Source organism: Pseudophryne corroboree, chromosome 5 (genome assembly GCF_028390025.1).
Source record: "Pseudophryne corroboree isolate aPseCor3 chromosome 5, aPseCor3.hap2, whole genome shotgun sequence".
NCBI classification, from domain to species: domain Eukaryota; kingdom Metazoa; phylum Chordata; class Amphibia; order Anura; family Myobatrachidae; genus Pseudophryne; species Pseudophryne corroboree.
This window is the reverse complement of record NC_086448.1, coordinates 551,578,097-551,866,454: the sequence shown is the minus strand read 5'-3', so window position 1 is coordinate 551,866,454 and position 288,358 is coordinate 551,578,097. Positions and strand designations below refer to the sequence as shown.

Genomic DNA, 288,358 nt, shown 5'->3' with positions numbered 1-288,358 from the left:
CTATTGAAGTTATAAATCATATTCTACCTGCATTTCACCACTAATCAAATATACCAATCTGGGCACTCTGAGAATCCTTGTTAGTACAAAGTTCAATCAAAAGTCATATTGATTATCTTTGAATCTGTCTAAGCTAGCTTTCTTTATTTATCTAATATTTTCATATACCATTTAGGCAGGCTCGGCGCTAACCGTTCAGCAAAGGGATGCAGTGCAGGTAGGCGCCAGGCTGGGAGAGGCACTCTCCCCGCTCTGCATCCTAGTGCTGAGTTCCCCTGCTGATGCTGGCTGCTGCGCCTGTCACACTCTATGACAGGCAGCGGCGCCGGCATCATGAAGCCTCCTCCCCTGTCACAAACTCACAGTGCATTGTGCTGGGTGGATCTATAAAGGAGTGGAGCTACATGGGAATAAGGGGCGGAGCTACACTGGACCAGGCTGCAGCCTGCAACACAGGAGGACGAGTTGCCAGGCTTCTTTATGTACTATAAGTGGCTGGAAAGAGTGAGTGAAAGTGTGTGTGACTGTATATGTATACAGTATGTGTGTGTGTGTGTGTGTGTGTGTGTGTGTATATATATATATATATATAAACAGTATCTGTGTGTGTGTATACAGTATCTCTGTATATATATATATATATATATATGTGTGTGTGTGTGTGTGTGTAATGTATGTACAGTATGTGCGTATGTGTATGTGGTGTATGTGTGACTGTGCAGCATAATGTGTATAAGCGTCACTGCTGCAGGGGTCGTTACATGTGTAAACGTCACTGGTACAGGGGGTGTCACGTGTGTAAGCGGCACTGGTACAGGGGGTGTTATGTGTGTAAGTGGCACTGGTACAGAGGGCGTTACGTGTGTAAGTGTCACTGCTACAGGGGGCGTTACGTGTGTAAGCCTCACTACTACAGGGGACGTTACGTGTGTAAACATCACTGCTAAAGGGGGCGTTACGTGTGTAAGCGCCATTGGTAAAGGGGGCGTTACGTGTGTAAGCATTATGGGGGTAATTCCAAGTTGATCACAGCAGGAAATTTTTTAGCAGTTGGGCAAAACCATGTGCACTGCAGGGGGGGCAGATATAACATGTGCAGAGAGAGTTAGATTTGGGTGGGTTAGTTTGTATCTGTGCAGGATAAATACTGGCTGCTTTATTTTTACACTGCAATTTAGATTGCAGATTGAACTCACCACACCCAAATGTAACTCTCTCTGCACATGTTATATCTGCCTCCCCTGCAGTGCACATGGTTTTGCCCAACTGCTAAAAAATTTCCTCCTGCGATCAACTTGGAATTACCCCCAATGTGCGCTGTCATACTTTGTAAAGGGAGGGCACAAATTTATAGTTTGCAGGGGGGCGCCGAACACCCTAGCACCGGCCCTGCATTTAGGTTTCAATAAGCTTACCTAACATTGTAAAAGGTCTTATCAGCTGACGCAGTTGATATCTGACAGTTCTCCACAAAGCAGTGCCCTTTCCACCAAACCTGAGTGACATCACATGTTCATTATGTAAGTCACATGATCAGAATAATAAGGTGAAAACTAATATCATGCCTACATTTTACTATTGCTATCTATTTATAATCTATGTATTGTTTAGGTTAAAATAAACATTACATGGTCAGAAGACATATTAACAGGGTATGCAGTTATATTCCCGACTGACGGGATCCCAGCAGTTGAAATCCCGACAGCCATTGAAATGCCGCCGGCCAGAAACCCCACTTGGGTGGTAGTCGACGCCACCACCTGAGGGGAAATAGAACCTTGTGGCGACCTAAGATCGTCACTGGGCCCGATGCGTGGCGAGCTCAGCGAGTCTGCGAGGGGACATGTTGCGCTTGAGGTCGGGATTCCGGCTGTCAGGAAATCATACTGATCCCTAACAGATAGAGGGCCTGTGGGGTTATTCAGAGTTGTTAGCAAACAAAAAAGTTAGCAACTGGGAAAAACCATGGTGGTGATTCCGAGTTGTTCGCTCGCTAGCTGCTTTTAGCAGCAGTGCACACGCTAGGCCGCCGCCCTCTGGGAGTGTATCTTAGCTTACAGAATAGCGAACGAAAGATTAGCAGAACTGCTAATAAATAATTCCTTGCAGTTTCTGAGTAGCTCCAGACCTACTCCTAGATTGCGATCACCTCAGTCCGTTTAGTTCCTGCTTTGACATCACAAACACGCCTTGCGTTCAGCCAACCACTCCCCCGTTTCACCAGCCACTCCCACGTTTTTTTGCCTGACACGCCTGCGTTTTTTAGCACACTCCCGGAAAATGCTCAGTTACCACCCAGAAACGCCCCTTTTTGCTGCGGGGTACACTGGGCTCCACAAGGATTGCACAATGGGGTGTAGAATAGGATCTTGATCCGAGGCACCAACAGGCTCAATGCTTTGACTGTTCCAAGAATGCACAGCGCCGCCTCCTAAATCACCTCGCCTCCCAGCACAGGAGCTCAGTTTTGTAAGTTGGTGCTGCAGTAAGCAGGCACTGACCAGAGGGGCTGCTCCAGGCAGCCCTAAGAAAAGCTTTTTATGAGGAAAAAAGTGAAGACTTCAAGGGCAGCAGCGGTGGTAAATGTCTTGTGACATTCACTGCTGCAGCTCCAGCTCTCCCCAGCGGCGCTGTACACTCCCGAGCCCTGGTTGCCGGGTACCTACAGTGGAGGCTCCGGTTTTCTTCACGTTAGACACACACGGCTGGGGCTCTCCAGCGCGGTCAGTGGGAGGCGGGCCGCGCGCGCTGGCGGTGGACACTGTGGATACAGGAGATCCCACTAGATCACCAGGGCATGGGCGCAGGTCAGGTTTTCTCTCTAAACCAATTCTTATATCGCCCACAGTACCTGGTGGTTTTGCCAGCAGAGGGGATAAGGCTTAGACCTGAAGCCCCTCCCCCAGCCCCAGGGCGCCATTTCTAGCAAGTGTTCCCGCCCTGGAGCTGCATATCTGTCTTTTCCTCACTCCCTGTCAGTGTCTGACAGCGCCATTATCCCTCAGCTCACTGTTCCTGGGACTGCTTGGGCAAATCCTCCTATGTAAAGCCACCTGGTTGTCAGCGCTGTGCCTTTACATGACACTTAAGTATTCTACCTGCCTTTTTAGACAGTGATAGTTAAGAAAGAGTGCACTTAGTCTGGGTTTTAGTACAATTACCCTGTGATATACATCCAGTTCTTACTGTGTACTGTTATATCTATTGTTATATAGCTGTGTAAGCTAGTCCAGTGCAGTATTATTGTCAGTAATAACCTCTGCATTGTACAAACTGTGACTTTCTGTGTGTGCATTTGATAGCTGAGTGGTGTCCATTTCGTGTCTTTCACTCAACTTGCTATCCCTATATTCCATAACCTGAGGGGGCTTGGTGCGTCAGGTGTTATCTAATATAGGATTTTCACAAAGATATACTGTATTACGTATTTTTCTCTGTGATTTAGTCACCATATCGCTTCTTTATCTCTGCTAGTGCTGACTACACTGCGCAGGGGTTTGGGTTTAGAGGTATAGTGCTGCTGATAATTGTACTGTGTTAACCTCATACTGCAAGTTATATCATGTCTGCTTCTGAGGGTAATGGTTCTTGGGCTGAACACACTGCCGGTGTTGCTGACGCCACGGGGCCATATGAGGAGAATATAGCAGCTGTGGGCTCTGGTTCTGGGGGCTCCTTGCCCCCCAGTGGGACTGTGGCAACGGAGGCACATACTGACCCACCGTGGGCCGCTTTTTCCACGCTTCTGCATAAGCTAGTTCATAAACTAACTCCCCCTATGGGACCCCCAATGCCGGTACAACCGTATGTGGTCCCTGCAGCTAACCCGCCGTGGGCGGAGGATTTATCTGCTCAATTAAAGAAGTTGAACCAGTCCTTGACTTCTAAAAAGTCTGACCAATGCTCGCCTAAGTCCAAGAGGTCCTTTAAGCGAGCGCTTATCTCCTCACAATCCACTGCTGTCACTGACACCTCGTCTGATGAAGACGGCACATTTACTGACCCCTCAGGTTCTGACTCAGATACGGCTTATGGGGAGGGTAGTTCACGTGTGGATGTTCCTGATCTTTTGGAGGCTATTAAGTTAATTCTGCAGATTACGGATGATCCCGAGCCATCCGTCCCTCCTAAGAAACCAGATAGGTTCAAGCGTCAGAAGGTGGTTAAGCAAGTTTTACCTCACTCTGACCACCTAGTGGATATACGTCAGGAACCCTGGGAAAACCCGGGTACGAAGTTTGTGCCTCAAAAGAAGATGCTGGCTCGCTATCCCCTCGCACCAGAACTGTCTAAAAATTGGGAAACGCCTACTCCAGTAGACTCACATGTGGCTAGGATGGTGGTTTCCTCAGCTCTACCTGTTACTACCGTCACGTCTCTAAAAGAGCCTACGGATAAACGTGTGGAGGGTTGTCTGAAAGCGATTTACACCCTCATGAGTGCTGCACAAAGGCCCACTATTGCAGCTACATGGGCCGCAGAGGCTATTGAAGCATGGGCCTTGGAGTTAGAAGCTGAAATCTCTTCTGACCATGCTAGACAATGCTTGTCATATATTGTCACAGCTTCTCGATATATTAAAGAGGCGGCTTCTGATGCCGGTATCCTAGCAGCCAAGGCCTCTACTACGTCAGTTCTGGCTCGCCGGATATTGTGGCTGAGATCCTGGTCTGTGGATCTGGACTCTAGAAAAACCCTGGAGGTACTCCCTTTCAAGGGAGATATTCTGTTTGGGGAGGACTTAAATAAGATTGTGGCTGACTTGGCTACTACCAAAACTGCCTGTCTGCCTAATACCGCTCCTTCTGTGTCTAAGGTTAAAGGTACGTCCTTTCGTCCTTCAGGTAAAACAAAAGGTCAGGCGTACCATAAGCAGGCCCGCACTTCCAAACCTGGTAAGCCGAAGCCCAAAAGAGCCTGGGCTGACCGTCAGCCAGCTGCCAAGACCGATAAGCCTGCCGCATGACGGGGCGGGCCTCCCCCTGGGGGATCCCAGGTTAGGGGGCCGGCTTCTAGGGTATGCTCAGGAATGGTTGAAGACCACTTCAAATGCCTGGATACGGGAAGTCATCACTCGAGGTTACGCCATAGCCTTCAAATACCGACCCCCTCATCGATTTTGCCAGACAGACGTCCCGTTGGACCAGACAAAGGCAAAAATTCTACACTCAGTGGTACAGACCCTCCTGGATACAGGAGTCGTAGTACAGGTGCCTCTTGTTCAGAGGGGCCGGTGGTACTATTCTCCGCTGTTTCTGGTCCCGAAACCGAATGGGTCCTCCCGGCCCATTCTCAACCTCAAGGCATTGAACAGGTTTGTGATGGTCTCCAAGTTCCGTATGGTAACCCTTCGCTCTATAGTTCTGGCATTGGACCCTGGGGACTACATGGTCTCCCTGGACATACAGGATGCTTACCTGCATATTCCTATAGCAGTGTCACATCAACAATACCTGAGGTTCGCTATTGGCAACCTACTTTACCAGTTTCGGGCTCCGCGAGTCTTCACCAAAAGTTATGGCGGTGATGACGGTGGTACTCCACCGTCAAGGGGTCAGGATACTGCTGTATCTGGACGACTTGTTAATCCTGGCAAATTCCTCAGATATTCTTCTGCGTCATCTGGATATGACGGTCCGGTTTCTACAAGCCCACGGGTGGCTCATCAACTGGAAGAAATCCTCCCTGGTCCCTGCTCAGAGCATGGTGCACCTGGGTGCGTTGTTGGACACTCACAACCAGAGGTTGTTCTTGTCTCAGGTGAAAGTCCTGAAGATTCAGGACAGGATTCTTTGCTTCCTTTCTCGTCCGCAAGTGTCGATACATTCGGCAATGCAGGTGCTGGGCCTAATGGTATCAGCATTCGACATGGTGGAGTATGCTCAATTCCATTCTCGCCCCCTCCAGAGGCTGATTCTAGCCAAGTGGGATGGCCTGCCTCACCGGATCAGATCTCAAATGATCCTCTTGACTCCGGAGGTCCGTCTGTCGCTACACTGGTGGCTCCGGGACCAACATTTGTGCAGGGGTCGTCCCTTCTGGATATCCAACTGGGTCCTGTTGACGACAGATGCCAGTCTAAGAGGTTGGGGCGCGGTGCTGGAGCAACACTCCCTTCAGGGTCGGTGGACCAAGGAGGAATCTCTCCTCTCGATCAACATTCTGGAATCACGGGCGGTCTTCAATGTGTTGAACCTGGCCCAGCATTTACTTTAGAACCGTTCTGTTCAAGTACAGTCGGACAACGCAACCACAGTGGCTTACATAAATCATCGAGGCGGCACTCGAGCCGTTTGGCAATGAAGGAAGTCTCACGGATTCTACGTTGGGCAGAACGCCATCTACCGGCCATATCGGCAATATTCATTCCGGAAGTCCTGAATTGGGAAGCAGACTTTTTCAGTCATCAGGACGTGCATGCCGGCGAGTGGGGCCTCCATCCAGAAGTGTTTCAACTACTCGTGGAAAAGTGGGGCCTTCCAGACGTGGATCTGATGGCGTCTCGACACAATCACAAGGTTCCGGTCTTCGGAGCAAGGACAAGGGATCCTCAAGCAGAATTCGTGGATGCGCTGGCGGTGCCATGGAAGTTTTGGCTGCCGTATGTGTTCCCTCCGGTGTCACTCCTGCCCAGGGTAATTCGGAAGTTCAAGCAAGAAAAAGGAAATCTGCGTCTCATAGCTCCAGCGTGGCCCAGACGGCACTGGTTCTCAGACCTGCAGGGCCTATCGTCAGAGCGTCCAATTCTACTTCCACAACGCCCAGACCTCCTCGTTCAGGGCCTTTGTGTCTACCAGGACCTAGCCTGGCTATCATTGACGGCGTGACTCTTGAAGCTTCCGTCTTGAGGGCTAAGTGGTTTTCTGAAGTGGTCATTAAACTATGTTGCGGGCCCGGAAACCGGCTTCTGCTCAGATTTATCATAGGGTCTGGCATTCCTACTTTGTTTGGTGCGCATCTAACAATTATGACGCTTCCAAGTTTAGTACAACCAAACTTCTGGCTTTTCTGCAGCAAGGCCTAGATTTAGGCCTGCGTCTGGCCTCCCTCAAGGTTCATATTTCTGCCTTGTCATATGGTTTCAGAGAAAAATTGCGACTTTACCTGATGTCCATACTTTCACTCAGGGTGTGTTGCGTATCCAACCTCCCTATGTCCCGCCTGTGGCTCCTTGGGAATTGTCAGTGGTTTTGGAGGCATTGCAGGAGCCTCCATTTGAACCTCTTGGTTCAGCTGACCTTAAGTTGCTTTCCCTTAAGGTGGTGTTCTTGCTGGCTATTGCCTCTGCTAGAAGAGTGTCGGATCTAGGTGCCTTGTCTTGTAGTTCCCCATATCTGATTTTTCACCGTGACCGGGTGGTTCTTAGGACTCGTCCCGGATATTTACCTAAGGTGGTTTCTTCGTTCCACCTTAACCAGGAGATTGTGGTTCCGGCCTTTGTCTCTCCTGATTTGTCTCCCAAAGAGCGGTCTTTGGATGTGGTACGGGCTCTCCGTATCTATGTGAAGAGAACTGCTTCTATTCGAAAATCTGATTCTCTCTTTGTTTTGTTTGGATTTCACAAACGTGGCTGGCCTGCTCATAAGCAAACTCTGGCCCGATGGATTAGAATGGTGATTGCACATGCTTATGTGAGGGCTGGCCTGTTAGCTCCTGATCACATTACGGCCCATTCTACTCCGTCTGTTGGACCTTCTTGGGCGGCCCAACGTGGTGCGACCCTTGACCAATTGTGCAAGGCGGCTACGTGGTCCTCATGGAACACGTTCATAAGGTTCTATGCCTCCGGTACTGCCGCTTCCCAGGATGCTTCCTTTGGACGCCGGGTTCTTGTGCCCGCTACAGTGCGTCCCCTCCCATAAGGAACTGCTTTAGGACATCCCCATTGTCCAATCCTTGTGGAGCCCAGTGTACCCCGCAGCAGAAAATGAGATTTATGGTAAGAACTTACCTTTGTTAAATCTCTTTCTGCGAGGTACACTGGGCTCCACAAGGCGCCCAGCCTGACGCACTTAGCTTCTTTGGTTTGGTATGGCATTAGCCGCTGACACTTCTCCTGTCTTGAGAGTGTGGTGTATGTGGCTACTAACCGTTGTCGTCTCTTTTCCTGCTACTGCATTGGTCTGGTTAACTAAAAACTGAGCTCCTGTGCTGGGAGGCGGCGCTGTGCATTCTGGGAACAGTCATAGGCGTGCGCAGGGGGGGTGCCTGGTGCGCACAGGCACCCCCTAATGTTCAGCACCCCGATCTCACATGCCTGATGCAGTGATCGCCAAGCAGGCTGATTACTGTCCCCTCTGCGCTGCACCCTGTCAGGACTGCATTACTGACCGGACACCTGGGTTAATCAAGGGTGCCACTGCCACCGGCTTTCAAACTCCCGGCTCCATTTCCATGTAAAAAACAGCAATATGTGACGTGATGACGTCATGCTACTCGCACGCCCACCCGCCACACACCCACCTCTTTCCTTTTATGCTATGCCAAAAACAGCCACTGATGAGGATCAGCATGCAGCCAGCGTTCCTCTTAGGAAGACAAATTCAATACTGGCAGACGGTCAGCAGCAGAACTGACACGTCACTCGTTTTTCCAGCAGCAGCAGTACTAGTCTGTGACAGTGAGTGGCTGACTTGTAAGTAAGCTGCTGCAGCTTGCAGGGGAAAGAGAGGGGGAGCCAGACCAGGCTGAGGAGGAGCAGTGTAATTGCAGTGAGTGCCATCAGGGGTGTTTGTTTGGTGCACACCACAACATCTGACAATGCATCTGCTTTATTAGGATTGGTACAAAGGTGGATATTTTATATTGCGTTGACCATCAATAGATGGTGCTAGACACGCCCAAAAGGCGGTGCTAGACACACCCCTCCAATGGTGCACCCCCTAATAAAATGTGCTGTGCACGCCTATGGGAACAGTCAAAGCTTTGAGCCTGTTGGTGCCTTGGATCAAGATCCTATTCTACACCCCATTGTTCAATCCTTGTGGAGCCCAGTGTACCACGCAGAAAGAGATTTAACAAAGGTAAGTTCTTACCATAAATCTCGTTTTCCTGTCAATCATTCACCGATCAGCAGTGCGACTGAAAAGCGCCACACGTACAACAGCAAAACTGCTAAGTTTTTAGTTAAATAACTAAGCGCATGCGCGCTGCGTACCATGCGCATTTACCAACAAATCGCAGCATAGCGAAAATCGGCAACGAGCGAACAACACGGAATGACCACCCAAGTGCACTGCAGGTGGAGCAGATGTAACATATGCAGAGAGAGTTAGATTTGGGTGGGTTTTATGGTTTTTGTGCATGGTAACTGGCTGCTTTATTTTTACACTGCAATTTAGATTTCAGTTTGAACACACCCCACCCAAATCTAACTCTCTCTGTACATGTTACATCTGCCACACCTGCAGTGCAAGATAGTTTCTCATACGTCCTAGAGGATGCTGGGGTCCATTTCATGACCATGGGGTATAGACAGTTCCGCAGGAGCCATGGGCACTTTATGACTTTTCAAGGGTGTGAACTGGCTCCTTCCTCTATGCCCCTCCTCCAGACCTCAGTTTTAGAAATGTGCCCAGGCAGACTGGATGCACTCCAGAGGAGCTCTACTGAGTTTCTCTGAAAAGACTTATGTTAGGTTTTTTATTTTCAGGGAGAACTGCTGACAACAGTCTCCCTGCTTCGTGGGACTGAGGGGGCAGAAGTAGAAACCAACTTCCTAAAGAGTTTCATGGCTCTGCTTCTGGCTGACAGGACACCATTAGCTCCTGAAGGGAACTGAGCGCTAGCCGTGCCTAGATGCTCACTCCCACGGCATGCCGTCACCCCCCTCGCAGAGCTAGAAGTCAGAAGACAGGTGAGTGTTAGAAGACAGATCTTCAATCAAGAAAGTGAAGGCTAAAGGTACCACGCGGCCGGCGGGAGCGCAGCGCGCCATGTTGCCCACACATACACAGGCGCTGCAGGGTGCAGGGCGCGCGGGGGGGGGGGGGGGGCGCCCTGGGCAGCATGAAACCTATGGAAACTGGCATAAATAAGGGGCATAAGTTGCTGAGGCACAGTCCTACCCCCGCCAGTATTAAAAATTACCTCATAAAAGCTGAGGAGAAACACGCCATTGAAGAGTGGAGCTTCCTCCTCAGTAAGCCAGCACACTGCTCAGCGCCATTTTCTCTCTCTCCTCAGGCTGCAGAGACAACGCTGGTCCTCCTCCACTACTGACAATTATCAGAGTGCAAAACAGGGAGGGCTACAGTGAATTTGGTGCTATATAATTGTGTGATTAGCATTATAAAAGCGCTGCATGTCAGTGGGCATTTTGTGTTCACAGACATTGTGTTACTGGCACTGGGTTGTGAGCTGGCAAATCCTGTGTCCCTCTGACAGATTTTACTGTGGGTCTGTCCTCTATAACTCCCGGAGTGTCTGTGGTGTGGTTGTGCACGTGTGTGACATGTCTGTGGCAGGGAACTCTTCCTCTGTGGGAGACATGTTAGAGACACAGAGGTGTAATATGACACCAAGAGCCTGACTGGGTGAAAGGTTACATGATAGTGTGAATCATATCAGTAAGAGGTTGGACTGAATCTCATGCAGAAAACTGAATATAATCTGTTGAAAATGTGATTTTTTTTTTCTTTAATCTGTTTTTATTAAAGCTGTAGATATAACAGTAGTACAACATTTTCAAACAATAAAATCCAAAATAAACAAAAGAAGACATTTCTGGTCGTACCGTCCTATTAACTTTGTTTTAAACATAGTAGGGCAGATGGAAAAGTTGTCTGTTCTTCAATCAAAAAATATATAAAGGAATACAGACATTATAACGCATTAACTATGAAAAATGTAGAAAAAGAAAAAGAGAGTAGAAAAAGAAAGAAAGTGAGAAATATGAAGAAGAAGAGAATACAAAAGAAGTAAGTTGGGATGAAGTTTATGTCTAGAGATTTATACGGGGTTGAAGAATTATCAGAACAATAATGGGAAGATGATTAAGTTACCATATAGGACCTGTATATCGGAGACTCCATGAAGTCAAACCACGGGAACCAGGTAGCGGTAAAGTCAGTGGTTCTTCCCATCGAGAAGGATATAAGGTCTTCCATGTCTAAAAAGTATGTAATCTTATTAAACCATTGTTTGATCGAGGGTGGGGAGGTGGATCTCCAAAGAGCCGGTATCACGGCCCTTGCAGCGTTGCTAAGGTGTCTCAGAAGTGAGCATTTATAGGAATGTGCACTTGCTGAGGTAAGATTAAAGAGCCAAAACTCAGGCTCCCTGGGTATCACATCTCCCACTATCAGCTCGGAGCATCTAAAAACGTCTTTCCAGAAAGGAGTTATAAAAGGGCAGTCCCACCAAATGTGTAAAAAGCTCCCTGGAGCCCCTTTACACCTCCAACAGAGATTCGAAAGGGTAGGAAACATTTTATTAAGGACAAGGGGAGTCCTGTACCATCTATATATAAGCTTATATAACGTTTCCTTCGTCGATATACATAGAGAGCTTGCCTGAGCATTACGAAATATAGTGTCCCAATTGGCCTGAGAGGCTATCCCTGGCATTTCCCTCTCCCAAGAAGTCATGAAGGCAGGGGGTTGGGAAAACAGATCTTCCACAATAAACGCATAAATTTGGGAGATGGCATGTGCAGGGGAACGAGTGGAAACGCATAATTTTTCGAAATTAGTGAGACCTCTAGTTATATCAGAGAGATTCTTGGATGACCCTAGAAAATGATGGACCTGAAGGAACTTCCAAAAGTCGACGCTTGATATTTTCCAGAGAGACTGAACATCTGAAAATGAGCGCACTCTGCCTGAACTCACCAGCTGACCGACCCTGAAAAGCCCTGCCTCAGCCCAAGAAGCAAAGGCCGAAGATGTGATTTTTAATAGTTCTGCCTTCCATCCACAGTGACCCCTCTGGGTCACATACAAATTTGCACAAGTAGTACAAACTGATACCGACACGGACTCTGATTCCTGTGTCGACACTAGTGATTCCAGGGGAATAAGTCCTAAGTTAGGAAAAAGCATTCAAGACATGTTTTAGCTATAAAGGAGGTGTTAGAAGTTACGAAGCCCCCTCTTTTACCACAAGGAGAGGGTTTACTTTAGTAAAGAAGTAATGTCATTTTCCCTCCACCTCAGGAGTTGAACAGTCTCTTGGAGGGAGTCTGATTTAACCTGAAAAGAAATTTCAGATTCCCAAAAGGAATTCAGGCAGCATACCTTTTTCCAAAAGGTGGGAGTCACCTCGCATTTTAGACAGGGCCCTGTCATAAAAGAGAAAAGGTGTTTCTCCCTGCGCCTGGAATGGCTTCACTTAAAGAGCCGACAGACCGCAAGTGAGTGAGGTGATCTATTGATGTGGCCAATGGGACACTACTCAGGCCTACCATTGTCTGTGCGTGGGTGAATAGTGCTATTGAAAAGTGGTCAGAAAACTTGTCATTAGACATTGACACAATAGATGGAGATGAGATACTCCTACGTTAGGTCATATAAAAGACGCTGCTGCGTACGTACTAGAAACCATGAAATATATTGGTCTCTTGGGATCAAGAACCGCTACTATGGCAGTATCGGCTCGGAGGGCGTTGTGGATTCGACAGTGGAATGCTGATGTAGATTCCAAAAGAAATATGGAGGCTCTCCCGTATAAAGGTGAGGCCTTGTTTGGTGATGGGCTTGATGCGTTAGTCTCAGCGGCTACCGCAGGTAAGTCAACATTCTTGCCTTATGCGCCTACACCGGCGAAAAAGACACATCACTCTCACATGCAGTCCTTTCGGCCCAACAAATACAAAAAGGCCAAAGGTTCCCCCTTTTTTGCAGGTAGGGGAAGGGGAAAAGGAAAGAAATCCGCAGCGTCTCCTGGATCGCAGGAGTAGAAGTCCACCCCTGCTTCTGCCAAATATGCAGCATAACGCTGGGGCTCCCTTGCGGGAGACCGCTCGGGTGGTATCACGTCTGAAACTTTTCAGCCAAATCTGGATTCAATCTGGCCTGGACCAATGGGTCTTACAAATAGTGTCCCATGGGTACAAACTAGAGTTTCAAGACGTCCCCCCATGCCGATTTTTCAAATCAACCTCGCCAGCTTCTCTTCCGGGAAGAGAGGCAGTAACAACGGCAATTCAAAAATTATGTCAGGATCAGGTCATTGTTCTGGTACCCTTGGCACAGCAAGGAGAAGGTTTTTATTCAAGCCTCTTCGTAGTTCCGAAGCCGGACGGCTCGGGCAGACCGATTTTAAACCTGAAAAATCTGAATCTCTACCTGAAAAGGTTCAAGTTCAAGATGGAATCCCTGAGGGTAGTGATTTCCAGTCTGGAGGAGGGGGACTTCATGGTGTCAGTAGACATAAAGGATGCTTACTTGCATGTTCCCATTGATCCTCCTCACCAAGCTTATCTGAGATTCGCAGTACAGGATTGCCATTACCAGTTCCAGACGTTGCCATTCGGACTCTCCACGGCACCGAGGGTATTCACCAAGGTGATGGCGGAGATGATGGTCCACCTTCGTTAAAAAGGAGTCAATATAATTCCTTATCTGGACGATCTCCTGATAAAAGCGAGATCCAGGGAACAGTTGGTGCAGAACATCGCACTCTCCCTGTCAATACTCCAACAACATGGTTGGATCATGAATTTTCCAAAGTCACAGTTAGAACCGACGACAAGATTGTCCTTTTTAGGGATGATTCTGGACACCGAAGTACGGAGAGTATTTCTTCTAGTGGAAAAGGCTCTGGAAATCCAGAAAAACAAATATTGAAACCAACAAGCGTGTCGATCCATCACTGCATTCGGTTGTTGGGGAAAATGGTAGCGGCCTACGAGGCCATACAGTTTGGCCGATTTCATGCCAGAGTATTCCAGTGAGACCTGTTGGACAAGTGGTCCAGATCCCACCTACACATGCACCGGAAAATAATCCTGTCCCCCAAAGCCAGGATTTCGCTCCTGTGGTGGCTACACAGTTCTCACCTACTAGAGGGATGCAGGTTTGGGATTCACAACTGGGTCCTAATAACCACGGATGCAAGTCTCCGAGGCTGGGGAGCCGTCACACAGGGGGAAAGCTTCCAAGGAAAATGGTCAAGTCAGGAAGCCTGCCTTCACATAAACGTTCTGGAATTGAGAGCCATTTACAACGGCCTTATACAAGCGGTACATCTTCTTCAAGATCCCGTGCAGATCCAGTCGGACAATGTAACAGCAGTCGCGTACATAAACAGGCAAGGCGGAACAAAAAGCAGAGCGGCAATGGCAGAGGTGACAAGGATTCTCCTCTGGGCAGAAACACATGTTAGAGCTCTGTCAGCAATTTTCATTCCGGGAGTGGACAACTGGGAAGCAGACTTCCTCAGCAGTCACGATCTCCATCCAGGAGAGTGGGGCCTCCACCAAGAAGTCTTCGCAGAGGTGACAAGTCTTTGGGGAGTTCCTTAAGTAGACATGATGGCATCTCGTCTAAACAAGAAGCTTCAGAGATATTGTTCCAGGTCGAGAGACCCTCAAGCAATAGCAGTGGATGCACTGGTGACCCAGTGTGTGTTTCGGTCGGTATATGTTTTCCCTCCACTTTCACTGATTCCAAAAGTTCTCAAAATAATAAGAACAAGAGTTTGAGCAATCTTCATTGCCCCAGACTGGCCAAGGACGGCTTGGTATCCAGATCTTCAGGAGTTGCTCATAGAAGATCCTCGGCCTCTTGCTTCCTCCGCCTCTTCCTCCTCGAGAGGACCTACTACAGCAGGAGTCGTGTGTGTATCAAGACTTACCGCGGCTACGTTTGACGGCATGGCTGTTGAGCGTCGGATCATAGCCCGAAAGGGTATTCCCACGGAAGTCATCCCCACTCTTATTCAGGCCAGGAAAGAAGTAACGTCTAAACATTACCACTGTATTTGGAGAAAATATGTGTCTTGGTGTGAATCCAAGAAGGCTCCTATGGAAGAGTTTGAGTTGGGAAGTTTTTCTCCATTTTCTGCAGGCTGGTGTGGATGCGGGCCTTAGATTGGTGTCAATCAAGGTCCAGACTTCGGCCTTATCAGTTTTCTTTCAAAAACAATTGGCCTCCTTTCCAGAGGTTCAGACGTTCGTGAAAGGGGTTCTGCACATCCAGCCTCCATTTGTGCCTCCAGTGGTACCAAGGGACCTTAATGTGGTGTTACAGTTCCTTCAATCAGATTGGTTTGAACCTCTGCAGGAGATAGAATTGAAGTTTCTCACTTGGAAAGTGGTGATGCTTTTGGCCTTGGCATCCGCAAGGCGGGTGTCTGAGTTGGGGGCCTTGTCTCACAAGAGTCCTTACCTGATCTTTCATAAAGATAGGGCAGAGTTAAGAACTTGTCAACAATTTCTTCCAAAGGTGGTTTCGTCTTTCCTTATAAACCAACCTATTGTGGTGCCAGTGGCTACTGACACGTTCACTGAGTCAAAGTCTCTAGATGTGGTTAGGGCTTTGAAGATTTATGTCGCTAGAACAGCTCGTATACGGAAAACAGAGGCTCTGTTTGTCCTGTATGCTCCCAACAAGATTGGGTGTCCTGCTTCCAAACTGACCATTGCGCGCTGGATCAGAGGTACGATTCAGCACGCTCATTCTTCGGCTGGTTTGCCGTTGCCGAAGTCGGTGAAGGCCCATTCTACTAGGAAGGTGGGCTCATCCTGGGCGGCTGCCCAGGGGGTCTCGGCATTGCAACTTTGCCGAGCAGCTACTTGGTCAGGGTCAAACACTTTTGCTAAATTTTATAAGTTTGACACTTTGGCCGATGAGGTCCTCAAGTTTGGTCAATCGGTGCTGCAGGTTCATCCGCACTCTCCCGCCCGTACTGGATCTTTGGTATAAACCCCATGGTCATGAAATGGACCCCAGCATCCTCTAGGACGTATGAGAAAACAGGATTTTAATACCTACTGGTAAATCCTTTTCTCCTAGTCCGTAGAGGATGCTGGGCGCCCGACCCAGTGCGTACTTTACCTGCGGTTTTGTTCAGTTAGTTACACAAGTGTGTTACATTTGTTTTCAGCATGTTGCTGTAAATGGTTCATGCCTGTTGGCGTGTGTTATGTTGAATGCCATGTTGTGCGGCATGGTTGAGGTGTGAGCTGGTATGAATCTCACCATTAGTATAAAAGTAAATCCTTTCCTCAAAATGTCCGTCTCCTTGGGCACAGTTCCTATAACTGAGGTCTGGAGGAGGGGCATAGAGGGAGGAGCCAGTTCACACCCTTGAAAAGTCTTAAAGTGCCCATGGCTCCTGCGGAACTGTCTATACCCCATGGTCATGATATGGACCCCAGCATCCTCTATGGACTAGGAGAAAAGGATTTACCGGTAGGTATTAAAATCCTGTTTTTGCCCAATTGCTTGATAATTTGCTTTGCTAAAAACTGAATAACCCCCCTAATTCAGTAAGTATTGCAATTGCTAAGCTGCTTGCAACAGCTTTGCAAATGCAATCCTTTGCAATGCAAATGCAAGAGGAGGTGCATACCACCTCCTTCTTGCATTTGTGATGAACATTGCGACGGTAGGCTGAGTAAGCAGTGCGACTTGCAGGGCCAAGGAAACTGCGAACGCGGCGCAGTCCTTGGCCTCGTCACTCTTGGAAAACGGGACGACACGCCCCCATTTTTCTCCGATGCCTCTGCCTGTCAATGTGAACAAGGCCCCGAGTTCATAATTGACATATTTGTAGCAAAACACATGATCAGCCTATTGAGATTATAAACACGTTCTGCCTGCTTATATCAATCTCTATTCCTCTAAAATAATTTTCAAATACCATTTAGGTGGGCCGGAGGCGGGGTCACGGTGACGCCTCCTTTAAGCCACGCCTCCGCTATGTAATGCCGCAATCACCGGCATTACACTGCAGGGGGCGTGGCTATGATGACGCAATTCAGCAAGAATCACCTCATCAACTGCCCGGACCGCCAACTTTACACACTAAGTGGGCGGATGGGCAGGGGGGGACCCCGCAAATCGGGAGACTTGCCTGCTCTTCCGGGGGGCCATTCCAGGAGAGTAGGCAAGTATGATGTAGCCATATATGCTCATAGCCAAACTATATTATTATTATTATTTTTTTTCTGATCGCTATCTGCCCCCCCAAAAAAACACAGGATGGTCCACAAACACCAAAGGTGTAGCAGGCATATAATATGGCCCCGACATGAAACATGTAATGTCATGATGTCACAAGAAGGGTGGAAGGCTGCTGGGACCTTGAAGAATCTGGGCTGCCAATCCAAATACAGGTTTCACAGGACAGCAACAGTGCTGCCCCCTAGGCCCTGTGAGGCGGCACTGCTCACACGACTCTGGTTACGTTACTAACAAAATATAACTTAAAGAAGATAACTATTGAAAGATGGAAAAGAAAATATACAGGGTGGGATGTATACCTCCCAACTTCATCGTATAATAAAGAGGGACTACTGCACGGCGTAGCTGTGCCCACTGAGGAAAAATAAGATTTTACTCACCGGTAAATCTATTTCTCGTAGTCCGTAGTGGATGCTGGGAACTCCGAAAGGACCATGGGGAATAGCGGCTCCGCAGGAGACTGGGCACAACTAAAGAAAGCTTTAGGTCACCTGGTGTGCGCTGGCTCCTCCCACTATGACCCTCCTCCAAGCCTCAGTTAGGACACTGTGCCCGGACGAGCTGACATAATAAGGAAGGATTTTGAATCCCGGGTAAGACTCATACCAGCCACACCAATCACACCGTATAACTCGTGATACTATACCCAGTTAACAGTATGAAATACAACTGAGCCTCTCAACAGATGAATTGTGCTACAAATCCAGCGAGCAATAGTCTGCTTAGAAGAAGGAGCACCCAGTTTGTTGGGTGCATACAGGATAAACAGCGAGTCAGTTTTCACGACTCTAGCCATCCTGGAAACATAGTTTTTCAAGGCCCTGACTACGTCCAGTAACTTGGAATCTTCCAAGTCCCTAGTAGCCGCAGGCACTACAATAGGTTGGTTCAAGTGAAAAGCTGATACCACCTTAGGGAGAAACTGGGGACGAGTCCTCAATTCTGCCCTATCCATATGGAAAATCAGATAAGGACTTTTATATGACAAAGCCGCCAATTCTGATACACGCCTGGCCGAAGCCAAGGCCAATAACATGACCACTTTCCGCGTGAGATATTTTAGATCCACGGTTTTTAGTGGCTCACACCAATGTGATTTTAAGAAACTCAACACCACGTTGAGAACCCAAGGTGCCACTGGAGGCACAACCGGGGGCTGAATATGCAGCACTCCTTTTACAATGTCTGAACTTCAGGTACTGAAGCTAGTTCTTTCTGGAAGAAAATCGACAGAGCCGAGATCTGTATCTTAATGGAGCCTAATTTTAGGCCCATAGACACTCCTGCTTGTAGGAATGCAGAAATCGACCTAGTTGAAATTCCTCTGTTGGGGCCTTTTTTGGCCTCACACCAAGCAACATATTTCCGCCATATGCGGTGATAATGTTTTGCAGTTACATCTTTCCTGGCTTGAATCAGCGTAGGAATGACTTCCTCCGGAATGCCCTTTTCCTTTAGGATCCGGCGTTCAACCGCCATGCCGTCAAAACGTAGCCGCGGTAAGTCTTGGAACAGACAGGGCCCCTGCTGCCGCAGGTCCTGTCTGAGCGGCAGAGGCCATGGGTCCTCTGATATAATTTCTTGAAGTTCTGGGTACCAAGCTCTTCTTGGCCAGTCCGGAACCACGAGTATCGTTCTTACTCCTCGCCTTCCTATTATTCTCAGTACCTTTGGTATGAGAGGCAGAGGGGGGAACACATAAACCGACTGGTACACCCACGGTGTTACCAGAGCGTCCACAGCTATCGCCTGAGGGTCCCTTGACCTGGCGCAATATCTTTTCTCTAACGTCCTAGTGGATGCTGGGACTCCGTCAGGACCATGGGGATAGCGGGCTCCGCAGGAGACAGGGCACATCTAAAAAAGCTTTTAGGTCACATGGTGCGTACTGGCTCCTCCCCCTATGACCCTCCTCCAAGCCTCAGTTAGGTTTTTGTGCCCGTCCGAGAGGGTGCAATCTAGGTGGCTCTCCTAAAGAGCTGTTTAGAAAAGTTTTTTTTTAGGTTTCAATCTCAGTGATTCCTGCTGGCAACAGGATCACTGCATCGAGGGACTTAGGGGAGAGATTTCCAACTCACCTGCGTGCAGGATGGATTGGAGTCTTAGGCTACTGGACACTTAGCTCCAGAGGGAGTCGGAACACAGGTCAGCCTGGGGTTCGTCCCGGAGCCGCGCCGCCGATCCCCCTTACAGACGCTGAAGAGACGGCAGAACGGAGGTCCGGAAAGCAGGCGGCAGAAGACTCCTCAGTCTTCTTGAAGGTAGCGCACAGCACGGCAGCTGTGCGCCATTGTTGTCACACGGCTCACTGACTCAGTCACGGAGGGTGCAGGGCGCTGCTGGGGGCGCCCTGGGCAGCAATATAATTACCTTTAGTGGCAAAATAAATACATCACATATAGCCATTAAGGCTATATGTATGTATTTTAACCCAGGCCAGTTTCTTAAAAACCGGGGGAAAGCCCGCCGAAAAAGGGGCGGAGCTTATTCTCCTCAGCACTCAGCGCCATTTTCCTGCTCAGCTCCGCTGGTGAGGAAGGCTCCCAGGTCTCTCCCCTGCACTGCACTACAGAAACAGGGTAACAAAGAGAAGGGGGGCATAAATTGGCGATATTTATATATTAAGAGCGCATATATAGTAAACAACACCTTCTAGGGTTGTTTATATACATTTATAGCGCTTTTGGTGTGTGCTGGCAAACTCTCCCTCTGTCTCCCCAAAGGGCTAGGGGGTCCTGTCTTCGATTAGAGCATTCCCTGTGTGGCTGCTGTGTGTCGGTACGTGTGTGTCGACATGTATGAGGACGATGTTGGTGTGGAGGCAGAGCAATTGCCGATGATGGTAATGTCACCCCCTAGGGAGTCGACACCGGAATGGATGGCTTTAGTTATGGAATTACGTGATAATGTCAGCACATTACAAAAGTCAGTTGACGAAATAAGACGCCCGGCAAACCAGTTAGTACCGGTTCAGGCGTCTCAGACACCGTCAGGGGCTGTAAAACGTCCTTTACCTCAGTCAGTCGACACGGGTACCGACACAGATGAATCTAGTGTCGACGGTGAAGAAACAAACGTATTTTCCAATAGGGCCACACGTTATATGATCACGGCAATGAAGGAGGCTTTGCAGATCTCTGATACTGCTGGTACCTCAAAAAGGGGTATTATGTGGGGGGTGAAAAAACTACCTGTATTTTTTCCAGAATCAGAGGAATTGAATGACGTGTGTGATGAAGCGTGGGTTAACCCCGATAGAAAACTGCTAATTTCCAAGAAGTTATTGGCATTATACCCTTTCCCACCAGAGGTTAGGGCGCGCTGGGAAACACCCCCTAGGGTGGATAAGGCGCTCACACGTTTATCAAAGCAAGTGGCGTTGCCGTCTCCTGATACGGCCGCCCTCAAGGATCCAGCAGATAGGAGGCTGGAAACTACACTGAAGAGTATATACACACATACTGGTGTTATACTGCGACCGGCAATAGCCTCAGCCTGGATGTGCAGTGCTGGGGTAGTGTGGTTGGATTCTCTGACTGAAAATATTGATACCCTGGATAGGGACAGTATTTTATTGACTCTAGAGCAATTAAAGGATGCTTTCCTTTATATGCGAGATGCTCAGAGGGATGTTTGTACTCTAGCATCAAGAGTAAGCGCGATGTCCATATCTGCCAGAAGAAGTTTATGGACGCGACAGTGGTCAGGTGATGCGGATTCCAAGAGGCATATGGAAGTATTGCCATATAAAGGAGAGGAATTGTTTGGGGTCGGTCTTTCGGACCTGGTGGCCACGGCAACTGCCGGCAAATCCACTTTTTTACCTCAGACCCCCTCCCAACAGAAAAAGACACCGTCTTTTCAGCCGCAGTCCTTTCACTCCTATAAAAAGCGACCAAAAGGACAGTCTTATCTGCCGCGAGGCAGAGGAAAGGGTAAGAAAGGGCAGCAAGCAGCCCCTGCCCAGGAACAGAAGCCCGCCCCGGCTTCTACAAAGCCATCAGCATGACGCTGGGGCTTTACAAGCGGACACAGGAACGGTGGGGGGTCGACTCAAGATTTTCAGCAATCAATGGGTTCACTCACAAGTGGACCCGTGGGTCCTGCAGATAGTATCTCAGGGTTACATGCTGGAGTTCGAAAGGTCTCCCCCTCGCCGGTTCCTAAAGTCTGCTTTACCAACGTCTCCCTCAGAAAGGACGTCGGTTTTGGAAGCCATTCACAAGCTGTATTCTCAGCAGGTGATAGTCAAGGTACCCCTCCTACAACAGGGAAAGGGGTATTATTCCACACTATTTGTGGTACCGAAACCGGACGGTTCGGTAAGGCCTATTCTAAATCTGGATGGAGTCACTCAGAGCAGTGATAGCGAATCTGGAAGAAGGAGACTTCATGGTGTCCTTGGACATAAAAGATGCTTATCTACATGTCCCGATTTACCCCTCACACCAAGGGTATCTCAGGTTCGTGATACAAGACTGTCATTATCAGTTTCAAACGCTGCCGTTTGGGTTGTCCACGGCCCCTCGGGTCTTTACCAAGGTAATGACCGAAATGATGGTTCTTCTACGAAGAAAAGGCGTATTAATTATCCCTTACTTGGACGATCTCCTGATAAGGGCAAAGTCCAGAGAACAGCTGGAAGTCGGTGTAGCGCTAACACAAGTAGTGCTTCAGCAACACGGGTGGATTCTAAATCTTCCAAAATCTCAATTGACCCCGACAACACATCTGCTGTTCCTGGGCATGATTCTGGACACGGTTCAGAAAAAGGTATTTCTCCCGGAAGAGAAAGCAAGGGAGTTATCCGAACTTGTCAAGAACCTCCTAAAACCAGGAACTGTGTCAGTACATCAATGCACAAGAGTCCTGGGAAAGATGGTGGCTTCGTACGAAGCGATTCCATTCGGCAGATTCCATGCACGAACATTTCAGTGGGATCTGCTGGACAAATGGTCCGGATCGCATCTGCACATGCATCAGCGGATAACACTGTCACCGAGAACAAGGTTGTCTCTCCTGTGGTGGTTGCAGACTGCCCATCTGTTAGTGGGCCGCAGATTCGGCATACAGGACTGGGTCCTGGTGACTACGGATGCCAGCCTACGAGGTTGGGGAGCAGTCACAAAGGGAAGAAACTTCCAGGGCGTGTGGTCAAACCTGGAGACGTCTCTTCACATAAATATACTGGAGCTAAGAGCGATCTACAATGCTCTAAGCCTGGCAAAATCGCTGCTTCAGGGTCAGCCGGTGTTGATCCAGTCCGACAACATCACGGCAGTCGCCCACGTAAACCGACAAGGCGGCACGAGAAGCAGGAGTGCAATGGCAGAAGCTGCAAGGATTCTGCGCTGGGCGGAGAATCATGTCGTAGCACTGTCAGCAGTGTTCATCCCGGGAGTGGACAACTGGGAAGCAGATTTCCTCAGCAGACACGACCTTCACCCGGGAGAGTGGGGACTTCATCCAGAAGTTTTCCACATGATTGTGAACCGTTGGGAAAAACCAAAGGTGGACATGATGGCGTCTCGCCTCAACAAAAAATTGGACAGGTATTGCGCCAGGTCAAGAGACCCTCAGGCAATAGCTGTGGACGCTCTGGTAACACCGTGGGTGTACCAGTCAGTGTATGTGTTCCCTCCTCTGCCTCTCATACCAAAGGTACTGAGAATTATACGGAAAAGAGGAGTAAGAACAATACTGGTAGCTCCGGACTGGCCAAGAAGAACTTGGTATCCGGAACTTCAAGAGATGCTCACGGAGGATCCGTGGCCTCTACCTCTAAGAAGGGATCTGCTTCAGCAGGGACCTTGTATGTTCCAAGACTTACCGCGGCTGCGTTTGACGGCATGGCGGTTGAACGCCGGATTCTAAAAGAGAAGGGCATTCCTGAGGAAGTTATTCCTACTTTAATTAAAGCCAGGAAAGAAGTGACCGCACAACATTATCACCGCATTTGGAGAAAATATGTTGCGTGGTGTGAGGCCAAGAAGGCTCCAACGGAAGAATTTCAATTGGGTCGATTCTTACATTTCCTGCAAGCAGGATTGTCTATGGGCCTCAAATTGGGGTCCATTAAAGTTCAAATTTCGGCCTTATCAATTTTCTTCCAGAAGGAATTGGCGTCAGTGCCTGAAGTACAAACTTTTGTCAAAGGTGTACTACATATACAACCCCCAATAGTGCCTCCAGTGGCACCGTGGGATTTGAACGTGGTTCTAAATTTTCTCAAATCTCATTGGTTTGAGCCTTTAAAATCGGTAGATTTGAAATACCTTACATGGAAGGTAACCATGCTGTTGGCCCTGGCTTCAGCCAGGAGAGTTTCGGAGTTGGCAGCTTTGTCATACAAAAGCCCATATCTGATATTCCATTCGGACAGGGCAGAATTGAGGACACGTCCTCAATTTCTCCCTAAGGTGGTTTCGGCATTTCACTTGAACCAGCCTATTGTGGTGCCTGCGGCTACTAGCGACTTGGAGGACTCCAAGTTACTGGACGTTGTCAGAGCATTAAAAATATATATTTCAAGGACAGCTGGAGTCAGAAAATCTGACTCGTTGTTTACATTGTATGCACCCAACAAGTTGGGTGCTCCTGCGTCTAAACAGACGATTGCACGTTGGATATGTAGTACAATCCAACTTGCACATTCTGTGGCAGGCCTGCCACAGCCTAAATCTGTAAAGGCCCATTCCACAAGGAAAGTGGGCTCATCCTGGGCGGCTGCCCGAGGAGTCTCGGCATTACAACTTTGCCGAGCAGCTACGTGGTCAGGGGAGAACACGTTTGTAAAATTTTACAAATTTGATACTCTGGCTAAAGAGGACCTGGAGTTCTCTCATTCGGTGCTGCAGAGTCATCCGCACTCTCCCGCCCGTTTGGGAGCTTTGGTATAATCCCCATGGTCCTGACGGAGTCCCAGCATCCACTAGGACGTTAGAGAAAATAAGAATTTACTTACCGATAATTCTATTTCTCATAGTCCGTAGTGGATGCTGGGCGCCCATCCCAAGTGCGGATTGTCTGCAATGCTTGTACATAGTTATTGTTACAAAAATCGGGTTATTACTGTTGTTGTGAGCCATCTGTTCAGAGGCTACTTCGTTTGTGTTATCATACTGTTAACTGGGTTCAGATCACAAGTTGTACGGTGTGATTGGTGTGGCTGGTATGAGTCTTACCCGGGATTCAAGATCCTTCCTTATTGTGTACGCTCGTCCGGGCACAGTACCTAACTGAGGCTTGGAGGAGGGTCATAGGGGGAGGAGCCAGTACGCACCATGTGACCTAAAAGCTTTTTTAGATGTGCCCTGTCTCCTGCGGAGCCCGCTATCCCCATGGTCCTGACGGAGTCCCAGCATCCACTACGGACTATGAGAAATAGAATTATCGGTAAGTAAATTCTTATTTTATAGCTTTTTGTTGAGGCGGGACGCCATCATGTCCACCTGTGGCCTTTCCCAATGGTGTACAATCCTTTGGAAGACTTCTGGATGAAGTCCCCACTCTCCCGGGTGGAGGTCGTGTCTGCTGAGAAGATCTGCTTCCCAGTCGTCCACTCCGGGAATGAACACTGCTGACAGTGCTAACACATGATTTTCCGCCCATCGGAGAATCCTTGTGGCTTCTGCCATCGCCATCCTGCTTCTTGTGCCGCCCTGTTGGTTTACATGGGCGACTGCCGTGATGTTGTCTGATTGGATCAGTACCAGCTGGTTTTGAAGCAGAGGCCTTGCCTGACTCAGGGCATTGTAAATGGCCCTCAGTTCCAGAATATTTATGTGTAGGGAAGTCACCTGACTTGACCAAAGTCCCTGGAAGTTTCTTCCCTGTGTGACTGTCCCCCAGCCTCAAAGGCTGGCATCCATGGTCACTAGGACCTAGTCCTGTATGCCGAACCTGCGGCCCTCTTGAAGATGGGCACTCTGCAGCCACCACAGTAGAGATAGCCTGGTCCTTGAAGACAGGGTTATCAGCCGATGCATCTGAAGATGTGATCCGGACCACTTGTCCAACAGGTCCCACTGAAAAGTTCTTGCATGGAACCTGCCGAATGGGATTGCTTCGTAGGAAGCTACCATTTTTCCCAGGACTCGCGTGCAATGATGCACCGATACCTGTTTTGGCTTCAGGAGGTCTCTGACTAGAGATGACAGCTCCTTGGCTTTCTCCTCCGGGAGAAACACTTATTACTGGTCTGTGTCCAGAACCATCCCCAGGAACAGTAGACGTGTCGTAGGAACCAGCTGTGACTTTGGACTGTTTAGAATCCAACCGTGCTGTTGTGGCACTTTCCAAAATAGTGCTACCCCGACTAGCAACTGCTCCTTGGACCTCGCCCTTATAAGGAGATTGTCCAAGTACGGGATAATTAAAAACTCCCTTTTTTCGAAGCAGTATCATCATTTCGGCCATTACCTTGGTAAACACCCTCGGTGCCATGTACAGTCCAAACGGCAGTGTCTGGACTTGGTAATGGTAATCCTGTACCACAAATCTGAGGTACTCCTGGCGAGGATGGTAAATGGGGACATGCAGGTAAGCATCCTTGATGTCCCGGGATCCCATGTAATCCCCCTTGTCCAGGCTTGCAATAACCGCCCTGAGCGATTCCATCTTGAATTTGAATTTTTTTATGTATGTGTTCAAGGATTTTAAATATAAAATGGGTCACACCGAACCATGCGGTTTCGGTACCCCAAACCGTGTGGAATAGTAACCCCGTCCTTGTTGAAGTAGGGGCACCTTGAGTATTACCTGCTGGGAATACAGCTTATTAATTGCCTCTAGCGCAGCCTCCCTGCCTGAGGGAGTTGTCGGCAAGGCATATTTGAGGAAACGGCGGGGGGGAGACAACTCGAATTCCAGCTTGTACCCCTGAAATACTACTTGAATGAAACAGGGATCCACCTGTGAGCGAGCCCACTGATCGCTGAAATTGTTGAGACGGCCCCCCACCGTACCTGGCTACACCTGTGGAGCCCCCGCGTCATGCTGTGGACTCAGAGGAAGCGAGAGAAGAATTTTGATTCTGGGAACAGGCTGACTGGTACAGCTTTTTCCCTCTTCCCATGTCTCTGTACAGAAAGGAAGCGCCTTTGACCCGCTTGCTTTTCTGAAGTCGAAAGGACTGTACCTGATAATACAGTGCTTTCTTAGTCTGTGAGGAAACCTGAGGTAAAAATATTTCTTCCCAGCTGTTGCTGTGGATACGAGGTCCCAGAGACCATCCCCAAATAATTCCTCACCCTTATAAGGCAGAATCTCTATGCGCCTTTTAAAGTCAGCATCACCTGTCCAGTGACAGGTCTCTAATACCCTCCTGACAGAATGGACATTACATTCATTTTGGATGCCAGCCGGCAAAAGATCCCTCTGTGCATCCCTCATATATAAGACGACGTCTTTAATATGTTCTCATGTTTGACAGGGTCACCGACCACGCTGCAGCAGCACGATCTGCAGGTCTCAGTCTAGTACCTAAGTGTGTAAATACAGACTTCAGGATAGCCTCCTGCTTTTTATCAACAGGTACCTTCAAAGTGGCCGTTCCTAAAACGGCAGTGCCACCTTTTTTGACAACCGTGTGAGCGCCTTATCCACCCTAGGGGATATCTCCCAGCGTAACTTATCCTCTGGCGGGAAAGGGTACGCCATCAGTAACTTTTTAGAAATTACCAGTTTCTTATCGGGGGGAACCCACGCTTTTCACACACTTCATTCATTCATCTGATGGGGGAACAAAACACTGCCTGCTTTTTCTCCCCAACATAAAAACCCATTTTTAGAGGGTTAATGTCAGAAATGTGTAACACATTTTTTATTGCCGGGATCAAGTCACGGATGTTCCTAGTGGATTGTGTATATGTCTCAACCTTGTCGACACTGGAGTCAGACTCCGTGTCGACATCTGTGTCTGCCATCTGAGTGAGCGGGCGTTTTTGAGCCCCTGATGGCCTTTGAGACGCCTGGGCAGGCACGGACTGAGAAGCCGGCTGTCCCACAGCTGTTACGTCATCCACCCTTTTATGTAAGGAGTTGACACTGTCGGTTAATACCTTTCACCTAACCATCCACTCTGGTGTCGGCCCCACAGGGGGCGACATCACATTTATCGGCATCTGCTCCGTCACCATATAAGCCTCCTCATCAAACGTGTCGACACAGCCGTACCGACACACCGCACACACACAGGGAATGCTCTGACTGAGGACAGGACCCCACAAAGCCCTTTGGGGAGACAGAGAGAGAGTATGCCAGCACACACCAGAGCGCTATATAATGTGGGGATTAACACTATAACTGAGTGAAATTTCCCCAATAGCTGCTTGTATATATAATATTGCGCCTAAATTTAGTGCCCCCCCTCTCTTTTTAACCCTTTGAGCCTGAAAACTACAGGGGAGAGCCTGGGGAGCTTTCTTCCAGCTGCACTGTGAAGAGAAAATGGCGCCAGTGTGTCTGAGGGAGATAGCCCCGCCCCTTTTTCGCGGACTTTTCTCCCGCTTTTTTCTGGATTCTGGCAGGGGTATTTACCACATATATAGCCTCTGGGGCTATATATTGTGGTATTTTTGCCAGCCAAGGTGTTTTTATTGCTGCTCAGGGCGCCCCCCCCAAGCGCCCTGCACCCTCAGTGACCGGAGTGTGAAGTGTGTATGAGGAGCAATGGCGCACAGCTGCAGTGCTGTGCGCTACCTTGGTGAAGACTGATGTCTTCTGCCGCCGATTTTCCGGACCTCTTCTTGCTTCTGGCTCTGTAAGGGGGACGGCGGCGCGGCTCCGGGACCGAACACCAAGGCTGGGCCTGCGGTCGATCCCTCTGGAGCTAATGGTGTCCAGTAGCCTAAGAAGCCCAAGCTGGCTGCAAGCAGGCAGGTTCGCTTCTTCTCCCCTTAGTCCCTCGCTGCAGTGAGCCTGTTGCCAGCAGGTCTCACTGAAAATAAAAAACCTAATTCTATACTTTCTTTCTAGAAGCTCAGGAGTGCCCCTAGTGTGCATCCAACCTCGGCCGGGCACAAAATCTAACTGAGGCTTGGAGGAGGGTCATAGTGGGAGGAGCCAGTGCACACCAGGTGACCTAAAGCTTTCTTTAGTTGTGCCCAGTCTCCTGCGGAGCCGCTATTCCCCATGGTCCTTTAGGAGTTCCCAGCATCCACTAGGACGTCTGAGAAAAGTAGAGCGGCTTCATAGAAAGGGCGTGGCTTTGTGATAATGCTGCAATCGCAAGCCACAGCCCCCATTTCGTGTCACTATGGGGGCATGGAAAGCATTCAGTGAGCTGCTGGGATGCCCCCGGTCCTTCTGTCTCCGTGAATAGATGCTGTGTGCGCATGCAAGTGCAGGAGCCTCCCAACTGCCCTCACCCAACCTTGGGACAATGCTGCCCGTGGTCGGGACAGAAGGACAGTCCCCAAAAAAAGGGGCCTGTGAAAATCGGGAGAGTTGGGAGTTATGGGGATGTACCCAGCATCGCATTTTGGATGCTATATATCCTGACAACTATCACATGCATATAGGTGTTATGCATGTACAAATGCGATAGCAAAGGGCTGTCCTTTGCGATAATAGAACTTCTGGGTTTATGACTCGGGAGTCCTTCTGCGCGTGTATCGGCTGACACTGGGGGATCAGTGGCGGCCCCAGAGCTGGGGCTGCAGCGCAGCCCAAAATTCAGATAGGGGAGACACACCAACTGCCACCCCAGACACTGCCAAATAACACCATCTGGGACTCACTGGCAGTTGGTGTGACTCCCCTATTTGAATTTTGAGACTGTGCTGCTGCCCCACCGCTGGAGCTGCCCCTGTGGGGATACTGGGGGGGTACTTTTGAAACAGGGTGTGATAAAGAAGATCTAGATTCTATAGGCAGACTGTCATTAGGTCGATCCAATTTGGTCAACATGCATTAGATCGACAGTGACAAAAGGTTGACAGGTAAAGACAGACAGTGGGTAAGTTCGACAGGTACAAAAGGTTGACATGACAATGGTCAACAAAGAAATGGACACTTATTTTTTTTTTGCGTGTCTGTGGAAAACGTGGAATCAGTGGAACACGCGTACAATCATGGGCTTCGCTGGCCATATTTTGGGCAAGGTGGCTTACTCCGCTACAGCATGCGCTTGCCACAGGCTACTTAATCCAACCGTAGTCCATGTGGATAGTAAATCCAGCAACAGTTGGGAAAACATGTAAAAAATATCGCTGGATTCCAAAATACTTCCCAACTTTTTAGACAGGAGAGGTGGGATGCTTGCACTGCAAAGCCGTGTGCAACTGGGAAAGGGTGTGTGGCTTTGACTGGGAAGGGCGTGGTCATGATAATGTGGGTGTGGCCTCATGGGATGGAACCATTTTCCAGCATATTGGGCAACACTCTCCAAGCAGCTGGGCAGCCCCCTGCTCACCTCCCAGCAGTGAATAGCTGTCGTGCACGTGCACACATCATCTATTCATCGATCACTTGCTGCTTTGCAGAGCAGGGCAGCGGTTGACCCCAAAGGATCTCCCAACTGCCCCCCCCCCATAGTGTTCCCCGGGTGGGACAGCGGGAAATTGTCCGAATCGCGGGACTGTCCCACTGGAATCGGGACAGTTGGGAGGTATGGGTACAGGCTTCAGAAAGTAAAACTTTACAGAATCTTGTACATATGGGGAATGCAATCAAACCTCCAACAAACGTTTTGGCCACATTTTGACTTTGGTACATCCTGCCCATAGAGTCATAGAGTGATAACATATTTTCTCTTACGTCCTAGTGGATACTGGGGAACTGTACTTTAGTACCATGGGGTATAGATCGGGTCCACTGGAGCCTGGCACTTTAAAACCTTTAGTGTGTGTATGTGTGTGCTGGCTCCTCCCCTCTATGCCCCTCCTATCAGACTCAGTTTAGAAAAATGTGCCCAAGGAGCTGGGTGCATTTCTCTGAAGCTCCAGAGAGTTTCCTTTATTTTTTATTTTAGTTTGTTATTTTCAGGTAGTACTGGTTGGCAACCAGTCTAAATGCTTTGTGGGACTTAGAGGGGGGACCGAACCAACCTCCTGAGTGTTAATGGTTCGTAATCACAGCTGACAGGACACTAAGCTCTTGAGGTGCTGTTTCACACACCATACTGTGTGTGCCCACGCCAGCAGCTAGCCTCCACCCTCTAACAAATGACAAAGAGTTGCAGGTGTGGTGAGTGTTAACACCGGGGTCCCGGTTAGTGGGTCCCTGATGCGGTTTCAGGGCATGTCACGGGCCACGAGCTGCGGTGCCCACCGCGGACTACACTGGCTCAGCAGGGCTTTATGCTCCACAGGGTGCTCACTGTCAGTAGGCTTTGTGTGTACTGTGTATATTACTTCAGCCAGTATAAACAACTTAGTGGGACCGCGTGCAATTACAGGGGCGGGGCTTCCCAGATAGGGGGATCCAGAGGTGGGAAGGCGCCATTTCCTGCTGCTGCGGATCACAGTAAACAAGAATGATACAAGTGCGCAATCAACAGCAGCTGGTTAGGGGGAGGTCAGACCCCCTGAAGAGTATAAATATAAGAGAAAAGAGAAAAACCAGAGCTGGCTGTAAATGTAAAATCAAATATCTAGGACGGCTTGCTTCATAAAAGATACAATTTATTTCATATACTATATATACACAATAGCTAATAAAAAGTGCAAACTGCAGGTGGGTATACATGGAGAAGTCTCCCAAAGGATCTGTAAATAGTCCACTCGTAAGTTAGTGCACAGTGTTTGGCAAATTGGTAGACTAGGACACTTTCAAGTTAAATGCAGTCACTGTAAAGCGATGGAATGTTTACCAGATGGAATTGAAGAGATGATCCCTGTATGGTTGCATCAGCCTTAGGAGAAGTCCATTTCAGTGGTTGTAGGGATGTTGTTGTAATCTGGATGCAAATGATGAAACAAGTGTCCAAAAAGTGCCAGTCTAGATGCCAGATGTTCCAATACTGTGTAAAGGTGTAGAGTGGGATCCGTTGAGAAATGGTAAAGCTCAACGCGTTTCACTGGTAAGTATGAGCCCAGCTTCCTCAGTACGTCTACCTATCTGCCATCGGCTGTACCACCTGCTCGACGTTCTTACCCTGGACCCTCCATGCAGTCCTTTCGTGTGGGAAGGCTCAGAGGCAGGGGCCGAGGGGTCTTCACTACTCCCAGAGGATCTCGTGGTAAGTCCCATAGACTTGCAACTGCTGCATCCCTGGACCAGACCACTGGGTCCCCTGCCACTAAGCCTTCCACGTGATGGTTGGCCCCAACAGCAGGGCAACTTTCAGGAAGGTGCTCGCCTTCAACACTTCGCCCATGTATGGGCGACGTCCTGCCGGGATACTTGGGTGAGGGACCTCATTTCCCAGGGATACCGACAGGAATTTCAACCACTTTCTCCTCACAGATTTTTCAAGTCAGGCTTACCAGTTTTACCCGCAGCAAAAGTTACCTTGCAAGAGGCTATTCAAAAACTTTTGCAGATGGGAGTGGTGGTTCCAGTACATTTTCTGTTACTCAAAAGGGGCTTTTACTCCAGTCTTTTTGTCATTCCAAAACCAGGCGGTTCGGTGCGACCCATCTTGAACCTGAAGTTTCTAAACCCGTATCTGAGGGTGTTCAAATGCAAGATGGATTCCCTGCGGGCAGTGGTGTCCAGTCTGGTGGCGGGGGAATTCCTGATATCTCTAGATGTCAAAGATGCTTACCTACACATTCCCATGTGGCCCCCTCATCAGTTTTACCTCAGGTTCGCCATATTGGATGATCATTTCCAGTTTCAGGCCTTACCCTTTGGCCTATCCACAGCTCCGAGGGTCTTCAACAAGGTCATGGCGGAGATGATGCTGCAACTGCGCATGATGGGAGTCCCCTACTTGGATGATCTCCTGATAAAGGCTATGTCAACGGAGCACCTACTGCACAGCATCGATCTAAATTTTCAGAAATCTCACCTGGAACTGGCTCAATGTTATGCACACCAGTGCCTGCAGGAATGTACTGGTGTTTGAACTGTTATACACACCAGTGCCTGCAGGAATGTACTGGTGTCTGAACAGAGAGGGATGCAAAACAAATGAACTCACAGACTGACTGGGAAATATGACATAACGTACACAGAAGGTGATAGGGTAACAAAACCAACACAGAGTGAACAGAGAAGCCCAGAGGCTAAGAAACTGGGTGTCTCCCTAGTATTAGAAATGCTCAGATGGAAAAAGCAAGATGTTGTGTTTTAATACGTAGAGAACCCGAAATGCTGTTGCTAAGGGCAACAGCAAAACCCTAAAGGGTTACCAACGGGTGTGGCAGTAAACTCCTTGGTCAGAGATGGAATAATAGACACAAGGAGAGTCTCCACAATCCTAATTCTCACTTGCAGGGCCCAGGTTCAGCTTACTGCCACTAAACTGACACATGGACGCCCTGCACAGTGAGAGAGGATTATGCAGGCAGGTCTGAAAGTACAGCCACAAACCTGCTGGGTTCACAGGATAGCAAAAGAACCTCAGCAGGCTAAATGACTGACTCCAGTCTTACTGCTAGGTCTGGATTGGCAGAGTGTAGTACCAAATGCCCAGGCCTATTTGCAGTAAGCAACAACAAAATACAAAGCTACACAGTACTGGCTAACTTTCAGGAACTGACTAACCAACAAAGATTCAGCAGCATCTGCTTAACCTGAGAAGAGGCCTTATAAAGCAGGTGCTGTCCACGCCCCCCTCAGACCTCACAGACTGTGAGCACAAAAACCAGCACCGGATCCCATGCCTGTAACCACTGCACAGCAAAAGACCCGAACCGGAGTATCAGCTGCGCTCAGGTTACTCCGCTAGCACTTGTCTCCCGGTTGCCATGACGACGTGGCAGCACAGGGCAGGAGACCCTAACAGTACCCCCCTCTGACGAGGGGTCAAAGAATCCCTACCACCGGGTTTATCGGGGAACTGCGAGAAGAAAGAGCGTATCAGTCTGGGGGCATGAAGATCACAACTGCGCACCCACGACCGCTCCTCCGGGCCATACCCCTTCCAGTGCACCAAAAATGACAGCCGACCCCGAACCATCTTGGAGTCAAGAATCCTTTCAACAACAAATTCCCTCTGGCCACGTATCAGAAGAGGGGAAGGTCTTCCTCTGGAAGAAGGATTACTAATCGCCCGTTTTAAAAGGGAACAATGAAATGTTTTATTGATACCCAAAGAACGGGGCAGATCTAACTGAAATGCCACCGGATTGATAACCCTGGTGATCTTATAAGGGCCGATGAACCGGGGGCCTAACTTATGAGATGGCTGTTTCAACTTCAAATTCTTGGTAGACAACCAGACGAAGTCTCCTAATTTGAAGCTGCAGGGTCTTTTCCGCTTATCAAAAACCCTTTTGGTCACTAATGACACAGACACAAGGGCTTTCTTCACTTTCCTCCAAATACCTCTAAGGACCGAAACGACAGAGGAACCACCAGGCGTGGAGTCCAGGGGGTCAAAAGAATTGGCCTTAGGATGATGCCCATACACACAAAGGAAGGGAGAGATCCCTGTAGCAGAGTGAGCCGCGTTGTTATAGGCAAACTCCGCCATTGACAGATGAGCAACCCAGTCAGTCTGACACTTGGAGACATAACACCTGAGGAACTGCTCCAAGGTCTGGTTCACCCTTTCAGTCTGCCCATTAGACTGCGGATGGTAGCCTGACGACAAGCTGACAGAAATCTGGAGATCGGAACAAAATGCCCTCCAGAATTTGGCCACAAACTGGGATCCGCGGTCAGAGACCACATCAAGTGGCAACCCGTGGAGGCGCACAACATGCAGCATAAATAAATCAGACACGCGTCTGGCCGATGGCAGTCCAACCAGTGGAACGAAGTGCGCCATCTTCGAAAACCTGTCAACGACAACCCAGATGGCTGTCATCCCAGAGGATTTGGGCAAGTCCACAACAAAATCCATTGAAATGTGGGTCCATGGCTTAGATGGAATAGAGAGTGGATGTAATGGGCCAACAGGAACCCCTCTAGGAGTCTTATTTCGGGCACAGATGTCACATGCCCGAACCCACTGATCCACATCCTTAGCCACCGAGGGCCACCACACCGCCCTAGATAGCAACTCCCGAGTTCTGGCAATACCTGGGTGACCTGCCGACTTCTTGGCATGGAATTCCAGGAACACTCGCTGTCTTAACCTAGGAGGCACAAACAAAAGACCTACCGGAAGGTCTGGAGGAGCCTGCTCCTGTGCTCTAAGGACTAATGACAAGAGGTCCTGGGTAATGCCCACTTTAATACATGATGGGGACACAATGGGCAACGGCTCCTCGGTGGTCTCCTGGATTGGAGCAAAACTCAGCGAGAGCGCATCAGCCTTGATGTTTTTTGACCCAGGACGATATGTTATCAAAAAATTAAAGCGAGCAAAAAACAAAGCCCATCGTGCCTGCCTGGCATTGAGACGCTTCGCTGACTCTAAATATGCCAAATTCTTATGGTCGGTGAGAATTGAGACCACAAACTTAGCCCCCTCAAGCCAGTGTCTCCACTCCTCGAGTGCATCCTTAATAGCCAACAATTCCCGGTTACCCACGTCATAATTCATCTCGGCAGGCGAAAATTTACGGGAAAAGTAAGCACAGGGATGAAGGCGATTATCAGACACTCCCATCTGAGAGAGCACTGCCCCAATACCCATCTCAGAGGCATCCACCTCCACCACAAAAGGACGCTCTGGATCTGGGTGTCGCAGCACCTTGGCCGAGACAAATGCCCTTTTGAGACGGGCAAAAGCCGCTTTGGCCTCACGTGACCAGTGAGCAACATCCGCCCCTTTCTTAGTGAGTGCCACCAAGGGCGCCACTATAGACGAAAATTCAGCGATAAATCGTCTATAAAAATTTGCAAAGCCCAGGAAACGCTGAAGCGCCTTCAAACTAGTGGGCTGCACCCAATCCAGGACTGCCTGTACCTTGGAACCCTCCATTTGGAAACCTTCTGGGGAGATAATATATCCTAGAAATGCGATTTGCTGAACTTCAAATTCGCACTTCTCCAGCTTCGCCCCAAGCCGGTGGTCTCTGAGTTTCTGGAGGACTAAGTGTACATGCTTCCGATGTTCCTCCAGGGAATGGGAGAAGATTAGGATGTCATCTAAGTATACAACTAAGAATCTATCCAAATATTCCCTGAGCACATCGTTCATGAAATCCTGGAAGACTGCCGGGGCATTACAGAGCCCAAAAGGCATCACCAAATATTCATAATGCCCTGAGTGGGTATTAAAGGCAGTCTTCCATTCATCCCTTTCTCTTATTCGGATTAGATTGTACGCACCGCGTAGGTCAATCTTAGAAAAAATGGTGGCAGTACGAAGCTGGTCAAACAAGACCGAAATGAGAGGCAGTGGGTATGAGTTTTTAATCGTGATACGGTTCAATTCCCTGAAGTCGATGCAGGGTCGCAATGAACCGTCCTTTTTACCCATGAAGAAGAACCCCGACCCAACTGGAGACTGTGAAGGTCTGATAAATCCTTTAGCCAAGTTCTCCTGAATGTACTCTGCCATAGCCTGAGTCTCAGGACGTGACAGGGAGTACAACCTGCTCTTGGGAAGCTTAGCATTCGGCAACAAATCAATGGCACAGTCATAGGGGCGATGGGGAGGTAGTACCTCTGCAACTTTTTTGGAGAACACGTCCGCAAAATCTGCATAACACCCTGGCAATCCTGGCAAACTTAGCTGCGAGAGCCTGACTGGAAGGCTCAAGCAACTCCTGAAACAATCAGTACCCCAACTAAGAATCTCCCCAGAGACCCAGTCAAATTGAGGATTGTGGGCCCTTAACCAGGGTAACCCCAACACCAATGGGGCAAAAGTACAGACAGTCACATAAAAGGACAATTTTTCAGAGTGTGTGGCTCCAATAAACAAAGAAATCTGGCTAGTGCAAGAGGTAATTTTACCCTGGGATAATGGTTCCCCGTTTAACCCACAAATCTCAATTTCCGACGCCAAGGGTACTAAGGAAACAGAGTGTTTCAGGGCGAATTGGCGGTCCATAAAAACCCCGTCGGCCCCACTGTCCACAAAGGCCTCAGTCTTGACAGTTTGACCGAGGATCTTCAAGGTCACCGGAATGATAAAAGTCTTCTTGGGAAATTCTGACTTCTGGCCTGACAGGATATTTCCCATCACCCTCAGGCCCTGAAGTTTTCCGGCTTTTCTGGGCATGATACTACCACATGACCCTTATTCCCACAGTACAAACACAACCCCTGCTGTCTCCTCCGCGTCTTCTCACGCGAGGAGAGGCGGGTAGCCCCAATCTGCATAGGCTCCTCAGAAAATTCCTCAGAGTCTGAGGTTCCCTTGGGAAAGAAGGAAACCTCGGTCTCCCTTTCAAGCCTACGCTCTCTCAGCCGTCTATCCACCCGGATGGATAACTGCATGAGCTGATCCAAGCTATCAGGCAAGGGATATTGTACCAGTTGGTCTTTTATCTGGTTAGAAAGACCTCTTCGGTACTGGTGTCTCAGGGCTGGGTCATTCCACTGGGTATCATGGGCCAACCTCCGAAACTCCGTACAGTAAACCTCAACTGGCCTTCGCCCTTGCTTAAGGATCGAAATCTGAGCCTCGGCTGAGGCCGTCTTGTCAGGGTCATCATACAACATGCCCAGTGCCGTAAAAAAAGCATCAACACTTTTAAGCGACGGACAGTCAGGCTGCAACCCATATGCCTAGACCTGTGGGTCTCCTTGTAGCAAGGAAATCACTATGCCCACCCGCTGAATCTCTGACCCAGAAGACTGAGGCCTAAGCTGGAAATATAACTTGCAGCTCTCCTTGAAACAAAAGAACTGCGAGCGATCTCCAGAAAAACGATCCGGAAGATTTACTTTCGGCTCCTTAACCCCTGAAGGTGCTGCTGCTGCGGGAGCTCCGCCAGCGGCCTGGGAGGTGTGCATTTTAATGGACAAATCATTAAATTGACGAGTCAGGACCTGCACCTGATCGACCACCTGTTGCAACGTATTTTGAGGGGTATGCTCCATATTCCCACAAAATTTCAACAGGAGTATTGGGCTGCTGAATATGTTATGCACACCAGTGCCTGCAGGAATGTACTGGTGTTTGAACTGTTATACACACCAGTGCCTGCAGGAATGTACTGGTGTCTGAACAGAGAGGGATGCAAAACAAATGAACTCACAGACTGACTGGGAAATATGACATAACGTACACAGAAGGTGATAGGGTAACAAAACCAACACAGAGTGAACAGAGAAGCCCAGAGGCTAAGAAACTGGGTGTCTCCCTAGTATTAGAAATGCTCAGATGGAAAAAGCAAGATGTTGTGTTTTAATACGTAGAGAACCCGAAATGCTGTTGCTAAGGGCAACAGCAAAACCCTAAAGGGTTATCAACGGGTGTGGCAGTAAACTCCTTGGTCAGAGATGGAATAATAGACACAAGGAGAGTCTCCACAATCCTAATTCTCACTTGCAGGGCCCAGGTTCAGCTTACTGCCACTAAACTGACACATGGACGCCCTGCACAGTGAGAGAGGATTATGCAGGCAGGTCTGAAAGTACAGCCACAAACCTTCTGGGTTCACAGGATAGCAAAAGAACCTCAGCAGGCTAAATGACTGACTCCAGTCTTACTGCTAGGTCTGGATTGGCAGAGTGTAGTACCAAATGCCCAGGCCTATTTGCAGTAAGCAACAACAAAATACAAAGCTACACAGTACTGGCTAACTTTCAGGAACTGACTAACCAACAAAGATTCAGCAGCATCTGCTTAACCTGAGAAGAGGCCTTATAAAGCAAGTGCTGTCCACGCCCCCCTCAGACCTCACAGACTGTGAGCACAAAAACCTGCACCGGATCCCATGCCTGTAACCACTGCACAGCAAAAGACCCGAACCGGAGTATCAGCTGCGCTCAGGTTACTCCGCTAGCACTTGTCTCCCGGTTGCCATGACGACGTGGCAGCACAGGGCAGGAGACTCTAACACTCAATGACTTCAGTTCCTGGGAATGATACTGGATACAGTGTCTCAAAAGGTTTTTCTTCCACTGGATAAGGCTTTGGCTATCCAAGCTATGGTCCGCTCAGTGTTTTGTCCTCGCATGGTATCCATACATCTTTGCATACGCTTGCTAGGCAGGATGGTTGCTGCTTACGAGGCAATCTAATACGGCAGGTTTCATGCCCGCCCATTTCAGCTGGACAAATGGTCAGGGTCTCACCTTTTACATGCATCAGGAAGTGACCCAGATTTCTCTACTATGGTGGCTTCAAGTTCCTCACCTGGTAGAAGGCAGGAATTTCAATATCCACTAGTGGATCCTACTGACAACAGATGCAAGCCTCCGGGGTTGGGGGGCTGTGACCCAGGGGGCCCAGTTCCAGGGGATATGATCAAATCAGGAATCTGCTCTGCCGATAAACATCCTGGAACTCAGGGCAATTTACGATGCCCTTCTGCAAGCTTCCCATCTCCTGAGGGATCATGCAATCCAGGTTCAATCGGACAACACCACAGCGGTGGCGTACATAAATCGACAAGGGGGAACACAAAGCAGAGCGGCAAGAAGTGTCAAAAATACTCTGCTGGGCTGAGGCCAACGCAAAGACCATCTCAGCCATATTCATTCCAGGAGTGGACAACTGGGAAGCAGACTTCCTCAGCAGACACGACCTCCATCCGGGGGAATGGAGCCTACAACCCCAGGTGTTTTAACAGTTAATTCACCGGTGGGGCTGTCCGCAGATAGATCTGATGGCTTCTCATCTCAACAAGGAGCTATTCCATTAATGTTCCAGAACAGGGGATCTGCAGGCTGTAGCAGTGGACGCGCTGACGACACAATGGACGTACCAGTTTGTGTACTTGTTCCCTGCTCTATCGCTAATCCCAAGGGTTCTAAAAAGACTAAGAATGGAAAGCGTTCAAGCAATTCTAATTGCCCCGATTTGGCCTCGACGGGCATGATACTCGGACCTCCTAACCATGGCTCTGTGTTATGATTCCAGCACTCCTGGTCAGAGGAGATCTTATGGCAAGGACCGGAGCACTGGAACGGAAATGCTGGGGAAGGGAACAGGAAAGAACAATAGCCCCTGGCGCCCTAACTCTGTTGTCTCATCCGTGCTGTCAGAAATCCCTTGCGAGACTATGGTTTCTTGAGCCCTTGGCAGCCGCGTTTGAAGGGCGGATTATGTCTGCCCAACTCCGATGCCCCCCGGTCTTAGTGAGAGACAAAGGGAAGTCCGAGACAGGATGATAACAAGAGGCCCTCTAACTAGACAACCTGGCCAGGGGCTACAAGCAAACTAAAAACCCTAAAGTATGTGCGGAGAAACCGCCAGGGAAAAGGACAACCAAAATATCCACTTGCCCAATACTCCTACCCGGCACCGCCGAATACCAGAGTGGGCCTGTGGAAGCGGAACCTTCCGCAAATGCTCCAAACACAAAATATAAGGGGTAAAGCGGCCGAGCCGCTACACACGGCAAAGCCCCGACTCACGAACACCACTGGATGATAAACGGTGATCAGTCAGGACTCCAGGGACGAGATGATAACTCCCGAGTACAGGACTTCAGAGAACCAGAATGACCGGATACAGCAGGACTGGAAACAGACTCTCAGCAAACAAGACAGCATGCAAGAAGCTATTACCGGCGTCTGTGAGAAGCCCTGAGAGTGTATTTAATCAGGAGTCCTCCAATCAGCTGCTGACAGAGCTGATTAGAATAAATGCCGTGCAGCTGCCTTGCTGCACGGCCAGGGAACAGGTGCACTTATTAATTCAAAGGACCCAGCAACGGGGAACGCGGTCCGCCAGTGGCGTCCCCGTTGCTAGGGTCCGTGCGGCTCAGCGCGCCCGGCGTCTAGCGTTGCTAGGGAGCCGGCGGCTGTACGCGCACGGCGTCCCTAGTTGCTAGGCGCCGGGCCGCGCAGACAAGCGTACCCCGGCGCCTAACAGTACCCCCCCCTTGAGGAGGGGTCAAGGAACCCCTAAAGCCAGGTTTCCGAGGAAATTCCCGAAAAAATGCCCTCTTGAGCCTCGGGGCACGAAGATCCTTATCCAGGACCCAAGACCTTTCCTCCGGACCATAGCCTCTCCAGTGAACCAGAAAATAAAGCCGGCCCCGGGACAATTTGGAATCGAGAACCTTCTCCACCAAGAACTCCTGTTGTCCCTGTACATCAACCGGAGATCTACCCTGAGAGATCCTCCGAGGAAATCTACTGGAAGAAACGTATTGTTTCAACAGGGAGCAATGAAACGTATTTCCAATCCTGAGAGATCTTGGTAGACGTAACCGGAAGGCAACTGGGTTGACTCTTTTAATAATAAGAAATGGCCCAATAAATTTGGGTCCCAATCTAGCCGAGGATTGTCGAAGCCTGATGTTACGAGTCGACAACCATACTCTATCTCCCACCTTAAAAGTGCAAGGACGTCGGAGCCTGTCAGAAATTTTTTTCTCTCGAAAGGCCGCTTTTCTGAGAGCAAGGTGCACTTTTTTCCAAATGGCTCTGAGATGGGAGGTTAAGGTTAGCGAGGAGACTGAGGAACGATGAAAAAAATAATTGGCTCTGGGGTGAAAACCAAAAACTGAAAAGAATGGAGACACTTTAGTGGAGGAATGACAAGAATTATTGTAAGCAAACTCCGCCAACGGAAGAAACTCGGACCAATCATTCTGGAGTTTGGCTGAATACAAACGCAAATACTGTTTCAATGATTGGTTAACTCGCTCGGTTTGCCCGTTGGATTGTGGGTGGTAACCGGATGTTAACGACAATTTCATCTTTAATGAAGCACAAAAACATTTCCAGAATTGTGCGATGAATTGTGGACCCCGATCAGAAACAATATCAGTAGGCAACCCATGAAGTCTGAAAACATGGCGGAAAAACAAAACTGCCAACCCTTGTGCAGATGGCAGCCGGGGAAGAGCAATGAAATGAGCCATCTTGCTAAAACGGTCCACTACCACCCATATGACTCGGAATCCGGCTGAAAGGGGAAGGTCAACCACAAAATCCATGGAAATATGAGACCATGGCCTGAGAGGGACATTTAAGGGCATAAGTTGCCCGATAGGCAAGGAACGGGGAACCTTATGCTGTGCACAAACCTGACATGAAAAAACAAACTCCTTAACGTCTTTAGAAAGACCAGGCCACCATACTGAGCGGGAGACTAACTCCAAAGTCTTAGAGATTCCCGGATGCCCGGAAACTTTGTTATCATGGAATTCAGTTAAAACAGTAGCTCTCAAAAACTCAGGGACGTAAAGACGACCAGCAGGAGTATTTCCAGGAGCTTGGTGTTGAAGCTGTTTTAACTGGGTAAATAAATCTTGTGTGAGGCCTGCCCAGATGACCGAAGATGGAAGTATGGGAGTAACAGGACTGTTATTGTGAACCGGAAGAAAGCTGCGTGACAGGGCATCAGCCTTGGTATTCTTGGAACCAGGCCTGAAAGTGATTATAAATTTGAAACGAGTAAAAAATAAAGCCCAACGTGCCTGCCGGGCATTAAGCCGCTTAGCTGATTCGATGTATTGCAGGTTTTTATGGTCAGTCAATACAGAAATAGTATGTTTTGCTCCCTCCAGCCAATGCCTCCACTCCTCGAAAGCCCACTCTATCGCCAGTAACTCCCGATTACCAACGTCATAGTTGGATTCAGCGGAGGAGAATTTCCTGGACATAAAGGCACAAGGATGTAACTCCAGAGACTCCGGATCCTTTTGAGAAAGGATAGCCCCCACTCCAACCTCCGAGGCATCAACCTCCACAACAAAGGGCAAATCCGGATTGGGATGTCTGAGGACTGGAGCCGAGACAAAGGCTTGTTTCAGGGCCCGAAAGGACAACTCAGCTTCACGCGACCAATCGGTAGGATCTGCTCCTTTCTTTGTCAGAGCTACAATGGGAGCAACCAGGTCAGAAAAAGAATGAATGAACCTCCTATAATAATTCGCAAACCCTAAAAAGCGCTGAATTGCTTTTAAATTGGTGGGTTGCGCCCAACTAAGGATGGCCTGGAGCTTCTTTGGTTCCATGGAAAATCCCCGAGGGGAAATAATGTACCCTAAAAAAGATACCTCCGTGACATGAAACTCACACTTCTCCAGCTTGGCATATAAATGATTCTCACGTAACTTTTGAAGAACCAGACGCACCTGGGTAACATGTTGTTCCATTGATTCAGAATAAATCAGGATGTCGTCTAAGTAAACGACCACCAATTTCCCTAGGAAGTCACGGAGCACATCGTTAATGAGGTCTTGAAAAACTGCTGGAGCATTAGACAAGCCGAACGGCATCACCAGGTACTCATAGTGACCCGACTGAGTACTGAAGGCCGTCTTCCACTCATCTCCAGATTTGATTCGGATGAGGTTGTACGCTCCTCTAAGGTAAATTTTAGAAAAAATCACAGCCGAACGTAACTGATCAAAGAGTACAGAAATCAGCGGCAAAGGATAAGTATTTTTAACTGAGATCTTATTCAGGGCTCTAAAGTCAATGCAAGGTCTAAGCGAGCCATCCTTTTTCTCCACAAAGAAGAAGCCTGCACTTAAAGGAGATTTTGATGGTCTAATAAATCCTTTCCCTAGGCTCTCCTTAACATAATCATTCATGGCCGCAGTTTCTGGCCCGGATAAAGCATATAATCTTCCCTTTGGCAATGCGGCACCAGGAATTAGCTCAATAGCACAATCATAAGGCCGATGGGGAGGCAGAATGTCCGCATTGCCTTTGGAGAAAACATCAGCAAACTCCTGATATTCCACAGGAATGAGTTCAGGAATGGTAGCTGCTACTCTGACTGGTAACGTAATACATTCCTTATCACAAAAGGTACCCCATTGTGAAATCTCCCCCGACCGCCAATCAATGGTGGGATTATGAAAGGCCAGCCAAGGGTGACCCAGAACAACTGGAACTGCTGGGCAATGTGTAAGAAAGAACTCGATCTTTTCGGAATGTAAAGCTCCTACAGTAAGTAGTACCGGGGGTGTACAGAGAGAGATAACCCCATTGGAAAGCGGACTCCCATCTAAGCCATGCATGGTGACACACCTACCCAAATGTAACTGAGGAATGCCTAAGGCTTTAGCCCAAGTTAAGTCCATAAAGTTTCCTGCAGCTCCACTGTCGACAAAAGCCGACACCGAAGAACTGAGGCTGCCAAAGGAAACTTTAACTGGGACTAAAAGGGAGTTATTCGAGGAGATAAGCTGCAGACCTAGGTGAACCCCCTCACAATTCACCTGGTCAAAGCGTTTCCCGACTTGTTCGGACAATTACGAGCAAAATGTCCCTTACCCCCACAGTACAGACAAAAACCAGAATTTTGCCTTCTGGCTCTTTCTTCAGGAGACAGCCGGGAGAGACCTATCTGCATGGGCTCCTCTACGTCTTCAGGAATGGAATATACACACGGACTTGACCTTACAGGTGCTCCTTTTTCAGCCCTCCGCTCTCTGAGACGACGATCAATCTTAATAGAAAGCTCCATGAGCTTATCGAGAGTCTCAGGAGCGGGGTACTGAAGGAGACTGTCTTTTATAGACTCTGATAAGCCGAGGCGAAACTGACTGCGCAGGGCTGGGTCATTCCAGCCACAGTCGTTTGACCAACGGCGAAACTCCGTACAATAAACCTCCGCAGGATTCCTACCCTGTCTGAGAGCGCGCAACTGACTTTCAGCGGACGACTCTCTATCAGGGTCATCATACAAGAGCCCTAAAGACCCAAAAAAAGCGTCAACTGACAACAATGCCGGATCCTCTGCTTTTAAACCAAATGCCCAGGTCTGAAGATCCCCCTGGAGCAAAGAAATAATAATCCCGACCCGCTGAGATTCAGTACCCGAGGAAGTCGGTCTTAAACGAAAATACAGTTTACAGGATTCTTTAAAATTAAAAAACTCCTTTCTATCACCAGAAAAACGGTCAGGCAAATGCATCTTTGGTTCAGGGACTACCTTCGGGGAAGCTCGCAAAAGATCTTCCTGCGACTTCACCCGAAGAGAAAGATCCTGAACCATCTGAGTAAGTTCTTGAATCTGGCTGACTAAGAGCTGACCAGGATTTGTCCCTAAACCTGTTGGATTCATGAGGCAGATAAACTCTCACAAAACTGAATGAGAAAAAATTAAACCCCGTTTAATTTTAAGTTTTGGTATGGCCGGTAATAATGTTATGATTCCAGCACTCCTGGTCAGAGGAGATCTTATGGCAAGGACCGGAGCACTGGAACGGAAATGCTGGGGAAGGGAACAGGAAAGAACAATAGCCCCTGGCGCCCTAACTCTGTTGTCTCATCCGTGCTGTCAGAAATCCCTTGCGAGACTATGGTTTCTTGAGCCCTTGGCAGCCGCGTTTGAAGGGCGGATTATGTCTGCCCAACTCCGATGCCCCCCCGGTCTTAGTGAGAGACAAAGGGAAGTCCGAGACAGGATGATAACAAGAGGCCCTCTAACTAGACAACCTGGCCAGGGGCTACAAGCAAACTAAAAACCCTAAAGTATGTGCGGAGAAACCGCCAGGGAAAAGGACAACCAAAATATCCACTTGCCCAATACTCCTACCCGGCACCGCCGAATACCAGAGTGGGCCTGTGGAAGCGGAACCTTCCGCAAATGCTCCAAACACAAAATATAAGGGGTAAAGCGGCCGAGCCGCTACACACGGCAAAGCCGCGACTCACGAACACCACTGGATGATAAACGGTGATCAGTCAGGACTCCAGGGACGAGATGATAACTCCTGAGTACAGGACTTCAGAGAACCAGAATGACCGGATACAGCAGGACTGGAAACAGACTCTCAGCAAACAAGACAGCATGCAAGAAGCTATTACCGGCGTCTGTGAGAAGCCCTGAGAGTGTATTTAATCAGGAGTCCTCCAATCAGCTGCTGACAGAGCTGATTAGAATAAATGCCGTGCAGCTGCCTTGCTGCACGGCCAGGGAACAGGTGCACTTATTAATTCAAAGGACCCAGCAACGGGGAACGCGGTCCGCCAGTGGCGTCCCCGTTGCTAGGGTCCGTGCGGCTCAGCGCGCCCGGCGTCTAGCGTTGCTAGGGAGCCGGCGGCTGTACGCTGTCAAAGTCAGAAAAATATCCCCATACACACTGCCATATTTGCACCGCACACTGGTCCGCGCTGCGCATGCGTACGCTCTCCCGTGAAGGCGCATACCCGCAATAGCGTGCACCCGCGGGCGCACGGTATGCGTATTTACGGTAGAGTTTATGTAATCGTAGCGTGCGACTCATTCGTTACATATTTTCAGTAATAATGTAGTTTGTAGATCATGGTCCCTTTGATAGATTCTGAAAGCTTAGTTAATATAGAATGTCCCTGAGCTGAGGAATCCCTCTTTGTATTGTGGGAAGGGTCTAACAAGAGTCATGCAGCAGTGTTTGGTACCCATCGGAAGAGTATTTAAATAGCAATATTCCGGTGTTGGTTTGGAGCGTATTAATCGCTCGTGCGGATAGTTATGGACATAAGAAGTTTATGTCCATTTCTACTATTTACTCATACTCAGGTATGCGGCGGGAAACCTAGTTCCCCACCCACCTGAGCTGTTTGAAATCGTCACAGCCCACCTGTATGAATCAACCTATGACCTTTTGTTATGATGCAGGGCCGAATTCCGACGTCCAATGGACAATGGGATTGTAGGGACTATGAGATTGCATTGTGTGTGGGGCATAAATAGGCAGGCCAACCACATCCAGCTCTCACTCTTCAACGGTTCTCATTGCTGAAAATCGGGTGCTGGATGTCCAGGCGCATGCGATCGTTTACCCTTGTGCGTAAGTTTCTCTCCGTAATCATTGTCTTACTGTGAGCCAATTTCTCTCATCTCTCTCTATTTCTCTCTCTCTCTCCTTTCTCTTTTCTCTCACATCTCCCCTAGACTAGTATTGTATTGTATTAGATAGTATTGTATTTTGGTTAGGAAGTCTCTGTTATATTGTAGTGTATCATTTGTACTGTTATCCCCTTTTACAAGTATATTAGATATAATACAGTTAATAGGCTTTGGACCCTAAACCAGTATCTGTGTATTTTCTATAGTGTTAAGTGTTCACTTGAGCGTCGGTGACGCTCAAGCAGCTTTGTAGTTAGTCAGGTTACACAAGGTTGCACTTACACCCTGTACTCACATTAAGGTATTCTGTGCATTTCATTGGTATAAGGTTTAGACATAAAGGTATAGCGTTGTGAGCGTCTGCGCCGCTGGTGATCTCCTCGTGGTCTCGAGCGTCCGCTACGCCATAGCGAATCATTACTCTAGTCATAACCAATAACGTGTTGTCCTGTGATCACTGGGCCGTGAGCGAACGTGACGCTTGAGCGTCTCGCCTACGGCTGAGCGATCGTTACGCAAATAGCGTACCCTTACGGTACTTCTTAAGTAAGCAGCGTACAGTGTTCTTAGACCTCTTAAAGTGTTTTATATACGATAAATATTTAGCTTTGTCAATTGGGGACTCGTCCTGTCCTTCACATATCTGCACTAGGTAGATCAGCAGACATTATCCCTCAGCAAAGGGCGGGAGGTTGTCTCGTAGTGCTGACGGGATAAGCGTCTGCTTCGCTTAGATAACGAGTGCTGAAGGAATCCGGGAACCGGAGGTAAGAACAAAACGCTAGTGTCTTTTAAAACTGTTTATTTTTCTGTCTTGCGGACACGCACATATATATATCTGCATTTCTTTTTCATTTGTGTATTTTCGTATATCACTCTCCTGTCTGCCAGTTTTATAGTTAATAAACGTGCTGAGAGAGATTTGCCGCTATTTCAATAGTTTGAGTAAAAGTAATATAGTTAAAATATAGACAAACACACAGCTTGTCAGTGTGGTGCGCGGTAGATGATAAAGGATCCTCTACATTGATAAAAGTAGAAATTGTGTTACGGTGGATCTTTGTTTGCGTACACGTGTCTCTAACAAAGACTAGCGTACGCAATCCAAAGGCAGACGCACGCAGCGTATATTGCGCAAAGGAGCGTCTGTGTACGCCCACGTAACTCAAACCACAAGTTGATTTTCAACGCAAAGCGATAAGTAGCGCAACGCGGTAAATAATGCAAGGCGATAAATAGCACAAATTGATTTCAGCTTTCCAAAACTTAGTTTAAATACCTTACTTTACTGTAATACCTCTGGGGAGAGCTATCAGACTACGGGAAATGATTTTTCTGATCAGAAAACTATAAGAATGATATTGGGTTGAAAACGGTATGAGTGTATTGAATCCCGCTTTGTGGACTTTGTGATCTATGTGATAATCCCGCTTTGTGAACTTTGTGATCTATGTGGAACGTGATGAGCACGATCTGAGTGAAAACGTGCAACAGAGTGTGATAAAGTTTTCGTTGTATTACGCTCTGGCTGTTTTGGAGCACAGTAGGGAGACTCCAATGATCCTACCATTTATGGGCAACAAGTGTCTATAAGTGGTACGATTGGACCGCACGGTTGTATGTGTGACCAATAACGCAACGTGATATGAGGTCGTATATCCATGCGTAAATCTTGCCCTCATACGTGTTGTAGGGAGCACATGCAAGCGTGATTTGTGTAAAGAAAAAGGAAGGGAATTTTCTCAGGAAAATCTCTAGAGATAGGGCCTGCAACGGCTACACGTGTCTGCTAGAAGGCGGAACGGAGATACCCGGAGCAGAAGAAGTTCAGTGGAAGAGCTTTAAGGATTTCCAACGAAGTTCTGTGTTTGGTGCATTTTAGGAAGTTTTTCTGTGTTAAAAAGGTCCACAATGGCAGCCAAGTGCACAATACAGAGACGGTCGGAGGTCAGGATTCAGACTCCAGAGGCTTGCAGACCCCAAGGGTCTGCTCGGTCAGTAATGTGGGGGAAATATGGTCCCCACACTGAGACCTTTTGTGATGAATGGACACGAATGACTGCGGGGGATAAGACACCATTTCCCGGGATAGGTAGTTTTGACTCAGAGGTGTTGCGTAATTTAAGGCGAAGGATATGTCTCATCAAATCAGCAAAGAGACGAATCAAGCATTATGATTGTTTACAGATATGGCAACAGGAGAGTGAAATGCAAAGAAATGTAACTTACTTACCTAACTTTCATCTTGAGAGGGGAGAGATGGCAATGGAGGGGATTGTGGTTGCGGAGAGAAGCACAAGGGTAAACAATAAAAATGCTCTTAGCAACAGTAGTACAGATAATAAGAATAAATGTGATAAATGTAACAATGCTAATTGTAATGCTGTTGAATGTACAACTATTAACCCATGCAAGTCGCACCCCATGTTAAACTTTCCTCAGGAACACCAACAAGAAAGTGAACCCAGAACGATGTCGGCACCTCCTCCAGAAGCCATCACACAAGACATCCAGGTGGACGCGACCCAATCGGTAAAAACTGTAATCAAACCCCCTAATGGAGGGTCAGGTGAGGTCGTGTCCACAGGTATGTATGGTATTATACATCACGCACAAACAAATGTACCTTATATAATAGAATCAATTCAGAATGACATTACTGGACTTAATCCTGTTAGGGTAATTGCAGTACCAAATGGGGAAACTGACTCTTCAGGAATCACTCCTGTCAGGAACATCGCCATGTACTGCCCTTTTTCCCGAACAGAATTAAGAACAATTCTGTCTGAATTTCCTGATCCCAGGAAAGACTTAGTTGCTTGTCAAAGATACATTAGAGTGCTAGGACATACTGCAGAGCCGAATAACAAAGATTGGAGGACAGTTTTGAGGGCATGTTTACCCCCCGATGTTGATTCATTGAAATTTATCGCTGATTGTAAGCTAGATGAGGAAGTGCCACTAACAAACGAGTATAACCAAGATAATGTAAAAAGAATCAATCTACAGTTGAAAGAATATTTTCCTACAGTAGCAAAGTGGAATAAAATCTATACAATAAGACAAAAAGAAGGTGAATCCGCAGAAGAGTATTTTCACCGGGCTCTGCAGGATATGGCTAGGTACACTGGTATAGATGACATTGAAACTAATGTACACCACAGAGAGGTAGCTGTGTCCGTATTAGCGAGCAACTTGAAAGACACACTAAAAATTAGGGTACAAACCTCAATACCTCATTGGAGAGGTATCTCGGTTGCAGCATTAAGAGAGTCCGCTATCGAGCATGACCGAAATATCAAAAGAACCAGGGAAGCGCAGGGAGAGCGGTTGATGACACTAAACATCCAAGCACTAGAGAATGCATCAAGTCGACCGGAACCCCAGGCCCCTAGCACATGGAGAAAGCCAAGGATTTGTTACAATTGTAGAAGAGAAGGGCATTATGCCAACAACTGTAATAACCCACATAAAGTTAGACCCCCTAGACCAAGAAATGAGCAAAATTATAACACACACAATTATAATTAGGGATCACATAGGCAGGAAAGGTGATCATTGGGACTGATGGTAAGCCTGAGGTAACGGTTAATAAATTGGGAGGTCATTCACTGAAGACACAGGAATGACCAGGTGAAAAGTTGTAAATGTATTTGTGAAAAATGTTTTTTTTTCTCTCTCTCTCTCTATCCCCATCTCTGACGAGTAGTGGTAAGAATTCACACATTGCATATCCACTTGGTCCTTGCAGAAGTCTACCAAACCCCAGCATGACCTCCGCCACAATGTATTTCTGGCCAGATACAGACAGTGGAGTAATGCAGGTGCTGGTGGGGAGGGACTGCTCAAGGAGACCAGTAGACACATAGATATGACAGCCTAATAAGTCTGACAATGTTTTTCTAAATGCTAACAATGTTTTCTTAATGTTGACAATGTTTAAAAATGTTTTGTTTCTCTTTTCTCATTGGTGGTTATTGTCGAGTTATGTAATGTATATATGCACATGAATTGTTCTCTATCTCTTTTGTTTTTTTTGTTGTCTCTCTCTTCCCACTCATGTTTCCATGGTTTAAAGATGCTATGTCACCCCTCAGTTGGACCAATGGTAATGCCAGATTTTTGCTCCTTACAGAAAGATCGTCGGTTAGGAAGGGAATATTGCATCACCAGAATGTTCGTTTGGAAGACTGAGAGACAGCACCTTTGAGAGGACAGCAGAACAAGAAGAACAACAAGACGAGAGAACTTATTATCGTAACAAGTTCTCTCCCCCCCTCAAACTGTTTTCTTATGCCCCCTTTACAAATTTCTTCTTTTCTCCTCCTGTAAGATGGACTTGCCCCAAGAGACTGTGATATGGATTTTCCCGTTAACCATGATGTTGACCAGAGCAGTCTATTTCGGTGAGAGTACCAGTGAGGTCGAGAAAGGATCCAGAAAGGTCCTGATGACTGAGACGGAGGTGTAAATTTCCAATAGCAACCCAATCACCAAGCAAAGGCGAGTACCGGGCACGATCTAACAACCATGTTATCTGTAAACATTTTCTTTGAAGGATTGTTAGTTCAAAAAAAAAAAACTGTATCTGTAGGCTCTGTGACAATGGTTGAAGATGGATGCATAAAGAAATGCCAATCCAGTCTTAATATCCATATGGACCAGCATCCATTGAGTGACCATCACTCCTTAGTGGGTAACGTGTTAAATAAAACAGATTGTTGGGTATGCTCTCAAGTACCTCAGGGTCATAGCAAATCAGGGCTAGTGCCATTTCCTTTAACGTTAGGGGAGGTACTTGAGCTAAGTGGTGGGAGACCGGTGGACCGGAGATTTAACATCTCCAGCCCTCCTAGTTTGAAGCTCCACCAATACCATGTGGATAGGTCCCTCTTATGTTTCAACATCTCCAATCCCCGAAAGCCGGGAAATTGGGAAGTGTCATGGAGCAACCTTACCATGACCTTTTCACACAGAGCAGATAGAATGCCTACAGATACAGAGCTTGTACGCCACATAGCCAGTAGAGGAAAATCTTTCCGGTATAGATACACCCTAGGAAATAGAATTACTAGAGTTGGAGAAGTATCACCAGGATACTGTGCACATATCGTACAACCTGATACGTGCATTAAGCAGATGGAAGAATTAGGGTCAGGAGATTTCACCTGGAAGGTCTGTAACATGGTCATGTCCTTCTCCGTCCCATATGTTCTCCCCGATGACGCATATTTCATATGCGGGAGAAAGGCGTACAAGTGGCTTGCCCCAAACTCTGAAGGATTGTGTTATATTGGAAAAGTATTGCCTGAAGTGATGACTGTTACACATGACAAAATGAAGGACATACACCGTGGTGCCCAAGCTCCTTATACTCACACTCATTACGAGCACCGAGTTAAAAGACAACTGTCAGAAAGGTTAGAGCATCCGGCCTCTGATCTTATCCATGAATCCACCGGGATTCAGGTTCTGGTAGCGTTAGATTTCACTCGTACCGCTCGAGGAGTGATGAATTATAGATACATTTCCGCACTCGCCAATTTGTTAGATAATATCACTGAAATGTATGATGACACGTTTAGATACACTGGAAGAGAACTTCAAGCTTACAAAACAGAACTAGTTCAGCATAGGATGGTTCTTAATTATCTTACAGCAGTAACAGGCGGATATTGTGTTACATTGGCAACACAGTACGGCATAAAGTGTTGCACGTATATCACAAATAGCACCGAGGATCCGGTAGAGGTCATAGACCAAAAGATGGACGATATTCTCCAATTGAAGTGGGAATTTCGTCGAAAACACAATCTCACCCTTGCTGCTGTAGGTAATGAGCTGACTGGTTGGGTGTCATGGTTGAACCCGCGAAATTGGTTCTCCGGTTTAGGAGACTGGGCTCAAGGAGTCATAATGGATGTTGGAAAGTTCCTCCTATGTATCTTAGGTGTTGTTATATCTATTGGATTGATATTTAGATGCGGGCAGGCTTTAATGAGGTGCAAACAAAGTACAAAAGTGATGAGCTTGAGGAGTGAGGAAACTGTAATTAACCTGGATTTGATTTATGACCCAATGATAGAAACCAGAATGTGATGAAAATGCGATTATACGGTCCGTTTCTTTCACCTGTTTTTCTGCTTTTCTCCAAGATACAAAGACCCCCTTGGACGAGGAAGTTGACGAGACGCTATACAGACAACAGACAAGCACCAAAGATGAAGTTTTGACCACTTGAGAAATGGACATTTGATGAACTTTGCCATGAATCCCCAGTTTCCCTAGTATTCTTAAACTCACGCTAGCCCAACATTTTTGTAAATCTGATGGCACTGACAAAGCTATTTGCTCATGCCCAAGGAGCAATACAGCGCAAAGAAGACGACTCTCAACAGATACCGAACAAAACTTCGACGACAGATGTACATTTACCTGACATAGAATATCATTGCATTTTCCATAAGTGTTCTTCATCTTCATCTCTACAACCCTCAGGTAATAACACACATAGTATAGGGAATACAGGCACAGATATCAGCAATCACATATTCCCCCATTCATGTATCATCAACTAAAATGTGCTCCCCATTTTGTTAAAAAAAAAAAAAATCCGAAAAGAGCTCGGTAAAGTTTGACAGCCCATCCACAGACCTGTACCACAGGATAAGAAGGAATTCAAATGTATACTTCGCAATACCTCGAAGCTTGATGTACAACACGTACGGCACGATGATACATGACCCCCCAAACATGGATTCATACACACATGCTTCTGCTATCTCACTAGGTCATACCCTCTTCACACCTTCTCCTCTCTCCTCCCTCACCCAACCATGGAAATGAATTAACCCCTGACATATATTTTTCTCCTTTTGAAATGTTTTCAGGAGGTGGCAGTTATTATTGACTGCCAAAGGGTGGACTGTCAAAGTCAGAAAAATATCCCCATACACACTGCCATATTTGCACCGCACACTGGTCCGCGCTGCGCATGCGTACGCTCTCCCGTGAAGGCGCATACCCGCAATAGCGTGCACCCGCGGGCGCACGGTATGCGTATTTACGGTAGAGTTTATGTAATCGTAGCGTGCGACTCATTCGTTACATATTTTCAGTAATAATGTAGTTTGTAGATCATGGTCCCTTTGATAGATTCTGAAAGCTTAGTTAATATAGAATGTCCCTGAGCTGAGGAATCCCTCTTTGTATTGTGGGAAGGGTCTAACAAGAGTCATGCAGCAGTGTTTGGTACCCATCGGAAGAGTATTTAAATAGCAATATTCCGGTGTTGGTTTGGAGCGTATTAATCGCTCGTGCGGATAGTTATGGACATAAGAAGTTTATGTCCATTTCTACTATTTACTCATACTCAGGTATGCGGCGGGAAACCTAGTTCCCCACCCACCTGAGCTGTTTGAAATCGTCACAGCCCACCTGTATGAATCAACCTATGACCTTTTGTTATGATGCAGGGCCGAATTCCGACGTCCAATGGACAATGGGATTGTAGGGACTATGAGATTGCATTGTGTGTGGGGCATAAATAGGCAGGCCAACCACATCCAGCTCTCACTCTTCAACGGTTCTCATTGCTGAAAATCGGGTGCTGGATGTCCAGGCGCATGCGATCGTTTACCCTTGTGCGTAAGTTTCTCTCCGTAATCATTGTCTTACTGTGAGCCAATTTCTCTCATCTCTCTCTATTTCTCTCTCTCTCTCCTTTCTCTTTTCTCTCACATCTCCCCTAGACTAGTATTGTATTGTATTAGATAGTATTGTATTTTGGTTAGGAAGTCTCTGTTATATTGTAGTGTATCATTTGTACTGTTATCCCCTTTTACAAGTATATTAGATATAATACAGTTAATAGGCTTTGGACCCTAAACCAGTATCTGTGTATTTTCTATAGTGTTAAGTGTTCACTTGAGCGTCGGTGACGCTCAAGCAGCTTTGTAGTTAGTCAGGTTACACAAGGTTGCACTTACACCCTGTACTCACATTAAGGTATTCTGTGCATTTCATTGGTATAAGGTTTAGACATAAAGGTATAGCGTTGTGAGCGTCTGCGCCGCTGGTGATCTCCTCGTGGTCTCGAGCGTCCGCTACGCCATAGCGAATCATTACTCTAGTCATAACCAATAACGTGTTGTCCTGTGATCACTGGGCCGTGAGCGAACGTGACGCTTGAGCGTCTCGCCTACGGCTGAGCGATCGTTACGCAAATAGCGTACCCTTACGGTACTTCTTAAGTAAGCAGCGTACAGTGTTCTTAGACCTCTTAAAGTGTTTTATATACGATAAATATTTAGCTTTGTCAACGCGCACGGCGTCCCTAGTTGCTAGGCGCCGGGCCGCGCAGACAAGCGGACCCCGGCGCCTAACACTCTGGAGGATCCCTGGCCTCTGCCGCTTCGAAAGGATCTACTTCAGCAAGGTCCGTTCATCTATCCACACTTACCGTGGCTACATTTGATGGCTTGGAAGTTGAGAGGGAGATTCTAGCCAGAAAAGGTCTTCCCCCCAGGGTTATTTCCACTATGGTCCAGGCCAGGAAGATGGTTACGTTAAAACTTTATCATTGTATCTAGAAAAAGTATGTTTCATAGTGTGAAAGTAGAAAGGTTTCTCCCGCAGAATTTAGAATTGGTTGCTTTCCTGCAAGCGGGAGTGGATATGGGCCGTTTAGGCTCCATCAAAGTGCAGATTTCGGCGCTATCTATTTTCTTCCAGAAACAACTTGCAATGTTGCCGGAAGTACAGACTTTCCTAATAGGAGTTCTTCATATGCAACCGCCCTTCGTACCTCCCACGGCTCCGTGGGATCTCAATGTGGTTTTGTCTTTTCTTCAATCAGACTGGTTTGAACCCTTACATAGGGTGGAATTGAAATTTCTTACCTGGAAGACTGTGATGTTACTAGCATTGGTGTCTGCAAGACGTATCTCTGAATTGGGGGCCTTATCCTGTAAGAGTCCTTATTTGATTTTTCAGGAAGACAGGGCAGACCTCAGGGCCCGACCTCAATTTTTGCCAAAAGTGGTGTCAGCTTTGCACGTGAATCAACCCATTGTGGTTCCGGTGTTGTCTGACGTTTCCGTTGGTCCAGAGTCCTTGGATGTGGTGAGGGCTCTGAAGGTTTATATCAAACGTACTGCTCGTCATCGACAATCTTCTTTTTGTCCTTTATGATGCCACCAAGATTGGTTGTCCGGCTTCTAAACAATGAATTGCTCGTTGGCTCAGGTTGAGCATTCAACAAGCCTACACTTTGGCGGCTCTGCCTTTGCTGACGTCTATTCAGGCCCGCTCAACGAGATCTGTGGGCTCTACCTGGGCGGCTGCCCGGGGTGTCTTGGCCTTACAGTTGGCCTTACGAGCTGCTACTTGGTCTGGTTCGAACACTTTTGTTAAGTTCTATCAGTTAGACACCTTGGCCAGGTATGACCTTCAGTTTGGTCAGGCGGTTTTACAGGGGTCTCAGCACTCTCCCACCTGTTTGGGAGCTTTAGGACTTCCCCATGGTACTAAAGTACAGTTCCCCAGTATCCACTAGGACGTAAGAGAAAATAAGAATTTATTACCTACTGGTAATTCCTTTTCTCGTAGTCCATAGTGGATACTGGGCACCCACCTCAGTGCTTCGATTCCTGCTTACCTGAGTAAGTGTTTGGTTGGTCTGCCGTTGCAGTCCCCTTATGTTGTTGGGATAGCTTTGCTATCCTGGTTAGGTTGGTGTTGCTATCCTCTGTTCTGGTTAGCTCCCTTCTTTTCGGTTATGGTTGTTTATTGACGTAGTGCCTCACCGATGTTGTACCTATTTTATTCTCTCGTGTTATGTCCGTCTCCTCTGGCAGTTTCCTAGACTGAGTCTGGTAGGAGGGGCATAGAGGGGAGGAGCCAGCACACACATACACACACTAAGGGGGAGATTCAAATGTTTGAAAAGTCGGTTGGGTGTCTGTTTTTTCCTGTCTATTAGATAGGAAAAAACAGACTCCCAACTGACTTTTCAAACATTTGAATCTCCCCCAATAGGTTTTAAAGTGCCAGGCTCCAGTGGACCCTATCTATACCCCGTGGTACTAAAGTACAGTTCCCCAATATCAACTACGGACTACGAGAGAAGGAATTTCTGGTAGGTAATAAATTCCTATTTTTCCAATGCTGATCATTTGGGAAATCATTGTCACATCCAAGAAAAAAAAAAAAATAGCCACGAGGATCCTGTTATTTGATGGGTTTTGGCTTTGTAGCTTTCATCACAATTATTTTTGCCATTTATTATGTATTTGGGCCCTTTTACCTCACACATTAACCTTTTTTTGTGGGGTTATACATACTTTTATTTCCATTTTCTCAACCAACACCATGAAGTCAAAAAGAAAACAGCATGTGTATTAGTTTCATAAGAATGCAGTTCTCACACTTTGCATGTGGGGACGTTTCCTATCACTGGCACACTGACCCAGGAGGATTGGGGAGCAGGGATTCCCCACCTGCAACAAGGCGAGCCCCGGCCGCCGTTTCTATTTACACGCTTTACTCAACAAACCAGATGATCCAGCTCCATACAGCGCTCTCTCATAGCAGGTCGGAGTGCAACGGGTGTCAGCAGCCCCACCCGATTCCTTCCAGCACTTGTGATTCGGCGTGCTGAGGGCAAGGAGTGGCCGGCTCTCTATCACTGCCACAGATACCATTTGTTTGGTTTCCTGGGTGTGCGGCTGCTGTGCACACATGTACCGGCGGCGCCCGGGCTCCTATAGTGGCCGCAGAGGATGCTGGCTGAGTGATGGGGACTCCCGGTAACAGGATGATTCCCCGTACCACGGGCTCCACCTTGCTGCAGCCGCTCAGCGAGCTCTTGCACATGCCCCTGGAACAGGTGAGTCGGGAATAAGACACACTTTAAGAGGGGGACTTGTCTTTAGTTTTCTCTTACTGAGACTTCGGAGAGAGTGCTATACTGTACTATTCTAGCGCTTGCATTATTGATAGGTAACATATAGTTCAGTGTACATTAGTGTATTATCTATTTAGATACTATTTCTTCGCAAACAATACAAGGACATATAAAAACTTGTCCTGTATTACTGAAGACAATACTGCTAGTTTTTACCCAGTGGTGTAGGAAGTGAACATTTTACATTTCTGTAACTCTCTTAGGGTACTGTTTATGAAATATTTGCTGAATATTACCCCAAAAATGAAAACCGACTATACTGTATGGAGGCGGGACCGCAGCAGATATGTCTGATATCTGCTGCAGTCTCTCCATTTCCGACAGCAGCCGCAGCCTCCATAGGTTTCGAAGGGGTTGCGAAGCTGTCACATTTAGCGTTCCAGAGCTTAGCACTGATAGGATAATGCTGTCTCCAGATGGTGTTACGCTATAGTAGCTTATGGGCATCTAATATGCAGATTTTCTTTTCAGAGAGGGAGCCTCTGGTGATGCTTGAGTTAGCCATCAGCACTTATGCGCAGTGTGCATCGGGGACCCCAACAAGGAAGCAGTGTGATGGGATGTTGGAAGCATTGTCATGACTGTGTCGTTTTGGCTCTTGATTTTACTTAAGTGTCTTCTGTTGATACTTCATGGTCACAAGTGCATGCTCCGCTTCACATTATGGGAGGAATTCAATTGTTAGCGCTGGCAGCTGTCTCTTCTGCGTGGGCAGACGGAGCTATTCAATTGTTTCTCCTGTCAGGCGTGACTAGCTGCTGTGCCGAGCTTACACCCTCTGGGGGTGACGAGCTGAAATGTGCGAAAGGTGACCTGTATGGCAGGGACGTGCAGTGAACTAAATGGCTCAGGAGGCACTGGCTAGCACCAGAGCCAGATTTAAATGCAATATATGGGCCAAAGGGTACATGTGGGCATTATACACAGGTGCAGCAGTATAAACTTCTGGACATTCGGTGAATTTTGATCTGAGAAGTGCAGAAAAGGTCAGCGCCTCACCTGCCATAGACTTTTTACTCCAGAGATTTGTCTATAAAAATGATTAGAATAATGCAAAGAAGATATTTCAAACATATTCTTTGTCTTTTTCATATACTTTATACAATCAAAACTCTGGTACAAACGTTAGTATGACAGGAAAGGCTTTGCCTCACCTGCCTCACCCCACCACACGTCACTGCTGTATGGGCGCCCAAAAGCGGCATGAAAATGTGATAAATCAGGCTGCTGGAAAGGTGGGTTAGGTATTAGTTTTGGCTTTATTTATTACTCACTGTCGGTATTTTCATCACTGGGATGCCGCTGTTGGTATTTTGACAGCCGGGATCCTGATACCAACCCCTGCATCATGCAGGCCGTTATATTTGACCCACAATGTCGCTGGCATTTTCCCTTTGTCATTGGATAATCAGCATCATTTATGCTGCTTTCACATCGCAAACCCTGCTTTTGAAACGGTTCTTTAAACAGTTCTTAAAACGGGTCTGAGCATTTAAACCCCCTTCACATCGCATGTTGTAACCAGTATATTACCGTTTCATTACCGTTTTGGTACCTTTCACACTGAACCCGTTTCTCCCATAGAAAACAGTGGTTGTTATTTTATATGGACTTTTCTGGCCCACACATTATTAATAATTATTAATTAATTAATAATTTGGCTAGTCGTACGATGGAACCCAGCAGCTTCAAGCATCTTTACCAAGTTTTTGTAGAGTACTGCATCCTTCACTGTCCCCGTGATTTGTCTAGCAATTTCTTCATCCCCTCTCATCATAAGCAGCTCCCTAACCTCCTCATCACTCCAATTTGCCATTTTAAACTGTATTCTGTATAAAAAAAATGCTTCTTCACTCTCATGTGTTTCCTCCAGTTTATTTCCTGCTTCTGCCTGGTTACATCACGCATTGAGACAGCCTATCACCTTCTGTGGTTTGAAAATACCGTTTCATAGCCTTTCACATTGCACAATGAAACGGGTCTGAACTGTGTAGGACCCTGCTTTTTAACCGTTTCAAAATACCAGTAATCTGTAACCAGTAAATTCAAAGTGACCCTCTCACACCGCAGCTAGAACCGTTTTGTAAGGCTTAAAAAACGTCAATTTACCGGGTTATAGCTGCAGTGTGAAAGTTAAGAACGTGGTTCTTGAAAGGATTCCTACATCCATTTTGAGTTAAATATTTGTAAACTTATTTTAAATTGTAGGATTGCTATGACTGTGTGATAACTCTTAGATTTGGAATCCATCATATTAAGATGTCAAGATATTTAAGTACTAACCGTGATCCCTGCATATATGTGGAAAACATTCATATGTTTATTGGCCATGGTGTGCTTTCAGTATATATAAAACTACAGTTACAGTGAAATGTAAAAGTATACGGTAAACTATTTAAACATGCTTGTGTTCTGCATATTCTCTGGTTTGCTGGCTGAACTATGTACCCTTTTTCAAAGATGTACTGTAATTTCCCCACTGCTGGGTCTTTGTACAAAATTAAGTAAAAATACGCCCACTGCCGGCTTCTGTGATCCGATGCATATATCCTGATGCATGGCTAGAAATCGGTGGGCTCTATAGCAAATTTTGTAAGGGATCCTCCCTGTCATGCCTTTCATACAGTTACACCAACCCATTGAGAGTTTCTGTATGGCAGTGCAATTTCCAAATATATGCAGTAGGGAGGCCAATCCCGGGATCGGGATCGGCGGGATCCCGGGATTTAGGCCCAAAAACGTCCGGGATTCAATCCCGGGATTGGAAGCTCCAATCCCGGGGATTGAGGGATCAGCGTTGAGCGTCCTCAGGACGCTCAGACGCTGCCTGGCTCCCTCCTCTCGGCTCCCCCTGCGCAGCCTAACCTGGGCCTGTGAGGTCACGCTGCGCTGTCAGCAGCCGCAGAGCAGGAGGTACGGCGGTATTCACCCGCTGCCTCCTCCCGCCTCCCCCACACTTACCCGCCGGCTCCTCCTGCATTTACCCGCCGCCTCCTCCCGGCTTCCCTGCACTCAACCACCGGCTCCCCTGCACTACCCCGCCGCCTCCTCCTACCCAGATATCCAGCTGTGCAGGTTTGTACTTTTTTTAATGTCTGCAGGGCAGGTGGGGAGGGACGTGGGGGATGGCCGGAAACAGTTGAAAGCCTATCCCGGGATTGACCATTTTTCAATCCCGATACCCGGGATTGAAAAAATGGCCCAGGATTGGCCTCCCTAATATGCAGGAACCAAGTGCATTCTGGTGTTTAATTTTTCATAGCTGGTGGCACAGTGGTTAATATTGCTATCTCACAGCACTGGATTCATGGGTTTTATTCCTGACCACGGTCTAATCTGCATGGAGTTTATGTGTGTTTCCTCTGAGCCAGAGGTGTCAATGGGTGTGGTGACACCCGGTGTGTGCTCTGCCCTATACCTTCGTGCCGGAGGTGCGGCCGCTGAAAAGGAGTGTGGCCGACTTAAAAGGTGCGTGGCCTTGCGGGTATCATCACTCCGGGGGCATGTCTAGCATCCCCTGAGATGCTGGCTGTCCCCTTAGACTGGGCAGTGTGTGTGCCGGCTCTTCATAGGAGAATGTCACTCTGCAGCACCCGGCTCCTGTCAATGTAGAAAAGCCAGCACTTTGGTGGCACCCCTTCCGATGGCAACACCTAGGTGCGGGCTGCACCCCCCACACCCGGCTTGTGATGCCACTGCTCTGAGCTCAGGTTTCCTCCCACACTCCGTTAGGGTATTTAGTCCATAGTTACCGACTTGCTGTCCCCTCCAGTACAGCAATAGATGATGCAGGGTGTGTGGCTTGGCATAGGTGTTGTGACAAATTAAGCTGGGGGTGGGGGTGGCATGGCTGTGTGATTGCATCATCATAGCCCCTCCCTGCTATACAATGCAGAGGTTGCCATCATTGTACAGTGAGGGCCGTGGCTATGATAACACGGTTCAGCGCAAATCGCTTCAGGAGACTTGCCCACTCTTCTGGATGGCTAGGAGCGTCACCCGATTTTCGGGAACCTCCCGGCCGCTCCGGGAGAGTAGGCAAGTATGATTGAGGGGTCTATTCGTAAAGCAGTAAAAAGAGTGGAGAAGTGAGCCAGTGGAGAAGTTGCCCATAGCAAACCAATCAGCTGCTCTGTATTATTTTATAGTATTATAAATGTTACTTCAATGCTGATTGGTTGCAAAGAGCAACTTCTCCTTTGGCTCTTTTCTCCACCCTTTTCACTGCTTCAAGAATAGACCCCTGAGACTGGTAGCTCAAATAAGGCTGGAACTGATGGAAGTGACAAGTATTCTCTGTCCAGCACTGCATAATATGGTCATGCTGTAAACATGCATATGAAGATGTATTTAAATGCATTAGGGTAAGAATGCAGAACAAACCTAAAAATGGATGGCTTTTTAAGGATAGACTCTCAACTTGTTCATTCCTAAATCTGAAATGCTAGCAGCCACACAGTGTGTTGTTGTGATGTTTGTCGCTTATCAGAGGATACTTGAGCACTAATTAGTCACATGGGGAAAGTGATCTCATGGAGGCACAATCATTGGTGTTTCCTACATGAGAGAGATGATCTGGCTCTAGTAAGACTAAAAACCTATTGCTACCAGTGTCTTTAGTGCCAGAAAATCTATTTAAGTGTTTTGACATTGTCCTGTCCCGACAGCCGGCATACCGACACTTATTCTCCCACGTGGGGGTCCACGCCACTGTGCCCGCAAGGGGCTCATTTGCCCTCGCCACACTGTCGGTAAGCCGACGGTCGGGCTCCCGGCGCCGGTATGCTGGTCGCCGGGAGCCCGACCGCTGGCATTCCATACTACACCCGTCCTGTGGTACTGCATGTTGACAAGTGCTTTCCATGTATATGTTAAAAATAAATCAATATAAAAAACCCCCCAAAAACATGAAAGTAGCAAAACCCGTAAAAAGCACTCCAATAGATCAGAAATTAAAAATGCCTACATACCTGTAAATATTATACATCAAGAATAAAATTAGGACTAAACTTTGTGTATTAATAACGGAACACAAAATTGCATTTTAAATTTTTTTTTTTAACATGTCCCTAACTGAAAATGATATTTATTTGATTAGTCAGCTTTTTTTTTTTAGGTAGGACAGCAGATGGCAAAATGAACATCCGAACCAGTAATGCCCCTTTCATATCAAAAAAATCTGGGTCCAACCTGCGTTATGGAACACGGTTTCAAGCCGCAGCACAGCAGCATGAAACCCAGGTTGCCAGCGCTTGGAGATAACCAACACTTGGTGATGATGTCATCTGGCTCTCTGGGGGGTATTCAACTGCAGACAGATTTGAGATGTGATTGCATCTCCTCATTTGCCCCCGTAGTGTCCAGAACACGCACTGCAGAAGCTTTCGCGGGGCGGCGTTGCAGGGGCACCAACTCCTCATTGGGCGAGCATGTTGCCAGAAACGGGGGCGGGTTCGGGACGGCCGCGTGACATCCCACGCAACCACTGCCACCCTAAAAATGGCTGCCCTGCGCCTGCCTTCGCAACCTGGCTGCAGTGGCAGGGGGGCTTCCACAAATCAGCGATGCGATTGTAATCAAAATTGCCAGGTATTTGCATACTGGGCGGCTTTGCCCTGTGCTGGGCGGCCCCTAGCATGCAATTTTATCATTAACAGTTTTGCTAAGATTGCGAAACTGCTAATGAAGATGAATGAGGGCCCCTGTATGCTTTTAGCACAACCTGGGAGGGATGACCTGGATCACACCATTCACACCGCGGGCTACCCTGGTCAGTGCTGAGTTCGACCCTAGGAGTTCCCTCATTTCACAGATTTGGATCCACACTTTACGTGAAAAAATGCAGTATTTGCAAAGCCATTTTTACATGGTGAATTGGCTGATTTATAATAGTGTTAGCAAAAGTATGTTGAATTGTGAACACGTCTAATAAACAACATGTAATACACATGAGTTTTAGTATTTGCTGCTGTATTTCTGCTGATTCAAGTGAATGTAACTGTACCATAGTGTACCAGCAACATACTTGTACTAACTGACTCCGGAATACAGTGAGACCTGTGTGAGTCCCGGCCGGGAAGTAAAACACATCAGTTGGTTACCTCAGCACCTGGCCAGCGCTGATCTAAACATCCTGGAATGTAGAGCAAAGGCTCTCTGTATACAATCTCAAAGCTACTGGTTTATAGGAAATGAAGCTACTAGCTACATTACCACTGTATATAGACCTACTGTATTACTCATACTCTGGGCTGCATTTCTGCTCTTCCCACTCAGCATTTTTGCACTCTTTCATTGCTGCATAGCCCAGGCACTAATTTGGTTTAACATGGTCTTCATGTTATTGTGGCCCTATGATGTATGCAGCAAAGCTGAAAAGGACAACTAAATCTAATGTGAGAATTTTTTTTTCAATTATAAATTATCTGGTTCTTTCTTCTTAGGGGTGGCAGTGGGGATTATGGAAATATGCATAAAAATCCTTGATTTAATTATTGCTAAGTGCTCTTGCTGCTTTTATACTTACTACTTGGGTTAATAAAATCTATGGGCAGAGCAGGAAGGGTTTGGCTGTATAAAAGCCACATATAAAATCAGGCTGGGGGGATGTTTATCAATCCCACAGTGTCATGGTGAAAGCTAAAGCAAAATATTAAAACCGTATATTCATATATATATATAAATGTGCACACAGGCATTAAAAAGTTTTTCTCTTACGTCCTAGAGCAGGGGTGGCCAACCAGTCAGAGACAAAGAGACAAAAAATCTTGTTAGGTACGTCAAAGAGCCGACATCAAGCAAAGGCGCGTGTGCAAAAATGGGGTGTGGCCTTGTGCCTGCTAGGCCACACCCCTGGTATAAAATACAATGAAAATGCCAGATCCACAAAAAATAAATTTTAAAGCCAGATCCAACATAAAATACATTGAAAAAGACACTTCCACATAAAATAAGTAAAAAATCCAGATCCATATACAGGTTGAGTCTCCCTTATCCAAAATGCTTGGGACCAGAGGTGTTTTGGATATGGGATTTTTCCGTATTTTGGAATAATTGCATACCATAATGAGATATCATGGTGATGGGACCTAAATCTAAGCACAGAATACATTTATGTTACATATACTCCTTATACACACAGCCTGAAGGTAATTTTAGCCAATATTTTTTATAACTTTGTGCATTAAACAAAGTGTGTCTACATTCACACAATTCATTTATGTTTCATATACACCTTATACACACAGCCTGAAGGTCATTTAATACAATATTTTTAATAACTTTGTGTATTAAACAAAGTTTGTGTACATTGAGCCATCAAAAAACAAAGGTTTCACTATCTCACTCTCACTCAAAAAAGTCCGTATTTCGGAATATTCCGTATTTCGGAATATTTGGATATGGGATACTCAACCTGTAACATATATTGAAACAGCCATATCCACATAATACACTTCAGCTCCTCCATGTGTCACTCCAGTCAGCACCCTCCTGTGTCACTCCAGCCAGCCCATGTGTGAATGTGTCACTCCTGCTAGCACTCTCCTGTGTCACTCCAGCCAGCTCCCCCATGTGGTACTCCTGCCAGCACCCTCCTTTATCACTCCAGTCAGCTCCCCCATTATGTCTCTCCTGCCAGGATCCTTCTGTGTCACTTCAGTCAGCTCCCCCTTGTGTCACTCCAGCCCACCCCCATATGTCACTACAGCCCAGTATCTGGCTCCCTCAGTTTTCAGTCGCCATAGTGCTGCTGTGTGTCTGGCTGGAGTGCACCGGTTTCCAGGATCTGTTGTGGTCAGGTGACTGAGTGTTGGGAGCCACATTTGAATAAAGAAAGAGCCGCATGCGGCTCAAGAGCCAAGCGTTGGCCACGGCTGTCCTAGAGGATGCTGGGGTCCATATTAGTACCATAGGGTATAGACGGGTCCACCAGGAGCCATTGGCACTTTAAGAGTTTAATAGTGTGGGCTGGCTCCTCCCTCTATGCCCCTCCTACCAGACTCAGTTTAGAAAATGTGCCCGGAGGAGCCGGTCACAGCTAGGGGAGCTCTACAGAGTTCTCTTAGAGAAAACTCTTTTTTTTTTTTTTTTTTTACGTCCTAGTGGATGCTGGGGACTCCGTAAGGACCATGGGGGAATAGACGGGCTCCGCAGGAGACTGGGCACTCTAAGAAAGAATTAGGACTACTGGTGTGCACTGGCTCCTCCCTCTATACCCCTCCTCCAGACCTCAGTTAGAATCTGTGCCCGGAAGGAGCTGGGTGCATTTTAGTGAGCTCTCCTGAGCTTGCTAATAAGAAAGTATTTTGTTAGGTTTTTTATTTTCAGAGAGATCTGCTGGCAACAGACTCTCTGCTACGTGGGACTGAGGGGAGAGAAGCAAACCTACTAACTGCGGATAGGTTGCGCTTCTTAGGCTACTGGACACCATTAGCTCCAGAGGGATCGAACACAGGAATTTAACCTTGGTCGTCCGTTCCCGGAGCCGCGCCGCCGTCCCCCTCGCAGAGCCAGAAGACAGAAGCCGGCGAGTGAAGCAAGAAGACATCAAAATCGGCGGCAGAAGACTCCTGTCTTCATATGAGGTAGCGCACAGCACTGCAGCTGTGCACCATTGCTCCCACACTAACCCACACACTCCGGTCACTGTAGGGTGCAGGGCGCAGGGAGGGGCACCCTGGGCAGCAATTGAGTACCTCCTGGCAAAAATAGAGCATATATATAGCTGGGCACTGTATATATGCATGAGCCCCCGCCATTATTTTTCACAAAATCGCTGAGGGGGCGGGGCTTCTTACTCAGCACTCACCAGCGCCATTTTCTCTCCACAGCTCCGCTGAGAGGAAGCTCCCCAGGCTCTCCCCTGCAGAATCACGGTAGAAAGAGGGTGAAAAGAGAGGGGGGGGCACATAAATTTAGCGCAAATTCACTAATATAGCAGCTACTGGGTAATCACTAAGTTACTGTGTGATTCCTGGGTCATATAGCGCTGAGGTGTGTGCTGGCATACTCTCTCTCTGTCTCTCCAAAAGGCCTTGTGGGGGTTCTGTCCTCAAATAGAGCATCCCCTGTGTGTGTGGTGTGTCGGTACGATTGTGTCGACAAGTTTGATGAGGAAGGCTATGTGGAAGCAGAGCAGGTGCAGTTGAATGTGGTGTCTCCGCCGACGGCGCCGACACCTGATTGGATGGATATGTCTAAGGTGTTAAATGATAATGTAAACTCCTTGCATAAAAGGTTGGATAAAGCTGAAGCCTTGAGACAGTCACGGTCTCAACCCATGCCTGATCCTACAGCGCAGAGGCCGTCGGGGTCTCAGAGGCGCCCACTATCCCAAATTGTTGACACAGATATCGACACGGATTCTGACTCCAGTGTCGATGATGCAAAGTTGCAGCCTAAAATGGCTAAAGCCATCCGCTACATGATTATAGCAATGAAGGATGTATTGCACATTTCAGAAGTAAACCCTGTCCCTGACAAGAGGGTTTATATGTTTGGGGAAAAAAGGCAAGAAGTGACTTTTCCCCCTTCAAATGAGATAAATGAGTTATGTGAAAAAGCTTGGGATTCTCCTGATAGGAAAGTGCAGATTCCCAAACTGTTACTTATGGCGTATCCTTTCCCGCCAACGGACAGGTTACGCTGGGAGTCATCCCCTAGGGTAGACAAAGCTTTGACACGCTTATCTAAGAAGGTGGCCCTGCCGTCACAGGATACGGCCTCCCTAAAGGATCCTGCGGATAGGAAGCAGGAAGGTATCCTGAAGTCTGTTTATACACATTCAGGTACCATACTGAGGCCGGCAATTGCGTCGGCCTGGATGTGTAGTGTTGTAGCAGCATGGACAGATACTCTGTCTGAGGAACTGGATACCTTGGACAAGGATACTATTTTACTGACCCTGGGGCATATAAAAGACGCTGTCCTATATATGAGGGATGCCCAGAGGTACATTTGCCTACAGGCTCTAGAATAAATGCAATGTCGATTTCTGCCAGAAGGGTGCTGTGGACTCGGCAATGGACAGGTGATGCCGACTCTAAAAAGCACATGGAGGTTTTACCTTATAAGGGTGAGGAATTGTTTGGGGACGGTCTCTCGGACCTAGTTTCCACAGCTACGGCTGGGAAGTCAAATTTTTTGCCATATATTCCCTCACAACCTAAGAGAGCACCGTATTACCAAATGCAGTCCTTTCGATCACAAAAAGGCAAGAAAGTCAGAGATGCGTCCTTTCTTGCCAGAGGCAGGGGTAGAGGAAAGAAGCTGCACAATGCAGCTAGTTCCCAGGAACATAAGTCCTCCCAGGCTTCCACTAAATCCACCGCATGACGCTGGGGCTCCACAGGTGGAGTCGGGAGCGGTGGGGGCGCGTCTCCGAAATTTCAGCCACCAGTGGGTTCGCTCACAGGTGGATCCCTGGACTATACAGATTGTGTCTCAGGGATACAAGCTGGAATTCGAAGTGATGCCCCCTCACCGTTACCTCAAATCGTCCCTGCCAGCTTCCGCCATAGAAAGGGAGGTAGTGTTAGCGGCGATTCACAAATTATATCTCCAGCAGGTGGTGGTAAAGGTTCCCCTTCTTCAACAGGGAAGGAGCTACTATTCCACAATGGTTGTGGTACCGAAACCGGACTGTTCGGTCAGACCCATATTGAATTTAAAGTCCCTGAACATTTACCTGAAAAGGTTCAAGCTCAAGATGGAATCGCTCAGAGCGGTCATTGCAAGCCTGGAAGAGGGGGATTTTATGGTGTCTCTGGACATAAAGGATGCTTACCTGCATGTCCCCATTTATCCACCTCATCAGGAGTACCTCAGATTTGTGGTACAGGACTGTCATTACCAATTCCAGACGTTGCCGTTTGGTCTGTCCACGGCACCGAGAATATTTACCAAGGTAATGGCGGAAATGATGGTGCTCCTACGAAAGCAAGGAGTCACAATTATCCCATACTTGGACGATCTCCTCAAAGGCGAGGTCCAGAGAGCAGTTGCTGTTCAGCGTAGCACACTCTCAGGAAGTGTTGCAATTGCACGGCTGGATTCTGAATATTCCAAAGTCGCAGCTGATTCCTACGACATGTCTGCCCTTCCTGGGCATGATTCTGGACACGGACCAGAAGAAAGTGTTTCTCCCGGCGGAGAAGGCTCAGGAGCTCGTGACTCTGGTCAGAGATCTCTTAAAACCAAAACGGGTGTCAGTGCATCAATGCACTCGAGTCCTGGGAAAGATGGTGGCATCATACGAAGCCATTCCCTTCGGCAGGTTCCATGCGAGGAACTTTCAGTGGGACCTGTTGGACAAGTGGCCCGGATCGCATCTTCAGATGCATCGGCTAATCACCCTATGCCCCAGGGCCAGGGTGTCTCTTCTGTGGTGGCTGCAGAGTGCTCACCTTCTCGAGGGCCGCAGGTTCGGCATACAGGACTGGGTCCTGGTGACCACGGATGCAAGCCTCCGAGGATGGGGGCAGTCACTCAGGGAAGAAACTTCCAAGGGCTGTGGTCAAGTCAGGAAACTTGTCTGCACGTCAATATCCTGGAACTAAGGGCCATATACAACGCCCTGAGTCAAGCGAAGCATCTGCTTCGCAACCAACCGGTGCTGATTCAGTCAGACAACATCACTGCAGTGGCTCATGTAAACCGCCAGGGCGGCACAAGAAGCAGGGTGGCGATGGCAGAAGCCACCAGAATTCTTCGCTGGGCGGAGAATCATGTGCAAGCACTGTCAGCAGTGTTCATTCCGAGAGTGGACAATTGGGAAGCAGACTTCCTCAGCAGGCACGACCTCCACCCGGGAGAGTGGGGACTTCATTAAGAAGTCTTCACACAGATTACAAATCGATGGGAACTGCCACAGGTGGACATGATGGCGTCCTGCCTCAACAAAAAGCTACAAAGGTATTGCGCCAGGTCAAGAGACCCTCAGGCGATAGCTGTGGACGCACTAGTGACACCGTGGGTGTTCCAGTCGGTTTATGTGTTTCCTCCTCTTCCTCTCATACACAAGGTACTGAGAATCGTAAGAAAAAGAGGAGTGAGAACAATACTCATTGTTCCAGATTGGCCAAGAAGGGCTTGGTATCCGGAACTGCTAGAAATTATCACAGAGGACCCATGGCCTCTGCCTCTCAGACAGGATCTGTTGCAACAGGGGCCCTGTCTGTTCCAAGACTTACCGCGGCTGCGTTTGACGGCATGGCGGTTGAACGCCGGATCCTAGCGGAGAAAGGCATTCCGGATGAGGTTATTCCTATGCTGATGATGGCTAGGAAGGACGTGACAGCAAAACATTATCACTGTATATGGCGAAAAATATGTGGCTTGGTGTGAGGCCAGGAAGGCCCCTACAGAGGAATTCCAGCTCGGCCGTTTCCTTCACTTCCTACAGGCGGGAGTGACTATGGGCTTAAAATTAGGGTCCATTAAGGTCCGGATTTCGGCCCTATCCATTTTCTTTCAAAAGGAACTGGCTTCTCTTCCTGAAGTTCAGACGTTTGTAAAGGGAGTGCTACATATTCAGCCCCCTTTTGTGCCTCCAGTGGTACCTTGGGATCTTAACGTGGTGTTGAGTTTCCTGAAATCTCACTGGTTTGAGCCGCTTAAGACCGTGGAGTTAAAATATCTCACGTGGAAAGTGGTCATGCTATTGGCCTTAGCTTCGGCTAGGCGTGTGTCAGAATTGGCTGCTTTGTCATGTAAAAGCCCCTATCTGGTTTTCCATATGGACAGGGCAGAATTACGGACTCGTCCGCAGTTTCTGCCGAAGGTGGTGTCATCCTTTCATTTGAACCAACCTATTGTGGTGCCTGCGGCTACTCGTGACTTGGAGGATTCCAAGTTACTAGATGTAGTCAGGGCTTTGAAGATTTATGTAGCCAGAACGGCTGGAGTCAGGAAAACTAACTCGCTATCCTGTATGCATAACTAACTCGCTATCCTGTATGAATAACTATCCTGTATGCATCCAACAAGCTGGGTGCTCCTGCTTCAAAGCAAACTATTGCTCGCTGGATCTGTAACACGATTCGGCAGGCTCATTCTGCGGCTGGATTGCCGCATCCTAAATCAGTAAAAGCCCACTCCACAAGGAAGGTGGGATCTTCTTGGGCGGCTGCCCGAGGGGTCTCGGCATTACAGCTTTGCCGAGCAGCTACTTGGTCGGGTTCAAACACTTTTGCAAAATTCTACAAGTTTGATACCCTGGCTGAGGAGGACCTTGTGTTTGCCCATTCGGTGCTGCAGAGTCATCCGCACTCTACCGCCCGTTTGGGAGCTTTGGTATAATCCCCATGGTCCTTATGGAGTCCCCAGCATCCACTAGGACGTTAGAGAAAATAAGATTTTACTTACCGGTAAATCTATTTCTCGTAGTCCGTAGTGGATACTGGGCGCCCGTCCCAAGTGCGGACTTCTTCTGCAATACTTGTATATAGTTATTGCTTAATTAAGGGTTATGTTTTGTTGGCATCCGTTTGTTTGATGCTCTGTTGTTGTTCATACTGGGTATGTTATCACAAGTTATACGGTGTGATTGGTGTGGCTGGTATGAGTCTTACCCTGGATTCGAAAATCCTTTCCTTGTAATGTCAGCTCTTCCGGGCAAAGTTTCCCTAACTGAGGTCTGGAGGAGGGGCATAGAGGGAGGAGCCAGTGCACACCAGTAGTCCTAATTCTTTCTTAGAGTGCCCAGTTTCCTGCGGAGCCCGTCTATTGCCCCATGGTCCCTACGGAGTCCCCAGCATCCACTACGGACTACAAGAAATAGATTTACCGGTGAGTAAAATCTTATTTTTTTTCTTTTCAGGTTTTGTTATTTTACAGGGAGGCTGCTGGCGACAGCCTCCCTGCAGTGAGGGACTGGGGGGGGGGGAGCAATGTCCGCCCTGCGGGGTCTTGAGCCACTGCTCCCGCTGACTGGACGTTAGCTCCAGAGGGGTCTGATCGCGCCCCGCCACACAGGGGAACGCTCGCCCCGGCAGTCAGCCGCCACCCCCTCAGGTGCTGAAGAAGTGGCGAGTGAGTCACTGTCCCCCCTTGCAAGCGGCGGGACAGTGTGAAGAGGGCGGCTAGAGGTTAGTAGGATCGCGCTCCTGGAAGGCTCAGCGGTACTGCGGTGCAGCGCTGGGGGGGGGGGGGGGGGAACGCCCTGGGCCAACTCCGGACCCAACACTGGTCACATCAAGCCTGTCGGGGTCTGCGGATCCAGGTCAGCACAACTCCTCCGGCCAGTATAATCATTCAGAGAGCGGGAAGACAGCGCCATTGAGGGGGCAGAGCTTATCCTCAGAGCGTACCCTGCAGCGTTCACTGCCATTTTTCCTGCCTGCACTCACTGCCAAGTGGATCCAGGTCCCTCCAGAGCAATCTCCAGCTATCTGTACGGTACCAGGGGGCTTGTAAAAGGGGGGGGGGGGGGAGGCTGTATTATAGGCTGTGTCACCTATTAAGGGGCACAGCCAGCGCAGGTTTAGGGTCTCCCTATACTCAAATAGCACTGTGTGTGGGTTGGCTCCAATCTCTGTGTCTCTCTGCCACTCTTGGGGGGGAAACTCTGTCTACATAATACCCTTTGAGTTTGTGGGGTATTTGAGGGTGTGTGACAACATGTCTAGGGACACTGTTTCATATGCTGCAGAGGATTTGTCTTCCCAGGAAGACTCCATACCATGTAATCAGGATTGCACTGTTTTAGCGCAGATCCCAGCTAGAGAGCCAGAATGGTTAGTCTTTCTGAGGGGGACTATTTCTCAGATTTCTGATAGGGTGGCTAGGACTGAGCATGCCACTCAGGTCCTCCAGTCCTCTATGGTTGTATGGTCTGATACTGCCTCCTTGGGGTCTCCTGCGGTACATTCTCACAAACGTGCACTTGCAATTATGCAGGATGACACGGACACCGACTCTGACGCTGCAGACGGTGACGGGGATGTATTGAGGGGGACAGCATCCCTTGCTAAGGGGGTGCAGTTGATGATTGAGGCTGTTAGGGATGTTTTACACATTTCGGACACCATTCTGAAACAGGTGGAGGAGGCCTTCTTTACAGATAATAAGAAGCCCCCCCCCTCACTTTCCCGGCATCCAAAGAATTAAATGCTATCTTTGAAAAGGCATGGGAAACTCCTGAAAAGAAATTCCAGATTCCCAAGAGGGTCTTGGTGGCTTTTCCCTTCCATGAGGAAGATAGAAAGAGATGGGAGTCCCCGCCGATCGTAGACGCCTTTGTCTCCAGGCTGTCCAAACAGGTGGTATTACCGGTCCCGGGGTCTACCGTGTTAAAGGACCCGGCAGATTGCAAGGTGGATGCTACACTGAAATCCATTTACACGGCTTCAGGGGCCATATTGCGGCCTACTATAGCCTGTGCTTGGATTGCTAAAGCTGTTGCCAGGTGGTCAATCACTCTACAGGAGGAGTAGTCTACGCTGGACAAAGGTGACGTTGATTTACTTTTACGTAATATTCAGGCTTCCGCAGGGTTCCTGGTGGATTCCATGAAAGATCTGGGTTCCATGGCTGCGGGGATCTCCTCCATGTCTGTCTCGGCTCGCAGGGGTCTCTGGCTGCGCAACTGATCTGCGGACGCGGAATCCAGGAAGTGTGTGGAGGGCCTACCATACAAAGGTCAGGCTCTCTTTGGGGAGGCACAGGATGCGTGGATTGCCACGGCTACCGCGGCTAAGTCTCCTTTTCTCCCCTCAGCTGCATCAGCTACGAAGAAGCCTTTTTCATCTTCCACGTCACAGTCCTTTCGGCCCGCAAGGCCTAGAAAGAATAAGCCTTCGAACACCTTCTTCAGAGGTGGTCGTGCCAAGGGAAAGAAACCTGCTCCCGCAGGTTCCCAGACCCAGAAGCCCGCTTCTCATACCCCTAAGTCCCCCGCATGACGGTGGACAGCTAGGCCTGTAGGAGGGTCAGGTGGGGGCAAGACCCCGGCAGTTAAGCCACGTCTGGGTGTCGTTGGGTCTGGACCCCTGGGTTTTGGATATAGTGTCCAGAGGGTACAGACTGGACTTTTAAGATCCCTCGCCTCACCGTTTCTTCAAGTCAGGCTTGGCAGCCCTGCTGGCGGACAGGACAATTCTTCTGGAGGCCATCAAGAAATTGGTGGTGTCAGAGGTCATTGTTCCGGTCCCACCTTAACAGTGGAACAAGGGTTATTATTCAAACCTTTTTGTGGTACCAAAACCGGATGGTTCGGTACGGCCTATTCTAAACTTAAAGTCTTTGAACCCTTACCTCAGGGAGTTCAAATTCAAGATGGAATCTTTGAGAGCTGTCATCTCAGGACTGACGGAGGGCGAGTTCCTGGTGTCTCTGGACATCAAGGATGCTTACCTCCACATTCCCATTTGGGCGCCGCATCAAGCATATCTCAGATTTGCACTGATGGACGATCACTATCAGTTCCAGGCGCTGCCGTTTGGCCTCTCTACGGCACCGAGGACCTTCACCAAGGTAATGGTGGAGATGATGGTTCTCCTCCGCAAACAGGGGGTGAACATAATTCCATATCTGGACGATCTCCTGATCAAGGCGTCGTCCAGGGAGAGGTTGTTGCGGTCCATCGTGCTCACGACACAACTGCTCAGGAAGCACGGTTGGATCCTGAACCTTCCAAAGTCTCATCTGGAGCCGACAAGGCAGCGGTCTTTCCTGGGAATGATCTTCGACACGGAAGTGCAGAGGGTATTTCTCCCGGTGGAAAAAACGTTGGGGATTCAAACAATGGCCTGGGATGTCCTAAGACCTACCCGGGTATCGGTTCATCAATGCATTTGCCTTCTGGAGAAGATGGTTGCCGCCTACGAGGCTCTTCAGTACGGCAGGTTTCATGCTCGACCTTTTCAACTGGACCTCTTGGACCAGTGGTCGGGCTCTCAACTACACATGCACAAGAGGATTCGCCTGTATCCGAAAGCCAAGATTTCACTCCTCTGGTGGCTGCAACTTCCACACCTTCTGGAAGGGCGAAGGTTCGGCATTCAAGACTGGATCCTTTTAACCACAGATGCAAGTCTAAGAGGTTGTGGAGCAGTCGCTCTGGGAGAAACCTTCCAGGGACGATGGTCGGATCAGGAGTCACTCCTCCCAATAAACATCCTGGAACTCAGGGCCGTGTACAACGCCCTTCTGCAGGCAGCACACCTTCTACAGCGTCAGGCTGTTCAGGTGCAGTCGGACAATGTGACCACAGTGGCCTACATAAATCTTCAAGGCGGAACGAAGAGCAGGGCTGCCATGGCAGAGGTGTAAAAAATCCTCAGCTGGGCAGAAAGGCACGCGGTGGCGATGTTGTCAATCTTCATGCCGGGCGTAGACAACTGGGAATCAGACTTCCTCAGCAGACACGATCTCAATCCAGTGGAGTGGGGCCTCCATCCGGAGGTGTTCGAGGAGGTAACCGGTTGGAGGGGGGTTCCCCACGTAGACATGATGGCCTCACGCCTCAACAAGAAGCTACAGAGGTACTGTTCCAGGTCAAGAGACCCACAGGCAGTGGCGGTGGACGCACAGGTAACACCGTGGGTGTTCAAGTCAGTGTATGTGTTCCCTCCACTTCCTCTGATGCCAAAGGTTCATCAGCTCGTGAGAAGAACAAAGGTTCGGGCAATCCTCATTGCTCCGGACTGGCCAAGGAGGGCTTGGTACGTGGATCTGCTGGAAGATCCACGGCTTTTACCTCTTCGGGAGGATCTGCTTCTGCAGGGGCCGTTCGCATGTCAAGACTTACCGCTGCTACGTTTGACGGCATGGCGGTTGAACGCCAGAGCTTAGCTCGGAAAGGTATTCCGAGTGAGGTCATTCCTACCCTGATACAGCTCAGGAAGGGGGTAACGTTCAAACATTACCATCGCATTTGGAAGAAGTATGTTTCTTGGTGTGAGGCCAAGAAGTTTCCGGCGGTGGAGTTTCAACTTGGACGTTTTCTCCTTTTCCTGCAAGCAGGGGTGGATATGGGACTGAGATTGGGCTCCATCAAGGTCCAGATCTCTGCTTTGTCCATCTTCTTCCAAAAACAATTGGCTGTTCTAACTGAGGTTCAGACCTTTTTTAAAGGGGTTCTGCACATCCAGCCTCCCTTTGTGGCGCCTACGGCTCCATGGGATCTTGATGTGGTGTTGCAGTTCCTGCAATATGCTTGGTTTGAGCCTCTGCAGGAGGCTGATCTCAAGTTTCTCACGTGGAAGGCTGTCACCTTGTTGGCCTTGGCTTCTGCACGACGCATGTCGGAATTGGGGGCTTTATCTTGTAAAAGCCCCTATCTGATCTTCCATGAAGACAGGGCGGAACTTAGGACTCGTCCACAGTTCCTGCCTAAGGTTGTGTCGGCTTTCCACATCAACCAACCTATTGTGGTGCCAGTGGCTAGTGACTCCTTAATTACTTCAAAGGCCTTGGATGTAGTGAGGACGGCTCGTCATAGGAAAAGTGACTCTTTGTTTGTCCTCTATGATCCAAAGAAAATTGGACGTCCTGCTTCTAAGCAGTCGATTTCCCGCTGGATTAGGTTCACTATCCAGCATGCTTATTCCACGGCAGGATTGCCGTGTCCGAGATCTGTAAAGGCCCACTCTACTCGTACAGTGGGCTCTTCCTGGGCGGCTGCCTGGGGTGTCTCGGTGGTGCAACTCTGCCGAGCAGCTACTTGGTCTGGGTCGAACACGTTTGCCAAGTTTTACAAGTTCGATACTTTGGCCTCTGATGACCTCAAGTTTGGTCAAGCGGTGTTGCAGGAGCCTCCACGCTCTCCCTCCCGTGCTGGGAGCTTTGGTACATCCCCATGGTACTAATATGGACCCCAGCATCCTCTAGGACGTAAGAGAAAATAGGATTTCTCATACATCCTAGTGGATGCTGGGGACACTTCAAGAACCATGGGGTATAGACGGGATCCGCAGGAGACATGGTTCTTGAAGTGTCCCCACATCCTCTACGGACTAAGAGAAAAGGATTTACTGGTAGGTATTAAAATCCTATTTTTGGTTACCTACCAGTAAATCCTTTTCTTGTAGTCCGTAGAGGACGCTGGGCGCCCGCCCAGCGCTTCGTTTTCCTGCGTTGTTTTTTATGGTTCAGTGCTACCTGGTTCCCAGGTAAGTTCTGCGTTATTTACTGTTTCAGCTGTTGCTGAGTTGTTCCGGCATGTTGGCCGGATTTGCTTGTTTGTGTGAGCTGGTATGAATCTCGCCACTATCTGTGTAATTCCTTTTCTCGAAGTATGTCGTCTCCTCGGGCACAGTTTCTAGACTGAGTCTGATAGGAGGGGCATAGAGGGAGGAGCCAGCCCACACTATTAAACTCTTAAAGTGCCAATGGCTCCTGGTGGACCCGTCTATACCCCATGGTACTAATATGGACCCCAGCATCCTCTATGGACTACGAGAAAAGGATTTACCGGTAGGTAACCAAAATCCTATTTTATCCAGGGAGCTAGTGGGAAATTAATTAGGTACAGGTATAGCCTCCCCCCCGCAGACACCCTCCCCAGATGTTCGCAGGAAGCCAGTTTTAATATACATAATCCACTTCTATCCCTGCCATTGCCTAGAATATGGGGATGCAAAATGTTGTTATTGTGAGTAGGCAAGGTTGTGTTGTGTCCAAAGAGCTCAGAGGTGACAATCCTAGGAGACGCATGAGTGACAATACTGGAAGTCCAGACCGCTTACAGGATAAAAGCAACTTTGCCCGATTGGACGAAGATTCGGTGGATGATAGCGACGAAATGACTGAGCTGGAGGAGACTGCTCACTCTAGCAACCGTAGGAGTGGTCCCTCTGGCTCAGAAAGTTAGAGAGGCGCCCAGGCAGATGGTGGTGGTAGGGGACTCTATCATTAGGAAAACAGATTGGGCAATCTGCTACCAGGACCATGATCGCCATACGGTCTGTTGTCTCCCGGGTGCTCGGGTACGGCACATCGCGGACCGGGTAGATATATTGTTGGGGGGGACTGGGAAAGACCCGGCGGTCTTGGTGCACGTTGGCACCAACGACAAAGTTAGTGGTAGGTGGGATGTCTCTAAGAAAGATTATAGGGACTTAGGCCAGAAACTAAAAAAAAGGACAACTAAGGTAATTTTCTCCAAAATATAACCAGTGCCACGCGCTAGCCCAGGGAGACAGAGGGAGATTAGGGAGGTAAATGTGTGGCTCAGAGACTGGTGTAGGAAAGAGGGGTTTGTGTTCTTGGAACACTGGGCGGATTTCTCAGTCAGGCGCCATCTTTTTTTTCTCGTGACGGATTACACCTGAATGAGGAAGGGGCTACGGTGCTGGGGGGTAGGATGGTTAGTAGGTTGGAGGAGCTTTTAAACTAGGAGCCAGGGGGGAGGGTTTAGCTAGAAACTATGGGTCATGCAGCGAGTATAGTAGGGATGGTGGTAGTGAGATAAATGGGGGTGGAGAAGGGGGAGGGAAAGTGCAGCCGGTAAGGGTATTTACATGGGTTCTATTAAGGGTGTTAAGAAAGGTATTGCTAAAGCATTAAATAATAACAATTATGTGTCATCATTACAGACTATAGAAAATGTATGGGACTTAAGGGAAAATACTTATGTCAGGGCGGTGAATTTAGATGGGAACATCGGGTTGACCAAAGAGAAAAGTAAGGTGGGCAATACTACGGTGGGGTTGTAGAGGGAGCGAGAAGGACAGTCTGTATCAGTAACTCTACGGATGCACTAGTTAACCAGGATGGGAAATATTTAGGAAAACAAACAAATATGTAACAAACTAAACAAACTAAAATGTATGCTTGCAAACGCAAGAAGTCTAGCAGGTAAAATGGGGAAATTGGAATTGTTAGCATCAAAGGATGAGTATGACATTATAGGTATTACGGAAACATGGTGGGACGACTCTCACGACTGGGTGCTAACTTGGAGGGGTATTCTCTTTTTAGGAGGGACAGGGCTAACAAAAGAGGAGGAGGTGTATGTCTTTATGTTAACCTCCTTTAGGTATGGTTTAAGTGATAGTTTATCTATGAGGAGACCTGCGATAATGTGGAGTCACTATGGGTAGAAATCTCAAGTGGGGGAATTGATGCAAAAAAACTAGTCATAGGCACGTGCTACAAACAGCCGGATATTAGCATACATGAGGAAGAACAACTATTGCAGCAAATCAAAACGGCTGCTGGATTGGGGGACATCCTTGTCATTGGGGATTTTTAATTACCCGGATATAAACTGGAGTAACGATTCATGTGCTAAAGCGAGGGGCAGCAGGTTCTTAAATATGTTTAGGGATCACTACTTGTCTCAATTAGTCAAGGACCCAACTAGGGGTAAAAGTACCCTGGATCTAGTAATTACTAATAATGTGGACATTATATCAAACACTAAAGTTGGGAAGACTTTGGGTAACAGTGATCACTATATGATCACATTCGACATCAGTTTCAGGAAACATAGCTACAGGGGTTCCACGAAAACTTTTAACTTTAGGAAGGCTAATTTCAGTATGCTTAGATGTGCACTTAACGACATAGGTTCTGTTTAATAAGAAGAACACTTCAGAAATGTGGTATGTTTTAAAAGGGTTGCTGGATAGCAATATTCATAACTTTATTCCCATGGGCAGTAAACGCAGGAGTATTGAACTCAAACCGATGTGGCTTAATAAGAAGGTTAAGGCAGAAATGGATAAAACAAAGCGGGCTATCAAAGCATTTAAATCTAATGGCAAGGAGGAGTCTTTCAAGTATTACAAGGAGTGTAATTAGAAATGCAAAAAAGCAATAAGAGCAGCTAAAATGGAAAATGAAAAGCAAATCGCTATAGAGAGTAAAACCAATCCTAAAAAGTTTTTTAAATACATAAACGGTAAAAGGTTAAAAAAGGAGAATATAGGTCCATTAAAAGATGAATTAGGAGAATTGATAAATGATGACGAAATAAAAGCAGAAATACTGAACAAATTATTTTCATCAGTATTCACCAGTGAAGAACTGATGGTGGGAGTAGAGCATAACAATTGTGACAGTAATGATTCATGGTTAGATACTTGTTTGAGCGAAGAAGTAGTTCGGGAGAGACTAAGCAAAATTAAGATTAATAAATCACCTGGTCCTGATGGACTTCACCCGAGGGTTCTTATGGAGCTTAGTTCACAATTGGCACGACCCCTATACTTGATTTTCAGTAGTTCTATTAGATCAGGCATGGTACCGAAGGATTGGCGTATAGCTGCGGTAGTGCCATTATTTAAAAAGGGATCCAAAAATCTTCCGGGAAACTACAGACCAGTTAGTTTAACGTCTATAGTGGGAAAATATTGGAAGGAATTCTAAGGGACGTCATACAGGAGTATCTAAAGTCCGCTAGGATTATTAGCAAGAACCAGCATGAGTTTGTGAGGGACAGGTCATGTCAGACTAACTTAATTAGCTTCTACGAGGAAGTGAGCAATAATCTTGATCAAGGAAAAGCAGTGGATGTGGTCTTCCTAGATTTTGCAAAAGCCTTCGATACAGTTCCTCACAGGAGACTAATGATCAAATTAAAGGAGATTGGCCTAGGATAAACTATTTGCACATGGATAAGCAGCTGGTTGGATAGCAGGGTACAGCAAGTAGTGGTCAACGGGAAGTCCTCAACCTGGTCCCCAGTAGTCAGCGGAATACCACAAGGGTCCAGAAATAGGCCTGGAAAGCACAGTGTCAATCTTTGCAGATGATACTAAACTGTGTAAGGTAATTAATTCAGAATTGGATGTGGAGTCCTTGCAGAATGATCTATCTAAACTTAAACTCTGGGCGTCTAAATGGAAAATGAGGTTCAATACAGACAAATGCAAGGTTATGCATTTTGGGACTAAAAACAAACTTGCATCCTACATATTAAATGGGGAACGCCTAGGGGAAACAGAGTTGGAAAAAGATTTGGGGGTATTCATTGATAATAGGCTTAATAACCATACACAATGTCAAAACGCAGTAAAGAAGGCAAGTAAGGTGCTAGCGTGCTTAAAAAGGGGAATTGAGACAAGGGACTCGGATGTAATCATGCCGCTGTATAAGGCATTGGTACGTCCACACCTGGAATATTGTGTTCAGTTTTGGGCACCATTGTATAAAAGACATCAGTGAACTCGAAAGTGTTCAAAGGCAAGCTACTAATTGATTAAAGGCCTAGAAGGACTGGACTATAAGGAAAGACTTACTAGGCTGAATGTGTATACACTAGAAAAGAGGCGCCTAAGAGGAGATATTATTATCTTCAAATATGTAAAGCGACATCACAAAGAGTTATCAGAGGAATTATTTATTAAAAGAACACAGTTTAGGACACGTGGGCACTCGCTGCGACTGGAGGAGAGAAAGTTCCGAACGCAATGGAGGAAAGGGTTTTTCACTATTGGGGCAATCAGGATGTGGAATTCCCTGCCAGGGAAGGTGGTAATGGCGGACTCTGTAATTGGATTTAAAAAAGGAATGGATAAATTTCTGAATGAAAAAGCTATCCAAGGTTATAATACTTAAAATATCAACTTGGTTAATCCGGGGGTAACATGAGTTATAGTAGCTAACTAGTCATAAAACATTATTTAGCAAGTATGTAGAATCATCACAACTTAAAACCGGTTGAACACGATGGGCAATTTGCCTGTATTCAACCTCAAATACTATGTTACTCTGTAACTATGTTACTAACTTTTAGACAAAAAGGAAGAAATCAGGTGCTAAATCTCCCGAATGAGCCAAACAGGGACTGTTCCCGCTCATGGGTGTCCATGACACCCATAGAGCAGGAATAGAACCTGTGGCGAGCCACCGAGCCTGCTGCATGGCGAGCGCAGCAAGTCCACAAGGGGCTTCCCTGCGCTCACTCAAAAACTACAGTTCATACAAATTGGTTAACAGTTTTTGTAAATCTTCCAGTGTTTGGGAGCAAGTGGTCGATTGCTCATCTGGGCCCTCAATTGACACATGACAGTCCCAGAACAAGGGGTGGAGGAGGTAGTCTGTTACATGGCGGAAGTGGGAAGTCCGGAGCGGCACCCTGTCGGGATCTGCACATGCCTATGGCAGTGCCCGCTAAGTCACAGCCTGATTGACAGGATGCAGACATTTGGGGGCGGGGAGTTAATGGCATCGGGCAGCATACCTGAAAACAGAGGCATCACCCCAGTTTTCTGGGAGTGCCGAGGCCAGTGTCTGCGCCTTCAGATGCAGATTTATTGGCCTCGGCTATGGATCACAGACGGCCATCTGAGTTACAGGTATCTGACGGTTATTCATATGTGCAAGGTTTTCATAAGTGATCTGATGCTGCGTCTTCAGATGCAGCTGCGGATCACAGAAGCCGGCATGAGGTGTCTATCTACACAAGATGCCGCATGCGGCGCTAGCATAATTTAGTAGTAGCAGCTGCGACTATCGACACAGCTGCTACTGCTTTGCATTCATCAGGTCCTTAGCATATACGTGCTTACTTACTTTTCCGTCACATGCCCCTCTTGAACACTTTTTTTTCTCTGATATACTAATCTGCTTACTAGCTTTGTCCTTGCATGCCCCCCTGCTGTATCTGCATACGAAAATACTGTAACATACAATTTCGTATGCAGATACAGCTGCAGATGCACAGAAAATATATGCATGCCGCATATCATTTTAATGAAGTGTCTGCTTGTGTGTCCTATTCGTATAGCAATGCAAATAAGACTCCTTATTAGTAAAAAAAACAAACAACCTCTAACGGAGTTGCAGTGGACTTGTCAGCTCACTCACACCAGGCATCTTCTGCTACGTGGCGTATTGAGGCAAGATGTATGAGGACACATCTGTATGTCTGTCTGCTTTCCCTTACATGCCACTCTGCCCACCAGCTTTTCCTTTACATGCCACTCTGCCCACCAGCTTTTCCCTTACATGCTACTCTGCCCACCAGCTTTTCCCTTACATGCCACTCTGCCTGCCAGCTTTTCCCTTATATGCACCTCTGCCCGCCAGCTTTTCCTTCACATTCATTCTTCTTAGCATCCCACTGTGCTTATACATGGTCATATACACAATCTCCAGCTGCACACTTAGCTACCCCTGTCCTCTATTGGCACTCTTAGTACCAGTGACCATCCCCCCCCCCCTTCCTTACCGGGCACACAGCACCAGCAAATCCCACCCCTTTTCTGAGCACACAAAGAACCCTCCCCCCCTCTACACACACACACACTTGGAACCCTCCTCTTTATGGGTACTCTTTTTATCCTCCCTCTTAATAAGTACACACCTCCCATGATTGGCATACTTGGCACCAGCAAACACACACCTTTGTACAGGACACACTTGGCACCCTCCCATACTGGGCTCACTTAGCACCCCTTCATACAGGGCGCATTTAGCATCCCTCCTCCCCTTTTGCAAGACAGACTTGGCATCCCCACCCCCTCCATTACTGGGCACACTTAGGAGCCCTCCCAAGTAGGCACACCTAGCACCCACTCCCCTTGCCATGCAGATTTCGCCCCACTCCCTCCTTCCCCTTTACAGGGCACATTTAGCACCACTCTTCCGTTACTGGGCACACTTATCACCCCCTCATACTGGACACACGTAACCCTCACCTCCCCCTTAACCAGGTACACTTAGCACCCCCTATTTCTCAATGTTGGGCACATGTGATGCAGCCAGCCTGGGAGCCACCTGTTAGCCGAATCTGTCTTGGGGTCACACTCCTGCCAGCCACACAGCACGGTTGCCCCAGAGTATCTCTGTTCTCTCCTCTGCAGTCATTCGCTATTAATTGCACTTCGACTCCTAAGTCTCGAATCCCGCCTCTGCATGTGGCCCTGCCACCAGCTCTGCCCAGTGCCTGACAAACAGAATGTCCTTCCGGTGGAGTAGACAAGACAACACTATAGGTCCACAGTCACTAGGTCGACAGGGTTGGAAGGACGACAGGGTTTCTTGGTCGACATGTGCTAGGTCGACAGGTCGAAATGAGTTTGTTTTTTATTTGGTGTCGTTTTCTTCGTAGAGTGACCGGGAACCCCAATTAGTGCACCGCGTCCCCTCGCATGGCTCGCTTCGCTCGCCATGCTTCGGGCAAGGTGCCTCGCTCCGCTACTGCTTTGCTCGCCACAGATTGGAATGGTAATCGTAGTCCACGTGGATCGTTAAGTATGAAAAAGTTAAAAATATTAAAAAAAAGTCGACCTTTTGACCTGTCGACCTAGCACATGTCGACCTAGAAACCCTGTTGACCTAGTGACTGTCGACCAATAGTGGTCGACCTAAACATTGTCGACCTAGACAGTGTCGATCTTCAGACCGGATCCCACTGGTGGGCGACGGGGCCTGGGTCCCTTAGGACCATACCACCTGTCACTTAAGAAGGGGTGATATGCAATTGTTTCTGCGTTGGGCGCCCATTCCTTTTTTCGAACTGGTCTCACCCAAATAGACCGGGTTTAGCCACTTAAAGTGTACACTATTGGGCACGACAGGGAAAATGAGCCTGACTTCACGCATTTTTGCCTGCCCCTGAGGAGGAGGCGAGCAGAAATAATTGGGTGCCTGTGGTGTTTGCTCCTGAACGGAGCAACGAGTGATCTGTCTGGTGCCCTGAAAAAAATTCCCAAGGGAACTACATGGCTGCATATATTATGTATGTGTAGAGGTATAGGCACACAATACGTATCCTTATATAAATTCATAAATGAATGCATAAAAAGAATTCTGCACTAGCATGAAGGTTTGCACAAGTCAATATTGTCCCCCCATAAAAGGCTTATAAAGCTTATATTTCCTAAAAATTGCCATAGTTGCCAAGTGACATATTGCCGCTTTTTGCCTTTTCCCTGATGGTCGGATTGGATTATCATAAATATTAAACATGTTTAAAAATCCCAATTCCCGATCCTGACTGAAAACCATCGGGATCGGCAAATCAGGGATTTTTTACATGATTCCAGAACTGATCTCCAGACCCCAGTGACCCGGTGGTAGGACAAACTATAGGGTCATGAAGTGTAGTCCCAACACATCTCCCCCACACATAGAAGTGTGTGTGTGGGGGGGGGGGGGGTTGTTAAAAAAAAAAAAAAAAGTGTGGAGGGGAGGGCATAAAAGAAGTTGTACAGTACCTATGGATAATGTTGATTAGGTACAGAGCAAAGGACTATTGTGCAGGGGAAACCATTAGATGTGTCGGTGGGATTAGGTACTAGCCCCAGAATATAAGGCAGTGCTAGAGTGGAAGAAAAGAGGTGGCTTAAAATGGTTTTAAGGGCCCCATACACTAGAGCGATAATGCCCGATTTCAGCCCAATTCTTGCATTCGGCCCGATATATCGGCTGAAATCGGGCATTTTAGAGGTGTTCCCAAACCGATCCGATGCGTGTTCCCGTGAGTATCGGATCGGATCCTCCAGATTGAATGTGCTGCACATTTGGTCTGGTCCGACCTGGGGGCATGGCTTGGGATCGCCCAGAATCGCCAAGATATATCGTATGCAGATGGGCAGCATCCGATGTATCTTTGCCGATCTAGTCCCCCGGGAGGCTGCCGGGGGGGTGATCACCTCCGACATGAGATCGTTCTAGTGTATGGGGCCCTTTAGTGATCCCAGCAGTTGTCCGACCACGGTGGGCCATTATGACTTATTTTGTACATTAAGGGAAAAAGTAAGCAGGCAGAGAATGAGTGAGGCAGTTTTAGTTAGTTTGCCTCTTTCAGACCATCTGGGTAAATGGTATTGAGTTCAAACATCCAGTATGATTTCCCTCTATTGGTGGTAATGTGTTCTATACCCAGAATCCTAAAACAGGGTTACCCTGATGATGATCTTTTAAGTGTTTAGCAACACACTATGGTTGGTTTATTATGTTCCTATGCTGATCCATGAATCTTATTTTAAGGAGATTTTTTTCATCTGCCCACTTGTTAAGCATTAGCAATTACAGCTCAACAACTCAACCTAACATTCCTATAGGTGACTTGCCATACATCTCTCCTTTATAGTGTAGTGAAGCAAGTTACAAAAATAAAAATAAAAATGAATAAGCCCATAGTAAATGCGTCTTATTGTGTGAACATCGAAACATCGATCGGGAACATTGGAAACATCGCGACCATCGCGGTTTTCATTATGAAAGCCGGGACAGCCTTCATGTACACAAGGGGTCTTCTTTGGAGGGAGGGGGGGGGGGGGGGGTTAATTTACACTTCCCCAGCGGCTGCTATTGTCTGCAGCCGCTTGAGGGGGGGTCCTGCCATGCTGACCGATCAGCAGTGATCGTCAGCATGGCCTCTGACAGCAGCAGCGGAGGGAAGTTTCTATTCCCTGCCGCTGCTAACACTGTTTATCTGACTGGTCGCATCCTGTGTGACCAGGTCAGATAAAGCACTTGCATCTGATGCGACCATGCCAGGCAAGTGGTTAAGGAACTCTTTAAATAAAGAGTTAATATTGTATTATCATTATGCCAAGACGATAAGAGAATATAGGTTGTAGTACATCAGAAGTTAAAATTATTTGTTTATCCTATGTAATAAAAGGCTAACGCTACTCCTCACCACTCTGGGGGGAATTAAAGTGTTTTGTGCGCTGGCGACCAATAGATGCTGCCTGATGGAACAATTCAAGTGTTGCTTCATCAGGCATGCACAGCTGCCTGCACTGACATAACTGTTATGTTTTCGTCAGGGGGTGACTGGCGGTCTCCTGACTGCCGGTCACATAACTACATCCCTCGTCAAGCTGGTAACTAGTCCTGAAATAATGAAACTGACCAAGTAAAAGAATCTCAATTGTCAAACAGAGAAAAAATGACTTTACAAAGACAGTCTGCTGAGTGAAATAATAGTTTCTCTGCAGATCGAAACCAATCTAATTCACAGAGAGAAACGGTCCTCTGTTGAGCTAAAAAAAATAATAGGCTATCTGCTAACAGGACCAGATATGTTAATCTGAGACAGAGGAGATGAATAACTCAAACTGAAAGAACAAATGTTCCTGGTTTGTAGTCCGATAAAGAGTGTTCCGCTATGAATTATGATTTATCTATTTCTACAATGTATAAAATAAAGTCGTCATTAGGCGTCTGTAGTTTGTTCGGGCTAATCTCAAGAACAGCTAGACTGATTTTGATGTGGTTTGCATAATTCTATTATGCATTTCTTGAGGAAGGTTTACGTTTATGAAACATTAATCTATGACAAAAGGGAGCCGAGCAGTGACAATTTTAGTGGAGCAAGTCACAGAAAAAACTTGTCAGAGGGAGGGGATGGCCAGTGTGACAGTATACACGGCGCTTGCCCATAGGACGGGCGGAGTGATAAAATATACCCGGCAACTACAGTCCCTCTCACCCCAGCCCAGTGTGCGGTACTAACTCCTCATGGCGCTTGCATAGGAGAGATAGAGACCTCCATGCCTGCATGGCTGAGGACAGCATCCTAGTGAGCATGCTAAACCTGCAGGTGGCCTCTGGCCCTCACTCCTTTATTGTGAAGGGCTCTCTCTCCAGCATGATGTTCCCGCTCAGCCTTGGTGAACTGTAGGCCCCTGTCAGCACTGTTCTCGAACAGGGTTACCATAGCGATGAAGCTGTACAAGAAGCCCAGGTAATACAGGGTGCATTGTGCACAGAGGAAGTTGATCAGCGCCATGTTTGGCAGCTGGGGGGGGGGGGGGGGGGGACTGAAGAAGAGTGATGAATATCCTTTAGTTGGTACAAGACGTCGCTGAAGAATCGTGGTATTGAGTTGTTGAGTGATACGAAGGCGAAGCTGAAGAACTGAGAAGACTGTGTGCCGGATAATATAAAGATGTGGATGTGGAACTTGTGAAGACTGGTTGCTGGACGGTGCGATGGCGTGAGTGAAGGACTGTGTAGACTGGTTGCTGAATGATGCGAAGACGTGGATGAAGAGGATAGGCAGAAGCGAGAGAACCATCGCAAGAATCCTATGGTGTCTGAAGGAATCGGTGGGAGAGCGGTTCACCATGACCGCGCGCTGGAGAACCGGCGAGATCCTTGCAGCGGGAGACGGCAGGCTATCACTGAGAGCGGAGATAGGAGCAAACAACTGGAAATGTACAGATATAATCTACAGGAGCACAGAGTATCTACAACAAAGCACTGGCACAGAATGCAAAATTCCCAGCCTATTTATAGGCCACAAGGAAACAGGATTGGCTGACACTCACCCATAGATACTCTTTGGTGGACACTTGGTCTGCAACATGGCTGCCCCCATGCTGCAGGCCACTAGGTCTCCACACTCCCGGAAACCGCGTCACCCCCGTCAACGATCGCGCCATGTCCCCACGCGGGCGCACAGCACCCCAAGCAGCCGCACCGGTAATGGCCGGACCCAGGGACCTACAGCGGTAAGCGACGGCTTAGTGACAGCCAAGTGGTTCTTATCTGCCGTCAAATTCTATGTTTCATTTCATAAGACTCTAAAAGAAGATTTTGGTCTTGCTGACGACATGTTTTACGAGCGGTACATGAATTCTTCCCACATTTAAAGAAAACTATTTCTATCTATCTATCTATCTATCTATCTATCTATCTATCTATCTATCTATCTATCTATCTATATCTGACCACATTTTATAGTTAATTTGTATAGTCTTTATGTGCTCCGATATGGAACTCATACAGTTTTTTTTTTTTTTTTTAAAGGATGTATACATAAATAATGTTATTGTATAATTTCTCTTACGTCCTACAGGATGCTGAGGTCCACATTAGTACCATGGGGTATAGACGGGTCCACCAGGAGCCATTGGCACTTTAAGAGTTTGAGAGTGTGGGCTGGCTCCTCCCTCTATGCCCCTCCTACCAGACTCAGTTTATAAAATGTACCCGGAGGAGCCGGTCACAGCTAGGGGAGCTCTCCTGAGCTTTCCTAAAAGAAGTTTAGTTAGAGTTTATTATTTTACAGGGAGGCTGCTGGCAACAGCCTCCCTGCAGCGTGGGACTAAGGGGGGGGAGCAGTGTCCGCCCTGCGGGGTCTGAGCCACTGACTCCGCTAACTGGACACTGAGCTCCAGAGGGGTCTGATCGATCTCCGCCACAGGGGAACCGCTCGCCCCCAGCAGCATGTCGCCGACCCCTTACAGAGCTGAAGCAAAAGGTGAGTTAGTCCCCGACCTCCCTGGCAAGCGGGGGGCCGGGGTGAAGATGGCGGCAACAGAGGATGGAGCGTGGTATTAACCGCGCTTCTGGACGGTACCAGAGGCACACTGTGCGGCGCTGTGAGGGGCGCCCTGGGCCAACGCTTACCCCTCACACTGGTCAGCAAGCCTGTCGGGGTCCAGGGATGTCAGCCAGCACAACTCCTCAGGCCAGTTTAAATTTCAGATGAGCGGGAAGACAGCGCCATGAAGGGGGCGGAGCTTCTCCTTAGAGCGGACCCTGCAGCGTTCCAGTGCCATTTTCCTGCATGCAGTAGCTGAAGGAAGATTCCCGTCCCTCCACAGCAGCTCCAGCTTACTGTATAACGGTAACAGGGGGATTTAGAAGGGAGGGGAGGCTGATATATTGGCTGTGTGTCCTATTAAGGAGCACAAGTCGGCGCAGATGAGGGGTTTCTCCTTGTGATAAAGCGCTGGTGTGGGTTGGCTCCAATCTCTGTCTATCTCTTGCCATTCTTGGGGGGGGGGGAAACTCTGTCTGCCCCCAACTGTGTGGAGTGTTTGGTGGTCTCCTTTAGCAATGTCCAGGGACACTGTGTCATATGCTGCATAGGATTTATCCTCCCAGGATGATCCCATTCCATATAATCAGGGTAGCACTGGTTTAGCACAGATTCCTGCAAGGGAAACAGAGTGGTTTTCCTCTATCAAAACTTGGATTTCTCAGATTTCTGACAGGGTTGCTAGTAATGAATCTGCAACCCAGTTATTGCAGACCTCTGTGGCTGTATGGCCCCTGTCTGGTACCTCAGGACACCCCGCTATATACCCCCACAAACGTGCGCTTGTGCAGGTAACACAAGACGACACAGATACCGATACTGACACTACAGATGGTGATGGGGATGTGTTACGGTGGTCTGCATCTCTTGTAAAGGGGGTGCAACTATTGATAGCCTCTATCAGAGATGTGTTAAATATTAATGATACCACACCTGATCAGGTTGAGGAGGCTTTTTTTTTCACAGAAAATAAAAAAGCCTCGCTGACCTTCCCTGCGACAAAGGAATTGAACGCTATTTTTGAAAAAGCATGGGTAAACCCTGAAAAGAAATTTCAGATCCCAAAAAGGGTTCTGGTAGCTTTTCCTTTCCCTGACGAGGACCAGAAAACATGGGAAAACCCTCCAATTGTTGACACATCTGTGTCCAGACTCTCAAAAAAGGTGGTTTTGCCTGATCCAGGTTCTACTGCCTTAAAGGAGCCAGCAGATAGAAAGATTGATAACACGCTTAAATCAATGTACACTACTTCTCGGGCCATATTACCTCCCACTATTACTAATGCATGGATTGCAAAAGCAATAATGAAGTGGTCGGCTACCTTGCTTGAGGATTTGGATACAATGGATAGGGATGACGTTGCTTTATTTTTACGCAACATACATGATTCTGTGGGTTTTATGGTTGGTTCCATGGATGCCGGAATTTCTTCCATGTCTGTTTCAGCTCGTCGGGGACTTTGGCTGCGCCAGTGGTCGGCCGACGCGGAATCCAGAAGAAATGTGCAGTCGCTGCCCTATACAGGTCAGTCTCTCTTTGGGGAAGCTCTAGATGCGTGGATTTCTACTGCCACAGAGGGTAAGTCTCCGTTTCTTCCCTCAGCAGCACCTGCTCCGAAGAAATCATTCTCCTTAGCTGCGCAGCAGTCCTTTCGGCCTAACAAGCCTAGAAAGGCCAGGACTTGCAATACCTTCTTTAGGGGAGGTCGAGTTAAGTCCAAGAAACCTGCCGCTGCAGGTTCCCAGGAACTTAAGCCTGCGTCAAGTACCCCTAAGTCCTCCGCATGACGGTGGACTGCTAGCCCCGGTGGTGGGGCCAGTGGGAGCGAGACTCGGACATTTCAGTCATGTCTGGGTGTCGTCTGGCCTAGATCCCTGGGTTCTAGATATTGTGTCTCAGGGATACAGACTGGAATTTCAAAGTCTCCCTCCGCACCGCTTTTTCAAGTCAGGTTTACCAACTCTGTTGGAAGACAGCAAAGTTCTTCAGGACGCTGTCCAAAAGCTGGTGGAGGCACAGGTCGTTGTGCCAGTACCACCTCACATGCTGACCAAAGGTTACTATTCAAACCTTTTCGTGGTACCGAAACCGGATGGTTCGGTCTGGCCCATTCTGAACCTAAAATCATTGAACCCCTTTCTAAAGGAGTTCAAGTTCAAGATGGAGTCTCCCAGGGCGGTGATATCAGGTCTGGAAGAGGGAGAATTCCTGGTATCACTGGATATCAAGGATGCGTACCTTCACATTCCGATCTGGCTGCCGCATCAGGCTTATCTCCGTTTCGCATTGCTGGACTGTCATTGTCAGTTCCAGGCCCTGCCATTCGGACTCTCCACAGCACCATGGGTATTTACCAAGGTGATGGCAGAAATGATAATATTGCTCTGCAAACAGGGTGTGAACATCATTCCATACCTGGACGATCTCCTGATTAAAGGCGTCATCCAAGGAGAAGCTACTGCAGTCCATTGTTCTCACAACCGACTGCTCCAGAGTCACGGTTGGATTCTGAACCTTCCAAAGTCACATTTTGAACCAACCCATAGGTTGTCTTTTCTGGGGATGATCCTGGACACGGAAGTGCAGCGGGTGTTTCTTCTGCAGGAAAAGGCGTTGGTGATATAAGCTATGGTCCGGGATGTCCTGAAGCCACCCCGGGTGTCTGTTCATCAATGCATCCGCTTATTGGGAAAGATGGTGGCCTCTTACGAGGCTCTCCAGTACGGGAGGTTCCATGCTCGGCCCTTCCAACTGGATCTCCTGGACAAGTGGTCGGGATCTCGCCTCCACATGCACCAGCGAATTAGTCTTTCACCAAAGGCGAGGATTTAACTTCTCTGGTGGCTTCAGCTGCCTCACCTCGTGGAAGGCCACCGGTTCGGGATTCAGGACTGGGTCCTGCTAACAATGGATGCGAGCCTCAGGCTGGGGAGCGGTCAGTCAAGGTGTAACCTTCCAGGGAAGGTGGTCAAACCTGGAAGCCGGCCTACCCATCAACATTCTGGAACGAAGAGCCGTATACAACGGTCTTCTTCAGGCGGCCCCTCTTCTAAGAAATCGGGCCATTCAGGTGTAGTCGGACAACATAACAACAGTGGCTTACATAAACTGACAGGGCGGTACGAAGAGCAGAGCGGCAATGTCAGAGGTGTCAAGAATACTCCTCTGGACAGAAAAGCATGCGTTGGCGCTGTCGGCCATCTTCTTTCCGGGAGTAGACAACTGGTAATTCCTCAGCAGACTCGATCTCCATCCAGGAGAGTGGGGACGCCATCCGGAAGTGTTCAAGGACATAACGGATCTTTGGTGCTTGCCCCAAATAGACATGATGGCTTCTCGTCTCAACAAGAAGCTTCTGCGTTATTGTTCCAGGTCGAGGGACCCACAGGCAGTGGCAGTGGACGCCCTGGTGTCCCCGTGGGTGTTCCAGTCAGTGTACGTGTTTCCTCCACTCCCACTCATCCCAAGAATCCTAAAGCTCGTAAGGAGAACAAGGGTTCAAGCGATCCTCATTGCCCTGGACTGGCCAAGAAGGGCTTGGTACGTGGACCTTCTGAATCTACTGCAAGAAGATCCGAGGCCTCTTCCTCTTCGGGAGGACCTGCTACAGCAAGGGCCATTGCCTATCAAGACTTACCACGGCTACGTTTGATGGCATGGAAGTTGAGCACCTGATTCTGGCTCGGAAGGGCATTCCGAAGAAAGTTATTCCTACCCTCATACAGGCTAGGAAAGGGGTAACGTCTAAACATTACCATCGTATTTTGGAAGAAATATTTCTCTTGGTGTGAGTCCAAGAGCTTTGCTGCGGTGGAGTTTCAACTGGGACGTTTCCTCCTCTTCCTACAAGCAGGAGTTGATATGGGCCTGCGATTGGTGTCTGTGAAGGTCCAGATTTCGGCCCTATCCATTTTCTTTCAGAAACAATTGGCTGCCCTCCCTGAGGTTCAGACCTTTTTGAAGGGTGTTCTGCATATCCAACCTCCCTTTATACCGCCTACGGCGCCCTGGGGCCTTAAAGTGGTGTTGCAGTTCCTCCAATCGGATTGGTTTGAGCCTCTACAGGAGGTGGAGTTCAAATCTCTCTCGTGGAAGGCGGTCACTTTGTTGGCCTTAGCTTCTGCTAGGCGGGTGTCCGAACTGGGGGCTTTAGCCTGTAAAAGCCCTTACTGATCTTCCACGAATATAAGGCTGAGCTCCGGACACGCCAGCAGTTTCTTCCAAAGGTTGTGTCGACATTTCATATCAACCAACCTATTGTGGTGCCAGTGGCTACTGACTCCTCTATTACATCAAAGTCCTTGGATGTCGTAAGGGCTCTGAAGATTTATGTGAAGAGAACATCTCGTCAGAGGAAGTCGGACTCTCTCTTTGTCCTGTATGATCCCAAGACGATTGGGTGTCCTGCTTCTAAGCAGTCGATATCTCGCTGGATCAGGTTCACTATCTAGCATGCTTTATTCTATAGCTGGATTGCCGTGTCCAAAATCTGTCAAGGTCCACTCTACTCGTAAGATGGGGTCTTCCTGGGCGGCTGCCCGGGGTGTCTCGGCATTACAGCTTTTTCGAGCTGCAACTTGGTCTGGGTCGAACACGTTTGCAAAGTTTTACAAGTTTGATACTTTGACTGAACTTCAGATCATCAGAGGCCAATCAGTTCTGCAGGAGCCTCCGTGCTCTCCCTCCCGTTCTGGGAGCTTTGGTACATCCCCATGGTACTAATGTGGACCCCAGCATCCTCTAGGGCGTAAGATAAAATAGGATTTTGGTTACCTACCTGTAAATCCTTTTCTCGTAGTTCGTAGAGGATGCTGGGCGTCCGTCCAGCGATTCGTAATGTTATGTGGTTCAGTACCACTTCTTTTTAGTTGAGTACTGCATTGTTACTTGGTAAGTAATGTTTCAGCTGTTGCTGGTTGGTTCAAGCTAGTTGTCTTGACGTACCTTGTATGTGTGAGCTGGTATGAATCTCACCACTATCTGTGTTAAGTCCTTCTCTCGAAGTATGTCGTCTCCTCGGGCACAGTTTCTAGACTGAGTCTCGTAGGAGGGGCATAGAGGGAGGAGCCAGCCCACACTCTCAAACTCTTAAAGTGCCAATGGCTCCTGAAGGACCCATCTATACCCCATGGTACTAATGTGGACCCCAGCAGCCCCTACGGACTACGAGAAAAGGATTTACCGGTAGGTAACCAAAATCCTATTTTTCTGTAGTCAGTGTATATCATTGTTCAGTATTGTGTGGGTTATTGCCACTAGTCCACTACCGTGTGCAGTCTTTCTCCTCCATTGTTCTACTTAACTTGATGTTTGACTTTCCCATGTAGACTAGTCCCAATTCTATTTTCCTATATACTGTATGTCTCATAAGGGGCATACACACGGAGAGATCCGTGCTTAAATTCTAAGCAATCTGATTAGATTACTTAGAAATGAAGCACGGATCTCTCCGTGTGTATGTCCATAGCGATAGCGATGCGTGGCCCCGCATGTCGCTATTGCTGACTCTAGTTAGATCGCTCATTTCACAGTTGGGTGAAATGAGCGGTCCCCACCCCCTCGCTCAGCACACATCGTGCTGTGTGCTGAGCAGGGGGAGAGATGTGTGCTGAGCAGTCTGTGTTAGATTGCTCAGCACACATCTCCTCCGTATGTACGAGCTTTAACATATATTGACATCAGTGCAGCGTCCAGAGTTCACCCCCCGCCCCTTTCATCTATTTACATGTTGTGAACACTATTTTAAGGTACATCTACTGTACAGTGTGTTTGCCTACAGCTGTACTACCTGAATGCATGTCTGTGAACACGTGTACACAGAAATGAAATTTGGGGATCTAATGGCTAATTCGGTGGTCTACTGGCTCAAGATTATTACAGGGTGTGTCCGTCTGATTGCTTTGTGTAGACTGCATTTTTGTGGTGCCTTTTGAGAAATACTACTTCATGCAGTTGAATTTCATTCCGTACTTGAAGAACAGGTTTGGTTGGATACAGTCATTTGTATCAGAGTGATTACCTGCTACCTCAAGTCATTCTTGTACCATCTTTGTAAAAAGAAGGTTTTAAGAAAAAAAAACACATTTTGTTGTATATTTTGACCATCTTTGTAAAATACAGAAATGGAGAGGTTTTTCATAGTTGGATCGAGCACTCCCATTACTTATTCTTTTTATTTTTCATTTGAATGATTAAATTAAATCTCCAAATAGATGTATATCTCTCTTCAGCTGTAAAATTATATTTCTCTAACGTCCTAAGTGGATGCTGGGGACTCCGTAAGGACCATGGGGATTAGCGGCTCCGCAGGAGACTGGGCACATCTAAAGAAAGCTTTAGGACTATCTGGTGTGCACTGGCTCCTCCCCCTATGACCCTCCTCCAAGCCTCAGTTAGATCTCTGTGCCCGAACGAGAAGGGTGCACACTAGGGGCTCTCCTGAGCTTCTTAGTGAAAGTTTTAGTTTAGGTTTTTTATTTTCAGTGAGACCTGCTGGCAACAGGCTCACTGCATCGTGGGACTAAGGGGAGAAGAAACGGACTCACCTGCGTGCAGAGTGCATTGGGCTTCTTAGGCTACTGGACATTAGCTCCAGAGGGACGATCACAGGCCCAGCCATGGATGGGTCCCAGAGCCGCGCCGCCGGCCCCCTTACAGAGCCAGAAGACAGAAGAGGTCCGGAAAATCGGCGGCAGAAGACATCCTGTCTTCACCAAGGTAGCGCACAGCACTGCAGCTGTGTGCCATTGCTCCTCAGCACACTTCACACTTCGGTCACTGAGGGTGCAGGGCGCTAGGGGGGGGCGCCCTGAGCAGCAATAAAAACACCTTGGCTGGCGAAAATACATCACATATAGCCCCCAGGGCTATATGGATGAATTTTAACCCCTGCCAGAATCCATAAAAAAGCAGGAGAAAAGTCCGCGAAAAAGGGGCGGAGCCTATCTCCTCAGCACACTGGCGCCATTTTCCCTCACAGCTCAGTTGGAGGGAAGCTCCCCTGGCTCTCCCCTGCAGTCACTACACTACAGAAAGGGTTAAAAAAGAGAGGGGGGCACTAATTAGGCGCAGTATTAACAATACAGCAGCTATAAGGGGAAAAACACTTATATAAGGTTATCCCTGTGTATATATATATATAGCGCTTTGGTGTGTGCTGGCAAACTCTCCCTCTGTCTCCCCAAAGGGCTAGTGGGGTCCTGTCCTCTATCAGAGCATTCCCTGTGTGTGTGCTGTATGTCGGTACGTTTGTGTCGACATGTATGAGGAGAAAAATGATGTGGAGACGGAGCAGATTGCCTGTAATAGTGATGTCACCCCCTAGGGGGTCGACACCTGAATGGATGAACTGTTGGAAGGAATTACGTGACAGTGTCAGCTCTGTATAAAAGACAGTGGTTGACATGAGACAGCCGGCTACTCAGCTTGTGCCTGTCCAGACGTCTCATAGGCCGTCAGGGGCTCTAAAGCGCCCATTACCTCAGATGGCAGATATAGACGCCGACACGGATACTGACTCCAGTGTCGACGGTGAAGAGACAAATGTGACTTCCAGTAGGGCCACACGTTACATGATTGAGGCAATGAAAAATGTTTTACACATTTCTGATAATACGAGTACCACCAAAAAGGGGTATTATGTTCGGTGAGGAAAAACTACCTGTAGTTTTCCTGAATCTGAGAAATTAAATGAGGTGTGTGATGATGCGTGGTTTTCCCCCGATAACAACTGATAATTTCTAAAATGTTATTGGCATTATATCCTTTCCCGCCAGAGGTTAGGGTGCGTTGGGAAACACCCCCTAGGGTGGATAAAGCGCTCACACGCTTGTAAGGGCTCTACCCTCTCCTGAGATGGCCGCCCTTAAGGATCCTGCTGATAGAAAGCAGGAGGGTATCCTAAAATGTATTTACACACATACTGGTGTTATACTGCGACCAGCAATCGCCTCAGCCTGGATGTGCAGTGCTGGGTTGGCGTGGTCGGATTCCCTGACTGAAAATATTGATACCCTAGATAGGGACAGTATATTTTTGCCTATAGAGCATTTAAAAGATGCATTTCTATATATGCGTGATGCACAGCGGAATATTTGCCGACTGGCATCAAGTCTAAGTGCGTTGTCCATTTCTACCAGTAGAGGGTTATGGACACGTCAGTGGTCAGGTGATGCGTATTCCAAACGGCATTTGGAAGTATTGCCTTAATAAGGGGAGGAGTTATTTGGGGTCGGTCTTTCAGACCTGGTGGCCACGGCAACAGCTGGGAAATCCACGTTTGTACCCCAGGTCGCCTCTCAACATGAGAAGACGCCGTATTATCAGGCGCAGTCTTTTCGTGGACAAGCGGGCAAAATGTTCCTCATTTCTGCCCCGTGACAGAGGGAGAGGAAAAAGGCTGCAGAAATCAGCCAGTTCCCAGGAACAGAAACCCTCTCCCGCCTCTGCCAAGCCCTCAGTATGACGCTGGGGCTTTACAAGCAGAATCAGGCACGGTGGGGGGCCCGTCTCAATGAATTTCAGCGCGCAGTGGGCTCACTCGCAAGTAGACCCCTAGATCCTTCAGGTGATATCTCAGGGGTACAAATTAGAATTCGAGACGTCTCCCCCTCGCCGTTTTCCTAAAGTCGGCTTTACCGATGTCTCCTTCTGACAGGGAGACAGTTTTGGAAGCCATTCACAAGCTGTATTCCCAGCAGGTGATAATCAAGGTACCCCTCCTGCAACAGGGAACGGGGTATTATTCCACACTGTTGTGGTACCGAAGCCGGACGGCTCGGTGAGACCGATTCTAAATCTAAAATCTTTGAACACTTACATACAGAGGTTTAAATTCAAGATTGAGTCACTCAGAGCAGTGATTGCGAACCTGGAAGAAGGGGACTACATGATGTCTCGGGACATCAAGGATGCTTACCTTCATGTCAAAATGTACCCTTCTCACCAAGGGTACCTCAGGTTTATGGTACAGAACTGTCACTATCAGTTCAGACGCTGCCGTATGGATGGTCCACGGCACCCCGGGTCTTTACCAAGGTAATGGCCGAAATGATGATATTCCTTCGAAGGAAGGGAATTTTAGTTATCCCTTAATTGGACGATTCCCTGATAAGGGTAAGATCCAGGGAACAGTTGGAGGTCGGTGTAGCACTATCTCAGGTAGTGTTGCGGCAGCACGATTGGATTCTCAATATTCCAAAATCGCAGCTGGTTCCGACGACTTGTCTTCGGTTCCTAGGGATGATCCTGGACACAGTCCAGAAAAAGGTGTTTCTCCCGGAGGGGAAAGACAGGGAGTTATCCGAGCTAGTCAGGAACCTCCTAAAACCGAGCCAAGTCTCAGTGCATCAATGCACAAGGGTTCTGGGTAAAATGGTGGCTTCCTACGAAGCAATCCCATTCGGCAGATTCCACGCAAGAACTTTCCAGTGGGACCTGCTGGACAAATGGTCCGGGTCGCATCTTCAGATGCATCAGCGGATAACCCTGTCACCAAGGACAAGGGTGTCCCTCCTGTGGTGGTTGCAGAGTGCTCATCTTCTAGAGGGCCGCAGATTCGGCATTCAGGACTGGGTCCTGGTGACCACGGATGCCAGCCTGCGAGGCTGGGGAGCAGTCACACAGGGAAGGAATATCCAGGGCTTATGGTCAAGCCTGGAGACATCACTTCACATAAATATCCTGAAGCTAAGGGCCATTTACAATGCTCTAAGCTTAGCAAGACCTCTGCTTCAAGGTCAGCCGGTGTTGATCCAGTCGGACAACATCACGGCAGTCACCCACGTAAACAGACAGGGTGGCACAAGAAGCAGGAGGGCAATGGCAGAAGCTGCAAGGATTCTTCGCTGGGCGGAAAATCATGTGATAGCACTGTCAGCAGTATTCATTCCGGGAGTGGACAACTGGGAAGCAGACTTCCTCAGCACGACCTCCACCCGGGAGAGTGGGGACTTCACCCAGAAGTCTTCCACATGATTATAAACCGTTGGGAAAAACTCGACGGGTATTGCGCCAGGTCAAGGGACCCTCAGGCAATAGCTGTAGACGCTCTGGTAACACCGTGGGTGTACCAGTCAGTGTATGTGTTCCCTCCTCTGCCTCTCATACCCAAGGTACTAAGATTGATAAGATGGAGAGGAGTAAGCACTATATTCGTGGCTCCGGATTGGCCAAGAAGGACTTGGTAACCGGAACTTCAAGAGATGCTCACGGAGGATCCGTGGCCTCTTCCTCTAAGAAGGGACCTGCTCCAACAAGGACCCTATCTGTTCCAATACTTACCGCGGCTGCGTTTGACGGCATGGCGGTTGAACACCGGATCCTGAAGGAAAAAAGGCATTCCGGATGAAGTCATCCCTATCCTGATCAAAGCCAGGAAGGATGTAACCGCAAAACATTATCACCGCATTTGGCGAAAATATGTTGCGTGGTGCGAGGCCAGTAAGGCCCGACGGAGGAAATTCAACTGGGTCGATTCCTACATTTCCTGCAAACAGGAGTGTCTATGGGCCTGAAATTGGGGTCCATTAAGGTTCAAATTTCGGCCCTGTCAATTTTCTTCCAAAAAGAACTAGCTTCAGTCCCTGAAGTTCAGACGTTTGTAAAAGGGGTACTGCATATACAGCCTCCTTTTGTGCCTCCAGTGGCACTTTGGGATCTCAATGTAGTTTTTTGGGTTCCAAAAGTCACATTGGTTTGAACCACTTAAATCTGTGGAGTTAAAATATCTCACATGGAAAGTGGTCATGCTGTTGGCCCTGGCCTGGGCCAGGCGCGTGTCAGAATTGGCGGCTTTATCCTGTAAAAGCCCTTATCTGATTTTCCATTCGGACAGGGCGGAATTGAGGACTCGTCCTCAGTTTCTCCCTAAGGTGGTTTCAGCGTTTCACCTGAACCAACCTATTGTGGTGCCTGCGGCTACTAGGGACTTGGAGGACTCCAAGTTGCTAGACGTTGTCAGGGCCCTGAAAATATATGTTTCCAGGACGGCTGGAGTCAGAAAATCTGACTCGCTGCTTATCCTGTATGCACCCAACAAGCTGGGTGCTCCTGCTTCTAAGCAGACTATTGCTCGTTGGATTTGTAGTACAATTCAGCTTGCACATTCTGTGGCAGGCCTGCCACAGCCAAAAATCTGTAAATGCCCACTCCACAAGGAAGGTGGGCTCATCTTGGGCGGCTGCCCGAGGGGTCTCGGCTTTACAACTTTGCCGAGCAGCTACTTGGTCAGGAGCAAATACGTTTGTAAAATTCTACAAAATTGATACCCTGGCTGAGGAGGACCTGGAGTTCTCTCATTCGGTGCTGCAGAGTCATCCGCACTCTCCCGCCCGTTTGGGAGCTTTGGTATAATCCCCATGGTCCTTACGGAGTCCCCAGCATCCACTTAGGACGTTAGAGAAAATAAGAATTTACTTACCGATAATTCTATTTCTCGTAGTCCGTAGTGGATGCTGGGCGCCCATCCCAAGTGCGGATTGTCTGCAATACTGGTACATAGTTATTGTTACCAAAAAATCGGGTTATTGCTGTAGTGAGCCATCTTTTCTAGAGGCTCCTCTGTTATCATGCTGTTAACTGGGTTCAGATCACAAGTTGTACAGTGTGATTGGTGTGGCTGGTATGAGTCTTACCCGGGATTCAAAATCCTTCCTTATTGTGTACGCTCGTCCGGGCACAGTATCCTAACTGAGGCTTGGAGGAGGGTCATAGGGGGAGGAGCCAGTGCACACCAGATAGTCCTAAAGCTTTCTTTAGATGTGCCCAGTCTCCTGCGGAGCCGCTAATCCCCATGGTCCTTACGGAGTCCCCAGCATCCACTACGGACTACGAGAAATAGAATTATCGGTAAGTAAATTCTTATTTTTTTTTTAACTCCATTTCATCAAATTATCACTAGGTGCTACTTCAGTCATAGATCTTCCATCAGATTGTTTCTCCATCTGCTTTATACTGAGGGTTTTTTTTGTATTTATGGCTATAGATTCATGTTAACATTCATATACAAAAACAGCATACTAGAAAGGAAATATTTCCTGTCTAGATAACCAACAAACAATTGCCAGATTTGAAAAAAAAAAGAAAAGTTTCTGAATATCAATTGGTCATCAGAGAAAACATTTAACTTTCAGCTGCTTTTTTATCTATCTATCTATCTATCTATCTATCTATCTATCTATCTATCTATCTATCTATCTATCTATCTATCTATCTATCTATCTATCTATCTATCATGATAATTAAGGGCCAATAATCCTCAGGACCCCAAATAGTTCATACTTTCCAGGTCACATTTTAAAATATCCACAGGTGGAGTTTTTTAATTTCACGTGTGATTCTCTGAGGAGACCTGGAAAACGTGAACTGTTAGCGTCCTGAGGGCCAAGTTTAAGATTTAAGAACCTGTGACATAATTACACAAGACTTACACAAGATGGAAGCCTTATAACAAAAAAAAAAAGTAATGTCTCCACTAATAAATACAAACCAGAACACTGTTAGAAAATGTGTTTGATATTTGTAAAGGAGGGCAGTTTGGCACCAAAGCAGCACATGGGAGTACAACTTTACAAATTTAGACATTCAAGCACTAACTATAGGGATAAACTATTCGTTATTATTAGACTATGTTAAATAAGCAAACCGCTAGGAACAGTCAATAATGTACTCAGGGTCAGAGTATTATAGTACCATAAAATCAGTTTATTTCATCACGTGTAGAGTGAGCAGACCCTACATATATAGTACTCCCGAACAGGTTCTAAGGATTACAAGTATATTACAATCTTTACTAACTTTTGCTAGTTTAAAACTTATTAAAAAACTTTTACTCTTTCTGATCTGAACCACTATTTCTGGCATTATGTTATTTTATATGAGAAAAAAAAAATAGATTGCCGTCAGTAGGACAAAACGCAACCTACCAAAAGGAAACCGCAGCTCTGACATCCTCATCCTGCTCACAAGGACCTTTATGTGGCTCCACATCTGCCAGCCATTTTTGAGCAATGAGCAGGATGATTGATTGCTAGGGAGTAGACTGTGCAGCATTCTTACTGTAATTTTTGGAGAGGAGTTTCAGGCATTTGCCAGGCAGTTTAGCCCACAACATGGTTTAATAAAAAAAAAAGGTGGTTCCACGCTGAGAATGATTACAGCTGCTAACAGCAGCATCCGGAGTTACTATAAATGTACAACTAAAGGGATTGTTATTCTTCTTTCAAATCAAGGAGATACACAAACCGTCACAACAAATCCAAACGACTGATATGTATTGTCCACGTGACAACATCATTTAGTTCTAATGAATTTTGTGAAGGAATAAGTATAATGTATTCATGAACTAATTTGTATTACAGTGTCTGGGTTAACGTACTCCTACTCAAGAAGGAGTCCAGGTAAACAAAAATATTAAAACACTTAAGTGTTTTACTCATATTAAGAAAATGAATAGAAAATATATGTTCCAGCATTAAAAACACCATTTTCAAAGATGTCAAAGTTACTGAGTTTTTGAAACCTTTTGTATAACTTTCTTGTAAGGATGCTGACTTACTTATAATTATAATTAGACACATTCTGTAATGACCATGTGCAGTGGACCAAGATTTCTGTGTACTAGAACAGAAAAGTGTTATTATAGCTTTTGATATGTTGTAAGGGGATACATACGATATTATGTGATATCCCGGCAGATGGAATGCCGGCAGTCATATGACAGCGGTGTCCCAAAGCGGACAATTCCCAGACAGGGGTCGGGTAGGTATGTATACCCTCCCTTCCCACATCCTGACCCTAACCATGCCCGGTGGTGCCTAAACCTATCCTCTCCCCGCGGCCTAGACCTAAACCTCCCACCCATGCAGCCTAGCCCTAATCCTCCCTGGGGGTGCCTAACCTTAACCCTTCCCTCACAGCCTATACGTAACCTGCCCCCCCCTATAATCCCTCGGTTTACCAGTAACGAGTCCTGGGAGACATCACTTGGGATTCCGGCACCAGCATTTTGGTCCATGGCGGGATTCCGACTGCCGGGATGCCAAACACCAGTATCCTGAACTGATCCCGTTGTATAGTACTATTGCAGTCTTCATTTACCAGCATCGATTTATAACCTGTTATTTAAAAGCTATGAGTTAGTCCATTATATTATTTTGATGCTGTGTTTTAAAACCATGTAGGGGGCCACATTTTGTCATTTCAATACAAGTGACTTCTAGCCAGTAAACGTATCCTTAAAGCTATATGAAGGTAGGAAAATACTGTATTATATTGGTTGATATACTCAATTTAGAATCCAAGAATGGAAACATGATGCAATATTGCAAATCATGATTTATAGTTATATTGGGAATTTGTGATTCACTCATTCAATTGAATTATGATTTGCTTAACCTAGATATTCGGCGGGATGTAATGCCGCCCGAGTCCGGCGGCTGTGTGGGATGCCGGCCAAACTTGGATTTTTTTTAAATGGGCAATCACTTACAAGGCCTTGTAAGTGATTGCCCCTTTAAAAAAAGCCTGAGTTCGGCCGGCATCCCGCACAGACGCCTGACTCGGGCGGCATTACATCCCGCCGATTATGTTACACCTAACCCTGAAAAATGAAAAATAATTTGCAACAATGGCAGAATGTGAACCACAAATCATTTTGGTTTTGCACTGGTGTGCCTGTCTGGACTGCTGAGCACACTTCAAGGTGTTGTCTACTTTCTGGTCTTTGGAAGAACAAAGTAGAAGAGTAGTTGGAAAAATGTGAAGCTGTGCACTGTATATCAGTGATTCAAGGTCACATTTCAGTTTGGAAGTACTCCCTTTTCTTGAATCTTTTATAGTTTGTCTCCCTAAATAATGGTCTACATTCTGTCTGTATTTAATGAATCATCTGTACTGTCTTTATGGCATTGTGAAATTTTTGCATGTTTGAAGCTTTTATTTTGGTGGGAAGTGAGGTCATGGAAATGTGCTTTTCTGCAGTGGCAGTGCGAATGGACATAAAGTGTTTCCCATTGTAAATATAGGTATGAAACATGGCTTACGCAAACCGTGAGCTTGTGCAAATTTTGCAGTAGAAATTGGTATGCGGCTTTCGTTAAAGCAGGGAAGGTATATCAAATTGTGCACGCTAAACCTATTTTATATAATTATAAAGCTCCGCAAAACTAAATACCTTGACAAGTGAAAAGTGTGATTCCGCACCAGTCCTAATGAATTCAAATAGTATTTTTAGTACCAGAGTTAAATTCATCTAAAGAGTAAATCTCTTATAAAACACCTGGTGGTGCACCCAGAGTCAGAAGGAAGTGGGAACGGAATTTGTTACAGAAGACTCTCTTGTGTGGGTGCACTCTTATTGTGTTTGGTTTATTAAGGTAAGTTTTTAGAACGTAACTTTTAATAATTAAGATTAATATACATATAAACCCCACTAATCCAACGTAGGATTGGTATACAAAACACAGACGTACAAGAATACAAATAAATTGAATAAATAAAATTATGTTCTGGTTAGTCTATTCCATAATAGACTGGCTGGGAGATGTGAACACTGTGGTTCAATCTCTAAAACCTGCCATACCAGCACAAGGAAAGCTTGTTTTAATTAGGACCTGATAAGGTCAAAAAGGGCCGGATCTCTTGTAACAGGAGTGCACACATCCACTTGTATTCAAGGTGGGTTGTTGTATGTGTATTTGAGCCTCACTGTTCCCGATTGCTTCCTCTGCGGATTGATCCCAAGAGCGTAAGAAGAATTGCATAAGAGATTAGGCAGAGTAGAAAAAAAGTGGTGATCCTGCTGTTGGTGTTAAGCCGGGATTCAATCTAAAATTACTACACAGAGTATTCTCTGTGGGTCCCCCCTTCAGGTACTGACCCAGCCCATCACCGTTTTGCTCCAAGATCGGACGAGATTGGGCTCATGCGGTGAGGTGTGGTAGTAAATATTGGATTGTCTGGATGCAAATGTGTCGACTCACCAATGAGAGTACACCTATTACAGAGTTTCAGAAAAGAGTCGTGGATCTGCTGTCTATGTTAGACACATGGTTGCCCCTCTGAATCATAGATGAGGGGCAACCTCCAGAATAAGTTTAGAGTAGGAGGAAGTATGAAAAAGATTGGCAGATATTTCGGTCCGCAGGATGGATTTAAGCACAGGGAATGAATGTAGGATATGAGGTTATGTGAGGATTGGAGATGTCTGCTCGTGCTACATTAAAAGAGGATTACATTCATCCAATGCAGGAGCCAAGGCATCATTCATATGGATGCTGATATGTCTGGCGAAAGAAAAAAAATTCTCAATTTACTAGTAAGTACTGAAAAATTGTACGTGGTCAACCAAAACACACAGTCGCTTTATCATATATGTGCGTACATATATAGATATAATGTATGGTTCAGACAGTCCTACATATCCAGATATTTTGGTATTGATGTCGTAAAAATACTTAACTCGTGCTGGTGCTGTTTGCTACTAATTAAGTAATTACATTTACTAATTGCTAACACTGTCCGATATTGTCTGATTGCATAGGCTGTAAAGATATTACCATTGACCACCATAAACAAATATCAGAATTACAGCCAATATAGTAGGCATGTACCCAGATTGCACCTAATGTCTTAGGTGAAGTACACAATATTCCTGAGATATCGGACGCTGCCCAGATCCCTGGGTCAGTACATAAGGTGAACAAGGTGTGCAGGTACTTCTGGTATCAATGTCTAATTGCTTAGGCTATACAAATATTCCCTTTGTTCAACATAGACCAATATTAGAATATCAGCTAATGCACTGAATGAGGTACAGAATATAAATATTAAGTATCAGCTAATGCACTGAGTGAGGTACAGAGTACAAAAAAACCCGGACACTGCCCAGATCCCTGGGTCAGTCCATGAAATGGAGGATGTGCAGAGGTACTCCTGGTGTTCCTGGTCCTCTGTAGTGTGTGGTAAACGCGTTTCACCCGTCCCGTGGGCTTGGTCACTTCCAATGTTGGCAGCGCGAATGGACATGAAGTGTTTCCCATTGTAAATCTAGGTATGAAACATGGCTTACGCTAACTGTGAGCTTGTGCAAATTTCGCAGTGGAAATTGGTATGCGGCTTTCGTTAAAGCAGGGAAGGTATATCAAATTGTGTACGCGAAACCTATTTTATATAATTTTCAAGCTCCGCAAAACGAAATACCTTTAAACTTGTATGGAGGCATCTACTTTCACTATGCCTGTTCTCCATCCTTTATGGAATTTCCTTTTATATCTACCTGAAGACTTCATTAGGAATCACGAAGATGTCTGTAAATCACAGAATATTAGAACTGTAAAGTGGAATTATTGTTAATAATGGCATACCTGTGCAATTCGAAAGTCCTTTAAAACATACGCAGCATACAGTAGTTTCCTAAGAACATCTTGCTTGTTGCAGGTCAATTTTGTTACTTGTCAGCTGTTTGCCTTGGTGTTTGCTGTGTGGTTCCGCACTTACCTGAGACCAGGCCATGCACATGCTACTGTTCGACACGCTTTTGCCACGATTGTCGGTGTTTACCTTTCAGTATTTTGCTTTGGATGGTAAGTATTAAACTTCTGGTTACCTTCATTGCTTTGGTCAGCTACAGATGTACATCTAGATTCCGGGTCCTGGCCAATTATGCTAGCACCATCCGTCTTTTCTGTGTCTTTTTTACCCCAAAATGCATCTTCGCAACAATGCCATGCACCTACAGATGTAGCCATGCTCTGCTTTGCATAATGCATACGCATTCTGGCATAGCTGGCACGACTAGGATGCGCTTATGCGTATGTCCATAAGAATTAATGGAGTGATCGTCGGCTGTGAATAGTCACAGGCTGGCGCACCATGCAGCAAGCTGCAAAGATAAACATGGCTACATCTGTAGGAGGCATTAGGAGACTGCTGATTAATTCGATATGCAACATTTGTATATCTGTGTGCAAATGAGTCTGCATATGTAGCACAACGGATCTTGCCATAGAAAAAAAATGTGGCCGCTGCATCAGAGCACTTTTTTATACAGATCCAGACTGTCGCACACAGATATACATGTATCGCATATCAAATTAATCTGCACAGTCTCCTGGTGAGTACTTCTTGCATTGCACAACAAAAATGCATTTTTGCATAAAAAGTCGCCAAAAAAAAAAAAAAAAGTGGCTGGCTCTAGCAGAGTTGCACAGGACCTGGATCACTTAGAGGGGTTGTTTGGTGCAGCTGCAGTAATAATGTATGAGGACACATCTGTATGTTGCTATTTATTTTTATTTTTTATTCCCAATAAGAACCCTATCTAAATTAATGACTTTCTACTTACACCAAGCTGGTTTCCACATAGTAGTATCTGCATGACAGTGTGTCCTGGGAGATTGTTTACCGGGCCGTAAGTTCATACCGGGCTTCCAGGGTTGAAATGGACAGTGGTTCCTCCCCCGTCACCACAGGAGCACAGCTGATGGGGAAAGGAGGAAATAATGTGCCATTTATCCTGCCAGTTGTGAATACTTATCAGCCCCCCCCCTCCTTTCTTTCTCTACATCAACATTCCCCCATGTTTCTGCAGCTCCAGTTTACCAGTGTCTCTACAGCCAGCCTCTTTCTGTCTCTTCAGACACCAAATGTCTTCTCAGCCAGCATTCTTTTGTCTCTCCAGCCACCCAGTGTCTTCTCCGCCAGCCTCCTTCTGTCTCTCCAGCCACCCTTTGTCTCGCCAACCAGCCTTCTTCTGTGTCTCCAGCTACCCAGTCTCTCCCCAGCCAGCCTCCTTCTGTATCTCCAGCTACCCAGTGTCTTGCCAGCTTCCTTTTTGTCTCTCCAGATATCCTTCGTCTGTCTCTCAAGTCCCCCATTTTCTCTACAGCTCCAGACCTCTGCAGTCCACAGATACTTTCCTTCTTCTGGTTGCAGCTGCTCCTCTTCGCACTGCGTCTGGTTCCTCTGTTAGTGGCCGGTTCCTTTGTCAGTAGTGTGATTTGCGTGACATCACACCCTTGTTTCCATAAAAATAACCAAAACTTTATTGTACTAGGCAGTGGCCTGCAATCGATTGGTAAGTGTGTACACTTACCTTGATCAGCCGCTCAATCAGTGTGTTTGCAGATGTGTCGGTTAGGTGTGTATTCACCTATATAGTACCAACCAATCCGCATCTGTTGATTTTCAAACACAGCCTGGTACATGACAGTTAGAAACTGATTTGTTGGTACTTTATCTCTCTCCAAATCTCCATGGGTTTTGTAACATAATACATTTTCTTTAAAAGGTTTACCTATCTGCTCAATATATTTTTTTCTGTTTGTTAAATGTATGTGGTGAATGTATTTTTGGCATAGATATAATCTTTTTTCCCCCCTATAAATGTATCCTTTTTTTTTTTTTTTATAAATGTAGTGAAAAACACTCACACCAAATTTGGATTGTCACAGCTTTGATTACCGGTATTTGCTTCATCATCTGCAGAGTGATGTGATGTTAATGTATGTGTCTTTACATTTTAGGTACTCTTTGCACATATTTGCACTGGTACTTTTGTGCTACTGCATCATGATGAATGTAAGTGCTGAAAAAGTTCACAGGTAAGTGAAAAGTACTTTATGCTCTTCATTTATATAAGCTTTGTATAAAGGTGTATGAGTCATAAAAAGAGTCTATACCGTATGTACCAAGCACCACCTATTTTTCATTCAGTTTTTGGGAAATAGAGGTGGCAATCTCTTTTTTGGTGTGCAGCTATTGGATTACATTAGGATATATTTAGTGCACGTCTCCACCTGGCGTCTGGGATATCTTTTGCTTTAGTATGTTTCATAAAGAAAGTATTAGCATTTTCACTTAGAATGGAAGCCTGATTTTCAGGACCTTGATTCATCCCCTGCCGAAACATTGCTCTTTACTTGCAAACCCTCTCACCAACTTTCTTTACAGGAGATGAAGAACACCTAGACTTTAAATCAGACTAATTCCGAGTACTGTCTTTAAGTGTGAACAGGCTCAACGGGTGGTCTTCAGTTTGCTGGCTGTCGGGGTCCCGGCGCACAGTATACCGGCGCCGGAATCCCGACAGCCGGCATACCGACACCGTTTCTCTGTATTGGGGGTCCACGACCCCCCTGGAGGAAGAATAGATAGCCTGCAGCGTGGCGAGCGTAGCGAGACCGCAAGGGGCACATTTGCGCTCGCCACGCTGTCGGTATGTCGGCGGTTGGGATTCTGGTGCCGGTATGCTGTACGCCGGGACCCCGACAGCTGACATACCATACTACACCTGGCTCAACCACCCATCAACACTTTGTGGTATACAGACCAGTCAAACAACATACTGCAATAGATACACTTTACACAATCTTATCCAGGATTAATGAGCAGGACCTACATGCAAATGACAAAGTACAGCCCGTGTAGCCATAGGCTTAAGGTGACCATCCACTACTCGGACTCGTCTGAACTGCAGATCGCATCAGATTTCCTTTGAACTCTCCCGAGAGCGTCCTGGGAATCGGATCGGACCCTGGCTTTAATTTTCACTACATTCACTTCAGATATATCTATCATGTGCCAGATCGCATCAGATATGTCTGATGCACACATGCTACATGTGATTGATCTGATGCTGCTGCTGCCTCCGCCGCGTCCTGTGGTAGGTGGGAGTGGCCAAGGAGATGCCAGTCAAGTGACGCTTTAGATGAATCTGATCAGCTACATCTGAAGTAAAAAAAACACTCCGATGTGCACCTGATTTCTTCAGATTCAGATAAATAGTTGGATCAGCCACAAAGATCTGTAGTTCAGACATATCTAACACGGGACTGCGCATCGAATCGGAAGAGCCATCCTATGTGACACTTTTCTTCAGATTTTTTTGGTCAGATGCGTCGAAATCTGAAGAAAAGTGCCCAAATCGGACTAGTGGATGTGGGCCTTTAGATTTCAGACAACCAAAAGACATGTTAACCTGACTTTGACGACAAGCTAATTGCCTATTACAATAGCTTCAGTGTGTGTCCCCAGTTTGGTAAGTGGCCTTCTTTGTCAAATTATTTTGTAAACTCTTGCTGGTGTTAAGGGCTGATAATAATAGTATAGTACTTGGCTCCCCGCAACTACAGTCAAATGACCGCTTCAGTGTATAAACGAGGCGTCAGGTACTTCCGCATATTTGTTGCCTGGCGCTTCGTTTATACACTGCAGCAGTCATGACTGTATTATTGAATACATTGACTGAACACTTTGGTACAGTAGTATTCCCTTTTGGATACTGTGAATTTAGAGGGCAAGAAGAGATGAATGATGATTTCTGTTATAGTGGGGACTCCTGGTTTTGGTTCTGTATATTGATTTATTATGACCCTGGCTTCTCACTTTTGACTACAGTTTTTTGCTACCTGACCCTTAGAAACATTCTGGATTTCTCTGTGTCTAACCACTGTTTGCTATTGATTAACTGGTTTTGTCAGTACTGTTAGTTGCACTAATTATTGTTATACTGAGCAATAGATTATTTTAATATGCTGCTACTGAACCTTATGAATATATAATTGTAATATAGTATTACTGACCTGAGTTTGTGCTTGTGGAGATCCACATTTCTAGTTCTGATATTGTTTCGTATATCAATATGAGTGAGGAGGTTCAGTGTAAAACCTAAAGTCCTATAGGGGCCCTCTAGGGAAGGGGGCTTTGGTCTTTTTTGTATCCAAAATATTGCTTATACCCCTTTCAGACATAAGACCTGGAAAATACACGGGTACGACCCAAGTCTGTCAGCCCAGGAATTTCCCATGTCTAAGTTCACCACTATTTAAAAAAAACAGAAAATTCCCAGGTTCACACTGAACCTGGGTCTGCCCTGGAATGGTGACACTTTGACGTATATTATTCAGCCTTTGCTATTTGTTAATGGCAAATATGTGGTTTTATTTCCTATCTATAAACATTTTTCTTTAAAGCTATGCTACTTACTAGGGACTTTTTTTTTTTTTTTTTTTACTAGGGTGCTCACACTCACATTCCCCCTCCCACACCCAGCTATCAGCCATTATTACCATTCCTCAGTGTCAGATCTGCTCTTCTTGTGTGTGAACTTCCTGTAAGTGCATAGTCTACTGTGTAATAGTCTCAACTTGCCTGGGCTATCTTATAGCCCTTAGCTGAACAGCCAATCAGACACTTCTCTTCTAACCCAGTTCTAAAAACCCGGGTTGGATGCATTTACATGAGAGTAGGCTTGGTCAACCTGCAGCTCTCCAGCTGTTGTTAAACTACAAGTCCCAACCTACCCTCCCACTGCTCAGCTGGTAAAGCATGCTGGGACTTGTAGTTTTACAACAACTGGAGAGCCACAGGTTGGCCAGGCCTGCATTAGAGGCGCTGTACACTCCCGAGCCCTGGTTGCCGGGTAACTACAGCAGGAGGCTCCGGTTTTCTTCTTGTCAGGCACACACGACGGGTGCTCTCCGGGATCGCGTGGCCGCGCTTCAGGAGATGGTAAGTGGGTCCCGCTTGCGGGACCCGGTCTTTATCGTGATCCGGCGCGGTCAGTGGGAGGCCGGCCGCGCACGCTGGCGGTGGACACTGTGGCAGTACAGGCGATCCCAATAGATCACCAGGGCATGGGACAGGTCAGGTTTTCTCTATAAGCCGTTTTATTAGAGCCCGCAGTACCTGGTGGTTTTGCCAGCAGGGGGATAGAGCTTGGACCTGAAGCCCCTCCCCCAGCCCCAGGGCGCCATTTTCTGCAAATGTTCCCGCCCTGGAGCTGCATATCTGTCTCTCCCTCACTCCCTGGCAGTGTCTGCAGCGCCATTATCCCTCAGCTCACTGTTCCTGGGAATGCTTGGGCAAATCCTCCTATGTAATGCCGCCTGGTTGTCAGTGCTGTGACTTTACAAGACACTTAAGTATTCTACCTGCCTTTTTTAGTCAATGTTAGTTAAGAAAGAGTGCACTTAGTCAGGGTTTTCTAGTACAATTACCCTGAGATATACATCCAGTTCTTGCTGTGTACTGTTATATCTATTGTTATATAGCTGTGTAAGCTAGTCCAGTGCAGTATTATTGTTAGTAATAACCTCTGCATTGTATAGACTGTGACTATTTGTGTGTGCATTTGATAGCTGAGTGGTGTCCATTTCGTGTCTTTCACTCAACCTGCTATCCCTATATTCTATAACCTGAGGGGGCCTGGTGCGTCAGGTTTTATCTAATATAGGATTTTCACAAAGATAAACTGTATTACGTATATTTCTCTAACGTCCTAAGTGGATGCTGGGGACTCCGTCAGGACCATGGGGAATAGCGGCTCCGCAGGAGACAGGGCACAAAAATAAAGCTTTAGGATTAGGTGGTGTGTACTGGCTCCTCCCCCTATGACCCTCCTCCAAGCCACAGTTAGGTTTTTGTGCCCGTCCGAGCAGGGTGCAATCTAGGTGGCTCTCCTAAAGAGCTGCTTAGAAAAAGTTTTTAGGTTTTTTATTTTCAGTGAGTCCTGCTGGCAACAGGCTCACTGCATCGAGGGACTTAGGGGAGAGAATTTCAACTCACCTGCGTGCAGGATGGATTGGATTCTTAGGCTACTGGACACCATTAGCTCCAGAGGGAGTCGGAACACAGGTCTCACCCTGGGGTTCGTCCCGGAGCCGCGCCGCCGACCCCCCTTACAGATGCTGAAGATTGAAGGTCCGGAAACAGGCGGCAGAAGGCTCTTCAGTCTTCATGAAGGTAGCGCACAGCACTGCAGCTGTGCGCCATTGTTGTCACACACTTCACACCAAGCGGTCACGGAGGGTGCAGGGCGCTGCTGGGGGCGCCCTGGGCAGCAATATTTAATACCTTTATGGCAAAAGAATACATCACATATAGCCATTGAGGCTATATGTATGTATTTAACCCATGCCAGTTACCTAAAACTACGGGAGAAAAGCCCGCCGAAATAGGGGGCGGAGCTTATTCTCCTCAGCACACAGCGCCATTTTCCTGCTCAGCTCCGCTGTGAGGAAGGCTCCCAGGACTCTCCTCTGCACTGCACTACAGAAACAGGGTAAAACAGAGAGGGGGGGCATTTTTTTTGCGATATTTTGATATATTTAAGCTGCTATAAAGAACAACACTTATATAAGGTTGTTCCCATATATATTATAGCGCTTGGGTGTGTGCTGGCAAACTCTCCCTCTGTCTCCCCAAAGGGCTAGTGGGGTCCTGTCTTCGATAAGAGCATTCCCTGTGTGTCTGCTGTGTGTCGGTATGTGTGTGTCGACATGTATGAGGACGATGTTGGTGTGGAGGCAGAGCAATTGCCGATAATGGTGATGTCACCCCCCAGGGAGTCGACACCGGAATGGATGGCTTTGTTTATGGAATTACGTGATAATGTCAGCACATTACAAAAATCAGTTGACGACATGAGACGGCCGGCAAACCAGTTAGTACCTGCCCAGGCGTCTCAGACACCGTCAGGGGCTGTAAAGCGCCCTTTACCTCAGTCGGTCGACACAGACCCAGACACAGACACTGAATCTAGTGTCGACGGTGATGAAACAAACGTATTTTCAAGTAGGGCCACACGTTATATGATCACGGCAATGAAGGAGGCTTTGCATATCTCTGATACTGCAAATACCACAAAAAGGGGTATTATGTGGGGGGTGAAAAAACTACCTGTAGTTTTTCCTGAATCAGAGGAATTAAATGATGTATGTGATGAAGCGTGGGTTAACCCAGATAGAAAAATGCTAATTTCAAAAAAGTTATTAGCATTATACCCTTTCCCGCCAGAGGTTAGGGCGCGCTGGGAAACACCCCCTAGGGTGGATAAGGCGCTCACACGCTTATCAAAACAAGTGGCGTTACCGTCTCCTGATACGGCCGCCCTCAGGGATCCAGCTGATAGGAGAATGGAAACTACCCTAAAAAGTATATACACACATACTGGTGTTATACTGCGACCAGCCATCGCCTCAGCCTGGATGTGCAGTGCTGGGGTCGTCTGGTTGGATTCCCTGACTGAAAATATTGATACCCTGGATAGGGACAGTATTTTATTGACTATAGAGCAATTAAAGGATGCTTTCCTTTATATGCGAGATGCTCAGAGAGATATTTGCACTCTGGCATCGAGAGTAAATGCGATGTCCATATCTGCCAGAAGGAGTTTATGGACGCGACAGTGGTCAGGTGATGCGGATTCCAAACGACATATGGAAGTATTGCCGTATAAAGGGGAGGAATTATTTGGCGTCGGTCTATCGGATCTGGTGGCCACGGCAACTGCCGGAAAATCCACCTTTTTACCTCAGACCCCCTCCCAACAGAAAAAGACACCGTCTTTTCAGCCGCAGTCCTTTCGGTCCTATAAGAACAAGCGGACAAAAGGACAGTCATATCTGCCTCGGGGCAGAGGAAGGGGTAAGAGAGGGCAGCAAGCAGCCCCTGCCCAGGAACAGAAGCCCTCCCAGGGTTCTGCAAAGCCCTCAGCATGACGCTGGGGCCTTACAAGCGGACTCAGGAGCGGTGGGGGGTCGACTCAAGAATTTCAGCGCACAGTGGGCTTGCTCACAGGTGGACCCCTGGATTCTGCAGGTAGTATCTCAGGGTTACAGGTTGGAATTCGAGAAGTCTCCCCCTCGCCGGTTCCTAAAGTCTGCTTTGCCAACGTCTCCCTCAGACAGGGCGACGGTATTGGAAGCCATTCACAAGCTGTTTTCTCAGCTGGTGATAGTCAAGGTACCCCTCCTACAACAGGGAAAGGGGTATTACTCCACGCTATTTGTGGTACCGAAGCCGGACGGCTCGGTAAGACCTATTCTAAATCTGAAATCTTTGAACCTGTACATACAAAAATTCAAGTTCAAGATGGAGTCACTCAGAGCAGTGATAGCGAATCTGGAAGAAGGGGACTTTATGGTGTCCCTGGACATAAAGGATGCTTACTGTGACAAGAACACTGGGATAGTGTTTGAGGGCAGGTATATTTGTCCCAGGTTCTTGTCTTACATGTTTTAGAAAATGTTAACTTCTAGGAAAAATGCTTTTTGTTTTGTCTGAACCTTTTCAGTTTGCTGTAAAAGCTGGGTAAAGGCTCTGAGAGAGAGATAAGGCGAGTTCTAAACATTGGGCCCAGTTCGGGTCTTTGGCCTCACAGAGGGCTAATCAGGGTTTCAGCTGTGTAAGAGTGTTATAGTGCTTCTAACCTGATTAGTATGGGCAGACTGCCTGGGAAGGCTGCAGGATCTGTGTGTGAGAGACACGCTTTCTGATGCAAGTAAGCTATACAGTATGTACTGAAGAACTCTGTGTTTTGTTTAGTGACAGTTAGGAACATCTTATGTTTAGTTAGTGCCGGACAGGCAAGGTATTTTTATTTTGGGGTTTGTTTTATTTTCTGTTTCAATAAAACTGGCCGGGGTCAGTTGTACCAGAAACTGGACTTGTGTTGTTCCTCAGCTGCTGCGGGCTGCCATATTCCCCGGGAAAAGGCACCTTGCACCCCTACAGTGTTACAACTTGGTGGAGAATGCGAGCAGGCCGTTCTGCGCATAAGTGAAAGCAGCAGCTTTGTGAGGCCTGCAGAAAACGGTGGTTTATGCAGATACAGCCCAGTGTGAAGTTACTGAGACTCACCCCTGAGGGTTTGATATATGTCCTGGGTGAAAGCAGCTGCAAAGCCGCCTGAAAAATCTGTTGACATGGAGGATCTGCTTAAAGCCTTGCTGCAAGCTACAGCGGCTCAGCAGGAGGCCAACCGACAGCAGCAGGTGGCAATGGAGGAAAATTGGAGACTACAGCAGGTGGCAATGGAGGAAAATAAGAGACAACAGCAGGCAGTTGTTGATGAACTTTACAGGCAACAGCGTCAGGATAGAGAGGCCTTAACAGAAGTGGTGCAGAGACTTGCAGCTCGGGTTGGAGATGTGGCCGTCAGTGCTCCAACCAGCTCTAGTTCTATACGAGCCAGTCACTTCCTGCAGAAAATGACAGAGGCTGATGATGTGGAGGCCTATCTGACCACGTTTGAAAGGACTGCCGAGCGTGAGAACTGGCCGAAAGCACAGTGGGCCAGTCTGCTGGCACCTTTCCTGTCAGGTGAGCCCCAAAAAGCTTACTTTGATTTAAGCCCTGCTGAGGCTCGGGACTATGATAAACTAAAGACTGAGATCCTGACCCGCCTGGGAGTCACGCTGTCAGTACGAGCACAACGGGTGCACCGTTGGCTGTACCCCATGGAGAAGCCTCCGCGCTCCCAGATGCACGACCTTATTCAGCTAACAAAAAAATGGCTGCAGCCAGAGACATTAACTGGTCCCCAGATGGTGGAAAGAGTCGTCATGGACCGCTACTTGAGATCTTTGCCCATGGTCCTGCGCAAGTGGGTGAGCCATGGAAACCCGGGTACTGCTGACCAATTAGTGGACATGGTAGAGAGGTATTTGGCAGCAGAGGAACTACTGATGACCACCCAACAACCCATAGGTCCTCGACAGCGCCCTTCAGTAAAGACTGGTAAGACTGTTCCGTGGGAAAACGTTGCTGGGCGGTTAAGAGAACGCAAGGCTGGAGAGACTGTAAACACTGGCCCTGGAAACAGGCCAATGGGGCTAGAACGGTCTATGCTGCCCAAATGGGTTGATAATCGTGTGGTTAAATGTTTTAGGTGTGGTATGCCAGGTCATGTTATTGCCAATTGCCCAGTCACGCAAGAACCCATGCAATGTGATGCTGCCTTTGAATGTCGCAGAATGTCTTTCTTTGCTAGGTTAGCTTGTACTGTGGTACCTTCACCTGAGCTGGAAAAACAAATGTGTGATGTGTTCTTAGAAGGTAACCGGGTAGAGGCCTTGCTAGATTCAGGAAGTTTAGTTACCCTCGTGAAAGCTGGGTTAGTGAACCCCTTAAAGGTCCAGCAAATACCTATTGGGGTAACTTGCATACATGGGGATACCCAACATTATGCCACTGCTGAGGTGAATATAGAAACTTGTTGTGGGTCAGCAATGGTTAAAGTGGGACTGGTCCCTACCTTGGTGCATGAGGCCATAATAGGGAGGGATTTTCCTCATTTTTGGAAACTGTGGGAATCACGGTTATCAACAGATGTGAGAAGTAAAAAGCCAGTTGATAATACCGGTGATTTTATGGATGTACGTGGGTCTTCGGAACTTTCTGGCCCTTTGCCTTTTGCTAGTTTGGCTGGGGAAGTGACAGATAGGGAGTCCAGTGAGGACCCTCTTGCCGGGAACAGAGACATAGTAGTTAGAACTGAAAGCGTGCCTGACCTGGAGGTAAAGAAGGATCTGTTTGCGTCTGAACAGTTAAAGGATCCTACCTTAATAAAGGCTAGAGAGAATGTTAAGATTGTTAATGGGGAACCTGTGGTACCAGGTAACAGGGTTACGTATCCCCACATGGCCATCTGTAATGAGCTCTTGTACCACATTGTCAAAAGGGGTGAGGATGTGGTGGAACAGCTGGTAGTTCCCCAGCCTTATCGGAGAACGGTACTAGATTTAGCTCATAGTCACGTTACCGCAGGACATTTAGGGGCAGAAAAAACCACTGAAAGAGTTTTACAAAGGTTCTTTTGGCCAGGGGTTTATAAAGAAGTGTCTGAATATTGTTCTTCCTGTCCTGAATGCCAGTATCATGCCCCTAGACCCCATTTCAGGAGCCCACTAGTTCCCATGCCTATTATAGAGGTCCCGTTTGACAGAATAGCCATGGATCTCGTGGGGCCCTTGTTAAAGTCTGCTCGGGGCCATCAGTATATCCTGGTAATTATGGACTATGCCACTCGATATCCTGAGGCTGTCCCTTTACGCACTATCACAACCAAGGCGATAGCTAGGGAGCTGGTGCAGGTATTTAGTAGAGTGGGAATACCAAAAGAAATTTTGACTGACCAAGGTACTCCATTTATGTCAAGGATCATGAAAGAATTGTGCAAGTTATTTAAGGTCACTCACCTCAGGACGTCCATCTACCATCCCCAAACTGACGGGTTGGTGGAAAGGTTTAATAAAACATTAAAAAGTATGTTAAAAAAGGTTGTTGAGAGAGATGGGAAAAACTGGGATTGTTTGTTGCCCTACTTGTTAATGGCCATCAGAGAAGTCCCTCAGTCCTCTACGGGGTTTTCTCCATTTGATTTGTTGTATGGTAGACACCCCAGAGGGCTGTTGGATATTGCCAAAGAGACGTGGGAAGGACAGCCCACTCCTTATAGAAGCGTTATTGAGCATGTAACACAAATGCAGGATAGGATTGCAGCCGTGGTACCTGTTGTCAGAGAGCACATGGAACAGGCCCAAAGTGCTCAACAGAGGGTCTATAACCGGAGTGCCAAGATACGGGAATTTGCTCCTGGAGATAGAGTTCTTGTTTTGGTACCCACTGTGGAAAGCAAATTCCTAGCTAAATGGCAGGGTCCATTTGAGATTAGGGAAAAAGTGAATGAGGTTAATTACAAAGTATACCAGCCGGGAAAGAGAAAACCCGAACAGATCTACCATGTTAACTTAATCAAACCCTGGAAAGATAGGTTGTCTCTGTCAGCGGAGCCTTGCCCTTCAGTGTCTTCACCCCGGTTGCTTCCCGCAGTGAAGGTGTCAGAGACATTATCAGCTGATCAGAACAATCAGGTTAAATAATTTCTCATCCAAAATAGAGAGGTATTTTCAGAGCTGCCTGGCCGAACGACCATAATAAAACATGACATTGTCACAGAACCAGGGGTCTGGGTTCATTTAAAGCCATATAGGATTCCTGAAGCTCAGCGAGAAGCTATTTCTAAGGAAGTTAAAACCATGTTAGAACTTGGAGTCATAGAGGAGTCTAACAGTGAGTGGTCCAGTCCCATAGTGCTCATCCCGAAGCCCGACGGTAGCATACGCTTCTGTAATGACTTTCGTAAGTTAAATGAGGTGTCCAAGTTTGACGCATACCCCATGCCCCGTGTGGATGAGCTTGTAGAAAGGCTGGGAACAGCCAGGTTTCTCACCACATTGGACCTGACCAAAGGTTACTGGCAAATACCTTTATCTGATAGCGCCAAAGAAAAAACAGCCTTTTCGGTTCCGGAGGGGCTGTACCAGTATAAGATGTTACCCTTTGGGTTGCATGGGGCTCCAGCAACCTTTCAACGGGCGATGGATAAAATTTTGAGGCCCCATAGAAAATATGCAGCTGCCTATTTGGATGATGTGGTAATTCACAGTACAGACTGGGGGTCCCATTTGGTTAAAGTACAAGCAGTACTGGACTCAATCAGAGAGGCAGGGTTAACTGCTAACCCAAAGAAGTGCTGCCTCGCAATGGAGGAGGTCAAATACTTGGGCTTCACCATAGGCAGAGGTCTGATTAGGCCCCAATTGAATAAAGTTGATGCTATTCAAAACTGGCCTCGTCCAGTGAATAAAAAACAGGTAAGGGCTTTTTTGGGAATTACTGGGTACTATAGACGGTTTATTCCTAATTTTGCGACCACAGCGGTGCCGTTGTCAGACCTTACCAAAGGGAAGCAGTCAAATGTGGTGAAATGGAACCCTGATGCAGAAAAGGCGTTCCAAGCATTAAAAGTGGCTTTGTGTTCACAACCGGTGTTGATAACACCAGATTTTTCAAAAGAATTTGTGGTACAGACAGATGCCTCAGAGGTAGGGATAGGTGCTGTGCTGTCCCAAACCAGAGATGGGGACGAACACCCTATCATTTATTTGAGTAGGAAACTCAATGAGCATGAAAAAAAGTATGCCATTGTGGAAAAGGAGGCTTTGGCCATTAAGTGGGCACTAGATACCTTGAGATATTACCTCTTGGGTAGACAATTCAGACTAGTGACAGACCATGCCCCTTTAAAATGGATGTATGTAAATAGAGGCAAGAATGCTCGTGTAACTAGATGGTTTCTAGCGTTGCAGGACTTTAAGTTTACTGTCGAACATAGACCGGGAACACAATTGGCCAACGCAGATGCATTGTCTCGCATCTTCTGTTTGGGGGCTACAAGTGTTCCGGCCCCTAGGTCGAAACAGGGGAGGGGGATATGTGACAAGAACACTGGGATAGTGTTTGAGGGCAGGTATATTTGTCCCAGGTTCTTGTCTTACATGTTTTAGAAAATGTTAACTTCTAGGAAAAATGCTTTTTGTTTTGTCTGAACCTTTTCAGTTTGCTGTAAAGCTGGGTAAAGGCTCTGAGAGAGAGATAAGGCGAGTTCTAGACATTGGGCCCAGTTCGGGTCTTTGGCCTCACAGAGGGCTAATCAGGGTTTCAGCTGTGTAAGAGTGTTATAGTGCTTCTAACCTGATTAGTATGGGCAGACTGCCTGGGAAGGCTGCAGGATCTGTGTGTGAGAGACACGCTTTCTGATGCAAGTAAGCTATACAGTATGTACTGAAGAACTCTGTGTTTTGTTTAGTGACAGTTAGGAACATCTTATGTTTAGTTAGTGCCGGACAGGCAAGGTATTTTTATTTTGGGGTTTGTTTTATTTTCTGTTTCAATAAAACTGGCCGGGGTCAGTTGTACCAGAAACTGGACTTGTGTTGTTCCTCAGCTGCTGCGGGCTGCCATATTCCCCGGGAAAAGGCACCTTGCACCCCTACAGTGTTACATTACCTACATGTCCCAATTTGCCCTTCACATCAAGGGTACCTCAGGTTCGTGGTGCAAAACTGTCATTATCAGTTTCAGACGCTGCCGTTTGGATTGTCCACGGCACCTCGGGTCTTTACCAAGGTAATGGCCGAAATGATGATTCTTCTGCGAAGAAGAGGCGTATTAATTATCCCTTACTTGGACGATCTCCTGATAAGGGCAAGGTCCAGAGAACAGCTGGAGGACGGAGTAGCACTAACCCAACTAGTGCTGCAACAACACGGGTGGATTCTGAATTTTCCAAAATCTCAGTTGACCCCGACGACACGTCTGCTGTTCCTGGGAATGATTCTGGACACGGTTCAGAAAAAGGTGTTTCTTCCGGAGGAGAAAGCCAGGGAGTTATCCGAACTTGTCAGGAACCTCCTAAAACCAGGGAAAGTGTCTGTGCATCAATGCACAAGGGTCCTGGGAAAGATGGTGGCTTCTTACGAAGCGATTCCATTCGGCAGATTCCACGCACAAACTTTTTAGTGGGATCTGCTGGACAAATGGTCCGGATCGCATCTGCAGATGCATCAGCGGATAACCTTATCGCCACGGACAAGGGTGTCTCTTCTGTGGTGGTTGCAGAGTGCTCATCTGTTAGAGGGCCGCAGATTCGGCATACAGGACTGGGTCCTGGTGACCACGGATGCCAGTCTGAGAGGCTGGGGAGCGGTCACACAGGGAAGAAACTTCCAGGGAGTATGGTCAAGCCTGGAGATGTCTCTTCACATAAATATACTGGAGCTAAGAGCGATTTACAATGCTCTAAGTCTGGCAAAACCCCTGCTTCAGGGTCAGCCGGTGTTGATCCAGTCGGACAACATCACGGCAGTCGCCCACGTAAACAGACAGGGCGGCACAAGAAGCAGGACAGCAATGGCAGAAGCTGCAAGGATTCTTCGCTGGGCGGAAGATCATGTGATAGCACTGTCAGCAGTATTCATTCCGGGAGTGGACAACTGGGAAGCAGACATCCTCAGCAGACACGATCTACACCCGGGAGAGTGGGGACTTCATCCAGAAGTCTTCCACATGATTGTGAACCGTTGGGAAAAACCAATGGTGGATATGATGGCGTCCCGCCTCAACAAAAAACTGGACAGGTATTGCGCCAGGTCAAGAGACCCTCAGGCAATAGCTGTGGACGCTCTGGTAACACCGTGGGTGTTCCAGTCAGTGTATGTGTTCCCTCCTCTGCCTCTCTTATCAAAGGTACTGAGAATTATACGGCAAAAGGGAGTAAGAACGATACTAGTGGCTCCGGATTGGCCAAGAAGAACTTGGTACCCGGAACTTCAAGAGATGCTCATGGAGGATCCGTGGCCTCTACCTCTAAGACCGGACCTGCTTCAGCAGGGACCGTGTCTATTCCAAGACTTACCGCGGCTGCGTTTGACGGCATGGCGGTTGAACGCCGAATTCTAAGGGAAAAAGGCATTCCGGAAGAGGTCATTCCTACACTGGTAAAAGCCAGGAAGGAGGTGACTGCACAACATTATCACCGCATTTGGAGAAAATATGTTGCGTGGTGTGAGGCCAGGAAGGCCCCCACGGAGGAATTTCAACTGGGTCGATTCCTACATTTCCTGCAAACAGGATTGTCTATGGGCCTCAAATTGGGGTCCATTAAGGTTCAAATTTCGGCCCTGTCGATTTTCTTCCAGAAAGAATTGGCTTCAGTTCCTGAAGTCCAGACTTTTGTAAAAGGAGTACTACATATACAGCCCCCGGTTGTGCCCCCAGTTGCACCGTGGGATCTTAAGGTAGTCTTGGATTTTCTCAAATCCCATTGGTTTGAGCCGCTCAAATCGGTGGAGTTGAAGTATCTTACATGGAAAGTAACCATGCTACTGGCCCTGGCTTCAGCCAGGAGAGTATCAGAATTGGCGGCTTTATCATATAAGAGCCCATATCTGATTTTCCATACGGACAGGGCAGAACTGCGGACACGTCCTCATTTTCTGCCTAAGGTGGTGTCAGCGTTTCACCTGAACCAGCCTATTGTGGTGCCTGCGGCTACTAACGATTTGGAGGATTCCAAGTTGTTGGACGTGGTCCGGGCATTGAAAATATATATTTCAAGAACGGCGGGAGTCAGAAAGTCTGACTCACTGTTTATATTGTATGCACCCAACAAGATGGGTGCTCCTGCTTATAAGCAGACGATTGCTCGTTGGATTTGTAGCACAATTCAACTTGCACATTCTGTGGCAGGCTTGCCACAACCTAAATCTGTCAAGGCCCATTCCACAAGGAAAGTGGGCTCATCCTGGGCGGCTGCCCGGGGGGTCTCGGCATTACAACTCTGTCGAGCTGCTACTTGGTCAGGGGCAAACACATTTGCAAAATTCTACAAATTTGATACCCTGGCTGAGGAGGACCTTGAGTTCTCTCGTTCGGTGCTGCAGAGTCATCCGCACTCTCCCGCCCGTTTGGGAGCTTTGGTATAATCCCCATGGTCCTGACGGAGTCCCCAGCATCCACTTAGGACGTTAGAGAAAATAAGAATTTACTTACCGATAATTCTATTTCTCGTAGTCCGTAGTGGATGCTGGGCGCCCATCCCAAGTGCGGATTGTCTGCAATACTTGTACATAGTTATTGTTACAAACAAATTCGGGTTGTTATTGTTGTGAGCCGTCTGTTCAGAGGCTCCTACGTTTGTCATACTGTTAACTGGGTTCAGATCACAAGTTATACGGTGTGATTGGTGTGGCTGGTATGAGTCTTACCCGGGATTCAATATCCTTCCTTATTGTGTACGCTCGTCCGGGCACAGTATCCTAACTGAGGCTTGGAGGAGGGTCATAGGGGGTGGAGCCAGTACACACCACCTAATCCTAAAGCTTTATTTTTGTGCCCTGTCTCCTGCGGAGCCGCTATTCCCCATGGTCCTGACGGAGTCCCCAGCATCCACTACGGACTACGAGAAATAGAATTATCGGTAAGTAAATTCTTATTTTCTCTGTGATTTAGTCACCATATCTCTCCTTTATCTCTGCTGGTGCTGACTACACTGCGCAGGGGTTTGGGCTAGAGGTATTGTGTTGCTGACAAATTGTATGTGTGTGTTATCTGATACTGCAAGTTATATCATGTCTGCTTCTGAGGGTAACGGTTCTGGGGTGGAACACACTGCCGGTGTTGCTGAAGCCGCAGATACCTATGAGGAGAATATAGCAGCTTTGGGCTCTGGTTCTGGGGGCTCCTTGCCCCCCAGTGGGACGGTGGCAACGGGTGCAAATAATGACCCGCCGTGGGCCGCTTTTTCCACGCTTCTGCATACGCTAGTTCATAGACTAACACCCCCTATGGAACCCCCAATGCCGGTGCAACCGTTTGTGGTCCCTGCAACTAACCCGCCGTGGGAGGACGATTTATCTGCTCAAATAAAGAAGTTAAACCAGTCCCTGACTACTAAAAAGTCTGACCATCGCTCGCCTACGTCCAAGGGGTCCTCTAAGCGAGCGCTTATCTCCTCACAATCCACTGCTGTCACTGACACCTCGTCGGATGAAGACGGCACTTACACTGACTCCACAGGTTCTGACTCCGATAAGGCTGATGGGGAGGGTGGTTCACATGTGGATGTTCCTGATCTTTTGGAGGCTATTAAGTTAATTTTACAGATTACGGATGATCCCGAGCCATCCGTTCCTCCTAAGAAACCAGATAGGTTCAAGCGTCAGAAGGTGATTAAACAAGTTTTACCTTACTCTGACCACTCTTTTGATATAAGTCAGTAACCCTGGGAAAACCCGGGTATGAAGTTTGTGCCTCAAAAGAAGATGCTGGCTCGCTATCCCCTCGCACCGGAGTGGTCTAAGAATTTGGAAACGCCTCCTCCAGTGGACTCACATGTGGCTAGGATGGTGGTTTCCTCAGCTCTACCGGTCACCACCGTCACGTCTCTAAGAGAGCCTACGGATAAACGTGTGGAGGGTTGTCTGAAAGCGATTTACACCCTCACGGGTGCTGCACAAAGGCCCACTATTGCAGCTACTTAGGCCGCAGAGGCCATTGAAGCATGGGCCTTGGAGTTAGATGCTGAAATCTCCTCTGACCATGCTAGACAATGCTTGTCTTATATTGTCACAGTTTCTCGTTATATTAAAGAGGCGGCTTCTGATGCCGGTATCCTGGCAGCCAAGGCCTCTACTACGTCAGTCCTGGCTCGCCTGATATTGTGGCTGAGATCCTGGTCTGTGGATCTGGACTCTAGAAAAACCCTGCAGGTACTCCCTTTTAAGGGAGATATTCTGTTTGGGGAGGATTTAAGTAAGATTGTGGCTGACTTGGCTACTGCCAAAACTGCCTGTCTGCCAAGTACTGCTCCTTCTGTGTCGAAGGCTAAAGGTACTTACTTTCGCCCCTTTCGTCCTTCAGGTAAAGCAAAAGGTCAGGCGAACAACAAGCAGGCCCGCACTTCGAAACCTGGTAAGCCGAAGCCCAAAAGATCCTGGGTGGCCCGTCAGCCAGCTTCCAAGACAGGTAAGTCTGCCGCATGACGGGGCGGGCCTCCCTCTCGGGGATTCCAGGGTGGGGGGCTGGCTTCTAGGGTATACCCAGGAATGGTTGAAGACCACTTCAGATGCCTGGGTACGGGAAGTCGTCATTCGAGATTACACCATAGCCTTCATAAACCGACCCCCTCATCGATTTTGCCAAACAGATGTCCCGTTGGACAAGACAAAGGCAAACACTCTACATTCGGTGGTACAGACCCTCCTGGATACAGGAGTCGTAGTACAGGTGCCTCTTGCGCAGAAGGGCCGGGGGTACTATTCTCCGCTGTTTCTAGTCCCGAAACCGAATGGGTCCTCCCGGCCCATTCTCAACCTCAAGGCATTGAACAGGTTTGTGAAGGTTTCCAAGTTCCGGATGGAAACCCTTCGCTCTATAGTTCTGGCCTTGGAACCTGGGGACTTCATGGTCTCCCTGGATATGCAGGATGCTTACCTGCATATTCCTATAGCAGTGTCTCATCAGCAATACCTGAGATTTGCGATTGGCAACTGCCATTACCAGTTTCGGGCGTTACCTTTTGGTTTAACAACGGCTCCGCGAGTCTTTACAAAAGTCATGGCGGTGGGGGGCGTGGCCTAGCTTTCACACTGAGCAGACGTGCTTTTCTCCTGCTCCTGAGAGCACTTCACCAAACCCTTCCTAAAATAAACTGGCTCCCTCCCTGGGTAACGCAGAATGGGAAGACTTTCACAGTCAAGACACCAACGCAAGGGGCTGATCTACTTAAAACTTTCGGCATTTTTGAAGATCTCCCTGAATCAACCCAAGACCAGATGTCACCCTCAATCTCAAGCCCACGGGCCCCAGCCCCGGAATGGTCTTCTACTTGAAAGATTTCAGATACTCCAAGTTACTACCCTTGTTAAATGTACACTCAATAATTACTGAAAGCTTACATACCGTGGTTCGCCACGTATTCATATACGTTTTTCAGGCTCTCCGCGTGACCGGCTGGCTGCGGCGCCATGGGCGGTGCTCTCCACTTGGTTACACGTGAGAGTCAAATAGTTCTCCATATATATATTTTTGTCTCATTTATTTATTTTTATTTTTTATTTCTATAGTATGAAGGCTTTCATACCTCGGTTTGTCATGTTTGCATATATGTTTTTCAGGCTCTCCGCGTGGCCGACTGGCTGCGACGCCATGGGCGGTGCTATCCACTTGGTTACGCGTGAGAGTCAAATAGTTTTTCATTTTTATTTTATCTCTTTATTTTTACGTATATAGTATGTTTTCATGTCTGTTCATATTGGTTTGTGATTAACAGGGTGCACATCTGTTATTGTTATTATTCATAATCTCCTGGTTAGACTGATGTCGATTTTGACCCAAGACCGGATGTCACCCTTAATCTCAAGCCCAAGGGCCTCGGCCCCGAAGTAGTATTCTACTTGACTGCTCTCAGGCACCCCATGATACAATCCTTGTTAAATGCGATATGTATAGTTGCTGAATGCTTTAATCTGCATACTTTACTGCCTTGACGTGCTACGTAACCACATGTGTTTACTCAGGCCCTCTGCGTGGCTGACTGGCTGCGACGCCTTGGGCGGCGCGGTCCACTTGGCTACACGTGAGCGCCAAGCTGTTTTTCTTATTTCAAATTTTTTTTTTTCTTTATTATTTCTATAGTCTGTTTTCATGTTTGTTCATGTTGGCCCATGATTAGCGTGGCGCTCATTTGTTACTGTTCATAATCTCCTGGTAAGACTGATGTTGGTTTAGTATCCGCCACCACTGCATGCTTTATCCTTCTCCCTCATCATGTCTATACCGCTCACACTACTCCTATTTATCTCAACAATGTGATCCTCCTCGCTCCCTTTATTCCCCCCTGTCACTTGGTCGTTCCTATTACAACCTCTCCCTCCCATATGCTCCTCCTTACCCTACTTATCGTTCTGTCACAATGCCACGTCCCCCCCCGAAGGATACGCCAGGATGGCGTTTTTCCTTTTAGTGTTAAACCTGGCCCTTCTACAGGAAAAGGTTCTCCCCCTCTGTATTCTCATACAGTCCCTTTCCCCTTTTCTTTCCGCCTCTATCTCTCCTTTCCCCCTCTCCATCCCCATGGTCGGTCGGCTCCCATCCCGCCCCTCTATTTGCATCACCCACAGTTCTTCCCACCATGACCCTGAAAATTATATCGGTTAATGCTAATGGCCTTAACTCTCCCACCAAACGAGCCATGGCCATCCAATTCTTTAACAGACAAAAGTCTGATGTGGTACTAATTCAGGAGACCCATTTTAAACCCCCACACCCCTCTATGTCCTGCAAACAATTTCCACATGTCTATTATTCAAGCATGCCTACCAAACGAAGGGGAACCGCTATTATGATACGTCGAGGCCTCCCTATAACTGTTCATGATACTATCTCGGACCCCCAGGGCCGTTATGTTATACTTTCATGTTCCTATAACCAAGCTCCCCTGATTCTGGCCTCCATATATGCCCCTAATGCGCAGCAGGGTTCTCTATTTACAGCCTTTTTTGACACCCTATCCCGCCTCCCTACGGGCACGACTATAATTGGTGGAGACTGCAATGTCACGCTGGATCCACTCCATGACAGATCTCGCCCCGCCCCTACTACCTCTACCCCCGCCAAACTGGCCAAGCGTCTGCAGACACATTTAACACTATATAACCTGTATGACAGTTGGAGGACCTTGTACCACTCAGCGAAGGGTTTCACTCACTACTCCCCGCCCCACGACCTCTATACCCGCATAGACTATATGTTCGTCGACCGGGACACTACTCGTAAACTCCTCAGTGCCCAGACGCTCCCTATCTCCTGGTCGGACCATTACGCTGTTTTGCTCGAGATCTCATCCTCTTCATCCCTCCCCACCAGATTCTGGCGGCTAAACGAATCTCTTCTACTTAAAAAATGCACCGTAGCTGATATTGCTACCGCCTTAGCTAACTATTATGCGGAAAATGCGACTCCTGACGTCTCTCCCTCCCTAATATGGGAAGCACATAAGGCGACCATCCGAGGCTACCTTATAAGCCTTACAGCTGCCCAGAAGAAAGCTGAAGCCCAACGGATCCGAGTTTTAGAAACAGAACTTGCCGCCTTGACCCTTCTGCATCAGCGCCGCCCCAGAAAGAAAACGTATTCCAAACTCCTAGCAGTTAAAGGTCAGCTATCCCAAATCCTCACCAAAAAGGCAGTCAAGGCACTCTTATGGGCACGCCAAAGGTTCTATGACAAATCTGATAAGGCTGACACTCTCCTAGCCCAAAAACTAAGAGCGAAACGCACTCAAAATCGCATTGTATCCCTACGCTGTGCGGACGGGTCTGCCACATTTGATCCGTCGCGAATGGCCGCCCAATTTCGGGAATATTATACATCCTTGTACAATCTCCCTTCCACTCTTGATGCTGATCCTGATCACGTCTCTAAACTCCGAGACTATCTTTCCACTTGCAAACTCCCTAAACTCTCCGACTCGGATATATTGACACTCAATGCCCCCATTTCCACAGAGGAAATCTCAGTGGCCATTCAGCAGTTACGCCGCACAGCAGCCCCTGGCCCGGATGGCTTCACCGCTCTATATTATAAAAAATTTACTACCTCTTTGCTCCCCATGCTCCAATCTCTGTTTAACGCAATCCTAGATGGGGACTCATTCGATGCAGCCACCACTAGGGCCAACCTTATCCTCATTCCGAAACCTGACAGGGACCCGATGGAGATGAAGAACTATCGACCCATCTCGCTCTTGAATGTGGACCTAAAGCTTTTCGCCAAAATCTTGGCTAATAGACTTGCTCCATTCTTACCCGCCCTCATTCACCCCGACCAGGTCGGTTTCATTCCCTCCAGACAAGCCGCAGATAATACTAGGCGTCTCATTGACCTCATCCAATTGGCACATGACAAGTCTCTCCCAACGCTGGTCGTGGCTCTCGACGCAGAAAAGGCCTTCGATAGGGTGGCTTGGCCATTCCTACAACAGACACTCCTAAATATGGGCCTGCATGGCGCCTTCTATAAAGGCGTTACCTCGCTGTATCAGAACCCCTCAGCCTCTATCTTAATTAATGGCCTTTCCTCCGATCCTCTTCCCATACGCAACGGCACCCGACAGGGCTGTCCCCTTTCCCCCCTACTTTTCGCCCTTATTATGGAACCGTTGGCAGCTAGAATTAGACTAAACCGTAACATAACTGGTATCACGTCGGGAGCTCACAACCACAAAATTGCTCTATATGCCGATGACGTCATTCTCACCCTGACTGACCCACCTACCTCCCTCCCACATCTGATAGAGGAGATAGATATGTACAGCAGGTTTTCAAATTACAACATTAACTCAGACAAAACCGAAATATTGGCCCTACATGTCCCGGACCCAGATCTTCGACTCCTACAGGCCGCCTTCCCATGTGCTTGGCGAGCTGATAAGCTCAAATACCTGGGCATCTATCTCACGAAGTCCTACTCTGGTCTCTATGCTGCCAACTTTCCCAGACTCTTAACCTCTATCAAACACGATATGACAAAGTGGAATAAATACATCCTATCTTGGTTTGGACGGATGACGGCCGTTAAGATGACACTACTGCCCCGTCTGTTATATCTGTGGCAAACTCTTCCCATCCACGTCCCCACCTCAATCCTTAAAAATCTTCAAGCAGACCTCACCAGATTTATCTGGGCAGGGCGAAAGCCCAGAGTAAAGATGCGAATCCTCCAAAAGCATCGTCTAGAAGGGGGTCTGGGAGTTCCTGACCTCCTCAAATACTATAGAGCTGCTCACTTAACCACATGTGTCCTTTGGCACGATAATCCCGGACACAGAATCTGGACGCAACTAGAGGCTACCACACTCCACAGATATTCCCCCTACAGCTTGCTCTGGTGTCGACCGAATAGCCGTCCCCCAGCTTCCTTGCTGTTGCCCACAGTGAAATTCACCCTTGCCATATGGGACCTTTGCTCATGTCTTTACCGGCTACGCTCTTTTCACCCTCTACTCACCCCTCTGTGGAACAACCCGGCATTCCCGCCAGGGGAGAACCACTTAGCCTTTGATTCCTGGACCAGCCATAACTCACTTTTCCTTCTAGACATCGCCCCGCTACATACGTTCCCCACGTTTGACAACTTACAATCCCGTTTCTCGCTCCCACGCTCAACCTTTTATCAATTCTTGCAGATACGCCACTTTTTTGCCTCTACCTCCGGAACACCGCCCGTGGGAGGTAAAACGAGCTTTGAATCCCTCTGCTGTACCTGCCGATCAACTAAAGGCTTACTCTCAACTATATATCAAATCTTATTAGCTCACAACTCGCCCCTGAAGGAACCCCACAAAGTAGCGTTGGAGCTGGAGGTAGGTGAAACCCTGACGACCAGATGAATGGTCTGAGATCAGGCAAGAAATTTCCACGAGCTCCATTTCGGTCCGAATTAAAGAAAATGCCTACAAACTATATTACCGTTGGTACCTGGTACCATCGCGTCTCCATTCAATTTACCCCTCCTGCTCGGATAACTGTTGGCGTCAATGTGGCCAGCGCGGAACCCTGCTGCATATTTGGTGGAACTGCCCGCGAATTAAGGGATATTGGACTAGGGTCCATAGACTTATTTTTAAGGTCCTCGGATTGACGATCCCGATGTCTCCTCTCTATTCCCTGCTCTCTCGCCCAATACCTCACACCCCTCGCCACCAACAAAAGCTAATTAAACATATTTTAAATACGGCCAAATGCCAAATCGCGGCCAACTGGAAATCGCTGTCACCCCCCACGACCCCTGCTACCATTAATGCTATATGGCAAACCTATAGATTGGAACGCATTACAGCGGTTCTCTGGGACACCCCAGATAATTTTAGCAATACGTGGTCACCCTGGACGTCACACTTCGGTGCTGAACCTCCACTAACTACCATATAAGATAATGGGAACCATCACAATACCCTATCCAACTGAGGATAATCTGACGCACTGCCCAGGCGGCTGGGACCGCCCGACCATCCCTCCCTTACCTCCCTTCCCAATCCTCCCTCCCCTCTTTTCTCTTCCCCCTCCTTGCTTCTTTTCACTTCTACTTCTAATCTTAAGCTTACTCTTTGTCCTTCTTTTATAAGCTATAACGCTTCATTAAAAGTTATTCCTTCGCCCTTAGTTACGGTACACACCAAATGTATTACACTATCTATTGACAGCTTTCTATACATCGGCATGCATGCCTGTTTGATTCTTCACTCACTCGATGTTATACATAGATAGATATGCTGTCACTGTTATTTGGCAGTTAACTGCGATATGTACCAATGTGTGATACCTGTAATGTATATCTTACGAATATCTTGTTAAAAGTACAAAATTCAATAAAAACTTTTTCTCAAAAAAAAAAAAAAAAAAAGTAATGGCGGTGATGACGGTGGTACTCCGCCGTCAAGGGGTCAGGATACTGCCGTATTTGGACGACTTGTTAATCCTGGCAAATTCCCCAGAACTTCTCCTGCGTCATCTAGATGTGATGGTCCGGTTTCTGCAAGCCCACGGGTGGCTCATCAACTTGAAGAAGTCATCCCTGATCCCTGCTCAGAGCATGGTGCATCTGGGAGCACTATTGGACACTCACAACCAGCGGTTGTTCCTGTCTCAGGAGAAAGTCCTGAAACTTCAGGACAGGATTCGTTGCTTCCTATCTCGTCTGCAAGTGTCGATACATTCGGCGATGCAGGTGCTGGGCCTCATGGTGTCAGCATTCGACATGGTGGAGTACGCTCAATTTCACACTCGCCCTCTCCAGAGGCTGATTCTAGCCAAATGGGATGGCCTGCCTCACCGGATCAGGTCTCAAGTGATCTCATTGACTCCGGAGGTCCGTCTGTCGCTGCTCTGGTGGCTCCGGGACAAACAACTGTGCAGAGGCCGTCCGTTCTGGATATCCGACTGGGTCCTGTTGACGACAGATGCCAGTCTAAGAGGTTGGGGCGCGGTGCTGGAGCAACACTCCCTTCAGGGGCGGTGGACCAAGGAGGAGTCCCTCCTCTCGATCAAGTTTCTGAAGTTGCGGGCGGTCTTCAATGCCTTGAACCTAGCCCAGCATTTAATTCAGAACCGTCCTGTTCAAGTACAGTCGGACAACGCCACCACAGTGGCTTACATAAATCATCAAGGCGGCACTCGAAGCCGCCTAGCAATGAAGGAAGTCTCACGGATTCTACAGTGGCAGAACACAATCTACCGGCCATATCGGCAATATTCATTCCGGGAGTCCTGAATTGGGAAGCGGACTTTCTCGGTTGTCAGGACGTGCATGCCGGCGAGTGGGGCCTCCATCCAGAAGTGTTTCAACTCCTAGTGGAAAGGTGGGGCCTTCCAGACGTAGATCTGATGGCGTCTCGACACAATCACAAGGTTCCGGTCTTCGGAGCAAGGACAAGGGATCCTCAAGCAGCATTCGTGGATGCGCTGGCGGTACCGTGGAGGTTTCGGCTGCCGTACGTGTTCCCTCCGGTGTCACTCCTGCCCAGGCTAATTCGGAAGTTCAAGCAAGAAAAAGGAATTCTGCTTCTCATAGCTCCAGCGTGGCCCAGACGGCACTGGTTCTCAGACCTGCAAGGCCTATCGTCAGAGCGTCCAATTCTACTTCCACAATGCCCAGACCTCCTCATTCAGGGCCCCTGTGTCTACCAGGACCTAGCCCGGATGTCTTTGACGGCGTGACTCTTGAAGCTTCCGTCTTAAGGGCTAAAGGGTTTTCTGAGGCGGTCATTCAAACTATGTTGCGGGCCCGGAAACCGTCTTCGTCTCGGATTTACTATAGGGTCTGGCATTCTTACTTTGTTTGGTGCGCATCTAATGATTATGACGCTTCCAAGTTTAGTATAGCCAAGTTGTTGGCTTTTTCTTCAGCAGGGCCTGGACTTAGGCCTGCGTCTGGCCTCCCTCAAGGTTCAAATATCTGCCTTGTCGGTGTGGTTTCAGAGAAAAATTGCGATCTTACCTGATGTGCATACCTTTACTCAGGGCGTGTTGCGTATCCAACCTCCCTATGTCCCGCCTGTGGCTTCTTGGGACTTGTCGGTGGTTTTGGAGGCGTTACGAGTCTCCGTTTGAACCTCTTGGTTCAGCTGACTTTCAGTGGCTTTCCCTTAAGGTGGTTCTGCTGGCTGTTGCTTCAGCTAGCAGAGCGTCGGATTTGGGTACCGAGCGGTTCTTGGGACTCGTCCCAGCTATCTACCTAAGGTGGTTTCTTCGTTCCACCTTAATCAGGAGATTGTAGTTCCGGCACTTGTTTCTCCTGATCTGTCTCCCAAAGAGCGGTTTTTGGATGTGGTACGGGCTCTCCGTATCTATGTGGAGAGAACTGCTCCTATTAGGAAATCTGATTCTCTTTTTGTTGTGTTTGGGTTTCACAAAACGTGGCTGGCCTGCTCACTAATCCAGATGGATTAGAATGGTGATTGCACATGCTTATGTGAAGGCTGGTCTCTCTGCTCCTGATCACATTAAGGCCCATTTCTCTGACGTCCTAGTGGATGCTGGGAACTCCGTAAGGACCATGGGGAATAGACGGGCTTCGCAGGAGACTGGGCACTCTAAAAGAAAGATTAGGTACTATCTGGTGTGCACTGGCTCCTCCCTCTATGCCCCTCCTCCAGACCTCAGTTAGATTTCTGTGCCCGGCCGAGCTGGATGCACACTAGGGGCTCTCCTGAGCTCCTAGAAAGAAAGTATATTTTAGGTTTTTTATTTTACAGTGAGACCTGCTGGCAACAGGCTCACTGCAACGAGGGACTAAGGGGAGAAGAAGCGAACCTACCTGCTTGCAGCTAGCTTGGGCTTCTTAGGCTACTGGACACCATTAGCTCCAGAGGGATCGACCGCAGGACCCGTCCTTGGTGTTCGTTCCCGGAGCCGCGCCGCCGTCCCCCTTACAGAGCCAGAAGCTAGAAGAGGTCCTGGAAAAATCGTCGGCAGAAGACTTCAGTCTTCACCAAGGTAGCGCACAGCACTGCAGCTGTGCGCCATTGCTCCTCTTGTACACCTCACACTCCGGTCACTGATGGGTGCAGGGCGCTGGGGGGGGGCGCCCTGAGCAGCAATAATTAGACCTTGGCTGGCAAAATAATCACAATATATAGCCCCAGAGGCTATATAAATACCCCTGCCAGATTCCATAAAAAAGCGGGAGAAAAGTCCGCCGAAAAAGGGGAGGAGCTATCTCCCTCAGCACACTGGCGCCATTTCTCCCTCACAGCTCCGCTGGAAGGAAGCTCCCTGGCTCTCCCCTGCAGTCTGCACTACAGAAGGGTAAAAAAGAGAGGGTTGGGGGGGGCACTAAATTTAGGCGCAGTATATAATTTATAGCAGCTATAAGGGGATATAATTCAGTTAGTCCCTGTATTATATAGCGCTCTGGTGTGTGCTGGCATACTCTCTCTCTGTCTCCCCAAAGGGCTTTTGGTGGGGTCCTGTCCTCTGTCAGAGCATTCCCTGTGTGTGCGGTGTGTCGGTACGGCTGTGTTGACATGTTTGATGAGGAGGCTTATGTGGAGACAGAGCAGATGCCTATAAATGTGATGTCACCCCCTGCGGGGCAGACACCTGAGTGGATGGAAGGAATTACGTGCAAGTGTCGACTCCTTACATAAAAAATTTGACGACATGCCAAATGCGGGACAGCCGGCTTCTCAGCTCGTGCCTGCCCAGACGACTCAAAGGCCATCAGGGGCTCTAAAGCGCCCGCTACCTCAGATGGCAGACACAGATGTCGACACGGATACTGATACCAGTGTCGACGACGAAGAGTCTAATTTAATGTCCACTAGGGCCATTCGTTGCATGATTGAGGCAATGAAAGAGGTATTACACATTTCTGATATAAACCCAGGTACCTCAAAAAAGGGTATTATGTTTGGGGAGAAAAAACTACCAATAGTTTTTCCCCCATCTGAAGAATTAAATGAAGTGTGTGAAGAAGCGTGGGCTTCCCCCTATAAAAAATTGGTAATTTCTAAAAAGTTACTAATGGCGTTCCCTTTCTCGCCAGAGGATAGGTCACGTTGGGAAACACCCCCTAGGGTGGATAAAGCGCTCACACGCTTGTCAAAAAAGGTGGCACTACCGTCTCCGGATACAGCCGCCCTAAAGGAGCCTGCTGATAGAAAGCAGGAGGCGATCCTGAATCTGTATATACACACTCAGGCATTATACTGAGACCAGCGATTGCTTCAGCATGGATGTGCAGTGCTGCAGCTGCGTGGTCAGATTCCCTGTCGGAAAATATTGACACCCTAGACAGGGACACTATTCTGCTAACCGTAGAGCATATAAAAGACTCAGTCTTATACATGAGAGATGCACAGAGGGAGATCTGCCGACTGGCATCTAAAATAAGTGCTCTGTCCATCTCTGCTAGGAGAGGCTTATGGACTCGGCAGTGGACAGGGGATGCAGATTCGAAAAGGCACATGGAAGTTTTGCCTTATAAGGGTGAGGAGTTATTCGGGGATGGTCTCTCAGACCTAGTTTCCACAGCAACAGCTGGGAAGTCAGCATTTTTGCCCCATGTCCCCTCACAGCCTAAGAAAGCGCCGTATTATCAGGTACAGTCCTTTCGACCCCAGAAAAACAGGCGGGGAAAAGGCGGGTCCTTTCTGTCCAGAGGCAGAGGTAGGGGAAAAAAGCTGCAACAAACAGCAGGTTCCCAGGAACAAAAGTCCTCCCCCGCTTCTTCCAAGTCCGCCGCATGACGGTGGGGCTCCACAGGCGGAGCCAGGTACGGTGGGGGGCCGCCTCAAAAATTTCAGCGATCAGTGGGCTCGCTCACAGGTGGATCCCTGGATCCTTCAAGTAGTATCTCAGGGGTACAAGCTGGAATTCGAGGCGCCTCCCCCCCGCCGTTTCCTCAAATCTGCCTTGCCGACAACTCCCTCGGGCAGGGAGGCTGTGCTAGAGGCAATTCACAAGCTGTATTCCCAGCAGGTGATAGTCAAGGTGCCCCTACTTCAACAAGGACGGGGTACTATTCCACACTGTTTGTGGTACCGAAACCGGACGGTTCGGTGAGACCCATTTTAAATTTGAAATCCTTGAACACATACATAAAAAAATTCAAGTTCAAGATGGAATCGCTCAGGGCGGTTATTGCAAGCCTGGACGAGGGGGATTACATGGTATCCCTGGACATCAAGGATGCTTACCTGCATGTCCCCATTTACCATCCTCACCAGGAGTACCTCAGATTTGCGGTACAGGATTGCCATTACCAATTCCAGACACTGCCGTTTGGACTGTCCACGGCACCGAGGGTGTTTACCAAGGTAATGGCAGAAATGATGATACTCCTTCGAAAAAAGGGAGTTTTAATTATCCCGTACTTGGACGATCTCCTTATAAAGGCGAGGTCCAAGGAGCAGTTGTTGGTCGGAGTAGCACTATCTCGGGAGGTGCTACAACAGCACGGATGGATTCTAAACATTCCAAAGTCACAGCTGGTTCCTTCCACATGCCTACTGTTCCTGGGGATGGTTCTGGACACAGAACAGAAAAAAGTGTTTCTCCCGCAGGAGAAAGCCAAGGAGCTGTCATCTCTAGTCAGAGACCTCCTGAAACCAAAACAGGTATCGGTGCATCACTGCACACGAGTCCTCGGAAAAATGGTAGCTTCATACGAAGCAATTCCATTCGGCAGGTTCCATGCAAGAACCTTTCAGTGGGACCTCTTGGACAAGTGGTCGGGATCGCATCTTCAGATGCATCGGCTGATAACCCTGTCCCTGTGGTGGCTGCAGAGTGCTCATCTTCTAGATCGGCATACAGGACTGGGTCCTGGTGACCACGGATGCCAGCCTTCGAGGCTGGGGGGCAGTCACACAGGGAAGAAATTTCCAAGGACTTTGGTCAAGTCAGGAGTCGTCCCTACACATAAATATTCTGGAACTGAGGGCCATTTACAATGCCCTAAGTCAGGCAAGGCCCCTGCTTCAAAACCAGCCGGTACTGATCCAATCAGACAACATCACGGCAGTCGCCCATGTAAACCGACAGGGCGGCACAAGAAGCAGGATGGCGATGGCAGAAGCCACAAGGATTCTCAGATGGGCGGAAAATCACGTCTTAGCACTGTCAGCAGTGTTCATTCCGGGAGTGGACAACTGGGAAGCAGACTTCCTCAGCAGACACGACCTACACCCGGGAGAGTGGGGACTTCATCCAGAAGTCTTCCAACTGTTGGTAAACCGTTGGGAAAGGCCACAGGTGGACAGGATGGCGTCCCGCCTCCACAAACAGCTAAAGAGATATTGCGCCAGGTCAAGGGACCCTCAGGCGATAGCTGTGGACGCTCTAGTGACACTGTGGGTGTACCAGTCGGTTTATGTGTTCCCTCCTCTGCCTCTCATACCAAAGGTACTGAGAATAATAAGAAGGCGAGGAGTAAGAACGATACTCGTGGTTCCGGATTGGCCAAGAAGAGCTTGGTACCCAGAACTTCAAGAAATGTTATCAGAGGACCCATGGCCTCTACCACTCAGACGGGATCTGCTACAGCAGGGGCCCTGTCTGTTCCAAGACTTACCGCGGCTGCGTTTGACGGCATGGCGGTTGAATTCCGGATCCTAAAGGAAAAGGGCATTCCGGAGGAAGTCATTCCTACGCTGATAAAGGCTAGGAAAGAAGTAACCGCAAACCATTATCACCGTATTTGGCGAGAATATGTTGGTGGTGTGAGGCCAGGAAGGCCCCTACTGAGGAATTTCAGCTGGGTCGTTTTCTGCACTTCCTACAGTCGGGAATGACTGTGGGCCTAAAATTGGGTTCCATTAAGGTCCAGATTTCGGCTCTGTCGATTTTCTTCCAGAAAGAACTGGCTTTACTGCCTGAAGTTCAGACATTTGTAAAGGGTGTGCTACATATTCAGCCCCCTTTTGTGCCTCCTGTGGCACCTTGGGATCTCAACGTGGTGTTGAGTTTCCTGAAATCACATTGGTTTGAGCCACTTAAAACTGTGGATCTGAAATATCTCACGTGGAAAGTGGTCATGTTATTGGCCTTGGCTTCGGCCAGGCGTGTGTCCGAATTGGCGGCTTTGTCATGTAAAAGCCCTTATCTGATTTTCCATATGGATAGGGCAGAATTGAGGACTCGTCCCCAGTTTCTCCCTAAGGTGGTATCAGCTTTTCACTTGAACCAACCTATTGTAGTGCCTGCGGCTACTAGGGACTTGGAAGATTCCAAGTTACTGGACGTAGTCAGGGCCTTGAAAATTTATGTTTCCAGGACGGCTGGAGTCAGGAAAACTGACTCGCTTTTTATCCTGTATGCACCCAACAAACTAGGTGCTCCTGCTTCTAAGCAGACTATTGCTCGCTGGATTTGTAGCACAATTCAGCTGGCGCATTCTGCGGCTGGATTGCCGCATCCTAAATCAGTAAAAGCCCATTCCACAAGGAAAGTGGGCTCATCTTGGGCGGCTGCCCGAGGGGTCTCGGCTTTACAACTTTGCCGAGCTGCAACTTGGCAGGGGCAAACACGTTTGCTAAATTCTACAAATTTGATACCCTGGCTGAGGAGGACCTTGAGTTCTCTCATTCGGTGCTGCAGAGTCATCCGCACTCTCCCGCCCGTTTGGGAGCTTTGGTATAATCCCCATGGTCCTTACGGAGTTCCCAGCATCCACTAGGACGTCGGAGAAAATAAGATTTTACTCACCGGTAAATCTATTTCTCGTAGTCCGTAGTGGATGCTGGGCGCCCATCCCAAGTGCGGATTGTCTGCAATACTTGTATATAGTTATTGCCTAACTAAAGGGTTATTGTTGAGCCATCTGTTGAGAGGCTCAGTTATATTTCATACTATTAACTGGGTATAGTATCACGAGTTATACGGTGTGATTGGTGTGGCTGGTATGAGTCTTACCCGGGATTCAAAATCCTTCCTTATTGTGTCAGCTCTTCCTGGCACAGTATCCTAACTGAGGTCTGGAGGAGGGGCATAGAGGGAGGATCCAGTGCACACCAGATAGTACCTAATCTTTCTTTTAGAGTGCCCAGTCTCCTGCGGAGCCCGTCTATTCCCCATGGTCCTTACGGAGTTCCCAGCATCCACTACGGACTACGAGAAATAGATTTACCGGTGAGTAAAATCTTTTTTTTACTTGGTCTGTTGGACCTTCTTGGGCTGCCCAACTTGGTGCGCCCCTTGAACAATTGTGCAAGGTGGCTACGTGGTCCTCTGTGAACACGTTCATAAGGTTCTATGCCTTCGATACTGCCGCTTCCCAGGATGCTTCCTTTGGATGCCGGGTACTTGTGCCCGCTACACTGCGTCCCCTCCCATAAGGAACTGCTTTAGGACATCCCCATTGTCCATTCCTTGTGGAGCCCAGTGTACCCCGCAGCAGAAAACGAGTTTTATGGTAAGAACTTACCTTTGTTAAAACTCTTTCTGCAAGGTACACTGGGCTCCACAAGGCACCCACCCTGACGCACTTAGCTTCTTTGGTTTGGTATGGCATTATCCGCTGACACTTCTCCTGTCGTGAGAATGCTGTGTTGTGGCTACTAACCGTTGTCGTCTCTTTTCCTGCTACTGCATTGGACTGGTTATCTAAAAACTGAGATCCTGTGCAGGGAGGCAGGGTGATATAGGAGGCGGCGCTATGCATTCTGGGAACAGTCAAAGCTTTGAGCCTGTTGGTGCCTCGGATCAAGATCCTACTCTACACCCCATTGTCCATTCCTTGTGGAGCCCAGTGTACCTCGCAGAAAGAGTTTTAACAAAGGTAAGTTCTTACCATAAAACTCTTTTTTGCTTGCACCTCAGAAGCACATTGCATAAGGCTACAACGGGATCCGGTCTGAAGATCGACACTGTCTAGGTTGACAATGTTTAGGTCGACCACTATAGGTCGACAGTCACTAGGTCGACGGGTTGGAAGGTCGACAGGGTTTCTAGGTCGACATGTGCTAGGTCGACAGGTCAAATCATCTCCAGAGTGTCAGCACGCTAAAGCTGCGCTGGTTGGGAGCTACTCTTGAAGTGCAAAGGCATCGCCGCTGTGCGATGCCTTTGCACTTCTGCAGGGGGGGGTGGAGGGGGGCGACACTGGCATGCAGGGCGGACTAGCCCTGTGCTGGGCGTCCCCCCGCATGTCTGAATGCCTGATCGTAGCTGTGCTAAATTTAGCACAGCTAAGATCAACTCAGAATGACCCCCACAGTATCTTGTTATATGCACATACAATGCATCGTATACGATCAGCATCATTTTTGAGTGGAATTTCCTTCCAGGTGATCACATGCTTTTTGTGAGGCACACAATCGATTTATGTGCATACGATGAAGCATACAATCAAACTCCAAATTGTATGCCAGGGGCCCCTAAGAGGACTGAAGGGAAATTGTATGCAGCGCCGTAACTACGTGTGTGCCAGGTGTGCCTCCCCCAGCCCCAGGGCGCCATTTACAGTAATGTTCCCGCCCTGGAGCTGCATATATCTCTCTCCCTCACTCCCAGTCAGTGTTTGGGCGCCATTACACAGAGCAGCACTGTTCCTGGAACTGTTTGGGCAAATCCTCCTTTGTAATGCCGCCTGCATGTCAATGCTGTGCATTTTACAAGACACTTAAGTTTTCTGCATGTCTGTTGACAGTGTTAGTTAACAAACAGTGCATTTGGTCAGGGTAATATAGTACAAGTACCCTGTGATATACATCCAGTCTTTACTGTGCATTGATATATCTACTAATTATATAGCTATATTGAGTATTACTTTTTATTGCTAGTCCAGTGCAGTTTTATTTCATGTCATAATTTCTGCATTGTACATTGGGGTCATTCCGAGTTGACCGCTAGCTGAAAATGTTCACTGCGCAGCGATTAAGTGAAAAACCGGCACTTCTGCGCATGCGTATGCAGCGCAGTGCGCACGCGCAACGTACTTTCACAACGGCCAATGTATTTTCACACAAGGGCTAGCGAAGCTTTTCAGTCGCAATGGCCGCCGCAGAGTGATTGACATGAAGTGGGCATGTCTGGGTGTAAACTGACCGTTCTCAGGGAGTGTTCGGAAAAACGCAGGCGTGCCAGGAAAAACGCAGGCGTGGCTTGGCGAACGCAGGGCGTGTTTGTGACGTCAAAACAGGAACTGAATGGTCTGAAGTGATCGCAAGCGCTGAGTAGGTCTGAAGCTACTCAGAAACTGCACAATATTTTTTTGTAGCCGTTCTGCGATGCATCCGTTCGTACTTCTGCTAAGCTAAGATACACTCCAAGAGGGCGGCGCCTTAGCGTTTGCACGGCTGCTAAAAACTGCTAGCGAGCGATCAACTTGGAATGACCCCCATTGTGACTATGTGTGTGCATGTAGCTTCTGTGTGATCTCCATTTCGTGTCTCTCACTCAGATTGCTATCCCTATATTCTATGACCCGAGGGGGCTCAGTTCGTCAGGTTTATTATCTGATATAGGTGTTTCACAAGATATACTCATTGTGTATTTTTCTTTTGTAATTTTTAGTCACCATATACCTCTTGAATCCCCTGTTTGCGGAGTATATAAACTGCACAGGGGGTGCTTATCAGGTATATTGCTGCTGATATTGTACTGTGTTGCCTGAGATTGTGCTTTTAGCTATGTCAGCTACAGGGGGCAACAGAGCTGGAGCTGATCCCACAGTGTGTGAAGGTGACGCTGCAGACATGTTTGAGGAAAACTTTGCAGCAGAGAGTTCAGGTTCTGGGGGTTCCCTATCCCCCAGTGGAATAGTGGCAATTGTGGTTCAAAATGACCCACCTTGGGCTACATTTTCCTCTATATTGACTACGCTTGTAACTAAACTTACGCCCCCTATGGGACCTCCTGTGCCGGTACAACAGATTATGGTCTCTGCAGTTAATCTGCCCTGGGCAGATCAAATATCAAATCAGTTACAGCAATTAAAACAGTCACTGACTAAAAAGAAATCTGACTCTCGCCTGCCTAAGACCAAGGGGTCTTCTAAACGGGCCATTACTTCCTCACAGTCTACCACTGTCCCAGACACCTCATCTGCTGAGGATGGTGTTTATACTGACCCCTCAGATTCTGATCCTGATAGTTCTGATGGGGAGGCTGGTTCGCAGGTAGATGTTCCTGACTTGTTGGAGGCGATCAAGATGATTCTTCAGATCACTGATGACGCAGAGCCTGATGCCGTTCCTAAGAAACCGGACAGGTTCAAACGTAAGAAAGTGGTTAAGCAAGTTTTACCTCACTCTGACCACTTAGTATACATACGTCAGGAATTCTGGGAAACTCCAGGTAAGAAATTCACACCTCACAAAAAGATGCTGGCTCGCTATCCTCTTGCTGCGGAGCTAAGTAAAAATTGGGAGACTCCCCTGCCAGTCGATTCGCAGGTGGCGCGGCTGGTAGTATCCTCAGCTCTGCCTGTGACTACCGTCACTTCTCTGAAGGAACCGACGGATAAGGAGGGTTGTTTAAAGGCGATTTACACAATCGCTGGTGCTGCGCATAGGCCCACTATTGCAGCAACTTGGGCTGCAGAGGCCATTGAGGCATGGGCCCAGGAGTTGGAAGCTGAGTTGCCTTCCAATGCTTCTGTTCACGCTAGACAATGCCTGTCGTATATTGTCACAGCTTCTTATTATGTGAAGGAGGCGGCTTCTGATGCCGGTATTCTGGCAGCCAAGGCTTCTACTATATCTATCCTGGCTCGCCGGATTCTTTGGTTGTGGTCTTGGTCCGTAGATCTGGACTCCATGAAAACCCTGGAGGTGCTCCCTTTTAAGGGAGACATTCTTTTTGGAGAAGACCTCAACAAGATAGTGGCTGACTTAGCTTCTGCTAAAACGGCATGTCTGCCTAGTACTGCTCCTTCGGCGCCGAAGACTAAGTACTTCCTCTTGTTCCTTTCGTCCTCCAGGAATAGCAAAAGGTCAGGCGTACCCGAAACATGGTCGCAATTCCAAACCTGCTAAGCTCAAACCCAAACGGGCCTGGACTGCCCGTCAGCCTGCTTCCAAAACTGACAAGCCTGCCGCATGACAGGGCAGGCCTCCCCCTGGGGGATCCCAGTGTGGGGGGCCAACTTCTAGGGTTTAACCAGGTATGGCTGAAGACCACTTCCGATGCCTGGGTACGGGAAGTTGTCACTTGAGGTTACGCCGTATCCTTCAAGAAACGTCCCCCTCATCGATTTTGCCTGACAGACGTCCCTTCGGATCAGGTGAAAGCAAAAACTCTTCATTCAGTGGTACAGTCCCTCCTGGACACAGGAGTGGTAGTACAAGTGCCTTTAGCTCAGAGAGGCCAGGGGTACTATTCACCGCTGTTACTAGTCCCGAAACCGAATGGGTCCTCCCGGCCCATTCTCAACCTCAAGTCCTTTAACAAATTTGTCATGGTTTCCAAGTTTCGTATGGAAACCCTTCACTCTATTGTTCTGGCCTTGGAACCTGGGGATTATATGGTCTCCCTGGACATACAGGATGCTTACCTGCATATTCCCATTGCAATGTCGCATCAGCAGTACCTGAGGTTTGCAGTGGGCAACCTCCATTACCAATTTCGGGCGTTACCTTTTGGCTTGACCACGGCTCTGCGTGGTTTCATCAAGGTCATGGCGGTTATGACAGCTGTACTCCGCCGTCAAGGGTCCAGGATCCTGCCGTATATGGATGACTTGTTGATCCTGGCAAATTCCCCAGAAGTTCTCCTACGCCATCTGGATCTGACCATCCGCTTTCTGCAAGCCCACGGGTGGCTCATCAACTGGAAGAAATCTTCCCTGGTTCCTGCACAGAGCATGGTGCACCTGGGAGCGTTGTTGGACACCAGCAACCAGCTGTTGTTCTTGTCTCAGGAGAAAGTCCTGAAACCTCAGTACAAGATTCAATGCTTCCTATCTCGTCCACAAGTGTCGATACATTCGGCGATGCAAGTGCTAGGTCTCATGGTGTTGACTTTCGACATGGTTGAGTACGCTCTATTCCATTCCCGCCCTCTACAGAAACTGATTCTTGTCAGATGGGATGGCCTGCCTCACCGGATCAGGTCTCGCATAATCTCCTTGTCTCCGGAGGTCCGTCTGTCACTGAACTGGTGACTGCAGGACTGACGTTTGAGCGTGGGTCGTCCCTTCTGGATCTCCAACTGGGTCCTTCTGATGACGGATGCCAGTCTGAGAAGCTGGGGCGCGGTGTTGGAGCAACACTCCCTTCAGGGTTGGTGGACCAAGGAGGAATCTCGCCTCCCAATAAACATTCTGGAACTGCGGGCGGTGTTCAACGTGCTGAACCTGGCCCAGCATTTAATACAGAACAGACCTGTTCAAGTACAGTCGGACAATGCCACCGCAGTGGCGTACATAAATCATCAAGGCGGCACTCAAAGCCGCATGGCAATGAGGGAAGTATCACGGATTCTTCAGGGCGGAACGCCATCTGCCGGCCATATCGGCAGTGTTCATTCCGGAGGTCCTTAACTGGGAAGTGGACTTCCCCAGTCATCAGGACGTACACGCCGGAGAGTGGAGCCTCCATCCAGAAGTGTTTCAACTCCTCGTGGACAAGTGGGGCCTTCCAGATGTGGACCTGATGGCATCTTGACACAATCACAAGGTTCCGGTCTTCGGAGCAAGGACAAGGGATCCTCAAGCAGCGTTCGTGGACGCACTGGCAATTCCATGGAACTTTCGGCTGCCATACGTGTTCCCTCTGGTGTCACTCCTGCTCAGAGTAATAAGGAAGTTCAAGAAAGAAGGAGGAATCATACTTCTGACCGCTCCAGCATGGCCCAGACTGCATTGGTTCTCAGACCTTCAGGGTCTCTCGATAGAGCATCCCCTTCTACTTCCGCAGTGCCCAGATCTCCTTGTTCAGGGCCCCTGTGTATATCGGGATTTAACCCAATTGGCCTTGATGGCGTGGCTCTTGAAGCTTTCGTCTTAAGGGCCAAAGGATTTTCTGAGGAGGTCATTCAAACCATGTTGAAGGCCCAGAAACCGGCTTCTGTTTGGAATTACCATAGGGTCTGGAATTCTTACTTTGCTTGATGCGCATCTAACAATCATGAAGCTTACAAGTTTAGTACGGCCAAACTTTTGGCCTTTCTACAACAGGGCCTGGACTTGGGCCTTCGTCTGGTCTCCATCAAGGTTCATATTTCTGCCTTGTCTGTTTGGTTCCAGAGAAAAATTGCAACTTTACCTGATGTTCATACATTCACTTAGGGTGTGTTGCGGATTCAACCTCCTTACGTCCCGCTTGTGGCTCCTTGGGACTTGTCGGTGGTTCTGGAGGCGTTGCAAGGGTCTCCGTTTGAGCCTCTAGAATCGGCAGACCTTAAGTGGCTTTCTCTTAAGGTGTTGTTTCTGCTGGCTATTGCCTATGCCAGACGGGTGTCTGATTTGGGTGCCTTGTCCTGTAAGTCACCATATCTGATTTTTCACCGTGACCGTGCAGTTCTTAGAACACGTCCCAGGTACTTACCTAGGGTGGTGTTTTCTTTCCACTGTAATCAGGAGATTGTTGTTCCGGCCTTTGTCTCTCCTGAATTGCCTTCCAAAGAGCGGTCTTTGGATGTGGTACGGGCTCTCCGTCTCTATGTGAAGAGGACAACTCCTATCAGGAAGTCTGATTCTCTCTTTGTACTGTTTGGTTTTCACAAACGTGGCTGGCATGCTAATAAGCAGAGGTGTGGCATAAAAGATAGTGTCTAGTTAGACAGTAAATAGATAGACACCATATGTTAGACAGACATTAGGTCGACGGGGTCAAAAGGTCGACATGAAAAAGGTCAACAGGGTCAAAAGGTCGACATGAAAATGGTCGACATAAAAAAGGTAGACACCATGTTTTTTGCATTTTTGTGGATTGTGTGGATAGTTTTGTCATCTGGGACCCCCAATTGCACAAAGGCATACCCTTGCGGGGCTCGCCTCGCTGCGCTCGCCACAAGGTTTATAACCAACTCTATGCCGACATGGATAGAGAAGGTATGAAATAGTCCAAAAACATGTTAAATGTTAAAAAAAAACCATTTGTCCATCTTTTTCATGACGACCTTTTGAACCTGTCGACCTTTTGTACGGTTACCTTTTTTCATGTCGACCTTTTGATCCTGTCGACCTTTTGTACGGTCTACCTTTTGTCATGTCGACCTTTTGACCCTGTCGACCTAATGTCTGTCTAACATATGGTGTCTATCAACCGGATACCAATAAGCAGACCTTGGTCAGATGGATTAGAATGGTGATTGCATATGCTTATGTATAGGCTGGTCTTCCAGCTCCTGCTACCATTAAGACCCATTCTACTTGGTCGGTTGTACCTTCTTGGGCGGACCGCAATGGTGCGACCCTTGAACAGTTGTGCAAGGCTGCTACGTGGTCCTCAGTGAACACGTTCATCAGGTTCTATGCCTTCGATACTTCCGCCTCCCAGGTTGCTTCCTTTGGACGCCGGGTTCTTGTGCCTGCTACAGTGCGTCCCCTCCCATAAGGAACTGCTTTAGGACATCCCCGATGTTATTCCCTGTGGAGCCCAGTGTACCCCGCAGCAGAAAATGAGACCGTTGTTAAATCTCTTTCTGCGAGGTACACTGGTATGGCATTAGCCGCTGACACCCTCTCCTGTCGTGAGTGTGTGGTGTATGTGGCTACTAACGATTGTCGTCTCTTTTTTACCTGCTGCTGCATTGGACTGGTTAACAAAAACTGAGTTCCTGTGCACGGAGGCGGGGTTATAGAGGAGGCGGCGCTAGGCATTCTGGGAAGAAGTTCAAAGCTTTGAACCTGTTGGTGCCTCAGATCAAGATCCTACTCTACGCCCCGATGTTATTCCCTGTGGAGCCCAGTGTACCTTGCAGAAAGAGATTTAACAACTGTAAGTTCTTACCATAAATCTCGTTATTCCCCCCTCACCTTTTGGGAGGCAATAACGTTGCCGGCTGTCGGGATACCAGCGGTCAGGATACAGACGCTGGAATCCCGATACCCGGTGAAATGCCGGCGGCCGGAATCCTGATCGCCAGCCGGATCCCCCACTTGGGTGGTGGTTGACGTCACCACCTGAGGGGGCTCTAATGGCTGGTATTACGGCTGTCTGGATTCTGGTGTCGGTCTGCTGACCACCAGGATCCCGACATCCGGGATATCATACGGATTCCCCCCTTGTCTTCTAGGGCTCAAGTGTGTCTGCATTTGTATTCCCCACTGTTTATACATTATTCCTGCTCTTGTGACTATGGGCTGCACAATTTACCCATCTGTTTCTTTTTAAACTTAAATGTGTATATTAGTGTATTTTGTGTGGATCACTGTCCACATGCACAGAATTGACACATTGATATGCAGATTTGAATGGTTTTGCCACTTATGCGTGCTTGTGTTTTGGTGGGATTAATGGGAGCATCATATTTGTAGCCTGAGTGCACTTAGGGCACGTTTGAGGACAAAAAAGCATTTGTCAATGAAACTGTATTTGTAGGTGCAAATAGTTAAAGATGATTGCCAGCACTGGCAAACATGTGTGATTGGCTGTTTGAGAATGCTAAATACTGTAGGTGAATTCGTCTTCATTCGAGCATATATTGTTTTTGTGTGCATGTTTAAGCAAATTTTTCGTTTACACATAAATGCAGTGGCGGATTTTACCTGTGGGTTACAGCACTACAGCTCCCCCCAGTAACATAGTAACATCGTTTTTGAGGTTGTAAAAAGACAATTTGTCCATCGAGTTCAACCTATTTGTGGTCTCCTATGCTGTATGATTTTTAGGACTAATTTAGTCTGTTGCTAATGTCGGCCGCTGTATTTATTCCTCATCTTTTTTTTTTTTCTTTTTTTTTTTATTAAGTATAGTGTGCGACTACGCACCATAACCCTGTATATCCTTAACCAATAGGTACTTATCTAATCGATTCTTAAAAGTGTTGACCGAGTCCGCCATTACTACTCTCTCAGGCAGGGAATTCCAAACACGTATTGTCCTTACTGTGAAGAAACCTTTACGTCTCTGTGTGCGAAATCTTCTCTCCTCTATCCTAAGCGGGTGTCCACGTGTCCTCTGTGTTGATCTTACCAAAAACAGATCCCCCGCAAGCTCTGTGTACTGTCCCCTTATATATTTGTAAATCTTGATCATGTCCCCTCTTAGTCTCCTCTTTTCCAATGTAAACATGCCAAGCCTTGCAAGCCTTTCCTCGTAGTCCAGTGTCTCCATCCCCTTAATTAGTTTGGTTGCCCGCCTCTGAAACTTTTCTAGTTCCAGGATATCCTTTTTGTAGTATGGTGCCCAAAATTGTGCACAGTATTCAAGATGTGGCCTCACTAGGGATTTATATAATGGAATCTCATCCCTTGCGTCAATTTCCCGCTTTATTCATGCTAATACCTTGTTAGCCTTCTGTGCTGCAATCCTTCTTTGGGTACTGCTGATTAGTTTGCTATCTATGTGAACACCCAAGTCTTTTTCCAGTACATTACCCCATTTAGTATGTAGGTGTAATTTTTGTTCTTGCTACCAAAGTGCATTACCTTACACTTGTCTGTATTGAAGCTCATTCTCCATTTTGCTGCCCATGCTTTCAGTTTGACGAAGTCATTCTGAAGAGACTCTGCATCTCCCTCTGTATTTATAACCTTAAACAATTTGTTATCGTCTGCCAAAATTAACACCATGCTCTCGATCTACTGCTAGACCGTTAATAAAAATATTGAACAATAGTGGTACAAGTACAGACCCTTGTGGCACACAGAGCCGGCCCTAACCAATATGATGCCCTAGGCAAGATTTTGGCTGGTGCCCCCTAGCACCGCCGCTGGTTCTGCCTCTGACCTTGCACCTCTTTCCCAGCACCATTACCCCTCACCCATAGCAGTCCTTGTACCCCCTATATTTTAAATAGGAACAGTTCGCACATTTGATGCACAGCCCAAAAAGTAGCATCTTCTTGCTGGGAAGGGGCATGGCCACACAATAGTGACCCCAATTCCTACCTCTATGACTGTTTGTTATCACCCATTTCTCTGACGTCCTAGTGGATGCTGGGGACTCCGTAAGGACCATGGGGAATAGACGGGCTCCGCAGGAGACTGGGCACACTATAAGAAAGATTTGGTACTACCTGGTGTGCACTGGCTCCTCCCTCTATGCCCCTCCTCCAGACCTCAGTTAGATTTCTGTGCCCGGCCGAGCTGGATGCACACTAGGGGCTCTCCTGAGCTCCTAGAAAGAAAGTATATGTTAGGTTTTTTATTTTACAGTGAGACCTGCTGGCAACAGGCTCACTGCAACGAGGGACTAAGGGGAGAAGAAGCGAACCTACCTGCTTGCAGCTAGCTTGGGCTTCTTAGGCTACTGGACACCATTAGCTCCAGAGGGATCGACGCAGGACCCGTCCTTGGTGTTCGTTCCCGGAGCCGCGCCGCCGTCCCCCTTACAGAGCCAGAAGCAAGAAGAGGGTCCGGAAAATCGGCGGCAGAAGACTTCAGTCTTCACCAAGGTAGCGCACATCACTGCAGCTGTGCGCCATTGCTCCTCAGCACACTTCACACTTCGGTCACTGAGGGTGCAGGGCGCTAGGGGGGGGCGCCCTGAGCAGCAATAAAAACACCTTGGCTGGCGAAAATACATCACATATAGCCCCCAGGGCTATATGGATGAATTTTAACCCCTGCCAGATTCCACAGAAAAACGGAAGAAAAGGCCGCCGAGAAGGGGGCGGAGCCTATCTCAGCACACTGGCGCCATTTTCTCTCACAGCTCCGTTAGAGGGAAGCTCCCTGGCTCTCCCCTGCAGTTACTACACTACAGAAAGGGGTTAAAAAAGAGAGGGGGGCACTAATTAGGCGCAGTATAACAATACAGCAGCTATAAGGGGAAAAACACTTATATAAGGTTATCCCTGTATATATATATATATAGCGCTCTGGTGTGTGCTGGCATACTCTCCCTCTGTCTCCCCAAAGGGCTAGTGGGGTCCTGTCCTCTATCAGAGCATTCCCTGTGTGTGTGCTGTGTGTCGGTACGTTGTGTCGACATGTATGAGGAGGAAAATGAGGTGGAGGCGGAGCAATTGCCTGTAACAGAGATGTCACCCCCTAGGGAGTCGACACCTGAGTGGATGAGCTTATGGAAGGAATTATGTGACAGTGTTGGCTCTTTACAAAAGATTGATGACATGAGACAGCCGGCGACTCAGCCTGTGCCTGTCCAGGTGTCTCAAAAGCCATCTGGGGCTCTAAAACGCCCGTTACCGCAGATGGCAGATACAGACGCCGACACGGATACTGACTCCAGTGTCGACTATTAAGAGACGAATGTGACTTCCAGTAGGGCCACACGTTACATGATTGAGGCTATGGAAAATGTTTTTACACATTTCTGATAATACCAGTACCACTAAAAAGGGTATTATGTTGGGTGAGAAAAAACTGCCTGTAGTTTTTCCTGCATCTGAGGAATTAAATGAAGTGTGTGATGATGCGTGGGTTTCCCCCGATAAAAACTGTTAATTCCTAAAAAGTTATTAGCATCATACCCCTTCCCGCCAGAGGATAGGGCACGTTGGGAAACACCCCTTAGGGTGATAAAGCGCTCACACGCTTGTTTAAACAGGTGGCACTACCGTCCCCGGATACGGCCGCCCTTAAGGAACCTGCTGACAGAAAGCAGTAAAATATCCTAAAATGTATATACACTCACACGGGTGTGATACTGCGACCAGCAATCGCCTCAGCCTGGATGTGCAGTGCTGGGGTGGCTTGGTCGGATTCCCTGACTGACAATATTGATACCCTAGATAGGGACAGTATATTACTAACTATAGAGCATTTAAAAGATGCATTTCTATATATGCGTGATGCACAGAGGGATATTTGCCGACTGGCATCAAGAGTAAGTGCGCTGTCCATTTCTGCCAGAAGAGGGTTATGGACAAGACAGTGGTCAGGTGATGCTGATTCCAAAAGGCATATGGAAGTATCGCCTTATAAAAGGAAGGAGTTATTTGGGGTAGGTCTAACAGACCTGGTGGCCACGGCAACGGCTGGAAAATCCACATTTTTACCCCAGGTAGCTTCTCAACCTAAGAAGACGCCGTATTATCAGGCGCAGTCCTTTCGGCCCCATAAGGGCAAGCGGGCAAAAGGCGCCTCATTTCTGCCCCGTGGCAGAGGGAGAGGAAAAAGGCTGCAGCAAACAGCCAATTCCCAGGAACAAAAGCCCTCTCCCGCCTCCGCAAAGTCCTCAGCATGACGCTGGGGCTTTACAAGCGGTCTCAGGCACGGTGGGGGCCCGTCTCAAGAAATTCGAGACGTCTCCCCCTCGCCGTTTCATAAAGTCTGCTTTACCGACGTCTCCCTCAGACAGGGAGACAGTATTGCAAGCCATTCACAGGCTGTATTCCCAGCAGGTGATAATCAAGGTACCCCTCCTGCAACAGGGAAAGGGGTACTATTCCACACTATTTGTGGTACCGAAGCCGGACGGCTCGGTGAGACCAATTTTAAATCTAAAATCCTTGAACACTTACATACAAAGGTTCAAATTCAAGATGGAGTCACTCAGAGCAGTGATTGCAAACCTGGAAGAAGGGGACTATATGGTCTCTCTGGACATAAAAGATGCTTACCTACATGTCCCAATTTACCCTTCTCCAAGGGTACCTCAGGTTTGTGGTACAGAACTGTCACTATCAGTTTCAGACGCTGCCGTTTGGATTGTCCACGGCACCCCGGGTCTTTACCAAGGTAATGGCCGAAATGATGATACTCCTTCGAAAGAAGGGAGTTTTAGTTATCCCTTACTTGGACGATCTCCTGATAAGGGCAAGATCCAGGGAACAGTTGGAAGTCGGGGTAGCACTATCTCAGATAGTGCTGCGGCAGCACGGTTGGATTCTCAATATTCCAAAATCGCAGCTGATCCCGACGACACGCCTTCTATTCCTTGGGATGATCCTGGACACAGTCCAGAAAAAGGTGTTTTCTCCCGGAGGAGAAAGCCAGGGAGTTATCCGAACTAGTCAGAAACCTCCTAAAACCAGGCCAAGTGTCAGTGCATCAGTGCACAAGGGTCCTGGGAAAAATGGTGGCTTCCTACGAAGCAATTCCATTCGGCAGATTCCACGCATTTCCAGTGGGACCTGCTGGACAAATGGTCCGGATCGCATCTTCAGATGCATCAGCGGATAACCCTGTCACCAAAGACAAGGGTGTCTCTCCTGTGGTGGTTGCAGAGTGCTCATCTTCTAGAGGGCCGCAGATTCGGCATTCAGGACTGGGTCCTGGTGACCACGGATGCCAGCCTGCGAGGCTGGGGAGCAGTCACACAGGGAAGAAATTTCCAGGGCTTGTGGTCAAGCCTGGAGACATCACTTCACATAAATATTTTGGCGCTAAGGGCCATTTACAATGCCCTAAGCCAAGCAAGACCTCTGCTTCAAGGTCAGCCGGTGCTGATCCAGTCGGACAACATCACGGCAGTCGCCCACGTAAACAGACAGGGCGGCACAAGAAGCAGGAGGGCAATGGCAGAAGCTGCAAGGATTTTTCGCTGGGCGGAAAATCATGTGATAGCACTGTCAGCAGTGTTTATTCCGGGAGTGGACAACTGGGAAGCAGACTTCCTCAGCAGGCACGACCTCCACTCGGGAGAGTGGGGACTTCACCCAGAAGTCTTCCACATGATTGTAAACCATTGGGAAAAACCAAAGGTGGACATGATGGCGTCCCGCCTAAACAAAAAATTGGACAGGTATTGCGCCAGGTCAAGGGACCCTCAGGCAATAGCTGGACGCTCTGGTAACACCGTGGGTGTACCAGTCAGTGTATGTGTTCCCTCCTCTTCCTCTCATACCAAAAGTACTGAGAATTATAAGACGGAGGGGAGTAAGAACTATACTCGTGGCTCCGGATTGGCCAAGAAGGACTTGGTACCCGGAACTTCAAGAGATGCTCACGGAGGACCCGTGGCCTCTACCTCTAAGAAGGGACCTGCTCCAGCAAGGACCCTGTCTATTCCAAGACTTACCGCGGCTGCGTTTGACGGCAGGGCGGTTGAACGCCGGATCCTGAAGGAAAAAGGCATTCCGGATGAAGTCATCCCTACCCTGGTCAAGCCAGGAAGGATGTAACCGCAAAGCATTATCACCGCATTTGGCGAAAATATGTTGCGTGGTGCGAGGCCAGTAAGGCCCCGATGGAGGAATTTCAACTAGGTCGATTCCTGCATTTCCTGTAAACAGGAGTGTCTATGGGCCTAAAATTGGGGTCCATTAAGGTTCAAATTTCGGCCCTGTCAATTTTCTTCCAGAAAGAACTAGCTTCACTACCTGAAGTTCAGACGTCTGTAAAAGGGGTACTGCATATACAGCCTCCTTTTGTGCCTCCAGTGGCACCTTGCGATCTCAATGTAGTTTTGGGGTTCCTAAAGTCACATTGGTTTGAACCACTTGAATCTGTGGAGTTAAAATATCTCACATGGAAAGTGGTCATGTTGTTGGCCCTGGCCTCGGCCAGGCACGTGTCAGAATTGGCAGGCTTTATCCTGTAAAAGCCCTTATCTGATCTTCCATTCAGACAGGGCGGAATTGAGGACTCGTCCTCATTTTCTCCCTAAGGTGGTTTCAGTGTTTCATCTGAACCAACCTATTGTGGTACCTGCGGCTACTAGTGACTTGGAGGACTCCAAGTTGTTGGACGTAGTCAGGGCCTTGAAAATATATGTTTCCAGGACGGCTGGAGTCAGGAAATCTGACTCGCTGTTTATCCTGTATGCACCCAACAAGCTGGGTGCTCCTGCTTCTAAGCAGACTATTGCTCGTTGGATTTGTAGTACAATTCAGCTTGCACATTCTGTGGCAGGCCTGCCACAGCCAAAATCTGTAAAAGCCCATTCCACAAGGAAGGTGGGCTCATCTTGGGCGGCTGCCCGAGGGGTCTCGGCGTTACAACTTTGCCGAGCAGCTACTTGGTCAGGGGCAAACACGTTTGCTAAATTCTACAAATTTGATACCCTGGCTGAGGAGGACCTGGAGTTCTCTCATTCGGTGCTGCAGAGTCATCCGCACTCTCCCGCCCGTTTGGGAGCTTTGGTATAATCCCCATGGTCCTTACGGAGTTCCCAGCATCCACTAGGACGTCAGAGAAAATAAGAATTTACTTACCGATAATTCTATTTCTCGTAGTCCGTAGTGGATGCTGGGCGCCCATCCCAAGTGCGGATTGTCTGCAATACTTGTACATAGTTATTGTTACAAAAATCGGGTTATTATTGTTGTGAGCCATCTTTTCAGAGGCTCCTCTGTTATCATGCTGTTAACTGGGTTCAGATCACAGGTTGTACGGTGTGGCTGGTATGAGTCTTACCCGGGATTCAAAATCCTTCCTTATTGTGTACGCTCGTCCGGGCACAGTATCCTAACTGAGGCTTGGAGGAGGGTCATAGGGGGAGGAGCCAGTGCACACCAGGTAGTCCTAAAGCTTTACTTTTGTGCCCAGTCTCCTGCGGAGCCGCTATTCCCCATGGTCCTTACGGAGTTCCCAGCATCCACTACGGACTACGAGAAATAGAATTATCGGTAAGTAAATTCTTATTTTTTTCCCCCATCTGAAGAATTAAATGAAGTGTGTGAAGAAGCGTGGGCTTTCCCTGATAAAAAATTGGTGATTTCAAAAAAATTACTAATGGCGTTCCCTTTCTCGCCAGAGGATAGGTCACGTTGGGAAACTCCCCCTAGGGTGGATAAAGCGCTCACACGTTTGTCTAAAAAGGTTGCACTACCGTCTCCGGATACGGCCGCCCTAAAGGAACCTGCTGATAGAAAGCAGGAGGCTATCCTAAAGTCTATATATACACACACTGGTGTTATACTGAGACCAGCTATTGCTTCAGCGTGGATGTGCAGTGCTGCTGCTGCTTGGTCAGTTTCCCTGTCAGAAAATATTGACACCCTGGACAGGGACACTATATTGCTAACCGTAGAGCATATAAAAGACTCAGTCTTGTACATGAGAGATGCACAGAGGGAGATCTGCAGGCTGGCATCTAGAATAAGTGCATTGTCCATTTCTGCTAGGAGAGGCTTATGGACTCGACAGTGGACAGGGGATGCAGATTCTAAAAGGCACATGGAAGTTTTGCCTTATAAGGGTGAGGAGTTATTCGGGGATGGTCTCTCAGACCTTGTTTCCACAGCAACAGCTGGGAAGTCAGCATTTTTGCCCCATGTCCCCTCACAGCCTAAGAAAGCGCCGTATTATCAGGTACAGTCCTTTCGACCCCAGAAAAACAGGCGGGGAAAAGGCGGGTCCTTTCTGTCTAGAGGCAGAGGAAGGGGAAAAAAGCTGCACCACGCAGCAGGTTCCCAGGAACAAAAGTCCTCCCCCGCTTCTTCCAAATCCGCCGCATGACGGTGGGGCTCCACAGGCGGAGCCAGGTACGGTGGGGGGCCGCCTCAAAAATTTCAGCGATCAGTGGGTTCGCTCACGGGTGGATCCCTGGATCCTTCAAGTAGTATCTCAGGGGTACAAACTGGAATTCGAGGCGCCTCCCCCCCGCCGTTTCCTCAAATCGGCCTTACCGACAACTCCCTCGGGCAGGGAGGCTGTACTAGAGGCAATTCACAAGCTGTATTCCCAGCAGGTGATAGTCAAAGTACCCCTACTTCAACAAGGACGGGGTTACTATTCCACACTGTTTGTGGTACCGAAACCGGACGGTTCGGTGAGACCCATTTTAAATTTGAAATCCTTGAACACATACATAAAAAGATTCAAGTTCAAGATGGAATCGCTCAGGGCGGTTATTGCAAGCCTGGACGAGGGGAATTACATGGTATCCCTGGACATCAAGGATGCTTACCTGCATGTCCCAATTTACCTTCCTCACCAGGAGTACCTCAGATTTGTGGTACAGGATTGCCATTACCAATTCCAGACACTACCGTTTGGACTGGCCACGGCACCGAGGGTGTTTACCAAGGTAATGGCAGAAATGATGATACTCCTTCGAAAAAAGGGAGTTTTAATTATCCCGTACTTGGACGATCTCCTAATAAAGGCGAGGTCCAGGGAGCAGTTACTGGTCGGAGTAGCACTATCTCGGGAAGTGCTACAACAGCATGGCTGGATTCTAAACATTCCAAAGTCACAACAGGTTACTTCCACACGCTTACTGTTCCTGGGGATGATTCTGGACACAGAACAGAAAAAAGTGTTTCTCCCGCAGGAGAAAGCCAAGGAGCTATCATCTCTAGTCAGAGACCTCCTAAAACCAAAACGGGTATCGGTGCATCACTGCACACGAGTCCTGGGAAAAATGGTGCCTTCGTACGAAGCAATTCCATTCGGCAGGTTCCATGCAAGGACCTTCCAGTGGGACCTCTTGGACAAGTGGTCGGGATCGCATCTTCAGATGCATCAACTGATAACCCTGTCTCCAAGGACCAGGGTGTCTCTACTGTGGTGGCTGCAGAGTGCTCATCTTCTAGAGGGCCGCAGATTCGGCATACAGGACTGGGTCCTGGTGACCACGGATGCCAGCCTTCGGGGCTGGGGCGCAGTCACACAGGGAAGAAATTTCCAGGGACTTTGGTCAAGTCAGGAGTCGTCCCTGCACATAAACATTCTGGAACTGAGGGCCATTTACAATGCCCTAAGTCAGGCAAGGCCCCTGCTTCAAAACCAGCCGGTTCTGATCCAATCAGACAACATCACGGCAGTCGCCCATGTAAACCGACAGGGCGGCACAAGAAGCAGGGTGGCGATGGCAGAAGCCACAAGGATTCTCCGATGGGCGGAAAATCACGTAATAGCACTGTCAGCAGTGTTCATTCCGGGAGTGGACAACTGGGAAGCAGACTTCCTCAGCAGACACGACCTACACCCGGGAGAGTGGGGACTTCATCCAGAAGTCTTCCTACTGTTGGTAAACCGTTGGGAAAGGCCGCAGGTGGACATGATGGCGTCCCGCCTCAACAAAAAGCTAAAGAGATATTGCGCCAGGTCAAGGGACCCTCAGGCGATAGCTGTGGACGCTCTAGTGACACCGTGGGTGTTCCAGTCGGTTTATGTGTACCCTCCTCTGCCTCTCATACCAAAGGTACTGAGAATAATAAGAAGGCGAGGAGTAAGAACGATACTCGTGGTTCCGGATTGGCCACGAAGAGCTTGGTACCCGGAACTTCAAGAAATGTTATCAGAGGACCCATGGCCTCTTCCGCTCAGACAGGATCTGCTACAGCAGGGGCCCTGTCTGTTCCAAGACTTACCGCGGCTGCGTTTGACGGCATGGCAGTTGAATTCCGGATCCTAAAGGAAAAGGGCATTCCGGAGGAAGTCATTCCTACGCTGATAAAAGCCAGGAAAGAAGTAACCGCAAACCATTATCACCGCATTTATGTTGCGTGGTGTGAGGCCAGGAAGGCCCCTACAGAGGAATTTCAGCTGGGTCGTTTTCTGCACTTCCTACAGTCAGGAGTGACTATGGGCCTAAAATTAGGTTCCATTAAGGTCCAGATTTCGGCTCTGTCGATTTTCTTCCAGAAAGAACTGGCTTCACTGCCTGAAGTTCAGACTTTTGTAAAGGGAGTGCTTCATATTCAGCCCCCTTTTGTGCCTCCCGTGGCACCTTGGGATCTCAATGTGGTGTTGAGTTTCCTAAAATCACATTGGTTTGAACCACTTAAAACCGTGGATCTGAAATATCTCACGTGGAAAGTGGTCATGTTTTTGGCCTTGGCTTCGGCCAGGCGTGTGTCAGAATTGGCGGCTTTGTCATGTAAAAGCCCTTATCTGATTTTCCATATGGATAGGGCAGAATTGAGGACTCGTCCCCAGTTTCTCCCTAAGTGGTATCAGCTTTTCACTTGAACCAACCTATTGTGGTGCTTGCGGCTACTAGGGACTTGGATGATTCCAAGTTACTGGACGTAGGCAGGGCCTTGAAAATTTATGTTTCCAGGACGGCTGGAGTCAGGAAAACTGACTCGCTTTTTATCCTGTATGCACCCAACAAAATAGGTGCTCCTGCTTCTAAGCAGACTATTGCTCGCTGGATTTGTAGCACAATTCAGCTGGCGCATTCTGCGGCTGGATTGCCGCATCCTAAATCAGTGAAAGCCCATTCCACGAGGAAGGTGGGCTCATCTTGGGCGGCTGCCCGAGGGGTCTCTGCTTTACAACTTTGCCGAGCTGCAACTTGGCAGGGGCAAACACGTTTGCTAAATTCTACAAATTTGATACCCTGGCTGAGGAGGACCTTGAGTTCTCTCATTCGGTGCTGCAGAGTCATCCGCACTCTCCCGCCCGTTTGGGAGCTTTGGTATAATCCCCATGGTCCTTACGGAGTCCCCAGCATCCACTAGGACATCAGAGAAAATAAGAATTTACTCACCGGTAATTCTATTTCTCGTAGTCCGTAGTGGATGCTGGGCGCCCATCCCAAGTGCGGATTGTCTGCAATACTTGTATATAGTTATTGCCTAACTAAAGGGTTATTGTTGAGCCATCTGTTGAGAGGCTCGGTTATATTTCATACTGTTAACTGGGTTTAATATCACGAGTTATACGGTGTGATTGGTGTGGCTGGTATGAGTCTTACCTGGGATTCAAAATCCTTCCTTATTGTGTCAGCTCTTCCGGGCACAGTATCCTAGCTGAGGTCTGGAGGAGGGGCATAGAGGGAGGAGCCAGTGCACACCAGGTAGTACCAAATCTTTCTTATAGTGTGCCCAGTCTCCTGCGGAGCCCGTCTATTCCCCTTGGTCCTTACGGAGTCCCCAGCATCCACTACGGACTACGAGAAATAGAATTACCGGTGAGTAAATTCTTATTTTTGTTATTGTTATTTCAAATTGTAAAACGCAACGGAATTTGCTGCGCTATATAAGAAACTGTTAATAAATAAATAAATTCCAATTACGCCACACAGTACTGCAACTTTATTCACATTTTATCTTGCGATAGTGTCCATAATTCATATTACATCCCACAGTAGTATCACTTTACCTTATAAACGTTACTCCTCACAATAGAGCCCCTTATTCACATTACATCACACTGAATTGCTCCTTATTCACATTACACCACACCTTATTGCTCTTTATTAACATTAGACGACACAGTAGTGCCCTTTCTATATGTAATGCCACATAGTAGAGCACCTTATACACATAATGCCACACATTAGTAATGCATTTATACACAATTCCACACAGTAATGCCCCTTACACATATGAGACACATTAATGTCCTTATAAACATAATGCACCTTACTCATTATGACAACCTTTATTAATGCCCTTTTATACATAATGTCCCTTACACATATGCCGCACATTATTAATGCCCTTATACACATAATGACACACATAGTGCCCCCTACACATTTGCTGCACATTATTAGTGCCCCTATACACATAATGACTCGCATACAGTAGTACCCTGTTACACACATGCTGCACATTATTAATGCCCTTATACACATAATGACACACATAGTGGCCCTTTACACATATGTTGCACATTATTAATGCATTTTTACATGACACACATAATGCTCCTTACACATATTCCGAACACTACTGCACAACCAACCGACTCACATGCACACAGCACTTCCACTAACACTGTGACCTCTGCCTTTGCTTGGATACAGATGTGTCCTCACAAATCTTGCATCAATGCTAACGTCGGGCACCTTTTTTTAATGAAAATACATATTTTTTGCATTGCTATGTGGCTAGGATGCACAAGCAGCTTCTGCTGATTAAACTGATATGCAGCATGCGTATATACTGTGTGAGACTGTGGCTGTATCTGCATATGAAATGCTACATACAGAATATAGGCATGCTGCATACCATTTTAATCAGCAGAAGCTGATGATGCCCCCAGGCATATCAAATGCCCTAGGCAATTGCCTAGTTTGCCTATGCCTATGGCCGGCTCTGGTGGCACACCACTTAGTACTTCAGTCCAATTTGAAAAAGTCCACAACGTGCTGCTCCCTATTATCTTACCAATTTCTGACCCAAGTGCATATTGTGCCCTCTAGCCCTAGTTCTTGCAACTTATAGATAAGTCTCATGTGCGGTACTGTGTCGAAACTTTAGCAAAGCCTAAAAATATTACATCGACCTCCTTACCCTGATCAGGTTTCGCAATAACTGTTTCATAAAAGCCTAGTAAGTTTGTTTGACATGATCTATTCTTCACAAATCCATGTTGGTTCCTATTAATAAAATTATTAGCTTCAATAAACTTCTGTATACTGTCCCTTATAATACCTTCCAATACTTTCCCCACTATAGATGTAAGGCTAACTGGTCTATAATTACCCGGTTCAGCTTTACTTCCCTTTTTGAATATTGGCACTACTTCCGCTATACGCCAGTCTTTGGGAACCATGCCTGTTGTAAGTGAGTAATTGAAGATCAAAAATAGCAGTCTTGCTAGTGCTGAGTGAAGCTCCATGAGAACCCTTGGATGAATTCTGTCGGGACCTGGTGACTTATTTATCTTAATTTTAATCTGTCACATACTACCTCCTCACTTAAAAAAGCACTAAGGGGGTCATTCCGAGTTGTTCGCTCGTTATATTTTTCTCGCTACAGAGCGATTAGTCGCTAATGCGCATGCGCAATGTCCGCAGTGCGACTGCGCCAAGTAAATTTGCTATGCAGTTAGGTATTTTACTCACGGGATTACAAGGTTTTTTCTTCGTTCTGGTGATCGTAATGTGATTGACAGGAAGTGGGAGTTTCTGGGCGGATACTGGGCGTTTTATGGGTGTGTGCGAAAAAACGCTACAGTTTCTGGGGAAAACGCGGGAGTGGCTGGAGAAACGGAGGAGTGTCTGGCCGAACGCTGGGAGTGTTTGTGACGTCAAACCAGGAACGAAACTGACTGAACTGATCGCAGTTGCCGAGTAAGTGTGGAGCTACTCAGAAACTGCTAAGAAGTGTCTATTCGCAATTTTGCTAATCTTTCGTTCACAATTTTGATAAGCTAAGATTCACTCCCAGTAGGCGGCGGCTTAGAGTGTGCAAAGCTGCTAAAAGCAGCTTGCGAGCGAACAACTCGGAATGAGGGCCTAAGTTGGGAGACATTATCTTTGTTGCAATTGTGTGTTAATGCCTGCATCTGGTCCTCTCTCTTGTGAATACTAATGAGAAAAACTCATTTAATTTGTCCGCAATGTCATTATCCTTTTTGATTAAGACTCCCAACTTTCCTTTAAAGGGCCTATGCTCTCCTTCTTTGATCTTTTGCTGTTGATATATATAAAAAAAAAAAAATGGGGTTTGATTTGCTTTCCTTTGCTACTAGCTTTTCAGTTTTTACTTTAGCCGCTCTTATTTCTTTTTTGCACATTTTGTTACAATCCTTATAGTGCTGGAATGACTCCGCATTCCCGTCTGATTTGAATTTTTTGAATGCTCGCCTTTTTTTTGCCCATTAGTTCCTTAATCTTGTTCAGCCACCTTGGTTTGGAATTTTTAGTCATTTGTTTGCTGTCCATGGGAATACATTTACGAGTTTTACTAATGAGCAGTGATTCTAATACCTCCCATTTCTCCGTAGTATTTTTTACTTGAAACAAAATTTCCCATTCAGTGTCCCTTAAAGCTTCCCTCATCATGTCAAAGTTGGCTTTGCTAAAGTTTAGAGTCCTAGTTGAGCCAATATAGGACTGCTTATGAAAACTAATATTGAATGTGACCATATTGTGGTCGCTGTTTCCCATGGGCTACCCTACTATAATATTCGATACCAATTCCCCATTGTTAGTTAATAAATCACTGGTGAGACCACACCTTCAATACTGTGTACAATTCTGGGCTCCCTACTACAAAAAGGATATCCTGGAGCTAGAAAAGGTTCAGAGGCGGGCTACCAAGTTAATTAAGGGCATGGAGACGCTGGAATATGAGGAAAGGCTTGAAAGACTTGGCATGTTTTCATTGGAAAAGAGGAGACTAAGAGGGGACATGATCAACATCTACAAATATATAAGGGGACAATACACCGAGCTTGCACTGGACCTGTTTTGGGTTAGATCAACACAGAGGACTCGTGGACACTCGCTCAGGTTAGAGGAGAGGAGATTCCGCACAATACGGCGTAAAGGCTTTTTCACGGTAAGGACAGTACATATATTCAATTCCCTGCCTGAGGGAGTTGTAATGTCAGAATCTGTCAACACCTTTAAGAATGGGTTAGATAAATTCCTAATGGATAAGGATATTCAGGGTTATGGTGCATAGTCACGCACTATAGTTTCTCTAAAAAAGGGATATAAAGCAACGGCAGACTTCAGCATCAGTCAAATTTTTATTTATTTATTTTTTTAAATATAAAATAACCCTGCATAGGATACCACAAATAGGTTGAACTCGATGGACAATTGTCTTTTTTTTCAACCTTAAGGTGGGTACACACTAGTAGATATATCTGCAGATCAATTGATCTGCAGATAATATCTATGGACGGATCGGGCAGTGTGTTCAGCATACACACTGCCCGATCCGTCGGGGACTGACCTCATGAACTGGGGGGGCGTGTACACACGCCCGCCCAGTTCAGCTGTCAGTCACCGCCGGCCGCCGCCGCATGTCTACGGGCGGTCGGCCGACCGCCCCATACACACACAGCGACGCGCCAATATATCGGTAGATATATTGGCTGTCGGCTGTGCTGCGCGCCCGACGCGATACGTCTGAACGACGGAGTTCACAGACGTATCGGCCGTACACACTGGCCGATGCTCCCGCGATATATCGGCCGTTCAAGAGAACGCCCGATATATCGACCAGTGTGTACGGGCCTTGAGATACTATGTAACTATATGTAAGGTCTAAGATTGCATTGTACCTAGTTGATTCCTCGATTAGTTGAAGTAAGTAGTTATCATTTATTTTAGTGTGTTTAAAAACCTATTACCCCTAGCAGTATCACATGAATCATTTGTCCAATTTATCTCCAGATAGTTAGTCTCCCACCACTATTGCGTCTCCTACTCCTGCTGCTTTTTCAAGTTTGCTTCAGTAACATTTCCTCATTAGACACATTAATACCAGGTGGCCCCAATACTATCTTTTTTTTTTTTGTTCCCCTTCCCCCACATGCAATTTTTACCCATAATGTCTCGACAGTATTTACAGTCCCCTCGTGAATATCTTCCCGTATATCAGGTTTTAAAAAAACGGCTTAACGTAAAGACATACCCCATCGCTCCGTTTATTTAATCTGTCTCTCTTGAACAGCGTATAACCCTCTAGATTGACTGTCCAATCATGAGATTCGTCCCATCAAGTTTCAGTAATGCCTATAATATACTAAAAATCGCCACCTCACTGAGACACTTCGTGCTTCACTAAATTATCTTAACAAACAAGTGTTTGGCTCTCTGTTTATGGAAATTAGCCTGAACAGAGTTCATGCAGTTTTTTTCTATCTAACCCGTCACCCACATGTCTCTTGTATGTCTGGTAATTAAGTTAGAGTTTAATTTTATTGCTTAATATTTCCAGGTACTCTTTCATAATGGCTTTGGGGTATCTTACACTGTGCCAGATTAACAGAGTGTATATATTTAACTACGGAATCCTCACCACTGATTTTTCTGGGTAAGTTTATATAACTTAATCATAGGTATGTAATATGTTGGTGAATAAATAAGTTTGCTAATCACTTCTACACCACTGCAAGGAGGGGTGTTGCATAAGTTCATTGTAAAGGTGCATACACACTGTGCGATGTGTGCTTACGATTTTGACTATATAGTCAAAATCGTAAGAAAAGTTAGCACATATCGCAGCACGTGTATACAGCACAGGCGTTTCTATCATGGTTGCAATGTGTGCTATGCACACGGGCCCCTGAGTCCAGGGGGTGCCCACAACGCACACATTGCACCCATATTTTAATACTCACCTCTCCGGAGTCCAGTGTCTGATGCTGCAGACGTTGCCGAAGAAAATCGCTTTCAAAATGGCCGCAGTGCATGCGCAGTACGAATTTTGTCTCTGGAATATGGCGAGCGCCATGTATCCAGAGACCTCAGTAGACTCCGGCTCAATGCTGGAGACTGCGGTGCCGTGGAGAGGAGGGGGGCCCACCCTTTCATTTAGTACAGGTTCTGTCTCCTATATCCAAAATGCTTTGGACCAGAAGTATTTTGGATATCCTATTTTTCTGTAATTTGGAATATTGCCATACCACAATAAGATATCTTGGAGACGGGACCTAAGTCTAACCACAGAATGCATTTATGTTTCATGTACACTTCATATGCATAGCCTGAAGCTAATATCGTACAGTATTTTTTTTTTATAATTTTGTGCATGAAACGAAGTTTGTGTACATACACAAAATTGATTTATGTTTCATATACACCTTACAGTCATAGCCAGGGACGGATATAGAAGAAAATGATGGGGGAAGGGGTCACCTTGAAGGGGGAGCAGGGGGTGGTTAGCGGTGCCAGGTATATTTTTATATGCCTTTGTCACGTGCTTCCAGAAAAGGGGTGTGGCTACACAGGATATGGGGTGTGCGGCCACAAATGAAAGTTGTTAAAATTTAGGAGGGAAGAGGGAGAATTACATTTTTATTAGCAGTGTCTCTTACACGTAATTTTAGTAGTAGGCAGTGGGTGATGAGGGGATAGAGGTGGTGACTGGGAGAGAGGAGAGGGTGATAAGCAGGGGGAGATGTAGAAGCAGTGGGTAATAGGGAGAGGGTAGCAGGGTGAGGCAGAGGTTGACTGAAAGTGGGTGAAATGGAGAGGTTAGAGGGTGACGGGGAGAGGTAGAGGGTGACTGAGTTGGTGACAGGCTAAAGTCAAAGTGTGACGGGAGAAGGTGACAGTGAGAGTCAGAGGGTGGAGAGTGGATGCAAGGGAGAGGGTATCTGATGAAGTAAAAGGAGTAAATTGGGTTCACTGGGACATGAAGGAAATGTATTAGTGGGAAAGACGGGCAGAAAGAAAACAAGGGGGTTTAACACGGGAGCAGTGGGTGGGAGGGATAGGAAGAGGAGCGCGAGAGAGGGAGTATGTATGCTGTGAGTGAAGAACTGACCTTTCACCCAGTCACTGATCATTGTGCATGCAGAAAATATAGCCAACAATGGAAGGCAGGCCAGGTTCTTCCATCTGGTTTTCGTGCCTGGGACAGTCACTAGATTGTGATGTGGGAGCACCAGCACCCCTCCTCTGCTCGAAGCATACAGTAATGAGTCAGTCTGACTCATTAGTACTGCTGACAATGCTGCTGCGGGCCCCTTCATTGTGTGAGGCCCCGTTAGTTGCATTGCTGCTGCTGCTCTCCGTAACCCCCCCCCCCCCCCCTCCATTATAGCCTGAAGATAATTTTTGACAATATTTGTAGTAATTACAGTGAATCAAAAAGCAAAGGTGTCACTATCTCAGTCGCCTGAAAAAAATCCATATTTTGGAATTTTCGGTATTTTGGATATGGGATACTCAACTTGTATTCCCTTAGTAACTATGCTAGATTGTTCTGCAATGTTTGCACTGACATAACAAATAAAGGGATGTACAGGTCTGAGAAATATATATTCTACCCTTTTGTGCTATCACCAAAGCTGGTTTACAAAATCACACACAGACACACACACACTTCATAAATCTACACTTTTTACTTTGATCCGCTCTGTAACGTGGCCATATGCATAGGGAAGCAAATACATTTACAGATGTGCCCTCTTACAACTTTGCTCCATGCACGTGAGTGCCGTGTGCCTCGGTAGTGTCGAGCCTCTTTTCTTGCGTTTTTTTTATTTTCGAAAATGCGTCTTAGTTGCAATGTAATGCAATAGGTCTCACAAGCTTCTGCTTATTAAAAGGATATGCAGCATGCCTATATTCTGTGTGTGACTGCGACTGTATTTGCATTCAAAATGCTATGCTACAGTGTATTCCTGGAAAACACGATAACGTTTAATTTCGGATGCAGATAGAACCGCTATTACACACGGAATGTAGGCATGCTGCATATCATTTTAATCAGCAGAAGCTGCTTGTGCATCCTATTTCATTACATTGCGTCTAAGGTGCATTTTCCCAACAAATGAGCAGAAAAAGACACTCGGTGCAACAGAGTCGCACCATGGCATGGTGCAACAGAGTCGCACCATGGCATGGCGCAACTGGAAGGGCTGTTTAGCGTGACTGCAGCAAGCATGTAAGAGGACAAATATGTATGTTGGGGAAACTCATTATCGCTCTCGTTGTTAGGTTTTGTTTGGATAAAATCTTGCTTCCCTGAATCGTTGCTTTGGGAAGAGTGCCATTTGTGGCATGATAATGGCTTTCTTAGCCACCAATGCTGATATTTATTTGCATATTAAATTGAATCCCTACTTTAAACTGTTTTATTTCCTTGTTATGCCAGCTGGATCCATTTAAACTACACAAAAGACAGTCCATAAAACCGTTACCGAATAATCATTTTTTATGTATGATGTAAATGCTTTCTACAATGTCTCATGGCAGCTTGTTTCTCGGTTCTAGTCCCCTGATGATTGTTACACAGAAAATTACGACATTGGCTTTCCAGCTACATGATGGTAAGATGTGGCAAATCGAAAGCAAACATTGTTTGACGTCAGTGAGGGTGATTCAGTTGTGCCAGGCGCACGCGCCCCATGTTGGTCGTCTATACGAATGGGCACCCAATGGAGCAATTGAGCTGTGTTTCCGTTTGGGCGCCCATTATCGTTTACTGCACCTGAAAGCACCAGGCTTAATCGCTTATCCTTTGTGTGTCTAAAGTCTAGGTTTGGGCGCTTTGAGTCCCAAAATTATGGCTTTTCACACATTTTATCTTGCACCTCTGGAGGCTGTGAGATAAAAATGTGCCTGCTGCGGCTAATGGGTGTCTGATTGGAGCAACGATTGGATTTCTCCGATAAACGAACATTCCTTTAGACGCCCAGCAGGGGGCATCTGGAATATTTGAATCGCCCCCACCTAATCGCTGCGTTGCGAAAAACGGCAACGAGCGAACAACTCAGAATGACCACCAATGTACTTAATCATTTTTTTTTCATTTTTATCAATAACCTTTTTGATCCTAGAAATTGAATGTGCTATTCCACTGGCTCCCAAACTTTGAGTCACTGCGCCCTAGAGTAGCAGATAAAAAAAAAATTTAATTGCTAAAAATGAAAAAAATTATTAAGACATTGGTGGTCATTCTGAGTTGTTCGCTCGTTGCCGTTTTTCGCAACGCAGCGATTAGGTGGAAAATGCGCATGTGCATGTGCTAAGTTATTTAACACAAAACTTTGTAGATTTGCTGGTGTTCGTGCGGCGCTTTTCAGTCGCACTGCTGATCGGTGAGTGATTGACAGGAAAGGGGCGTTTCTGGGAGGTAACTGAGCGTTTTCTGTAAGTGTGCTAAAAACGCAGGCGTGCCAGAGAAATAACGCAGGAGTGGCTGGAGAAATGGGGGAGTGGTTGGCTGAACGCAGGGCGTGTTTGTGACGTCAAACCAGGAACTAAACGGACTGAGGTGATCGCAATCTAGGAGTAGGTCTGGAGCTGCTCAGAAACTGCATGAAATTTTTTAGTAGCAATTCTGCTAATCTTTCATTCGCTATTCTGCTAAGCTAAGATACACTCCCAGAGGGCAGCGGCCTAGCGTTTGCAATGCTGCTAAAAGCAGCTAGCGAACGAACAACTCGGAATGACCACCATTGTGCCTACCTCTCATCCTTAGGTTCAATTATGTGCTGGTGTACAGTTGTGCTTCTGACTGTCCACATGTTTCATGATTGGCAGCCACTAGCACTGGTTTTGCCTATCACTGTGACCATAAATAATTTTGAGTTGGTCCTGGACTACTCACCCGAGGCACCCCTTCAAGAGCCTCGTGGCACCCCAGGGTGCCTAGGCACACCGTTTGGGAACCACTGTGCTATTCATTTATTTTTTGTTTTTTTTATTGTTTTAAGATATCTGTTGTCGTTATATTTTTTTCTTGAAGCTTGAGTTGAATCCCAGATATTACACTTTATCTAAAGAAAGATAAATATTTTTTTTAATGTGTATTTTATTCAGAGATATCGATGTCTCAGCCTCGTGAGCTCTTACCTCCGCTATCCCCATGGCCGCTCGCTCGGCATTGGTGTACATAACTGTTTATATCCTCCTATCGGCCCCGCCGGTCACTTCCGGAATTCACGGAAGTGATGCCATGCGTTCAACTGTTGGAACACATTTACACAGTGGACAGGCCTGACGCCTTTTTTCTAATTGAGCATGGTATATAGTAGGCCTGGGAAACCAGGCCTCATGTTCCTGATCCCCTATTGGTATTTTTGTTGACTGTGCTTTGTGCTGTACATGCTGTTTATCTTTTGCTAAAGGTCCCTGATTTCTTATATGGATCTGGTATGTGCAAAACCTTTTTTTTTGTTGAAATAAAGGAGATTTGTTTTTCTATTTTTGCATCTTAAAGACTGTAGAGTGCTATCATTCTCACTTAGGGGGTCATTCCGAGTTGATCGCTAGCTGCATTTGTTCACTGTGCAGCGATCATGCAAAACAAATGGCAGTTCTGCGCATGTGGCGCAATGCGCACGCGTGATGTAGTTTTACACAGGGTCTAGCGATGAATTTCAGTCGCACTGGCTGCCGCAGAATGATTGAAATGAAGTGGGCGTTTCTGGGTGTCAACTGACCGTTTTCAGGGAGTGTTCTGAAAAACGCTGGCGTGCCAGGAAAAACGCAGGCGTGGCTGGGCGAATGCAGGCCGTGTTTGTGACGTCAAATCCAAAACAGAATGGTCTGAAGTGATCGCAAGCGCTGAGTAGGTTTTGAGCTACTCTAAAACTGCACAAAATAAATTTGTAGCCGCTCTGCGAAAAACTGCTAAGCTAAAATACACTCCCAGTGGGCGGCGGCATAGCGTTAGCACGGCTGCTAAAAACTGCTAGTGAGCAATCAACTCGGAATGACACCCTTAGTGTGAAACTCTGTGTACTAATTTTTCCAGCAGAATTTTTCAGACCAACAAACACGGATTGCTCTGCTGAAAAATTGGACAAGTGTGTAGTGAGGAATGGAGGTGTAGAATTTACGAGCAGCTCTGCAGAAGGATTGTATAAACAGTCATATCTGCACCACTGCACACTTTAGACAGTGTAAAATGATTCTATTGGTGTGCGTGTGTGTGTGTGTATATATGTGTGTGTGTATATATATATATATATATATATATATATAATATAGATATGGAGAGATATATATATATATATATAATATAGATATGGAGATATATATAGATTTATATGTTATGTAGTGGCTAGTCATAATGGCCCCCATTTATCAAGGAAAACTTTTTCTTATGCTAATTAATGTTACCACTTGCCACACTTTTTGTACTTGTATTGAGCATTGAAGCTGTCGCTGGCGAGCGGTAACATTAAAACACCCGGCAGCACTATTTTTCAAGCCCAAACAGCGCTGACGAATGAAGATTTTCTTTATTCTTCAGAAGCCTGGCATGAGCATTGTGTCTTCCTTCTTGGCACGTGCGCAGTCGAGACTTCCGGATGCTGCGGCCATTTTGGAGCTGCATTATGCAGGATGTTTCCATAGAAACCTGGCACCCTCAAGGTATGCCGGGCTTACTTTCAGGAGTCGCGGAGGCTACGCTGGGCAAACACTGCCGCAGCGCTATTTAAGCAGCAGTTGGAGGCAGACGAGTCCTAATAAGGTAAATGAGCGCTATTTTACAGATATCGCTCATTGTTAAATACACATGCACATGCATCTGTAATGGGTGGACGCTAAACAGATAGCACTGTTTATGTAAATGACCCAAACTATCACAGAAAATAAGTTTACAGCACGAAAACGAGTTGATAAATGGGGGCCAATGTTTGTTTTCTCTCAAAAGTATTCTCTTTCACAAGGAATATGTCGGAGTCCAGGGTCCCTGAACAAGCACCAACTACAAAATTGTGTAAAGTAAGACATTTTATATTTATTCAATCAAATCGATAGCTCTACCTACAATATGATTCATGTAGACAAATGGAATCTCTCATGTGGGAGATCATCTCAGGTTTTAGAAGGACATCTTCCTGGCCACTTTGAATTTGCCATCTATGTATTTAAATAACTTTTCTCTGGCTGGGTCCACAGGATTATCCACAGGATAACATTGGGATATTGTCGAGCGACAGTGAAAATGGCACCAACACGGTCTCGAGCTTTCTGGCCTCCCAGGATGCATTGGGGCCTCCACTATATAGTCCCGCCCACTGACTCAGTCAGATCAGTTTTTTGCTTGGTGCGGCAGGAAGCCGCATGGTCACAGGGCTGCTGTGAATAAAGCCGCCTAAAGCTTTTATTATTATTTTTTTTATAGACTTACTATATTTGTTTTTTTTGAGCGACTTCTCTTAACAGCGTCTTTAATGCATATTAGAAAGAGTCGCTCCAACAACTCCCCACCGGGTCGCAACAACGCTTACCTTCGGGTATCAGTGCTGTCTCGACGGGCGTCTGTGTCGGATGTTCTAGCAGGTCCAGCAGACGTAACCAGGCTGTGGCCGGAGCATGGGGAGACGGTGAGTCTATGGACTTCCTCTTACTAGAGGGGTCAGGACACAGCTACACTGATTTGGTGGAGACTACAAACAGTGTGTTGATGCGCCGAACATCTCGAGTGTGACAGCGCTACGCTCCGGGGATCATAGGCGCCAGGACTAGGTAGAGGCCGCGATCCTGGGAGTTTAAGTCAACGGGGGGATTCAGACGCTCTCCTGGCCGTCCCTCCTCCGAGTTCATGGCCAGTTCCCGCGTGTCTCTCGTTTCATTAACTGAATGACCTCACTTCCGGCTCAGACGCTACCACTAGGGTACTCGGTCGCAGCTTAGACGCTGCGGTTGTGTACACTGGAGATAAAACCCGCCAGACCGAGTCGCAGGCCTTAGCGTCTGCATACACGTGGAAGTCGCTCAGCGTCCGTGTCCGTTGGTGAGCGTCCGTGTCCGTTATCAGTTACCAAGAGTGGCAGTGTACACCAGTAGCGTCTGAATCCACTCAGCGTCTTACGAGCGTATTTGCTTGGATATGGAAGTGTGGTGAGTCTCCCTGTATCCCGCTCTCCGGAGGCAGGGTATACAGTACTAAAAATTCCTTCTACTTTTTAGTATGCATTGTTAATTTTTAGTACCTATTGCATATGAGACCTGTATATTACTGTGTTTTCTGCATGTTATGTTGAAAAAAAGAGCCAGTTAAAACAGAAGTACAATTTTCCTACTTATGTGTAAGTTGTTATGGAGGTTGTATTCTCATATGACAATGTCTAATGCTTTAACATGTGACTGACTGCTAGTATGTGTGCTGACTTTTCTGTGTAATGTCAGTCCTGTTCTGACCCTCAAATCAGGTGCACTGTGGTCAGATTGATCTCACCTCTATATGCTGATATATAGGGTGTTTTTCAGTCACAAAATTGTGTAGTCAATAACAGATTATTACCGTGTCTGTGAGTGGCAAAAGTGATGAGGAGAATTTATCAAGCACTCCTATAGCCCTAAAATGCTTATCTTGTAAGTCAGGGGTAATTGATATGAATCAATTGGTCACTTATGAAGGTTTGTGTGCAAACTGTTTGTCTTTTCAGCGAAGTAAAAGACAGGAGTTGGTTCAACCACCAACAGAGCCACCATGGAATATGTTCGCAAAGACTCTGTCTTCAATAGTGGACAAGTTAACTACAGTAGCACCACAACAGGGGTTAGGTTAGACTATGAACCCATACATGCAGCTCCCTTCCTACGGCTTGGTTCCAGTAGCCTCTACAAGTAACCAAGAGACAGTTAAGACTAAGACAGATACGTCTATGTGGCAGACTACACAAGATGATACATCGGACGATAAGACAATAGATTCGACTCCGTATGATGATCAGTCGCAGAGTTTTAGTTCAGATGATGTAGCTGAACTTATTAATGCTGTGAAAGCTGTTCTCTCATTGGAAGAGCCAGCCAAGACAGTGTTAAAATCTAAAGCACCTGTATTTAAACGAACAAAATCAGTGAAAGCTGAATTCCCAGCGTCAGTTGAGCTGACAGAAATGATGGATGAGTCTTGGGCAGCGCCCAGTAAAAAGTAAAAGATTCCGAGATGGGATTCTTATTATCCATTTCCAGCTGTGGATTGTTCGAAAAGAGAAGTTCCTCCAAAAGTAGATGCACATGTTCTGCGACTCGTGCATAAATCTGCTTTACCACTGTCATCTTCCTCACTAAATGATGTCACAGACAGAAGGGTAGATAGCCTTTTGAAAAATATTTTTTCTCTAGTAGGAGCAGTGGTAAGACCTGCTGTGGCTTCGGCCTGGGTAGCAAAGGCAATGGGCGAATGGATAGAGGAACTAGAGAATAGCATCCCTTCTCCTACTAGGGAGCAAGAGGATCATTTTTGCCGTTAAAGACAATCTGCCCAGTATGTGGAAGAAGCAGCAATTGATGTAGGTACAGTTGCTTCTAAAGCTTCAGACTTGACAGTAGTCGCTCGTCGAGCAATTTGGCTACGTACCTGGAAGGCAGATGGGGAATCCAAGAAAGAATTGGAAGCATTGCCTTTTGTGGGTAATATATTATTTGGAAAACCTTTATCGGATATCCTAGAATCAGAGGCTGAATCGAAAAAGGTCAGATTTCCGGCTACCTATAACCCTCAGTCCAAGGGTTTAAAATGTCGCTCTTTTCGTTGGCAAAGCAAAGCAATCGCAAAAGAGGAGCCTAAACAACCCCAGTTTAAATCCAGGGGTAGGAAGCAGTGGGCTAGCAAAAAGCCAGCTTCCAAACCTGAACAGAAACCCTCAGCCTGAAGAGACGGGCCTCCGCCTGGAGGATTCCAGGGTTGGGGGCCGACTCCTTCAATTTGCACACATATGGCAACAGTCAACAGCAGATGCCTGGGTGCAGAAGGTAGTATCTCAGGGGTATGGGTTCCCATTCAGGAGGCAGCCTCCTCAAAGATTTTTTTGCACCAGCCTGTCTCGTATAGAGTCGAAGGCCAATGCCCTGCAAGAAGCAGTCCAAAAATTACTGCAGTCAGGTGTGATTGTCCCAGTACCTCCATACCAAAAGGGACAGGGGTATTACTCCAATCTATTTCTAATCCAGAAACCAAATGGGTCATATCGACCAATTCTAAATCTGAAAATGTTGAACAAATACATATGGATCCCGAAGTTCCACATGGAGACGTTACGCTCCATAATGTTGGCTATGGAACCGGGAGATTACATGGTATCTCTGGATGTACGGGATGCTTACCTACATGTTACATCAGTGTTACCTCAGGTTTGCCATACTCCAGGAACATTTCCAGTTCCAAGCTCTGCCTTTCGGGCTAGCTACAGCACCCAGGGTGTTTACCAAGATCATGGTGGTTATGGCAGCTTGTCTGCGCAAGCAGGGGATAAGAATATTCCCATACCTCGACGACCTGTTAATCTTAGCACAGTCGCAAGATTTACTGTTGAGCCATCTTCAACAGATGATAGTTTTGTTTACAGAGACACGGGTGGCTCATAAATTGGGAGAAGTCATCCCTGAATCTGTCACAGCGGATGGTTCATTTGGGGGCCATATTGGATTCAGACCTACAGAAAGTTCTCTTACCAGAGAAAAAGATAGTCAAGGTGCAGGTCATGGCTCAGGAAGCGTTGCAAGCCCAGACAATGTCAGTCCATGCAGCAATGCGACTGTTGGGTCTGATGGTATCAACCTTCGACATGGTGGAATATGCGCAATTCCACTCCAGACCACTGCAGCACCTTATTCTGACCAAATGGAACGGAAATCATCAGACGATAAAGAAACAGATGATAAAGATTCCAGTAAAGGTAAAGAGGTCTCTAGCGTGGTGGCTACAGACAGACCATTTAAACAAGGGGAGACCCTTTTGGATAAAGGAGTGGCAAGTCCTGACCACAGATGCCAGCCTGCAGGGCTGGGGGGCGGTACTCGGAAGCCTATGGTTCCAGGGAAAGTGGACCGCAAGGGAAAATCGCCTGCCGATAAATCTGTTGGAGATAAGGGCCGTTTACTTGGCTCTAGTTCAGGCAAAGGACAATCTACAAGGAAGACCAGTCCAGATCCGCTCAGACAATGCGACGGCAGTAGCATACCTCAATCATCAAGGAGGAACTCACAGCAAGAGTCTGATGGAGGAAGTAACTCCCATTCTAAAATGGACAGAACTCCATCTCCCGGCATTGTCAGCAGTATTTGTCCCAGGTGTACTAAATTGGGAAGCGGATTTTCTCAGTCGGCACACCATTCAGGAAACCGAATGGGCACTACACCCGGAAGTGTTTCAGACACTGGTGAACAGATGGGGTCTACCGGAGATAGACCTTATGGCGTCTCGTCTAAATAACAAAGTTCCGAGGTACGGATCGAGAACAAGAGACCCAGGAGCGGTCCTGGTAGACGCACTGTCAGTAGAATGGAGGTTTCAGCTGGCATATCTGTTCCCTCCAATATCTCTGTTACCCAGAGTAGTGAGAAAGATGAAGCAGGCAAAAGGAGCAATTATTCTAATAGCTCCAGCTTGGCCAAGAATGCATTGGTACACAGATCTATTGAGAATGTCCATGGAAGCACAAATACTGCTCCCTCAACGTCCAGATCTGCTAATGCAGGGTCCTTGTTGTCACCGTCATCTGGATCGCCTATCTTTGACGGCGTGGCTGTTGAAACCTCTATCCTAGGGGCTAAAGGATTTTCGAAACAAGTAATCCAAACTATGCTTAGAGCAAGAAAGCCTTCTTCGGCCCGTGTGTATCATAGAATATGGCAAGCCTATATTCACTGGTGTACTGGAAAAAATTTAAATCCGAGATCTTTTAAAGTAGCTAGGATTTTGGATTTCCTTCAGGCAGGATTGGATAAAGGGTTGAAAGCTGCTTCCTTGAGGGTTCAAGTCTCAGCGTTAACTGTATGGTTTCAGCAGAAGATTGCTGATTTACAGGATGTACGTACGTTTTTTCAAGGAGTAGTACATATTCAACCTCCATTTATTCCTCCTGCAGCTCCCTGGGATTTGAATTTAGTTCTTAAATTTCTCCAAGGTCTTCTGTTTGAACCACTTGAGTGAGCAGATCTTAAGTGGTTAACGGTTAAAGTTCTTTTTTTACTGGCAATTGGTGTCAGCCAGAAGAGTGTCAGATTTGGGAGCATTATCATGTAAGTCTCCTTTCCTAAGTTTTTTTCCAGACAGAGCAGTTCTCAGAACGAGATCTAGCTATCTTCCAAAAGTGGTATCAAAGTTTCACCTGAATGAAGAAATTGTAGTCCCAGCTTTTCAGATATCTGGACTATCTGCGGGAGAAGCGTTGCTGGACGTGGTCCGGGCTTTAAGAATCTACATAGATCGTACTAGTGCCATCAGGAAAACAGATTCTCTCTTCATCCTCTACGGATTCCATAGAAGAGGATGGCCTGCTAGTAAACAGACGCTGGCGAGATGGCTCCGAATGGTAATATCAGAAGCTTATTCTCATGCAGATCTCCCTATTCCGGCTAATGTCTCTGCACACTCTACACGTAAGGTAGGTCCTTCTTGGGCAGCACAGCAGGGTGCTTCAGCAGAACAGATATGTAGGGCAGCCACATGGTCTTCCATAAACACATTCATCAGACATTATGCCTTGGATACTTTTGCCTCTCATGACGCAGACTTCGGGCGAAAGGTCCTCCTGTGCAATCAGGAGCGTCCCCACCACTAAAATGGCTTTGGGAATCCCAATGTTATCCTGTGGATAATCCTGTGGACCCAGCCAGAGAAATGAACGTTATGGTAAGAACTTACCGTTGATAACGTGATTTCTCTTATGTCCACGGGTATCCACAGGGATCCCACCCTGACGCATCTGATTTGAGGATCTAGACAATCCCTAAACCTCTTCCTTCTTGTATGGAAGGGTGTGCATGTGTGTTCTTATCGCCTGTACAGGTCTCTGCCTGGTGTTCCTGCCTAAAATCGCTGTGGAAAGAACTGATCTGACTGAGTCAGTGGGCAGGACTATATAGTGGAGGCCCCAATGCATCCTGGGAGGCCAGAAAGCTCGTGACCGTGTTGGTACCATTTTCGCTGTCGCTCGACAATATCCCAATGTTATCCTGTGGATACCTGTGAACATAAGAGAAATCACGTTATCAACGGTAAGTTCTTACCATAACGTATATATCCTGTGCATGCAGTTACTGTACCTGGCACACAAATGCTGCATAAGTGTGTTATTGTGGGAGCCAATTATACATGTAGTGGTACCAAAGTTAAAATTAGTGATCTCTTACTGTAATATTTTTAAGACTAACAGGTTGAACTTGATGAACTATTTGTCTTTTTTCAACCTCTAAAACTATGTTTTTATGTACCAACTGTTAAATTACATTTTAATGATTAATAAGCAGACTAGCAGTTGTTTGATCACAAAAAGTTGCTCTTCTTTTCAAAGGACACAATACTGGTTACATTTTGCTGTTGAAGCAAATATCTGTTTAGTTAGCATTATGCACATTTATTTACCTTTTTTATTTGCTGAGCATAAAACACATTTCTGCATATGGCAACATTTTGTAAAGGAAAATATTTAATAAAATAAGTCTGTCGGTTACAGCAACACTGCTTTCAGCATTTATTATATTCATTTTCCAGGAAAAGACCAACATTATTGGAGTATCTTAGCTACCACCTCAATTTTATGAGTATCCTGGCTGGGCCATGTAGCAACTTCCAGGATTATATTGCATTTATTGAAGGACGACACGTACAAAGAAAGTTCCTAGAAGACAACTCAATAGAAAAAGGATATGCAACATTTCTGGAACCTTCTCCAAATGTGAGTATTAAAGTGCATTAAAGGTATTAAAGTGCAATCTCTACAAAAATGTAGATAAATGGTGATTCAAAAGTCGCAGTATACCCTTTTGTTTCAAAAACTGTGCAGGAAATGGGAAAACTGAATACTCCAGTGAGGTGGGCTATCTTTTAGGGTGTATACCGAACATGGCCTCCATCTTGAATCTAAGTCAGTTTTTTCAAATGGAAAGGGGCTCGTGTAACATGTCAAACAACATCAGAATTTGCTGAAAAGTGTATTTACCGATTTGAAATAGCAGTTATGGTTCAAAAGTTACAATGCTTTTTTTTATTGCAGGTAACTGAAGATGGTTTTGTCAAAAGAGGGGAGAATTGAGGTCATTTTGATGTCTGGAGAACGAAGTTTCCTTGTTATAGCTGCAGATTTTAACAACCGGCACCCAGAAAGACCTCCAATTTCACATAACACTGTCGGGTGCCTAATTTCAAAATTCCGAGAAAGTGGGACTGTGGCTGACAAGTCACGGAGTGGTCGTCCAATTTGGAAATTAGGCACCTGACAGTGTTATGTGAAATTGGAGGTTGTTAAAATCTGCAGCTATTACACAGAAACTTCATTCTCCAGACATCAAACTGACCTCAATTCTCTCCTCTTTTGTCAAAACGGTCTTCAGTTACCTGAAACAAAAGAAAGTGTTGTAACATTTGATCCATAACTGCTATTTCAAATCTGTTTGCTGCAATAAACTTTTTGGCAAATGCGGATGTTGTTTGACATGTTACACGACCCCCTTTCCATTTGAGAAAACTACTTTAGATTCAAGACGGACGATTTCAAGATGGCGCCCATGTTCGGTACATACCCTAAAAGACAGCTCACCTTTCAGTATTCAGTTTTCCCATTTACTGCACAGTTTTTGAAACAAAAGGGTGTACTGCGACTTTTGAATCACCCTGGAGAGTCCCTGTTGTGTTCACTCTGTTGGGAGTGAAACATAACCTGAGCACAGACCCTGTATGCTACTTCATCTTTATGTAGATATGTAGTTAATCTGAGGATATTTTGTGAGGGAACACTACAAATTGTAAATCATTACATCTGTTATTGGGGACTGCCTCTAAATCGCAATATTTATTATATGTATTAGTATTTTAAGTAGTAACTGGCATATTTGCAATTTAGGGCTGTATTCAATTAGCTGCGGTAATTTACTGTGGCTACTTGACTCGCCCAGGGCTATTCTATTATCCCCAATGCCAGCGCTTATCAGGGATTTGGCAGGCAAACCAAATCCCTGATAAGTAACCATTTTTTGTGTGATAACTGCTATGAAAACACATAGGTCAACGGGTTTTCGCCTACCATACGTAACCCCCTGTTTTTTTTTGCAGTCATACAATTATCGGGACTAATTGGACCCCGCTTCCTCCTTAATCTTATAGGTTACAGTGGTACAAAATTGGATTAAAGTTATAATAAGAAAAGAGGGGATTGTCTAGAACTTTAATTCATCTGTTATTTTGCCATAGTTTTATAAAGTATTTTAGATGTATGCTTCATTACTAGTCGCACTCAGAAGTTCCATTCTTTTTCCATCTTGTCTTGCCCCATGTCCTACTGATATTGGTCACATAGCAGCCAATGTTCACTTCCTTGTTCCCTTATGATTCAAGCAAGAGAAATGCAGGGATTGGGACAATAACATTTCAGAAGCAATCCTTGATCTAGTGAATGTTTCACATTTTTCTAATAATAAATGAAATAGAACCATTAGCAATTTAACAATAGGAACAAATTAAATGAAAGTTTTATGAACACTCCACATTGGTGCCAACATTTCAAACTTCCTGTGCAGGTGTATATGTAACATTTTTATAAACCACAGATCAGTGCAATATAGTCTCACCAGATATCCTGTTATAGATGCCAGCTGAAACTCTAGTGCTTCGCCATGATTGATTTTGTATTTATTCAAGGTCATATATGAAGAGCACCAATGTCCACCGCAAAGCACTTTGGTTTTGTACTGGTGCATCTGGGTAGAATCCTCAGCATGTGTGTAGAGTGTACAAAAAGTGTAAATCTCTCTTGTACAACTTTATACTACATAGTTTTGGAGGGCACCCAGATCCAACGTGTAGGTACAAATTGGTTTAAATTACAAGTATAGAGTGAGAACCAGCTCAGACCTCGTACAAAAATGAATGTTCTTTTTCATAGTGAAAATGTACGTTCTCCCCTCCACATGGAAAGCAATGCAGCTAAATGTGCACATTCTCTGCCTCTCATCTTGCTTTAATAATTTTCCTTCTGGAGAATAATTTTTGTTACTGTCCTACTCTGTTATTGGAGGCACACCAGTGTACCTACTTTATACTATGCAAGACATGCTTTGGTTCTACCAACTGCTTTCCTTACTCTGGGCAAACTTTTGCTTCTGTGTATAGCCATCATAGTGCTCAGCGGAGATCAAGTATCAAGTAGCATTTGCTCATATAGGGGATCCCAGCAGGTCCAAATCTACTTTTGCACTGCCCAGTGGGCATTTTACACTTTGTGAATGACCTCCACTATGTTATACTGTATAACATTGATAAATAAGACGTCTAATAATGGTTTGTTTTTTTGTGTTTCATTTCAGAAAACTGTCATTAACAAGCTCTGTATCTGTGTAGTATCGCTCATGTTATTTCTGACTGTTAGTAAAGCTTTCCCCATTGGGTATATATTGGATGACAGTTTTATCAACAACTCACCATTGATAGTGAGACTTGGCTACCTGTACGTTGCAACAATGGCTTACAAGCCTAAGTATTACTTTGCATGGACATTGGGTAAGAATAGTGTAGGATTTTCTTATAATAGTCATATTGTATAGAAGACCTGGGGAAATATGAACTACTTCCCCACTTAAATGTGAATGATGGAAAATCCAATGCATTTTTTTTGGTTATGCAACCAGAACCTATAAAGTGATATTGTATTAGTACTGGAATGCTTTCCATACTTTTTTTTTTTCTTTTGTAAAATTGAATGCATGTATTTATTTATATGATGCAGTATTGTGCATCAGTATAATTTATATTATGCTATTCTGTGTTGTATGTTATTACAAGATCACTAAAACCCTTTAGGACAGCACTGTGAATTTAGAATTTTAAACTGCTTTTATTTTTCAAGCCGATGCAGTTAATAATGCTGCTGGATATGGCTTTAACGGAGTGGATGAAGATGGAAATGCTCGATGGGATTTAATAAGTAACCTTAATATATGGAACATAGAGGTGAGTTTAAAATGTAATATTTTTTTTTTTTTTTTTAGTTAAGTAGTAGTAGTAACAATAATATTAGCAAAGTCAGTGAAGCGTAATAAATGACCCAACAAAACCATATGCTCAGAATGCAACATTGTTGCTCAAGTTCTACAAACCAAACACCATGTTGAATGTTATGTCCCATGACCCCCTTTATAACAGGACTGTGTATTTATGCCTGTTATAAGATGCCTCTAAATATTGGATCTGCCAAATTGCTAGGCAATCTGATGTGTGTTTGTACGGTGTTGTCTCCAGAGCCGGTCATAGGCATAGGCAAACTAGGCAATTGCCTAGGGCATTTGATATGCCTAGGTGCATCAGCAGCTTCTGCTGATTAAAATATGTGGCATGCCTATATTCTGTGTGTAGCATTTCATATGCAGATACAGCCACAGTCTCACACAGTATATAGGCATGCTGCATATCATTTTAATCAGTAGACGTTGCTTGTGCATCCCAGCCACATAGCAATGCAACTAAGATGCATTTTCATTAAAAAAAGGTGCCAGATGTTAGCATTGAGGCAATATTTATCAGGACACATCTGTATCCAAGCAGAGGCAGAGGTCAGAGGGCAGTGTGATTGCTGTGTGCATGTGAGTGGGTTGGTTGTGCAGTAGTGTTCGGAATATGTGTAAGGAGCATTATGTGTGTCATGTAAAAATGCATTAATAATGTGCAACATGTGTAAGGGACACTATGCCTGTCATTATGTGTATAAGGGCATTAATAATGTGTGGCATATGTGTAAAAGGGTACTACTGCATGTGTGTCATTATGTGTATAGGGGCACTAATAATGTGCAGCAAATGTGTAGGGGGCACTAAGGCCCTCATTCCGAGTTGTTCGCTAGTTGCCGAGTTTTGCTGTATTGCGATTTGTCGCTTACTGCGCATGCGCAAGGTTCGCAGAGCGCATGCGCTTAGTTATTTTACACAAAAGTTAGGTATTTTACTCATGGCATAACAAGGATTTTTCATTGTTCTGGTGATCGGAGTGTGATTGACAGGAAATGGGTGTTTCTGGGCGGAAACTGTCCGTTTTATGGGTGTGCGCGGAAAAACGCTGCCGTTTCTGGGAAAAACGCGGGAGTGGCTGGAGAAACGGGGGAGTGTCTGGGCGAACGCTGGGTGTGTTTGTGACGTCAAACCAGGAACGAAACTGACTGAACTGATCGCAGTGGCAGAGTAGGTCCCGAGCTACTCAGAAACTGCAAAGAAATTTCTAATCGCAATTATGCGAATCTTTCGTTCGCAATTCTGCAAAGCTAAGATACACTCCCCGGCGGCTTAGCGTAAGCAATGCTGCTAAAAGCAGCTAGCGAGCGAACAACTCGGAATGAGGGCCTATGTGTGTCATTATGTGTATAAGGGCATTAATAATGGGGGTAATTCACTGCAGGGGAGGCAGATTTAACATGTGCAGAGAGAGTTAGATTTGGGTGTGGTGTGTTACCCTGCACAGAAATAAAATAACCCACCCAAATCTAACTCTTTCTGCACATGTTATATCTGCCTCCCCTGCAGTGCACATGGTTTTGCCCAACTGCTAACAAAAATCCTGCTGCGATCAACTTGGAATTGCCCCCATTGTGCGGCTTATGTGTAAGGGACATTATGTGTAAAAGGGCATTAATAAAGGTTGTCATAATATGTAAGGCGCATTATGTTTATAAAGACATTAATAATGTGTCTCATATGTGTAAGGGGCATTACTGTGTGGAATTATGTGTATAAATGCATTACTAATGTGTGGCATTATGTGTATAAGGTGCTCTACTATGTGGCGTTGCGTATAGAAAGGGCACTACTGTGTCGTCTAATGTGAATAGAGAGCAATAGGGTGTGATGTAATGTGAATAAGGGGCTCTACTGTGAGTAGTAACGTTTATAAGGTAACGTGATACTACTGTGGGATGTAATATGAATTATGAACACTATCGCATGATCAAATGTGAAGTTGCAGTACTCTGTGGCGTAATTGGAATTGGGGTTACTGTTGTATGGCCATGCCCTTTGCCAGCAAAAACACACCCCTTTTTGGGCTGTGAGCCAAATGTGCAAACTGTTCCTATTTAGAATATAGGGGGTACAAACAACAAAATAAGGACTGCTACGGGTGAGGGGTGATGGTGCTGGGAAAGAGGTGCAAGGTCAGAGGCGGAACCAGCGGTGGTGCTAGGGGGCACCAGCCAAAATCTTGCCTAGGGCATCATATTGGTTAGGGCCAGCTCTGGTTGTCTCCTTTAGTTAGTGAAGAAATATTTATCTTGTATAAATAGAAGTATGTTATGGTTTTAAATGTTGATGTGCTCTGCTGATTAGATCACTTCCAAACCTGTTTTTTTCCAGTTTTTTCAACTTTTAATATAACAACTGTGAGTGGGAGAACTGGTTGAGTGGACAAGATGTCAAGATAAGGAAAAAACATGTGTTTACCTATAAAGTCAATCTAGACACAAATCTCCCCTAAGGCATGGTTGTGTTTTGAAAACCGTTCTACACAATTTAAACTTTGGCATGTAGCTGCTGGCATTAATGTGTTTGTCATCTCTTTCTTACTAGACTGCTACAAGTTTTAAAATGTACATAGACAACTGGAATATTCAGACAGCTGCCTGGTTAAAGAGGTAAATCATTAAATTGTTTATTTAGAATGGATTGTAGAACATACTTTACTACATAAAAAAAACACTATGGCCATCACAAATTTGTTAAGATATATACAAACACTTTTTTTTATTCCTATGCCAGAATTGGTAATAAGATGCTCCACAAATCAATATTAAGGAACGTTAATTTTCTGATGCCTGTTACTGAAAGTAAAGCATCTACTCATGCTGCAATAAACCCTCAAATTGGAAAACATCGAATAATTTAATAATGGCATTCACATAATTCCTCCTCCTGCTAGCTATTTTCCACTACAGCCACCTAGATCCACACTATATTTTTTCTAAACACAATTTCAAAGATTTATAGGTATTCTTACTCCAATGACTGCTCTTAATCTGGGCATACACTATACAATTATCTGACAAATCAGCAACTAGATCTGGCTGGTTGAAATTAAAATCTGGTAATATTAGAGCAAATGACAATCTACCATTTTGCTCCTAAACACTGGAAAATGGACAAAAACTCTTGCTCATACAAATTGGTAAAATATATGTCCTATGACTGTGTCCATAGTTGAGGTCAGGGGTGACCGCGGCCCAGTTACAGAAGGAGATAGGCATTTCATTGGGATACATCCCCTTGATACTCCAAGAAAAGTTTGGCCTGAGCAAGGTTTCTGTACGCCGGGGGCCCCATCAACTGACCTGAAAGCAGAAAAAGGCTCAGGTGACTTGGTGCTGCAACATGCTGGCCACGTTTGTTGGCAGTCACTCAAACTCTTTCTGGGAGATTATCAGTGGCGATGAATCCTGTATCTACAATTTCAACCCTGAGAGCAAACAGTCAGCCCAGTGGACTCTAGTTGGAGGTGCGCCGCCACAGAAGTTCTGACCTGAGCATAGCGTGGCCAAGCAGATGGTGCTGTTTTTTTGGCCAAGACTGGTCATGTAGCTGCCATACCACTCATGCAGCAGCACACCGTCACTGGGGACTGGTATACCAACCAATACCTGCCGCAAGTGCTGATAGCCATTTCTGGGTGTTGTCCAAGAACTTGCACTCGTGGTGCCCTTCTCCATCATGACAATGCACCTGCCCACCCACAAGTCCAGAAAAGTGGTGGATTTTCTAGCCCATGAGTGCATCTAGGAGCTTGGTCATCCGCCATACAATCCAGACATCCCTGCGACTTCTTCATGTTCCCACAAATCAAGCACAAAATGCATTGGATTTGTTTGAAATAATCAGAAGCTGCAGTGTAGAAGACATACCTGCTTCTGACTGGTCCAGCTTCTTCACCAAGTGGTTTGAGTGCATGCAACTTTGCATAGATTTTTCTCTGGCGAATATTCTGAAAAAAATGTAATGTTCAGTTTGTAAATATAATACTTTTTGTGGATCCAGAAATTATTGCACGCCCCTTTTACAATTTGTTTTTCAATAGTCTCCCATGGTAATAAGTGAACAGGAAGAATATTGCCACAGTACGTCATATATAGACAAAAGCATGGGGAAGCCCTTTCCAGCTAGAGCATAATACTGGCAGGGTTATACCTTCATACATAAGGAATAATGAAAAAGGCACTATTAAAACCAAAAAGAGACAATAGGGTTTTTTGTCCAATTATAATTTCACCATAGTCTGTGTATCGTAAGATTTAGGGGCATATGTAATGGGGTCTGTTTTCCAGATGTGCTGAGTGTCAACCTATCTTGGAGGTTTTTTCCAAAACCATGCCTTGTGATTGCCACTTTAAAAAAACGTCAGAGATCGGGCAGCATCCTGCACCTCCGGCAAACTTGGACCTTATTACATGTGCCCCCTAGTGTTAAACTTCTTTTGTATTTTTACAGAGTTTGTTATGACAGAGCACCAAAATATCGCACAGGTTTAACATTCCTACTATCTGCCCTGTGGCATGGTGTTTATCCTGGATACTATTTCACCTTTCTTACTGGCATTCCCACGATGATGGCTGCAAGAGCAGTAAGTATTCTAAGTATTATGAAACTGTTTTATTGTAGAACATGCTGAAAAAATAACAAAAATCATGTTGTGTTACTTGCATGTTATTAAGAGGAGTGGTGCAACAATTCCTCAAACACCAGTATTTTCCCTGATACAACTAGAGTACCAATGTGTAGTTCCAGAGGCATTCCTACCATGATGGGGAAGGGGGGGATATGAATTAGGAATGACAGAGACTAGGGGCCCGATGTAATGACACCTGAGTTCGGCGGTGTGCAGGATGCTGGCTGAACGCAGACGTTTTTTAAAGGGCCAATCACTTACAAGGCAAAACCATACATTGTAAGTGGTAGCCCTTTTGAAAAAAATAAATTGTTGGGAGTTTGGCCACATCCCGTCATTATATCTGGCCCCATGGATCTAATTCACTAAGGCTTGCATTTGCAATCCTTAGCAAATCAAATGCAGGAGGATCTGTATACCACCTACTCCCTGCATTTGCGATGTATTCATCTGCGACGGCAGGCCGAGTGAGCCTAAGCTTTCTCGCCTTGCGAGGCCAAGGAAACTGCATCTCGCTACGCAGTCCTTGACATCGCCACTCCCAGAAAATAGAGGCGACACCCCCCCCCCCCCTTCCCGGCCTACCCTTCTCCCTCTGTGAGCGCCTCAGCCTGTCATCAGGCAGAGGCTTTTGCATCCCTGCGCTGAAAACAGGACCCATTCTGCACATGTGCAGGACCCGACCATCGGGGTAAATGCAGTAAGGATCACATCCGCGATCCTTGCTTAATCACCCCCAGGTCCTTCTCTGGCTGTCTGATTGAGGAAACCACCCAAAACAATCACACACAGCGATTAGTCTGTGTGTCATTTACACTTGTAGTGGATGACTGTTATTGTATGTCTCTAGCATCCATAAGGGATATTGGGGACAGAATTAGTACGATGGGGTATAGATGGGTCCAAAGGAGCCATTGCACTTTAAATTTCTTCAACTGGGTGTACTGGCTCCTCCCCTCTATGCCTCCTTCCACTAGTCAGTTTAGAAAAAAGTGCCCTCAGTAGAGGATGCACACTCTGCTAGCTCCAGAGTTTTTCTTAAATTTCTTTTAAAAGTTTTACTTTTTTCGGAATCCTGTTTGGGCAACAGCATACCTGCACCGTGGGAGTTGGGGGGGGGGGGGGGGCACAGTCACCGGCCTCTTGAGGTGCAGAGCCGCTTACCCGCTGTAGGACCACCGTCCTCAGGGGCTGTTTGTTCAACGGGGCACTGCACCTTGGCTGTCGCATGCCGCACACCCCTATCGCTGCCTGAAGGTGATCATCGGTGGTGAGTACACGCCGGGGACCCCGCTAGGGTGGTCCCCCGGTCCACTGTGCGGCTGAAGCGCAGGTGAGGCATACGGGTCCCTCCTGGGGGGGACCCGCTTTAGCCCCTGCGTGAGACTGGCTAAAAGGCATTGTACCAAGCATTTATGTGAGGATACAACATAGGGAGACATGGCCAGTATAAATATAAAACAGTAGCTCCGACGCATGGCGGGGGGCGGAGATACACGAGAGCGGGCTCAGCGGCATTTTGGCGCATTCTCTGCATAGCAGCAGCAGCCTCACCAGCTCCTCCATAACAGTCCCTGGATCACTGGTACCAGGTGTAGAGGGGGAGAGCCGTTAGAGTGTGCACAAGTAACATCCCTCTGAGGGATTTTTCATAATACAGTCTCACTGTCGTTTACTTATAAAAACGCTGACAACCTCACAGGGGCTGGGTGCGCTCGTGTCCTCTCTCCTATGTCTCCTCTCACATGCAATAGGAAAGCTTGTTTTGTATTTCAGGCTGTGTTGTATGTGTATTATACCTATTTTTCTTATTCAATATGGTAAAACAGAATTATGCAGTGTTTGTAATGCTAGATTCTCTCCTAGTTCATCTGGCTCAATATCATGTGAGCAGTGTAGTCAGTCATCTCAGAATGCTGATAACGATGTGGGGGAGAGTCCAGATCCCTCCTTGCTAGGGGCTATCAAAACTATGATGTCAGATATGTCATCTCAGGTCACTGCAAATGCCAATAAAACTCAAGAGCTGCAGCAAGCTGTGGCAAATTTAGCTGCAAAACGCCCGTCCCTGTCCAATTCAGGTGCACAAAAATGTGCTTTACCTGCACTGCTATCAATACTGATGATGATTTACAGGATGATGGGGATTATACGGACCCCATAAGCGGGGACTCCACCCCTACGCAAGGTATTGAACCCCTTATATTGGCTATACGGGATGTGTTAAAGCTCCCTCTGAAGGATTTTACTAATCAGCAGTCATTTTTCCTCCCTCAAGACAAACTGACTGTCACATTTCCTGATTCCAAAGAATTGGATGTTTTATTTAAAATTATCTGGAAAAATCCAGATAAAAAATATCAGTTGTCCAAAAGGTTTTTAAATACCTTCCCTTTTGCCCCTGAAGGCAGGAAATTCTGGTAAGAATCTCCAGCAGTGGATTTATCAGTCTCTCGCCTTTCCAAAAAGGCGTTGCTCCCTGCTCCGGGCTCTTTTATGGTAAAGGACCCGGGGGATAGGAAAATAGAAACCACTCTAAAATCTATCTACACTGCTACAGGTGTAGCTCAAAGGCCGGTCTTTGCTGGGTGCTAGATGACACATGCCATTCATACATGGGCTACTCAACTTCAAGACGGCCTTTCTGGGGATATTACCTAGGTTACTACTGTAACTTTACTTAAACACATTCAGGACATTGCAAGAGTCCTCTGACTCCCTAAAAGAGATTGGCAATATACAGTCTAGAACAACTGCTATGGCTGTGTCTGCTCGCAGAGCCATATGGTTGCGTCAGTGGATTGCAGATGCTGACTCCAAACGTAATGTGGAATCTCTTCCCTTCACAGGTGAATGGCTCTTCAGAGAGGAATTGGACGCATGGCTCTCCAAAGCTACTGCTGGAAAATCCACGTTTCTCCCTTCATGGGCTCCACCTGCTAGACATACCTATCCAGGACCATCTACTCAGTCCTTTCGGTCCTCCAGATTATGAACTAGGGCTCGGGGTGCCTCCAATGCAGCTAGAGGCACCAGAGGTAAGCCTAAGAAACCAACCATTGCCGGCTCTCCGGACCAAAGCACCAGTTCAGCTTCCACTAAGACTTCAGCATGACAGTGCCCATCCACGCAGAGGGTATCTCACGGTGGGGGCTCGATTACATCACTTCAGCAACATCTGGGTCAGTTCCTACCAAGATGCCTGGGTAAGGGACCCTATCTCGCAGGGTTAGAAGCTGGACTTCAACGGTGCTCCTCCACAATGATTTTTCAAATCAGGCTTGCCAGTTTTGGAAAATATGCATGTTACGCTACTGCTGGCCATCGACAAGTTGGTCCAGTCCCAGGTCATTGTTCCAGTACCCCTACTACAACAAGGACAAGGTTACTACTCCAGTCTGTTTGTGGTATCAAAACCAAATGGGTCAGTGAGACCCATTTTGAATCTGAAGTCCTTGAATTCTTACCTGAATGTTTTCAAATTCAAGATGGAATCTTTGAGAGCGGTGATCACGGGCCTGGAACAATAAGAATTCCTCGTGTCCCTGGATATCAAGGATGCCTACCTGCATATTCCGATTTGGCCTCCTCATCAGACCTATCTACGGTTCGCCCTACTGAACGATCACTACCAGTTTCAGGTATTGCCCTACGGCCTGTCTACAGCTCCGAGGGTGTTCACGACGGTGATGGCGGAAATTATGTTGCAGCTCAGAGTCCAGGGGGTCAACATTGTCCCTTACTTGGACGATCTCCTGATAAAAGCAAGTTCCAGGTAGCTTCTACTGCTCCATATAGATCGCACTGTCCAGCTACTGTCTCACCACGGGCGGATCCTCAATCTACAGAAGTCTTAACTGGAACTGTCTCAATGGCTCCTATTTCTGGGTATGATACTGTAGCTCAAAGTGTGTTTCTCCCAGAGGACAAGGTGAGAACACTTCAAGAGTAGGTTCACATGGTTCTCTATCCTGCTCGAGTTTCCATTCATCTTTGCAAAAAGTTGTTGTGAAAAATGGTGGCCTTGTACGAGGCGATACAGTTGGGAAGGTTCCATACCAGACCCTTCCAATTGGATATCTTGTACAAGTGGTCCGGTTCACATCTCCAGATGCACTGAAGGATTCAGCTATCACCGCAGGCCAGAATTTCGCTCCTGTGGTTGCAGTCTTCCAACCTGCTGGAAGGTCTGCGTTTCGGGATTCAGGATCGGACTCTCACGGCGGATGCGAATCTACGAGGATGGGGAGCTGTCACCCAGGGGGGCGCAGTTCCAGGGCAGGTGGTCTGCCCAAGAGGCCCTACTTTCGATCAAAATTCTGGCACTTCGGGCGATATACAATGCTCTGATTCAGGCCTCCCCTCTGCTCAGGGATCGGGCGATCCAGGTTCAGTTGGACAACGCCACAGCAGTGGCGTACATCAATCGACAAGGAGGGACAAAAAGCAAGGCCTGCATGCGAGAAGTGTCAAAAATACTTCTCTGGGCGGAAAGAAATGCGAGAGCAATTTTCATTCCGGGAGTGGACAACTGGGAAGCGGACTTACTGAGCCGCTACAACCTCCACCCGGGAGAGTGGGGATTACATCCTCCGTTGTTTCAACAGATTGTCGATACCCGCAGATCGGCATGATGGCGTCTCGCCTCAACAAGATGCTTTGTTGCTTCTGCTCGTAAACCAGGGACCCTCAGGCGAGTGCAGTGGATGCACTGACGTCACCTTGGCCTTACCGGCTGGTCTACCTATTTCCTCCGATTCTGTCGATCCCAAGGGTGCTCCAACGGATCAGACATCACAGAGTCCAAGCAATCCTGATTCCGCCGGATTGGCCCTGAAGGTCGTGATACGCATCTCTTCTGGACATGTCCGCGGAAGACCCTTGGCCTCTGCCACTACGAAAGGATCTTCAGCAAGGACCGTTCGTCTACCCGGACTTACGGCGGCTTCATTTGATGGCATGGAAGTTGAGTGGAATATCCTAGCTCACAATGGGCTTTCCAAAAAAGGTCATTGCCACTATGGTGCAAGCCAGAAAACCTATGACGTCAAAACATTATCATCATATCTGGAGGAGATACGTCTCTTGGTTCCAGGAACGCACGTATCCGCCTGCAGAGTTTCACTTGGGTCGTTTCCTGCAGGCTGGTGTGGATAAAGGCTTACGTCTGGGTTCCCTTAAGGTCCAGATTTCAGCTCTTTCAATTTTCTTTCAGAAGAAATTGGCTGTATTGCCAGAAGCTCAGACCTTCTGACAAGGGGTGCTCCACATACAACCTCCCTTTGAGCTGCCTACGGCACCCTGGGCTTTGGATGTGGTCTTGCAATTCCTACAGTCCTCCTGGTTTGAGCCTCTGATGACCGTAGAAGACAAGTACCTCACATGGAAAACGGTGATGTTGTTGGCCCTGGCTTCTGCTAGATGCATCTCAGAATTGGGGGCCTTATCGTGTAAAAGTCCATACTTGGTCTTTTACGAGGACAGAGCGGAGCTCCAGACTAGACAGCAGTTCCTGCCGAAGGTTGTCTCCGCATTCCATCTGAATCAACCTTTTGTGGTTCCGTCTTGTTCTGACACTTCGGCTCCTTCGGAGTCTTTGGATGTGGTGCGCGCATTGAAGATCTATGTCAAACGCGCAGCTCGGGTCAGGAGACGGATTCCTTGTTCGTGCTCTATGATGCGCAGAAAAAAGGTTGTCCTGCTTCAAATCAGTCCACTGCTCGTTGGATTAAGCTTACTATCCAACAGGCCTATGTGTCGGCAGCCTTACCTGTTCCTAAGTCTTTGAAGGCCCACTCTACTTGGTCAGTGGGCTCTTCCTGGGCGGCTGCCCGTGGAGTCTCGGCCTTGCAACTATGCCGGGCCGCTACCTGGTCGGGGAAGAACACCTTTGTGAAGTTCTCTGGCCAAAGAGGATACCCAGTTTGGGCAGGCGGTGCTGCAGCAGTCTCCGCACTTTTCCGCCCGTTCTGGAAGCTTTGGAACATCCCCATCGTACTAATTCTGTCCCCAATATCCCTTATGGATGCTAGAGAAAATAGGATTTTAAATTCCTACCGGTAAATCCTTTTCTTGTAGTTTATTATTATTATTATTATTATTATTATTATTATTATCCTTTAATTATATAGCGCCACAAGGGATCCACAGCGCCCATTACACAGTGCATAATCAAATGAGCAAACAAGAAAACTGCACTTACAGTACAAGACAATATAGGGCAAGTATATAAAACCCGGGGTTAGGTGCCATCAAAGGTAGTATGGAGTATAAGATAGTGTAGAAAAGGAAAGGCACATGAGGAAAAGTCCCGAGCTTACAATCTAAAAGGTGAAGGGCTAACAGACTGGAGTGACACAGAAGGGTTAGACAGTGAGCATAGACAAGAGGGTTAGGAGGAGAGTTGGCTGGGTTTGGTGAAGAAGTGGGTCTTGAGAGCCCGTTTGAAGTTTTGTAGAGCGGTGGAGAGTCGTATGAGGAGAGGTAGAGCATTCCAGAGATAGCAAGTGCAAAATCTTGTAGATAGGAGTGGGAGGAGGTAATCAGTTGGCAGGACAGATGGCGTGCATCAGCAGAGCGAAGAGGACAGGTGGGAATGTAAAGAGAGATAAGGTCAGAGATGTAAGAGGGAGAAGAGTGGGTGAGGGCTTTTTAGGTGAGTGTGAGAAGCTTGAATTGTATTCTGAATGGCAAGGGTAGCCAGTGAAGGTCCTGCAAGAGAGAGGATGTGGATGTAGTACGTTTGGTGAGGAAGATGAGACGGGCGGCCTGATAGGAGGAGATTGCAGTAGTCCAATCTGGAGATGACCAGTGAGTGGATGAGGGTCTTAGTAGCATCCTGGGTGAGAGAGAGTCTGATCCTGGAGATGTTTTTGAGATGGAAATGGCAGGTTTTTGAGAGGTACTGAATGTGTGGTTTGATGGACAGGGCGGAGTCAAGGATTACTCCAAGACATCGCACTTGGGGGCTAGAGGAGATAATTGTGCCATCAATGGATAATGAAATTGTGAGAGGTGAGGTTATGCGGGAGGGAGGGAAGATGATCAGCTCAGTCTTAGACATGTTAAGTTTAAGAAAGCGCTGGGACATCCAGGAGGAGATAGCAGAGAGACAGTTGGAGATACGAGTGAGGAGAGCAGGGAAGAGGTCAGGGGACGAAACGTAGATTTGAGTATCGTTCGCGTAGAGATGGTATTTTAAGTCAAAAGAGCTAATGAGCTCACCTAATGAGGATGTGTAGAGAGAGAAAAGGAGAGGCCCAAGAACAGAACCTTGGGGGACACCTACTGGTAGAGGAAGTCGGGGGGTGTGTGAGATTGTCAGACTCCCTGCAGAGTGAGCATCGGGAGAAACTGTGTCAGAGGGGGTAATCCAAGTTTCAGTGATAGCTAGGAGATGCAAGGAATTTGAGATTAAAAGGTATTGGTTGGGGGACCAGTTTATTACAGACAGATCTGGCATTCCAGATAAGTCCAAAAGGGATATTGGGCACCCGCCTCTGTGCGGTTACTTCTGCAGGTTCTCTGTTACGTGTTACCTGTTCAGCTGTTGCTGTTAATGTTGCCAGCCGTTGCTGGCCTGGTTATGTTTTGGTGTGCTGGTGTATAAATCTCACCACCATTCTTGTTGTTATTTTCCTTCTCTCAAGTATGTAATTCTCCTTCGGGCACTGTTTTACCTATAACTGACCTGTGGGAGGGGGCATAGAGGGGAGGAGCCAGCACACCCAGTTGAAGAAATTTAAAATGCACTGGCTCCTTTGGACCCGTCTATACCCCATCGTACTAATTCTGTCCCCAATATCCCTTATGGACTATGAGAAAAGGATTTACTGGTAGGTATTTAAAATCCTATTATTGTGAACAGAAGTACTCTGTCATGAGGGGAAGTGGTAAAGTGGCAGCACTGGGAGAAAATTAGACAAGACTGTAGTATTCTGTTTATAACATGATTAACATATTTAGCTCTCCATCATTATCTTTATTTTAATCTTAAAGAGAAGTAAACATAAGGAAAGGTAATCTTTATACTAAGGACTAGTTGGACTTAACATATTTGCAAGACTGGTAAGCATAACTCCCATTTTACTATTAAGCCAGTGGTAAGTGATCTCTAATACAGGTTGAGTATCCCTTATCCAAAATGCTTGGGACCAGAGGTATTTTGGATATGGGATTTTTCCGTATTTTGGAATAATTGCATACCATAATGAGATATCATGGTGATGGGACCTAAATCTTAGCATAGAATGCATTTATGTTACATATACACCTTATACACACAGCCTGAAGGTAATTTTATCCAATATTTTTTATAACTTTGTGCATTAAACAAAGTGTGTCTACATTCACACAATTCATTTATGTTTCATATACACCTTATACACACAGCCTGAAGGTCATTTAATACAATATGTTTAATAACTTTGTGCATTAAACAAAGTTTGCGTACATTGAGCCATCAAAAAAACAAAGGTTTCACTATCTCACTCTCACTCAAAAAAGTCCGTATTTCGGAATATTCCGTATTTCGGAATATTTGGATATGGGATACTCAACCTGTATAGAGCAAGTTAGACAAGTCAAAAAAATTAAGGGGTCAATTTACTAAGCACTGGAGAGTGATAAAGTGGACGGAGGTAAAGTACCAGCCAGTCAGCTTCTAAGTGCCAAGTTATAGGCTGTGTTTGAAAAATAGGTTGGTTGGTTGGTACTTTATCTCCATCCATTTTATATCTCCAAGGCTTAGAAAACATGTCCTTAAGTGTGTAATTCAAAACAAAAAATTTGATGCAAAGAAAAATGTGAATAACATATTAACCATGTTATAACAAGTCTTTACTTTGCTGTACATCCTCTTTATACATGTCACAATTTTGAAAAATATATACCCTGTATAACTGTCACACTGAACCATGAACTGTACATTTTGAATGAACATACATATTGTTTAAATAGCCCAGGTAGTATCTTGCCAGTTTCTATTATAATTGGGCCATTGGCTCAGAGTTCCCTGTTAGATTACAACTGAGGTTATATTTCACAATGACCAAGCAATATGGCAAAAAAAAATTTCTCTGACGTCCTAGTGGATGCTGGGAACTCCGAAAGGACCATGGGGAATAGACGGCTCCGCAGGAGACTGGGCACATCTAAAGAAAGATTTAGGACTATCTGGTGTGCACTGGCTCCTCCCCCCATGACCCTCCTCCAAGCCTCAGTTAGATTTCTGTGCCCGGCTGAGCTGGATGCACACTAGGGGCTCTCCTGAGCTCCTAGAAAGAAAGTATAATATTCTGGAGCTAAGGGCCATTTACAATGCCCTAAGCCACGCAAGGCCCCTGCTTCAGAACCAGCCGGTACTGATCCAATCAGACAACATCACGGCGGTCGCCCATGTAAACAGACAGGGCGGCACAAGAAGCAGGAGGGCAATGGCAGAAGCCACAAGGATTCTCCGATGGGCGGAAAATCATGTGTTGGCACTGACAGCAGTGTTCATTCCGGGAGTGGACAACTGGGAAGCAGACTTCCTCAGCAGGCACGACCTCCACCCGGGAGAATGGGGACTTCATCCAGAAGTCTTCCAAATACTGGTAAACCGGTGGGAAAGACCACAGGTGGAATTGCACCAGGTCAAGGGACCCTCAGGCGATCGCTGTGGACGCTCTAGTAACACCGTGGGTGTACCAGTCGGTTTATGTGTTTCCTCCTCTGCCTCTCATTCCCAAGGTAATACGAAGGCGAGGAGTGAAAAACTATACTCGTGGTTCCGGATTGGCCAAGAAGAGCTTGGTACCCGGAACTTCAAGAGATGCTTTCAGAGGACCCTTGGCCTCTGCCGCTCAGACAGGACCTGCTGCAGCAGGGGCCCTGTCTGTTCCAAGACTTACCGCGGCTGCGTTTGACGGCATGGCGGTTGAACACCGGATCCTGAAGGAAAAGGGCATTCCGGAGGAAGTCATCCCTACCCTGATCAAAGCCAGGAAGGATGTCACCGCAAAACATTATCACCGCATTGGCGAAAATATGTTGCTTGGTGTGAGGCCAGGAAGGCCCCAACGGAGGAATTTCAACTGGGGCGATTCCTGCATTGCCTACAAGCAGGGGTGACGTTGGGCCTCAAATTGGGGTCCATTAAGGTCCAGATTTCGGCCCTGTCGATTTTCTTCCAGAAAGAACTGGCTTCCCTGCCTGAAGTTCAGACTTTTGTCAAGGGAGTTCTGCATATTCAGCCTCCTTTTGTGCCCCCAGTGGCACCTTGGGATCTCAATGTGGTTTTGGAGTTCCTGAAATCACATTGGTTTGAACCACTTAAGACTGTGGATGTGAAATATCTCACGTGGAAAGTGGTCATGCTGTTGTCCCTGGCTTCGGCCAGGCGTGTGTCAGAATTGGCGGCTTTGTCCTATAAAAGCCCTTATCTGATTTTCCATATGGATAGGGCAGAATTGAGGACTCGTCCTCAGTTTCTCCCGAAGGTGGTATCAGCGTTTCACTTGAACCAGCCTATTGTGGTGCCTGCGGCTGCTGGGAACTTGGAGGATTCCAAGTTACTGGACGTAGTCAGGGCCCTGAAAATTTATGTTTCCAGGACGGCTGGAGTCAGGAAAACTGACTCGCTGTTTATCCTGTATGCACCCAACAAACTGGGTGCTCCTGCTTCTAAGCAGACTATCGCGCGCTGGATTTGTAGCACTATTCAGATGGCGCATTCTGCGGTGGGACTACCGCAGCCTAAATCTGTAAAAGCCCATTCCACAAGGAAGGTGGGCTCATCTTGGGCGGCTGCCCGAGGGGTCTCTGCTTTACAACTTTGCCGAGCTGCTACTTGGTCATGGGCAAACACGTTTGCAAAATTCTACAAATTTGATACCCTGGCTGAGGAGGACCTGGAGTTCTCTCATTCGGTGTTGCAGAGTCGTCCGCACTCTCCCGCCCGTTTGGGAGCTTTGGTATAATCCCCATGGTCCTTACGGAGTTCCCAGCATCCACTAGGACGTCAGAGAAAATAAGAATTTACTCACCGGTAATTCTATTTCTCGTAGTCCGTAGTGGATGCTGGGCGCCCATCCCAAGTGCGGATTGTCTGCAATACTTGTAAATAGTTATTGTTACACAAATCGGGTTATTATTGCGAGCCATCTGTTCAGAGGCTCCTTTTGTTATCATACTGTTAACCGGGGTTCCTATCACGAGTTATACGTGTGATTGGTGTGGCTGGTATGAGTCTTACCCGGGATTCAAAATCCTTCCTTATTGTGTCAGCTCTTCCGGGCACAGTGTCCTAACTGAGGCTTGGAGGAGGGTCATAGGGGGAGGAGCCAGTGCACACCAGATAGTCCTAAATCTTTCTTTAGATGTGCCCAGTCTCCTGCGGAGCCGTCTATTCCCCATGGTCCTTACGTAGTTCCCAGCATCCACTACGGACTACGAGAAATAGAATTACCGGTGAGTAAATTCTTATTTTATATTTTCCTTCTTAAATATCATGGCAGACTTCATGAATGGGTTAACAGGAAAAAAAAAGTATGGAGTGTGATTATTAAATAAACCATATTATATGAGTAAAGAGAAGGAATATAGACCTTGGACGATATCAAAATGGTTTTGCAACTTTCACCCCTCTTGAGCAGATATGAGATTGCTGTTAAATAACAAGACTTAAGGTGGGTACACACTGGAAAGATATATCTGCAGATCAATTGATCTGCAGATATATCTATGGACGGATCGGGCAGTGTGCTGTGCATACACACTGCCGGTCCGTCGGGGACTGACGTCATGAACTGGGCGGGCGTGTACACACGCCCGCCCAGTTCAGCTGTCAATCACCGCCGGCCGCCGCAGCATGTGTACGGTAGATATATTGGCCGTCGGCTGTGCTGCCGGGCCGACGCGATACATCTGTGAACGACGGAGTACACAGACGTATCGGGGGTACACACTGGCCGACGGACCCGCGATATATCGACCGTTCAAGAGAACGGCCGATATATCGGCCAGTGTGTACGGGCCTTAATGCTATAATTTACATTTCATTATATTAATGTTTCCATTCTGTGTGCTCCCCTTCTGCATCCATACACCACTGCATTCTTATTTTCCATGGGTCAAAGCCGTGCTGTAGCCCATTATCTGTCAGCTGCCTCAACAGCTCAGTTGTTTTTTCTTTACCTCAGTAACTAATGTAAAACAGGTTCTATTGAGTACAGGTTTAACTTTAGGGAAAAAAAAGAAGTCACACAATGCTAGGTCTGGCGAGTATGGAGAGTGTTCTAGCACTGCAATCTGTTTGTCGGCCAAAACCTGCTTCATAGAGAGCTGTGTGGGCTGGTGCGTTGTCCTGATGGAGGATGCTGCAACTCTGGCCTATTTCTTCTGGCTCTTTCCCACACAGTTTCTAGAACATTTTTTTTTATATATAATGTGGTGATGTGTGTTCTGGCTTTGATTTTGTGTTTGCTTTGGCATGCTTCCTTTTTAAAAAATACTTTTATTCGAGTAAATAACAGCAGAAAAATTTTCATACAGCTTGAACATACATGAAATATCTGAATAAGAAGATGAATATTAATAAACATGATAGTGATTACATTAGTAACAAAGAAAATGACAGCACATAAATGTCTGATATCAATTAAATATAGTTAAACATAGGGGAACGAAAAGGCCAGACACTAAGTAATAAGTTATGTAGTAATCGGGGGTGGGTCTTGTAAAAAGTCCAGAGATTTGTACCAGAGTGTTTTTAATGGAAACAATTTTGAATTTATCGTTTTACAGATGGCAGTTGGGAATCGTTAAAGCTTCCCAAAATGCGAAGAATTGAGCTGTACGACCCTCTTTTTGGAGAGAGACCTCCAACCAATCCATACGCATTAAAAATAATAATTTCTCCTTAACCATGTCTAGAGTAGGGGGGCTCGGTTGGATCCACATCCGAAGAATGCACTTTCTAGTAGCTACAGATGGAGCCATAGTAACTTTTTGCTCCCCTTAGAAAACCTTAGTGGGAGAGAGGGACATAGTCAGGTGAAGTATTTGGGGCAATGGAAGTAAGGACTGAGGCTGATAAAACTCCTACAGTATGCAGAGAATAATAACTCCAATGAAAGACGTTCAAAAACATGTCCATATATCTTGAGGCGGGAAGTGTCTTTACATAGGTGGAAAGGGCTTGTAAAAGGTTCATTCCATGAAAAACAGGACACAGAACATAACCGCTAACATTTATAATATAGGTTGAACTATTTATAATATAGGTTGAACTCGATGGACAATTGTCTTTTTTCAACCTCAACAACTATGTAACTATGTAACATTTTAGTATATTTATGCTGCAATAAGATCGTATATTGTAATGCTGAAATAGCTGAAAGTATATTATAAGGGTATCATTTAAAAAAAACAATAAATATATTGTAACGTGTTGCATGTTGCGTGACTCATGTTACATGTGTGACATGAGTTACATAATTTTCTTGCCCAGTCTTAAGTTTTTTTGTCATTATTTTATTTACAGTAATTAGGAAGATAAAACGACCTACATTGATTAATTCATGTGGATTCTACAGCTTTTAGTAATTTCTATCAGAGCCCTTTGACTGTGAACAGAAATATAATATGTCAAAATTGGTTTGGTTAACAATCATCAGTTTTTTTTGTCTGTGTCAATCATAAATTTAGGGTATTATAAGTGTGTAGTATAACAATCTTATTGTAAAAATAATTAGGAGAGCAGGTTTAAATACATATATAAGTCCCCTCAGCTCCTATAGTTCATTTTAGAGTGTACTTTTCCCCCCCTGCTTCTAAGCATTAATTATAGCTATCTACCCCATATAATTGTCATATATTTTTAAAATGTTGAATTTCAGCTTTATTTTTGTGTGTGGTGCATTTAAACTTTTAAAATGAACATGAAATCTAAGTCACATGGAATGACCCAATAGATTCACCATACTGTAGTCAAATTAGGGAAATGAGTCAGCCATTGTTTGAGACCAGGGGAAAGTGAATCCTGGTCTAAAGATTTTCCTGAAAAGCTCAGAATGTATGGCTATAGCTCGTTTCAGTGGAGAGGGCTGTAGTAATATTTTATCTAGGGGCTGATATGCGCTCTTCATTCTTGGTGTTGATGGTGTTTCCTGTGCGTGGATTGGCATTTTGTCTCAGGATCGTACAGGAAGTTCTGTGTTTCATCACAGGTAATAACTTTTATATAAAAAATGTAAATTCACTTTACATTATTATTATTATTATTTGTTCTCGATGTGCAAGGCCTTCCAGGACATTCATGATCTTCAGCATCCTCACAACTGTCACTATATCTTTTGTGCCACTCAAGCACACTTGCAAGTGACATACAATCTGCCCTGTAAGACTTGATTAGCATATGGGAAGATTCTGCAGAAAAAAACCCAGGATAGTTATGACACTCAATTCAGGACAAAAGACAATTTGTTTTGATGTTAGTACTAAAGTTTGGACTTTTTCAAATAGCCCTGATGGTTTTTATTTCAAACACCAAGGTAGCTTGGCTCTATTCTGTCACCAAGACACCTAGAAAAAAATAATATATGCTGTCTTGATACCATAGACTTTACAGCTGGGGTATGTCTTCCATTCTTTCCCTCTCATTGCCTACATCCCCCCAGAGAATGAGGAAAGAAGCTTGAGAGGTCATAGCAATCTTTCCGTTTTGGTCTTATTGTTCATGGTTTAAGGCACTTGGTAAATGCTTCTGGCACGTCCTTGGTCTCTGCCACCTACTTCAGATCTTTTGGTGGGATGTTGCCCATAGCAACCAATCAGATTCTACTTCTCTATTTATCTAGCACCTTCTAGAAGATAATACCTGGAATCTGATTGGTTGCTATGGGCAACATCTTATCTTAAATAGAATTCCCATCTTAGTAAATTTACCCAACAGAGGTCTTTGCACAGATGCAAGGTATCAAAGTGCATCTTCATGTTAAACATGTTTACTATAGGATTTGGAAGAGGTACAGTCTATAGTGCAGACTATAGTGCAGACCTAAATTTGAGAAACCTGCTTCTGCTAGCATTCCAAAGATGTGTTTTTATTACCTTCTTTTCAGACAGTGCCCCAGTTCTCATAATTCAGTGTTATGGTGTCTGTGCTTTGTTTTGTTTTTCCTGGACACCAAACTGGCACCTGACACATTCATTTATTACTGTATTTTGTTATTGTTCAAACAGTAAAGGTAATTGGACCTCTTATCAGTCCTTTTAGTGAACCTTTTGAATTTAACACCCCCCATCCTTTCCCCTGTATTTATGTGTATAGGGCCTTATCCTGGTTGGATTGCAAAATTTGAGAATCGATTTATTGAACGACTGCGCATGTGTAGCATTTGCATTGCGAACGTGTGAGGGGAAATAGCGACAAATTGCGTACAGATCGTAATCTCAGTACAGTCGCTGTTTGATTGCCAGGAAGCCGGCATTTCTGGGCGGAAACCTGCCGTTTTTTGGGTGTGTCTGAAAAATGCAGGCGTGCCCAGTCGTTTTTCAGAAGGGTCTCTGACGTCAGTGATGACCACTTCCAGCCTCATCCGTTGCTAGAATTGTGGACGACCTTGTCTGGTGCGGAAGGGAAAAATCTTCGATGTTCGATAATTGTGTATGGTTTTGTGATTAGAACGCACATTGCAATGTATTCACAATTTCTGCAATGGGTGTTTTCTCTTTTTCTGGGTGGCAACTATTTAATCACAGCAACTGCTTTTTAGCAGAAACTGCAATCCTTGCTGAATGAGGTCCATAATGTACTTGAAGGTTGAAACTCCTGCTTGGTATTAGCACCACTCCTATCTGCTCTTAATTGACTTTTCTCTATCCAGGTTTCTACATTGCTGTATATCATTTTAATCAGCAGAAACTGCTTGTGCGTGCTATTACATTACTTTGCGTCACATGGCACTCACGCGATATGTGTAACGCGACATGTAGCAGACAGAGCAAAGATGTAAGAGGACACATCTGTAAAATGTTTGGCTGAATTTCACAGTAATAAAATTATGGCATAGGTGTGCCATGGAAAAAAATTCTGATACTCTAGGGCAGGCATTCCCAACCGCGGTCCTCAAGGCACACCAACAGTGCAGGTTTTAGTGATATCCAGGCTTCAGCACAGATGGTTAAATCAAAATAACTGAGGTACTAATTCAGTCACCTGCGTTCAAGCCTGGAGATCACTAAAACCAGGACTGTTAGTGTGCCTTGAGGATCGAGGTTGGGAATGCCTGCTCTAGGGTGTACCTTTGAATATGCAACCTTTGTTTGTATACCTTCAGACATGGTAGTCCAACCCAAATTCGTTTATGTATTTCAATAGTTTCATTTATATCCCAGCGTCTGTATTTAGGAAGTTAAACAGCATGATCTCCTCTATGGTCTGGTCCCTTACTAGATCTTGGTGTACCGGGGGTTTGGCCCTTTCGCATTTTAAACTTTATTATTTTTTTGCTCAACTGGCTTACCTACATGGGTGGAAACAGGACAGTGTAGTGAATGAATTGATCTGTGTGTTTAATCTCTCAGGTTTCACCAGGTCACACCCCTTTACAAGCCTTGCTTGCGGGACGCTTCTCCCGTACAGACCTACCTATATTTATTCAGGCAGTTAAGATTTGGGACTATGCAGCAAGGTTGGGGAAGCATGGGGGTTTAGATTCTGACACTCCTCTATTGAAATCTAAACTGTTCACAACTGTTTTCCTTGCAAGTTGTGTGTTTTTTTTTTTTCTTCCCATTTTGTCTTTTTCCGTGTGCTTGCCATTTATATTTTTTTGTTGTTGGTGCCTAGTCTGTTCTCTATGTGAATACGACATCGCTTGTCCTCATACAGTGAGAGACAAGTGCAAGCATTGTCTGTTATTGTTTATTGCATTGCATAATTGTAAACCATTAATAAACATTACTCAATTTAAAAAAAAAAGAAGTTTGGGGACCACTGAGTTATTTAATAAAATGGTACAATGAAAATACAACAAAACACTATCTGTGTTAGGGTGTGTACACACGGTGAGATATTTTCTTTCGATTTTGACTATATAGTCAAAATCGCAAGAAAAGTTAGTGCAGATCGCAAGGTGAAAGTCACCTTGCGATCCCGATTCGATCCCGATGCGCGGTCCCACCAGGTCGGCATCGCAAGAAAAGATAGACTGTGCAGGCAAGTCAATCCTTGCTAGATCGGTGTACTATCTAGTTCAGGGCTGACCAAACCGGTCCTCGAGATCTACCAACAGTTCATGTTTTCCAGGCCTCCTGGAGATCTGTAGAATTGTCAGTTAGGACTGATTGCAGCACATCTTAATTAGTAATGACTACACCTGTGCACCAGCTAGGTGGTCTGGAAAATGTGAACTGTTGGTAGATCTTGAGGACTGGTTTGGCCAGCCCTGATCTAGTTCATCTCACATGTCAATGACATCTCACATAAGCCAAAATCTCATAAGTCAAAATCGTAAGCACACATAGTCCATATCTCAAGAAAAGTTAGTCAAAATCTGTGCTATCTGGACTCCAGGGAGTTCAAGGGAAATTGCAAGTGAAAATTGGGCATAGCAAGGATCTCACCATGTTGTACACACCCTTAGAGTCACTGTATTCTTAACCCAACCTTTTTATTTATTTTGTTTGTGTACATCCTTTGTCTTAGCTCTGCCATGGAGCTTCAAATGGATATAAGGGAATTTTTATTGTTAATTTCAATTCCTTGACATGTTCCATGGTACCCCAAAATTTTAGGATTACATGGGAAAATTCTCAAAGACCCCAGGGGATGCAGCAGTCGCACTGCGTGACTTCAGGAGGTGTTTCCGTTTCGTGTCTCTACTAGGGAGTTAACCAATTAGTTTAAGTAAAATGTATTTTGGGCCGAGCATGTATAGGATGCAAAAAAAACCCAAAAAACCCTTGTTTTAAAAACTATCCCTATAAAAAAAATTAACATTCTGTTGCTGAACGAAGGTGACAATGTTGCCTTTGCCTGGTTCTCGAACTTAATTATTCATGGTTTAGGAGGTGGCCTCAGTGTCGATTTGACTGCAAACAGCCAGAGTTTTAAGTCTTCGCATATGTCTGACTCACACTGAGACGGTGTCTCCCGCTAAACGCAGAACCTATTTGGACAGAGAGAAAGGACATTTTGGGGGTGATCCTGGGAGGTAGCAGGGGGTGGCTGGTCAGATGTGGGCATGTGGCCTTTTAAGTAAGCTGTTTTATGAATTCTAATAAAATGTCAATATACTTTTTAACCTATGCAAATACAAACCAGTTATTTGATGTCTAGAATTGTATATTAAGCAGACTCTCAAATGTGTTTATTTACAGATGAGAAATAATTTTCGCCATTACTTTATTTCCTCAAAATTCTACAAATTAATTTATGATGTCATCACATGGATTGTGACGCAACTGGCTATTTCTTACACTTGTGCTCCATTTTTTCTACTGGCAATTGAACCCACTATTAAACTATACAAGTATGTATCCAGCTTGTACGTGAGTATATCTACAGGTACTGAGCATCATATAGGAAGAGGAATAGGAAGAGATTATTTAAATTATAATAAACATCAGCTGGCACCATGATTGGCTGCCTCTGTCAATGCACTAGTCTTATTGGAACCGTAATTCACTTTAGTTAAGTTCTGCAACTGACCACTAGTTGTGGGGTACAAATGTCCTCCTACACCTATTCTTATTGTGCCATATGCTGTGAGGCACCTTAGATGGGTGGTTTTTCTGTGTTTGGGGGGAGGGGAAAAACATTGGTAAACCTGTGTGTGTGTGTGTGTGTCTGTGTGTCTGTAATATGACCTGCTTAAACATGTAGTGATTGTAAGAGTAAGTATGTTTATTCTTTTTCTTCCAGGTCTATTCATTTCTATTTCCATATTGCTGTATTTACTGTAATTATCCTTTTGCCAATCAAACCCTCGAATGACAGCCGGAAACCAGTCTTTAAGCGAACTACTTCATCTACAACAAATCATCATGTAAAAAAGAATTACATAGTAGAGCATGTGAAATTTCACTCCAGATGAGTAACCGCTAGCTGATGGACACCCTAAAGAAGGTGGATTCCAGAGAGACTGAATCAAGTCATTTTATTATTTTTATTTTAAATTGTTTTATTGTATTTATAAGACTATAAAATATTTGTAAAGTTTTAATATATGACCTGTCTACATGAGTTTTTGAATGAATGGTATTGTGTTTGTGTAGACTCTTAAGGTCGGACGATATGGCTTTATGTTGACCTTGACCCTGGTTCTGTGACTGTCATGCTTTATTATGGCCGTTTGGCTGGGCAATGCTGAGAACACATCCCTGTTACTTATGAGGAATTCTTTAGGCTTGTTCTTTTGAGTAACTGACAGTGTCTGACATCTTTACTCCGAGAACAGTGGTGATTGAAGTTACTGGTGGGCAAGGTTCAGCTGACAGGGCTACCTTATTTTTCCAGGGTTTATTTATGGTAACAGAGTAAATTTGTTCAGGTTTCCTTTTTGCGTGTTTGGTACACTTTATATTTAACCTCATTCACTCTTTCCCTGATCTCAAATGGACTTTGCCATTTAGCCAAAAACTTGCTTTACATTGCAGATATCCAAACAGGAACTCTATCCTGAGGGGCAAATGTACTGTATGTAGATTGGCATTCTTATTGTATACTCTATATTGAGCTTGTTGGGCCTGCTCCATATGTTTCTTGACAATGGGCACCACTGCTGCAATAATTTCCTGCAACTGCGATACATGTTCAATTATTCTTTTATAGGGTGTTGGCTGCCCTTTCCATGTCTCTTTATCAGCATTTAGCAACCCTTTGGGATGTATCCCATACAACAGATCAAAAGGAGAGAATCCAGTAGAAGACTGAGGTACTTCTCTAATAGCCAAAATAAAAGGGATCCGGTCTGAAGATCGACAGTGTCTAGGTCGACAATGTTTAGGTCGACCACTATAGGTCGACAGTCACTAGGTCGGCATGGATGGAAGGTCGACAGGGTTTCTAGGTCGACATGTGCTAGGTCGACAGGTCTAAAGGTCGACATGAGTTTTTCACCTTTTTTTTCTTTTTTTGATTTTTTTCATACTTAACGATCCACGTGGACTACGATTGGAACGGTAAAGTGTGCCGAGCGAAGCGAAGGCACCATGCCCGAAGCATGGCGAGTCATGCGAGGGGACGCGGTGCACTAATTTGGGATCCCGGTCACTCTACGAAGAAAACGACACAAAAAAAAAAAAATCCTCATGTCGACCTTTAGACCTGTCGACCTAGCACATGTCGACCTAGAAACCCTGTCGACCTTCCATCCATGTCGACCTAGTGACTGTCGACCTATAGTGGTCGACCTAGACATTGTCGATTTGATGAACCACACCCAAATAAAATATGGCAATAAGTAATTCCAGTTTTTCCCATCCTTATCGGCAACCTTTGTAGGCATACATTTTAAGGTTTTGTTGAACCTCTCTCTTGAGCCCATCCGTTTCAGCATGATAAACTGAGGTTCTCAGATGAGTAACTTTTAAACAATTTGCATAATTCCTTCATAATTCTAGACATCACAGGATTACCATGGTCGGTCAAAAAATTTTTTTTGTATACCCACCTTACTAAAACATGCACCATCTCCCTAACTATTGTCTTTATTGACATATTAAAGGGATTGCCGCAGGATATCGAGTAGCATAATGGGATTCAGTATGAATTTCCGACTATCTGGATCCTGACGGTCAGGAGACTGATGCCGGAATTCCAACAGTCGAAATCCCACCATCGAGCGCCAACATGCACTCGCCACGCTACACTATTCTATTTCCCCTCGGGTGGTGGCAAAGGACCACCACCCTAGAGGGAATACTGGGCATCTGTCGGGATTTTGACCACTGGCATTGTTTTCGCTGTTGGGATTCTGGCGTCGGTATTTCGACTGCCGGGATCCCGACAATTGGGAAATTAACTGCATACCGCATAATGCACTGTTATAAGAATATACTCATAACCCAGAGCAGACTTTAATAAGGTCCCAACCAGGTCCATGGCTATTCTGTCAAACGGGATCTCTATAACAGGCATGGGCACTAGGGGACTTTTGAAATGGGGTTTGGAAGCATGATACTGGCACTCAGGGCTGGAAGAACAATATTCAGTCACAACTTTATACACCCTGGGCCAAAAGAACAGCTGCAAAATTCTCTTGGTGGTCTTTTCTAGCCCTTAAGTGTCCTGCTGTGATGTGGCCATGAGCTAGGTCCAACACCATACCCTCGCCCCTTTTTGTCACTTGGTACAAAAGCTCATTGCGGAGGGCCACCTGTGGGTACGTAAGCCTGTTATCAGGATCTGCTGGTTCCTCATTGATAACTTTAACATTTTCTCTGGCTCTTATCAATGTGGGGTTCCTTAACTGTTCAGATGCAAACAAATCCTTTCTTACTTCAAGCTGAGGCATACTTTCAGCACCATCTACCTAATTTTGTTACTCATTGTCTCATACTTACCACCTAATTTTGTTTGAAATACTGACACTAGCATCCCGACTGAGATCACAATCCCGGCGTCGGCATCCCGACGGCCGGGATCCCGAATGAGTGACTGCTGGCCTAACGGAGAGGTAAGCCGCAGAGGGGAGTTAGGTTTAGGTTGCGGGAAGGTGAGGGTGGTTAGGTTACCAGTGGGGAGGGTTAGGCTGCGGGGGGGTGGTGGGGCGGGGGTACTTAACTCATTGTCTCATGCTTCCCCAGCTATACTAGCAAAAGGAAATGGGTCTGAGGATTTTGAGGTCACACCTGTGGCCAGCATATCACCAGGATGGTCTACTGGCTCTATACCATTCATACCTGTGACCATATGGGATTCCCATAATTTCTAAAAATAGGGAAGGTCTCTCCCTGCTATAGCATCATGTACTAAAGAAGGGACCCTTCCCACGTTAACAGTAACTGCACCACAAGGGGTCTCAATATTTACTTTAGAAATATTATAATGGTGGGTATCACCATGTATGCAAGTTACACCAACAGTTGTTTGCTGGTTCTTTAAGTTTAAAGCATTTACTAACCCATCTTTCACAATGGTAATTAAGCTTCTCGAGTCTAATAATGCCTCTACACAGTTACCTACCAGAAAATTTCACACATTTGTTTTTTGGGTTCAGCCAATTATGCAGCAGTACAGGCTAACCTTTCAAAGTAAGATATTCTGCGACATTCAAAGACCACATCAAATTGCATGGGTTTTTGAACAACTAGGCAATTAGCGATTACAGGGTTATATGCAATTGCGGTCGAATTGCCGCAAATATCGAAAAACGTGCCATTTTCGACACAAAAAAAAATTCCGACAATGCAATACAGTACTTTTTGACAAAAAAATGGACGTTTCAGATTTGACTTTTTGAAATTCGACAGTTGTTAAATTCGACATGTCTGCAATGGTAAAAATGCGGCTTTTCGACAAAAGTATATTCAATTGAAGAATGTCGATTCGACAACAGTGCTTTTCGACAGTAATTTCGTCAATTTCATTCCGCCTCACTTTGCTGGCAGAATCTAATAAAAAAAATTTAAAACTTTTTTTTTGTGTTTTTTTTAATTGCTAATAGCATATCTATTTATATTAGAAGGGATTATGTACTTGGTTTGTCTATTAGGAGACACAAGTATTATTTATATATTTTTCTCTTACGTCCTAGAGGATGCTAGGGACTGATAAAGCTAAATATTTATCGTATATAATACCCTTTATGAGGTCTAAGAACACTGTACGCTATCTACGTATGAAGTACCGTAAGGGTACGCTAGTTGCGTAACAATCGCTTTGCCGTGATCGAGACGCTCAAGCGTCACGTTCACTCACGGCCAAGAGATCACAGGCAGGCACGTTATTGGCTGTTGACTAACGTAATGATTCGCTATAGCGTAGCGGACGCTCGGGACCACGAGGAGGTCACCAGCGGCGCTGACGCTCACTATATTAAACCTTTGTATCTAAACCATAAACAGTGTATTGTACAGTAAAACCTTAGTGTAATGTTAGAGAGTAAATGCAACACAGTATAACCTTATTACCTTAAAAGCTGTTTGAGCGTCACCGACGCTCTGAGAATACTTAATACTATAAGAAACACACAGATACCGTGCTCAGGGTCCAACGCCTAAAATATATATTATGAATGCTATACTTGCAAAAGAGTTAAACACAATACAAGTCATACACTACAATATAACATAGACTACCTAACCAGATAACTACACAGGAAATACAATACAATACAATTTAAGGGAAAATGAGAGAGAAAGAGAAGGAGAGAGAGAGAGAGAGAAATTGAGAGAGATTGGCTCGGAATAACAAGAAGATCAATATGATTGCGGAGAAACACTTACGCACAAGGGGAAACGATCGCATGCGCCTCGATATCCAGCTCCCGATTATCAGCAATGAGAACCGTTGAAGAGAGTGAACTGGATATGGTCGGCCTGCCTATTTATGCCCCACACACAATACAATTCAATGGTCCCTACAATCTCATTGTTTATTGGACACAGGAATTCGGCTTCGCATTATAACAAAAGGTCATAGGTTGATTCATACAGGTGGGCTGTGACTGCTTCCAACTGTTCAGGTGGGTGGGATACTGAGTTTCCCGCCGCATGACTAAATAAGAACAAATAATAGTAAATGGACATAAACTTCTTATGTCCATAACTATTCGCATGAGCGATTAATCCGCTCCAAACCAACACCGGAATATTGCTATTTAAATACTCTTCCGATGGGTACCAAACACCACTGTATGACCCCTGTTAGACCCTTCGTACAATACAAAGAGGGATCTCTCTGTTCAGGAACATGCTATATTAACTAAACTTTCAGAATCTATCAAAGGGACCATGATCTACAAAATACATTATTACTGAAAATATGTAACGATTGAGTCGCACGCTACGATCACATAAACTCTACCGTAAATACGCATACCGTGCGCCTGCGGGTGCCCGCGACTGTGAGTATGCGCACGCACGGGAGAGCGCACGCATGCGCAGCGCGGACCAGAATGAGGTGCAAATATGGCAGTGTGTATAGAGATATTTTTCTGACTTTGACAGTCCACCCTTTGGCAGTCAATAATAACTGCCACCTTCTAAAACATTTCAAAAGAGAAAAATATATGTCAGGGGTTAATACATTTACATGGTTGGGTAGGGGAGGAGAGGAGAAGGTAGGAAAAGGGTATGACCTAGTGAGATAGCAGAAGCATGTGTGTATGAATCCGTGCTTGGGGGTCATGTATCATCGTGCCGTACGTGTTTTAAATCAAGCTTCGAGGTATTGCGAAGTATACATGTGAATTCCTTCTTATCCCGTGGTACGGGTCTGTGGATGGGCTGTCAAACTTTACCGAGCTCTTTTCGGCTTTGGTTGTAACAAAATGGGGGAGCACATTTTAGTTGATGATACATGAATGGGGGAGATATGTGATTGCTGATATCTGTGCCTGTATTCCCTATCGACTATGTGTGTCATTACCTGAGGGTTGTAGAAATGAAGAAAAGACATAATTACGGTAAATGCGGTGGTATTCTATGTCAGGTAAATGTACAGTCGTCGATTGAGGTCTTGTTTGGTGTCTGTTGAATGCAGTCTTCTTTGTGCTTTTGCTCATAAGGTGCGAGCAAAGCTGTCAATGTCCATAGATTTACAAAAGTGTTGGGCTAGCGTAATTTTAAAATTTCTAGGGAAACTGGGGATCCATGGCATAGTTCATCAAAAATCTGTGTATCAGGTTGTCAAACTTCTTCTTTAATCCCTCTGTTGTCTGTATATCGGCTCATCAAATTCCTCGTCCAAGTGGGTCTTGTTACCTTGGAGAAAACGGAAAAACAGGTGAAAGAAACGGACCGTAGAAATCGCATTTTCATCACATCATTGTTTGGGTCATAAATCAAGTCCATTGGAATTACAGTTTCCTCACTCCTTAAACTCATTACCCTAGTACGATGATTGCACTTCATTAAAGCCTGACCGCATCTAAATATCAATCCAATCGATATGACAACACCTAAGATACATAGGAGAAACTTCCCAACATCCATTATGACTCCTTGAGCCCAGTCTCCTAAACCAGAAAACCAATTTCGCGGGTTCAACCATGACACCCAACCAGTCAGCTCATTACCTACAGCAGCAAGAGTGAGATTGTGTCTCCTGCGAAATTCCCACTTCAATTGGAGAATATCGTCCATCTTTTGGTCTATGACCTCGACCGGATCCTCGGTGCTATTCGTAATATATGTGCAACATTTCACGCCGTATTGTGTTGCCAGTGTGACACAATATCCGCCTGTCACTGCTGTGAGGTAATTGAGAACCATTCTATGCTGTACCAGTTCTGTTTTGTAAGCCTGAAGTTCTCTTCCAGTATACCTAAACGTGTCATCATACATTTCAGTGATATTATCTAACAAATTGGCGAGCGCAGAAATGTATTTATAATTCAGCACTCCTCTAGCGGTGCGGGTGAAATCTAACGCGATTAAGAATTGAATCCCGGTGGATTCACTTATCAGATCAGAGGCCGGATGCTCTGTCTTCTCTATCAGGTGCCTTTTAACAACGTGCTCGTAATGGGTGTGAGTATAAGGAGCTTGGGCACCACGGTGTATGTCTTTCATTTTGTCATGTGATACAGTCATTACTTCGGGCAGTACTTTTCCAATATAACACAATCCTTCAGAGTTTGGGGCAAGCCACTTGTACGCCTTTCTCCCGCATATGAAATATGCATCATCGGGGAGAACATATGGGACGGAGTAGGACATAACCATATTACACACCTTCCATGTGAAATCTCCTAACCCTAATTCTTCCATCTGCTTAGTACACGTATCAGGTTGTATGATATGTGCACAGTATCCTGGTGATACCTCTCCAACTCTAGTAATCCTATTTCTCTATCGTCCTAGTGGATGCTGGGGTTCCTGAAAGGACCATGGGGAATAGCGGCTCCGCAGGAGACAGGGCACAAAAAGTAAAGCTTTAGGATCAGGTGGTGTGCACTGGCTCCTCCCCCTATGACCCTCCTCCAAGCCTCAGTTAGATTTTTGTGCCCGGCCGAGAAGGGTGCAATCTAGGTGGCTCTCCTAAAGAGCTGCTTAGAAAAGTTTAGCTTAGGTTTTTTATTTTACAGTGAGTCCTGCTGGCAACAGGATCACTGCAACGAGGGACTTAGGGGAGAAGAAGTGAACTCACCTGCGTGCAGGATGGATTGGCTTCTTTGGCTACTGGACATTAGCTCCAGAGGGACGATCACAGGTACAGCCTGGATGGTCACCGGAGCCTCGCCGCCGGCCCCCTTGCAGATGCTGAAACGAGAAGAGGTCCAGAATCGGCGGCAGAAGACTCCTCAGTCTTCTTAAGGTAGCGCACAGCACTGCAGCTGTGCGCCATTTCCTCTCAGCACACTTCACACGGCAGTCACTGAGGGTGCAGGGCGCTGGGAGGGGGGCGCCCTGGGAGGCAAATGAAAACCTTTTTTGGCTAAAAATACCTCACATATAGCCTCCGGGGGCTATATGGAGATATTTAACCCCTGCCAGAATCCATTAAAGAGCGGGAGACGAGCCCGCCGAAAAAGGGGCGGGGCCTATCTCCTCAGCACACAGCGCCATTTTCCCTCACAGAAAGGCTGGAGGGAAGGCTCCCAGGCTCTCCCCTGCACTGCACTACAGAAACAGGGTTAAACAGAGAGGGGGGGCACTAATTTGGCGTTAGAAATATATAAAAGATGCTATAAGGGAAAACACTTATATAAGGTTGTCCCTATATAATTATAGCGTTTTTGGTGTGTGCTGGCAAACTCTCCCTCTGTCTCTCCAAAGGGCTAGTGGGTCCTGTCCTCTATCAGAGCATTCCCTGTGTGTGTGCTGTGTGTCGGTACGTGTGTGTCGACATGTATGAGGACGATGTTGGTGAGGAGGCGGAGCAATTGCCTGTAATGGTGATGTCACACTCTAGGGAGTCGACACCGGAATGGATGGCTTATTTAGGGAATTACGTGATAATGTCAACACGCTGCAAGGTCGGTTGACGACATGAGACGGCCGACAAACAATTAGTACCGGTCCAGACGTCTCAGAAACACCGTCAGGGGTTTTAAAACGCCCGTTTACTTTAGTCGGTCGACACAGACACAGACACGGACACTGAATCCAGTGTCGACGGTGAATAAACAAACGTATTCCTTATTAGGGCCACACGTTAAGGGCAATGAAGGAGGTGTTACATATTTCTGATACTACAAGTACCACAAAAGAGGGTATTATGTGGGATGTGAAAAAACTACCGTAGTTTTTCCTGAATCAGATAAATTAAATGAAGTGTGTGATGATGCGTGGGTTCCCCCCGATAGAAAATTATGGGCGGTATACCCTTTCCCGCCAGAAGTTAGGGCGCGTTGGGAAACACCCCTTAGGGTGGATAAGGCGCTCACACGCTTATCAAAACAAGTGGCGGTACCGTCTATAGATAGGGCCGTCCTCAAGGAGCCAGCTGACAGGAGGCTGGAAAATATCATAAAAAGTATATACACACATACTGGTGTTATACTGCGACCAGCGATCGCCTCAGCCTGGATGTGCAGAGCTGGGGTGGCTTGGTCGGATTCCCTGACTAAAAATATTGATACCCTTGACAGGGACAGTATTTTATTGACTATAGAGCATTTAAAGGATGCATTTTCTATATATGCGAGATGCACAGAGGGATATTTGCACTCTGGCATCAAGAGTAAGTGCGATGTCCATATCTGCCAGAAGATGTTTATGGACACGACAGTGGTCAGGTGATGCAGATTCCAAACGGCACAAAGGTGTATTGCCGTATAAAGGAAGAGGAGTTATTTGGGGTCGGTCCATCGGACCTGGTGGCCACGGCAACTGCTGGAAAATCCACCGTTTTTACCCTAAGTCACATCTCTGCAGAAAAAGACACCGTCTTTTCAGCCTCAGTCCTTTCGTCCCTATAAGAGTCATATCTGCCCAGGGATAGAGGAAAGGGAAGAAGACTGCAGCAGGCAGCCCATTCCCAGGAACAGAAGCGTTCCACCGCTTCTGCAAAGCTCTCAGCATGACACTGGGACCGTACAGGACCCCTGGATCCTACATGTAGTATCCCAGGGGTACAGATTGGAATGTCGAGACGTTTCCCCTTCGCAGGCTCCTGAAGTCTGGTTTACCAAGGTCTCCCTCCGACAAGGAGGCAGTATGGGAAACAATTCACAAGCTGTATTCCCAGCAGGTGATAATCAAATTACCCCTCCTACAACAAGAAAAGGGGTATTATTCCACATTATATTGTGGTACTGAAGCCAGAAGGCTAGGTGAGACCTATTCTAAATCTAAAAAAATTTGAACACTTACAAAGGTTCAAATCAAGATGGAGTCACTCAGAGCAGTGATAACGAACCAGGAAGAGGGGACTATATAGTGTCCCGAGACATCAGGGATGCTTACCTCCATGTCCAAAATTTGCCCTTCTCACTAAGGGTACCTCAGGTTCGTGGTACAGAACTGTCACTATCAGTTTCAGACGCTGCCGTTTGGATTGTCCACGGCACCCCGGGTCTTTACCAAGGTAATGGCCGAAATGATGATTCTTCTTCGAAGAAAAGGCGTCTTAATTATCCCTTACTTGGACGATCTCCTGATAAGGGCAAAGTCCAGGGAACAGTTGGAGGTCGGAGTAGCACTATCTCGGATACTGCTACAACAGCACGGGTGGATTCTAAATACTCCAAAATCGCAGCTGATCCCGACGACAAGTCTGCTGTGCCTAGGGATGATTCTGGACATAGTCCAGAAAAAGGTGTTTCTCCCGGAAGAGAAAGCCAGGGAGTTATCCGAGCTAGTCAGGAACCTCCTAAAATCAGTGCATCATTGCACAAGGGTCCTGGTAAAGATGGTGACTTCCTACGAAGCAATTCCATTCGGCAGATTTCACGCAAGAATTTTTCAGTGGGATCTGCTGGACAAATGGTCCGGATCGCATCTTCAGATGCATCAGCGGATAACCCTATATCCAAGGACAAGGGTGTCTCTCCTGTGGTGGTTACAGAGTGCTCATCTTCTAGAGGGCCGCAGATTCGGCATTCAGGATTGGATGCTGGTGACCACGGAGGCCAGCCCGAGAGGCTGGGGAGCAGTCACACAAGGAAAAAATTTCCAGGGAGTGTGATCAAGTCTGGAGACTTTTCTCCACATAAATATACTGGAGCTAAGGGTAAATTTATAATACTCTAAGCTTAGCAAGACCTCTGCTTCAAGGTCAGCCGGTATTGATCCAGTGGGAAAAACATCACGGCAGTCGCCCACGTAAATAGACAGGGCGACACAAGAAGCAGGAGGGCAATGGCAAAAACTGCAAGAACTTTTCGCTGGGCGGAAAATCATGTGATAGCACTGTCAGCAGTGTTTCATTCCGGGAATGGAAACTGGGAAGCAGACTTCCTCAGCAGGCACGACCTCCACCCGGCAGAGTGGAAACTTCATCGGGAAGTTTTCCACATGATTGTAAACCGTTGGGAAATACCAAAGGTGGACATGATGGCGTCCCGTCTGAACAAAAAACGGGACAGGTATTGCGCCAGGTTAAGAGACCCTCAGGCAATAGCTGTGGACGTTCTGGTAACACCATGGATGTACCAGTCGGTGTATGTGTTCCATCCTCTGCTTCTCATACCTAAGGTACTGAGACTTATAAGACGTAGAGGAGTAAGAACTATACTCATGGCTCCGGATTGGCCAAGAAGGACTTGGTACCCGGAACTTCAAGAGATGCTCACAGAGGACTTATGGCCTCTGCCGCTAAGAAGGGACTTGTTTCAGCAAGTACCATGTCTGTTCCAAGACTTACCGCAGCTGCGTTTGACGGCATGGCGGTGGAACGCCGGATCCTAAGGGAAAAAGGCATTCCGGAAGAGGTCATTCCTACCCTGGTCAAAGCCAGAAAGGAGGTGACCGCACAACATTATCACCACATGTGGCAAAAATATGTTGCGTGGTGTGAGGCCAGAAAGGCCCCACGAAGAAATTTCAACTCGGTCGATTCCTGCATTTCCTGCAAACAGGAGTGTCTATGGGCCTCAAATTGGGGTCCATTAAGGTTCAAATTTCGTCCCTGTCGATTTTCTTCCAGAAAGAAGTGGCTTCAGTTCCTGAAGTCCAGAAGTTTGTCAAGGGAGTATTGCATATACAACCCCCTTTTGTGCCTCCAGTGGCACTGTGGGATCTCAACGTAGTTCTGGGATTCCTCAAATCACATTGGTTTAAAACCAGTCAAATCTGTGGATTTGAAGCATCTCACATGAAAAGTGACCATGCTCTTGGCCCTGGCCTGGACCAGGCGAGTGTCAAATTGGTGGTTTTTTTCTCAAAAAAGCCCATATCTGGTTGTCCATTTGGACAGGGCAGAGCTGCGGACTCGTCCCCAGTTCTCTCCCTAAGGTGGTGTCAGTGTTTCACCTGAACCAGCTTATTTTGGTGCCTTGCGCCTACTAGGGACTTGGAGGACTCCAGGTTGCTAGATGTTGTCAGGGCCCTGTAAATATAGGTTCCAGGACGGCTGGAGTCAGGAAAACTGACTTGCTGTTATCCTGTATGCACCCAACAAACTGGGTGCTCTTGCTTCTAAGCAGACTATTGCTAGTTGGATGTGTAATACAATTCAGCTTGCACATTCTGTGGCAGGCCTGCCACAGCCAAAATATGTAAATGCCCATTCCACAAGGAAGGTGGGCTTATCTTGGGCGGCTGCCCGAGGGGTCTCGGCTTTACAACTTTGCCGAGCGGCTATTTAGTCAGGGGCAAACACGTTGGTAAAATCCTACAAATTTGATACCCTGGCTGAGGAGGACCTGGAGTTCTCTCATTCGGTGCTGCAGAGTCATCCGCACTCTCCCGCCCGTTTGGGAGCTTTGGTATTATCCCCATGGTCCTTTCAGGAACCCCAGCATCCACTAGGACGATAGAGAAAATAAGAATTTACTTACCGATAATTCTATTTCTCGGAGTCCGTAGTGGATGCTGGGCGCCCATCCCAAGTGCGGATTATCTGCAATACTTGTACATAGTTACAAAAATCGGGTTATTATTGTCGTGAGCCATCTTTTCAGAGGCTCCGCTGTTATCATACTGTTAACTGGGTTCAGATCACAGGTTGTACAGTGTGATTGGTGTGGCTGGTATGAGTCTTACCCGGGATTCAAAATCCTTCCTTATTGTGTACGCTCGTCCGGGCACAGTATCCTAACTGAGGCTTGGAGGAGGGTCATAGGGGGAGGAGCCAGTGCACACCACCTGATCCTAAAGCTTTACTTTTTGTGCCCTGTCTCCTGCGGAGCCGCTATTCCCCATGGTCCTTTCAGGAACCCCAGCATCCACTACGGACTCCGAGAAATAGAATTATCGGTAAGTAAATTCTTATTTTCCTAAGGTATACCTATACCGGAAAGATTTTCCTCTACTGGCTATGTGGCGTACAAGCTCTGTATCTGTAGGCATTCTATCTGCTCTATGCGAAAAGGTCATGGTGTGGTTACTCCATGACACTTCCCAATTTCCCGGCTTTCGGGGATTGGAGATGTTGAAACATAATAGGGACCTATCCACATGGTATTGGTGGAGCTTCAAACTAGGAGGGCTGGAGATATTAAACCTCCGGTCCACCGGTCTCCCACCATTTAACTCAAGTACCTCCTCTATCGTTAAAGGAAATGGTACTAGCCCTGATTTGCTATGACCCTGAGGTACTTGAGAGCATACCCAACAATCTGTTTTGTTTAACACATTACCCACTAAGGAGTGATAGTCACTCAATGGATGCCGGTCCATATGGATATTAAAACTGGATTGGCATTTCTTAATGCACCCATCCTCAATGACATTGTTACAGAGCCTACAGATACAGTTTTCTTCAGCTAACAATCCTTCACAATTCCTTCTATGGTCAATGCTATCGGATCGTTTTCTGATACTCGCCTTTACTTGTTGGTTAAGTTGTTCTTGGAAAACTACGCCTCCTTCTTTATCATCAGAACCCATTCCAGAACCTCTCTCGACCTCCATGGTACTCTCGCCGGAACAGACTGCTCTGGTCAACATCATGGTCAACAGGAAAATCCGGATCACAGTCTCTTGGGGCAAGTCCATCTTATAGGAGGAGACGAAGAAGAATGAGAAGGGGAGAAAAAAAAATAATTGAGGAAGATGGGATGGGAAGTTGGAGAAAAACAATAAAAGGGAACAGGGGATCGACAACTGCTTTTGATCTTGTGGTTCTCGATGCTCAGGTGCCGCCTTAGTCCTCCTGGAACAGACACTCTAGTGATACAACCTCTACCGTCTGTTCCTTATCACAGGACTTCTCTGGATCAACGACCTTCTTACAGTGGGACGAATGAACCCAAGTCTCTCTCTCAGCAACCTTCAATGCTGTAGTGCTAGTCAATAAGACCTGGTATGGTCCTTCCCATCTGTCAATAAGGCAACCTGAGCGTAGAAAATTCCGTATCATTACATAATCCCCAGGTTCAATGTCATGACAATTACTATCTGGTAAATCAGGAATCACTAACTTCAGATTATCATTTTGATTCCTTAACTGTTTACTCATGTTAATCAAGTATTTTACAGTCACTTCATTGTTACACTTCAAATCATCCTGAGGGTTAATCATAACATGCGGTTGTCGACCAAACAAGATTTCAAAGGGAGACAGATTAAGAGGGGACCTGGGAGTGGTTCTGATGCTGTACAGTACAATGGGTAAAGCTTCTGGCCATGTCAATCCTGTCTCTGCCATCACTTTACTCAGTTTATTTTTAATAGTGCTGTTCACTCTTTCCACTTTCGCACTCGCCTGTGGACGGTATGGAGTGTGCAGCTTGCTATCAATTCCCATCAATTTACACATTCCTTGAAAGACATCACCTGTAAAATGGGTACCCCTATCACTTTCGATAATTCTAGGGATACCATATCTACATACAAATTCCTGCACAATTTTCTTAGCAGTAAACATAGCGGTATTTGTGGCCGCCGGAAATGCTTCGACCCAATTTGAAAAAACATCTATACAAACAAGTACATATTTCAAATTTCGACAAGGGGGTAATTGAATGAAGTCAATCTGTATTACCTGGAAAGGGCCGCCGGCAGGTGGGATATGGGATGGTTCTGTAGGTATTGCCTTTCCAATATTCTTTCTCAAACAGGTAAGGCATGACATTGCCCTTTTACTCGCATGAGATGAGAATCCTGGGGCACACCAATATGCTCTTACCAACTTGCACATCCCTTCCTTGCCTAGATGAGTCAGCCCGTGAGCTGCTTCAGCCAAACACGGAAGATATGCTCTGGGGGCCACTGGTTTACCATGTCCATCCGTCCAGAGTCCTGAGGACTCCTGGCCATATCCCTTTGCCTTCCAGACTGCCTTTTCCTGTGTGGAACACAAATTTTGCATTTCACACAACTTCTGTGTGTTGATGGTATTAAATACCATCAATTGTGTGGTGTCTGTCTGGGGGTACCAGCTGCTAATTTAGCCGCTTCGTCTGCTCGGCTGTTACCAAGCGATACTGGGTCTTGGCTATATGTATGTGCTTTACATTTGATAACAGCCACTCTGTCGGGTTCCTGTATCGCTGTTAGAAGCCTTTTTATGTGAGCTGCATGCGCTACCGGTGTACCAGCTGCCGTCATGAAATTTCTGTGGCGCCATAGGGCTCCGAAATCATGGACTACCCCGAATGCGTATCTAGAATCGGTGTAGATATTGGCTGATTTGCCCTTAGCCAATTCACATGCTCTGGTTAGGGCGACCAGTTCAGCAACCTGGGCTGAGTGAGGTGGGCCTAGCGGTTCCGCTTCTATGGTGCCTTGGTCATCTACGACTGCGTATCCAGTACACAAGTCTCCCGAGTCTGACTGTCTATGACAACTACCGTCCGTGTAGAACGTAAGTTCTGCATCTTTCAGTGGGTTGTCACTGATGTCAGGCCTTGCGGTAAAATTTTGGGTCAAATATTCCATACAATCATGAGTGTCTTCCTTTGTATTAAATCCTCTTTCCCCAGTACTCTCATCCTCCACCCTTTGGGTCTGTCCAGACACACTTGGGAGATATGTTGCAGGATTTAATGCACTGCATCTCCTTATGGTGATGTTTACGGGGGCCATTAGTGCCAATTCCCATCTTGTAAACCGTGCTGATGAGACGTGCCTGGTTTGGGCAGAATTTAACAAGGCTGACACTGCATGTGGTGTATGAATTGTGAGGTTGTGACCTAGCACGACGTCTTCGCTTTTCATTACTAGCAATGCTATCGCAGCAACGCTTCGCAAGCATGTGGGGAGGGATCGCGCTACCGTGTCTAGCTGAGCGCTGTAATATGCTACTGGCCTGCTGGCATCACCGTGCTTTTGGGTTAGTACGCCTGCCGCGCAACCAGCACTTTCTGTTCCGTATAGTTCAAAGGGTTTCCCATAGTCCGGCATACCTAATGCTGATGCCTGCGTTAGGCACTGTTTAAGTCTCTCAAATGCTGCCTCAGACTCGTCTGTATGCGAAATCCGATCAGGTTTGTTTGAGGAGACCATTTCCTGCAAGGGTAACGCTAGGATGGAAAACCCTGGGATCCAGTTACGGCAATACCCACACATTCCTAAAAATGTTCTGATCTGTTGCTGGGTTTGTGGCAGAGTCATGTCTCTAATTGCTTGAATTCTATCAGCGGTCAGGTGTCTCAGTCCTTGTGTTAAACAGTGTCCCAAATATTTTACCTTAGTTTGGCATAATTGCAACTTGTCTTTGGAAACCTTGTGTCCTGTGTCTGAAAGATGAAACAGGAGCTGTTTCGTATCCTTCAGGGATGCCTCCAATGAATCAGAACACAGTAGTAGATCATCCACGTACTGTATTAATACTGATCCACTCACTGGTTGGAAAGACTGTAAACAATCATGCAAAGCCTGAGAAAATATACTTGGGCTATCTATGAATCCTTGTGGTAATCGAGTCCATGTGTATTGGACTCCTCTGTATGTAAATGCAAACAAATATTGACTGTCAGGGTGCAGAGGTACCGAAAAGAAAGCGGAGCAGAGGTCAATAACAGTGAAAAATTTCGCAGTGGGAGGGATTTGCATTAGGATGACAGCTGGATTTGGCACTACGGGGAACTGACTCTCAACTATTTTGTTAATCCCCCTTAGATCCTGCACTAGCCGGTAACCCCTCCCCCCACTCTTTTTAACAGGGAAGATGGGACTATTGGCAGTGCTGGACGTTCTTACCAGAATGCCCTGTTGTAGCAAGCGCTCTATTACTGGGTAAACTCCTAACTCCACCTCTGGCTTCAGAGGGTACTGTGGGATTTTTGGAGCTATCCTACCATCTTTTACTTGTACAACTACCGGAGCTACGTTTGCCATTAATCCAGTGTCCTGTCCATCTTTAGTCCAAAGTGACTCTGGTATCTGAGATGTCATTTCTTCTACTTGGGAGGGAGTCCTATTTGTCATAGTGGTATGTGACATTAATTTTGACGGGGAGTCTAACATGTCTCGTACTTCCTGAGCGTGATTCTCAGGTATGTCCAAGAATACACCTTCAGGAGTACAATAAATGACGCACCCCATTTTACACAGTAAGTCTCTTCCCAGGAGATTGGTCGGTGCCGATGCAGCCAGCAAAAAGGAATGCTTGGTATGTAAAGGCCCTATTGTAATCTCTGCTGGTTTGCTAACAGGGTAATGCTGGACTACTCCTGTTACTCCCACGGCTGGAATTGTCCTACCAGTGGTCCTCATGCCAACTGTCGAATTTATCACTGATTTGGCCGCCCCTGTGTCTACAAGAAAGTTTAATGATTTACCAGCTACATTGATTGCAATTTCTGGTTCACTTCCAAGACTTGCAATCAATTTTACTGGCTGCAGATTACAGGTATGGCCACACCCCTATTGGGTATGGTGACCTCCCTGAATCCCGCTGGCAGCAACTACTTGTGATGGAGTTAATTGGGAGCTACCAGAGGCTTGCCAGTCTCTGTTCGGGGGGTATCTTTTTGTTTCCCCTGCATGTGGCTCATAACTCCGTTTCTGCGGACCCTGATCCCAATGTCGTGTGTCGTGTCGTTGTCTAGGGGGTTGGTATGAGTTTCGTACATTCTTTACTCTACAATCTCGTGCCATGTGTCCCTGTTTATGACAAGAATAACAAGTAACCACACTTGACTTACCCACAGGGTTTGGTGATACAAACAAAGGCTGCCTTGTGGTCAGGGCCTGTATACTTACGGCCATTAACTTATCACTTTGTTGTTCCCTGTGTCTGGTGATGTTCCTATCGTGATCAATAGCAGCCTCTCTCAAAGTAGCCACAGACAGACCTCGCCAACATGGTTGTGTGGTCTGTACCCTAGTCTTTAATGATTCTTTTAAACCATCCATCAGTACCGATACTGCTACTTCTCGATGGTTTATGTTTGTTTTAATGTCCTCTATGCCTGTGTATTTTGCCATTTCTGATAATGCTCTGTGAAAATACTCTGCAGCTGTCTCTGACTCCTTCTGTTTAATGGAGAATATCTTGTTCCATCTGACTACCGCTGGGAAATACTCTTTTAACTGTAAGTTTATTCTTTTTACATTATCTTTGTTGTACACATCTGTAAGAGGTACATCCTGATCTAATCCGCAATCAGCTAAAAATTGAGTTGCGTCAACATTGGAGGGTAAACATGCTCTCAGCAATATCTGCCAGTCTTTATTGTTGGGCTCTACAGTGTTACCTAAGTCTCTGATGTATTTTTGACTGGCAACTAAGTCTTTTCTAGGGTCAGGGAATTCAGACACTATGGTCCTTAATTCCATTCTGGAAAACGGGCTATACATGGCAATGTTCCTCACAGGGGTGACTCCTGATGTGTCAGTTTTCCCATTTGGAACAGCTATTACCCTAACAGGAGTAACTCTAACAACATCACTCTGTGTGGGTTCTACAGCCTGTGGTGAAATGACTTCAGCATAGTGTATGGTGCCATACTTACCTGTAGATACGACCTCACCTATCCCTCCGCTAGGGGCCTTTGTTACTAATCTCGTGGGTGGAGCTGTGCCTACTGTGGTCTCTGCTATGGTGGCTGCGAGAGAGAGTGCTGAAATTGTTGCCGATTCGTCTTCTTGATCACACTCCTGAGGAAAGTTCAAAACAGGGTACAACTTGCACGGGTTAATACTTGTATTGGTTAATTGGTTAACATTATCTTTAACATTTACACAGTTGCTAAGTGTTTGTGTGTTACACCTTAGTGCGTCATTCTCCGCAACCAATTTCTCTCCTGATATGTATGGTGGCGGTGGGGCCGTGGCTATCAGTTTTCTGATTGAGCCAGATCCCGCCGCCTGAGCCAATCCTCTCTGTATGTCACCCTCCTGTTGCCACAACTGCAAATAATCATAATGCTTGATTCGTCTCTTTGCTGATTTAATGAGACATATCCTTCTCCTTAAATTCGTTAACACTTCTGTGCTGAAGCTACCTACTCTTGGGAATTTCTCCCCGTCATGTACTGTCATTCTCTCCCATTCATCACATAAAGCTTCTGTGTGACTTCCGTATTTCTCACACATTACATACCTTGCCGACCCAATTGGTCGGTTCACTGAATCAACCCGAACCGAGGTTGATCGCCCCCTACCTGAACAAGTGGCCCCCATAGTTCGAAGGTGTTGCTTTATTCAACCAACCCTTACGCAAACCAAATGTCCAAAATAGGCTGACGGTGGCGGTTTACCGAGTACCCCACTCACTCGCCCACGCCGACCAATACGACCTGATCACACCGATATGGTGCTGGCGTACTCGACCTAGGGCCCCTGCGACCTGAACCTCTATTTACTGGAACCTGTGAGGGTGCTCCGAAGAACACTTACTCTTTCCAGTGACTATTGGTTGCTGGATAGTTCCTGAGTGAGCAGCGAACTTCCCTTAAAATAAAAAAAATTACACAAATCACGTTAGAATGTACAAATAGCGTTTATGACCTTCGTACACAAATAGTACCGGTCAGGTTTACTAATGCACACAATTACGTGCGGTACAATCGTTTAGTACACAAGCAACTAATCTTATGTACTGAGCGACCAGTGGAATCGAAAATTGCGGCTGCGAATTCCTTCAGCCAGAGCTTATATGGCCTATATGGGTGTTGCACCAACCCTTTCTTGGTGTTGTGCCTGTGGACTGTATAGCGGACTTCCTTGTCTGCTGTACCTGAACCTGTTGGTCTGCTATGACCTCCTGGTCTGTTACAGTATGACCTCCTGGTCTGCTACACTCTAATGCTCAAATTGTATGTTTTAACCAGGGATGCCTCCCTAGCCACCATGTACGTCACTTACACGCATGTACCTCACGAGAACTCGACTTTTCTTGTGGTTCAACCTGTAAAATTGTATACAACACACTCACTCACCACCTGTACACTTTTGTTTCTATTTCTGCGCAGAAATTTCTCTTTAGACCAGATGTGTTACAAATTAGGAGAAGGATCTATTAATTTAAATTTCGAATAAAAAAAAAAATAGATTTGCGCGATTTATCGCCTGGCGTTATTTACCGCGTGGCGCTACTTATCGCGTTGAGAGGAGAGAAAAAAAACTTGTGATTTGAGTTACGTGGGCGTACCCGTACGCTCCGTTGCGTAATATACGCTGCGTGCGTTGGCCCTTGGATTGCGTACGCAAGTCTCAGTCTTTTGTTAGAGACACGTGTACGCAAAGCAAAGATCCACCGTAACACAATTTATACGTTTATCAATGTAGATGATCCTTTATCATCTACCACACACCACACTGACTTCGCCTTATCTCCCAGGCAAAACTGTGTGTTTGTCTATACTTTAACTATATTATCTTTACTCTTAAACTATGAAATAGTGACAACTCTCTCTAAGCACGTTTATCAACTATAAAACTGGCAAACAGAAGAGTGATATACGAAAATACACAAATGAAAAGGAAATGCAGATATATATGTGTGCGTGCGTGTGTACGCAAGACAGAAAAATAAACAGTTTTAAAAAGACACTATTGTTTTGTTCTTACCTCCGGTTCCCGGATTCCTTCAGCACCCTTCACTAAGAGAAGCAGACGCTTATCCAAACAGCACTACGAGGAATATAATCTCCCGCCCTTTGCTGCTGGATAATGTCTGCTGAAATTACCTAGTGTAGATATGTGAAGGACAGGACGAGCCCGCAATTGATAAAGCTAAATATTTATCGTATACAATACCCTTTATGAGGTCTAAGAACACTGTACGCTATCTACGTATGAAGTACCGTAAGGGTACGCTAGTTGCGTAACATTCGCTTTGCCGTGATCGAGACGCTCAAGCGTCACGTTCACTCACGGCCAAGAGATCACAGGCAGGCACGTTATTGGCTGTTGACTAACGTAATGATTCGCTATAGCGTAGCGGACGCTCGGGACCACGAGGAGATCACCAGCGGCGCTGACGCTCACTATATTAAACCTTTGTATCTAAACCATAAACAGTGTATTGTACAGTAAAACCTTCGTGTAATGTTAGAGTGTAAATGCAACACAGTATAACCTTATTACCTTAAAAGCTGTTTGAGCGTCACCGACGCTCTGAGAATACTTAATACTATAAGAAACACACAGATACCGTGCTCAGGGTCCAACGCCTAAAATATATATTATGAATGCTATACTTGCAAAAGAGTTAAACACAATACAAGTCATACACTACAATATAACATAGACTACCTAACCAGATAACTACACAGGAAATACAATACAATACAATTTAAGGGAAAATGAGAGAGAAAGAGAAGGAGAGAGAGAGAGAAATTGAGAGAGATTGGCTCGGAATAACAAGAAGATCAATATGATTGCGGAGAAACACTTACGCACAAGGGGAAACGATCGCATGCGCCTCGATATCCAGCTCCCGATTATCAGCAATGAGAACCGTTGAAGAGAGTGAACTGGATATGGTCGGCCTGCCTATTTATGCCCCACACACAATACAATTCAATGGTCCCTACAATCTCATTGTTCATTGGACACAGGAATTCGGCTTCGCATTATAACAAAAGGTCATAGGTTGATTCATACAGGTGGGCTGTGACTGCTTCCAACTGTTCAGGTGGGTGGGATACTGAGTTTCCCGCCGCATGACTAAATAAGAACAAATAATAGTAAATGGACATAAACTTCTTATGTCCATAACTATTCGCATGAGCGATTAATCCGCTCCAAACCAACACCGGAATATTGCTATTTAAATACTCTTCCGATGGGTACCAAACACCACTGTATGACCCCTGTTAGACCCTTCGTACAATACAAAGAGGGATCTCTCTGTTCAGGAACATGCTATATTAACTAAACTTTCAGAATCTATCAAAGGGACCATGATCTACAAAATACATTATTACTGAAAATATGTAACGATTGAGTCGCACGCTACGATCACATAAACTCTACCGTAAATACGCATACCGTGCGCCTGCGGGTGCCCGCGACTGTGAGTATGCGCACGCACGGGAGAGCGCACGCATGCGCAGCGCGGACCAGAATGAGGTGCAAATATGGCAGTGTGTATAGAGATATTTTTCTGACTTTGACAGGACTCTGTAAGGACCATGGGGTATAGACTGGCTCCGCAGGAGACATGGGCACTATAAAGAACTTTTAGTATGGGTGTGCACTGGCTCCTCCCTCTATGCCCCTCCTCCAGACCTCAGTTAGATCCTGTGCCCAGAGGAGATTGGGTGCACTACAGGGGAGCTCTCCTGAGTTTCTCTGAAAAATAATTTTGTTAGGTTTTTTATTTTCAGGGAGCACTGCTGGCAACAGGCTCCCTGCATCGTGGGACTGAGGAGAGAGAAGCAGACCTACTTAAGTGATAGGCTCTGCTTCTTAGGCTACTGGACACCATTAGCCCCAGAGGGAGTCGGAACGCAGGTCTCCCCCCCGCTGTTCGTCCCAGAGCCGCACCGCCGTCCTCCTCACAGAGCCGGAAGATAGAAGCCGGGTGAGTATAAGAAGAAAATAAGACTTCAAGGCGGCAGAAGACTTCAGATCTTCACTGAGGTAAGCGCACAGCGGTAACGCTGCGCGACATTGCTCCCACACACTACACACACTAGCAGGCACAGATGGGTGCAGGGCGCAGGGGGGGCTCCCTGGGCAGCAATATAAACCTCTGGACTGGCATTATATGGATATAGGCTGCGGAGGCAGTTATTATATTAATCCCCCGCCATTTTTTTATACAATTGAGCGGGACCGAAGCCCGCCGCTGGAGGGGGCAGAGCTTGGTCCCTCAGCACTAACCAGCACCATTTTCTCCACAGAGCACTGCAGAGAAGCTGGCTCCCCGGACTCTCCCCTGCTGAACACTGTGACAGAGGGCTGAAAAGAGGGGGGGGGCACTTGTAAGGCGCAGTGAGTGTATTACACGATTATTATATATAAAAGTGCTGTATCTGGGAATTTGTTTCCAGTGTCAGTTGGCGCTGGGTGTGTGCTGGCATACTCTCTCTCTGTCTCTCCAAAGGGCCTTGTTGGGGAACTGTCCCCTTATAGATATATCCCTGTGTGTGTGGGGGTGTCGGTACGCGTGTATCGGCATGTCTGAAGCGGAAGGCTCATCCAAGGAGGAGGTGGAGCAGATGATTGGTGTGTCTCCATCGGCAACGCCGACTCATGATTGGTTGGACATGTGGAATATGTTAAATGCAAATGTGACCTTATTGCATAAGAGAATGGACAAAGCAGAGTCCAGGGAAAAAGCAGGGAGTCAATCCACGGATTGGACTGTGTCACAGGGCCCTTCAGGGTCTCAAAAGCGTCCCCTATCACAAATAGCAGACACTGATACCGACACGGATTCTGACTCCAGTGTCGACTACGATGATGCAAAGCTACACCCAAAGGTGGCCATAAGTGTTCATTATATGATTATTGCAATTAAAGATGTTTTGCATTTCACTGATGACCCCTCTGTCCCTGACACGAGGGTGCGCATGTATAAGGAAAAGAAACCTGAGGTAACCTTTCCCCCATCTCATTAACTGAATGAAGTATTTGAAAAAGCTTGGGAGACTCCAGACAAAAAAACTGCAGATTCCCAAGAGGATTCTTATGGCGTATCCTTTCCCTGTACAGGACAGGGTACGGTGGGAATCCTCGCCCAGGGTGGACAAGGCTTTAACGCATCTGTCCAAGAAGGTGGCGCTACCGTCTCCAGACACGGCAGCCCTCAAGGATCCTGCTGATCGCAGACAGGAAACTACCTTAAAATCTATTTATACGCATACGGGTGCTTTGCTCAGGCCGGCGATGGCATCGGCATGGGTTTGTAGCGCAGTTGCAGCGTGGACAGATACCTTATCAGCTGACATTGATACCCTAGACAGGGATACCATTTTACTGACCTTAGGTCACATTAAAGACGCTGTCTTATATATGAGAGACGCTCAAAGAGACGTTGGGCTGCTTGGTTTCATATCCAACGCCATGGCTATTTCTGCGAGACGAGCTCTGTGGACCCGCCAATGGACGGGTGATGCAGACTCAAAGAAGCATATGGAGATTTTACCTTACAAGGGTGAAGTTTTGTTTGGGGATTGTCTTGCGGACCTGGTTTCCACAGCTACCGTGGGTAAATCTACTTTTTTACCTTTTGTTCCCCCACAGCAAAAGAAAACTCCACAGTATCAGATGCAGTCCTTTCGGTCGCATAAGCCCAGAAGAGGTCGGGGATCCTCTTTCCTCACCAGAGGTAAGGGTAGAGGAAAGAGAACACCTGCTTCGGCTAGTTCCCAGGAGCAGAAGTCCTCCCCGGCTTCTGTTAAATGCACCGCATGACGCTGGGGCTCTACTGAGGGAGTCCGCACCGGTGGGGGCACGTCTTCGACTCTTCAGCCAGGTCTGGGTTCTTTCAGACGTGGATCCTTGGGCGATGGAAATTGTATCCCAAGGCTACAAACTGGAATTCGAAGAGGTGCCCCCTCGCCGATTTTTCAAGTCGGCCTTACCAGCTGCTCCCCCGGAGAGGGAAGTAGTATTGGCTGCAATTCAAAAGCTGTGTCAACAGCAAGTGATTGTCAAGGTTCCCCTGGTCCAACAGGGGAAAGGGTACTATTCAACCCTGTTCGTGGTCCCGAAGCCGGATGGTTCGGTCAGACCCATTTTAAATCTAAAATCCCTAAACCTGTACTTGAAAAAGTTCAAATTCAAGATGGAATCGCTCCGAGCAGTGACCTCCAGCCTGGAAGGGGGAGAGTTTATGGTATCACTGGACGTGAAGGATGCCTACCTTCATGTCCCCATATATCCTCCTCATCAGGAGTACCTGAGATTCGCTGTACAGGACTGTCATTACCAGTTTCAGACGTTGCCGTTTGGGCTTTCCACGGCACCGAGGATTTTCACCAAGGTGATTGGTGGAGATGATGGTGCTCCTGCGCAGGCAGGGAGTCACAATTATCCCGTACTTGGACGATCTCCTGATTAAAAGCAAGAATGAGAGATCAATTGCTGAAGAGCGTGTCGCTCTCCCTGAGAGTGCTACAACAGCACGGTTGGATTCTCAATCTGCCAAAGTAACAATTGGTTCCAACGACTCGACTATCATTCCTAGGAATGATTCTGGACACGGAACAGAAGAGGATTTTTCTCCCAATGGAAAAAGCCCAGGACCTCCAGAACATGGTCAGAGACCTGCTAAAACCAAAAAGAGTGTCTGTTCATCAATGCACTCGAGTACTGGGGAAAATGGTGGCAGCCTACGAGGCCATCCCCTTCGGCAGGTTCCATGCAAGGACATTTCAGTGTGACCTTCTGGACAAGTGGTCGGGGTCCCATCTACAAATACATCAGAAGATAAGCCTGTCCCCCAGGGCCAGGGTGTCTCTCCTGTGGTGGCTGCAGAGTGCTCACCTTCTAGAGGGTCGCAGGTTTGGCATTCAGGACTGGGTTCTGTTAACCACGGACGCGAGCCTCCGAGGATGGGGAGCAGTCACACAAGGAAGAAATTTTCAGGGACTATGGTCAAGCCAGGAGTCTTGTCTACACATCAACGTGCTGGAATTGAGGGCCATATACAACGGCATACGACAAGCGGAGAATCGTCTTCGCGACCTGCCGGTGCTGATTCAATCAGACAACGTCACAGCCGTGGCTCATGTAAACCACCAAGGCGGGACAAGGAGCAGAGTGGCTATGGCGGAAGCCACCAGGATTCTTCGCTGGGCGGAAAATCACGTAAGCGTTCTGTCAGCGGTCTTCATACCGGGAGTGGACAACTAGGAAGCAGACTTCCTCAGCAGACACGATCTCCATCCAGGAGAGTGGGGACTTCCTCAAATAGACATGATGGCGTCACGCCTCAACAAAAAGCTTCGGAGATATTGTGCCAGGTTAAGGGACCCTCGGGCAGTAGCGGTAGATGCCCTAGTGACACCATGGGTGTTTCAGTCGGTCTATGTTTTCCCTCCTCTGCCTCTCATCTCAAAAATATTGAGAATCATTGGACGAAAAAGAGTACAGACAATACTCGTTTTTCCTGATTGGCCTCGAAGGGCCAATTTATTTAGATCTTCAGGAAATTATCACAGAAGATCCGTGGCCTCTTCCTCTCAGGGAGGACCTGTTGCAGCAGGGGCCCTGCCCTATTCCAAGACTTACCGTGGCTACGTTTGACGGCATGGCGGTTGAACACTGAATCCTAGCTGGGAGAGGTATTCCGGAGGAAGTCATCCCTACTCTGATAAAGGCTAGGAAGGAGGTGACGGCGAAACATTATCACCGTATCTGGAGGAAGTATGTATCTTGGTGTGAAGCCAAGAATGCTCCTACAGAAGATTTCCATCTGGGCCGTTTTCTCCACTTTCTACAGACAGGAGTGGATATGGGCCTGAAGTTAGACTCCATTAAGGTACAGATTTCGGCCCTATCTATATTCTTTCAGAAGGAATTGGCTTCTCTCCCAGAAGTCCAGACTTTTGTGAAGGGAGTGCCGCACATCCAGCCTTCTTTTGTGCCCCCTGTGGCACCTTGGGACCTTAACATAATGTTAAGTTTCGTAAAATCTCACTGGTTTGAACCTCTTCAAACGGTGGAATTAAAATTTCTCACTTGGAAGGTGGTCATGTTGTTGGCCTTGGCATCTGCAAGGCGGGTGTACGAATTGGCGGCCTTGTCTCACAAGAGTCCCTATTATATTTTCCATGTGGATAGAGCAGAGTTGAGGACGCGTCCTCAATTTTTGCCTAAGGTGGTTTTTTCATTTCATATGAACCAACCTATTGTGGTGCCCGTGGTTACGGGTGACTTGGAGGACTCTAAGTCCCTGGATGTAGTCAGGGCCTTAAAAATTTATGTAGCCAGGACGGCTAGGGTTAGGAAAACAGAGGCTCTGTTTGTCCTGTATGCAGCCAACAAGGTTGGCGCTCCTGCTTCTAAGCAGACCATTGCTCGCTGGATCTGTACCACGATTCAGCAGGTTCATTCTACGGCTGGATTGCCGTTACCTAATTCGGTAAAGGCCCATTCCACTAGGAAGGTGGGCTCTTCTTGGGCGGCTGCCCGAGGCGTCTCGGCATTACAGCTTTGCTGAGCAGCTACTTGGTCCGGTTCAAACACTTTTGCAAAATTCTACAAGTTTGATACCCTGGCTGATGAGATCCTCGCGTTTGCTCAATCGGTGCTGCAGAGTCATCCGCATTCTCCCGCCCGGTTTGGAGCTTTGGTATAAACCCCATGGTCCTTACGGAGTCCCCAGCATCCTCTAGGACGTAAGAGAAAATAAGATTTTAAACCTACCGGTAAATCTTTTTCTCCTAGTCCGTAGAGGATGCTGGGCGCCCGTCCCAGTGCGGACTGAATCTGCAAGACTTGTATATAGTTGTTGTTTACATAAGGGTTATGTTACAGTTGGAGTCGGTCTTTGGCTGATACTGTTTTTTGTTCATACTGTTAACTGGTTGTGTATATTCCAGGTTATACGGTGTGGTTGGTGTGGGCTGGTATGAATCTTTCCCTTAGATTAACAATATCCTTTCCTCATATTGTCCATCTCCTCTGGGCTCTAACTGAGGTCTGGAGGAGGGGCATAGTGGGAGGAGCCAGTGCACACCCATGCTAAAAGTTCTTTATAGTGCCCATATCTCCTGCGGAGCCCGTCTATACCCCATGGTCCTTACGGAGTCCCCAGCATCCTCTAAGGACTAGAAGAAAAAGATTTACCGATAGGTTTAAAATCTTATTTTTTTAAAATATATATATTTTTTTTTTAACTGACTAAAATAATATGGAGAGATCAGAGCATGGTTTTCAGTGGGAAGGGGTGGGAATGGGTTAAAATCAAGAAAAAAAAATGCGTGGGGTCCCCCCTCCTAAGCATAAACAGCCTCGGGCTCTTTGAGCCGGTCCTGGTTGTAAAAATACGGGGGGGGGGGGAAATGACAGGGGATCCCCCGTATTTTCACAACCAGCACCGGGCTCTGCGTCCGGTCCTGGTGCCAAATATACGGGGGACAAAAAACGTAGGGGTCCCCCGTATTTTTAACACCAGCTCCGGGCTCCACTAGTCAGAGAGATAATGCCACAGCCGGGGGACACTTTTATATCAGTCCCTGCGGCCGTGGCACTAAATCACTAACTAGTCCCTGGAGGAGTGGGGACCCCTTAAATCAAGGGGTCCCCCCCCTCCAGCCACCCAAGGGCTAGGGGTGATGCCCGAGGCTGTCCCCCCCCCCCCCAATCCATGGGCTGCGGATGGGAGGCTGAAAGAATATTGTTTTTTGCAGCAGAACTACAAGTCCCAGCAAGCCTCTCCCGCAAGCTGGTACTTGGAGAACCACAAGTACCAGCATGCGGGGGGGAAATGGTCCCGCTGGTACCTGTAGTTCTACTGCAAAAAAAATACCCAAATAAAAACAGTACACGCGCACTGTGAAAGTAAAACTTTATTACATACATGCATGCCGACACACACATACCTATGTTCACACGCCGACTCTTAATGCCACAGCCGCAGGGACCGATATAAAAGTGTTCCCCGGCTGTGGCATTATCTCTCTGACTAGTGGAGCCCGGTGCTGGTGTTAAAAATACGGGGGACCCCTACGCTTTTTGTCCCCCGTATTTTTTGCACCAGGACCGGACGCAGAGCCCGGTGCTGGTTGTAAAAATACGGGGGATTCCCTGTCAATTTCCCCCCCGTCTTTTTACAACCAGGACCGGCTCAAAGAGCCCGAGGCTGGTTATGCTTAGGAGGGGGGACCCCACGCAATTTTTTTTCTGGGTTTTTTAAACATTTTTGTGCCGTCCAAAAAGTTGAATCCATGACGCACACTATCCGTCAATTGGTCCGGTTTTCGACAGCGGGACTGTCGAATCCGTTTTTTATTGAATATGTCGAATTCGGGTCCTGGCGGGAGGGTATGTGACTGTCGAATTGTGTCGAATTTAAAAACGGTCGAATTCCAGCCGGAATTCGACCGCGATTGCATATACCCCACAGTCTCTTCATTTTTGAGCTCTCTTAACCACCCAGGACCCTTTTTTCCAGTCTTACCAGGTTTTACAGGAGTGAGCTGTTGTGGATCTAAGGACTGCTGCAGTATAGCCAGTAATTCTTCTGCTGCCAGATACCTTTCTACCATCTCCACTAGCTGTGTGGGTACACACTGATAGATATATCTACCAATCAATTGAATGGCAGATATATCTATGGACGGATCGGGCAGTGTGTTGAGCATACACACTGCCCGATCCGTCGGGGACTGACGTCATGAACTGGGCGGGCGTGTACACACGCCCGCCCAGTTCAGCTGTCAATCACTGCTGGCTGCCGCAGCATGTGTGCATGCAGTCGGCCGACCGCCCGTACACACATAGTGACGCGCCAATATATCGGTAGATATATTGGCCGTCGGCTGTGCTGTGGGGCCGACGCGATATGTCTGTGAACGATGGAGTACACAGACATATCGCCTGTACACACTGGCCGATGGACCCGCAATATATCGACCGTTCAAGAGAACGGCCGATATATCGGCCAGTGTGTACCCACCTTTAAGATCCCCATGGCGCACCCACTTGCTCAAAGTCACGGTCAGGGACCTCATTAACGGCCCATGACATCTCATTCCACCATCTGGGGTCCAGTTAATGTCCCTGGTTGAAAAAAAAGTTTTGGGTCATGTGAATGAGGTTGTGCATTTATGAGCTGTGAGGTTTGTCTAAGTAGTACACCCAGCGATGCACACATTGCGCTCGGACCAACAGGCAAGTCAGAATTTGTTTTTCGTTTTTTATAGTACAATGCATCTGCAATGCTTAATCAGGCTTGCCTGAGAGAAATGGTGCCAGCAAATCGGCCCACTGTCCTTTTGGCTAACCCTCCAGCTTGGCCGTTCTCTCAAAGGTGGTCCAATACACCTCCACATCCTCAGTCTGTTATTTTTTTGAAGGAAATGACTGTGGAGCTGGAATTGGTTGGGACATTTGGGAAAGCACTTCCAGGCCGTGCTGCCAGATGCTGCACCACCTCTTTAAGAATCTCACTCTTCTGGTACTGTTGCTCCCGTATCTTCTCAACCTCCAATTCATGTTGCCTGGTGGTTCTTGCTGGACCCTAGTGGCTTCCTGCTGTACTGCTGTCACTTGTAGCAAGGCCTTAATTACGTCCTCCTTGTTGTCTGGTTTTTCCAGCAATTTTGTAGCTGCTTTCATCCAGGACTTGTATCAGTACTGGTTTCCAAAAAGGGTGAGTCTGGCCCTTTAACTGTACAGATTTCCACAACTGTGTAGACAAAGCACCACTTTTCGACGTGCTACTGTGTGTGAGCCACCACAGCTTCCAGCATGTCACACTGTGAAAAAGCCTCTGCAGAGCATTGCACCTGCAGTTTTACTACAGTATGTCATGTCTTTAGTTTCAGTTCAGGCAGACACATACCTACTTTCCGCAGGGCTCTCAAAGCTGCTACTCTCAACTTATGCGCAGATCATGCAAGTTAACTCTCCACCATGTTGTAACAGGGTCAGGGTGAACAGGTACCATCTCCTGGGGTAGATGGCAGGTTTGGTGCATCTGGACTCAACAGGTTTTATTGTGCTGAAAAATAGAAATAAACATCAAAATAAATACCCTGCCGTCCGATGCCAACTATGCACAGGATAATCCTGAGTCACTATAAAAAAAACAATTACAAGAAGTTTTCATCAGGTACAGCTCACTGGATTTCTAGAGCATGTTTCTCTCACTGAGACTCCATAGCATACTTGCCTACTCTCCCGGAAGCTGCGGGAGGCTCCCGTTTTTTGGGGTAGCCCCCCGCACCCCCAGAAGAGTAGGCAGGACTCCTGCATCCTGCTCGCACCCTAGTGATGCGGGCAGGATGAAGATAATCTCCCGTATTCACGGGTCCGTGGGGTGGGGAAGCGGTTAAAATGACGCAAATCGCGTAATTTGTCCGGCAGGGTCCACAGGTTATCCACAGGATAACAATGGGATATGATGGAGCGATTGCGGATTGGCACCAAACAATCACAAGCTTTCTGTCCTCCCAGGATGCAATGGGCCCGTCCATATATCCCCGCCCACTGGCTCAGGAAAATCAGTTTTTTGTTTGGTGCGGCAGGAGCCGGACCATGGTCAGAGGGCTGCTGTTCTTGGCAGCCCTAAGCATTCTTATTTTTATACGCATATTGGAAAGAGTCGCTCCAACAACTCTCTGCCGGGTCGCAACAACACTTACCCATGTGTACAGTGCTGTCTCGACGCGCGTCTGTGTCTGATATACTTGCAGGTCCCGCAGACGTTACCAGGCTGTGGACGGAGCACGGGGAGAAGGTAAGGCATCGGTTCCACGTAGTCGGGGAATTCGGACACAGCCGCACTGTATTGGGAGGAGACTACCAAAGAGTAGCTGACGCGCCGCCACCACGGGTGCTCCAGCGCTAGGCCTTAGGGATCATAAGGCACCAGGATTAGTATGAGGCTGCAATCCCTAGGGTTGATGTCAGCGGTGGGGAGTTAGACGCTCTCCTGGTCGCCCCTCCCCCAGTTCATGACCAGTTTCCGCGAGTGTCCCACCATGAACTGTTGCCTCACTTCTGTCTCTCAGCTACCATGAGGGGTCCCGGTCGCAGCATAGGCCGCTGCGTCTGTGTTCACTAAGCGCTACCGCGAGGAGACCCGGTCACAGTACAAGCGTCTGTATGCACAGTGCGTCTGTGTCCACCTAAGAGTTCCCGGAGCGGCAGTGTACACTAGTAGTGTCTGGATCCACTCAGTGGTCGCTAACGTATTGATCAATCTTGGAAGTGAGGTGAGTCTCCCTGTATCCCACTCTACGGAGTACGGGTTATACAGCACTAAATTTCTATCTACTTTTGTCAGTATGAATAGTTACATTTTAGTGCCTTTTGCATATGAGTCTGTGTACATTACTGTGGTTTTCTTCGCAATGCGTCTAAATACTTTAAGATCTGTATAAAACAGAATTCAGTAGTATCTACTCCTACATACTTTCAAATGTGTTTGTAGCTGATTATATGCTCATATGACTAATATATAACATGTGACTGACTGCTAGCGTGATTGCTGACTTTAATATATGTTTGTCAGTTGTTTCTTCTGGTCCTCAATGCTGGTGCATGGATAGGGTCAGATTGATATCACTTTAGAAAGTTAAAGTGATCAGTCACAAATTGTGTAGTACACTGTGAAAGTTCTGATTATTTATCATGTCTGAGAGCGTCAAAAGTGACGAGGGTACACTCACAGCAACACCAACACTCATATCATGTTTGCAACAGTGAATACTCAAATACAAGCGCCCAGTGTTATTAGGAATAGATCTGACAGGAGGATTTTATACACATCTCTCCTCTTGAGGCTGGAATTGTGTTTTTTCATCTAGCTGGCTAGTGCCGTTTTCGGCCGACGGCCTACCAGTTGTTACACTTTCCACCCCTGAGTTGTTGTATGTGGGGTCCCCTGTATGTATTTTAAATAAAGTGTTTTTATTATATCATCACCTGTCCGTTTATCTGGGGAGCAGCGTGAAAAGAAACCGTTATATGAGGATCATCGCCCATTCCTGAGTGAGTAATGGTACGCATTTATCGCCACGGCTCTTGTGTGTGATAGAGACAAAGATACCTTTATATTCGGAGATATACTATATCTATTGTGAGTGGGGTACGCTATCTATGTCTCAGTGGATTTATTGCTACCAGAAATATCACCTCTAATAATATAAGGACATATTGCACCATGATGTTTTATTTCTGTTTTTATTGTATATTATCCTGAGTCAATTTACGAAGCAGAAGATTTCCTTTGGATCCACATTACAGCAGCAGGACCCATTTGGAATTTGGACTTCTCCCACAGTCTTATATGGACATTAAGTATATTATTTGTATGGAATAACACTGAGTGCTTGTATTCGAGTATTCACTGTTGCATTTTGTTTCTTTATGAGGGTGAAGTGGCCCTCACATTCTCGAGTAGCTGCATAAGTGTTTTGCGCCTTGGGTCTCTGATTTATTTCCCTTTTTGACACTCATATCATGTTTGTCTTGCAAAACTGTATTATCCTCTCAGGATCTGGTACAGGATGGTTTATGTGCAAATTGTTTTGCGTTTCAGCAGATTGCAAGGAAGATCCCTGTTCAACGTCAAGTACAGATAGATCCACCTTGGGCGATGTTTGCACAGACCTTGTCCAGTATAGCTGAACGGGTAATTCCTACAGCTTCACTACCAGGAATGGGGTACACTAATAAACCCATACATGCAGCTCCCTACTTACGTTATATCTTTTCCCTAACCAGCTTCTCCAAAGAGACAAGCTGATAAACCTAGTGTAAGTAAACCATCAACTTCACAGGCTACACAGGATGATTCATCGGATGATGAAAGCTCTATATACTCTACTTCGGCATACGAGGAACAAGTAGAAGGTCTCAGCTCAGTGGATATAGCTGAGCTAATTAGAGCAATAAAGGCCATTCTATCCTTAGAGGATTCAGCAGAGCCTGTGTTAAAAACCAAGGCACCTGTATTTAAACGGCCCAAAGCAGGTAAGACTGAGTTTCCAGGGTCAGACCAGCTAACGGAAATCATGGAAGAGGCTTGGGCTACACCCAGTAAAAAATATAGAATTCCCAAAAAATGGGATTCCAATTATCCTTTTCAGCAGGGGACTGTTTAAAATGGGAAATGGCTCCCAAAGTAGATACGCATGTCATTTGATTGGTGCGAAAATCTATATTGCCTTTTGCCATCAACGTCATTGGATGATGTCACGGATAGGAGAGTGGATGGTTTTCTGAAAACCATATTTTCTCTGTTGGGGGCAGTCATAAGGCCAGCCATGGCTTCAGCTTGGATGGCAAAAGCAGTTGCTGCCTGGATAGAGGTACTGGAAGACGGTCTTTCAGCACCTTCAAGAGAGCAAGAATCCTATATAGCTCACATTAAACAGGCTGCAATATTCTTGGAAGAAGCAGCAATATATATGGGCACTGTTGCCTCCAGGGCATCGTCTTCAACAATAGCTGCTCGCAGAGCACTTTGGTTACGTACATGGAAAGCTGATTCAGAATCTAAGAAGGTTCTGGATTCTTTGCCTTTTACTGGAAGCATTCTGTTTGGTAAAGAATTGACAGATATTCTGGAGTCAGTAGCAGACTCCAAAAAGGTAAAAATTTCCTTCCACATATAACCACAAACGTAGGGGTCCAACTTTTCGTCCCTTTGGGTCACAAGGAAAAGCAAAAGAAAAAAGTGATCGTAAGCAGCCCCATTATAATACATTTGGTAAGGCGAAAAAGCAATGGGCTACCAGAACGCCAGCCTCAAAACCAGAGAATAAGCCACCAGTTTGATGGTGCGGGCCTCCTCCTGGGGGACCCCATGGTAGGGGGCCGACTTCTTCAGTTTGCACAGATCTGGCAGCAGTCTACAACAGATGCCTGGGTGCAAGAAGTAGTATCTCTGGGGTATGTTTTTCCCTTCAAGAAGCATCCTCCTCGAAGGTTCTTCTGCACCAGCCTATCTCGGGTAGAAACAATGGACAGGGCTTTGCAAGAAGCAGTTCAGAAATTGCTTCAGTCAGGAGTAATTATTCCAGTACCCCCTGCACAACGGGGACAAGGGTTTTACTCCAACCTGTTTTTGGTTCAGAAGCCAAATAGGTCATTCCGGCCTATTCTCAGTCTCAAAATGCTGAACAAATACATTTGCGTACCTCGGTTTCACATGGAGACGTTGCGCTCCATAGTTTTGGCCATGGAACCAGGGGATTATATGGTATCCCTGGATATTCAGGATGCTTACCTACATGTTCCTATAGCACTGTCCCATCAGTGCTATCTCAGGTTTGCTATCCTCCAGCAGCATTTTCAGTTCCAGGCATTACCTTTTGGGTTAGCCACGGCACCCAGAGTATTTACCAAGATTATGGTGGTTATGGTTGCTTATCTTCATAGCAGGAGATCAGAATTTTTCCATACCTCGACGACCTGTTAATTCTAGCTTAATCACAGGAAATGCTCCTGGACCATCTCCAACAGACAATAAAATGTCTGCAGAGGCACGGATGGCTCATAAATTAGGCAAAATCGTCTCAAGTTCAGTCACAACGGATGACTCACTTGGTGGCTGTACTGGATTCAAGTCTGCAGAAAATATTTTTACCTCAGGACAAGATAGCCAAGAACTCAGGAGTTGTTACACAGTCAAACAATGTCAATCCACGCAGCTATGCGACTGATGGGTTTGATGGTGTCAACATTCGACACGGTGGAGTATGCACAATTCCACTCAAGACCTCTGCAGCATCTGATTCTGGCCAGATGGAATGGAATGCATCAGACAATAAAGAAACAGACCTATGGTACTTTCACACAAGGTAAGAATGTCATTAGCCTGGTGGCTACAAACATCCCATCTAGAGAAGGGGAGACCCTTTTGGATATCAGATTGGGAGATCCTGACAACAGATGCCAGTTTTCAGGGCTGGGGAGCAGTGTCCGGAAGATTATGGTTCCAGGGACAATGGACCACAGAAGAAAGTCGCCTGCCAATAAATCTGTTAGAACTTCGGGCCATATACATGGCACTGATTCAGGCAAAAGACACTCTTCAAGGAAGACCAGTCCAGATCCGCTCGGACAATGTAATGGTGGTAGCATACCTCAACCATCAGGGAGGAACGCGCAGTCAAACAGCAATGAAGGAGGTAAGTCACATACTAAAATGGGCAGAACTACATCTTCCAGCATTGTCCGCAGTATTCGTTCTGGGAGTCTTAAACTGGGAAGCAGACTTTCTCAGTCGACACGCCATTCAAACAAGCGAATGGGCTCTACACCCGGAGGTCTTTCAGACTCTAGTAGACAGGTGGGGTTTGCCAGAGAGAGATCTCATGGCGTCCCATCTGAACAACAAAGTACCCGTATACGGGTCAAGAACAAAGGATCCTGGAGCAATCTTTGTGGATGCCCTTTCAGTGAAATGGGAATTTCATCTGGCATATCTGTTTCCTCTGATCATCCTGCTACCCAGGGTGGTGAGAAAAATAAAATAATCAAAGGATGCATTGATTCTAATAGCTCTGGCTTGACCCAGAAGGCATTGGTACACAGATCTGCAGAGAATGTCGATGGATGCTCCACTTCTGCTCGCCCAATGTCCAGATCTACTAATGCAGGGTCCTTGTTACCACAGGCATCTGGATCGACTATCGTTGACGGCGTGGCTCTTGAAATCTCTATCCTGAAGTCAAGAGGATTCTCACAACAGGTAATTCAAACAATGCTCAGAGCAAGGAAACCCTCCTCAGCTCGCATTTATCACCGAATATGGCAGGCCTATATTCATTGGTGCAGTGAAAGAAATATGGGCCTGAAATCTTTCCAAATTTCTAGGGTCTTAGATTTCCTTCAGGCAGGAGTGGATAAAGGTTTGAAGGTGGCTTCCTTGAGAGTACAAGTATCAGCATTGACTGTATGGTTCCAATAGAAAATTGCAAATTTACAGGATGTGCGTACTTTCTTCCAGGAAATGCTGCGCATTCAACCTCCCTTTGTTCCTCCTACAGTGCCTTGGGACTTAAATTTAGTCCTGAACGCACTTCAAGTTGCTCCATTTGAACCACTCAATAAAGTGGATCTCAAGTGGTTGACAGCTAAAGTTCTCTTTCTACTGACTATGGCATCAGCTAGAAGAGTATCAGATTTAGGAGCGCTGTCTTGTCGTTTTCCTTTTCTGACTTTTTATCCAGATAAAGCAGTTCTCAGAACTAGGTCTGGGTAGCTTCCGAAGGTGGTGTCTAAATTCCACCTTAATGAAGAAATTGTAGTCCCGGTTTTTCAGGTATTCGGACTTTCTGCGGGACATGCGTCGCTGGTCGTAGTCCGGGCATTAAGGATCTACGTGGATCATACCAGCGCCATCAGAAAGACAGATTCTCTCTTCATTCTCTACATATTTCACAAGAGAGGATGGCCTGCTACTAAACAGACGATGGCAAGATGGCTTCGAATGATGATTTCAGAAGCATATTCTCGAGCTGATCTTCCTGTTCCGGATAAGGTAGGTCCTTCATGGGCAGCACAAAATGGTGCTTCAGCAGAACAGATATGTAAGGCAGCCACATTAACACATTCATTAGACATTATTCCTTGGATATGTTTGCCTCTCATGACGCTGAATTCGGGCGAAAGGTTCTCCTGTCCAATCAGGAGCGTCCCCACCACTAAATTCCTTTGGGAAATCCCATTGTTATCCTGTGGATAACCTGTGGACCCTGCCGGAGAAATATATGTTATGGTAAGAACTTATCGTTGATAACGGTATTTCTCCTAAGTCCACAGGGATCTCATCCTGACGCACCTAATTTGAGGATATTTCCATCACTAAACCTCTTCCTTCTTGTATGGAAGGGTGTGCATGTGTGTTCTTCTCGCCTGATTAGGGCTCTACATGATGCTCCTGCCTTAATGCTTTGGAATACAACTAATTTGCCTGAGCCATACTGGGAGGGCTGAAAGCTTGTGATCATTTGGTGCCAATCCGCTGTCGCTCCATCATATCCCATTGTTATCCTGTGGAACCTGTGGACTTAGGAGAAATACCGTTATTAACGTTAAGTGTTTACCATAATGTATATTTTAGCCCTGCCCCCTTCCCAGGGACCCACGAATCATGGTGTTTCCCTATTTGGGGGCGGGTCTTGATGTCACAGCCCCAGCCCCGCCCCCTGAAGTTTTCTGCAGCGTCTCCTCTTCGGGCTTCTCCCAGAGAGGATAAATGTAAAGTAGGTAAGTATGCTCCATAGTCTTTACTTTTCCCCAAGCAGTGTCAGCGAGCAGTGACCAGGATGACAGCCTTTTAAACACACCCATACAGCTGAAAGCCCTAATTAACCTGTGAGCTTAAAACCCCAAAGACCCGCACTGGGCCTAAATGGATGGAGAAACATTCCCCCCCCCCCCTTCCTTCTCGCTTTCAACCCCAGGAACCTAATCCGGTTTGTTCTAAAAGCTCTCGACAGATTCAGTACAATATTCCTGTTGTTTTAAAACACATAGGTAAGAAACCTGGGACAAATATACCGGTCTTTCACCCTGTGGCGTAACTAGGGGTCCGCAGCCACTGCGGTCGCTTGGAGGCGTGTGGGGCGCCCTAGCCGCTGCCACTGATTTCTGCTGGGAAGGACACGGAGGGCACAGCGCACGCCTCTCCTGTTTGTCCCTCCTGGGTCTCCGGCGGCACTAAATTTAACAGACCTACCGCTGGAGACGCAGGAGGGACACACAGGAGAGGCACGTGCTGTGGCCTCTGTCTCCTCCTTCATAAAATGCACAGCAGCGGGGGGGGGGGGGGAGGGGGAGAGACAACGACTACCTGGCACTGGGGGGAGCATATTTGGCACTTGGGGCATATTTGGCCCTGGCGGAGCATATTTGGCACTGAGGGGTATATATGTGTACCTGGCACTGGGGTGGGGGGGCATATTTGGCACTGGGGGTATATGTGTACCTGGCACTGGGGGGGGCATATTTGGCACTGGGGGCATATGTGTACCTGGCACTGGGGGGGAATATCTGGCACTGGGGGCATATGTGGCACTGGGAGCACAGCCCTAGCAACAAGCATTACCCCCTGGTTACAAGCACAACACCCAGCACATAAAATCCCTAGCAACGAGCATGACACCCAGTGAATGAAACCCCTGGCAACGAATATTACCACTGGCAACAAGCAAAACACCTACCGCATGAAACCCCTGGCAACGAGCATGACACCCCGAGCATGAAAACCCCTGGCACCGTGCATGGAACCAAGAACATGAAACCCCTGGCAACAAGCGGGTAATTTAAAAGTCATTAGAAGCCTTACTGTAGGACTTAATGTGTAATGGGCATTGCAGTGTGTAGCATACTATATCACGGGCATTGTGATATAATGTCTCGGGCATTGCAGTGTGTGGCATAATGTATAACGGGCATTGCGGTGTGTGGCAAAGGGTATAACAGGCATTGCAGGATGTGTCACAGGCATTACGGTCTGGTATACTACATCACGGGCATTGTGGTATGTGGTAAATGTCTCAGGGGCATTGCAGTGTGTGGCATAATGTATAACGGGCATTGTGGTGTATGGCATAGGGTATAATGGGCTTTGCGGTATGTGTCACAGGCATTACAGTTTGTGGTATACTATATCACGGGCATTGTGGTATGTGGTATAATGTCTCCGGGGCATTGCAGTGTGTGGCATAATGTATAATGGGCATTGCGGTGTGTGGCATAGGGTATAACAGGCATTGCGGTATGTGTCACAGGCATTATGGTGTGTGGTATACTATATCACGGGCATTGTGGTATGTGGTATAATGTCTCAGGGTCATTGCAGTGCGTGGCATAATGTATCACGGACATTGCGGTGTGTGTCATAACGTGTCACAGGCATTGTATGTGCTATAATTTATCAGGGGCATTGCAGTGTGTAGCATAATGTATAACCGGCATTGCGATTCCTGTCATAATGTGTCACAGGCATTACGGTGTGTGGCATAATGTGTCGGGGGCATTATGGTGTGTGGCATATTATGTCATGGGCATTATTGTGTGTGGCATAATGTCTAAGGGCCATTGCAGTATGTGGCAGAATGTATACTGGGCATTACTATAAGGAGGAAAAATTACAAATAATGTAAGGGGCATGAATCAGGATTATTATTTTTTTCCCCTGTGGTGGCCAATGTATGTGCGTGCAGGTTGCAAAACTGGGGTATAAGGTAGTCTTTTCCTGCAATGGCACGCCCCTTTATGCAAAGTCACGTCCATTTCAGCAAGGCCACACCCCTTTTTTGCGACGCATGCAGATTCATAGCTTCGCTAGTGCCACTAGGAGGGGGGGGGGGGGGGGGGCGCGCCAGAGAATTTTTTGGCTTGGGGGAGAGAAATTTCTAGTTACGCCACTGCTTTCACCGCTATTCCAGTGATCTGGTTACAAAAGCATCTCACTCTCGCTCTCTCTCTCCGCAGCAGCCGACCCTTATCCTTCACAAAAGAAACTTGCATCGGTGCACATATGTGAAATGTTGGATTGACAAAATACATACTGCACATCAGCACTCAGGTACTCTGGTCTATGAAGATTCTGCGATAGCCAGAACTGTGTTCCAATGTCTCAAATATTTATTTCTTCATATTATACAGCCAACATGCTTCACTGGTTTCATCAACTTCTTATTAACACTGACTTCATTATGACACAGGACAGGTGCTTTCCTGTCAGTTATCTTTGTTGCTTTTAAGAGGTCTCTAGATTTTCTTAAAATCCCGTTGAATTTCCTTTTTTATAACTTTTGAAAACTGTAATTTTACAACACCTACAAAGATAGGGGACAGGACGAGACTACAAATGGTTGAATAAAATATGTAAAAACAGAAGTAAACATCTAATTGGTGAAATGCATATCCTGACAATGATATTTCTGCAGCGGGGTACACTGGTATTCCATAGGGAATAACATTGGGGTTGTAGGGTTGGATCTTGATCCGAGGCACCAACAGGCTAAAGCTTTGACTGTCCCAGGGATGCATTGCACCGCCTCCTCTATAGCTCCGCCTCCAGGACTGGAGCTCAGTTTGTAAGTAGGTGCCTGCATAGCAGGTCACTAACGGTGGGCTGCACTAGGCAGCCCTGAAAAGAGCTTTTTAAGAAGACTTCAAGGGCCTCTCGTAGTCAAAAATATTATATACACACCACATGTGAACTCCAAACAGATGGGTCTCTGTGCGTGCGCAGCGATATATGGTAGCATACACATTCGCACAGAGAAGCCACAAAGATATATTCAACACACATTTCATACAACACATAAATTACAAAACATGTAAAGCACTAGACATTATAATGTATTTATAATAATAGAGTTTAACATCCGATACATATGTATTATTGGAACGGAACAAGATAAACATATGCTAGTGTCAAAATGATCAGGAGAATGTGTGTTAATTTGTTAGCTATGAGTAGATTGTAGCACATTGCAACGATTAGTTATGACCAAATGTATAAATACAAAGGATTTCCTAAAGACAGCATGTGTGCAGAAATAAACCAGTGGCTAACCCCTATAATTACATCATCAAATTGGACGTTGCTTGCATATATATTTTTTTTTAAAGTAATTTTTATTCAGTAGTCTGGATAGTCAGGTACAGACATTGCAGAGCATCATCATAACACAAAAAGTTGAATCAGTTATCTCGAATCAGAACCTCATTCTTAAAATAAGTTCACAGCTGTGGAATAACAGACCATGTCCATGAGGGAATATACAAAAAATTTCCTATTGTTTAGACCATTTGGGTCTACAAGATCCGTAACCAAATATATAAAACTTCATTAATTTTTATATTTTCGCCCTTAATCTAACCCATAAGAAAAATAAAAAATAAAACAGAAGCAAAGTGAGAAGGAATCATCTGATTCAGGACCACGTCAATCATGCAAATAAGTATACGAACACGCAGGGCTCAGCCGCCAAGCATCTCAAACATACATCATTAAACAGTAAGTTTTGGCAATTTAGCACCTCAGCGCCCTCTATAGTTACTGGACCAGGTGAGAATAGGGGGAGTCAAGCCATGGAGACCAGACCCTTTCAAATTTGGCTGATGCGTTTTGTTTCATATATACATATCTTTCCTTAAGTATTGTATCATTAATTAAGGTCTTGAGCGCAGAAACTAAAGGGCCTCTAGGGGCCATCCATAGCCTCGCAATGCAAACCTTAGCCAAGGCACATACACTGCGAGCATAAAGATCCATTGACACAGACAGAGAAGTAGAGCATCCCATCCCCAAAATACAGAATTGTGGGGTAATCAGTCCGCCAGTCACTCCCGTATTCTCCAGAATTGACCTGACCCCCAGCCAGAACACCCTCAACCTCGGGCAATCCCATACTAGATGCCAAAATGTTCCTACCTCTCCCCCGCACTTAGGACAGAGGCTAGATCCGCCCATCCCAAAAGTAGCCAGCCTAGCTGGAGTCATATATGTTCTGTGTAAAATGAAGAATTGAATTTGCTGATATCTGAGGGATTTGGTAACTTTGGCAGGGTATTCCAGTCCTCCTCAGTTATTAGACCCATATCCTCCTCCCACTTTCCACGGAGACGCGTCAGAGGGTCCACATGGAGCTTAGCAAGAAGATATCCATACGCAAGGGAGACCATCTTAGCTCGACCCAAAGTAGCCACAAAGGTCTTGATGGGAAACGGGAGGATTCGTGGGGGGGACTCAGCAAACTGGGATTGGAGGGCATGACGAAGCTGGAGGTATCTGAAAAAGTAGGAATTGGGTAAATCAAACTCATCCTTCAGTTGTTGAAAGGATTTGAGTACATTATCTAGGTAGAGTTGAGAGATAGAAACCACCGATCTAGGGGCCCATACCTCCCGCCCCTCAAGCGCATGTAATTCAGGGAGCCAGTCAGAGTACCAAAGGGGGGTATCTGGGTCCAGACCGTCGTATCTCAAGAGGTCTCTCAGGGCCCGCCATATCTTTAAGGCCTGAAAAATAATAGGGGGAAGAAACCGAGCTATGCTCCCGCTCAGTAGCACCTGCACAGGAGAGAGGTGAGGAAAGTAACAGCGAATAAACTCACAATGTAAAGAGTTAACCCCAGAATCCTGCGCCCACACACTAATATGAGTCAGCTGAGCAGCGTAGTAATATATCTGAAAATTAGGCAGAGCCAAGCCACCGTCAGAGCGCTGCCTGGTAAGGGTATTTAGCTGTATCCTAGGTCGTTTGTTAGCCCATATCAGTGAGGATAAAACGCTATTTAATTTCCTAAAGAATAGCGGATAAATATATACCGGGGACTGGAGAATAATGTATAAAATTTTGGGCAGTATAATCATTTTCATGAGATTAACCATGCCAGACACCATCAGTGGAAGCTTACACCAAGTTTTGGATTTGCCCATGACCCACTGCATGGTCGGGTCCAGGTTCAGAGGGACAAAATCAGAGGGGTCGTTAGTTATTTGGATTCCAAGGTATTTAAATTGTATTGTCCAACATAATGGCAGGGGGATTTTGGGAACAGTAGGAGGGGGCCTACGACTGGCATAATGTATGATTTAGACCAGTTAATTCTAAGACCCGAGTGATCTCCAAAGCTCTCAATCACACGTAGCAGAGTGGGCATTGACTTGGTGTAATCCTGCAAAAACAACATGTCGTCGGCATAAAGAGCTATTCTATCCTCACGTGAACCCGTACCGATTCCCACAATATCTGGGTGTGATCTTATCAAACAGGCCAGGGGCTCAATGGCCAGGGCAAACAGTGTGGGGGATAGGGGGCAGCCCTGCCTAGTACCCCGGAACAGTTGAAAGGAGGGGGAGACATAGCCGTTCACCAAGATCCTGGCACTCGGATGTTGATACAGTAATTTAGTCCATCTGATAAAGTTAGGTCCAAAGCCCATACAAGCCATCACCTCCCATAAATAAGCCCATTCAACGCTGTCAAAGGCCTTGGCCGCGTCTAACGAGACCACAGCCGAGTCAGAAGGGGAGTCATGTGGGAGTTGTAAAATGGTATATAGTCTACGTAGGTTAATAGACGTGGACTTCCCTGGCATGAAGCCAGTCTGGTCCGAGTGAATGAGGGAGGTGATCACTGTGTTAAGCCGTACTGCCAATATCTTTGCCAGGACCTTGGCATCGGTGGGTATCAGGGATATTGGCCTATAGGAATCCGGAGACCCAGGGTCCTTACCGGGCTTTGGAATCACTATTATAACTGCCTCTGACATAGAGGGGGGAAGTTCGTTATTGGCAAATATATCTAAATATAGGGTATGGAGCCTGGGCCCAAAAAAATCGATATGATTTTTGTAAACCTCGGAGGGAATTCCGTCACACCCCGGAGCCTTGCCATTAGGGGACACACCGATGGCCGCAGTCACCTCCTCGAGCGTCAAAGGCGCCTCCAGCAGCTCACAGGCCTCAGAGGAGAGTGCGGGCAGCGGAATACCCCCCAGGTAGCATGAGAGATCTAGAGTAGAGCACGTTAATCGTGAGCTATAAACCTCAGAGTAATAAGATCTGAATACCTGCGCAATGTCCGGTGTGGTGTCAACAAAGGAGCCATCCCCATCGGACATCCGGGTGATCGTAGACCCAGGACGATCAAAATGTATCAGACGGGCCAGGAGGTCCCCCGTCCTATCAGCCTGCATATAAATATTAGTAGCCTTAAAAAGGAGGGAACGAGAGTTTTTATCAGACAGGTGGGCCAACCAAGCCGACTGAGCCACTAGCCAGCGTGTCTTCGTCGCGGGGGCACCATCGAGCAAGTATTGGGACTCTAGTTCCCTAGCGTCGCTTTCAAGGGCCTGTTCTCTCCCTTGAGGACATTTTATGAGCCGCTATGCGTCCAATATATGAACCTCTTAAAAACGCCTTAAAGGAATCCCAAACTATCGCACCCGGGGCTGATCCTACATTGTCGTTAAAGTAACCCCCCCACTGAGTCTCCAGGTCACTGCAGTCGCCTAGTTGGGTCAGCCAAGAGGGGTGCAGCTTCCAATAAGAGTGTCCCCTCTGACTTTCCACAGCAATAGTCATCAACAGAGGGGAGTGGTCAGAGACCCCTCGAGCCTCGTAGTGGATGTCAATGATCCCAGGGACGAGGGCGGGGGACACCAGCATCAGGTCAATCCTGGAGAAGGAGCCATGAGTACTGGAAAAACAGGAGAACTGGCGGGTCGCAGGGTGACGGAGCCTCCATGCATCTACCCACTGCAAACTATCCAAGAAATTAGCAAACTTGGTAGGACCACCACCCGCAAGCGCAACATTCGGGGAGTGCCATCGGTCCAAGGATAAATCTAGGATGTTATTAAAATCGCCCAAGCATATCACTGGGGTGGTGGGAGATGGAGCAATGAAAGAGGCAGCCTGCTGCAGCACAGCATATGAAAAAGAAGGGGGGACATACACCGCTAAAATGTAATAGGGCTGGGAACTCCGTTTGCATTCCATAAATACAAATCTTCCATACGGGTCAGTTTTGATCGATATTAATTCAAATTGGAAGATATAGAAATAGAGACTTCGGCGCTTAGGTGCGGCTTTGTGCTAACTAAAAAATTTTTTTTTATATAAATAACCTTTTTGTAAGAAAATAGATACACACTTCTCACAATGTTAGGTGAGCGGCAGCTTATCATACAGGGAAATGTGCTTGGCATGCACACATAAAAATTTAGAGGAATTGGTGACAATAAGCGCCCAAGAGTGAGGTTTATATAATAAGGTAAGTATAGATGAAGGTATCAAGGGTGGGTATATTAAAATTAATTAGAGAAACTTATCTGAAGACCAGAGAAGCTAATTTCAGGCGATGCTTCTTGGATGATTAATACATGTTGAAGAAAAGAAGAGCAGACATAGTGTGTACTGTTTTGTACAATATCAAAGTAAAATACTGACGATAAAACACTTAGGCTTAATTAGGGAAATAGCATATTCCCAAGTATATAATCAATATGTAGCCTTGGCAGTATGTGTATAAAAACTCAAATTATTTAATACAAGGAATGACATAAAAATACATAAAAATGCATAAAAATATGTGAATAGCTGTATATCATGCGTACAGGATTAAAGATAAAATCTAGCTTATCTGTCCATAAATAACTGGAATGCATGCGTACAGAATTCAGAGTGATAAAATGGCTTATCTGTCCATAAGAGGAAGTGACAGCAGGTAGTCCCAACGCGTTTCGTCCGTCTTCAGCAGGACTTCATCAAGGGAATGGACAAACAGAACAAGCATGCTTTATTTATACCATGCTTGGGCAATTTATGATGACATCACTTCCTGTGATGTCATGTACTGAAGTATTGTTATAACATTAAAATAGATATTTATTGCACTCAAAAAGTGACACCTTATAGGAGTGAGGTGGAGAGATTAGGAGGATGAAAGAACAAGGAAGAACGAGGTGGAGGAGTGACTTAGACCGCCAAAGAACCGTCCGGAATTTACTGTGGAACGCATGCGTCATTTCCGCGTGTGGCACTGACGTAACTTCCGGTCGGCGTATTACGAATGAAAACGGTAATTAGAAGAAAGTGACCATAAATATATGTGTGTGTCCACATAAGATAAAGAGGTGTGGGGATAAGGAGATGTTCTAATTGGTGATGCGAGGTGGCTGTAGAAGAAGAGATGATCCGTCTTAATTTGACGGTCACGTGACTTCCGAGTTATCGCGGAAGTAAGTGTGTGGAACGCAAATACGTGACGTAACTTCCGCTAAAGCCGGAGTTACGGACGGGATCATCAAGAGTGATAAAAGGCATTTTAAAGTATATTTTAAAGTATAAACTACAAGGCCAATGTGAGAACCGATATAAATGGCTAAGTGTGCTCAGTAGTATTATATAAATGAAGAAGGTGTTGGTAATAAAGAAGTGAAATATTTAAAGCTCAAGTGCCGTGGAAGGGAAAGAATATTATTAATTATTAATAAAAAATTATTATATATAAGAAAAAATTATTATTATTAAAAAAAATTATTAGGGACCATTAAATTTTGCACCAATGTGCTGCTATTGGTTACAGTATTTGTTGTGACTAATGCGATTAAGTGAATAATGGCAGTATGAAGCAACATCTTTAGGGTTAATTTTTATATTAATTGAAAAAGTACACTGTGTGTATTTTTTGAGTGCAATGAGGAAAAGCAATAATATATATCATCAAAAAGGGATCATAATAGACGAGATTTGAACTGAATACACCATAACACGAAGAATTATTTTAAGTGGAAGTGTTCGCTGGTGGTTTCCTACATCAAAGGTGCGAGGTCATATCATAGTTAGGCTGCGTGATACTTATTGATGATTCCATTCAACGGAATTGCATAGTCATGTCACATTCAAGGTGCGCCTTATGTGTTCTTCTTTAGGGAAGGTCTTGATAATAATCCACACCAGGCTAGGAGTTGGTAATTTACTGAAATAGTAAAAAACATTGACTATTGTTATCTAATTTAGAAGGGAGTAGTGTTACAAGAAAATTGTTGAATCTAGATAGGAAGGACCAGTGGAATATTAGTGAAGGTTAGAGATTGAGCGAAAGTAAATGGGAGAAGGAAAATTAGAGAAAAGGGGCTATCTCAAAGGCTTCATTAAGTCCGAATGGAGATAAGGTCTTTAATTCATGGATCCAGAACATTTCTCTTTTGGAAAGTTTGTTCAAGATATCACCCCCTCTTTCACCAGGTTTGACAAGTTCTATTGCTTTAAAGAATATGTTTTCCGGATTTGATTGGTGTTTTTCAATAAAGTGTTTAGGGACTGTGTGATTGTCGATCTTATTTTTGATGTTCCGAATGTGCTCCTGGATTCTTAATTTTAGGACCCTTTTGGTTTTACCAACATATTTAAGTCCGCATGTGCATTCAAGCAAATAAATTACCATTGTAGAGTTGCAATTGATGTATTCTTTAATGCTGTATTCTTTTGTGTTGTTGTGGTTGCTAAAAAATTTTCTGATTGGGTGAAGGTATTTGCAGATGTTGCATTTTCCACATTTAAAGCAACCTTTGCAATTAATAAATGTGTTGTTTCCAGGTTTGTTTTTGCTTCGTAAATGACTGGGTGCCAGTATATCTTTCAAGTTGCTGGTTTTACGGAACACGATGTCAGGTTTTGGTGGAAGGATTTCGCGTAGTATTGGGTCCATCAACAATATATTCCAATGTTGGTTGATGGATTTCCTAATAATTGATTCTTGATTACTGTACGTGGTGATGAAAGGGGTGAAGTTGTCGGATTTCTGTTGTATCTGTTTAGTGAATAGTTCAGATCTTTGTTTCTTGGCGGTTTTTTCTAACGCTTTGTTGATCACATGCCTTGGATATTTCCTGTCTTTGAATCTGGTGGCATATGTTGTGAGTTGTTGTTGACATTCTTGTTCATTACTACAGTTGCGTTTAATCCGATAAAACTGTGAATATGGAATGTTGGTTTTCCAGTTCTGAGCATGACAGCTGTCAAAGTGAAGATAACTATTAGTATCTACTTCTTTTATGTAGTTGCTCGTTATGATCTTGGATGAATTATTAGAGAGAGTGAGGTCCAGATAGTGTACTTTGTCTTTATTCATCTCATATGTGAATTTCAAGTTATATTTGTTCATGATGAGTATTGAAAAGAATGATTTGAACGATTCTTCATCTCCTTCCCAGATGATTAGTATATCATTAGGCCCAAAATGAATTGCATGAAATCACAAATTGCATTCTTGTGGGTTGTAGAGAGTTCAAGGTCTTTGTCCAGGAATCTCCTGCAAGCCTCTATCCCTTTCTCATGGATGATGGATGTATAGAGGCTTTGAACGTCTATTGTGATCCAAATGTATGAGTCCTTCCATTCTACCGAGGATAAAACATTGATGATACTGCTAGTGTCCTTCAGAAAAGATGGTAAACAAATCACGTATTTGCACAAAAAAATGTCAACATATTCTGATAGATGGCTGGTAAGTGAATCAATACCTGCGATAATAGGTCTGCCCGGCGGTTGTGTGAGGTTTTTATGTATTTTCGGGAGATAATAAAATGTTGGTATTACAGGTGTTGCTATCAGAAGGTATTGGAATTCATTTTTATCCAGAGTATTATTATGAAAGTAATGTACCAGTAGACTTCTGAGCTCTTCTACATAATTAGTAGTGGGATCATTTTGAAGTTGCTTATAAGAGGATGTATCCTGAAGGAGACGTAGTGCTTCGGTTTCGTATGCATCTCTGTCAAGGATTACAATCCCGCCTCCTTTATCTGCTTGCTTGATGATGAGATCATGGTTATCTTGTAGTTGTTTCAATGCTTCTTTCTCATTATTCTTCAGGTTTAGGTGTTTTGGTTTCTTTAGTTCAATATCACATAGGTCCTTTTTCACCAGTTCCTGAAATACATTGATATAATTACCTTTGGATTCCAGGGGGTAGTATGTTGATTTTCGTTTCAGTCCTGATTTAGATGGTTCAGTTGGGTCGAGTGACTTTTCTTGTTTTGCGAAATGTCTTTTAAGAGTAAGGGTTCTAGAAAATTTGTTGATATCTATGAATGTGTCAAATTTATTCATTTGTTTGTCTGGAGCAAATTTAAGACCCTTACTCAATAATGATGTTTCAGTCTCACTAAGGGTATGTCTAGATAAATTGAATATGCCTTGTTCCACGGGGTTGGTTATGGTAGGTACCGTCTTTTGTTTGTTCTTCCTACGCCCGCCCTTTGTGCCTCTTCTTCTTGAAACCCTCTTTTCATGGGTGAGGTCCCTTTCAGTCTCTCTTTGAAGAATGTTTTCCTTGTCGAGAATAGATTCTCTGTTGGGTCCGGTGATAAAAAATCAGAGTCACTGTTGGACTCCAATCTTTGGAGAGCTGTAAATCTGTTATTTGTCGTGATAGGTCTTGAGGTCGAAGGTTTAATCTTTTCTTGTTCATGATATGTTTGTTGTCGATTTTGAGGGCGGGTGTTCTTTGTCCGATATGGTGTTGTTTTCCATCTTCTTTGTCTTTGATCCTGATATACAGGAATATGTTGATACTTGGTATCCTGGAATCTACTCCAATTCTGTATTTTGTTGTGAAGATAATCTTGTTTGTCCCTGAGGAATTTCTTTTGTTTACCTTTGATCACATCTTCCTCAATATGCTCAAGCTTTTTTGTCAATGTCAGATCATTTGCTTTGAACTCTTCTTTATCTTTGTGTATAATGAGTTTTTGTTCTTTTGCTTTGAGCTCATCCTCAATCTTAATAAGAACTTTCTGCTTCTCTAGAATGATTAGTTTAATAAGGTTGATAGAACAGTTATGTAGAATCTCATCCCATTTTGAGATGAATTTTGGGTTGTCTAGGCCAAAAGTAGGTCTTTTTAATAGTCTTAGACCCCTAGGGATCCTGTTCACCGTTATATATTGTTCTAGACCTTTTACTTCCCACCATGCTTTGATTTCTTTAGTTAGTAACCTTTCTGCCTCCCAGAATAAGGAATCCATATCATTTTCATTATGTGTATTTAAATCAGCATCTGTGGAACCTTCATTAAAAATATGATGACAGAGGTCGTTCCTTTTCTCATGACCTCTATTTTTAAACATTATTGGTAGGAGCACAAAACACCAGCTGCCGGAAGGCAGAAACCAAAAAAGAAGATATAGAAATAGAGACTTCGGCGCTTAGGTGCGGCTTTGTGTTAACTAAAAAATTTTTTTTTATATAAATAACCTTTTTGTAAGAAAATAGATACACACTTCTCACAATGTTAGGTGAGCGGCAGCTTATCATACAGGGAAATGTGCTTGGCATGCACACATAAAAATTTAGAGGAATTGGTGACAATAAGCGCCCAAGAGTGAGGTTTATATAATAAGGTAAGTATAGATGAAGGTATCAAGGGTGGGTATATTAAAATTAATTAGAGAAACTTATCTGAAGACCAGAGAAGCTAATTTCAGGCGATGCTTCTTGGATGATTAATACATGTTGAAGAAAAGAAGAGCAGACATAGTGTGTACTGTTTTGTACAATATCAAAGTAAAATACTGACGATAAAACACTTAGGCTTAATTAGGGAAATAGCATATTCCCAAGTATATAATCAATATGTAGCCTTGGCAGTATGTGTATAAAAACTCAAATTATTTAATACAAGGAATGACATAAAAATACATAAAAATGCATAAAAATATGTGAATAGCTGTATATCATGCGTACAGGATTAAAGATAAAATCTAGCTTATCTGTCCATAAATAACTGGAATGCATGCGTACAGAATTCAGAGTGATAAAATGGCTTATCTGTCCATAAGAGGAAGTGACAGCAGGTAGTCCCAACGCATTTCGTCCGTCTTCAGCAGGACTTCATCAAGGGAATGGACAAACAGAACAAGCATGCTTTATTTATACCATGCTTGGGCAATTTATGATGACATCACTTCCTGTGATGTCATGTACTGAAGTATTGTTATAACATTAAAATAGATATTTATTGCACTCAAAAAGTGACACCTTATAGGAGTGAGGTGGAGAGATTAGGAGGATGAAAGAACAAGGAAGAACGAGGTGGAGGAGTGACTTAGACCGCCAAAGAACCGTCCGGAATTTACTGTGGAGCGCATGTGGAACGCATGCGTCATTTCCGCGTGTGGCACTGACGTAACTTCCGGTCGGCGTATTACGAATGAAAACTGTAATTAGAAGAAAGTGACCATAAATATATGTGTGTGTCCACATAAGATAAAGAGGTGTGGGGATAAGGAGATGTTCTAATTGGTGATGCGAGGTGGCTGTAGAAGAAGAGATGATCCGTCTTAATTTGACGGTCACGTGACTTCCGAGTTATCGCGGAAGTAAGTGTGTGGAACGCAAATACGTGACGTAACTTCCGCTAAAGCCGGAGTTACGGACGGGATCATCAAGAGTGATAAAAGGCATTTTAAAGTATATTTTAAAGTATAAACTACAAGGCCAATGTGAGAACCGATATAAATGGCTAATTGTGCTCAGTAGTATTATATAAATGAAGAAGGTGTTGGTAATAAAGAAGTGAAATATTTAAAGCTCAAGTGCCGTGGAAGGGAAAGAATATTATTAATTATTAATAAAAAATTATTATATATAAGAAAAAATTATTATTAAAAAAAATTATTAGGGACCATTAAATTTTGCACCAACAAACAAAATACAGAATTGGAGTAGATTCCAGGATACCAAGTATCAACATATTCCTGTATATCAGGATCAAAGACAAAGAAGATGGAAAACAACACCATATCGGACAAAGAACACCCGCCCTCAAAATCGACAACAAACATATCATGAACAAGAAAAGATTAAACCTTCGACCTCAAGACCTATCATGACAAATAACAGATTTACAGCTCTCCAAAGATTGGAGTCCAACAGTGACTCTGATTTTTTATCACCGGACCCAACAGAGAATCTATTCTCGACAAGGAAAACATTCTTCAAAGAGAGACTGAAAGGGACCTCACCCATGAAAAGAGGGTTTCAAGAAGAAGAGGCACAAGGGGCGGGCGTAGGAAGAACAAACAAAAGACGGTACCTACCATAACCAACCCCGTGGAACAAGGCATATTCAATTTATCTAGACATACCCTTAGTGAGACTGAAACATCATTATTGAGTAAGGGTCTTAAATTTGCTCCAGACAAACAAATGAATAAATTTGACACATTCATAGATATCAACAAATTTTCTAGAACCCTTACTCTTAAAAGACATTTCGCAAAACAAGAAAAGTCACTCGACCCAACTGAACCATCTAAATCAAGACTGAAACGAAAATCAACATACTACCCCCTGGAATCCAAAGGTAATTATATCAATGTATTTCAGGAACTGGTGAAAAAGGACCTATGTGATATTGAACTAAAGAAACCAAAACACCTAAACCTGAAGAATAATGAGAAAGAAGCATTGAAACAACTACAAGATAACCATGATCTCATCATCAAGCAAGCAGATAAAGGAGGCGGGATTGTAATCCTTGACAGAGATGCATACGAAACCGAAGCACTACGTCTCCTTCAGGATACATCCTCTTATAAGCAACTTCAAAATGATCCCACTACTAATTATGTAGAAGAGCTCAGAAGTCTACTGGTACATTACTTTCATAATAATACTCTGGATAAAAATGAATTCCAATACCTTCTGATAGCAACACCTGTAATACCAACATTTTATTATCTCCCGAAAATACATAAAAACCTCACACAACCGCCGGGCAGACCTATTATCGCAGGTATTGATTCACTTACCAGCCATCTATCAGAATATGTTGACATTTTTTTGTGCAAATACGTGATTTGTTTACCATCTTTTCTGAAGGACACTAGCAGTATCATCAATGTTTTATCCTCGGTAGAATGGAAGGACTCATACATTTGGATCACAATAGACGTTCAAAGCCTCTATACATCCATCATCCATGAGAAAGGGATAGAGGCTTGCAGGAGATTCCTGGACAAAGACCTTGAACTCTCTACAACCCACAAGAATGCAATTTGTGATTTCATGCAATTCATTTTGGGCCATAACTACTTTATGTTCCAAGGGATATTCTATTTACAAACCTGTGGAACCGCAATGGGTACATCATTTGCACCTAGCTTCGCAAATCTACTAATGGGTGCATGGGAAGAAGATTGTATATATGATAACAATCCGTACATCAGCAACTTGATCATCTACAAGCGTTACATAGATGATATACTAATCATCTGGGAAGGAGATGAAGAATCATTCAAATCATTCTTTTCAATACTCATCATGAACAAATATAACTTGAAATTCACATATGAGATGAATAAAGACAAAGTACACTATCTGGACCTCACTCTCTCTAATAATTCATCCAAGATCATAACGAGCAACTACATAAAAGAAGTAGATACTAATAGTTATCTTCACTTTGACAGCTGTCATGCTCAGAACTGGAAAACCAACATTCCATATTCACAGTTTTATCGGATTAAACGCAACTGTAGTAATGAACAAGAATGTCAACAACAACTCACAACATATGCCACCAGATTCAAAGACAGGAAATATCCAAGGCATGTGATCAACAAAGCGTTAGAAAAAACCGCCAAGAAACAAAGATCTGAACTATTCACTAAACAGATACAACAGAAATCCGACAACTTCACCCCTTTCATCACCACATACAGTAATCAAGAATCAATTATTAGGAAATCCATCAACCAACATTGGAATATATTGTTGATGGACCCAATACTACGCGAAATCCTTCCACCAAAACCTGACATCGTGTTCTGTAAAACCAGCAACTTGAAAGATATACTGGCACCCAGTCATTTACGAAGCAAAAACAAACCTGGAAACAACACATTTATTAATTGCAAAGGTTGCTTTAAATGTGGAAAATGCAACATCTGCAAATACCTTCACCCAATCAGAAATTTTTTTAGCAACCACAACAACACAAAAGAATACAGCATTAAAGAATACATCAATTGCAACTCTACAATGGTAATTTATTTGCTTGAATGCACATGCGGACTTAAATATGTTGGTAAAACCAAAAGGGTCCTAAAATTAAGAATCCAGGAGCACATTCGGAACATCAAAAATAAGATCGACAATCACACAGTCCCTAAACACTTTATTGAAAAACACCAATCAAATCCGGAAAACATATTCTTTAAAGCAATAGAACTTGTCAAACCTGGTGAAAGAGGGGGTGATATCTTGAACAAACTTTCCAAAAGAGAAATGTTCTGGATCCATGAATTAAAGACCTTATCTCCATTCGGACTTAATGAAGCCTTTGAGATAGCCCCTTTTCTCTAATTTTCCTTCTCCCATTTACTTTCGCTCAATCTCTAACCTTCACTAATATTCCACTGGTCCTTCCTATCTAGATTCAACAATTTTCTTGTAACACTACTCCCTTCTAAATTAGATAACAATAGTCAATGTTTTTTACTATTTCAGTAAATTACCAACTCCTAGCCTGGTGTGGATTATTATCAAGACCTTCCCTAAAGAAGAACACATAAGGCGCACCTTGAATGTGACATGACTATGCAATTCCGTTGAATGGAATCATCAATAAGTATCACGCAGCCTAACTATGATATGACCTCGCACCTTTGATGTAGGAAACCACCAGCGAACACTTCCACTTAAAATAATTCTTCGTGTTATGGTGTATTCAGTTCAAATCTCGTCTATTATGATCCCTTTTTGATGATATATATTATTGCTTTTCCTCATTGCACTCAAAAAATACACACTAAGTGTACTTTTTCAATTAATATAAAAATTAACCCTAAAGATGTTGCTTCATACTGCCATTATTCACTTAATCGCATTAGTCACAACAAATACTGTAACCAATAGCAGCACATTGGTGCAAAATTTAATGGTCCCTAATAATTTTTTTTAATAATAATAATTTTTTCTTATATATAATAATTTTTTATTAATAATTAATAATATTCTTTCCCTTCCACGGCACTTGAGCTTTAAATATTTCACTTCTTTATTACCAACACCTTCTTCATTTATATAATACTACTGAGCACAATTAGCCATTTATATCGGTTCTCACATTGGCCTTGTAGTTTATACTTTAAAATATACTTTAAAATGCCTTTTATCACTCTTGATGATCCCGTCCGTAACTCCGGCTTTAGCGGAAGTTACGTCACGTATTTGCGTTCCACACACTTACTTCCGCGATAACTCGGAAGTCACGTGACCGTCAAATTAAGACGGATCATCTCTTCTTCTACAGCCACCTCGCATCACCAATTAGAACATCTCCTTATCCCCACACCTCTTTATCTTATGTGGACACACACATATATTTATGGTCACTTTCTTCTAATTACCGTTTTCATTCGTAATACGCCGACCGGAAGTTACGTCAGTGCCACACGCGGAAATGACGCATGCGTTCCACAGTAAATTCCGGACGGTTCTTTGGCGGTCTAAGTCACTCCTCCACCTCGTTCTTCCTTTTCTTTCATCCTCCTAATCTCTCCACCTCACTCCTATAAGGTGTCACTTTTTGAGTGCAATAAATATCTATTTTAATGTTATAACAATACTTCAGTACATGACATCACAGGAAGTGATGTCATCATAAATTGCCCAAGCATGGTATAAATAAAGCATGCTTGTTCTGTTTGTCCATTCCCTTGATGAAGTCCTGCTGAAGACGGACGAAACGCGTTGGGACTACCTGCTGTCACTTCCTCTTATGGACAGATAAGCCATTTTATCACTCTGAATTCTGTACGCATGCATTCCAGTTATTTATGGACAGATAAGCTAGATTTTATCTTTAATCCTGTACGCATGATATACAGCTATTCACATATTTTTATGCATTTTTATGTATTTTTATGTCATTCCTTGTATTAAATAATTTGAGTTTTTATACACATACTGCCAAGGCTACATATTGATTATATACTTGGGAATATGCTATTTCCCTAATTAAGCCTAAGTGTTTTATCGTCAGTATTTTACTTTGATATTGTACAAAACAGTACACACTATGTCTGCTCTTCTTTTCTTCAACATGTATTAATCATCCAAGAAGCATCACCTGAAATTAGCTTCTCTGGTCTTCAGATAAGTTTCTCTAATTAATTTTAATATACCCACCCTTGATACCTTCATCTATACTTACCTTATTATATAAACCTCACTCTTGGGCGCTTATTGTCACCAATTCCTCTAAATTAATTCAAATTGCACTGATTTTTTAATCAGAACCGAGACACCCCTAGAAAAGGAAGAATGAGAGGCATGGTAAGCCCATCCCACCCAGGCCCGTCGTAAAGACAATAACCTATGTCCCTCCAAGTGGGTCTCACTGAGGCATGCAATATCCGGGTCATATCTCTTAATCATATTCACAACCAAGGATCGTTTGATTTTGTTATTCAGACCTCGGACATTCCATGCCAGAAATTTCAGGTTAATCATGACCCCATGTAGGCGCTATGTGCCTCCCGGATAGACATCTCCCAAAATATAACTGAGAATCAACAGTATTAATAATAGCAGCACGTGACGTATACAAGCCCTGCGTTGTAAACCATAACATCTGAATTATTAAACATCCTTGCTTCAGAAAATATTTAGATAAGAAAAATAACAAACTAAAGAAAGAAAACCAAAAACAGCAAAAGGAGCCGCAACTAGCAGCTTCCCAATTATCCCTCCCCTCCCCATACACCACCCCGAACACCGGCATACTTATATCCCAAACAAACAACCCAAACTACCAAGTGCTAAGAAGGCCTAGATTCTCAACTAAACCTCCAACTCCCTCTAACCAACACCACTTGGACGTAAAAGTCTTGAGCCACCAATGTAAAGGAGGGGGGCTCCCCGATCTATGATCGTTCCCTCCGGTAGTCTAGGCCTCAGCTTCTTCAACGCAGGAGGTCAGTCCGGAGCCAGCTGCCGAGCACCCGGCGCAAATCTGTCCAGCCATTGGGCCGCCTCCCTGGGGGAATTAAAAAACTTGGTCTCCCCATCCGCCACAACCCGGAGCCTTGAAGGAAACAGCATGGAGTATGAGATGTTGAGGTCCCGCATATGCCGTTTAATGGGCATAAATTGGGCTCGGTCCTTCTGGACGTCTGCTGCAAAGTCCGGGAAGGCCGACACCTTGACTCCATTACGGACCAACGGGCCCTTCGTACGACCTAGGCGGAGAACCGAGTCATGGTCCTTATAATGCAGGAATTTGGCGATGAAGGTGCGAGGAGGGGCACCAGGAGGTAGTGGCCGAGATGGTATCCTATGTGCACGCTCCACCATGAATTGGGACGTAAAGGACTCAGCGCCATACATCTCCTTTAGCCAAGATTCGAGGAAGTCCTCCGGCTGCGAGCCCTCTTCTCTTTCAGGCAGGCCTACAAATCTTACATTGTTTCTACGCAGCCGACCCTCCATGTCTAACAGCTTGGTCTGGAGGGAGGAAACCTGTTGTGTCACCGTGGATACGGACTGCTTCAGGGAGCCACACATATCTTCCAGATTGGAGACCCGCGTCTCCGCCTCACCCACTCTCTCACGGATACGCTGAACATCTTGTCGGAGTAAGGAGAGGTCACACTGCACCTTTTCCATCTTATCGGAGAGACGCTGTTCACTGCCAGCTATAGCCTCCAGCACCTGTTGAATAGACGGCGCCTCCGCTGCCGCTGGGGAATTGGCAGCAGACGCAGATGGGGAGTTCGAGTGTGTCGGAGAGGTTCCCTGAGAAGGAGCCGAGGACACCCTGGGATTGGTTTGCCTGGCATATCTTTCTAGTTTGGCCGCCCTTAACCATATTGGACAGGAGCAGTCACACGCACCCTAGGGTAGGGTTGCAGTATAGAAGTGTAATTAGAAGGCGGCAGCAGCAAGGATGAATATAATCAGTGGCGGGAAGCAACCGTGCCCGGTCTTTTTAGGTCAAATATCAATGGATAGAAAGTACAGTCTTGTGTAAAAGTGACAACACGGATGGGAATATGGAGGAGGGAATATCCTGCAGCAATTCCGGGAGGCAGATGTAGGATAGTGATGTGTAGTACACTGTAGGATATTAATGCAATACAGCAGTGTAGTCAGTTCCAATCTATATGCAGCTCCTGTGAGGCAGAATGGGAGAACTGCGCAGTGGGAACAGCTGACTGTGCTTCCAACAATATGTTAAGGCAGTATAGATATTGATAGATTGAGAATGGGTGAGAGCAACATGCAGGAAGGTCTCAGAGATCAAAGCAGTTCACAGGACACAGGAGAATCCCAGCAGGCAACCCCGCAGATGTCCAGGCATGGGTAGCTGTCTTTATAATCCGCTCCCAAAATGGCCGCAGAGCCGCTTCCCCAGGAGTACCTGCTTACCCTCCTGTTATCAGGGCCCCAGGTCACAGCCCGAGAGGTAGAGGAGAGGCTATCTCCTCCTCACAGCCTTCCCGCGGTGTCTGGCGATAGCAGCCGCCCGCCGCTCGAGCTCCGGGTGTCCCGCGGCCGAGGCCGCCAAAATCGAGGCCGGGGATCCGGAGGAGGTGTAGGCCGCAGGGCCGGAGGCCGGTGACTGCCACTTCATGGGACCCGGAGACAACGAGAAAGGATGCCCGCCGGTGCCCAGCAGTGTGGGGTGTTGAATTCGGCCGGGCAGAGGCACCAGAGGGAGTCGGAATGGGTGTCAGGAGTTTGGTAGCCGGGGAGCTCCCGAGACCTGCTGCCTACTCCTCAGCCGTCGTGTGCTGCTTGCATATATATAAGAACTGACCAATAACACATCATGAACAAGAGATCTCCCTCCCCTGGACCAATAACAGAAGACTCAGTCCCAGGCATGTACCTCTCCCAATACACAGTATATAGGTATCTCCCCTCACCCAGGAAGCTGTTTGTTCATTGCTGTTGGTGCAGATTCAGAGATAGAGAGGACTGTGCATTGAGCAAATAGGGTGAAGTATGCTGGCTGTATCTGATCCATATGTAAGTACAACTGCTTTTTGTGTAATTGTAACTCTGTGTGTGTATATATATATGTGTGTGTGTATATATATATATATATATATATATATAGTTATAACTGAATGATATATTGTACATATGTAATTTTGTATGTATACCCTTTTAATATCAAATATATACATCTCTGAGCATTGGACCTCAGCATACAATGTGTGCGACTGCTTGTTTTCTCTTAAGGGATATAGTGTTTGCGACGTATAGCGCACTTTTATCGTATATAATAATAAGATGCGCCATGCGTACGCAGCATATATTAACGCTGGCATTTGAAATGTTTATTTAGAAATAATTAGAAATTTACAGGCCGCAGCACTTTCTATGTCATTCTGACTTGATGTGCTGTGGCTCCATCACCTCCCCCAGCAGCGCTGCATACTCCCGCGGCCTGGTTCCCGGGTACTTGTAGAGGAGGCGCACCGGACTTCAGGCACACACCGCTGACACTCTCCTGGATCGCGTGGCTGCACATCAGGGAGGAGGTAAGAGGGTCTCCCAGGTGGGACCCGCCAAAAATCGCGGTCCGGTCCCTGGAGACGGACCCCGCCGCTGGTGTGGACACTGTACTGGACAGGGACCCCACTATATCCACCAGGACAGGGAGCAAAGGTCGGATTTATTAAAATCCGTTTAATATAGGTTCCATAGTACCTGGTAGTGAGGCCCAGCATAGTGGATAAGTCGTTGATCTGTAGCCCCTTCCCCTGCTCCGGGCGCCATCTACTGCTGGTGTTCCCGCCCTGGAGCTACATTTCTCTCTCCCTCACTCCCTGACAGATTTTGGCGCCATCTTCACTATTAGCTGGGCTGATCTCCGGGACTGCAGGGCTCTGGCTCCTCTGTAAAGCCGCCTGTCTCATCAGCGCTGTGCATTTACAGGCACTTAAGTATTCTACATGTTATTTTAGACAGTGTTAGTTAAGAACAAGTGTACTGCTATCTGAATATTTAGTACAAGTATTCTGTGATATACATCCAGTATCTACTGTGCATTGTTATATCTATACTCATACATATTTATATGTAGTTTTACAAGTCCAGTGCAGTTTTATTGTTTATATGTAATAACTTCTGCATTGCACATGTTACTGAGTGTGCCTATAGCTGCTGTGTGGATTCTGTTCTGTGTATCATACATACTGTTATCACTATATTCTAGCCCCTCAGGGGCTAAGTGCATCAGGGTCCCATATAGATAGATAGATAGATAGATAGATAGATAGATAGATAGTGTTACACAGAATATGCGATTGGGTATTTTTACTGTTTCAGTCCCCTCACACCGCTTAAATCCTCTGTTTTGTGTACTGTGTTTACTGTCACATAACATAGGGGGTTAGTTGCAGGTATTGTGTTTGTCTGTCTATATTGTACTGTTACGCCCTAAGGCTGCATTCCTTATAATGTCTGCTACACAGGGCGTGAAATCTGTGGACGCTTCTGCATCCTGCAGTGCTGGCACCACGGATTTACCTGAGGGGGAAGTTTTAGCTGCTAGTTCAGGTGCTGAGTGGCATACACCCAGTCAACCTGTAGCACCTGTGGCTAATCAGGACCCACCCTGGGCAGCGTTCTCAAGTCTGCTGACTACACTTATGACACGTCTTACGCCCCCTGTGGGACCTCCTGTGCCATTGCAGCCACATATTGTCCCTGTAGTTAATCTGCCGTGGGCGGATACTCTGTCTACCCAATTACAACAATTAAATCAGTCTTTGGTTAGACAAAAGTCTACCCCACGCTCCTCTGGGACCAAGGGGTCATCTAAACGGGATATTTCTTCCTCACAATCCACTAATATTTTGGATAATCTTCCGATGAGGATGGGGAATATACTGATCCATCAGACGCTGATACAGTTGCTTCTGATGAGGAATCTACAACCCAGGTTGATGTTCCTGACCTAGTGGAGGCTATTAAGCTAATTCTTCAAATAGATGATGACACTGAACCTCCTACTGCGTCTAAGAAACTTGATAAGTTCAAACGTCAGAAGGTTGCTAAAGTAGTCTTACCACATTCTGACCATTTAATTGACATACGTCAGGAATCCTGGTTGTCTCCACTAAATAAATTTTCCCTGTCTTAAAGATGCTAGCTCGTTATCCTATCCCTGCGGAGTTGAGTAACAAGTTGGAAACTCCACCGCCGGTGGATCTCATGTTGCCCGTCTTGTGGTGTCATCTACTCTGCCTGTCACCACTGTCACCTCACTGAAGGAACCAATGGATAAGCGTGTGGAGGGATGCCTGAAGTCTATTTACTCCCTTACTGGCGCTGTACATAGACCCACTATGGCAGCCTCCTGGGCTGCGAAAGGTATTGAAGCATGGGTTCAGGCAATTGAGGATGAGCTGCCTCAGGATTTTTCTGACACTGCCAGACAATATCTGTCTTACATTACCACAACCTCCCACTATATTCAGGAGGCGGCCTCTGATGCAGGTGTAATGGCGGCCAAGGCATCTACTACGTCTATCCTGGCTCGTCGAATTAAGTGGTTGAGGTCCTGGAAGGTGGACCTGGACTCCAAAAAGACCTTGGAGGTTCTCCCTTTTAAGGGAGACATCCTATTTGGGGAGGATCTGAACAAGATTGTGACTGACTTGGCTACTGCCAAGACTGCGTGTCTCCCAAATACTAATCCTTCTGTTCCGATGGCTAAGAGTACCACCTTTCATTCCTTTCGACCTCCAGGAAAAGCAAAGGGTCAGCCGTATCTGCGACAGGCTCGTGCTTCCAAAACCACTAAGCCTAAATCTAAACAATCCTGGGCCGTCCGTCAGCCTACTTCCAAACAAGACAAGCCTGCTGCATGTTGGAGCGGGCCTTCCCCTTGGGAGACCCCAGGGTGGGAGGCCGACTTCTGCAGTTCGGCCAGGCCTGGTTAAAGACCACTTTGGACACCTGGGTGCGGGAAGTGTCTCTCACGAGTATGCATTCTCTTTCAAGAGACATCCCCCCTTGCCAGTTTTGCACAATGGTTATCCCTGTGGAGCTGTTTAAAGGCGCAAGCTCTCCACTTGGTTGTACAATCCCTCCTGGATACAGAAGTGGTAGTGCCAATACCTCTGTCTCAGAGAGGCAGGGGTTACTATTCGACCCTGTTTCTAGTTACAAAGCCAAATGGGTCCTTCCGGCCTATACTCAACTTCAAATCATTGAACAAGTTTGTGAGAGTATCCAAATTCCGTATGGAAACTCTGCGCTCTATAGTGCTGGCCATGGAACCTGAAGACTATATGGAATCCCTGGACATATAGGATGCTTACCTGCACATACCTATTGCCATGTCGCATCAGCAATATCTACGGTTTGCTATTGGCAACCTACATTATCAATTCCAGGCACTGCCTTTTGGATTGGCCACGGCCCCTCGTATCTTCACCAAAGTAATGGTCGTGATGATGGCTCTTCTCCTCCGTCAGGGTATCAGGATCCTGCCGTATCTGGATGACTTTCGGATCCTGGCGAACTCCCAAGAGGTTCTCCTCAGTCATCTGAAACTGACGGTCCAATTCCTACAAGCCCATGGGTGGCTCAACAAATGGAAAAAGTCCTCGCTGGTCCCTGCCCGGAGCATGGTGCACCTGGGGGCACTACTGGACACACACAACCGATTGTATTTGTCTCCAGAGAAAATCCTGAAACTTCAGGAGTGTCGATACACTCGGCGATGCAAGTACTAGGCCTCATGGTGTCAGCTTTCGACGTGGTGGAGTACGCTCAATTTCATTCCCGCCCTCTGCAGAGGTTAATTATTTTCAAGTGGGATGGCCTGCCTCATCAAATCAGGTTTCAAATGATCTCCTTGACTCCGGAGGTTCGTCTGTCACTGAGCTGGTGGCTACAGGACCAACAGTTGAGCAGGGGCCGTCCCTTCTGGATCTCCAACTGGATCCTCCTGACAACGGATGCCACTCTGCGGGGTTGGGGCGCGGTGTTGGAGCAACACTCTCTTCAGGGTCGGTAGACCAGGGAAGAGTCTCTCCTCCCAATAAACATTCTGGAATTGCGGGCGGTGTTCAATGCGTTAACACTGGCCCTGCCTCTAGTACAGAACAGGCCTGTTCAAGTACAATCGGACAACGCCACCACAGTAGCGTACATAACTCATCAAGGTGCCACTCGAGCCGCATGGCAATGCTGGAAGTATCAAAAATCCTCCGTTGGGTGGAACGCCATCTGCCAGCAATATCGGGAGTGTTCATCCCCGGAGTCCTCAACTGGGAAGCGAATATCCTCAGTCGCCAGGACGTTCACGCTGGAGAGTGGAGTCTTCATCCGGAAGTCTTTCAACTCCTAGTGGACAAGTGAGGCCTACCAGACGTAGACCTGATGGCGTCTCGACACAATCACAAGGTTCCAGTCTTCGGATCAAGGACAAGGGATCCTCAAGCAGCTTTCATGGATGCACTGCCAATTCTATGGAACTTTCGGCTGCCATGTGTGTTCCCTCCGGTGTCACTTCTGCCCAGGGTGATAAGGAAGTTCAAGCAAGAAGGAGGTATACTACTTATAGTCGCTCCAGCTTGGCCCAGACGGCATTGGTTCTCATACCTGCAGGGTCTATCGGTAGAGCGTCCTCTTATACTTCCTCAATGCCCAGACCTCCTCGTTGAGGGCCCTTGTGTCTATCCGGACCTGGCCAGGCTGGCTTTGATGGCGTGGCTCTTGAAGCTTCACTCCTGAGGGCCAAGAGATTCTCTGAGGCAGTTATTCAAACTATGTTGAAGGCCCGCAAACCGGCTTCTGCACGGATTTGTTACAGGGTCTGGAATTCTTATTTCACATGGTGTACTGCTAAGAATTATGATGCCTATTCATTCAGAAATTCTAGGCTTTTGGCTTATCTGCAACAAGGCCTAGATTTAGGCCTTCGTCTGGCCTCCCTCAAGGTTCATATATCTGCCATGTTGGTGTGGTTTCAGAAGAAAATTGCGTCAATTCCTGACGTTCGTACTTTCACTCAGGGTGTTTTAAGGAATCAGCCTCCCTATGTCCCTCCTGAGGCTCCATGGGATCTGTCTGTTGTCTTAAATGCCCTGCAAGAGTCTCCATTCGAACCTCTTGAGTCTGTGGATCTTAAATGTCTTACACGTAAGGCCATGTTTTTATTGGCTATTGCCTCTGCTGGCAGGGTGCCGGACTTAGGCGCTTTGTCCTGTCGTCCACCCTTTCTGATTTTTCACCGTGACCGGTCACTTCTTCGAACTCGCCCTGGTTTTCTACCTAAGGTGGTATAATCTTTTCATCTTAACCAAGAGATTGTGATTCCGGCCTTTAGCTCTTCTGGTTTGTCCTCCAAAGAGCGGTCTTTGGATGTGGCACGGTCTCTTCGTATTTACGTAGAGAGGACTGCCTCTCTCAGGAGGTCAGATACCCTTTTTGTACTTTTTGTTTTTCACAAACGTGACTGGTCTGCGAATAAGCAGACCATGGCCAGATGGATTAGAATGGTGATTGCACAAGCCTATGCGCAGGCTGGTCTCCCAGCTCCTGCTGTTTTCAAAGCCCATTCTACTCGGTCTGTTGGAACTTCTTGGGCGGCCCGCCGAGGCGCTTCCACTGAACAATTGTGCAAGGCAGCTACATGGTCCTCTGTGAACACGTTCATCAGGTTCTATGCCTTCGATACTTCCGGCTCTCAGGATGCTTCCTTTGGACGCCGGGTTCTTGTACCTGCTACAGTGCGTCCCCTCCCATGAGAAACTGCTTTAGGACATCCCTGATGTTATTCCCTGTGGAATACCAGTGTACCCCGCTGCAGAAAAGGAGATTTATGGTAGACTTACCATTGTTAAATCTCTTTCTGTGTGGTACACTGGATTCCACAGGGCGCCCACCCTGACGCACTTAGCTTCTTTGGGTTTGTATGGCATTAGCCGCTGGTACCTTTTCCTGTCGTGAGAATGTGGTTCTATGTGACTAACATCTGCCGTCTGTTTTTTTCTGCTACTGCATTGGACTGGTTAACGAAACTGAGCTCCAGTGCCTGGAGGCGGGGCTATGGAGGAGGCGGTGCAATGCATCCTCGGAACAGTCAAAGCTTTAGCCTGTTGGTGCCTCAGATCAAGATCAAGATCCAACTCTACACCCCCGATGTGATTCCCTGTGGAATCCAGTTTACCTCGCAGTAAGAGATTTAACTATGGTCAGTCTACCATAAATCTCCTTTTACTGAATAATCCAATTTGAATCCGGTGTTCGAGGAATGAAGATTAGAGAGTTTAATTCTGTGAAGAACTCTTGCAAACATACAGTAGGTACATGTTTTCAGGGAGTCTGTGGAAAAACGCAGGTGTGTCAGATAAAAACGCAGGCGTGGTTGGGGAAACGCAGGCGTGGCTGGCCGAACGCAGGGCGTGTTCGTGACGTCATAACAGGAACTGAATAGTCTGAAGTGATCGCTAGCGCTGAGTAGGTCTATAGCTACTCTGACACTGCACAAAATTATTTTGTAGCCGCTTTGCAAACCTTTCGTTCGCACTTCTGCTAAGCTAAAATACACTCCCATAGGGCGGCGGCTTAGCGTTTGCACGGCTGCTAAAAGCAGCTAGCGAGCGAACAACTCGGAAAGACTGCCTATATGTAGTGTGCATACACAACAAGCAAATGGTAACAGAGAGCCACGGTAGCAGCTGCATAACTGATTGATTGTTAGTACATCGGCAGATAAATCTTTTTTTTTTTATCTTTTATTTGGAGTTACTTATACAAAAGTATTGTTAGTTGTAATATATGCCCACACACAGACCCGGTGCTACCCGCTCAGCAAGGTCTGCAAAGCAGGGAGGCGCCGGGTGGGAGAGGCGCTGTCCCAGCTCTGCTACCTTGCTGGCCCGCAATGCTGCTGTCCGCTGCCGCAGGCTCTGCCTGTCAAAGTGACAGGCAGCGCGCGCAGAACGACCATAAGGTCTTCTCCTGTGTGCTGTGTGTGAGCCTGTCAGGTGCCTGCCCCTTCCTTCTCCTCCTTGGCTTGTTCCTCCGTGCTGCACCTAGCTGGAAGACAGGCAGCAGTGGAGGGTGAGGTGGGGGTGGGGGGGAGAAGGAAAGAGAGTTAGTGTCATTCGTGTTTTTTTTTGGGGGGAGTGACATTAATATGTGCTGGGGGGTTATGTCATATTGTGTTCTTTTTGGGGGTTGGGTGGGTTGTATTATATTTGTTTTTGGGGGGTAGTGTCATATTTATGTGTGCTAGGGAGTTGCATATTAACGGGGGGGGGGATAAAGTGTCATATTCATGTGTTTTTTGGGGGGAGGAGTGACATTAATATGTGCTTGGGGGTTAATGTCATTGTGATGTGTTTTGGGGGGTAGTGTCACTGTGATGTTATTGTGTGCTGGACAGTGGGGTAGTGTTATATTAATATAAGCTGGGGGTAATGTCATTTTAATGTGTTTTCTTTGGGGGGGTGGGGGGGGTTATATTATATTTGTTTTTTTTGGGGGGTAGTGTCATGTTAATGTGTGCTAGAGAGTTGCATATTAACAGGGAGGGGGGGAGATAAAGTGTCCTATTCAGTGGAGTAACTACTGCCCCTGCGGAGGCTTGGAGGCGCAGGGCTACCTGGGCACTGCCACTAATTCAGAGCAGATTGGTATGCGGACTAGTCGTCCGCATGTCAATCTGCTAAATGTCCCTTCCAAAATGGCCGCCACCACAGAGGAGACATGCTAGAGGTCATACTTGACCTCTAGCGTCTAGGAAGTGCCGGGAGCGCATAACGCTGGCCGCGGCCGACTGCACCCTGCCAACTTGCTACCCTGGCACAGCGGCAGCAGCAACAGGGGGATCGGGCAGCGGTGCACGCGGCACACTAAACAGCGGGGAGCGGTTTGGGCAGCATTACTCCCCATGACACCCAGTGCATGAAATCCCTGGCAACGAGCATAACACCCAGCGCATGAAACCCCTGGAAACGAGCATGACACCCTGAGCATGAAAACCCCTGGCACCGTGCATGGAACCAAGGTCATGAAACCCTTGGCAACGAGCAGGTAATTTAAAAGTAATTAGAAGCCTTACTGTAGGGCTTAATGGGTAATGGGCATTGCGGTGTGTGGCATAATGTGTCACAGACATTGTGATAGCATGACTTGTATGTTCCAGCGAACCAGATGCAGCTTGCCACAGCTAGTCGCAAGCACAATGCGGCCGCTTGCGTGTAGGATGAGAGCGGTCACATCTGTATTTATAGGAGGGCGCAAAATTTATAGTTTGCAGGAGGGTGCCGAGCACCCTAGCACCGGCCCTGCCCACACACATGGGTGTAGCCATAGTGAGTGCAGGGGTGCCATTGCTATGAGGGCCACACACTCTGGGGGCCCTGGATCCAGGTCTTATATTTGTTTACCAAGTTCCCAAAGTTGCCTGCTAAATTATTAGGTTCTGCCCAGTGCCTGGCCTGTAAAGTGGGACTCGTCAACACTTACATATGTGGAGGTCACGGTCTCTTCCTCTCCGTTAAGCTCTTCACTGGCATGGACATTAACCAGGATGCTAAAGATAATATGTAGTGTGCATACATAACAAGCAGACGATAACAGAGAGAATAGCTGCAGAACTGATTCTGTTAGCACGTCAGCAGATACATTTTATTTTATTTTTTTGGAGTTACTCATACATGCAGCAGTCATACAATACTGTATGTCTCAAAGAAATTATGTACAACAGCTGAAATAACCATCCATTATATTACTTTATATGTTGACAGATGCTATTGTATTGTGTCAGCATCCAGAATCTTACCTCCGGTTGTGGCCCCTGCGGCCTTCCTGTAAGCCGGCTAGTGTGGCTGCAGCAGATAGGAGCTGCAGCAGCGAGGTCCTCCGGTGCGGCTGCCGGGTGTCTGGAGGCTGGGGTCCGGGTCCTGGGGAGTGGAGCATGGCTGCCGGAGGTGTCTGTTTCCAAGTGTTCTGTTGCTGGAGTGTGGTGGCTGAGGCCTGAGGTAGTGGCTGTGTGCTGGTTTCACATGTGTCCTCTGGGCGGGGAGCCGCATGTTGGAGACCAAGCCAATAGGTATCCCAGTTCGCATCCAGCCAAGCCGGTGCAGTCTTCCCTTATAAAAGGGGTTGATGCTTAGTCATGGTGCCAGTGCTTCAAGTTACTTGCTGCTGTAAGGTGCTCAAGCTGTGCTCCCAGGTTAACCCCTGGTATCCTAGTTCTATGTTGGCCGCCTGTTGGTTAGTTCTGTTATTGCAGTCCTTTGCTTCCAGTCCACCTGCCCTTGCGGTTTAACTGCTGGGTCCTCTATCTGGTAGAGGGTCTCCGTTTGCTGTCAGTGCTCACAGTGATCCTCTCTTCAACATCGTTCTTCAGTGTTTTTCAGCATCGTTTACAAATCACAACTCATCTCTTCATCCAGTGTATTTCAGCATTGTTTACAAATCACAAGTCATCTCTTCATTTGGTGTTCTTCAGCATTGTTTACGAATCACAAGTCATCTCATTCAGTGTTCTTCAGCATTGTTTACAAATCGCAAGTCCTCTCCATTTAGTGTTCTTCAGCATCGTTTACAAATTACAAGTCATCATTCTGTGTTCTTCGGCATTGTTTACAAATCACAAGTCATCTCATTCGGTATTCTTTAGCATCGTTTACAAATCACAACTCATCTCATTCAGCATCATTCACAAATCACAAGTCATCTCTTCATTCAGTGTATTTCAGCATTGTTTACAAATCACAAGTCAATTCTCCATTCAGTATTCTTCAACGCCATCTACAAGTCACGAACACTTTGTTCTTCAGAACTCACTCGGACTTATCTCCTAGTTGTGTATTATTGAAGTCTCATTAAAACTGAATAAATATTTCTTCAGTGTATCGTTCTCAGTCATTGCCCTCATTGCCTACCCCTCTTCACCTTCGGCCCAACTCTTAAATCAATGAATAAGAACTATATTTAGCCACCTCGTTTCCTTCCTTTGCCGAAAGCTGCACCCTCAGTCAATTGTCAGTCGTCGGATCCTCAACTCAAGCCGAGCGTGACAGTATTGTATATATCTTAACCACTGAAATGTTATGAAAGGCACAAGGTCAGCAGAGAACTTGCAAAATGCTGACATGGACATCAGTTGGGTGGTCAACATAGAGTTTTTACAGTATTTAAGACCTAAGCGCAGCCTTATCCTAACATTTCCACTGTTGACATTTGATCATAACGACCATATACAGTACCCCTCTAGATAAATTGATGTTTCATTCCAAAATGTGGAATATAAAAGTTTCACATATGTTAAAGAAATGTTCAGTACATGTTTATTGTTGAATTATTGTCTCCAGCCAGTCCATTTTCATAATATAAAATATAATTTCCAGGTTTCTATCCCTTGTCACCCCAGCCTCATGTTTTTCCAGCCTCCCGCCCCCTGTCGCTATAACCGCCTGTATTTTCAGCCTCCTGCCCCATGTGTCTCCAGCCTTCTTCCTATTGTTTCTTTAGCCTCCTGCCACCTATCACTCCTGCCCCATGTCACTCTAGGTTCCTGACCCCGTCCCTTCAGCCTCCTTCCCCATGTCCCTTCAGCCTCCTGCCCCATGTCTCTGCAGCCTCCTGTCACGCAAGCCTCTTCCTGCCCCTGCCACTCCAGCCACCATCTGCTTCTTGTCTCTCCAATGGGTCTGATACAGAAAAAAGACATTAAAAGGTTGACAGGGTCAAAAGGTTGAGAGTCAAAATGTCGACAGGGTCAAAAAGTCTACACACAAAATTTTTGGGGGGTGTTTTTAAACATTTTTTTACCCCAATTTTTTTAAATGCGTCTCCTCGCTGGCTCGCTTTGCTTGCCACGCTCTGGGCTCAGTGACTCACTCTGCTCCCCTCGCCAAAAAGTAACTAAAGATAATAGTGTGTGATAGTCATAGTAAATGCAGTAAAACTTGTAAAAATGTTAAAAAAAAACCTTAAACATGTTGACCTTTTTGACTCTGTCGACCTTTTGATTGTAAACTTTTTGACCCTGTCGACCTAATGCATGGCTGACCTATTGACTGTAGACCTTTTTAGTGTAGAGTTTGACCGGATACCCTCTCCAACCTCCTGCACCATCTCTCCAGCCTCCTGTCAATGTTTACTCATCTTACTGTCACTACAGCCCCATCATTTCAGGCTCCTGTCCCCTGTAATGCCAATTTTCTGCCTCCCATTACTGCAGTCTTCTGTGTGAATTCAAGAAACAATCCCCTCCCAGGCACCCTCCAACTTAACTTCTTCCTGGATAGTCTGCATGCTCCTCTTTATCAGCGATGCAGCATGGACGATAGATGTAGTAGTGAGCTGCTCATGTGCAGAAGGTGCATTTCGAAGGTCACACACCTCCATGGAGCACTGCTGGGTTCTAGTTCCCAGTGTCTGTTGGCCAGCAGTAATCTATTAAGCATTGGTGCTGGTGGGCTGACTATGGCTGTGCCCCTAGGTTACAGTGTCCCTAGCAATAGCCCTGCCAGCCTGCCCACTGATGCAATTACAAATCTCTTTCCTCCATATAAATACATAGGTTTGGGGTACTCTTCCCTCATATTCCCATTTTCCACTGCGACCTGGAAAATTCCCAAGTCTGAGCTCCATGACCCTGGTCAGGAGCAAGGTTGGAAACCTGAGACTTAGGGTGCCTACACACCTGCGAGATGCAGCACAAAGGGTGGAGAATGGGAATACTGGTGAAGGGAAATTTTGTATAGACACTGATATGCCTGTTGGTGAATGGCAAACCTGACATTTTCTTTTTCATTTTCTTCTTCTTTCTCTCCTCTAATCTTTTTTCTTTTTTTTTCTTTTTGAGTTATGCTCATGGTACTCTACATTGCAAACACACGATAGTTAAATTAAGATACAAAAATTTGTGTTCTCTGCAGGAAGGGGCAGTCTGGAGGACAAAGGGGTATGGCCAGGAGTCCTCAGGACTGTGGGCAAGTGGACACGGTAAGCCAGTAGCCCACAGAGCATACCTTCCAAGTCTAGCTGATGTGGCACACGGTCTGACTCATCTAGGCAAAGAGGGTAGGTGCAGGCTGATGAGAGTCTACTGGTGTGCGCCAGGATTATATTCTCATGCAGGTAAGAGAGCAGTGACCTGTCTTACTTGCTTGAGGAAGAATATTGGTAAAGCAATACCAACAGAGCCATCCCATATCCCTCCTGCAGACGGATCTTTTCAGGAAATACAAATCGCCTTCGTACAGTTAACAACCTTTAGGAATTATTGTTGTGTATTGGTTTGCACTGATGTTTTCTCAAACTGGGTAGAGGCATTTCCTGCCGCCACGGATGCTGCTGTGTTTACCGCAAAGAAAAATTGCGCAGAAATTTGTGTGTAGATAATGGTACCCCTAGAAGTAGGAGCAAAGCTTGAATTTGTACTATTGTGATCATAGATACTGCCACTAGTATTATGTAGCTTTGGAACCACTCCCAGATCTTCACTCAACGAATCACCCTCTTCGAAATTTGTTTTTGTTTTGGTATTTGTGTCTTTTTTTGGGGTTGTTTTTGGAAGACAACCTCATGTCATGATTGATCCGCACAATGATCAGAAATACACCAATGAGGTGACAGTACAGTACCTTGTTGAGATGAGCCAGCATTTGAGAACTTGACAAAGAACTTGAAACTGCTGATTGCTGGTATGCCAAATGCTAACTGTCTTGATTATGAACCAAGAGACACTGTGATTGCCCTTACGCTCAGGTTGCCTAATAGACAGGTGGGAAGGACCATACCAAGATTTGTTGACAGCACTAAAGGTCGCCGAAAGAGAGATTTGGGTCCACTCGTCCCACTGCAAGAAGGTCGCTGGCCCGGAGAGAACTCGTGACAAAGTAGTTTATTGCTCACATTCATCGAGTTTGTGAACTGTGTGTTCGTAGTAAACTGTGTGTTAGTAGTGAACTGTGTGTTCCAAGTGAACTGTGTGTTCAAAGAGCAAGGCGGAGAGCAAAGTGAACTGTGTGTTCCAAGTGAAATGTGTATTCAAAGAGCAAGGCAAAGAGATCGCAAAAGTATCACCAGAGACTCTGTTGCGTGAAGACTGAGAGGCGGCACTGTTGAACACTACCTGAGCGTACTAAAGGACTGCAGAAAGACCAGTCATTGTAATTGATTTGTTATGAACAAGAGTTGTTTTGTTCTATTTCTCTTTTCTCTCTTTCCCGCTGACAAACATTTTCTTTCAGGATATTCTATTTTTGCGAGGTTTTTTTATGAGGAGTCGAGTGTGGGACTGGAACTGGTTCTGTAGGGAAGGAGTGATTTCCTTATAGGATCCCAGGATTAGCCGATCAGTTTGTTAAAATCAGAGAAAAATCAAAGGTCTAGTAGTTATGGAGTTCAGAGGTAATCAGGAAAAAATCAGACAATGGCTATTCACACATTGCAGATAAAGAGCTCATTAATATATGTTGAAGAAAGGTTTATGAGTGGCTCTCCCCGAACTCCGAAGATTTATGTTATTTAGGAAGGACACTACTTATAACCCTTGTTCTATGATTAAACAGACCTAGCATACGTTCCAGAAATGGAAACAATGTTCAGAAAATGATAGGAATATGTAGATCATGAAAATTTTATATGTCACTGTCACGATTTGTTTGTGTCTTCTTCACCTACCCAGCAGAACCTCAATCGAATCCAAACATCAGTGTACAAAGACGTAGGTACATGTATGTGTGAAATGTTCGTCGCAAATCAGACATTATAGGCCAAAGCACTGTCCCAGCATACTCTATAGGTTGAATGTTGTCCCACACCCAACCAGTGGTGCCCATGACCGCCGAGTGCATATAGAGGATGTCTCGTCCTCCTCCCTGTCTTCCCCAAATATAGTCAAGTGTCTGATTTGCGAAATGCATACATACTTGTGTCTAGGTCACCGATTATGGTATGAAATATTTTTTCTTATGTTAATAATTGATGGCAGTTATTGTGACTGCCTAAGGGTGGACTGTCGAAGTCAAAAATATAATATAAAGAGAACATACAAACTACACACATTATGAGTCGCTATACTTGCAAATACGCGCAGCAAGCACAGCCATATATGGTAACACACGCATTTACATGGACATGCCACAGAGATGGATTCGACACTTATCTCATATAGTACATAATTATAATATCAAGCGCCAGACATCCTGATGATTTCAAATTATCTAATGAATTAATGTCATGAATGTGTATTTGAACGAAACAAGATAGACCTCTCATGTTTACTATTGAGGCAACCAGATTGATGTGTAGATTCATTTGATACTTGTTGTGAAGTTGTGGGACATTGCAGCGGATAGTTATGATTACATGTATAAAAGCTAAAATCACTTTTATTAGAACAATAGATATTCCAAACAGGTGGTGGACAGGAAACTCAGGCCAGCCCCTTTGGACGTCCCCAAGGCTGAACCTGTTCAGCATATACAAAAAAACTAGTGACTCATCATTAATGAGAGAGAGTCCCCTCCCCCAAACTAGATAACACATTTTGCTGATCACACAGGAAGGCAGTTCCTGTTTTGGTCTCAGAGGAAGATGGAGTCCCAGCATTACTTTACAGAGAGAGTGATATGGAAAGATGAATTTATGTAAGTTAAGGATAATGGTATTGTATGCTGGCATGTAACTGTATGTAACTTTATGTATTAACTGCTTACTGTGTGAGTTGTAATCATGTGACTATAGGTATACTGTACTTTGTAATATATATATATTGAATCCATATCCTTTTAATAACAAATATATACATCAATGAGCTTTGGAACTGAGATAATGTGTGGGTGTATTGTTTTCTATTATGGGATGCAGTGTTTTGCGATGTATAGCGCACATTCATGGGATATGGTAATAAGAGATGCAGGCATTTACAATATATATTAGAGCGGGCATTTTAAATATTTCTGAGAAATCAATTTGGCATTCTTAGTATCTAGTAGGACAGTGCAGCATTTTGGCGACCAGCAGTATACATATAGTACAGTATAGTAGGCCATTGCTGTATCTTGCAGCTCTGTGTCAAGTATACTATCCTTATCTGTGCTGCATTATTGTGAGCAGTATATAGTAGGACAGTGCAGCATTTTGGTGACCAGCAATATACATATAGTACAGTACAGTAGGCCATTGCTGTTTCTTGCAGCTCTGTTTCAAGTATACTATCCTTATCTGTGCTGCATTATTGTGAGCAGTATATAGTAGGACAGTGCAGCATTTTGGCGACCAGCAGTATACATATAGTACAGTACAGTAGGCCATTGCTGTATCTTGCAGCTCTGTGTCAAGTATACTATCCATATCTGTGCTGCATTATTGTGAGCAGTATATAGTAGGACAGTGCAGCATTTTGGTGACCAACAGTATACATATAGTACAGTACAGTAGGCCATTGCCGTATCTTGCAGTTCTGTGTCAAGTATACTATCCATATCTGTGCTGCATTAGTGTGAGCAGTATATAGTAGAACAGTGCAGCATTTTGGTGACCAGCAGTATACGTACAGTACAGTAGGCCCTTGCTGTATCTTGCAGCTCTGTGTCAAGTATACTATCCATATCTGTGCTGCATTATTGTGAGCAGTATATAGTAGGACAGTGCAGCATTTTGGTGACCAGCAGTAGTAGTACAGATAATATATTAGGCCATTGCTATTGATATATTACTGGCATATAATTCCACACATTAAAAAATGGAGAACAAAAATGTGGAGGGTAAAATAGGGAAAGATCAAGATCCACTTCCACCTCGTGCTGAAGCTGCTGCCACTAGTCATGGCCGAGACGATGAAATGCCATCAACGTCGTCTGCCAAGGCCGATGCCCAATGTCATAGTAGAGAGCATGTAAAATCCAAAAAACAAAAGTTCAGTAAAATGACCCAGAAATCTAAATTAAAAGCGTCTGAGGAGAAGCGTAAACTTGCCAATATGCCATTTACGACACAGAGTGGCAAGGAACGGGTAAGGCCCTCTCCTATGTTCCTCATGACTAGTGGGTCAGCTTCACATGAGGATGGAAGCACTCATCCTCCCGCTAGAAAAATGAAAAGACTTAAGCTGGCAAAAGTACAGCAAAGAACTATGCGTTCTTCGAAATCACAAATCCCCAAGGAGAGTCCAGTTGTGTCGGTTGCGATATGGATATCTGGTTTTCACCTGACTGCGCTCATCCCCTACAATTTGAGTACTCGTGAAATGATGCAAATGGATACTTATATAAAGGTGTGTTTTACTTTCACATGTATCAAATATGACACTCAATATAATGAAACAGTGCAGATGATATTGTGGAACATGAAAAAGGTGGTAATCACAATGTGTGCTCCACGGGGAGCACCTGTTTAACTCAGTCCTTTAATCACTCAAATTGGTGATTAAATCCTTTAGGTTCTTGGCGTGTGTGTTCTGACACAAAGGCCAATGGGCTGGAAAAAATATATATAATGATTAAATCTGGCGGTGTTGCTTTAAAAGTCTAATATAGATTTTCCAGTGGAAATGTCTCTAGTCCTGACCGGACTGTGTGGGCTTTAAAAATCTGTCTTTAGTAATTAGATTCATATAGTTGCAGAGGACGGCGTCCCGTACCTCTGCGTGTGGAAGTCAGGTGTTCGTGCACTATCGTTGCGGCCGTACTTGTAAGATGTACAGGTGCGGGGGGCAGCGGGAACCTCCTGGCAGCTCCGGACAGACTCGTCCCTCAGCTCGCGCGCCCGCTCTCCGGTTCGTCCTGTTAGGGATCTCCCCGTATGCCTGCGCCGCTCGCTGGGTTGGTCGTGTTCGCGTGGGGGGGAGCTCAGCCGCAGGATCTAAATAGAGCCTTTGGCAGTGTTGCACCTCCCCACAACGGAGTACTCACCTGTGTGGTCCTCCTGCTGCCGTCCGTCTGTACTGCTTACCGATGTCTGCGCCGTAGGTCCGAGGGTCTCACAGCACTCTCCTGTCCTCCACTGGTTTGATGTCTCTTAGTCGTCTCCTCCAACGCGTTTCAACCGGATCGGTCTTCCTCTGGGAGTCTTTGCCATGCCTGACCTTCCCAACACTGGACCGGGAAGAGGTGGCGCCTTCCACCATTTGCACGCCCCCTGCAAGTGCTGGAAGGAGCACCCACAGTCCAGTTCCTGATAGTCAAATTGAAGATGTCACTGTTGAAGTACACCAGGATGAGGATATGGGTGTTGCTGGCGCTGAGGAAATTGACAAGGAGGATTCTGATGGTGAGGTGGTTTGTTTAAGTCAGGCACCCGGGGAGACTCCTGTTGTCCGTGGGATGAATATGGCCATTGACATGCCTGGTCAAATTACGAAAAAAATCACCTTCGGTGTGGAATTATTTGAACAGAAATGCGGACAACAGGTATCAAGCCGTGTGTTGCCTTTGTCAAGCTTTAATAAGTAGGGGTAAGGACGTTAACCACCTAGGAACATCCTCCCTTATACGTCACCTGGAGCACATTCATCAGAAGTAATTGACAAGTCCAAAAACTTTGGGTGACAGCGGAAGCAGTCCACTGACAACTAAATCCCTTCATCTTGTACCCAAGCTCCTGCAAACCACACTACCAACTCCCTCAGTGTCAATTTCCTTCTTAGACAGGAAAGACAATAGTCCTGCAGGCCATGTCACTGGCAAGTCTGACAAGTCCTCTCCTGCCTGGGATTCCTCCAATGGATCCTTGAGTGTAACACCTACTGCTCCTGGCTCTGCTGTTGTTGCTGCTGGGAGTCAATCATCATCCCAGAGGGGAAGTCGGAAGACCACGTGTACTACTTCCAGTAATCAATTGACTGTCCAAAAGTCCTTTACTAGGAAGATGAAATATCACAGCAATCATCCTGTTGCAAAGCGGATAACTCAGGCCTTGGCAGCTGTGTTGGTGTTAGACGTGCGTCCGGTATCCGCCGTTAGTTCACAGGCAATGAGAGAATTTCTTGAGGTAGTGTGTCCCCGGTACCAAATACCATCTAGGTTCCACTTCCCTAGGCAGGCGATACCGAGAATGTACACAGACGTCGGAAAAAGACTCACCAGTGTCCTAAAAAATGCAGTTGTACCCAATGTCCACTTAACCACGGACATGTGGACAAGTGGAGCAGGGCAGACTCATGACTATATGACTGTGACAGCCCACTGGGTAGATGTATTGCCTCCCGCAGTAAGAACAGCAGCGGTGGCACCAGTAGCAGCATCTCACAAATGCCAACTCGTTCCTAGGCAGGCTACACTTTGTATCACCGCTTTCCATAAGAGGCACACAGCTGACAACCTCTTACGGAAACTGAGGAACATCATCGTAGAATGGCTTACCCCAATTGGACTCTCCTGGGGATTTGTGACATCGGAAAATGCCACCAATATTGTGCGTGCATTACATGTGGGCAAATTCCAGCACGTCCCATGCTTTGCACATACATTGAATTTGGTGGTGCAGAATTATTTAAAAAATGACGGGTGTGCAAGAGATACTGTCGGTGGCCCAAAGAATTGCGGGCCACTTTCGACATTCAGCCACCGTGTACCGAAGACTGGAGCACCAGCAAACACTCCTGAACCTGCCCCGCCATCATCTGAAGCAAGAGGTGGTAACGAGGTGGAATTCAATCCTCTATATGCTTCAGAGGATAGAGGAGCAGCAAAAGGCCATTCAAGCCTATACATCAGCCTACGATATAGGCAAAAGAGGGGGAATGCACCTGACTCAAGCGCAGTGGAGAATGCAAGGTTCTGCAACGTTGTGTAAGGTTCTGCAACCCTTTAAGCTTGCCACACGTGAAGTCAGTTCAGACACTGCCAGCCTGAGTCAGGTCATTCCCCTCATCAGGCTTTTGCAGAAGAGATTTAAGGAGGAGCTAATACGGAGCGATTCCACTAGGCATGTGGGACTTGTGGATGGAGCCCTTCATTTGCTTAACCAGGATTCACGGGTGTTCAATCTGTTGAAATCAGAGCACTACATTTTGGCCACCGTGCTAGATCCTAGGTTTAAAGCCTACGTTGTATCTCTCTTTCCGGCAGACACAAGTCTGCAGAGGTTCAAAGACCTGCTGGTGAGAAAATTGTCAAGTTAAGCGGAACGTGACCCGTCAACAGCTCCTCCTTCACATTCTCCCTTAACTGGGGCTGCAAGGAAAAGGCTAAGAATTCCGAACCCACCTGCTGGCGGTGATGCAGGGCAGTCTGGAGCGAGTGCTGACATCTGGTCCGGACTGAAGGACCTGTCAACGATTACTGACATGTCGTCTACTGTCACTGCATATGATTTTGTCACCATTGAAAGAATGGTGGAGGATTATATGAATGACAGCATCCAAGTAGGCACATCAGACAGTCCGTACGTATACTGGCAGGAAAAAGAGGCAATTTGGAGGCCCTTGCACAAACTGGCTTTATTTTACCTAAGTTGCCCCCCCCCCCCCCTCTCCAGTGTGTACTCTGAAAGAGTGTTTAGTGCAGCCGGTCACATTATCAGCGATCGGCGTATGAGGTTATTTCCACAAAATGTGGAGAAGATGATGTTCATCAAAATGAATTATAATCAATTCCTCCGTGGAGAGATTTACCAGCAGTTGCCTCCAGAAAGTACACAGGGACCTGAGATGGTGGATTCCAGTGCGGACAAATTAATACTCTTTGAGGAGTGGGATGTACGCAGTGAAAGGGGTGATGAATCGGACGATGAGGAGGAGGTGGACATCTTGCCTCTGTAGAGCCAGTTTGTGCAAGGAGAGATTGATTGCTTCTTTTTTGGTGGGGGCCCAAACCAACCAGTCATTTCAGTCACAGTCGTGTGGCAGACCCTGTCGCTGAAATGATGGGTTCGTTAAAGTGTGCATGTCCTGTTTATACAACATAAGGGTGGGTGGGAGGGCCCAAGGACAATTCCATCTTGCACCTCTTTTTTTTCTTTCATTTTTCTTTGCGTCATGTGCTGTTTGGGGAGTATTTTTTTGAAGGGCCATCCTGCGTGACACTGCAGTGCCACTCCTAGATGGGCCAGGTGTTTGTGTCGGCCACTTGGGTCGCTTATCTTAGTCACACAGCTACCTCATTGCGCCTCTTTTTTTCTTTGCATCATGTGCTGTTTGGGGAGTATTTTTTTGAAGGGCCATCCTGCGTGGCACTGCAGTGCCACTCCTAGATGGGCCAGGTGTTTGTGTCGGCCACTTGGGTCGCTTATCTTAGTCACACAGCTACCTCATTGCGCCTCTTTTTTTTTTCTTTGCTCCAGTCTTCTGTGCCTGTACGCCGAAAGTGGCCCGCTTTTCTTCTGGCCACCGACAGCATCTCTTGCACGCCCCTGTCGTTTTTTAAATAATTCTGCACCACCAAATTCAAGGTATGTGCAAAACATGGGACGTGCTGGAATATGCCCAGATGTAATGCACGCACAATATTGCTGGCGTTGTCCGATGCCACAAATCCCCAGGAGAGTCCAATTGGGGTAAGCCGTTCTGCGATGATCTTCCTCAGTTGCCGTAAGAGGTTTTCAGCTGTGTGCGTATTCTGGAAAGCGGTGATACAAAGCGTAGCCTGCCTAGGAACGAGTTGGCGTTTGCGAGATGCTGCTACTGGTGCCGCCGCTGCTGTTCTTGCAGCGGGAGGCAATACATCTACCCAGTGGGCTGTCACAGTCATGTTGTCCTGAGTCTGCCCTGCTCCACTTGTCCACATGTCCGTGGTTAAGTGGACATTGGGTACAACTGCATTTTTTAGGACACTGGTGAGTCTTTTTCTGAGGTCTGTGTACATTTTCGGTATCGCCTGCCTAGAGAAATGGAACCTAGATGGTATTTGGTACCGGGGACACAGTACCTCAATCAAGTCTATAGTTGGCTCTGAAGTAACGATGGATACCGGAACCACGTTTCTCACCGCCCAGGCTGCCAAGGTCTCAGTTATCCGCTTTGCAGCAGGATGACTGCTGTGATATTTCATCTTCCTCGCAAAGGACTGTTGGACAGGCAATTGCTTACTGGAAGTAGTACAAGTGGTCTTCCGACTTCCCCTCTGGGATGACGATCGACTCCCAGCAGCAACAACAGCAGCGCCAGCAGCAGTAGGCGTTACACTCAAGGATGCATCGGAGGAATCCCAGGCAGGAGAGGACTCGTCAGACTTGCCAGTGACATGGCCTGCAGGACTATTGGCATTCCTGGGTAAGGAGGAAATTGACACTGAGGGAGTTGGTGGTGTGGTTTGCGGGAGCTTGGTTACAAGAGGAAGGGATTTACTGGTCAGTGGACTGCTTCCGCTGTCGCCCAAAGTTTTTGAACTTGTCACTGACTTATGATGAATGCGCTGCAGGTGACCTATAAGGGAGGATGTTCCGAGGTGGTTAATGTCCTTACCCCTACTTATTACAGCTTGACAAAGGCAACACACGGCTTGACACCTGTTGTCCGCATTTGTGTTGAAATAATTCCACACCGAAGAGCTGATTTTTTTTTGTATTTTGACCAGGCATGTCAATGGCCATATTCCTCCCAAGGACAACAGGTGTCTCCCCGGGTGCCTGACTTAAACAAACCACCTCACCATCAGAATCCTCCTTGTCAATTTCCTCCCCAGCGCCAGCAACACCCATATCCTCATCCTGGTGTACTTCAACACTGACATCTTCAATTTCACTATCAGGAACTGGACTGCGGGTGCTCCTTCCAGCACTTGCAGGGGGCGTGCAAATGGTGGAAGGCGCAAGCTCTTCCCGTCCAGTGTTGGGAAGGTCAGGCATCGCAACCGACACAATTGGACTCTCCTTGGGGATTTGTGATTTCGAAGAACGCACAGTTCTTTGCTGTGCTTTTGCCAGCTTAAGTCTTTTCTTTTTTCTAGCGAGAGGATGAGTGCTTCCATCCTCATGTGAAGCTGAACCACTAGCCATGAACATAGGCCAGGGCCTCAGCCGTTCCTTGCCACTCCGTGTCGTAAATGGCATATTGGCAAGTTTACGCTTCTCCTCAGACGCTTTTAATTTTGATTTTTGGGTCATTTTACTGATCTTTTGTGTTTTGGATTTTACATGCTCTGTACTATGACATTGGGCATCGGCCTTGGCAGACGACGTTGATGGCGTTTCATCGTCTCGGCCATGACTAGTGGCAGCAGCTTCAGCACGAGGTGGAAGTGGATCTTGATCTTTCCCTATTTTTTTAACCTCCACATTTTTGTTCTCCATATTTTAATGCGCACAACTAAAAGACACCACAGGTATACAATGTAGATGGATGGATACTATAGTATACTTATGGACGACGACGAGTGACGACACAGAGGTAGGTACAGCAGTGGCCTACCGTACTGCTATATACAGTATAATGGACCTGGTGGACACTGTCAGCAGACTGCGTTTATAGTATAAAAAAAAAGACACCACAGGTATACAATGTAGATGGATGAATACTATAGTATACTTATGGACGACGAGTGATGACACAGAGGTAGGTACAGCAGTGGCCTACCGTACTGCTATATACAGTATAATGGACCTGGTGGACACTGTCAGCAGACTGCGTTTATAGTATAAAAAAAAAAGACACCACAGGTATACAATGTAGATGGATGGATACTATAGTATACTTATGGACGACGAGTGACGACACAGGTAGGTACAGCAGTGGCCTACCGTACTGCTATATACAGTATAATGGACCTGGTGGACACTGTCAGCAGACTGCGTTTATAGTATAAAAAAAAAAGACACCACAGGTATACAATGTAGATGGATGGATACTATAGTATACTTATGGACGACGAGTGACAACACAGAGGTAGGTACAGCAGTGGCCTACCGTACTGCTATATACAGTATAATGGACCTGGTGGACACTGTCAGCAGACTGCGTTTATAGTATAAAAAAAAAAAGACACCACAGGTATACAATGTAGATGGATGAATACTATAGTATACTTATGGACGACGAGTGACGACACAGAGGTAGGTACAGCAGTGGCCTACCGTACTGCTATATACAGTATAATGGACCTGGTGGACACTGTCAGCAGACTGTGTTTATAGTATAAAAAAAAAGACACCAAAGGTATACAATGTAGATGGATGGATACTATAGTATACTTATGGACGACGAGTGACGACACAGAGGTAGTGGTACAGCAGTGGCCTACCGTACTGCTATATACAGTATAATGGACCTGGTGGACACTGTCAGCAGACTGCTAAACTAGTATAAGAAAAAGCCACCACAGGAGTGTTTTTCAGGCAGACAAACGTATACTGGTGGTCACTGTCAGCAAAACTGTGCACTGTACTCCTGCTATAACTGCTCCCCAGTCCCCACAATTAGGCAGTGTGAGCACTCAGCACAGATATATATCATGCAGCACACTGAGCACAGATATGGTATGGAGCGTTTTTTTCAGGCAGAGAACGGATAAAAAACTAGCAAAACTCTGCACTGTACTCCTCCTAACAGCTGCTCCCCAGTCCCCAATCCTCCCCACAATAAGCTAAGCAATCAGATCAACTGTGTAGTATACTATTAATAATTAACTATATAAACGGAGAGGACGCCAGCCACGTCCTCTCCCTATCAATCTCAATGCACGTGTGAAAATGGCGGCGACGCGCGGCTGCTTATATAGAATCCGAATCTCGCGAGAATACGACAGCGGGATGATGACGTTCGGGCGCGCTCGGGTTAGCCGAGCAAGGCGGGAGGATCCGAGTCTCCTCGGACCCGTGTAAAAAAGGTAAAGCTCGGGTGGGTTCGGTTTCTCGGAAACCGAACCCGCTCATCACTAATTCTTACACAAATCACAGTAGGTAATTAGACCATGCATATAGGGGAAGGTTGCTTGGGGGACAAATCAGTCCTAATAATAGTATGGGACTTTAAGAGATATAGCAATCCCAATTTTGTCTATCAGTTCACGTATACATATACATATACGTGGGCTGATAGTAACTCTTAAACTACAGTTAATTTATATACCTACACCTATTTATACTCACAGTCCATATAAGTGGAGTGATTTCCCGGGAGATATTTCTGTTGAGTAAAAGGTATATAAATAACAGGACCGATCATCTAAAGCGGTCAATTTGGACAGGGTGAACTACTAGTATCAATTGCGACAGTCGGTACATAATTGATTTAAAATATTGTAAGTGATCGATCTGTGGTAGCACTGGAATAGGCATAATAATCTTATAATTGCTAGACACAGGTAACACACGTGGACACGTTTTTTAATTCTTTATTTACACTTTTCAATTTATTAGGCTTCACATATATGTTAGTTTGTCTGATTTTAACTCTTATGTTTCACTGTAGTCTGGGTCGTATAAACTTCATATTTTAATATACTGTATCTAATAAACGTTATATTTTATGATCAATTAACTTCTCATTGCGTCAACCATACAGTTTCTTTCTCGCTTTTCCTCCCAACTTTGATATACATATACTGTAATTGACAGCACCCCCATATATATAACGAGCATTGTCTGAAATACAAGAAAGGGGTTTATTCAAGTGGTTGTAGGGTGACCATTCCCTTACACCCACAACATAAGAACATTATATATTGAGTGTGCAGATACCTAACCTCTGTGTACATATTTAAGGAGACATTGGAGATGATAGTATAGGGGTGTACATGCCGACATGGCTCTACCCACACTGCACTGCTCACACCTCCCTCATTTCTCACAGTAGGCCCTTGAATATTTTCAGCTCCAGGCCCATGTGGCACTTAATCCTGCCCTGCCTATAGTATCCCAGCAAAATGATCATTGAAAATAACTTTTTTTTATGGTTCTGCAGTTTCTACAATTTTTGGGATTACCCACTAGGTGGTGCTCATGAATTGTCAATAAGGAAAAAAGGAGCAGAATCAAACATCGTTACATATGTTGCTGCTTCTTCTTCTTCTTCTTCTTCTTCTTCTTCTTCTTCTTCTTCTTCTTCTTCTTCTTCTTCTTCTTCTTCTTCTTCTTCTTCTTCTTCTTCTTCTTCTTCTTCTTCTTCTTCTTCTTCTTCTTCAGTAGGCAGTGTGAATTTTTTGTTTTTATATAAAAAAAACACCCAAAAACAGAATAGGTGAAAACATAAACTTAAATTCATACAAACACACTTCTCCCAGGACACAGCCACTTGTCCTCTAAATTAAACTGGGTACACACTAGACGATGTGCAAACAATGCAATGATCGTCCCAATTTCCATTGAATTCCAGAACAAACGATATAGGGCCTAATTCAGTAAGGAACGCTTATGCGTCTGATTGCAATTGGACTGCGATCACAACGCAGGGCAGATCTTTTCATGCTGAGCGGCCTTGCCCTGTGTTGGGCAGCCCCCAGAATGAGATTTTTTCAGTAGCAGGAGTGAGACAGAACATACATTTTTAGTCTGTTGAAGACAAGATTAGAGGAGTTGATGTATCAAGCAGTGGAAAAGTGGAGCATTGGAGAAGTTGCTAACAAACTGTGTGCAGATACTTATTTGAATCATTTCTGAAGTGATTTTACTGATTTATCTAGATATAGCATAAAAACACTAGATAAAAAAAGTAAATTCATAAATACTGTAAGACTATAACAGCCAATACTTAATAATATATAGAGACTGCACACTCAAACATGTAATGTCAAAAATGCAACAATTATACGGGATCAGACTGGTCCCACACAAATAATTGGTACTGTAAATCACCCATAGATGAAAATGGCATGTGAGTATTCGGAATGAAATAAAATGCTCTCATAAATGAAAGGCAAAGTGTACTTGTGTGCAATGCTACAGCTATCTGCAATGTACACCTGAAAGAAGTTGGTGAATTCCATGTTAAATTGATGTTTAAAACTTTTTTGTGATCTCCATGGATGTCCGGTAAGATAAAAATAGTCCTGTTACAAAGTCTGGTACACAGGTATCTCCAGTAGATCAATTAAATGTCTGGTATATGGTATTCAGTAAGTCTAATATGCAGGTAAACATATCACTACTCTATGGGCCGTTTCACTATCTACACAACTTTTTTAAAAGATTCAATAGTTTGGAGCTTCACTTGATATCAGGCGACAATAACTAAAAACTGAAAGCACCTGTACAATCTGCAGCTAATCCACATCTAAATATAAATCATAATAACTTTAAAAAGTATAGTAAAGGAGACGGCTTAAACATTTTAAAAGTATATATTATAGAAAACTCCACGTGATATACCAACACTAAAAATGCAGTGTTTACCGTGTTATTAATTTAAGCACACACATGCCTACTTAATGGGACTTTCATAAAAACAACAGTACAATAACAAAT

At 46.2% G+C, this 288,358-nt stretch overlaps 1 protein-coding gene across 4 annotated transcripts; it reads left to right on the top strand.

Annotated features, from left to right (window-relative positions):
- The first annotated feature begins 56,559 nt into the window (after positions 1-56,559).
- On the top strand, positions 56,560-243,376 carry MBOAT1 (membrane bound O-acyltransferase domain containing 1). 4 transcript variants are annotated; one of them, XM_063923240.1, is made up of 14 exons: positions 56,560-56,944; positions 105,636-105,781; positions 107,723-107,800; positions 162,923-163,018; positions 165,928-165,983; positions 169,338-169,392; positions 176,117-176,300; positions 178,924-179,116; positions 179,463-179,566; positions 182,164-182,228; positions 184,072-184,204; positions 202,616-202,767; positions 203,160-203,363; positions 242,984-243,376. In XM_063923240.1, the coding sequence occupies exons 1-13, from the start codon at positions 56,852-56,854 to the stop codon at positions 203,329-203,331; spliced, it is 1,527 nt and encodes a 508-aa protein (XP_063779310.1). In that variant the 5' UTR covers positions 56,560-56,851; the 3' UTR covers positions 203,332-203,363; positions 242,984-243,376. The 4 variants fall into 4 exon arrangements, with proteins under 4 accessions (XP_063779310.1, XP_063779309.1, XP_063779308.1 ...); XM_063923239.1 differs by having other exon boundaries at positions 242,981-243,376; XM_063923238.1 differs by lacking the exon at positions 242,984-243,376 and having other exon boundaries at positions 203,160-203,465.
- The last annotated feature ends 44,982 nt before the right edge of the window (positions 243,377-288,358 follow it).

What these genes read in the sequence shown, in the direction of transcription:
- MBOAT1 (XM_063923240.1), top strand. Translation starts at nt 56,852, where the DNA reads ATGGGGACTCCCGGTAACAGGATGATTCCCCGTACCACGGGCTCCACC. An exon ending in CTCACCACTGATTTTTCTGG is followed by an intron (nt 163,019 to 165,927) that starts GTAAGTTTATAT and finishes TCTCGGTTCTAG; the next exon opens with TCCCCTGATGATTGTTACAC. An exon ending in TTACTTTGCATGGACATTGG is followed by an intron (nt 179,117 to 179,462) that starts GTAAGAATAGTG and finishes TTATTTTTCAAG; the next exon opens with CCGATGCAGTTAATAATGCT.